The sequence below is a fragment of the Anopheles funestus genome, chromosome 2RL (assembly GCF_943734845.2).
Source record: "Anopheles funestus chromosome 2RL, idAnoFuneDA-416_04, whole genome shotgun sequence".
NCBI lineage: Eukaryota > Metazoa > Arthropoda > Insecta > Diptera > Culicidae > Anopheles > Anopheles funestus.
The window spans coordinates 93,959,842-94,235,760 of NC_064598.1; the positions used below are offsets into that span (position 1 = coordinate 93,959,842).

At 42.0% G+C, this 275,919-nt stretch overlaps 24 protein-coding genes and 1 long non-coding RNA gene across 50 annotated transcripts; 11 read left to right on the forward strand and 14 right to left on the reverse strand.

The window, feature by feature from the left end:
* Positions 1-13,518: 13,518 nt before the first annotated feature.
* Positions 13,519-18,922, reverse strand: LOC125763305 (uncharacterized). Its single transcript, XM_049426253.1, has 2 exons — positions 18,613-18,922; positions 13,519-18,542 (listed from the first exon to the last, which is right to left on the reverse strand). Exons 1-2 carry the CDS (start codon positions 18,687-18,689, stop codon positions 18,011-18,013), a joined length of 609 nt encoding a protein of 202 aa, XP_049282210.1. The 5' UTR covers positions 18,690-18,922; the 3' UTR covers positions 13,519-18,010.
* Positions 18,923-20,844: 1,922 nt separating this feature from the next.
* Positions 20,845-57,224, reverse strand: LOC125763299 (protein Gawky-like). Its single transcript, XM_049426243.1, has 9 exons — positions 56,024-57,224; positions 47,013-47,321; positions 42,056-46,917; positions 41,583-41,966; positions 40,746-41,404; positions 40,544-40,685; positions 39,920-40,471; positions 39,488-39,851; positions 20,845-39,415 (listed from the first exon to the last, which is right to left on the reverse strand). Exons 3-9 carry the CDS (start codon positions 44,924-44,926, stop codon positions 39,276-39,278), a joined length of 5,112 nt encoding a protein of 1,703 aa, XP_049282200.1. The 5' UTR covers positions 44,927-46,917; positions 47,013-47,321; positions 56,024-57,224; the 3' UTR covers positions 20,845-39,275.
* Positions 57,225-57,463: 239 nt separating this feature from the next.
* Positions 57,464-66,644, forward strand: LOC125763298 (protein Gawky-like). Of its 2 annotated transcripts, none has more exons than XM_049426241.1 (9): positions 57,464-57,589; positions 59,001-59,296; positions 59,398-63,075; positions 63,163-63,564; positions 63,644-64,269; positions 64,384-64,543; positions 64,617-65,120; positions 65,184-65,496; positions 65,661-66,644. In XM_049426241.1, the coding sequence occupies exons 3-9, from the start codon at positions 59,731-59,733 to the stop codon at positions 65,825-65,827; spliced, it is 5,517 nt and encodes a 1,838-aa protein (XP_049282198.1). In that variant the 5' UTR covers positions 57,464-57,589; positions 59,001-59,296; positions 59,398-59,730; the 3' UTR covers positions 65,828-66,644. The 2 variants fall into 2 exon arrangements, with proteins under 2 accessions (XP_049282198.1, XP_049282199.1); XM_049426242.1 differs by lacking the exon at positions 57,464-57,589 and adding an exon at positions 57,604-57,956.
* Positions 66,645-66,756: 112 nt separating this feature from the next.
* Positions 66,757-68,575, reverse strand: LOC125763303 (zinc finger protein 814-like). Its single transcript, XM_049426250.1, has 3 exons — positions 68,366-68,575; positions 68,152-68,288; positions 66,757-68,093 (listed from the first exon to the last, which is right to left on the reverse strand). Exons 1-3 carry the CDS (start codon positions 68,477-68,479, stop codon positions 66,875-66,877), a joined length of 1,470 nt encoding a protein of 489 aa, XP_049282207.1. The 5' UTR covers positions 68,480-68,575; the 3' UTR covers positions 66,757-66,874.
* A 52-nt stretch (positions 68,576-68,627) lies between these two features.
* LOC125763304 (STE20-related kinase adapter protein alpha) lies at positions 68,628-70,519 on the forward strand. Its single transcript, XM_049426251.1, has 3 exons — positions 68,628-69,672; positions 69,740-69,870; positions 69,947-70,519. Exons 1-3 carry the CDS (start codon positions 68,828-68,830, stop codon positions 70,030-70,032), a joined length of 1,062 nt encoding a protein of 353 aa, XP_049282208.1. The 5' UTR covers positions 68,628-68,827; the 3' UTR covers positions 70,033-70,519.
* Positions 70,520-70,536: 17 nt separating this feature from the next.
* Positions 70,537-77,748, reverse strand: LOC125763306 (myosin-2 essential light chain). Of its 2 annotated transcripts, XM_049426255.1 has the most exons (4): positions 77,584-77,748; positions 77,455-77,482; positions 71,487-71,815; positions 70,537-71,402 (listed from the first exon to the last, which is right to left on the reverse strand). In XM_049426255.1, exons 1-4 carry the CDS (start codon positions 77,584-77,586, stop codon positions 71,319-71,321), a joined length of 444 nt encoding a protein of 147 aa, XP_049282212.1. In that variant the 5' UTR covers positions 77,587-77,748; the 3' UTR covers positions 70,537-71,318. The 2 variants fall into 2 exon arrangements, with proteins under 2 accessions (XP_049282212.1, XP_049282211.1); XM_049426254.1 differs by lacking the exons at positions 77,455-77,482; positions 77,584-77,748 and adding an exon at positions 72,283-73,153.
* Positions 77,749-77,968: 220 nt separating this feature from the next.
* On the forward strand, positions 77,969-93,511 carry LOC125763301 (F-box/LRR-repeat protein 20). 5 transcript variants are annotated; one of them, XM_049426249.1, is made up of 12 exons: positions 77,969-78,158; positions 79,942-80,406; positions 80,477-80,966; positions 87,992-88,102; positions 88,183-88,266; positions 88,354-88,626; positions 88,735-88,837; positions 89,169-89,254; positions 89,348-89,539; positions 89,617-89,718; positions 89,790-90,002; positions 90,091-93,511. In XM_049426249.1, the coding sequence occupies exons 3-12, from the start codon at positions 80,874-80,876 to the stop codon at positions 90,196-90,198; spliced, it is 1,365 nt and encodes a 454-aa protein (XP_049282206.1). In that variant the 5' UTR covers positions 77,969-78,158; positions 79,942-80,406; positions 80,477-80,873; the 3' UTR covers positions 90,199-93,511. The 5 variants fall into 5 exon arrangements, with proteins under 5 accessions (XP_049282206.1, XP_049282205.1, XP_049282204.1 ...); XM_049426248.1 differs by having other exon boundaries at positions 78,006-78,090; positions 79,942-80,966; XM_049426247.1 differs by lacking the exon at positions 77,969-78,158 and adding an exon at positions 78,246-78,362 and having other exon boundaries at positions 79,942-80,966.
* On the reverse strand, positions 84,519-86,852 carry LOC125763307 (uncharacterized). Of its 2 annotated transcripts, XR_007418339.1 has the most exons (4): positions 86,249-86,852; positions 85,970-86,167; positions 85,769-85,893; positions 84,520-85,692 (listed from the first exon to the last, which is right to left on the reverse strand). It is a non-coding gene; the product is annotated as an uncharacterized LOC125763307 (long non-coding RNA). The 2 variants fall into 2 exon arrangements; XR_007418338.1 differs by having other exon boundaries at positions 84,519-85,893.
* A 410-nt stretch (positions 93,512-93,921) lies between the features above and the next one.
* On the reverse strand, positions 93,922-98,609 carry LOC125763300 (DDB1- and CUL4-associated factor 11). Its single transcript, XM_049426244.1, has 9 exons — positions 98,097-98,609; positions 97,686-98,008; positions 97,458-97,545; positions 96,939-97,368; positions 96,543-96,826; positions 96,237-96,471; positions 96,008-96,163; positions 95,814-95,920; positions 93,922-95,721 (listed from the first exon to the last, which is right to left on the reverse strand). Exons 2-9 carry the CDS (start codon positions 97,871-97,873, stop codon positions 95,272-95,274), a joined length of 1,938 nt encoding a protein of 645 aa, XP_049282201.1. The 5' UTR covers positions 97,874-98,008; positions 98,097-98,609; the 3' UTR covers positions 93,922-95,271.
* Positions 98,610-99,307: 698 nt separating this feature from the next.
* LOC125764142 (protein Gawky-like) lies at positions 99,308-126,632 on the reverse strand. Of its 4 annotated transcripts, XR_007418438.1 has the most exons (11): positions 125,528-126,632; positions 122,354-124,000; positions 119,902-119,980; positions 115,152-119,792; positions 114,652-115,065; positions 114,019-114,557; positions 113,809-113,944; positions 113,153-113,644; positions 112,709-113,042; positions 112,184-112,627; positions 99,308-111,951 (listed from the first exon to the last, which is right to left on the reverse strand). XR_007418438.1 is itself a non-coding variant. In XM_049428051.1 (10 exons), exons 4-10 carry the CDS (start codon positions 118,224-118,226, stop codon positions 112,482-112,484), a joined length of 5,136 nt encoding a protein of 1,711 aa, XP_049284008.1. In that variant the 5' UTR covers positions 118,227-119,792; positions 119,902-119,980; positions 122,354-124,000; positions 125,545-126,632; the 3' UTR covers positions 99,308-112,481. The 4 variants fall into 4 exon arrangements, 3 of the variants coding, with proteins under 3 accessions (XP_049284008.1, XP_049284007.1, XP_049284009.1); XM_049428051.1 differs by having other exon boundaries at positions 99,308-112,627; positions 125,545-126,632; XM_049428050.1 differs by having other exon boundaries at positions 99,308-112,627.
* Positions 126,633-128,648: 2,016 nt separating this feature from the next.
* Positions 128,649-135,314, reverse strand: LOC125763841 (DNA-directed RNA polymerase II subunit RPB1). 2 transcript variants are annotated; one of them, XM_049427411.1, is made up of 4 exons: positions 135,038-135,314; positions 132,603-134,964; positions 129,223-132,542; positions 128,649-129,157 (listed from the first exon to the last, which is right to left on the reverse strand). In XM_049427411.1, the coding sequence occupies exons 2-3, from the start codon at positions 134,916-134,918 to the stop codon at positions 129,225-129,227; spliced, it is 5,634 nt and encodes a 1,877-aa protein (XP_049283368.1). In that variant the 5' UTR covers positions 134,919-134,964; positions 135,038-135,314; the 3' UTR covers positions 128,649-129,157; positions 129,223-129,224. The 2 variants fall into 2 exon arrangements, with proteins under 2 accessions (XP_049283368.1, XP_049283367.1); XM_049427410.1 differs by having other exon boundaries at positions 132,603-134,978.
* Positions 135,315-135,551: 237 nt separating this feature from the next.
* Positions 135,552-137,360, forward strand: LOC125763847 (uncharacterized protein C19orf47). The gene is made up of 3 exons (XM_049427433.1): positions 135,552-135,771; positions 135,844-136,167; positions 136,231-137,360. The coding sequence occupies exons 1-3, from the start codon at positions 135,753-135,755 to the stop codon at positions 137,247-137,249; spliced, it is 1,362 nt and encodes a 453-aa protein (XP_049283390.1). The 5' UTR covers positions 135,552-135,752; the 3' UTR covers positions 137,250-137,360.
* A 125-nt stretch (positions 137,361-137,485) lies between these two features.
* LOC125763850 (peroxisomal membrane protein 11A) lies at positions 137,486-138,650 on the forward strand. Its single transcript, XM_049427437.1, has 3 exons — positions 137,486-137,750; positions 137,818-137,930; positions 137,999-138,650. Exons 1-3 carry the CDS (start codon positions 137,695-137,697, stop codon positions 138,490-138,492), a joined length of 663 nt encoding a protein of 220 aa, XP_049283394.1. The 5' UTR covers positions 137,486-137,694; the 3' UTR covers positions 138,493-138,650.
* Positions 138,651-138,715: 65 nt separating this feature from the next.
* LOC125763849 (ankyrin repeat domain-containing protein 49) lies at positions 138,716-139,942 on the forward strand. The gene is made up of 2 exons (XM_049427436.1): positions 138,716-139,100; positions 139,162-139,942. The coding sequence occupies exons 1-2, from the start codon at positions 138,842-138,844 to the stop codon at positions 139,671-139,673; spliced, it is 771 nt and encodes a 256-aa protein (XP_049283393.1). The 5' UTR covers positions 138,716-138,841; the 3' UTR covers positions 139,674-139,942.
* Positions 139,943-140,035: 93 nt separating this feature from the next.
* LOC125763846 (probable aminopeptidase NPEPL1) lies at positions 140,036-141,978 on the reverse strand. Its single transcript, XM_049427432.1, has one exon. It carries the CDS (start codon positions 141,748-141,750, stop codon positions 140,170-140,172), a length of 1,581 nt encoding a protein of 526 aa, XP_049283389.1. The 5' UTR covers positions 141,751-141,978; the 3' UTR covers positions 140,036-140,169.
* Positions 141,979-142,211: 233 nt separating this feature from the next.
* LOC125763842 (kinesin-like protein KIF21A) lies at positions 142,212-182,698 on the forward strand. 14 transcript variants are annotated; one of them, XM_049427422.1, is made up of 16 exons: positions 142,212-142,294; positions 143,748-143,983; positions 151,540-151,885; positions 169,370-169,508; positions 171,277-171,360; positions 171,451-171,687; positions 171,753-172,221; positions 172,293-172,495; positions 172,571-174,534; positions 175,442-175,915; positions 177,136-177,279; positions 178,414-178,558; positions 178,639-178,928; positions 178,999-179,640; positions 179,924-181,309; positions 181,865-182,698. In XM_049427422.1, exons 3-15 carry the CDS (start codon positions 151,842-151,844, stop codon positions 180,087-180,089), a joined length of 5,001 nt encoding a protein of 1,666 aa, XP_049283379.1. In that variant the 5' UTR covers positions 142,212-142,294; positions 143,748-143,983; positions 151,540-151,841; the 3' UTR covers positions 180,090-181,309; positions 181,865-182,698. The 14 variants fall into 14 exon arrangements, with proteins under 14 accessions (XP_049283379.1, XP_049283370.1, XP_049283381.1 ...); XM_049427424.1 differs by lacking the exon at positions 142,212-142,294 and having other exon boundaries at positions 142,303-143,983; positions 175,442-175,667; positions 175,737-175,915; XM_049427417.1 differs by lacking the exon at positions 142,212-142,294 and adding an exon at positions 142,303-142,572.
* Positions 182,699-183,779: 1,081 nt separating this feature from the next.
* On the forward strand, positions 183,780-186,287 carry LOC125763844 (uncharacterized). The gene is made up of 2 exons (XM_049427430.1): positions 183,780-184,461; positions 184,605-186,287. Exons 1-2 carry the CDS (start codon positions 183,938-183,940, stop codon positions 186,202-186,204), a joined length of 2,124 nt encoding a protein of 707 aa, XP_049283387.1. The 5' UTR covers positions 183,780-183,937; the 3' UTR covers positions 186,205-186,287.
* On the reverse strand, positions 186,246-188,009 carry LOC125763848 (ATP-sensitive inward rectifier potassium channel 8-like). Its single transcript, XM_049427435.1, has 2 exons — positions 187,421-188,009; positions 186,246-187,355 (listed from the first exon to the last, which is right to left on the reverse strand). Exons 1-2 carry the CDS (start codon positions 187,604-187,606, stop codon positions 186,390-186,392), a joined length of 1,152 nt encoding a protein of 383 aa, XP_049283392.1. The 5' UTR covers positions 187,607-188,009; the 3' UTR covers positions 186,246-186,389.
* A 68-nt stretch (positions 188,010-188,077) lies between these two features.
* LOC125763845 (ATP-sensitive inward rectifier potassium channel 11-like) lies at positions 188,078-190,411 on the reverse strand. The gene is made up of 6 exons (XM_049427431.1): positions 190,318-190,411; positions 190,020-190,226; positions 189,739-189,869; positions 189,453-189,652; positions 188,401-189,354; positions 188,078-188,330 (listed from the first exon to the last, which is right to left on the reverse strand). The coding sequence occupies exons 1-6, from the start codon at positions 190,326-190,328 to the stop codon at positions 188,082-188,084; spliced, it is 1,752 nt and encodes a 583-aa protein (XP_049283388.1). The 5' UTR covers positions 190,329-190,411; the 3' UTR covers positions 188,078-188,081.
* An 834-nt stretch (positions 190,412-191,245) lies between these two features.
* On the forward strand, positions 191,246-199,622 carry LOC125763843 (uncharacterized). Of its 2 annotated transcripts, none has more exons than XM_049427428.1 (8): positions 191,246-192,245; positions 192,343-193,073; positions 193,154-193,412; positions 193,887-194,386; positions 194,461-195,300; positions 195,371-195,470; positions 195,798-195,944; positions 196,123-199,622. In XM_049427428.1, the coding sequence occupies exons 1-8, from the start codon at positions 192,047-192,049 to the stop codon at positions 196,911-196,913; spliced, it is 3,567 nt and encodes a 1,188-aa protein (XP_049283385.1). In that variant the 5' UTR covers positions 191,246-192,046; the 3' UTR covers positions 196,914-199,622. The 2 variants fall into 2 exon arrangements, with proteins under 2 accessions (XP_049283385.1, XP_049283386.1); XM_049427429.1 differs by having other exon boundaries at positions 191,247-192,245; positions 193,974-194,386.
* A 5,674-nt stretch (positions 199,623-205,296) lies between these two features.
* On the forward strand, positions 205,297-230,582 carry LOC125762806 (U8-agatoxin-Ao1a-like). The gene is made up of 3 exons (XM_049425306.1): positions 205,297-205,959; positions 224,944-225,022; positions 227,429-230,582. Exons 1-3 carry the CDS (start codon positions 205,830-205,832, stop codon positions 227,589-227,591), a joined length of 372 nt encoding a protein of 123 aa, XP_049281263.1. The 5' UTR covers positions 205,297-205,829; the 3' UTR covers positions 227,592-230,582.
* A 4,816-nt stretch (positions 230,583-235,398) lies between these two features.
* LOC125762799 (protein dimmed-like) lies at positions 235,399-237,232 on the reverse strand. Its single transcript, XM_049425294.1, has one exon. The coding sequence runs from the start codon at positions 236,535-236,537 to the stop codon at positions 235,686-235,688; it is 852 nt and encodes a 283-aa protein (XP_049281251.1). The 5' UTR covers positions 236,538-237,232; the 3' UTR covers positions 235,399-235,685.
* Positions 237,233-245,150: 7,918 nt separating this feature from the next.
* LOC125762780 (meiosis regulator and mRNA stability factor 1) lies at positions 245,151-251,797 on the forward strand. The gene is made up of 11 exons (XM_049425266.1): positions 245,151-245,792; positions 245,876-246,071; positions 246,163-246,837; positions 246,911-247,586; positions 247,651-248,366; positions 248,429-248,869; positions 249,005-249,158; positions 249,268-249,378; positions 249,441-250,198; positions 250,276-250,362; positions 250,442-251,797. The coding sequence occupies exons 2-11, from the start codon at positions 245,916-245,918 to the stop codon at positions 250,553-250,555; spliced, it is 3,888 nt and encodes a 1,295-aa protein (XP_049281223.1). The 5' UTR covers positions 245,151-245,792; positions 245,876-245,915; the 3' UTR covers positions 250,556-251,797.
* A 4,474-nt stretch (positions 251,798-256,271) lies between these two features.
* Positions 256,272-259,203, reverse strand: LOC125762794 (uncharacterized). The gene has a single exon (XM_049425289.1). It carries the CDS (start codon positions 257,849-257,851, stop codon positions 256,646-256,648), a length of 1,206 nt encoding a protein of 401 aa, XP_049281246.1. The 5' UTR covers positions 257,852-259,203; the 3' UTR covers positions 256,272-256,645.
* A 9,927-nt stretch (positions 259,204-269,130) lies between these two features.
* On the reverse strand, positions 269,131-271,420 carry LOC125762798 (transcription factor Atoh8-like). The gene has a single exon (XM_049425293.1). It carries the CDS (start codon positions 271,015-271,017, stop codon positions 270,106-270,108), a length of 912 nt encoding a protein of 303 aa, XP_049281250.1. The 5' UTR covers positions 271,018-271,420; the 3' UTR covers positions 269,131-270,105.
* Between the last annotated feature and the right edge of the window lie 4,499 nt (positions 271,421-275,919).

Consider the following 275,919-nt stretch of genomic DNA (forward strand, 5'->3'; position numbering starts at 1 on the left):
TTCATTAAGGCAGAATTTAGTTTATGAAATAAGGCGATTTAGATGAAAATAAATTCAAATGATATGTTTGAGTGCAATTTTGTATTTAGCACCTACCTAATTCAATCTTTAGTACATTAAAACCTAATTTTCTTCTGCTTACTGTGGATAGCAGAGATCTGAGAGAAGAATTTAATAATATAAAATATTTAAAAAAAATTAAAAATGATTAGTTCCCGATGCATGTTTTCCTTCTATGATTTTTTTTTCGAAAATGCATTTAGTTATTTTGCTATTTGTTTTTCATATACTTAAATTTCATTTCACCTAAAAAAGACCAAACTTAGTCCATTTTTCCAAACGATAATACCAAAATGGTATGAAACAAAAAGTCTATAGAGAAAAGACAACCCACTTGACTGGTCGCGTCCCAGACAGATGGCATCACGGCATGATTTATGAGCATTGAAGAGCTACAAATGCTTGCTTAAGTAGGTTTGTTCTATTTTCATGCACCACATAATGGTGTCAACGCCGTGTACGCCGGTATGCACTTTTACTGACCTTCTTTAGCAGATTACGACTGTAAATTCAATGTACGTTTTGGTTTGTTATGCATCTAACCGTAGCATAAAGCTGTTGATTTGCATTGATTTTTTTGCATTTGATATTTTAACCGGAAAAGGTCGTACGATCAGCAATAGACGGATAGTGGAACAGAAACGATAGAAAAACAGCATAGAAGTATGAACAAAAACATATACACACTAACCACCACCCCCCCTTCTCCCCTTCCACCCTTCCAGCGAAAGAGGGGAATGCTTCATGTTGGCCAGAAACGAGGCCAAACCACGTTCACATTACCCCACGGTACGTTTCGTGATCGTTCCGCCCCGGGAACCGGTTCTTGATTATCATCCCCGCATGCCAAGACCTACACGGCTGGGAGGCCCATATTTAGAACACTTTCACTCACGATTTTACACACACACACACATGAGCGCTCGCCCAGTGTTCCCTTCATAGACCCGATTTAAGAAGTGATGAATACTTTTCGAGGTCATGGCGCGGAAATGGGGAGCCGTGGTTAAAGGGTGGTAAAGGGTGTATGGAAAGCGAACCGTGCGACCGTGAAAAAGTATTTTCCGGCATTTTCACAACCCGATGGCACAGTGGTGCATTAGGTCGGGAATGTGAAAGGTCATAAAAGGTTTCAAAATCCAAATTCAAAAACATCCGAACCGTTTCTGCTTTTCGGGTTAGAGTAGAGTGAACTACACTAAGAATGATAATTTCATAGTCAAACCAAAAATATAAAAAGAGATTAACAAGTATAAAATTATTACAAAAAGACCCACAAGGTTAATAATTAATATAAAAAAACATCCAAAAAATAAAATTATTTTCCATTCTTTAAAGAAAAACTGAATCAATGCAAAACTTTTGCTAAACTTTCATTTAACATAATTGTGGCTAGCTGTACGCCTTAATGAAGCAAAAACATACAAACAAACAAACAAAACAAGCAAACAAATCTTCAAACTATAGAAAATTGCTTCTAATTTCATGCCAAGCGAAAAGCGAAACTTAAACACCTCATACGCAGCAGCATAATCTACGATGCGCACACTATCAGTTAATGTCGAAACACAAGGCGCTTGCACGCTTTCGCTTCACTTTCATAACAAATTACAAATTATTACACAAATGAGGCACCACCACCAACGGCTTTTGGCTTTTCCCTCCCGCTTCCAAAGGGTAATAGCAGGGCGATGTTTCCGCTGATGTTTGGCATATGAATTCCGCCCCAGTCGCCCGGTGTAAGGTTTTCACCGGCGGGGTGTAGTTTTTTTTGTGTGGTATTTCGTCCACTTTCGTCGAAGCGTTCTCTGCTCGAAAACTTTCGATTTGCACCATTTCCATTCAACTTGTACAAAGGGTGAGAATGTAAGTGGTAACGGAGGGGGTTGTTGTTTTTCTTCGGGTTTGTTTCATTTCGTAAAGTGATGATCCCATTTTATCACGTCTCATTACGTCTGATGACCACCGTCTTTGGGGGGATGGTTATGGTAAAGTGGTTTAGTTGTGTTAAAATATTCAAAATCATGTTTACTCCGATAATCGAACAGTTAATGTGTTATAGTTTGATAAAAGATCATTTAATTTCGTGGTAGAAATCTTCTCTGATACGATCATCATTTAATAATCATTCATAAAAATCTTATTCAATTTAAATGCATTTTTTTGGAGCATCATTAATTAAACTCCCTCAAAACAAAAACATCTGACCATAAATTGTCATAAAACCCGCTACGTTTTTAAGCAGATAACTTCCTTTAAAAATACCTCAGCATCGTTTCTCATCCACCTCGGTTGGCATTTGCAGCATCAAAACAATTTCTCTCTCTCTCTCTCTCTCTCTCTCTCTCTCTCTTCCTGTGTGCCTCTTCTCATGGTTTGCATTTCAACTTTCATCTTCCACTGCGAGATATCGTTACCCCTTACACCATCGGTGCTTCCGCCAGTATAATCCGCGTTTCTGGTTCACTGGTGCCTTAGAAAGCTTTTCCACAGCCCCACTGCCGTAATCATCGGTGCTAGTGGTGTTTCCCAAGACAAATGCTATAAGGCTGTGGCCATTCATTTTCTTGCACGCGTTGTACCGCCCGTTGCTGTCTTTCGTGCAACGATGCGATCGGTACAAATTTTCACTATTTCGCTTTCTCCCTTCAAAGACGGATGATGGAGTTGAAACATGACGACGGGAAAAAAAAGAAATGGAACGAAAGGTATCATCCACCAATGAAGTAATCTCCCAGGTGATGGTAATAATGTTACACTCCGTAGCACCCTGGCCCGGATTCCGCCGAGCACGGTTTAGTGTGAAGAAAACGGGTGAAATTTCCATTGCCGTTTTCCCCGTTGCAGCATTTTTATCGCTTTATACTCGCTCTTTCCTCATCATGCTCCGTTTTGCCCGGTTGGCACAGATTGCTCAACTGGCACAACAGTGATGGCCAGCCGGTGTTACAAATGTTATGAAAAAGGAATCGCTTTTTTCTGCACAGGGCTTTCAAGTGTAAGCCATTTCTAAATCTTTTTCAAAAGTATTAAAATAGCTTTACATGGAATCCACTTTTTCCTGTAAAAGATCAAGAAAGTGTGCTAGATTCACTTAATCCACTTTAACTTACAAAGAATTCAGAAATGGCTCCAGCTTTACCTTTTCTTTAAAATAAGGTTTCTATAAGGTATATAGGTTATAATAAGGTAAGTCTATTATTTATTATATTTATTCTTTTTCTGTAAACAGAATAAAATATATTTTGTTAAACAGTAAAGGAAGCGCTTCTATTGTTCAGCACTGTATTACCAGTCTGTTTTGACATCGAAGGCCTTTAGTCTGCCTGCCAAGGGTGAAGCTGTCAAGGTGAGGCCTCCATTCACATGCTACATCGTCCACTTTCTTCCATACGCGCGTCGTATGTACCAACATAACATGGGGCCCCACTTTCGGAAGACTTTCCTTCTGCTAACGATGTGGCCCTTCTGCACCCTCCCATAAAGGCTTACACCAATGTGTGCAGCTCATTACAACAACCATCATTACAGCAACAAGCTTTCTCAAAAACTGCATAGCGCTTACCACGGTCGCAAAGAAAGAAACAACAGCACAAACTCCACAAACGTGTATCGTGTTGTCGTGTGTAATGAAAACCAGCAAAAGCCAGGAACCGACTGTATGGTAAAGCCGCACTCAAGCCGACCTAAAACTGTGCACAGCACAGCACAGTTTGGGTTGGTTCCTTCACCTCGGTCCGCTGGAAAAGGGCACAAAGTCACTAGGTCAAGACTTTCACGGCGCTCGTGCCGTGACGTGGTCGGTGCATCGGAACGCGTATACTAAGGGTAAAATGTGACGATTGTTATTTTGAAATGGCTAATGTATGGTGTAGTGTGATTGTTGTTTGTTTTGTTAAAATTAAAAAAAAAATCTGTATCGTCATACATGGAGGCGCCCAGTAGTTCTAAGATTTTCTTACGTATAACATATTTTATAACGTTAAGAGGTAAAATTTGGAAAAATATTCTTAAATAAAAGAAGTAAGTAATTAAAAGAATGAATAGTTACTTTATATTAAATATTCCTTTTTTTCTTTTTGTTTATTTAATACTAAGCAACCATCGTCCATTCGCAACAAGCGAGAAAGGACAACATTTAAATTTTATCGAAAGAATGCCACAAATTTAAATGAACTTAATCTTCAACGAAATTATCCCATGACTAATCTTACCTTCAAGCCATTCTTTGGTAACAAAAAAAAGAAGCAAAATAAAACCCCTATGCCACTTACCAATCTTATTGCTCATGTGCTGATGTATGTAGCAAACTCGAAATTATTTTCGCGATCGTACACCTCCACCCTAGATGCTACTCTAGCACTCTCACTTCTGTGTGTTGGTTCATTTTTCATTCAATAAAAGTTGCCCCAATGTCGTGACAAAACGCATCCAACACATGGAAACCCCTTGGCTTGTAAACGGAAGGGGGTGAAACATTGAGTTTCCGTTCCTTTTTGCCTAAATTTAACACACCCCATGTGCTGTGGACGGACCTAAAAATAGCCGATGACTGGCATAATCTGGCAGAAACGTATTGTAGCTATTTACTTTCTCATTAAGGTTAGCAATCATTCGTTCTTTGCTGCGGGGGGCTGTTGCCTTTAGTGTTGCAACCGTACAAACACGATCAACCTCATTACGTGATGGCGAATGAATGAAAGAAAGCAATTTTACTACAGCTAAGCGAACACGATGACAGCTGACCGTAACGACAAGCACAGGGACCTGTGTTTTCGAATGTTCCCATCCGTACACTGAAGTCACTTCCGATCGGGCACGTGGCACGGACAAAGTTCGAACAAAAGAAACAAAGTTCGTTGTGCTCTATTTGTTTTTGGGGTACAAGAAATTTTTAAGGACTTTACTTAAAACAATTTTATTTTATAACAAATTTCAATAATGTACAAAATAAAAAAATATGAAAGAAAAAAAAGTTAATAAATGTCGCATTAGAAGAGCACCTTTGGCTTGATCGTGATCGTAAGTGTTCAATCTAGTAACCAGGCGATACTTGCAACGTGACAACTGTCACAGAAGGGCATACGAGAGCGGTGGTGACATTCGCGGGCAAGGACAGCAGTGACGGAATGCTGAATGTACCGTTATTTCCATCTTGGACACTAGGTTTACGTGTGTGTCTGGCTGTATAAACCTTACCACGGTAATAAACAAGTGTCGCCCGTAGGCCCGTGCCGTCTTGACGGCGAACCGACTAGTTTCGCGTTACCTTGTGCGGGTGTTGGGACAGTTTACACGCTGAATGAAAACAACAGTTTTACCATCGACGCTCCTGGGTTCCCCTCGCCGTATGATGGTAACTCGCCCTCGTAGACCCATTTTTTTGAGATTAGCCCATTGGCACCGTTACAGCACACCGACGGCGTTGTCGTAAACAATCCAATCACCATCATCATTACGGTCGTCATCACCTCGGCCAAAGCACGATGTACGATGTGTGCTAGTTGGACGATGTCGCAGTTGTTTCACTGAGTGTAACTGAGCGCTTTCGGTGTCACTCTTGCTACCATAGTAACGATCTACAAAGAACGAGAATCATCATCATCGTTTTTTTGTTTTTCGAACTTCTATCAGCAAAAGTTAAAACTTGACGAAAGTTATCTAACAATGCAAGCGCAACGAGCAATTAAAAGTTACGGGAGTTTACGTTACACGTTCGTGCGTGACACTCAGTCACCGGAGACGGAAGATCTTTGTCGTTTGTCCGCCGCACGACCAGACGCGACGCGTGATTGCTTTGTCACATTAAGAGCGAATAACGGATTACGCATGCATTCGCATTACCCCTATCGAGCAAGTGCTCTTACTCACGCACTCATTTTGTCTCTCAAGGTTTTTGTTGCACTCTGTTAGGCGGAAATGTTGCGATCCTTCCACTGCACCACCACTACTTGTGGGCAAACCTTGGACCGTGGGGATTAGCTGAAGGGACATTTCTTCGCCTTCAAACCCCGTCGACCCTCGTTTGTCGCGTACTTTGATACCGGCGGCAAGGTACGATGACGCATAGTGCATAATGCTTGTTAATTGTACTGCAGTGAAGTAGTGATGATTAAAACCCCCGTTACAAGGTCCTCGGCGCGTTACTTAAACAAGGTGAGAATGGACGCCACTCTCACTATTAGATAATCTAGCGTGAGGAGATTTTTCTTTTCATTAAATAGTTCTACTGTTCCTGTTTTGTTTACATTAATTTAATTTTATTTAAAAACAAAGTTCGTAACAGAACAAACGTAAAAGAAAAAGATATAGAGATGAAAAAAAATGATTTTTGATATTTTTTTAATTTATAAATGTTATTTCTGCCATGAAATTTTATCAATTTATATATATCAAGTTATGGTTAAAAATGTAGTTATATAAAATTTATTATAATTTATTATAAATTAATATATTGTTATGTTTAACTATCTCTTCAACTCATTCCTTAATTCTTAAATAATCAATCAGTGAAAAATAATCCTCAAAGTCTCTTGAAATTTCCAAAAGAATTCATCAAATCTAATACACCCAGGTTCAAATACGACCACGAAATGCTGTCAATTAGCATTCGTCGAAAATAAATCATTACCGTGGCCTAGATTCGAACGACGAACCTATTCGGGCGGTAGCGACCGGCCGTTGAAACACCAAATTGGTTCTTACATAAATGGTTTATTCACGAGCCGTAGCGTGTCGAGTGGCATCATCATTCGTTATCCTTGAGGAAGAAGATTTTAAATCTATACATCTTTTCCTTTCTTATCTTCCTGCATTATCTCTCTCACTTTCTCTCTCCATCCCTTCCTTCTTCAAGAACCTCTCTGGCAGCTTACTTTCAAATACGAAACGCAGTAATCCACTAGCGCAAATTGCGCAATCGACTAAGGTAGGAAGGCCGTCGGAAGCAAAAAACACCAGTCGACACGGCACGCGAAAGTGTGGCGTTCTAGTTTACGCAGCCGGCCCAGCGACGAATTGGCAAATCGTGCGCCATCGTGCTCCACCATTAGCTTCCTCGCAGTGTGTACAAAAATCGTCTTGTCGTCGTGATTTGTTTGGGTTCTTTTATGTGTTTTTTTTTCTCTATTTCACTCCCCTTCCTCTCCTCCTCCGTCCCTTCTTACCTCGTTCTTGATCCCAATCACAAAAAAAACCGTTTCACTATCGCGTTTCCGTTCGCGCGTCCCGCGCTTATGTAACTTGGCGTACGCGCGCGCATGTAGCGGAAGACGATAGCGCAACGTTCTTCGGCTGATGCGCCCGACTTAAGTGTGCTCTATTCTTTCGCACTAGAAGGGGAGGGGTCCGGGGGGTTTTGGTTCGTTTGGGGTGTTACATTTAAATTAGTTCAATATCAAGCGTGCGTGAATGCGTGTGATTTTGAAATGTACGACGAAACCCAACCACGAATGTGTTTTTGTTGCTCAGCCAAAAAGCATGGCAAGGCCACACCGTTGGTGACCTGTTTAGCCGCCATCGACAAACAGTGTTTTACAGGGGTTTTTCTGGTTCGATGAAAGCCGAAGGGAGGGTCATATATTTGCGCAAGAAATCAAACGGATTTTAGACATTGCGGTTAGAAACTAACTTGAGAAAGTGGAATAAGTGGAAATATAAAAATTTCGTTCAATTGTAAAAAATATGATCAAATAACTAATAAACACATATCATCATGATCAGAGTGTCCAAGAAACATGAGAATACTCGTGACTACTCGCTTCAATAATAATCTCATTTCACTTAGAAAACATTAAAACCAAATCGTAACTAACTGGTAGCGATAATTAAAGAGGAAGATTAATGTAAGAAAAACAAAAACACTCCAACAATTCGGAGAATACTGATGAGATAATTCTATTACGTTGCCTTCCTGCAAATCACCCCCTTTCAATCCGGGCAATTCTTTACAGTCCCACCGTTGTATCAGCTGACCACGGACAGATCACAACCAGCCATCAAACCGCGAAACGATTATGACACAGCACAAAATATTTCCTCCTCTTCGCACATGGATGTGCTCATCGTTCGTTTGTTTGGTTAATTACTTGGTTGAAACTTATGGGAAAGAACAGCTCCACCCATGCACACACAGGAGGTCAATGTGTAAGAACGAAAATAAAGAGAGAAAAAACTTTATACAAATAAACAGCGAAATGTGAAATCGTGTGCACGATTTCACAATTCATCGTTAGCACGCGCGCTGCCGAAAAATAACCTCGAAACCACGAAGATGCTTACATAATACGGTATGTCTTCCCGCGCCCAGAACCCGCATTCATTCTTAAGCCTGGCCAAGCCCACCTAGTTCCCTTCACGAAACTGCCGCCCGATCGTACACCCGTACGAGACGATCGCGATCGAAAGCGGGATAGGAAAACGGAAGATCGCCGAAAAGCGGGTGGACGCTTGCGAGTTATTTTTAGATCCGTTTTCGTGGTGAATTTAGAAATTACAGCAAGATTTACTTCCCCCACCGTTCTTCACCCTTCGTGAGACGTAGACGTGCCCAACCCGATCGGAGAATTATTTTTATTTGCAACGATAGAGACGCAAAAAACCGTGTCCGGCTATTGCGAAGACGCAATACGAATATTCCTGACCAATTTCTTCCTGCGCAGCTGATGCTTTGTTGGGGTTGGCCTTGTAGACTGGGGGTGAATTTCCTTGTAAAGACTTTAGTTGAAGCACTAATTAAGGAGATTTGATTTAAGCCTTTCACTGTTTAGCTGTTCTCTATGAGCACTTAGAAGCACTTGAAATGATCTGAAAGTGTTTGAGATTTCTTTTCTTTTAGTAATTTTATGGTTGCCATATGTACCATAAAGGTAGTTCCCAAAATACACTTTTATAGTAGATCGCGAAGATCCTCAAAAATCCACGTATGTCGAATCCTGCTGCAATTTTGGTAGAAATTTGCAGTTATAGGATCAACATCTTTCTTTGTCCGGAATATATTTGACTGAGACGTAGACTGGGGAGTATTCGATTGAGGTGTTTAACTTAGTTGCTTAAATATTATGCTATAAAATCCTTAAGCTGTCAAATTTATCTGCGAGAGATACCGTATATTTGCTCAATCTGTTTCTGTACTCAATTAGAAAACATTATCCACCTTTTTGATTCTTACTCGCTTGCATGTTTTGCTATAAACTGGTGAACCATCAAGATAATTAAGGATTAAAGCTTATAGTACGCCTTAAAAAAGAGTTCAGGAAAATGAGGAAAATTTTTGAAGATTTCACAATACCTCCATAGTCAATGTGATCCTTTTCTAATTCTGATTATTCTACGTGCCAACAAATAATTGAAATAACTTCTTCGTAGAACTTTGTTACAATCGTACAATACTCTTCTTTCTGTACTTTGAGCTATATTTAAATGGTTTATAATTAAATGTAGTACTCTACTTTATTCCCCTAATTTTATTTCATCCTTGTCTTCTGTTTGGTCACACCATGATTAATAAAACTTTTTACTTCATTACACCATCCGGCCTAAAATACAAAAAACAGCACCCAAACAAAGAACGTTAAAATTGCAAATAGCAACAACATAAAAAGGCAACGGAAACACATTCGCCCTAGTCGAATGCAATCCACCAATCGTTGCATCTGCGTCGGTCTGCTGTCCATCAGATGGCGTGTGAGCTCTGTCTGACCCAGAACGGAAAGGTAAGGGTAGTAGTAAATTGCACAAAGGCAAAAAAATAAATATACACAAGGGTTCATACTGACACACACACACAAACAGAAACAGTTCGCGAAAAAAACTGTATCTACTCCCAGCCGAACAAAGAATGAAAGTAAAACACAAACGTAATGTAATAAGTGCATTATAAGTAATAAGACATGAGAGAACCAAAAAAAAACGATGCAACGAGTCGTGAATTTAGGTCAGAATCTTCCTCCATTTCCATCCATTTGCACCTTCACACTGATGCAACAAAGGAAGCATCCAGTTGCATTTTGTTTCGCTTTTGTGGTGAGGCACATTTCGGGAAGTGGAAAATGGATCGATAACAAGTAAGAGAGAGAGAGAGAAAGAGAAGATATGGAAAGAAAGCGTGAGATTGATATGTGCAGCGTAATTTAAAGTGCATGACGCAACAGCGTTTCCCCCCATTCCTTCGGGTGTAGGAGACGAACTGCAATCGAATGCAATTGTTCTGCTTTACTAAATTTGGGTTAAGCTTGCTATAAACATACAAATTAGAATTATTATACATTCTGCTACATTCCGGCAGTTTAAGAACCAACGCAACCCACACATGTTCGGGTACTGTTGTTGTGTGTGACATCATCGTGCTTACAATTCGGTCACTTCTCACCTCATCCCGTCGTCGGCTGAGGGCCGGTGAAGATGCGCAAATACTTTTCCACGTTCTTACCACCGTAGGCAAGGGGACCCATCAAAACTGCCCATGAGCAATGCCATTTAGATGACCATACAGACCATTTACGGTAGAATGCACAACACGCCGGATGCACACAGCGCTGGCAGAACGCAAAGTTGGGGAGAAAATAGAGAAACGTCTGGCTTTCGTGTCTGACCGTTACGATTGACCTACATATGCCAGGTCCGAAACGCCATTGCAGTGCGATGAGTTCTTATCGTTCTGCTGCCATCAAACTTCGGGTGGGTTACCGTGGGCACTTTTTTTATTATTTTGGATGCAACTTGCAATGCAATCTTTTCAATCTATTTTACTTTCCTTTTATCCTCTTTTTTAAATGTAAATTAAGCAATTGTATAATCAACATGTTTTTAAAAATCGAACTTTTTGTTAACTACTTTCTCTCAAAGTTTGAGGTTTTTGGAATAACTGGTAAAAACCAACATTACGAAAATACAGTTCAAAGAGTTACATTCTTTCCAAAATGTTGTCACTCGTTCTACTTCCCAGAATCAGAGCATCTATTTGTCTGTCGTTCCTTAAAAAGTGTCTACCAAGAAACAAGATATAGAGCAATATATAATTGCCATAACAAAGCATGAGTTATTAAAGATTTAAATAAATTTACAATCTCCGAAACACACTATTATGGCGGACCGCGAAGATCTTAACAATTTCGTTTTAATTTTAAAATTACAGAATCAATTTCTTTCCTCGCTAACCATCTATTACAAAATTTAGGTAAAGTAAATCATTACCAAAATTTATTAAAAACTATATTTGATTAAATTAGAAGACATATATTTACTTTATTTTAATCCAAGTATATCTGTATGACACAACTCTGATATTTTTTCTCACAGACTCACGTTGATAAAGTAAGCCACATTCTTACGGGATTGCATAATGTTTCTTCTTATTTAAAAGGCCGTAACAATACCGTTATGGCGTACAATTTATTCAATTCTTCTCCCCACCCAGGGAGATTCAAAGGCGTCGTTCCAATCCGTATGATCGTGTGTTAAATAATGCCGAGTGGCAATATACCATCACAATCAACCACAATCCGGATGATCACATCCGTAAGAGAAAGGATGAAGTGTATGGTTTGGTCGATTCTTCTCAGCCAGAATCGCAGCCTCTTTTCGTTTTTTTGGGTGGCAAGGGGAAGCCTTCAAAAGTCAAACATTACACAGCTCATCAATCTATCACGCCCGTCACGAACCCGTTTCTCTTTTTTAAGTTTATTTACCATTTCATACACGTAAACATACACACACCGGTGTAAAGAATTGACCCCGAAAAACCGGTTGACGGTTTCCGATTCAATCAATCTTCTTCGAAGACTTGCAGCTTCGAGCACGATCAAAAGAGATCGAGCGTTGCTGTATTTAGGGGATGAACTTTGTGGGGTTGTTTTCCTTTTTCATCTTGTAATGTCAGAAAGATACCCAGCAAAAAAAAACCTCCTTAAATGTTCATCAACTACATCTTCAACATCGGACAGTGTGCACCTGTCATGGCCACGGTCACGGAAACGTATGGTCCATACTCAAATGGATGAACAAAAAACCTGGTCCTCCCGGAAAAGAAAGCAAAAAAAATCAGCCAACAAATACCAAACAAAAAGGCAACGAATACGATTCATATGCAGAACGGATAACATAAAGTACACCATCCACATCCATCTTCTGGCGCGGTAATGGACAAAAATGGAATACATCACAAAGCGGCAAATACATACAGCACGGGGCCACAGTATACCGATCAAGTTTGCCCAGGGGAAATGACATTTGAACAGAAAAGTAGGTCAGTGGAGAATGTTTTAATGGTGTTTTTTTTTTTGTTTTGCTTCTTCTGTTTGTTTGCGTTTTTGTGTTCAAATTTGTCCCACAGACAAACTTTTTGTGTGAACAAACAGACGAGGGTGACTAAGTTTCCCATAATCACCCCTGCGTTCTGGTGTGTCCAAAACGACCTCATCAACGGCTTCTTGTAGGTGAGAAAGTGTGATGATTTTTTATTTACAGTATTGACAATTTTAGAACCCTTTTTTATAGCGTAGGTGACTCAAGTATCAATATGGAGATTTTACTTTTTTTATAATATTTTTTTTCTAATTGCATCAAAATGTACCCATCTTGACGAACATTTTCCTGACATTTTCCCATAAGTTTTCCTATCATGATTAAAGACTGTAAGTCGTATATCTTTACAGCAAAATTTTAAATAGAAAAATAGACGATCTTGTACTTAATCTTCTAGCCTACAATACCTCCAAGTGTGATGAGTAACGATCAAATGCTTTAAACAATCCAACAGAACACTCGATGCTACAAACACCCGTGATGTGCACCACGGACACCGAAAGGTTTCCCGCCAAGCGAGAAGAAAGATCCGCGTGGGTTACCATGAACGTTAGCGTCGAAAATGTGGGACAAACCGGCACAAGCAAATGTGGGCCAATGGGCAACCCACACGAACCAGCAACCCGCAAACCGCACCAGCTCCGGATGCATACACAATCGTCCCGGGAATACCTCTTCCCGTGACCAATGATGGGAGTTTGTTCTTTTTTTGTTTTGTTTTGCTTTCTCATCTGCTTTCCACCAGGTTCGTTCCAGGTGGCGGAAAAAAAACCCCGAGGAAGCTTTCTCCTTTCTTTGTGCCCAGCTACATACACCACAGCACGTTCCAGCTTTGGGCATCGTCATTGAGTAGATCAAACTGTACGAAAAATTATCCAAAACGAATCTAGCAAAAAACACAACAAACAGAGAATGGAGCACAACAACAACAGCAACGAAAAAAAGCAGTTAAAAGTAGCAGAACAAACACGGCAATAGAATAGAAAACGTTTAATCGTTTACGAGCAGAGAAGGTCACTCGGGAAGCGGAGAAAAAAGAACGGCACAGAAAACCATCCCCAATTGGCACACGAAAAAAGTAGAACAAAACGGCAAACGGATTGTAACGAGCTGCGAAATGAAAAGAAACAAACCCGAGCTTAAACAAGACAAATATGGTGAAGCTAAAGTGAAGGAAAGCATAAAATTATCTACCGCATCGGGTAATTAATGTGTAGAAAAATTGAATCAACACTTGCACAAGTTGCGCAATTCGCAACGGTTCCTGGCGCGTAATGATATAATTGATTGTTCGTATCGGTGAAACGTATAATTTCGGGCCTGTAATAACCTTAGCCATCCGGCGTGCGTAATGATCAGAACGCATTCAGGTAAGCATAATTGTAACGTATAGGAAAAATATGTTTATTTGTTTTTCTTTTGCCTTGTTGCTAAGCAACGTACGCACTAGGGTGAGTTTATTTATAGTGATTAATTATGATGTTGAATAAGTAAAACTAGGTTATAATTTGTTCTAGATCGTACGAGAAAACAGTAAGAAACAATTGTTTTGTAGCTTGTGAAAATGCTTTTGACAGCATAATGAATAATCAGAAAAAACGCCTTTTTCTATCTTTTTCTACTTGGCCATGACTTTGACTTTTGTGCGGTATAATTTTACAAGCGTTTCGACCCGAAACAAAGCATAACATCGATGGCAATAGTAAGGTACGCCTTTTGCATGCTGTTCGGAGGCGCCCCCACGCTCTGACATAACGCTGCCGGGCGCCAAAGCATAAGCGCTTTCACTTCATACACACGGCCACCAACCATGGTGGCTTCAACTTCAATATCAATGCCTAGACATTGGCCACTGTCAGGGCCAACCGCAACGAACGAGCCATTCAACTTCATTTCGAGCCGGCGGAAGCGGAATCGTTGGAAGTGGAAAGTCGCGTGGGTTTGAAGCTGGGAATTGCGGTCAGATGGATGTGTTTTTTAAACTAACTGAAATTAATAGCCGGTGAAAGGGTGCGAAAAGTTAAAGCTCTGTAATATATTTTTTAATTATTAAGTTTTTAATTTAAAATGCCTTAAATGGTTAATCAGTATAATTTTGTGCTAACAATAATTCCATTCAGTTGTTATTGCATCATTTATATTGAATGTTTGACTGTTGGTATTCTCAGCAGCTCGATGGTCCTCAGCGTTGAAGGTTTGTCTAACACACTTGATCGTGGTGGTTCGAATCCCATCTTCACACACAACTTACATAGCAACATGAGCCGAGTAGAAAAGAGAGTGTAGAGAGAGAGAGAGCTGCTGAGCTCATCAAACAAACTTCAAATACCCGAAGAAAGTTTACTAACAACAACGAACAAACTTTTTCTGTGTTTTCTTTTGTAGTTCTCATCTCTCCTCTCTTTCTCTCTCTGTCTTTCTAAATATTTAGAGCGAGAATACTTTTTGTCACGAACTGTAAGCTTTATGACTTCGCTAATCCTACCATATTGTGCGTTCTCTTTGCGTCTGAACTCGTTCCATTCGTTGCTAAATGTTTTCCCTCCCCTGAGAATCCTCACTCGGAATTGGGTCAAGTGTGTGCCGGTTTGAATAATTCAATGCCGGTCCGTGCTATCTCCTAGCGCCGCTTGCCACCGTCCGGACTGTGGGTCTGGGGCTGGGTGAGGCACGGAAATGCCAATCGAGGAAATTACTTTCATCTGTTTGTTACGAGAGTTTCGCTACCGTAAGACAAACGTTGTTTCGTTCGCATGAAAGTAATGCCTTCAGACGTTGGTTTTTTTGATTCAGTTGATCATATTTCGTTAGAAATTGTGTTGAATATTATTCCTATTATATTGTAAATAGAATTTACAATGTGTAACACTTTCCTCGTTTCTTTTTCCATATGTGACATGCTTCTTCCATTTCCCTATTTAACACACATATCTGATAATGAATCCTTGAAGAGTAGGAAATGCTACATCACGACATTACACTCAGACATTAACTGCAACAAAGCAGGAGAGAAAAAAAACCGCAAAACGTACTGCACCAAACTGACCTCATTTTATTGCCACAGCGCACAAATATGTGCGTTCCAAGTCGTGACACATTTTATCAAGGCTTCCGGCACTGAGATAATCTTCTACATGTGTACCGATAACCCAACAAATGCTGGAAAAAGTTAGTCAATATTGATGCATTCGGGATGCAAAATCACTCAACGTTCGATAATAAACCAGCAGCAACAAAGAGAGAACCGTCACTCAAGGGCTCACACGAAAATAAGATTCACAACAAGTGAAACCGACCTGTGGTAATCGATATGGACGCAAACGCGTTAAAGGAATTCACAATGATGATGTAAAAAAAAAGCAGCAGTTTAAGAATGGCCATCTACGTGCAGAAACCTTCTTCATTGCAATAACAATGGTTCCACCATCTTCCTTTTCGCCCATCGAACCGAAAACGCTCCCGGAATGGTGGTGACCCCGTTTTAAACGATTGAAAGCTTGCAAAAAATAATACAAAAACAAAACACCATCGGTTTGTTCTGTTTTGAAGGAATGGGTAATAATAAAGAAAAAAGGAAACCCTTCCTCCACCATTCAAAATTCATTTCTCTACTACATCTCCCTCGCCCCCTTTTCAACCCTCTGTTATAAAGTGCAACGGGGTGCATTCGCCTGGCAACTGACGTGATGAGATAAGTGATCAAGTAAACATCAAATTTTCCTGCATGAGTATTCGTGTACGTATGTGAGAAATGAACAAAATAAAAAAAAAGATACTGCACCCCAAAAATGTTCACATCCAAACCCAAGGCAGGAACAGTGTGGGGTATACATTTTTTTTTATGCAACCAGTTGCAACTGCTGCTGCACGGTAAAAGTAGGTCTCAAAAGTAAACAACGCAGCAACGGAAAAAAAACGTATGGAATTTTCCATGACGGGAAGCAAATTTTGCATTTTTTTTTCGTTTTGTTTTGGTCTACTCTACTGCTCACTCAGTACAGATATACTCGGTTTTCTTTATTTTGTTGATCGCAACAAACCTGCCTTAAATGTGGGGGGGAAAGGCCGGAAAAAGATAGCAAAATTTGATGCTGCACATTTACAGGGTTTTTCAATTCAAGCATTTCACGGCGTTTTTTTAGGTTCAAGGGTTAAAGGTTAAGTTATAGAAGCTCAAGAAAGGTAGAAAAATTCTAATCAACACATTCCAATTCAACTGGAAAAGTATCAATAAATTGTTACAGCTTTACGATTACTTCTTTAAAACCCCTGTAAACCTTCTGAACGTCTGAGACTGGGAAGAGGGTTGAAGAGGGTAGTAAATCCTCAAAAAATAAGAAAAAAACATCCCCTTTTAATGGTGTAATAGGAACAGTAAATAACTTGTGCACGCGTATGTGTATGCTCTGTTTCATTTGTATTATTGCACCGAGATAGGCGATGCAATTTCGGTACCGATGACGATGTGACAGGTGATGAGTTCGATGAACTTCCACTCCTGAAGCGAGATAGCAGGTGAAGCGAAAACAGACCGTGACACTGGTAAATGAATGCACTGACGGAAATTCCAAATTTCTGCGTATAAGTGTGATAATAACGAGTCCACCCCCCAGGAGGATTATAACAATGACCGATAAAAAAATGGTAACTTTCAGCACAGTCTAGCGATAAACGAAAGCGATCGTAACCGGAAAAAAGGAGCGACCCTAATTTAGACGAACTTTGTCTACGTCCATTGTGAGAGGAGTTTTCCCAAAGTGCATTCGATTTACTATAAATATTTTATAGCATGATGAAATATTTCACGCAAATGTGGCCCGTGAATCGTTTCCGTTTTATTTGTTTTTTTGCGAATGAATTCCCGACAAAAACAACGATCTCCATTTCAGGCGATCGCGAGATCCCTTCTGGATTGTGTTTTTTATTCCACGCATCACGCCAAAAAGGCCACCGGGAGCAGACGCAAAATTAGGTCACCGTCTGTTACGACCCATACCGGTCATCGGTCCCTTGTGTTGTGTCCTTCTTCTCCTCCACGCTTCGCCCTTTTTTTATGTCCGCCTCCGTCAAAACACATTTATTCAATCGTGCCCCGGTCACGGAGGGTTCGCTTTCATCGTGGCTGCCGTAATCGTATGAGTGAGCATGCTTTAGTGTCCGGCTTTTTTTTTGTTTTTCGTTTTTGTTTCATGAAGCAAGCACATGAGTAGGTAACAGAAGTTTCTCCCAATTGCGGTGTTACATTATAATGTTCCCGTTCCCAGCCAGCGGTCCACCATTGCGGTCGAATTACTTTGATTGAATGCAACGGAATTGAAACTAAATTTCTTTCCTTGATTCAATTAACACGATATTGATGTAAATAAAAAGCGCACATACTAAACAACAGCAATGCCCGCAATCAGTTTCATCAGTTTCATGTTGAGTTACTTAGATACTAATTTGTTTGTTACGCGCTGTCAGTTTGACAGCTAACTGACAGCTGCATGTAGTAACTATTTCTAATTAGTTTTTTCTTCTTCTTAACTTATACTCCCACTGATACGGAATGGGGCAAGGATGTAACTTTATACACAAAAAAGAGCCTGTATTACTTATAAAAAAAACACAATCCCTATCATTTCAACAGTCATGTCACTATCGCTTATCAGTACATGCTGCCCCTATCATCGAAGTATCCCTGGTTCTGCTTTCCGCCCGCCCCATCATCACCGGCAAACCCTCTGACATTGCCACCACCCTTCGACTTCATGGCCGCGTGTGGGTTTTGGAACCGATTGCTGCGACCTTCGTTGGCACCGTTCCGGCCCATTTCCCGATCGTACTGATGTCCGGTTGCCGGTCGCTTCGAACGACCCGCCGGTCCATCCGCACCGTTGCCCATGTACCGCGCAGGGTCCTTCGCATCACCGTGACCGCCACTGTTAAAGTCCGACAGGTCCTCCTCATCCAGCTCGTCCATATCGAAGATGTTGGCCACCTCTAGCTCGAGCGCCGAGTCCTCTACACTGGCCTGACTGCGGGGTGGCTTGTGCGGTGGGTTAGGTTTCATCGGTTTTTCACCACCCCGTTTGCCACCACCCATATACCCCATTGCTTCCACATCGTTCCGATAGGGTCCTGCAGCGTGATGCCGGTTACCGTTAATGTTTCTCCCGTTGTGCATGTAATCGTTGCGACTGGAATTAGAGTTACGTTCAGTAGAGTTTCTTTCTTAACAGCTCGGTAATTGATTGCCATGTTCATTACGCTTTCGTGTGGTCACTTTTGTGTACCATTCCATGGCTAAACGCATCCATCGGGTAGCCATGTTGGGCGTGATCCATCCGTCTTCGATCTCCACGTCTATCACCGTCATTCGTGCCATTCGGATGCGATATGTCTCCAGTGTGGCTAAATGAAAATGATGTGTTTTTTTTAACCAAACGAACTATACGCCCCAAACGCGACAATATACCCCATCCTGTAGTCTTCCAGCAGTGTTCGAGTTTTCTTCACATACACAGCGAGCATAACTGTTAGAACTAGCAGCAACGCGATCATACCACCAAACACGGCAACCATCAGATATATTTGATTCTGCAGCTCCATTTATGCAATGTTAATGAAAAGCTTCAACACTTTCTTCAACAGTCTCACAGTCTCAGTTTAACACTTCCACCGAAGCACATCCTTAAACTTTACTGTCGATCGCCATTTTTCGCCCACTTTACCTTTCACACCGCAACTTACTGCGTCGTACCGATATGGGAACGAAATTAAACTTCAAACGAAATTACGCGATTTCACCATGGTTCGGCCAACTCCAAAAAGACAGTGCTTTCTTATCGAACAGTTACGGACACACGTTCCGGACATTTTTCGTTCCCCAATATTTTGGGTTTTTTTTCTTCTCATTTTTCCTCGTAAGATACTCATCGCAGCTATTTTATTACAAGGTACACCCCCTAATGGAGATCAAACGATACGGTTGCCATACGGTTCCACTAACTATTTCAAGGTGATAAGAAAGAAATTCCACGGCAGCAAAAATATACCGGGCAGCGTACTTTCATTCGGCAACGGTTGACTGTTGATGGAGGAAGTTGTATTTCGGAATAATTGTTATACAAATTGATTTTAATAACATTAAATGTTTGATTAAATAACGCTTCTGCATGTGGTAGCGTAATTTATAGTTACATTAACCTTTTGAAGCCTTTCAGACAGCAACCAAACAAAGCTTTCAATGCTGCGCAGGTCAGTAATTGGTTCGATCCCATCCTGTCCCTCGCCACGATAGCCAGACTCCGCGGTCGGAAAAGAATGATTGTCCCCTCGCGCGTCTATGTTAGTGCTGTTATTTTTACCATCTTGCTTCATTTTTTGTTTATTTTCTACCGGTCTCTATCAATCTAGGTCGGAACAGAAACACACCACCGCAGCAGTTCTTTGTTCTAACGCACCAGACACACTCGGCGGAGGTTACGATTTATTTATCACCGCTTTTTTTTTCGTTTGCCGTTTGTTGTTGTTAGCCAAACGTTCAAGTTACATGCAACCCCGCCCAGGGTTTCAGTCGCGACCTACCTCACGCGGACCTGATGCTCGCGTTCGGATGATGGTGTTCAATTGCGTCAAATGTGTTGCGCGTTGCGAAATGACCCATTTTTTCCTACTGCTCGGTGGTGCTGTACCCCAGGCCCTCTGTTTGGGGGGGAGAGAGAGCGGGGGGTAAATTAAATTGGGAGAAACGCAAACATTCATCCTATACCTCGACGCAGTGCAAATAATTCGTCGGCAGGAGATAAGCGACGAATGGACGGGACCGTTGCATTTCCGTCTGGGTGCTGCAGACAAAGAAAGTTATTCACAATCGATGTGCCAGTTGTGTGGACACGTTTGATAAATGTTTCACTGCAACGTAATAGACGAAAAATTACGTATTACAGGAAAGGAGTTTGCTGTTATTGGTTTTTCATCCCAATTTATTAAAAATCAAAATATATCATGTTGCATTTTTGGTTGAAACATGTGGCACAACAAGGACAGCTTTGCACTACAAGATACGATCTGGTAGAGATTTGTTTTTTTACAATGTAGTTTAAATCCAGATCTTATTTAAAACTTAGAAGAAAAAATTTAAACATTTTTTTGCCAATTCTTACTATTACTTTATGTGAACATGTGGCGCTTCTAGAAATCTGATGTTGGCGCGAAATTTCGTAACGAACTGCTTGAAATAACCCAACGGACACAATTCAAAAAATTACCCCATTACGTTACCTAGCGTTACGCGTTACGATGCAGAGCTGTCAGTTTTGAATATCTGTAGTGATGGGCACATTCAAATGGGCAGGTAGAAATATGCTTAGCCGACTTGGTTTTTACTGAAATAGTTCATAGAGAGTACGGTTATACTTATATACTAATGCATTAATCGGTGATCGGATATTAGCTGAACATTTTAATTCTTTCACACTAAACACAGTAAACAAAAAGTTTGGTTTAATATGCTTTATTTGTCAATCAACGAGTACAATTACGGTTACATTGATATTTTTTGCTTGTTTTTTGCTCACAACTATTCACTAGTTTCATTTGTTGTAGGTTTTCGCCTACACACTTATCAATTTAGTCATTTAAATGTTTCACTGCCCTGGCCGTCTAGCTCCCTAGGGCCCAGTCACACACCCACACACACGCTTTAATGCTTTCCTGTTCTACTTTAGTGCATTCGTTACATTTTGTCTTTCATTCGATACACGACATATAGAACCCCCTTTGTGTTTTTTTCAGTGAATTGGATCGGTGGCGAAGGTTCTACCAAAGTTATGGTTTATAGTGTTGGATTGTGGTTTTGTTTTGTTTTGTTATGCGTTCGATTACTTCCTCACGCAGTTACATTTGGTTGTAAACTCAAATGTTGGCTGTTTATTTTATGTTGTGTATCATTACTTATATGCTTATAGTCTATTTGTAACGCTATATCAAATACACATCACATGACTATTTCACTATATTTATTTATTATCCCCCATTTTGCTTCTTTTTTCATTCTCTATCCGCTCGCGGTTTGCTTTTGCAAAACATTTGCCCCCTGTGCTATTCATTGCTCGTATTTACGTTTATACTTGTGTCGCTTCTTGCACCGATGCATGGATTTGGTTAACTAATCACGTTTTTTTTCTCTTTTTTTTTCATCAAACCATTTCTGCTCTCGATTAGCTTTCGAGACAGAGGGCACATCATTCTAACATTGCATCAATGGATATGGTACTGTCCACCAGAAACTTACCCTAGAAATGCATTCTAGCTTTGCACAAAACCCTTTTATCTACTCGCAATCACATGCACCTTCGAGATGCAAACCATACTGCACGATGTTTATAATGAACACATTCCCTCTTTCGCTGCCTTCATTCCTATAGCCAACCCTACCAGCATCCTTCGGCCATTTCGGTCATTGCATTTAATATTTAGTTACGTGTTTTATTTTCTTTTTTTTAATATTTTCCCTTGTAAATGAGTATCACTCATATGTTATGCCTCAGTAATACAGTCCGCTACTTCAATGGCAAGAAATGGAAATAAGATAATCAACTGCCCTTCTCGTTCGCACCATCAACTTTTGCTTCTGCTTATCGACTCAATACATTAAAGCGTTTTCATATTACTCAGAGTTTTGTGTGGTTTTGTTTGTTTGTTTGTTTGTTTGTTTATTTGTTTGTTTGTTAGTGTTCTTCACTCGTCTCTCTTTGCTATTGCTGATGCAAATATCTCTCAAATATTTGTGTAATTTTTCTCGCTCGTTCCCACTTAAAATACGATCACGTGACATTGTGTTCAGATTAAAGTTTATTTCACATTCACTTGTCAGTCACTGCTGGTCTGCTGTCCATCGTTTTCGTATATATTTTATTAATCGATTGCAAACTTTCTAGTCCCGTTTTGTATCTTCATGTTCACGAACATTACTTATTGTAAAATAAGAAAAAATATATATATTTGTATTGTTCAATCTATTTAGCGTGCCTTAGTATCTAATCCGCACCTCTAAACAGTTTGAGTCTGTAATGTCTGTATGACGTTTATTTTTTTCCCTTCTTCTTCTTTTTTGTATGTTTGATGACTTACTTAGTAGTACGCTCCTTTCTTTCTCTTTTCATTAAACTTTTTGCTACGTTCTTTTGAAGTTACTACCATTAATTACCACGTATTCAACATTATCTGTATAAGAAGTATTACCCACGTGCTAGTTATTGTTATTACTAAAATTATCTCATTTTGATTGGTCACATTTATCGCGTTTTGAAAGATTTGCTGTAGAAGTTACATACACATACATCTATATATATATATAGCTTTTATCTGCTTATCTTCAATCTTTGAGAGTTTCGGAGTCACATGTTATGTTTGTTTTGCCTGTTGTTTGATTTGTAACTGGACCATATAATCCAATCATTCTGTTATGTTCCGCTTGTTCATTCCACTTGCTTTACTGCTAATTACTCACTCACGCAGCAACATTTTGGGAATCATACTGTTAATACAAGTTTTGCTTGTGAGTTTTCATCTTTCTAAGTTGTTCGATATTTTGCGACACACGTTTTGTTTAAAAACTTCTTCTTCCGGTCCTTGTTTTGTGTCATGTTTTGCACATTCGCAATAGTGTTATTGTTTCTTTTGTTTTGTTTTGTTTTTTTTTTTGCACAAGATTTTTCTTCTACAAAGTATGAACCTTTCACTGTTTACATTCACTTCAAATTCGACTGTGATACATGTTTTTCCTGCTTACCAGGGGAATGAACGAATTGCCATTACTACCATTTTGACTACATCAGTACGAGAACACATATATAAATATCAGTTTTAGGTTCTTTTATGATAAGAGATGACATTGAGTATGGCGGTGATGCATGATGATGCGGCCACATATTGATACCATATAACCTATCATGTGCCGTGTTCGTTGCTGGTCCGCGTTAACGCGTTTGGTTGGATCGTTATCTCGTTTTGTATTAACTTTGTGTGTTTCTTTAGCCTTCCTTTAGCAGTTACCGGTTATGTGATGGTTTTGAAAAATGTACTTGTATATATTCATATATGTATATATATATATATTTTTATAGGATGCTTTGTTTGTATAATGATGATATTACATTTAGTCAGGAATACAAAAATAGATTCGAAAGATAATGTAGGTAAGTTTTCGTTTCGTTTTCATTTTCTTTTATGTGAGAAGATATTGCGAAAAAACTGACATCAATGCCACGAAGAGTGAAAAAGAGATTGGAAGAGAGTTAGATTCTCTCCAATCCTTTACATGACTATTGTTTTATTATTAGTTCACACATTTAGAGATAGATTTCATGTATATATATAATATAGTATATAATATGATTCACAATTATTTATCACTTGCGTCATTTGTTTGCCTTTATTGATGTATTTTTTTTTTATTTTAGGAATTTGTTCCAACAACAGGAAGGCTGAAATACACTTACATACGTATCATTTATATAGTTTCATTTGCATCGATTTGTTTTGGTTTGTAAAATGTTTTTTTTACCTTTCTTCTTTCTGTGTTTAAGCACACTGCGTATGTGTTACACTTTGTTGTGCATACTTATAAAGTAGATTGGCTTTTTCTTTTTTTTGTTTGTTTGTTTGTTTGATGTTGTAACACATTCCCCAACAACGTGTGCGGGCACACGGTTTGGTTAGGTCTACGAATTTAATCTTATAAAAGTACGACGACACATCGATTTGATTGATCCAACAGTTTTGTGAGGAAAGGTGGTGGGCGCAAAGTTTGTAAACTGTTTTGTTTTGTTTCGTTAATTTATGCTTATACAACAAAGAGAAGAAAAAAAACTATCCAGCTATGACACCTAAAATTGTTCACATTCATCTACTAGGCAAACACCGTCGAATCCACGGGTCGAATTCTAAACATCGAGCGAACGGTGTACAGAATTATTGCGGAATCTCTCATATAACACACATCGAAACATTCACGTATATTTGAAAGTTTTTTTTTTGTTATAAAATTTTAACTTTTTCATTTTTTTTTGCTCTTTTTTCTTTGTTTTTCCTGCACTAGTTATAAACACACGGGACAGATAAAGTCATTTATGGTAGGAGGATTGAGAGATAAGATCAAGTCTTTGTATTATTAAAGCTGAAGCTGAAACACTGAATCGCTCATATATTTTTCTTTCCCTTCCCTTGTCTCCTGCTGTACCGATAAATAGTGTGGCCTACCAGTGTGGCCTGTACCAGAGAAGCGGTAAGTAAGGTATGGAAAAGTAATATAATTCCCATTTTATCACCGTCGAATTCGTATTCGTGACGGTGTACCTAATCAGCTAGTTGGAACCTGTATGTTTGTTTTGCATTTTTATCATTGAAGAAAATGACACTTCGAAATGCTTAATATCTTTTAAGTCAAATCCAACCATGTGGAATCATTTCACATACAATTTATAAACAAAACATCAAATAAGAAAAAAGTCAAATATTAACCAAAATAGTTTCAGTGGTCTATTACTACAAATCGGCTGCTAAAAGTGTGTAATAATTTGACAAATTTTGACTAGGGTTTTCGCTTACCACCGTATAAAATAAAGCATTGTTTATATAGTTGATGCTTCCCCAAATAGTTTGCTCGCTATTGCTTTTGTATGATGTAGTCTTGCTTTAATATCGAAGCTTCGTCGGAGAGGTATGAAGTTTGATTATCGAATGTGATTGATTTTTTTTTGTGTTTTGTTTTTCGTTTTAATAGCGACTAGGAATAGGAAGGTAGGAATATTGCAGCCTTTGGCAGACCGAAAAACATCTTGATACACCTTAGCGTTTGTCAGAGATCAGTGTCGTTGTCGTGTTAAAAAACCAATTTTGGTCGGTAGTAATGTTTGTGTTCCGTTTTTTTTTCTTTTGTTTGGCACATTTAGCAACATTTAACGCGATGTTAGTATTTTTGTTGAAATCAAGCTACTTCCAAAAGCAAAAAACATATTCAAACGATTGCTGATCGGTTGCATTCCTGTCTTAATTTTTTAAGCTTTTTAATGTAATTCTTTCCATACTGTGCCTTTTGCTTCTCCTTAGTTTGTTAGTTGGTATGGTTTTTATGTGTTTCCTTTTTATCTGTTTTGTTGTTTAAAATTCGGCCCCATGCATGATTATGTGTGTATGTGTATTTGTGTGACGTACACATTTTACGCACCCTTTTTAGAACTTTCACTCTCTCCAACGATCGGTTGGATAGCGATCAGATGCAACTGACCTTTATTGATGTAAATGTTTAGAATTTCTTATTGTATTGTTTTTGTTGACAGTTTAATTTGTTTGTCATTCTGTTTTTTTTTTTTGGTTTTTTCTTTTAACATTTGTTTCCACTTGTCTCCATTCCTGTGTTTGTTCTCTTCTTAGTTTTGTTGTTTGGTTATGTTTTTCTGCCAAGACGCCATAAAACAAGGAACATATGTGTCACCTTACTGCTTTATTTAACTAAACTATCGATCTAGCTCTTACCGGTTCCGGTACCTCCACTATACGGTTTTGCTCGCTTTCTTGCATGTACCCGCTGTGCGTTACATTATCCACTAGGGATTTTTCTGTTAACCGTATGGTTGGGTGACCATCGTCAACCAACATACAAGTATTTATCTAGATTTATTTAGTAGTAGTTTCTTTATTTTAGTGCTGTTTTCTCTCCAGGTGAGCGGTCATACCCAGATGCTAAGGCTTCCTGGGGATGTATTCGACTCGTTATTATTGAAGGCAAATGAAAAACTTAAAAACAAAACTTCGTAAGCTGGCCCACTAGCCTACAATTACACGCACACACTATCTCTCGCCTAGAAGTCGCTTATTGCAAAATTGTTTATCTTACTCATATATAAACAAAATGTCACAAGTTTTCAACTGCTGGCGTCTAACATTGTTCTTTGTAGTATATTTCGTTTCGTCTTAATGCTTAATCTAATTTTGTTTGTTTGTTTTTTTTATTCATATTGGTTGGAAGCTTAATTGTAAGCTTTTTTTCACATCAAATCTCATATGAGAGCATACAAACACACACACGCGCGCGCGCGCTCACACACATCAACTACACAGCGCACACTATCTACTACACACCACGGTTGATATTTAATTTATCTATCATTTTGTTCTTCACTTTGTTTTACCACATAAAATTATTGATTTATCGCGCACCGAAATAGTTAGTTTATTATTTATGTTTTTATTATTTCTTTTAACACGCATGTACGCGTTTGCATCTGCTTATTTCCCGGCATATTTTCCACCACAATTTATACTGGATAAACGATGACATATGTGTGTCCGTCGCTAACCTTACATAGAGTAACGCATATTTCATTCGTAGATTTCGTTTGTTTTGTTTTTTTGTTTTGTTTTTTAGGTTTTTAAACGTTCTACCTTTCATTGGATGGCTTTTTCATCAGATATATTGTTCTTCTATTCATTCTATTGCACACCATTTATAGTTTGGTTGGTTTTAAGTGTTTCCCTTTCTTGTTTGTTTAAGGTTTCTCGCTTCACCGACGGGCAAATCTTTCACACGATTCAAATCAGTCTCATATCACTTCCAGACGCAATGGTATACGTTTCACTGAATAAGAAGTGGGATAAACCATAAAAAGCACGTATTTAATACCAAATGTATAAAAAGCATACGTTACATCATATGTGTTCCGAACAACCGTAAAGCGAAACAATAACTTCAATCATGCAGTTATTATAAGGCATCGAAATAATAACGTCTCTGCTAGATGGAATGTAAAATAATTGCACTTTTTAAACAATGTATTACGACAAAACTTATTCATCTAGCTTCTCTCCTGCGCACTGGTGTTTAATGCTTAAATTTAAAAATAAAAATCCGTTCTGCCCTTCAACAAAAGTTCAGCGCGCTGTTGCACCGCAGCTGCCATCCATACTAATGATGTTTTGCTAATAATGTACATTGTTTTCCAATTTGCCGTTTTTGGACGTTTGGACACACTTTAACTTTAAAGGGTACACCGGTTTTGTGTACATTTGCCGCCCAAAAACGCATTTCCGATTTAAAAAAAACGCTTTGCTTCTACCACACATCCTCTTTTGGTAATATTAAGGCTCCCAGTCTAGCAATGCACCGCATGAATGTAATGAACGCATGTGCGCACGTTTGCTGGAAAGTTTCTTCTAGCATCATTTATTTGTAATTATCCTTTTCACTTTGTTTATGTATGTGTGTGTTTTTCTTTGTTTTTACGTTGAAAACTTGAATAATATTGTTTATTCACGCATTCTCTTATGAGGCATACAATTAAAACAGCTGTCTATTTATCCACTTTTTTCCTTTTTGTTTTCTTACATCTTTTTCTTAGAGAAAATACTGTTTTTTGCCCTCTAGATGATTTAATGCGTTTTTTGTTTGTTTGTTTGTTTTGTTGTTGTTTGTAGGTGGTATTCGTCGTTTTGTTGCACAAGTTTCATTGCCCGCTTTTTATTTTCCAAATCTACACATGGAAGTTTTGTTGTTGTACGATCTGCCGACTACTAACACTAGCTTCACAAAGATGACTAAGGTTACTAATAGAGCAGACAGCATTCATGGCATGATCGTACCGATGTCCTTTAGTATATCCTTTGCTTTTTGACACCGTTTAGTCAAAGTGTTGCTTCACGCTTCCCGAGTTCCCATTTGAGCCAAAGCCTCGCATTCGGATCTGTGTTTCCGGGCTGGTTCATCCGGGACGGGATGCTGCCCACATTGATTCTTACTTTATTATTTGTGCACAGCCAAATCCCGAGAAAGTCTCTCCTCTCATTGGTTTTGGTTGTTGTTCCGCATTGGTTGGTTGTGTTCGCCGTTCGCTTCGGTAATAGTATATGCTGTTCGCATTGTTCATTCCCTTTTGGTTACTATATGTAACCTAGGTGGTTTTGCGAATGTGTTCTAAGTTTCATGTATTGTGTTCAGTACCTTTTTTTTGCAGTATATAATTGATCCGCTTGTTAGATTGCAGTTTGTTTTGTCTTGTCTTATTGAACCCTGTTTTGCGTTTGCGGCCATTCCACGAAACATTCACCAAAACACACCATTTATGTATATTTTATACTAATGCTCTTTATGTTTTCAGTTTGCGTTTATGTAGCCTCATTATCATTAAACATTTCTACGGGTTCTTTTTGTTCATCTTTCTGTGTTTTTTTGGTACCTTCATTCATTTGTGTGTGTTACACAAATGTAATACGCAAATATTTGTGCTTTTTTTATTTGGGGAATTCAGAACAAAAATGTTTATACTAAGATTTCACTTATTCTAAGCAAGTATTATGTTTTACTCACATTATTTAATTTCTTTTTCATATATATGTATATATATATATTTATATATGTATCCATTTGAGTTCGTCCAAGTAAATAATTGTTTCTTATCGAAGTAAAGATTTTCTTATCGACTATACTCTACATTTTACTCTTCTTCACACTTCAGTGTAGTACACTATTTTTATTTAACTCACAGTTAAAAGCGAATCACTAGATACTATGGGTTTCCATTATCAAATTTAATTCTACATTACGCCGTTAATGCAGTGTAACGTGTTTTGTTTTTGCATTTAATGTTCGTAGCTTCCGTTTTGTTTTTGTTCTGTTAGCACCTTGTTAGTAGCATCGATCAGTTAAACGTTTCTGCAGCTTCTTTCCTCGCAGTTTAGAGCACTTATGTCTAGTTTAGTAACCAGTATTCGGTATCTCTGGGCTTTCACGAACACATTCGAAACTGTTGGATGAACTAATGATTCTTGTCCGATCTTTCTTTTTTTTTCGCTTCAACTACACTCATTCGATATCCTTTCCAGTCGCTAGAAGAACAGCTGCCCATTCTACTCAGTTTGATTGCATGTACACAGACATGATCATCTCTCTAAGCACGGGGCTGCAGTGTTCTCATTTCTGTTCCGTCACTCACAGGTACTAAATAGTGTTGCTTTCGATACGTTAGTGTAGAGATGTGGAGTTTGTGACACCACACCATCACATACCCTATAAGATCATTCAACACTCGTGTAAACCTTACGCCTCGTTGAAGGAAAGGACTTTAATTTTGTTTAGCCAACGAGCAAGCACATCATTGTACGTTAAACCACCGAACGGAGCTGCTGCTGCTGCTGCTGGTGGATTAAGTACATTGGTGGCACATGAGATTAGGATGTAAAGCGTTAATCCGTGTAAGAAAACCGTGGTCAGTTTTCGTTGGCAGTCCGGCATGTGTATGTTTTTGTTTTGTTGTCCGTGAATTGATGCTTCTGGATGCATCGATCACATTTTGGGGTGGGGGTTTCTTGATCTGACGATACTGCTTTCATCTCCGAATGGTTCGGTTGCATACGGAACAGTTCCAAACTCGATTCATATGTGGTCGAAAGAGTTGGCTTTGTACTTTAGAAAATAGGTTCTATTTTTTTTTGCTACACTCGTCGTATACACGGGACTTTTCCCATTCCAACCATCGGTGTTTGTTGTCATGTTGTTGACTGGAGTTGATGTGTAACGTTTGCAACTTAGGCTATTAGCTTCAACTCCACACAGTTGTAGTAGACATTTTGTTTCATTCCTCGTCGAAATTTAGGTTGTCTCCTTTATGTACTGTTCCGTTGTTATTGGCACGCGTCATTGCTCCAGCAGGAGGAGAAACTTGGAGTAGTGTATCTTGATATTCGTTTCATTGGTTTCATTCGTTTCTGCACAACCAATCCGGGCATCTATATACTACCCAAGAATAACTCGAACCGGGAAACTAATATTGGTAATCTCGCTCGTTCGTTATTATTGATTGATTTGCTTGACGATGATATGTATATCTGATGTAGATTAGTGATCATCGCCCGCAGGATTCGATCCGGTGCACCGACAAACGGTTCTAAAGTTCACTTCACTCGTTTTTGAGAGTTCTTTGGCTTGTAATGCGGGTGAATATCGGCTTCATATGCATATTTGGGGGGGGTTTTGTTTGTTACTTGCTTTTTCGTCCTTCGTTTTTTACACGCTCTGTTCTACACACCTCAAGGAACATAAATCACATTCAAGATGGCTGTATGGTTAGAATTTTGTTTTGTATTATTCCGCACTATACACTGGCGTACTTCCTCTGTTGCTATATTCACTCCCTTCAGCTGATTGATCAATACCTCAGCTTTGCTGTTGTTCCGATTATACGCCTACCATATTGCTTGCTGTCCACGCGCACACATTGTGGAATTTTGTGACAAACTACTTGTTAAATACAAAAAAAAAACCATTCGCTTAGCATATTTATAGAGGAAGCAAGCACAGCAAGAAAAAAGACCGAAAAGAAAGTACAGCAAGGAAGATTTGTTGTAATTAATTATTTTTTCAGAGTTTTTTACTTTTCTTACAGTAAGTAGATTCTAGTTCCCTTGATTTCTCGTATGAATATACTATATTAAAGGATCACCACACATATATTCTGTCACAGACAAACACACACCAACGCGATCAGCTACTATTGATCGTGCTACTTACGTACGCAAATTTTAATTTCATCCAATTGATTTTTGATTTTCCTTTCGCCTAAAACATTTAATGCAAACATTTGTCACTAATCGAAAGATATTCTATCTCCTAACACTCTACAGGTTTTGGTTAACACTGTAAGCTCGGGGTCGGTTTTTGCACCAAATTGTACGCACCAGTTTTGCGTACACGATTCGTCGTGGCCCGTTTGATTTTGTTTTTTTTTTTGTTCTTGGGAGTACAAATTTGTTTAGCCATATCTCGATTTTATGAGCGATGTGGAGAAATGAACGCTTGCGGGAACGTATTGTTCCGCAGCTTGGCAAAGCCTTCGTCCAGGTGGCAGTTTTTTAAGGCACTGTCTGTCTTGTTTAAACACATGTTTTAATGTTCTAATTATGTTATTTTTTTGTTTTGTTTTCAAAACGAATATTTATACCAGCCCTCTAGTTTGTTCCATTGACAAAACGAATATAAATTACGATAGATATTTACTTCAGTTTAAGAAGAATCTTACGAGTTGGTAACGCAAGTTGATGTATACTGGATTGCACAAATGATTTGTTTTTATTTTATCATCAAACCAAACTCAAAACAAACACTAGGCACTTAAGACCCCTAAATAAATGTATTACGCAGCACCTGGAAATATTTTCATTCATCATCACAACAACAAACAAGACAGAAAAAAACCCTAAATCATCACCTCTAAAGCCAGATTGGTCAAATGAGAGCAATATGTACGATCTTTAGCTTTCCTTTTATTGGAAGACAGCAATCACTATCATCCTGCGCATTTCGTTTAAGATCTTAAATGTTAACTAAACCGGTCACTATTACTTTGCACTCATTCGTAAGCAATTGCACAGCGATAGATCACTTGTAATAATCACATAATTAACCCGTAAAATGTGTACTCTGAACGCGCGCGATACCAAACAAAGTTGCGTAAATAACTGTGTTCGTAATGTTATCGACTAAAGTTGGAAGTTTTCCGAACATAAACACGGAATCGTTGTGTGAAGAAGGTCGCTAAACACGTATCAAATGCTTTTAAAAAGTAAAGCTAATATTACAAAAATGAATGATGTTTTCTTTTTTTCTTAATAAGGACCAGAATATTCAAATATATCGGTTCAAAGAGGTTCCTAATTTGTCACTAACTAGAAGGTTGGGAAATACTAACCCATGCTGGGAAAAGAAAACTGTCATTTAACTTACGCAGTACGTCCTGTCGCTGCACTATCACGTAAAATGCATTTCCCCTACCCCGATGTGGTCCTACACCTTGGCTTTTGATTATCGCTTGACTGTGTTTTGTAAGTACATTAAGAAGGCGAACATTGTTTCACAGATGCATCAGAACTATTACGAAAGAACTAGCTTTATCAAACCACATGGACGCGTTTCGTACCTAGGCTGGATAATACGGTTTACACATCGATCGGAGAGAAATTGTACACATTCGGTTAACATATTTTAACGTTGGAAGATACATTGATATGAAGCTACCACATTCAAGTACAAGAGCATGCACATATAGACACGTAGAGAATGGAATTTTACACCTTATCGAAGAACAGCACTACACACTAATGATCTCTGTTTTGATTATGCAAACTAATGGCATTTTATGCTTGTATTAGATGTTTCTATTCATCTTCACTATCATTCCCCCATTGTTGCCTTGAATCTAACCAAAAGCTATGTGAATGCTATTGTTTCCTGTTTCCTGTTTCCCGTTTGTCTGCTCTGGTTTAAATAGACGGAAAAAAGGGTCATAACTTGCGTACAGAGCTAATGCTAGTAGAAGGTTCCATATAAACTTAGTTCCCTGAAATTATGAGAAACGTGTGCGCGTGGCTTCATTCCTATTATTTGTGCATACATACAACACACATCAGAGCACAGCCTTGTGGAATTCATCATATCCTGTCTGGAGAATGGAACTATTGCAAAACCGATGCATCCCTTACGTTTATTGATGTTATGTTTATATCTTCCACTAACGACACATCGAAAGCTATATCTAAAACATTCTTATTTATTGTATTGTGTTTGTTCCGTTGGAACCTTTTTTTAAACACTATTTTACCTTTGTGTCTTGTCTACCTTTTTTTTCTTCTTTGCTTGAGCCTCTTGTGATTGCAGCAGTTAGTCGTATTAGTAAGATTTCGTCGTATTGGTTCATCCCCTTTGTCATGTCTTATTAGTGGTCTGCCTTGTTTCATTTAACAAGTGTTATGTAACTGTTTGGCGAAATACATCATATCTCAAGTAATTTTGGTCATTTTATCTTATTTTCTGCCCGCTTCCATTTCGAATACCATCTTAGGCCTTTAGTATGCCAGAACTAGCTGCATTTTACAGACGATTAGGATAAAATTGCTATCTCTTTCGCATTCATTTGGAGCGCATTGGACTTGTTTTATTTTTTAAACCCTTTCCCTCGCTTTAACGCTTCAATTGGGATGTACTGCCGTATAATACTAAATTTTTTTCGTCTTTTTTTTCCTTTTTTTTGGAGTTTATGGCATGTCACATTTTCGTTAAACTTATTTAAGTTATTTGTTACTTTTCATCGATAGTGTACGTTTAGTTAAATGTTGATAACATTATATCTTATACATGTAATTGCGCAAATATTTCCTTACATTACGATGGGCAGATTTTTCTTCTTATTTTTTTTTGTTGCTGTTATCAGCGGCTCATAATATCTCGTTAAAATACATTCATGGTTTCTGCAATTACTAAACTTGATCACACACTTTATCGGCGGTTAGAATGTATTGGTTATCAATTATTTTCGATCGTTATGTGGCGGGTCTAGCTTGTGTTTTTTTTTCTCTCTCTCTCTCTTTTTATTCATCTTGGTTAATGCGATTAACCTTCAGTGATGCTACCATAAAGCAGTATTTGTTCTTTGATTTTCCATGTATAGGATGATGATGATAGTTGATGCTACGTCCCGTACGTTTTATTTCATAATAAATCCCTCGTTTTGACTACACGCTATCCTTGCCATCGATGTTTATCGATGTCGCCATGCAGTCACAATTGATTTCTCCCTTTTTTCAGCTTATCGTTAATTGTTACATCTGAAAGAGCACCTTTGCATTGATTACTTTCAATATTCACTTCGTGTTATCAACCTTAGTCTTGTTTTCAAGTGAAGGGTTGGATTGATTCATCTAAACACAACTTGAAACGCATTTTCTAGTTTGCCACCTTTCGGACAGGATATACACCATGCAAAAAGGTAAGTTGGTATGTAACACAGCATTATCCGATAGAGGTTAATAGTAGATTCTACGTTAATGTAGGAAATGACACTTCACACTTAGAATAAAGACGAGGAAAATAGTACAGTTATTATGGTTTTACCCCATGCAAATATAGGTTTCTGAGGGGTCAGTATTTGGACAGAACAAGGAACACAAAACGATTAGTTTGTCTGGATGTATGTTGCTTCTGCTTTCTTCTTTAGTGTTATATTCAGCGCTTATGATGGAAATGTTATGATTTCATCTTTGTTTTTCTTTGATTGTTTTTGATCATGAACATCTAAACAAGTAGATCAAAAATTTGGCTTTGTTTTTCATCTGGTTTACTATTTGTAAACACCATATAGGCATGCTTTCCACATTGTGACTAGAATGGACGATCGGGCATTATGCTGTTTGCAAAACGATCCGATTACCAGTTAAATAAAATCGGTTCAAAAGACTTCACAGCAACTCACTACCAATTTTAGTGCATATTATAATTGTAGTTTTGTTCTACTTTCCCCTTCCATTCGCTCAGGTATCGTCAGAATCGATTTAGTAAAGTATATTCCATTGAAAAATAGTCTAAAGATGAGGACCAGGCAAGTGTCCAACTACAGAGTTCCATCGAATCGAATACATGATTGGGAAATAAATGAAACAATAATGTAATAAAGCTGTTTTCGATACATATCATTAGTCCGATAGGCTGATGGAGAATACCTGCAGAACTACAAATTCCGTCCTAGCCCCAATCATACACAAACTTTATCAACATCAATATCGTTTTTTTATCAGAATTCTGCCGTTTTAATTATATTGTCATAATTCAGTGTTATTTGCCATGCTGCATTATGAATAATGTTCGGAGTTATCAATCGCTCTACCTGCTTGTTCGTTTTATGTGTTGTGCAATGATAGTTCATCCAATGTCGGATCGCCCCTTATCGGCAGCGCCATTTTTTCTTCTACTCCATTTTGCTTTTTACGTGATTGTTTTAATCGTATGAGTATTTTATAGTTGTGTGTCGTACATTTTTCTTCAATTGTACACTACAATCATATGATATAAGTATTACAGATACTCTGTTCCATTCATGTTTCGCTTGTGTTGCACAATTGTCATAAATTTTAAAAATTTCCACCAACTTCACTTGCGACCAAGAAGCATGGATTAAATTCATGTCATTTCCTTGTTATCGGTGTATTGCTATATGCCTAATCACTAATAATGATGTTATATAAATAGAATCTTTCTGTCTCTGCGCTATGCATTGAGTTTTAGTGTACTTAAATACTAAAATATATTCCCAATCCCCCGTTTTTCTTTTTGCATTTCTTTGCTAAGTGTGATGCCTCAAATGTTGCCTCATTTCTTATGATATCTAGATAAAATTTCACTGTATTCCCTTCAAATCTCCCACCAAACATTCACACATATTTTGATATCGTTTCATTATAAGTTTGCACCAAGAACATATTTCTACCACCAGCTTATCAAATACTTGCACAGGTTCGTCATAAAACGCTTTTTGCTTTCGTGTTTCTGTTTTGTATTACAATTAGCAAATGTTGCGCGTTTTTGTTTTCTTCATATGGGTATAGGTATCTGCACAACATTAGATGTAGTACAGTTTGTGACATTATTGTGTTGCCTTGTGTTCACAAATACATTGCTAAATCGTTTGTACACTTTATTCGCATCATCAGCCATGCAACACATTGGTGTTCCCATGTTATAGCATTTCGTTAACAAACGTTCATCTGGAAATAGATTTTTCAAGCATTCTAGTAGATTTGTTTGTTTCATACGCCCGTTCCCTCTTTATTCTATTGAAGACACCGTTCCATCAAGCAGCATCTTGCAATGATCGCCTTCCGACAACTTTTCTTCATTAGGAAATGCAAATTAAATTTGGACTTCCTGAGGCCATGGGTTTGGCAGGTTGTCACAAGACAATCAGTGAATCAGCATATAAATATAGACGCAATGAAAACAATCCAAAATAAATTGCTAGCTCTTCTGCAGTTCTCACCCAAAGAGGTAAACACGAAAGACACATACAATAATACAAATCTTCACACCGTCACTACACAACATTCATTTGGAATATATCGGTAATTCGATTTGGTTTTTGCATTTCCATACCCAATGTTCATGTTTGTTTTAGTAAATAATCCATCCTTCAATAGTTTGCCTCTGTGCTGTCTTCTGTTTTACTTCATTCGTACGGTGAAAGCTATTGGAGTGTTTGGTTTGCAACCATTCTTTAATTTTGTTATCACATGTTTGGCCAATATCCTTTCCATAGCTTCGGATTCGTTTGCATTTGCGACGAAAGACACTAACAATAAGCAATTTGACGAATGGATTTAAACCATACACGCTGATCCTTAAGCTACGTGTTAAGGATGCGCATCTAAACATTCACTGTTCCCTTTTTGAAGAGTGGAAAGTTTACGCTTAAAACAATAATAATAATGCTCATTTTATTTCATGCTCTCTCTCTCTCTCTTTCTCTGTAGCGTGATTCTTACTATATGCTAACATGAAATATTGCTTTAGATTACTTACGCACAAGAGTAGTGATAAGGGGAACGTTTACCTCTTTACATCATTCTTTGTGCCTGCCACTAATCATTCTGTGCGTGTTCTCTCGCGAACGTAACAACAAGGAAGTTCCCTTGTAAAGCATTACATTCTTCAAACATTATTCGGTGTGCGTTTATCGTATCGTAGATGTATCGAGTAGAAAACATATGTGCGCATTCGAAGATAGCTTAGTCACATTCAACATGAGAAAAAATCACATATATTTTCTTACTTAAACCCATATTTAAAGATACAAAACAAATTCATCATAAATTCATACTAGGAATGTGGAATAGAAAAATATTCGAAACGATCATAATAACGTAAGCAAACTGCATAATGTAAAGAACTTCGTTAAGGTAATAATTTAACACAATCATCAATGAACATATTCTAACCCGATACGTTGCAAACTAATAAAGGCAGCGTTTGGAGATGATTTTTAAAATTAGTAAAACATAGATTCACGGTATATCAGTAGCAGCTTTAAATGAAGCGTATTAAATCTACGGTGACAATAGTTTACAGTGCACCGGTGACACTTAAATATGTAGACGGTTGTAAGTGTTTGGTGAGTAATGTATGCAAGGTTTGCAGAAAATAAACCTAGGTTTGAGTGTATAATGATCATCTTTCTACTACATTCATTGCTCGTAAGCCTGGTTTAGAAAATCACAACCTTGCCAACGTTTAAAGTACACTCACTCTATCTGATATACGCTCAAACTGGCAGATAGCATTTGTTTCGACGACTGTGCGTCAATCTCGCGGTCCCATTGTTAATTCCAAAACCCCATCTCTATCCATGCTGTTGTACCTTACAATCGAACAGGAACAAAATACGAACGTGAAGTGGACGTATTAATAATGGCATTACATTCGTCAGAATGAAAATTTTAGAATACAATTATTGGAAATCTGATTCATCTCTGGTTGGCTGTAAGCCCGTGTCATTAGGTGAATAATGTTTTGACGGTTCCATTAATTCATGCTACTCCAATCGACCACTGGTTTATGAACGGAAGCCCATCCCTTAACATGAGATCAATAGTCTCCGGTGTTAGTTTTTTTTTTTGTTTTGTTTGTTGGTTTTGTTTCAATTTCTGTTTGTAAACCTTACCGAACTTTTTTGGTTTTATTTGCTACGTTCTGTTTTTTTCTCTTTGTTTTTAATTCAGCCCTCTAAACAACTGAACGAGGGTGCTTCAAATTTAGTGTCCTTCCAATAAATGGTAAAGATTTGTTCCCTGTTTCACTATCCTCACTACACTTAGTAAATGCACATTATACGATGTTAGCTGTTGGAACGAGATGGAACGGGAACGGGTTGGAGGAGATGGGGAAAAAAGGGAGGTAGGTTTTGTTCTAGTACAAACATAAGCGTTTTCGTATATCAATTCTCCTCACCTGTTACCATTGGTTAACCAACAATTAATTTAACATCCATTCACTTAGCTCCTCATTGGTCGAGCATAAAATTAACTAAGTAATGAAACTAAAAACTGTAACAAATAAATAGTTTAGGCAAAAAAAAACAATCAGAACTTCGACGAAAACTTATTACATACTCATCGCATAATTTGCCACTTTTGCTACCCATGTGGAAAGGAAGCAAGGTTCGTCTTAGTTCCACCCTACTGGTTGTATCTGTTTCTTCGGTGTAAACTAACAGGTTCATATGTTGCCTTAAAGTATACGTCATTTCATATGTATTACATGTTCCTGAAACGCACGGTATATATTCGTTACTGCTTAGGTAAGTTGTTTTACATTTTAAACGATCTTTCACTCGTTTTTATGTTGTTGTTTTTCAATCATAATCCTGTCTGCCTGTGATGATTTCGAATTCTAACGTATTTGTTTGTATCGAATATATAGTAGAATGCTCTACAGAGCGCACTTCGTGATAGGTTGATTTTTTTTCCTTCTCCACTCTGTCGCATTTTAATGTGACCTTGTGCATTCACCAAACGCAGAAGTATGTTACTTTCATCGGCGTACGCACACACCTTACAGCTAATTTACTCGTTTGCTTCAAAAAGCATTGCTTATTTGCATTTACATAAAAAGCGGTGTGAAAATTAAACATTAATCAACAAAACCATTTGTACCTTCTTTTTCTGTAACGGGAATAACACTTATTGATTGGTCTAAGCGTTTGATTATGGTTGCGTCCGTTTTAACTAGTTATGTTCTAAAACATTACAACGCACCACACACACACACACAGATTCGAGGATTGTGTAGTGTACAACCGCCCATGGTTTGAGTGTCGCTTGAAAGCGCATCACAATACTTTACGTTACAAAGTTAAAACTAACTCCCGAACACAGCGTCCAATCTGGGTTGAAGGTTCCCTGCTTGCTCTTCTGGATTGTTCCGCATAAAACGTTGCTTTTTTTAAAAACTTACCACTAATTCCGTTCGGAAATTCACCGGACACGCTTGACGAATGGCGAAAGCACATCACTTTTCAAACCGTAGTTCTCATATTGCTGGTGTTGCTGGTCACAGTTCAATTAAGCTCGCCAACGAGTAAATTCTCCGGAAGGAATGAGTTCAAATTCGATGGAGTACCCCTTTCAGTCGGACCATCCAGTGGCGTCCACAGATTATTGCCTCCACCGGAAGACGACCATGACGGGCCCCAGGTATCTATGAAAATATCATTATGTTTTGATGTCAATATGATGGTCCTTTTAATGCGACTACAACCGAAAAACTTACCGGTGACACGTCCAGTAATTGGCCCATTTGAGCGCCAAGTTTGTGCCATGTTTGTGTTGCCAATACCACCAGTGCCGGCTGTTGTGTTCTGGCCTGTACCACCGCTGGTGTTACCACTTACATTTCCTCCATTTTGTCCCGGCAATCCCAAATGTTGCAAAATCGTCTGTACCTCGCTGTCTGTAGGCGATTCAGCACAGATGGTCGTATTGCCGAGCACACAATTATTAAGCGCCAGCTGTGCTTTGTTCGCTTCCTCACGGGTCAAGTATTTGCACAAAGCAATTCCGTGGTTAAGATACAAATGGAAATTTTGCAGCGGTCCATGCTGCATGCACAGTGTTCTCAAAGTGGATCCATCAATCTGAAAGGCAATTAAATTTCTACATTGAAGTCACCAACAACAACATGGGACATCTGCTGCATACTGACCTGTGCGGTGAGATTCTTTAGCAACAACCAGGTTGAGTACCAGGTACCGGACGCACCACCACCGCCCGACCAATTTCCTCCCTGACCGTGTCCTGCTGTTCTTTGGATCCATCCATTACTGCCCGGACCACCACCACCTGTACCCACACCACTACCGCTGCCAGTTGCTTTTCCAGATGATAGTCCTGGAGGTGGACCTCGTGGAGTTTTCGACGCACTGTTAGTTCCAGGCCCTCCGGTACCACCGCTGAGTCCGGCACCCCAAACATCGGATGCTGCCCCAGTAACACCACTATCGGACCACGTGTTCTTAGACGGACCTCCGAGTTTACCCATACCACCAGCACTGGTAGAGGATGAATAATTGTTGCTGCTCGCGTTGAAGCTCCAGGTCGACGAGGACAGACTAATCGAATCGGTCGGTGAGGGTTTGCTGCTAGACGCAAAAAGCTCTGAATCCTTCGCTGCACCAACCGATATCGAAGCGATAGGACTACGGGCAATACTACCCGGCGTGATCGTGGGATCCTCCTCAATCTTCATCTGAGTGCCCTATGGGAAGAGGTTATTCAAATTGTTTTTACTTTGGTCTATTTATATTTTTCCATTCTTCCCTGTGCTTACCTTCCATGGTTTTCCAGGTTCAAATTCTGGCACTAAATCAGAGAACGAATCCTGATTGGAGGGCCAATCTTTGCCAGTGAGATCGGATGATGCATTATCTGGCCAGCCATCCGTCATGCCAGCCCGTCCCGAGGACCAGGTGCTACAAGTAATGAACAATCCATCGTAAAATAGCCTACAACGGGAGTATCGTGACACTTACCCATCGTTTTGTAAACCACCCAGTCCAGCCATTCCACCGGCACCTCCACCGTTACCACCGAGCCCAACCGATTTGGCCGTAGATCCAGGAGCGCGCGAAAAATCCGTCAAATCGTGATTGTTATCCTTATCCATCATTGACGGCAGCTTCCACTGATTCAAGCGCGATTGCTGACTGGTTGGACCGGTTCCAGTGCCTCCACCACCGCCACCGCCACTGACCACCGGCGGTCCGGACAAGTACGGTCCATTGTGCTCTTTGCCCAGTGCCATTTCCGACAGACTGTTCTGCAGTGCGCTCAGCTCGTTTGGATCATTGCGATGGAAATTGCCACCAAGATGTCCACCGCCGAGATGGGACGATGGATTACCAACAGACGAATGTTGATGATGTTGTTGCTGATGTTGTTGGTGCTGCTGCTGATGCTGCTGATGCTGTTGTTGGTGTTGTTGCTGATGTGAATGTTGTTGTTGCTGCTGCTGTTGCTGTTGCTGCTGTTGTTGCTGTTGCTGCTGCTGTTGCTTCACGTACAGCGTCTGCTGGGTGGCAATTTGGTTCTGCAAACTGGCTATCTGTTGTTTGATCTTGGAAATCATCGCGATTTGATTATTCGATCCAGCGCCACCACGCTGCATATTGCTCTGAGTGACTTGTAATTGCTGAAAATGATCAAGTTGTCAAGTTAGTGTTCAGTTTATTGTCATTAATTTGTAATAGGAAATGACCTAACGATATCCCAGTGTGCCACGAAAGAATAAAGATCTCTTGTGAAAGCAAGCACCTAGGTATAATGAAAATCTTCAATTTCTAATTACTTACAACCGATATGACCCTTACCTTAATGCTGCTCAGCAATTGATTCAACAGCAGGAACGTTTGTGGAGCCAACGGTTGGTTAAGTATCTGCGGGTTAAGATATCCGGTCTGTACGGCCATCTGGATCTGCTGAACGAGCGACCGTAGTTGAGTGGTCGGTTGTACCGAGTTTTGTCCACCTCCACCACCGCCTCCCACAGCATTATTTCCACCACCTCCGCCACCTTGATTGAACGGAGTCATGGAGTTGCTCTGTCCGCCTAATCCACCCATGGGAGGTGGAGCTTGATTCAAATAGCTACCAAGCGACTTAGACGACAGACCGTGCAATCCGGACAAATTTGGATTTCCACCTGCTCCTCCCAAGGCTCCAGAGCCGCCTCCGGGCATACCATTCTGATTACCCTATACGGAAGAAAGATTCATTAAGTGGCCTTTCAAAGATTTCATATTTCGAGAAAGTGCATCAAATGTATTCTCCCATTATGACTTACCTGTTGGAAATGCATAGAGTGTCCACTACCACCTGCACCACCATTGCCGCCTCCTCCAGCACCGCCACCCAAGTAACGGTTACCGAAAAGCGGTTCAAAGACACCATTACCACCGCCAACGTTGCCACTTCCTGCGCCACCGCCGCCACCACCACCTCCACCAAGCTGCGCATGTGCCTCATCTCTTCTCCAATCTCCACCTGACGAAGCGTTGCCCATGCCGGTTACATTTGGCAGGGAGCCATTTCGTTGCAGCAAGTCAAGAGCTTCCTCAATCACCATATTTGCAGCACGTAGCGCGAACTCCACATCTTCCTTCTTGTAGCCCATCTCGCATAAGATGCGATACTGCTTGCTGCTTCGAATGATCTCCAACGGTCCATGAGGTGGTTTATTCGTCATCTTGGCTCCACCGACACCTGGACCACCGACATTCCAGTCGTTACCCATCAGATCCGCTCCAGCCGATGAATCCGGCCAAACGGCACCACCAGCCCCACCGAGCGGTTTTTTGTTAGCGTTCCACGATTGATTGCCTGCTCCGGGAATGCCTGCACCCGGTGCAGTTCCATCCATCCACGAACCACCTCCACCGAGTGATCCACCCGCACCGCCGCCAGATTTATCATCCCAATTGTTCGTGCCTGTGCCGCCAATCGAAGGATCATCCCACGATCCATTGCGAGAAGTTCCGGCACCGCCCGCTCCATGTCCACCCATCCACATGTTGCTGTTATCCGCTTTCAGAGGATTTCCGCCCGGTCCAGTACCGACCATTCGCGGACCTGGACCTCCCAATCCACCAGGGCCACCTGCAGGACCACCACCACCACCAATAGGACCTGTGTTCAATCCACCCAGCGGACCGTTGCGCCCATTGCGACCGACGATCTGACTGTCCGGTACTCCTCCGCCTGATCGACCACCACCGGGTCCTCCAGCGGCCCACAGCGCCGTTCCATCATCGATGTTTGGATTACGGCGCACGGCCGGCGGTGAATTGTCGTCCCAACCGGCCGTAACCGGTTTATTAGTTGGTGGCATGTTTGAAGGAATGCCTCCGCCAACTGGTCCTCCACTGCTACCGACACCACTGCCACCGCCACCGCCGAGAGGCCACTGATTGTTACCCGCACCGACTGTTGATGCTGCCGAGGACATCGCACCTGGTGGGGGCATTTTTCCCATCGGATAATGTTCCAACATGCCGGATGTGGATCCGCTCAGGCGGCCAGAAATACCTCGTGGATCACCCCGAAATTCACGGCTCTGATCGATACTACCAGCACCCGGTGGTCGCATGCTCCGGATGTCGACATTTGGTAATCCATCGAGTTGGGAAGCAAGATGCGGCGGAACGCCCGTGTTCGGGCCATTTCCACCAACCGAACCTGCACCAACATTTCCACGCGTTTCACCCCAACCACCGTTTCCACCGCTTGTCGCTCCAATACCAACACCACCCGGCCCGCTGCTCCAATCGTTATCGTTCTTTTTCGGTGGAGCAATTCCAGCCGTACCGGGAAGTCCTGGACCGCCCTGCCACATACCACTACCACCGCCGACAGGGCCTCCGGCACCTCCACCAACACCGGCCGGACCGGCGGCTGCACCCTGCTGCCAACCACCACCAGCCCCTCCAACTTGACCTCCAACAAGTGCACCGGGATTACCGCCGACCGGCGGTGGTCCAGCAGTACCGGCAAGCGCACTAGCAACAATGCTGCCTGCACCACCCGGAGCACCTGGGGCACCTGTCCATACGTTGCTTGCCTCACCGCTACTCTCATCGTCTACTCCCCATGTTCCACCATGATGACTTTGCGGACCCCATGGTGTTTTCTGTGACGGTGCCTGCGCAGGAGGTTGACCGCCATTACGAAGATTAGTTTCCCACAGCTCCGTACCATTGTTCACCGTGGCCTTCAGGGAAGGGTCCGGTTTGGTAGCGGGTTCCGGAGATATCGGCACATCCCACTGTGTGTCCTGATTGACGTGCTGACAACCCCAACCATCTTGGGCGAACAGTGCCTCACGCATCGAGTTAAGATGTTCCAGCTTGGCGGAGGATGTTGTGGCCATGGCACCACCTGTAGCTCCACCTGCAACACCACTACCGGCAGCAATGGCGGCAGCAACACCACCGCTACTACCAGCAGTTCCACCGACAGCTCCAGCAGACTGTGGATTTCCATTGCCTGGCTGGGGTAGATTAGCGTTAGGACCGGAATTTTGTTGATTAGAACCTGGAACTTGTTGCTGTTGCTGTTGTTGCTGCTGCTGCTGCTGTCCAATCATGGCTTGGGAGGAGGATTGCTTGTTCGGATTAACCACCTGATTCCATCCACCGGTACCGCTCTGTCCGCTAACAGCATTACCTCCAACAACCATAGGTGATCCACCATTACCACCGGACGCTTTGCCCAACAGTTCCTGTCTTGGGCCACTGCCGGGTGGTCCAACAGGCGGTGGCATACTCGCCTGTCCACTGTTCCAGGACGGTTGCTGTGGTACTTGTTGCGAACTGCCAACCGAAGCTCCACTCCAGCCGGAAACACCAGCACCAACTGCACCAGCACCGACTCCGGGCGGTGAACCCCAAGCACCACCGTTCAGGGAACTTTCGCCACCACCACATAGGCCTCCAGTACGTCCAATCCAATGACCTTGAGCTTCCAGTTTTCGCATTCGTTCCGTCAGCCGCACGAGTTCGTCAAACGATGTGTATTGATCGTGACGATCCATGATCTTTTGCATCATTGTATGATCGTTTGGTTGATTCATAAATTTCTTCATTTCCGTGTCATCCTTCGCAGCGAATGATAACTTCCGAATTAGCTTATGTTCTACGGTTTGGTCCGTATTCATCATTGCGTGTGTGCGTGTGTTGTGAGTTGTATAATTTGCGTCAAACAAACCGTTTGCAATTTGTGCGATCCAATCCAATCGCAAACCTTTATTATAGCACTTTTGTGGGTGATAATATCGGTTTGATTCCTAACACCACCGTAAGAAAATGATGATTCACACCCAGCTCTATCACGCACACCCGGTCATACAAATACTTTTAAAATTAATGCTAACACGTTAACGGTTAGTCAGGTAATCAAGAAAATCACATCTCATAGTAGTAACGGCGTAATGTTTTTTGTTTGTTCGTTTGTTCGTCTTTTCGTGTTTCTGTTTTTGGCGCGGAACGTATGGCGTTTCGTTAATTTGGGGTTTAATTTTGTGTTGTCACTTTTAAAATTTCTCTCCTTCTCAGACGACGCTCTTGTCACTGTAATAATTTGTTAATTATTTTTAAACGCTTGGTTTGGTGGTGGTTGTAGGTTCATCAGCCGTACCTGAGGGAGGCCTTTATAATTTAAAGCTTTCCCTCTTTTGTAGCGCTGTACGAATCGTAACACTTGTTTTGCTACCGGAGACCAACGGGGAGAACATACATAAAAAGCTATCCTGTCAGACTTTCATTCGTTCTTGCTGAGTTATTTGTTGTTTGTTTGTGGCGGCATTTTAATTTGCAACCGCCTATGTTTTACTACTCGTACTTGGTCCACACGCACTTCGTTTACAGTACACGGCGCGAGATAGTTAAGAGCTTTTGCTGCCACAATTTGTGCACCTGAATGAGTGGCCTTAACCCGCAAACTGTCGTACAGCACAATCCGTTACTTTGTGCCAGGTTTGTTGGTATGTCTCGCCATATTTTTGAAATAATGCTTCGATTTGCAGAGGCGACATTCACATTCACGTACACGTGTAGTTTTAACCGCAAATGTTCTATTCTGCACGATAAAAACGAAAACACTGCAGCGATTGTGTTGCTTGAGTGATGGATATGTCTAGGACGTTAGCACGCCTTTTAATGTAACGCGAAATTACAACAAACAAGAACTTGCAAACGTGTCGGTTACGGTTGAAAACAGCCTTGTTCTCTTGTTTTTTTCTCGGTGGTGCAACAAACACAATTATAGCACAATTCGCGCTATAAAACTCCAACCATTTATGCTGCCCGATTGTTTTATTTTGTCGATCAACGTCGATCAGCACTTTTCACACTTTGCCAACGTGGTTCGATCGAGCGACAAATCTCACTTATCACACTTATCACTGGGTTAACGGCATACGATAACTTGAAACACGAATTTTACATTAAAGCTAAGCTTCTGGCTGTGGCAAAATCATTCAATTGCACCACGATACATTACTCGGTAAATAAAGCATATTTTTGTAGTGATAAGTTTTTGTTGTCACACACTATTTGCTCACATACACATGTACGTACACGCAGATACACGACACGAGTAGGTGAACCGAGAATTGAGATTTTTTTTTACTAAATGCGAGGATCACCACATGGATGACTGCATAACCTTTTGCACTACTGGTACGATCAGTTTGTATTGCACTAAAAGACTACGTACACTCACACTGGTTGATTGTAATGTTGAGTATTTTATGCTCCCTTTTACCAAAACCTTGCAACATGGAAGATTTGCCACAAGTTCACATTTGTTTCACTATCTGTTTCCATTCGTGTCGCTTAGATTGTTTCGTTTTTCTTTAGTAGTTCATTTTTCCCTCTTATTATTGTACTATCAATGGATTCGTGTGTCTGTGTAGTTAATTATTATCTGATGTTGGTGTTTCCGTATTCCTTTATCAATGCCACCCGGAAACACGATGCACACCACATGTCCTTTTCGTAAGATGCTTCCTCAATACACGGCAGGTACAACACGGCAACGATCAGGATGGGTTCTCCGCGTTATCGCACCGCAATTCTCCCAAAACGTGTTAACATAAAATCAAACCTAAACTTAAGTTTTGTTGGCAGGGAGATGAAGCACCTTTACACCCTGGCAAGTAGAACAAAAGGGATAATATTAATATTATGTTCGATTGTTTGAAATAGAAAAAAAAAACAGGTTCAATAATTTGCAGAGCTATTTACCACTTAGGACGGAGTTTTAACGCCCGTAGGCACACCCAAAACGTCGGTCCCAAACACTCGGTGTCCAAAGGGAGGGTGATCCCAGTGAGTGGGAAATATCACAGATTTTCGCTTTTTTTTCCTTAATGTATGAAATGGTTGACTGAACTGGATGGGCTGGATAGCAGCAGTTAATGCCGCAACATATTCCTCATCAGTTGGTGCTGATCATTAATACCGTGCACCGGAGGCAATATATCCAGTGGATTCAGTTTCGTTTTATGATTTTCGTAACTCGGTGGTGTGTTTTAGTTTTGTTTGTTTTAGCACCTAAAACGAAAAAAAGAGAGGAGAAATTAGTATTAAATTAACATAGTATTAGGAAAACAGTAAGGCAAGGAGTAACTTGAACCATCTGAAATTTATTTAACAATTAAAATGACAAAGTTTATAAGATTTTAATTTGCTGATTTGCTTCATTCATCTTAATTCAGTATCTTATCTAGATATTAAAGCTTATCACAAAAATAAGTATATCAATAGCATCATCCAATTTCATCCAAATCACGCTATACCCCAATCAAAACTAGACAATTTCGCCCTATTCAAACCTAATGAATGAATCTATTTAAAGTCACAAATTATTCATTTTCCCAACTACCAACTACCGGTAAAACGATCTCGTGCATACGGCAGGAGCTTTAGCTCCCATTAGGCATTCGTGAGATCGGCACGGGTTGGGGACGCAATAAACAATTTCTTCCGATGCCGTTGGGTTTTATTAATTCATCATCTCTCTTCACCTTTCTCTGCAACGGCGCTTTCTGCTATTGCCGAACGTTTTGATGTCTCTTTTCCCATAGAATCATCCCACGGTGGGTTGAAGGCCAGGCACAGAATTCATTGCTCTGGTCGAAATTATTATACACACCAAAAAAACCCACCCCAATGGGAACTGGAAAGCTTGACGGCAGACAGACGCGGATACCGTTACACGATCGCGATGCTGCAATACATAATATTACCCTTGCCGTCTGTCCCCTTTGCATCTCCAACCCCACGCCCGTACTCCCCCCTAAACTTAATCTATTTGGAAGATTTCTTTTTTATTTCTTCTCAGAACATACCATTTTCGTCGGTGCGAACAATGCGACCATCACCAGCTTCGGCACGCACACAAATGGCTTTATGGCCCCCCCGTGAATGGTGGTGCCAAAAAATCAAAACAAACTCCAACCACTACACACGCACGCACTTCAGGCATTGCGTTTCGTCTGGCCGTCTGCACGCGATCCATTAATATTCATACGAATTTTAATAGCAAGCAAATATTAACACGAAAAGACGCAATTTATTCTTCCATCGAATGTGTTTCTTTACATTCTGAAGAAAATTTTACATCATCGAATGGTTATTACCGATGCGCCAGATGCTTTGAGGTCAGCAAGAATAGGCACGATCGAGTAAAACGGTCACTTGAACAGATGTGATCATCTGTTTTTCTATGACCTTTTAAGGTCTTTATGTCGCAGGTGTTACTTTTGCGTTTGTTTTGTACATAGAAAATGTGTTACTGTTTTATTGAGCTCGATCGAGATTGAATTAAGTGGGACAGTAAAGCGTTTAGAACCTAACACTACCACAGTTGGTTTACTCGATTTAATCGTGATTTAAATTTTTGAATTCTACGCCGTTGTACATTTTTCTTTATCCTAAAAAGATGAATTTTGATTGCAAGCTTTCACAGCGTAAGCTCAAATGTTTTATTTGTAACCGGAACATGGCGGAATAGACGAATATTTTCCGATTTTTCATCCACATTGATATTTATCTTTAAATATTTGTTTATGTTCAGAGTGCCACAGTGTACTACGCCTTTAAAGTAGGGTAGTCCGTACAACAGCAAAGCTTTCAGCAAAGCACTACTTTTCAAAAGCTTACCCCACTTTTAATGCGCGATGAAGGCATTTAAGGTGCAATAAAATTGCGACTCAACTTTAGAAAAAATTAACCACTAGCAAACAACAAAAACCAATACAAATCCGATGTACAACCAATACTAACCATCAATACACCATTACAAACGTTTTAACGTTGGTTGTTCCATCGAAAAACAAAACATAAGCAATGGTCAATCCCCCATGTTCGATGATCGTTTGCCGGTGCAAATATGGATGTGTTTGTGGCACACCAAGTGTTTCACCCCCCACCCATCCCCTCCATCCCTTTCTCCCTCCGGCAAAGCACACAAAGCAAAGGGCACTAAAAACAAACGGTTTCGGTTCAATAAACTATTACGCAAAGCCTTGTCCCGGTTCCCTCTCCACACGCAGCAATTCGAAGTTCTGTTCGCGTCAGATACATCAAAATGGCATAAGCGCAAGCTGCTGCTCAAAAGCTGCGAAAGCAAGGTTGCACACAGCACGAGTGCATTGGCCCGGAGTTTTCGGGGGGAAAAGGTTGGCATTAGTTCAGTTAGAAACAGACGAAACGCAAAAACAAATCGTTAGGATTTGACACGGATTTTTTTACATTGGCCACGTTGTACACCCGTAAGTTCTGCGCGCGCGGCCATTCGCCATCATGACCTGTGGGACATAACAGTAACGTGGTTGGAAATAGGGATGAGAATAACAATTCTTTTTAGTGAATCAACTCAGAGTGAATGAGTCGTTATAAGGAGTCAGCTCGTTTAACGATTTTTTTTAGTAATTTGGCAAAATTTTATAAATTGATTTATTTTAATGCGAATTGGTTGAAATAAGTTTCTTTCCACTCAAATAATGCTTTAAATTAAAAAAAGCGTAAAAAATAATAAAATAATAAAAAAAATATTTTTAACTCGAAAATTTCATAAGGGGTACCCCTTACGTTTTTTTGAGCAATTTAGCAAAATTTAAAAATTTGTTTTATTTTCATGCGAAATTATTACAATAAGTTTCTTTTCACTCAAATAATGCTTTAAATTAAAAAAAGAATAAAAAAATTTAAAAAAATAAAAAAATCTATAAATTTACCAATCTCCTAGGCTCATTTTTGTACCAAATTTTGCCTATAACTCGGTTGGTATCTAACGGATCACCAATCTTTAACCTGTGGTCGATAGATGGCACTAATGACTACATTTTCTTCTTGGACGGCCATGCCCTCAGATGTCTGTGTCAGGAGTTATTCGAGGAACCAAGTTCCATACCCTGTTGAGAAAATGTAAAATTTTCTCATTTTCGCACCAAGTTTTGCCTATAACTCGGTCGGTATCCAACGGATCACCAATCTTTAACCTGTGGTCGATAGATGGCACCAATGGCTACATTTTCTTCTTGGACAGCCATGCTCTCAGGTGTCCGTGCCGGAAGTTATTCGAGGAACCAAGTTCCTTACCCTGTTTGAGAAAATATAAAATTTTCCTCATTTTTGAGCAATTCAGCAAAATTTATAAATGTGATATATTTTCATGCAAATTTGTTGCAATGTGTTTCTTTTCACTCAAATAATGCTGTAAATTAAAAAAATAATAAAAAATCAGAAAAAAATTTTAAAAAATATTTCAACTCGAAAATTTCATAAGGCTTACCCCTTACGTTTTTTTTGAGAAATTTTGCAAAAAAAATTAAATTGATTTATTTCAATGCCAATTGATTGAAATAAGTTTCTTTTCACTCAAATAATGCTTTAAATAAAAAAAGAATAAAAAAATGGAAAAAAAATCTAAAAATTTGAAAATTTCCAAACGACCACTACGGATCAACCCTCAGGGACGAAGGGGCAGCGATCATTGATCTGTTGCGGTTGGGGTGGGGTATGGTTTTTTTATGTCAACAGCGATCGCATCTATTCATCAAACAGCGCTACAAACAAATAAACGACCACAATATTTGGCCCATTCCTTTTTCAGTAAATTACCATTTATTGGCATTTATTGAGTTTGCATACCAGAAAATTAAAAATATCCAAAAAACTACTCATTTATGAATGAAATGAAACAGAGAAATATATTTATGTTTTACTGCACTCATAAATTGCATAACAGTCCACCATAAAAGAAATGTAGAACTAATCTAATTCCAAATCTTTTATTTGCCTGTACACACCGACCCCACAAATAACCATTTCGGTTCGAGCGTCTCCCCTTTTTACCGGGAGCTTTTTTCGAGCTGCGCACGAAAGCTCGCCTAACACGTAATACAAATAGCCCCTCGCGCGCTTCGATCGCGATCGCAAATACAAAACAATCGTACGCGCGCACCCTCGCGCGCTCACACACTAACGCAGCAGTGGAGAGAATCGTGGTACGATACACGGGGCCTACATTCCGTACCACTTTGAATGAGGCCATTGCGAGCATGATTCGCGTTCCACACAAAACATGACGATGAGGTAGTTGAACCTCACACCAAAGCTTCAAGAGAGGGAACATGGGAGAGAGAGAGAACGAGAGAGATAGAGAGGGAGCGAGAGTCGCCGCACAACAAGGGTTGGTGTTACCTTTAATGTTCAACATTAACCCCGTCTAGTAACAATCCGTGATCGCCGGCTATGTGTTAGTATTGCATAATATAGTGTTATATTGTTTTTCTCCTCTTTTACGGTGTTCAATATTATTAGAATTAAATTATTATAAATTTATAAGGTTTTAAAGCGCATTTTTATTACTTTAAAAGCATTTAACTTCATGTAAAAATAACAGTAGGAAAAATCTTTAACTAATTTATGAAACCCAAGAACCTTAAAAATTGAGCTCGTTTTATTATAATTAGCTACTTTTGCTAGACGAATAGAATGGAAATAATAGAACCAACGTCGTACGGCTCCGACATGCCTTCGTGAACGTGTCTATCTACAAAAGCGAAACGATCATCATCACGTGAAGAGCGGCAGTAAAGCGGAAAGCGTTCCTCCATAGCTCACACACGGTGGGTTGTTGTGAGCTGCCAGCCGGAACATCTATGATCGTTTTACCCTCTCGAAGTGACGGAGAAAGGGCAACAAAAATCCCCAAGCTTTAACGATTGCTTGTGGTTACAAATTGTACAAATGTTTACCTACAATGTTTGCAAATGAAGGTTTTAATTTTTTAAAAAATATTACTTGCCATTACTTACATTATATAGCAAGTGTTAAAACACACAAGAAATCGAGAATGCATTTAAGAAATAGCTCAACCTTTTTTGTAACAAAAAGAAAGCAATACTTTTATAACAAGCCACTGGTCTTTTCCAGTTTGTGCATCGTTAATCATCCCGTTTGTATGGTGAACTCATTTTACCGTAGAGCAAGGCAAACACCTGCCGTGAATGTGCATCATTACCATGGCATTCTTGCAATTTTACTGCGCCAGTGTCAAATTACGCATACGTTTGTTTTGCATACCACGGTTATTATAGCTTACAACAATTATACACGAAAGAAGAGACAGTGCAGCGTACATTTTGTGTACTGTTTTTTTTTTTGACAAATGGACAGCACGGTTAGTGCGGAATTGAGAGCGGGAAACAATGAGAGGAAGGAATGGGAAGGTGTAATTTAATTTCCCATTTGTATGGCCAACTCATATCACGGGGTGTAACTGATACTTGAGATATTTGTTGCATTTTAACGTGTGTGATAAACGGCACCAGTTCCACATGACAGGACCGGGTGTCAAATCCCATTCAGACCGTTACTTTGTAATGTATTTAAACGCCTAAATTCTCTAGTGTTGTTAGATACGATATTTGTAAGGATAACAAACACAGCCGCGCCGATTATCCGTGTACCTTTTATCCGGCTGTCCCATTATCCGTGCAGCTCGGAAATGACAGTTCCAAAGGTGATTTAACTGAAAACGGGTGATGACATGAAATAAAAGCCTCAATAGGAAATGATACAATTGACTCAAGTTCGACCAAATACAACAGATTTAGTTTGCAAAGTGTAAATAAGGAAAAAACATGCTGCTTTATAAAAAAAGTCCACTTATTACATGCTAAATACTAATATTTATAAAAAAAGAGTTGTGCCTATTATCCGTTATATTCGCTTATCCGGTAAGGGCTGAGTCCCGTAGAGCACGGATAATCGGTGCTCCACTGTAATTTAAATATTCCTCTTAAAAATATATACACCATAAGATCTTGCATATGGGAATTTTGAATATGAAGTTAATTTGAGAGGAATTCATCAAAAGTAATCATGTTTTCATCTCAGTTTTTTACGAGAGTTGTCGTGTCCGATTGTCCGACATAATTCGCTACTATCTTGTAGGTACCACTCAATTATCCCTACTTTTACCATCAAACCATATGCTCCCCTTACCATCCCTGTGACAACCGAATTGCGTGTCTGTCAGTAACAAGAAGGAGATTAGCTTATGGTCTAATGATACCGTTTTACTAATTCAAGGTCAAGTTTGGTAAATGACGCAGCCATACACAACGCAGACATTTCACAACAGAGACCAATATGGTATGAGCTTCATTCAAAGCAAAATGATGCCGGAACATAAAAACCTTCCAGATGGAATACAAAAAAAAGGATCATTCTTACACCTAATAAAAATAATTCCACAATTTGATTGCACATCACCTACCTATTGAAAGGTGAGGATTTTTTTTAAACAAAAACACTGTTAAAACGAACTTTACCGTGAAGCTGTGAGAAACTAACCAAACATACGCTTGGTTATCATTTATTCTCCTTTTAGTACTTTGACATTTATCCATTATTTTTGTGCAAATTTTGCCCTTTGCTTCCGGTTACAACAGGCTTTCCACACGGTTCATGAGTGCTTCACTCGGCAAAATGTATGCACCAGCACGAAATGAGCCCGAATGGAGACGCCTGGTCCCGGACTCGAGCACGGGATAAATATAGAAACCAACTTCAACTCCCTGCTCCAGTCTCTGTCAGGGAACCTTACGTTACTTCCAACCGTTTTCTCTCGCTCTCTCTATATCTTTCTCGCTCTAAGCTTCGATGTTTGCTGCGCGGAAAACTTCCTACTTGAAAGCAAGAAACCCCCTGCAATACCCAAAATAGAGAAAAAAAAGAAGCCCAAAAAAAGTTGACCAGAAGCAGTAACAAGAAATGTGAAGTGTAACTGCGCATGCCTACGATTATCATTATCCTTCAGCAAACAAAAAAAAAGCTCGCCCATGCAACCACACACGCAAAGCTCTCTTTCTGTCCCACCGCCGCTGGGGTTTGTTAGGTGGCCATCCAAAATATGGACCATCGGCTTATGCGTAGCAGGAACGAAAATCTGCAACCAGTGATTTTGAATGTAATGTTCCCACGGGGAACAAGGCGACAGATGCAAAGCAATCATCCCGAAACGGGGAACTTCATCACACCATCTCTCTCTTTCTCGCGCTTTTGCTATTCATTACATCGGTTGTAACATTACATTCCACAACACAACGAAAGCTCGCCATCTATCTCACCTTGCTGACGTCACGTCAAGCGTTTGTAACCCCTGGTATAGGGGTTTGCTTTGGTATTACACAGGGTCAGTCATGAATATTTGAATAAAACCAAACAAATACACTTCATTTGACGCCTCTGTACAGTTTATGCTGTTTCATATACGCAGTTATCATATAACTTTATTATGCCATTGCGCGCACCAAGCGATGCGATGATCGAATATGTTTCCGGAGGACATGATTTGGAAGCTAATTGGGTTTTGTAACGTATTTGCAATCATTCTCAAACATTAATTGATTGCATTGTAGGTTGGGTAGCAGCCAGCCAAAGTCAAGGACAAACGATTGATACAATATTGGAAAGATTGATATTGAACGCTAGTAAATAAGAATGAAATAAGTAAATAAAAAAGAAAAATAATATAGAAAAACATAAAATTGTTTAGTAACGATTGACGACGAAGATAATAAATTAAAACATCCTACTATTGCTAATACACCAATAAAAATAGAAACTTTAAACTGCATCAAAGCAGAAAAGAAAACAAAACAAAACCGTTCTCCTTCGTCCGGTGCACAGATATTGTGCAACACACAGCAGGCAGACTAATTCAAGGGACAGTGTGCAATTTTTCTAAAGAAGATGTGTATTGTAGTGATGGGTAAATTATAAATTTTACCGGAGTTGGATCGGTCCGACTCCGCCGCCAGCTGGAGTCGGAATCAGAATGACTCCTGTTGAATCTGGTCGAGTCCGTCTTCGTCCGACTCGAACGTAGTTGATCGAAACTAAATCGGACTCATCTGAACTCATCCGGAATCATTCGGAATCGATCGGACCGATTCGGATTCAGCCGGATTCGATTGAACTCGGAACCGACTGGACTCGACTCGTACTCGCCGTAGTCAATTTTGATGTTTAGTCGGAGTCGGAATCAATTTTCCATACGCGAAGTCGGAGTAGATACACGATTCCACTCCGGACTCCGAAGTTGTGACGGATATAATTACTTGCTGCACAGCGAATTAAATTGTAAGCGAAATGAAATGGGAAATTAAGCTGGATCCCACCATCTAATTGTTGTGTAATTCTAAAACAATTACAACAAAAAATAAATAGTAATGGTAGGAGTTTAAAGCATTTTTTTCTCAAAATGATCTAGTAGCTTTTATTTATTTTTTTGCTACTCCGCTACTATTTTCACCGTGTACGAACGGTTGGGATTCTTGGTGGTCAATCGTGCAGCAACACCTCCTCCGGGGAGCTTTCTTTTCTTCATCCCTTCCCTTCGGTTCTCTTCGCCAAACTCCTTTGCTGAGCATGTTCATGCTGCACGCAACAGTAATCACGGCATAACACACTACGCCACCATGCAAAGGACGCATACGATATACACAACGCTGGCCAATATTGACAACCCTCGTCTCCATTAGCCACCCTCCCCCTGGTTGTATGCGTATGTGTGTGCGTGTGAAACAACGGCAAAAACATACAGCACCTCACAATCAGAAACCAAGGTCGAATTTTGGTCGTTCGTCGCTTAGTAAAAACGCACAACCACCCCCCACCACCACAAGAGACCACTTTATTACTCCCCAAATACCGAAAAACCAATACCACACACTTACTTATCACACTGTTGCTGCATTGCGCTGATTTGCGTTAGTCGTATGTAGTGTTGTTGTTGGTTTTTTTGTGTGTAGTTATCATTTGTTTCTCCTCTGAACGATTATTAAATTGGCCAGCGAATGCTTCCGATGCCGATTCCGCGTTGGAGTTGTAGCTTTTCTTTTTTGTTTTACTTCGGTGACTAGATCCCGATGATGGGGTCAGTGGAGTCTGCAGATTCGCCCAGTAACATCACGGGTAACGGCGGCCTCGAACAAGGGGATAAGCAAATATATATGTGTTTGCATGTGTCGGTGTGCAGGAAAAATCGTACAGTCGGCTGAAAATGATGCTCGTTTCAGCAAACTATTTCAACCGTTGGGGCTTTTGTGCACAAAAGTTCTCTGGTTTCCTTCCCTTATTCTATTGCACACTTTCGCGAATTTCCAAACACACAGCACACACTTCGCACACTACTTTTCCCTGGAATGTGGCAACACAAGCAGAAGATGTTCTTTCCGTTCCAACGCAGACGACCAGTAAGTGTAAGCTTTTGCGGGCGAGCCTCGGAAAACTTTTGTACACGTCGCCACTTGTGTCTCGAACACCGTAGTAAATTTTACACTCGAAATGTTTTCTTTTTTATTATTATGATTATTGGCACAGGTAGTCACACACATACGCGCACACCAGCACACACTTTTCCCTGGTTTCCAGCAGCTTATTATCCACACGGGAACGCGACCGTTTCATTCACGCACGGCGCTGCGAGCTTTCTCGTGGAGCGCCAGCAAAACTCACTATTGTGGGGCCACGCACAGCGCAATTTTTGTGCACGATGACCTTTTTTTTCACTACTTTTCCGCTTCTCCGCTGGATGGAATTGACGAAAACTGAACGCCAATCATACCTAGTAGCGCCTACACACACTCGCTCACACGCTACTTGCGCTCTAGCGTACGCATACCGTTACGTTCTCCACCGGGTGGAGGGGGCGTGTGGGGGGATGGGAGGGAGCCCGTTTTTCACTACTTTTTTTTCTCTCAGCCTTTCGCGGGAGACGCGTACCCTGCACGGGGCTGTGCTTGCGACCCAACCTTCGACCGCACTGACGACGCTAAACAACTCTGCACACACTCGCTATGCTGCAGCAGCCCTCCCAGCAAGGAACTTGATTTTGCAGCCACAATTCCGGTTTCGGCCCTTTGCGTTCTGTTCGGCCATAAATACTTTATAAATCATTTCATTTCACCATGCCCTGGAACGACGACCGCCACACACACCATTTGCTACACTTCTGCCGTAGCGCACACGCACGCACCACCACCCTTCGGGTAGGCTGACCTGTCAAACTTCGGTACGCTTCGGAGAAAAAGTCATCAGTTTTCGGTATACACTTCGCAGCAGCACACCACCACCGTCATCACAAACGTCGGCTGTCGGGCAAGCAAGTTCGACGCTAGGGAAGCATTATCAAGCAAGTGGTTTACACATACCCACACGCACAACGGTACACGGCTTGTAGATGTAGATGTAGAACATATTTCGCCATTCGGAAAAAAGGGCAACCACTCTCGGTGAAGAAGGTAGAGTTATGTTGCTAGTTATTTTCATAGTTAAACGTTATCGGGACGATTTCTTACAGCATAATATTACTATCGGAAGCAACAGTGCGTGCAGTGTGACCGATATTCAACCGTGAAATGGGTTACAAATGTGTGCAAAGTTGGAAAGAATCTCATCGCCAAACTGATATCTAATATGGCGGCCGCGAACCTAATGCTGCTATGCACTTTGAATGTGGCTGCAGTGTCTGGTGGGGATACTAAGTGCAAACGCAAGCTGTATGCTGTGTATATTGAACGGAGCTAGTTCACTAGAAACAGTGACGGGATTATACCGTGCTAGAAGCTACAGCTTCGGTGTTAGCTTCAGGGAGTGGCAAATGGCACAGTAAAGTCGGTCTATACGACCTCTTATGCTGCTGTTGCATATATCAGCAATCAGAAAATTTGAGTGTGTTTTTCTTTCGGATAAATCGTTGAATAGATTGTGAAGCAATGGAATTACCATTATGCTGTAGAAACTTGGCATGATTACCTGTGCCAATGCGTCAAAGTGTAGTGTGAACGAAGCAGAAAAAAGCTGCATGACTGTTTAATTAACAATACGCGGACTGTGTTGTGAAAAAAGCAGGGTCCAAATAAACCCTTCCGCCACCATCACGGCAAAATTTAGGAATAGATTATGTGCTTTTTTATAGGAATTTATTGTTTTTTTTAATGGAAATCCTGTTGTATTAATGAATATTATTAGCAAATTTTCCAATTACTAAATAGGGCGATTTTATTAGCATTCAGTGAGAACTGTACAAGTGGTTTTTACATGTTCATATAGACCGTATTTTTCTCTCTCTCTCTCCTTCTCCAACATATCTGCACAAGCATATACGCACACAGCCAAATCCATGGTGTTTGAAAAAAAAACACACTTCTACGTATTCGGCAACAAACAAACGAAAAGTTATGTTGGCACAAGAAGAAGAAAAACATCAATAAGGGACACGAAAGAGCAGACAAAACAAACATAACCACCCTCTCTTGATGAACACGCACACAAACGTACACCCGAACAAAACAAAGAAATCAAACCGATCGTCTATTTTCTTGCCCTTCTTGCAAGGATACGGTATAATGCACAGTTATGCAAAGAGAACGAGAGAGAGAGAGAAAAAAGGGCGAGGGAGCATAATCATGATCATATAAAAAATGAAAGTGAGAGAACGAACGCTGTATGTGTATTGATATTTGCTCTCGTGGAGCATAAAGTGAAGAAAACATAAAACCAAATCGAAATAACCTTCTGTTATGTTATTCCAGTGTAACAATTGACTTTTACCCCGCGATGGGCGGGCTCATATGTATGGACAAAAATAATCTGCCAAAGTGGATCGAAAAACATAACAAACATTGTTCCGTAATTGTCTTCTTTTTCCAGAATCCATTAAAGTACTCCTTCCAAACATCAATTCTCGAAAGTCAGTGCGTACAACCAACAACGACGACGACGCAAGGCGGTAGTGCTGATTTGTTAGTTTAAATTGTGCTGTCGGTAAAATCGTTTCACCCGAATGATTCAACCCGCAGAAGATCTGTGATAAATTGTAGAATAAGCTTAAAAGCATCCAGTCCAGCACGGAACCAGAACTCCGGTGTGATCAGTTTGCTGATTTCTATAGTGACATTCATTCCAGAACTTGACATAAAACTGGACAATTCCGTCCATCGCGAAAGGTATGAAAGTTAATTAACCCTCGACAAACAGAACTTCTATGGAAGGCAAGAATTTTTCAGTTTGTTTTAACAACTGTTATCTGTTTTATTTTTTGTTCCAGAGCCTGGTGCTCCCTCCTCGCAGCGTAAAGTACAGTGAAACCAAAAAAAAAACAAACAACAAAAGGTTCCTTTGATCACAGTGTCAAAGGAGCAAATTTGATATACGTATCAAGCCGCGAGAGTCTTCGTTTTCCCGTCATTAAAACAAACGTAGCGCCATCACACAAGATGCTTGTGGACGATATAGCTCAGCACGACGAGAAGATGATAGCAGGAAACTGAAAAGCTAACGTACAGATCTATTATAATCCTTCGCGTTGCGTTATCTGCATTGCTGCACTAGCGTAACACGCGCCAGTGATTTTTATCTCGACAACCTAGCGGTTGCTGAGATGGATGATATTAACGAAAGACAGCTCCAGAACATGGACGATGATCCAGTTTCGCCGGAGTTGATCGAGCAAACCATATCGTTGACTGCAGTCGAAGGCGCCATTGCTATCGATCGACAGCCACCGGATCATTCAACGCAAAGGAATGAGGTGGCATTTAACGGTCAAAATGCCGCACCGACGGTAGACACGTGCCGTCCACAGATCGACCAGTACGCAAACAACAGTTCCAAAGCCATTGTAATGATTTCAGCCGCACCAATGAATGGGAATGTTGATATTGCTGATGGTGGTGCATCTAGTGGCCCGGTGCCCACTGATAATCAGATGGCATCCATCTGCCGAACCTGTCCGGATAGCGAGCCATCGAAGACGACCCGTACTAGCCATACCGACGACGAAAAGCCGACCCATATTGATTCTGTGACATTGAAATGTGATTTAAATGATTACCTGATTAACCTTACAAATATTAGATGTAGTTTAGCACAGTCAAACCCGAGCGCTCCGTGTGCGTCTCAATCAGCGGACGAAGGTTTGACCGACTTGCCGCCCCACGATATCATGCTGTCGGATACTAAGAGCAGCCGGAACATCAGCTATAATCCGGTTCGTAAGCTTGGCGAGTCAACGTACACACACTTTGATGAGCTAGTGCGCTGCACCGAGCGTGAGCGTGAATGGTTACGGCGCGGCTTATCTAACGGCGTGCTCCGACTGAGGTTGTGTGGTGGTGGTGAAGATTCTATCAACAATGGCACTAGTGCGTGGGGTACACCGCCGGGTGCATCTAGCAACGGAACGCTCAGTGCGTGGGGTGTGTTGCCGAATCAGCAACAGCAACCGCCGCAACAGTCATTACCACCGTCCGCTTGGGGTAACATTAACAATAGTAACCCAGGCAGCATCGCCAACAACAACAACAACAATGGTAATAGCGGTGCAGGATCCACTGGCAATGCGGCGAATGGTAATGGAAACACGGCCAACAGTGGAGCAAACGTTGGCCAGCAGCGTGTCGGTGGACCGTCCCGTCCCGAAGACACGAATTCCAATAAAGTGAACACTCAATCGGCTTCCGCACCGAACGCTTGGAATGCAACGGTCAACCATGGACGCCATGGCGCTCCTGGTGGAACGAGTGCAACAGCGAACGTTGCTAACAACAACGGCAATCATCATCATGGTCATAATAACAATCAGCAGCAGCAGCAGCAGCAGCAGCAACAGCAGGCAGCTAATATGGGTGCTGGGAATAATAATGGCGCTGGGAATGGGGGGACCGCCACGAAGCAGCTAGAGGTGCTCAACACAATGCGCGATGCGCTGTTCAGTCAGGATGGTTGGGGCTGTCAGCATGTTAACCAGGACACGAACTGGGAGGTACCGGGATCACCCGAGCCCCAGGGTGCCGCCAATGCAGGTGGAGGTGGTGGTGGTGGTGGTGTGGGAGGCGGAGCGGGTGGTGTTGGTGCTAAACCCGATGGCGCCGGACCACATGGTGCAGGTCCGAACGGAAGCTGGAAGGCACAAACCATGAACAACGGTACCGAGCTTTGGGAGACAAATCTCCGCAACGGTGGTGGAGGGCCCACCCATCATCAGCAGCAGCAACAGCAAGCTCAACAGCATCTGGCACAGGCCAAAACCACACCGTGGGTACCGGCTAACAATCTCGGTGGAACATGGATGGAAGATGACGACAGCGCGGGCGGTCCGGCCGGTGTTCCCGAAGCAGCGGCCAATGTTTGGAATGGTGGCAGTGCGGCAGCAATCGTCGCCGGTGCGGTACCAATGGGACCTGCCGGAGGACCCGGCGGCGTTGGTCAGGCACCGGGCTGGGGTCCTCTCAACAATGGTAATGTAGTGACCGCTCCACCAGCTGTCGGTGGTGCTGGGACGGTCGCTGGCGGTATGTGGCCAGCGGCGGGTGGCAATACACCCGCCATCACAGCGGCCTCCAACACCACCGGGGCAATGAACAATCCCCAAATGGCCATCGGTGTGAAGAAAGATCTGAACGAATGGGGTGGTGGCGTTGGACCCATCGGTTCCGTTGGTTCCGGTGCGGTTGGTGTCCCCGGTGGTCCTGGCATTCCAGCGCAAGGCGGTTGGGGAGATGCACGATCAGCAGCGGCAGCGGGAACCTTGCCGATGGCCGCTGGGTCCGTAAACGGACAATCAACCGGTGGTTTCAATCTAAACGCCTCGATTGGTGGTGCTTCTTCCGATGGGCTCGGCAATCGGATTGGTGGCGGTGATCTTCGTGGTGATCCGCGCGGCATTTCTGGTCGATTGAACGGTGCGGCTGCCGGTAGCATGTGGGGCGCTACGGTGCCGGACCAGCGATCGGGAGCTTCCGGTGCGGGAGGAGTTGTACTGCCCGGTGCTGGTGTTGGAGTTGGAGGACAGCAATGGGTAGGAAACGGTCCAAATGGAGGGCCAAACAAGCTTCCCACAAACTGGGACGATGGAAGACCGTCCTCGCTCGATGATGGCTCGGGTGGAGCGCTCTGGGGACAGGGCAATGCTGGTGGTCTGTCCAGGCAGAACTCGACCGGTTGGAAGGACGTTTCGGATGTAATGATGCGCCCCGGAGGTGGTGGAGGAGGAGTAGGCGGCGGTGGTGGCCCAATGCAGCGCAATCAGCATGCTACAGCTGTGCAGGGCGGAGGAACCGGACCGTTCGGGCCCGTACCCGTTCCATCTGGTGCTGGTAGTGGAGTACGCGTCGGCGGCGGTACGGGTGGTACACTTTCGCTCGGTAAGGACGGTATGTGGGGCGGCCAGGTGCAAGGTATCGTTAGGAATGGTTCCTGGGAAGATCAGACACCGGTCGGTGGTTGGGGGGATGACAAAGGTAGCGCCCCTTGGAATATGGATCTCGCATCGAATGGAGCCGGTGGCATGGCTGGTGGCTGGAATAAAACACCGACCACACCGAAATCGGCCGGTATAGGGTGGCCGGACCCGAACGAATTGAACGCAACAGGTGCTGGGATGGATTGGGGACTTGGAGGTAAACCTTCGGCCGGCGGTTCGAACAAATCGCAATCACTGAACAATCCGCTGGAATTTATACGTGCGAGCAAAGAGTATCGGCTGCTGTGTGAAATGGGACACAAGAAGGAGGACGTTGAGTTTGCCCTGCGCACGACCAACATGAACATTGACGAGGCGATGGAACTGTTGCGTCATGGGGCTGCCGTAGCCGGACTATCGACCGGATGGCGTCGCACACTGTCCGAGGATCATTCCGGTGGGCTCGGGATGGGTTTTGATGGAGCTTACTCGGGTCGAATTCCACCGCTGAATCATGCCACGAGTGGATTGTCTTACTCACAGGTGAGTTGCGTGACGATCGTGCAACATTCTAGAGTTTCACGAGTGTCTTTTGAGACGTTTCATTCATTTACGTTGTTTCATTTGCAGAACAATCAAAACATGCTTAACAACATACCTGGAGGTGGTCCAGTCGGTGGACTTGGTCTCGACGGTACCGGACCAGCAAACCTCGTGGCGCTCAACAATCTGAAATATCTCTCGCAGGGCGCAGGTGGTGCTGGTTCGGCCCATCCGTCGTTCAACCATAGCTCACTGCTACCACCTGGTGGTCGTGGACCAAACCAACAACCACAAACCCATCAGCAGCAGCAGCAGCAGCAACAGTTGGCGGCAGCAGCCGCAGCACAACCCACCAACCAGCAGCTCCGTGTGCTGGTGCAGCAAATTCAGCTGGCGGTGCAGAACGGTTTCCTAAACCATCAGATCCTCAACCAACCGCTGGCACCGCAAACTTTCATACTATTGAATCAGTTGCTCACTCACATCAAGGTAAAAATTGTACAAAACAAAACGTAATTGATTGTGTTTGGCAGGCTTTCAATCGGTTCTTTTTTTTGTCCGCTTTCAGCAAATGCAGTTAACTCAAAGCAACTTGGCCCGTAGCGGTACCACCGGAGGTGTTAGTGCCGTTCAGTTATCGTTAGCCATCAACAAGCATAAAACGCAGATTGCTCAGCTACAGCAGCAGATTGCCGCCCAACAGAGCATTTACCTAAAACAGCAGCAGCAGCAGCAACAAGGACACCAGGGATCGATGGGGCCACCACCACCACTGATGCAATCGAATCCAAATGCCGGCCTCGGTATGGACTTTATGCGCCAGCAGCAACAGCAAGATCTCATGGCACTACAGAGCACCTTCGGAGAGATGGCGCTCGGAAAGGATTCAATTATAACGTCCACCGGAAGCGTTTTCCCGCCACCGGTCGTTCCCCTGCAACAGCAGCAGCAGCAGCAGCAGCAACAACACGCCGTAGTTTCGGCAGCCCCCGGCAACGTCATTGTCAGTGGCAGTACTAGTCAGCAGTCTCGCTTAAATCAGTGGAAGCTTCCATCGCTCGAGAAGGACCCGACCGCTAGCAAAGATGATCTCACCGATTTTTCACGCGCTCCCGGCCCCTCGACGGCAAAATCAGCGTTAACTACTACCACTACCAATACTAATATAAGCTCTCTAGGTCTCGTGCAAGATGGGTACGTAGATACATGCCTTGAAATGTGTGAACCTTTCCCACTAAGGTGAAATTTGAAAGCAGAACATTAATTTCTTTGCTATACGTTTGGTTCCATTCTGCTTTTCCACACCAGAACCTGGACAACCGGTCGTACAAATTTGGCAGATGGATGGCCGGAGCAAACGGGTGATACCGATAGCAAAGACTGGACCACCACCACCAACACCTCTCCGCAGGATAGTTCCGCTTTCACCGACCTAGTACCTGAGTTTGAACCGGGAAAACCGTGGAAGGTAAGCCACACGCAAACATTTGCCGGAAAGAATACTTTTTGTCATCCAGAACTCCTTATCGGCAAACACACAGGGAACGCAACTTAAGATTGAAGACGATCCTAGTATTACGCCGGGCAGTGTCGCCCGCTCGCCACTCTCCATTGCCACCGCCAAAGATTCGGAGCTGTTCGGTGGTGTTGGCGGTACATCCGTCACTGAGAAGACGTCCCCTATCACAGCCGATGGCGGAGGTCTGAATCTTACGTCTTCCGCTTGGAGCTTCAACACGGCATCGCTAACTTCGGTAGCTGGCGGCAATGGAGGCACCGGTGGCAACAAACCAATGGCCGGTAAATCCGTCTGGTCAGACAACTCATCCGGAGCCGGCGGTGGCACTAATGTGGCCGCAAGTAGCGCGGCCGCCGTTGATGTTTGGTGCACCTCCATCGTAAAACCATCCGCTACACGAGGCCCTCCACCAGGTTTGGGAGGTACCGCGACCAATAAGAACGGCAACGGAGGATCACAACAGCGCACCGGTGCGGGTTGGGCCACCGGTACATCATGGCTTTTGTTGAAAAATCTGACTTCCCAGGTATGTTGAGAAGGAACTGGAAACGCCCCAGAGACCGCACGCTAATTTGTGTTATTATTCCAGATCGATGCATCAACATTGCGTACGCTGTGCATGCAGCACGGTCCGATCCTAAACTTCCACTCGTATCCGGCCCATGGGCTCGCCCTGTGCCGATACGCGACACGCGAGGAAGCCGTGAAAGCTCAACAGGCGCTCAACAATTGTACGCTTGGTGCGAGCACGATCAGTGCCGAGTGTCCGGGCAGTGAAACGGAAGTGCAAACGTATCTGCAGCAGCTGGGCGGTGCAACTACTGCCAGTGTCGCGGTCAGCAGCAGTGCTTCGAACCTAACGTCCCCCTCCTGGAGACAGGAGCGTACTCCGAGCAGTTCAGGTGAATATGGTTGCATGAGATGTTGTTGAACATACCACAACCGGTAGAACTCATGGCTTTGTAGCGAAACTAAAGCTCTGACTATCATTAAAACACTTTGAGTTCGGCCATTTCAGTTCTTAACTTAAGTAACGTATTACTTTTTTCCGCTATTCTTCACACAGGCGGTGACACGTGGGGCTCTGGGTGGGCCATCGGTGGTACCGGTAGTAGTGGCACCGGAACGGCAGCTAATCTCTGGGCACCGCTAGATGCAGGTACCGACAATGGGACACCAACCAGTTTGAATTCGTTCCTACCAGACAGTTTGCTCGGTCCGGAGTTGAATTAAACCAGCAACCAGCAAGCATATATACATGTGGCGTCAAATCCAAAGCGGGGATTTCTCTTATACAATTTTGAAGATATTCTTTTTTTTTTACTTTTTGAAATATCTGTTATCTTTTTTTGTTCTGTAACCTTCCAAATAAATGGCAATATCTATTTATGATTTTACAATTCAAGTACATTATGTACTCTCTAAAGATGATATACTTGCTTTTCCTATTACAAGTAATAGCTTCAAATTTTATTTTTAGTTTGTGCATAGATTCTGCACAAACATTAAGGTTTTTTTTTACATGAAAAGCATCACTACACAACATACAACAGTGTGTTGTTTGAGACCGCTATGACGCTAATTCAACAACCAGTGGCGAAAATTATCTAAACTGGATCTTTTTCTGCCTAAAAAACGAAACGAGCTGTTGCTGTAGTTCCAACAAACCACCATCCAAGGCAAAATGTCTGGCATCGGTATTTGATAACGAAACGAAACATCTATAAGTGACCCACAAACACACCCATGCACGCGACAGTCCGACACACCACCGCCATCGCCTGGGACAAATTGGTTGGAAAAAGGGGGGGAGAGGGCAGCAAGAAGACAAAGCGGAAATATTTATTAATTTTAATATACACATCATGCGAAAGCGCAGCAAATGATGATCAGTTTGCGATCAAACGATTATAATGAGGAAGGATAATATGAAACGCATTAGATTTACTATATTATGAAAGGTATACATAAATGTTATTGAATTATTTTTGAAATTATTTAGATATAATGGAGAGCTAAATAAATGAAACCATTAAATGATCTAGCGAAAGTACTGATAGCGCAAATGTATTTTTTTTTTTAAGAAAGTGTTTTTCACGTATTTGTATCGCTTGTTGGCATATGGTTTTCATCGTTTTCTAGAGGAAAATAGAGGCAGTTGGTTTGTTCTTCGTCCGTCACGTTTATTTTTGGCAAATTTGTCAGCCTTCTGCTGGATTAAAATCCAGTTCAATTGGAACGGCTAGCTATACATTCCGGATATATCCCAAAACGCTCTCGCTACGTCTTACACTTTGCAATGTGCTGCATATACAAACGATTTCGGCTAAACTTTTTCGAACAACTGCATGTGAAGGGATATGTTCCTGTGTGTGTCATCTCGTGCCGCTTCCGATCGCTCGTATACATAAATCGTTTTGCACAATATCGACAACCCAACGGTTTTTCACTCATGTGCACCTTCAGATGTTCTTTCAGTTGTGACTGTCTTTTGCATTTCTTACCGCAATGCGGACAGGCGGTATAGTACGCATCGGAGTGAACCCGCTGATGCATCCGTAGGTTGGACTTTCGATGAAACCTCAACCCGCACGTGCTGCATACCTCTTTCTTTTCGCGGTGCAGTAAAGAATGGGTGTTGAGGTTTTGCTCGTTTTTAAAGCTTGCGCCACATTCTATACACTTGAACTTTCGTTCTGTACTGTGCACAGCCTCGTGCGCCGCAAGGCGCGAAGGCGTCAGATAGGAGGCACCGCACGTGTTGCAACGGTATTTGCGCGGTTTGTAAGGAGCATTCTGATGAGAGTAGAGGCTATATTTGGTACGAAACAGCTTATAGCATACCTCGCATCGAACCGACCGGGTAGGATCCTGTACCGTTTTGCGTATCGAGTGCCGTTGCAGGGTGTGCTCTAGCAGTGATTCAATCGTAGAGAACGAAGCGTAACAATCACAGCACTTTTTTTCTTCCGCGTTAAATAAACATGGATAAGCCTTAGGGCGCCCTCTGCTTTCCGGATTAATTATGCTTTTCTTCAGCTGTAAAAGCAGTTCATGGCTGTCAAGTTCGTGCTCACTGGAAAACGTGTGATCACAGTTATTGCAGCGGTAATGTGTATCTGAAATATCTTGCTCTCCGATATCTAGTAGGTGCTGCAAACTAATGTGCTCTTTCAGTTCATGTTTAGTGTGGAATGTTAATATGCAGTCACTATGGCAACAGTAATAGTTTGAATCGCATTCAAACTGATCGCTCCTCGTAGATAAATTCCTATCGTCGTTACAGGTTTGGTCTTCGGATTCCTGGCTGGAATGCTGGATTTCATCATCATTAAGGTACTCAATAACGTACATATCATCACTAGGTGGAATATCATCCTGTATCGAATTGACCATACTTGGAGAATCTGATACCAATTCCACCATTAATTCTAGAGTTCTTGCGCCCGCACTACCCTGGACATGTGTGGCAGAAATATCAGTAGAAGTGGTTTGTATCCTAAAACAAAATAATAGGCAATCAACATCCGATCGACTATTTTCAAGAAGTTGCTTACGGCGTCTTTGTGAGGGATTTCTCTGCTCGTAGTGCATAGTCTGATTGGCGGCATTTCGTTACAAACGTGTAAGCGTTCACAGCATCCTTGCTGCACGTTAAACAGACCTGAGACGGAAAACCGTCATCATCGGCTATCTACAAATATAGGGAAAAAATGAGTCTTTTCCACGCCGGTGGCATATTGTTATCCAGAGATCCAAAGTTTTACCTACCTTAACATAAGCGCAGAATTGTATAATTTCTGCTAGAGTTGTACCACGACTCTCGGTAGCCAGAGAAGTATAATTTTCAGAAAATCCCAAGCAAACACGACATTGCAGGCTCATTGTAGAGGTTTATAAGTTATTTTAGCCCGCTATACTGAGCAAGAAGTCTTTCGGTTTGCTAGGGATTTTATGTTTACGTGCTAAGTGACATATCTCAGCATGTTTGTCAACATCGCGAAATGTCAAAAGCTTGCGTCACAGAAATCGTAACCCAAACAAACATTACGAAGGTAGAGGCGTGTGCCCCAGAAGTACTTATAATTTTATCCTCTCGTTCCCCATTAGCAGTGAAGAAATATTTTAAAAGTGATTAACACTAAACGTAAAATTGCTAGTCAATCGATGTTGTGCGTTTAAAAAATCCGGAAGTAACTTCCCCATCGCATCGTAACTGCAGAACGGAGCAGAATGTTCGACAATGAGATCAACAATTACGTGCTGAAGGTAGAATTGGCAAAATGTTTCGGCAATCTTGGAACGGTTTATCTGGCACAGCACCGGCCCACCCGGCAGCACGTAGCCGTGAAAAAGTTCCTAGTGGAGGATCTGAAGAACGACATTACCTATGTAATGGATGAGGCAAAGCACCTGCGCGAGTTCGACCATCCAAATATCCTCAGCTACCACACAGCGTTTGTACACAATCTCGATCTATACTTTGTTCTACCGCTCATGTGTTACGGCTCGTGTAGGGATACGATGAATAACTACTTCGAGATTGGCTTCCCGGAGCCAATTCTGGTGTGCATCCTTCGGGACATCTTACAAGGACTCGTGTATTTGCACTGGAAAGGTTACATCCACCGATCGATCCGGGCAAGCCATGTCTTTCTCAATGAAACGCGTGCCGTACTTGGTGGCTTTCGCGTGTGCACTAGCTTTCTTGGCGAAGGTAAACGGATACGCAATCTGCACGAGCTTCCACCACACTCTGTGAAATCACTGAACTGGCTAGCACCGGAAGTTCTGGCACAGAATCTGACCGGCTACACGGAAAAATCGGACGTGTACAGTTTGGCGATGACGGCATACGAGCTGGCAAACGGTGTGGAGCCATACTTCAATATTACGGCCACACTTATACTGGCGGAGAAATTAAAAGGTGGCGTTTATCTACCGATGCTGCTGGATGCAACTACCGTGCCGAGCGAAGACTCACAACCAAATGAAGCGGCAACACCATTGAGACAGATCTATGCCTCCAGACAATTCTCCGATGCGTTACACAATTTTGCCGAACAATGTTCGGAAAGGTAAGAGTTATATTTGTGCCATGTGCCGAAATTACATCAATTACATACATTGTATTTTACTACATAGGGATCCGAAAAACCGACCCAATACCTCCGCCTTATTATCGCACCCTGTATTCAAACTGGTTACTCACACCAACATTCGAGAGCAGTTTGCACTACACTGCATACAAACCGTCGACTTTGATTCAATTCAAGGTAAGCTCGTGTTAAGTATATTGTCTATGGCCACTTTGACGGAAACATTTCATACATGTTCTGTTGTTTCGTACAGATTCCGACATAAATCTGACCGACAGCTTCTCGCAGATGCGTATGGACGCTGGAGGCTCCTTCGAGTGGGACTTTGATGAAGCGTAACGGTGAAATAATCAAATAATAACGGTGAAATAAGCAAACGTAAAATATTCCATCTGTTGTAAAAGCAGCGGTTTGGCCGTTCTTCATAAATAAAAACATTCAAAGCGGAATGTGTTGGCAATTAGGAAAATTTCTTCGATTCCTATAAATGTTGTAACACGGCGCAGAAGTTACATAAAAGCTAATAGAAACAAGGGAAAACAACCACATTTGGATGATGTTTTCAAGAAACATTTAATTCCACTGCTGTTTGCAACAGAAGATCGTCCAGATGTTGTCCAGAACCAACGGACGGTGAAAGAGAACCAGAAACAAAATATCTATAATCTCATCGTTGCGGTAGAAGTTACCGCACTTTTGTTTCGTGGTGTTACTGCTATAATTATGTTTTTTATCGGCTTTATAACGCGTTGCATAGTTTCACATTATATACACGAAAAATACAAAAAAGTGATAAAAAACTAATAAAAAAATACAATTTAAAACAGGAAAAGAAAACAATGCTTTAATTGTCTCCTAAACTGGAGCATATTTATTGTTTAAAGAGAAGATCCTAGTGCTTGATTACACACACTTAAATTCGAAACAAAACATGGGATGAATCGAGCATATGCTGTCAGCCATCCGAAAAGGAAAAATTGGCTTAATACTTTGAAACACGCGCTCACGTTCTCTCACAGTAAACACTATTCTTGTATACCCCGACGCCGCACGTTTAATCCGGCACTAGATCCTTCCCTTACCGTCCATTAAATACTGCGCTCGTTTAGCTCATATTATCTGGCAAATTTTGGGACGTAACCAAACGCTAGCGCTAGAGAAAGGTAAATCAATGTGCAATTTCCTTCTTTGCTTTGTGCATTATTACACACACTCAGCTTGAAAACAAAAACAAACGTTCCGGTGTTGCGATTATATAGTTAAAGAAAAACAAAAATATTGTTCATTTACTCAATTCTGGGCCCTACACAGTGGCGAAGGGAAAATGCAATGTCTGCCTAAGCGCGGTTCGTCATGCGCGCGCCTACACACACACGGATACAAAACACATCGTCATGAACGAACGTTGCAGGAATGGAAACATAAGTAGCTTAAGTAAACGATACTCTTCCGTAAGTCTATCTCTGATTAGTATGTGGTGTGTGTATGTTTGCATTTTGGTGTGTTTGGCCAGCTTTCCCGGCCCTTCATTGACGTGCGAGGGGATGTCGAGAAAGCAAATGTGAGAATGGTACGGCGCAAACATCACCACCAATGCGCTTAAAAATGGTTGAAAACCAACCATTCTAGCCGCTCATAACCATCCGAACGAACTCTTCGTAGTTGACGTTTCCTTGCGAGTCCTCCTGGTTCTGGAGCAGTTGTTCCACCTAAAACAAATAAGAAAAAAACATACAAAATCCGGTTACTCTAGGAAGAAATTCTTGATCACTGGTCTTGCGATATGGTTTTACCTCATCATCACCCAACTTCTCACCGAGCGTTGTCAGAAGGTGGCGCAGTTCGGCAGATGAAATGAAACCACTGGCGTCCTTGTCAAAGTGACGCAAGCCCTCAATAAAGTCGTCCGCCGTTTCGGCCGTGCGCTGCTTCGAGATGGCCTGGTAGATGGGTAGGAAAACTTCAAACGATACACGCTCGTCCGGTTTCAGCTGCATCGTGAACTTCTTCACGTCCGATTCGGTCGGGTTTTGACCAAGTGCTCGCAGACATTCGCCGATCTGCTGCTGCTGAATCTTACCATCGCCACGATTATCGAACAGGTTGAATGCCTCCTGGAATTCTATTCAGAAATAGAAATATATAGAAGCAGATGAAAAAGATCATTAGTATTTTATCATTTATTATTACAACATTTCATTCACATTCATCGTCAAGTCGAGCTCGGTGCGAGAAAGATGGAAAAACTACTCTTTATGCATGTCTCTTTGCAGGGCCAGCAGAGACAGTTGCGCAAACAATTCGCAATCGATGCATCCGTACATGGCAATTGTTGGTCATCCGGAGAGCCCCTTTGCCCACACCCGTTACTCATCCATGGTTCATTATCAATGCGCGGAACAGTTTAATTAACAAGTTATTTCCTTTTTCCGATGGTTAAATGAATATATATTAGCAAACTAACTCCGGACATACGGAGTTGAAAATAAGCTTGGTGAAGATTAAACAGATCAACATTTATCACACGATCGCACTTCAGCCTGCAACTCTTTCGTTTGATCGACGGAAAACAATGCAACTCGATCTTACCTTCCACGGATGTGAAATTGTTTTTCTTCGGTGGATCGTACATGTACATTGTTGCGCTGTTTAAGTAGTTGTTTGTGTATGCTCAGAGGGGTATAACAAAAAAACAATATCGATAGATAGCTACACTTTATACACTTCGCTCTCTTAGATAACTCTTTCCAAACCACGTATCAGTCACACCTGGAACTTTTCCTTTTTGCACCGTAAAAAATAGTGCACCTTCGCTACCGTTATTGTAAAACCGTCGGCCAGCACTGCACATAAAATGCCTATTTTTCACAACAATTTCACGGCCACACTTTTGTTCGTTTTGGGAAGGAAGAAGGTGGCGGTTTTTCTGTTACGCACAAACACACAGATTGTCGCTATTGTTTTCTGCGCCTTTATCGCCTTTAAAGCACCCCAAAGCACAATTCTCTCTCGCTCTTTTTCGCGTTCACACTGTTGTTGGGAAAAAGCACCCTTCGCTAGAAAAAAAACTGCAAGCTAAGGTGGATGGAGTGAAAACTCCTAACGAACACAGAGAGAACGAACAGATTCCTTTCACAACAATAAACCTCAAGTGTGCGTTACGTTTTCCCTACAAATGGTCTCCACTTTGACACACTTTTCTCGTTCGCTCACTCTGTTTCACTTTTATCATCCGTGGATCGTCACTTGATCAATGCCAGACGCAGCTATGTGACAGGGGCAAAATGACGATCGTACGATCAGCTGGATTAAGTTTCACGGTGCAACAACGATCGAACACGGCATACAAATAGGACGCTATAGTGTCGTGCGTGCAAAACCACGCGCGTGTCTCGACGATCGGATAGTATGTTGACAACTGGCGGTGGCGGCAACGATCCAAAAGATACCAGCCGTCTGTCTGCCGAAGCCGCAAGTTTACTATCCCCCCCCTTTCTGCTTTTCAAACTGCAACATTCCGTCCATAACCATATCGGGCGTACGCGTCCATAGGAGAGAAGGGATGCTGTTGCTTCACCCCATTCACCCAGACGTCGATGTCGGTTTGCGAGATGATGATCGTGCTACGATCGGACGGAAGATCGGAACGTGAACTTCACTATAGCTGGTGTGAAAAGACCCCATCGGTGGACGCAGCAGCCAAGGGGGAAAGGCGGTTCGAAAGGCTCTTTTTTGCTTTACAAAAAGACACGAGAGCAAAATACTACTCCGAACCTAAACCTAGTTGGTGGGAATAGTGGGTAAGGGACAGAAGCGCAAAAAAAAATAGCGCATAACATGCGACCGTAAAACGACAACTGCAGGGTTTTCATGTGTGCAACTGGATATGCTACTCTTACCAATGAATGTCGCACTTCCATCCGAGACAAAAAGAAGGCCACACGTTCCCGTCTAGTTGTTGGGTTGGATGAATTAATGCAAAAAGAAGAAAAAACACACCCAAAGCCTTGGAGGGATCTACACACCAACCCGGTAAGATCGACGATCGTTACCGATAAGATAAAGCTGAAGTGTGTCATATGCACATGGACATCTTGAGGATTTCTGTGGACGGATGGTGCATTTTAGAAGAGTCGTTCAATTGTAGATAGATTTATTCTAATAATAATGCCCAAACAAGGGATTATTATAACGACGGTAGTTGTATTCTACTGAAATGTTTGTGTTGCAGGTTATTTTTATTTTGTGAAGAAACTAGAAGAAGATATTCAGCGTTTTACAGTCCATTTTTGAATACCTAAAAAGAGGCCCTTAGTATCTTTAAACTAATCTTCATCAAATCTTTGTGGACGTGGCGAGTGAAATAGAAATTCCTATCTAAGATTCTCCAAATAGTTTCGGACCAAAGTAGCAACACGTGGTCGACCATTGTCGAATTGTCGCTTGTGACGAATTACCTGGATTCGATATCATTCCCTACTGCGACAGGGACATTCCCCGATTTGTCTCGCTGATAGGGTAGATTATATTTTGTTTTTAAAAACAGAGAGAAAACAATTTTTCGAACATAATCATCATAAATATTACGCTGCTGTGTCAATGTATCAGTTTTCAACATTAAAAATCATCTGATCTTTCACTACACTAACGTAAGCTGTGGTCACTTTCTACTACCAAGCTATCCATTAAATCCTTTGCGTATATCATTACTGTTCCCAACAAAAAAAAATGGCTAATTCGTGTAATTTCTCGTAGTTGGCGCTAGCGAATGTACATAGCAGGAATTTATTGGAGACGCGATTAATGGCTGTATGTTGTGTGTATATACATATTACAATTACAGCTACCCGAAATTGAGTTGTATAAAAGATTCGCTAAAGGTATCGAAATGGGACAACCTTTCCCTTGGCTGCGGCGAATTCCCTTTTCCCCCCATTTGGACCTACAAAATAAGTCCCCAAATTGTTTCGTCTATAAAAGGTGACGCATACACATAATTCTACATTTATATCCAGAAAGGAAAGAAAACAATAAACCATTGCAGCGGGCGGGGGAGAAAAAGACAGTCGTTTTTACCAAATACAAACTTTGCCAACTTTACTCGCATTGACGATACGCGACATACTACATGTGTGTCGCTTTTCTGTTCATACACTTGCAACCGTACGGTTTGGAATGAGAACGAGCGAGAGATGGATGGGTGGTGAATGAAGCCGAGTCCTCCGAGGGCTGACCAAACGAAGGCAATATAGCAAACACTGAGCAGTATAAACCGTGCGGCAACGCACAGCACCATTTATGGAAGAAAATTGAATAATCTGTTTCTGTTCGGCAGAGATCTCCCTTCTCCGTGCGATCGCTCGTTGATCGTTCGTGGCAAGCACTGATTCACGTGTACCAAAACTCGGGTTTTTCGGTATATTCTTAATAGGTTTAAATTTGCTTTTCGGAATATGAAGATAAGTGTCACATATATCTTTAAAACTCTTTTTGATGGAACTGTGTATCAAGATTTTAAGAGGCAGCTAATTTATGCCAAAGATTAAGAGGCAAGAGTTGATTCATGTTCGATCTTTTTAATATTGTTCCAGATCAGAAACGATTTCATTTCAGTTTTGCCCATATTAGGTACATCCATATGCTGACAAATTGCTCCCAAACACACGCACACAAAAGCGTGCGGTGGGCTTTTAACGCACGATTGTAGGGTGTGTGTCCATTATAAATCGACTCGTAATCGTTCACCTTCCGTGGAAGTCCAAAAATGTGAGCTTGGAAATTAAACAATCGTCGATCAATGATGTGGGGTTGTAAATAAAAAATGGACACCAGAAGCAAGGGCTAGTGGTAATAACAATTCCGGTCTTTGCCGTATTACAGCATACTGACACGATCGTGCGCATCAAACAATCCTCATCTCATGCGTAATTCCCTCCCGATAAAACCGTCCTGCGCGGTAGAACCTAGACCACAGCATCCTTCATGGAAGACAATACTAAAATGTTCACTCTTATTGTAGGCACAAGGGTCAACATGTTGCCATCATTCCCTTCCACTCATTGACACCCCAGACAAACGGCGCAAGTGACCGTGGGCTTATGGTAGGGGCACATAAAGAACAACTTAACTCAACCCATTGGCGCGCTGGACGATTCAGGGTGGAAAGATAGGGGTTTCAGTTTTGCGAGGTCACTCCAACGGCACGGCAACTTGTTTTCCTTTTAAGGAACGCGTCGCAAATGAGTTGACCTCGTTTCTTCTTTTAGCAAACGCAAAAAACACGAGCCCACAGAGCAGAACCACATACTTGAGTCAGCAATTGTACGGGACAGCCCGTTTGGTAGTATGCGTGTGGGCTCTGCATTCTCTCGTAGGTACATGCTGGCCATCCGTCAACGCGCCTCAATATCGCGATTTTGGGATATAAAAAAAAAACAAGATACGGAGATATCAACGAATCAATGTACGCGCTTTCATGATTGACAAACGGTGTCCACTAATAGCAGAAGTAATCAGTTTGCTCACTCATAAGTGATTGAATACTGTTCTGGATAAAGTTTTTCTATTGAAGAAACTATTAAATGTATCGTTTCTACGCATATGGACGTAAACGTTATCTATTACTCAATAACGATAACTTATTGATTCGTCCAAAAGAGTTGCTGATAAGTTGGCACATTTACAGCGATGCCTTGAATGAAGTAAATAATGAAATAAGCATCTGATAATTTCTCGTTTCATCACATATGTACACAGTACGAAAGTACATCATGAAATTGATACTTCAACGATCGGTGACCATTAACGATCAGCTTCTGATCCGTGTAAAATCAATCAAACAGAACGTGGGGTTGATTTTTTTAAAATAATTTATCAAGCATATATATTTTCTTGCATGCGCTCTATACTACTCATCAAACAGTATGAGCAGTTTGAAAATAAATTTAAGAAAGAAAAAAAAATTAAAATCCTATAGACAACCTATTATCAGTACGTAAAAGGGACAAGTTTCACTGCATCAAACTGATAAGATATCAGCCATTGCAGGTGAAATAATCAAACTTTTAGGGAGTACAATTGCCAAAGGCAGAATTTTACTTTCTTCGTGATGACTCATCGGGGATAATGGTTCCATGAGCGGATATTCAACTTACTTTATACCATCTAATAAAACCGCCAGCAGTTTGGCAGCTGCGATTTGAGGATTGGTAACATAATTATAGAAAGATCACAATTTAAAGCGTTTGATCTCGACCGTGCGTCATGCATGTGGCATTAGGTGAGTTTGAAAATATCTTCAACGTGTTTTACATGCTTTGTGACCATTGGACATCTGCTCGGAATGAATGTGTTTTTCGCACATTACAAACCATAAAACTGTCTTCCCATGTGAACCATGAAAGTTAAATAAACACACCACGGTTATCACGTTCGCTACGGATGCACATTCATACACGGTTTGAAAATCGTGATTTGTCATCGGTTTGCGACTTTTCTTCCTCTGCCTTTAGTGCTTCTCGCCCGTTGCCTTCGTCACCTTCCTGTGTACGAGCAGAAAGACTCGCCTACATGACAACTCGGAGCGTACCTATGCCCCGATCATGACGTCACTCTTATGGAATTCCAGTATCGAACAGGAACTAGCGAAAATGGTTGGTGGATTCGCAAGATTTGGTGTATTATGATGTGAATGAATATGTCTCTATGTGCCTTCAGGTACCGGAATAGCACCTTGTAACTGGAGGAAATTTCTTTACTTACCAGCCAATTGATCCTCGGTTAGATTGGTCTGCGGAACACAAGCGTTAACAAAGAAGGAAAACAAAACATCAGTACTATAAACGGCTCATTCCCGTGATCTGCAGGCAACGATTGCCAAGGCATGCTTACCATTTTGTTGGTTGGGATGTGTGGAAGCTATTAAACTGAAATAACAAGGAATGCAAAGCGCAACAAATCTAGAATTTTAATAAATTCCAGCAACACTCGCGGAATGAATATCGAATGCGACAAATACTGGACAGTCTGACAGCTCTTCCGTTGCTCTTCTAGGAGTAACGCATGCTAACGCTTCGATGACATCTACCAACCAAGGTCCGCATACAAATTTAACAAAAAAGCCCCAATTATCAATACAAAAACGAATTCCTGTGGCCCTATTATTCGTGAAATTATTTAGTTTAAAACATGATAAAACTATCTATTTTTACATGATTGTTTTTCTTCCATTATTGTGATAATTATTATTCATTTTCTTGGGAAAGTTTCTATATACACCTTGCCCTGTTTTGAGAGCGGCTCGCTGTCAGTGCAAATGTTTCGAGGAAAAAAAACGAATTTTCCAATTTGTGGAATTGTCATACAATAGGAGAAAAATTGTTTGCGAAAAACTGAACGGTAGTTTGCACGATTGTTGCTGAGTGGAACATTAAAAAACCCATCCTCTAGGTGTTGTTTATGAAGCGGTACGGTTACTGCATATACTTCTCTTCATATTCTCGTTCTGCGACTGCGACGGATTCTGTGTGAGGATGTTTGCACTTTTCCTTGCAGTACAAGTGCCATTGCGTAGCATTTCAAGAAGCAAAATGTTGATCTCTCGACGCTGCCTGCAATATTGTTAGCGCACCAGCGTACGATGCACGCAGGATGCAGTGCAGCGGAATGTGGTACGGCGAAGTGATCGAGTGTGTTACATAAATTGTTAATATTGTGCGATCAAAAGCAGCCAGGAAGAATTTACCTTCAAAAATCTGGCAAGGAGTGTTTGGTGTGTGTTTGTGTGCGTTTGTTTTGTAAAGAAAGAGTGAGCGCGGGGGTGTGGGCGAGAGCAGGTTAAAAGAACATCTAAAACATGCAGTGCATAAAGTTTTATCCAATTAGTAACTTCGTGGAATGAGTATGTGGCTTAAGGCGAGGTGAAAATCAATAATCGTACACCCTCTATTGTTGCTAGTGTAATGTGGTTTTCGACCGTTCTACAAAACAAATCCCCATCAATCATCACAGCATGCCATACGGCGCAGGCACTGTTGTCAAAGGTTAAAGTAAATAAAAGAGCTTTGTATGTCAAGGCAGGGGTGTTGACGGAAGCGCAGCGAAGGCGCCATCCCCCTCCCCTTTCCCGTGCAGCACGAAACGTTTTTCCGGGTGTCAAACACACTACCTGCAAGAACAGCTGATTGATAATAATAATAATATAGGCGCATTAGACGGTTGTTTAGATTACTGCTCTTATGCTTTGATGTCTGATGAACGCGCAAATAGTTTTACTTTTCTTAAAGTAAACGACGATAGCGCGCTGCTCCTTTCGCTAAATTGTGAAATTTGTAAGAAATATGCTACAAATGCATTTTAAATCCATATTGCTCAGACAGACATAGGCATTATTATTGTTTATTTGTTCTTCAGGATAGTTTATCACTTCTTTAAAAAGATACAAACAAAATCAGAATAACAACATTAGTGTAAATTGTTAGTTTTACATCCCGGAAATCAGAAAAAGAGTTATTTATGCATATCTTCGAAACAGTAAATAAAAATTGAGCGAATAATGTAAACCGCATCGCAGAGAGGGAGAGCGAAGTGTCTCGTCGAAAACAACAAGTTAAAATGGAACGCACACAGCATAAACGCGCAAGAAAAAAAACAACAGCAAAACAATTTACAACAGCAGCAGCATAAAGAACGATAGCAAAAAGGAATCGTCGCCATATTGAATCAAGAATTGGCCAACTACGAACGAATGGGGTGGTAGGAAGCAACATATAGCATACGCCCCGGGGGTCTGTGTCCCGCTGAAAATGATCGTGTTGCGTATCGTTCCACAGTGTGCGTAATTCTGACTCTTTGTTTTTGTTGTTGTTGTTTATGCTTATTTTGTTGCTAATCGTGAAACAGATGACGGACCGGAGGCCTACTAGCTCTTCTGTACGTCTGATCAGAATACAGTCGTGTCGCGTTAGGGCCCCGGTGCTGCTGCTGTTGGTTGCAGCAGTTTGAAGTGGTGTCAGTCGGTTCCAACCTTGGGGTTTCCCCATTCGGGTGTATGCCCGGGAATGTGTCGCGGAAATCAGAAAAGAAAAGTAGACACTGCTACTGCCGATGGGTGTTTTCCGGTACGTTAGCTGGATCAGTAGCAAGTGAAGAAACGCTGTGAATCTATAGACTGTGTTTTAATGTATTAATTAATTTTCACTTTACCTTTTAGAAATACCTAATTACCAAGTCGTTGTGTTATTCTTTCAGGCAAGATTGAAATAGCTATGCGAGTGCTTCTACCTAGCAGCGTATGAAATGCAGCAGAACTGTTTGGTGACTTGGTAATTGTCAAAAACAAGGTGCAGCAAGGAGTAGTTTTTTTAGTGGAAATTAGCCATCTAGTGTTCATCGACGCACGGTGCGTGTGTGTATGTGCGCGGTATAGGCTGTACGTGTGGGCATACGTGTGCGTGTGTGGCGCGCGCGTGCATCATCAACTCGCGCGGACAAACAAAGGAAAGTGCTCCCGAAGTGTCGATACTCTGTAGAGTAGCGGATCCCTTCCGGCAAACTGCACCAACACTCGCCGGAATTGGAATCGGTCGTGTGCGTTCTCAATTATACGCGGACGTATCGGCCACCCTTTCCCCGTACCGTCCCAGCTCTCATGCAGTCGGGCCTGCGTTGGAAGGGCACTTAGGAAAAGGGCGTCCAGTAACAGCCGCTAGGTTGGTACGTTCGTTCGCCTTTACAACAGTGGATTGAATCTCCATCCTCATACCATCCTCTGTCCCCCTCGTAGTCTCCCTTGGTTCCGTGGAGTTCACTTGCTCCCTTGAACCCTAGCTGATCGAGTAGTAGTGCGTGTTTGTGTTGGTGTGCTGCTGTGACGTTTGTTGCCTCTTTGTTGGTTAGACGCGAGACGTTTCTAGTGCGTAGTTCCTTAGCTCTGCTGCCCTGCTGGAGAAGCTCCCGGGAAAGGAAGTGACGAATATTGGTGTTTGGATTTCGTGTGCGGTGTGTGCCACCCATCAGTGGCAAAGAGGGAAAACAGTTCGTACAGTTGCTAAGCGTGAGCCGAAATTTCGCCAGTTTGGCCAGCGCGTGTAAAAGGGAAAGCCAACCGACGACGATAACAACGACAACAACGACATTCCAGCCACAGTTTCGTCGCTAGCAAGTGGAGTCCAGCACGGACAATGACGGCACGGAACGGGGAAAGGGAGAAAGGCTCCGGCAAGGAGCCAAACGACAAGATGAACCACAGTCAGCTGGTTCGCAACCGATTCGAGGTAAGTTTGTGAACATGCCGCAAACAGATGATGATGATGATGATGTTATTTTGTAGGCAGCTTCAAGGTGCTAATGGGAATGGATTTGCTACGAATTCTAAGAAGAGCGTGAAACAAAGCGTACATACACTTAGACACAAAGCAAAACATACGCTCTCTTCACGTGCAGAACTATTTCCGGTATAGGATGGATCTTGATGTGCATTTGGCCATGTCTCCTGTACTGTTCCGCGGCCCATTTACACCATTGTGAGATCTGCAAAGAGCAAATGAGCTAATGAACAATTCACCTTCGATGCTTTGATCACGGGGAAATACTTCTTCCATTATTTGAGTTGTCGTTTCTTTCAACTCGTCTTTAATAGCAACGGGCAAAAAATTGTGGAAAGTAAGCGATGAACGTTAGAGTGGCTTGAACGTTTCTTGAAGTCGTTTAGTTGCCCAATTACCTTGGCCGGTCAAGGTCGATATTGAGTATTGTGTTCAATAATGGAACGGTGCACGGTGTGGTGCATCATATATATTTTTTTTTATTTTTATTATTGAAGGACGGAAACCAATTGATGATCCAACCAATGTCTGAACTATATGTCGCGAAAACTGTTGCGTTGCACGATCCTAAGACACTACTTAACCCAAAGGCACAGTTTTTTACGTTTTTTTAGTTGTTCTTACCATATGTAAATTATATTATCAAAACCAATGGAATGTAGGTCAAAGTTTTTTGTTCGCTGCATTTTTGTGCACAAAAAAATGTAAACATGATAAAAACCCATCCCTATCAACCTATTTGTTATGAAAAGGTGTCTTGCAGAAGGAGAAAGTATGATAAGCAATACCGTCTATATGATCATGCAGTGTGCAAAAGAGGACGGAGGAATCATTTTAATCCGCTTACCTCTTGTTTCCCGTACCGCATCGGACGCATTTGGCGGCGGGTATATATGTATATAACGCTACGAGCGAAGGAAGAGAAAAAAAAACCCCTCTGGAAGATCCATACCATCTCTCCCCTGCAACACTGGGGACTCATTTTCCTGCCAGCGTTGAAAAATGTAGGACGAGACGAGAAAACGGCACAGACACATACCAGCGGTTAGTGCGCAGTTTCGTAAAGTAAACAAATCTTGCCCGATGCACTCGGGTGGCTGCAGATAACACCCAGCCAGTGACTCCCGTCAGCGGGTTTCGGAGCTCGTAAGGTTGGGAAGCGGACGAATTTAGGTCAGGTTAAAAGTCGTCTGCTCCAATGGCAGTCAAATCGTGGAATGTTGAGTATCTTTTCAAAGGAGATGTTTATAAGGAATGTCCTTGCCAACGACATCCGTTAATAATTAACATTAACATTAACATTAACATTATTTACATTACATTAACAGATAATTAACCGAAGAGCAACTTTATCATAAAAACTCGAATTGTGCATTTTCGTTTCTACAGGGAGGTCCTTCATAATAAACCAATCACTCTTCAACAACTGATGAGGAAATGGATTGATTTTTGTGTGACTTCTTGAGGCCGATATCATTTTTAAATAAGTATCAAACAAATTTCCAAGTTATGCAAACAAAAAACTCCGAGTACCACTATACTTGATTGTCAAGTATTCAGCCTTCAGTCTTCAGACACCGATTTCTTGTTAGTCCATTTTTAAACTTTCATTTCATTCTTAAATACCAGGGAGAAGAAAAAAAACATCAGCATAAAATATCTTCATTTGCCTTTCTTTGCTAAACGAACCGGTTGTGTTTTCCCAGCATAAAGTGCAGAAATTCCATTTAGTGTATTCAGATGTCCGTCTGTGAAGAAACATGCGCTTTACAAAGTGTTTGCCTTCTTCAGCTTTTTCAGCTTTCTTCGCATCAATTGTGCTTTGTATGGTGTTCCGTAACGATGCACAAATGGTCAGACAGTTAAAATCCGTCTTTACACATTATGCATTTTTGAAACGTCCTTTTTTTGTTTATCTTCCACAAAAGCTTACTTTGTGAAAAGCATTTCTGATTCTATTCACACTAAAAGTGGCTTTTATTTTAAACCTTTGAGGAGTTTTATTCGATTCCTTTCTACAACCTGAAAGCTGTTTTCATCTTCATCGCTAATGACTGTTGCTTTACGAAGCGTCCTATCGGAAGTGGGTTCGTCCGGAATAGTGTCGGGCGTTGTCATGCAGACCTTGTCTCTGTAATGATGCTCTGGGGATGGTTAGCGAGACAACAGCAAAAAAAAAACCAGCTCACAACGATACTCGTCTGTGTCTGTCGTCTGGATCCTCTTGTTTGCGTGAATGTTTCCCATCCATCCTTTCGGTGCGTCGCGCACCAAGGTTTCAATGTTTTTGTTTGCGAGCGAGTTGTCTGGCTGCTTAGGGGTTGATGATGGCGATGATGGTGGTACTACACCGAATACGGTTCTGTCAGCCCACCGTCTCTTCCCATCCGTTAAGTTGGTAACCACGCTCCACCACTGAGAGTTGTCCTAAATCCAGCGTTCGTTTCGTCTTCGGTGGGTTTCGTGTCCTTTTCGTCAGATCAACACATCGGACGTGGCCAGACCTTCTCCGCCGGGCCAACAGGCACATCCTGTCCCGATTGCTACGGGAAAGACACCCGCGCGTCCTTTTTACAATGCACGGCTTCGGCTGCAACCCGGATCGGATGTTCGGGTCTCTTTGTGTGTAAAACGTGTGCATTCGTCAACTGCTTTACTGCTGTGCCAATAATGTTGCTGTTCGTCTAACAAACCCCACCAAAACCGAACATCTTTTTTGCTCCCTTTGCACGAAGCTCATTCAGTAAATGATGGGAAAAAAAACTGGAATCCCCTTTTGCATGGAACCACGTACCATGAGGCAGTACTTCTTGGTGTTGTAGTAGGTCCTGTACGCCCATGTATTAGGTTTCACTGCCACGTCTTTCGTTGGGGGGGGTGGTTTTGCGAATGCGTACCGTTTGCTCTCAATTTCTTCTTAGTCTCTCGGCTTGAGTTCTTTGGCTTACCTTTCCAGCGACGAGGACTTCCACCGTTATTGCATTATTAAACTAGCTGTGTTGTCTCGACGGCAGAACAGGATACATCGAGCAGACGGAGAGCGAACGACGAAAAACGGGAAAGGAATCTCCGACCGCGTCTAGCTTTTTTCGTTGTTGTGGTTCATTCTGGCAAACAGCACGACCTACCAGACAAAGAAGATCGCCACCGAAGCAGAATCCTTGCCCGAAGCAAGTACAGCCCGAAGAACAAGCGTCGTAGCCGTACGGGTGGCAGTTTTTCCGGATTAGTTCAGTGCCTCCTTCGTGTTGGCGAGTGTGCAGCAACGATCTGGTGCTAAATGTGCTGAAAATTAATAATTTTACATCAAGCGAACTTTGTGTGCGAAATCTAGTCGTCTGCAGAAACGCTCAGGGAATAGAAAACTCACCACCAGCCTGTGTTTCACTTCAGGTGCAAGTTAAGCAAAGCTGTGCTAACTACTGTGTGCCTTCTTTGTACCACTACGGAAGGTAATACTGTGTAGGTCCAACTGCCCTATCGACAAACTGCTCGCCTGAGAGTGAATTTCGAGTAAAATTCACGGCTTCACAAGCGGCTTCACAAAAGCTTCACAGCAGATCTTGTGAAGCCGTTTTTTGAGAGTGTGTGCGTGAGATTCATTATTTCATGAGCGCGTTTTCGTTAGGTTCATTTTTACGCTGTAATGTTCATTTTCAATCGTTCTTTCCGCACCGTTGATTTTCAACGGTGCAATGAAAACATTTTTTGTTTTTAACAAATATAATATTATTTTTTTATTTTTCCTGGTTTTATGGCAAGCGTAAAAAGATAACAATTAACATGTAGTGTTTTAGAACCATAATAATATCAATATCTTACGCTTCATACCTTTTTTCTATTCTTATTATCTACATAGTTTTAGACCATACCCCAGAAAAAATCCAGCATCCATCCAGACAGCGTACAATTTTCAACGCTCGTATTCTGCGCCAGCTTAGCCATGGGTTTCTAATCCTGGTCCACATTATTCTGCCCACGATTTGTTACCGTTTTCATAATCACGCGGTCTGTTTCGATCGGTGCAGCATAAACAATACATCATCGTGGACATTTTCTCCCTTCCAAGATCAAGTTTCGAAGAGATTCATATCCTACATCAATCAAATAGGTCCTGGCGAAAATTTTCAATGAAATTTTCAGCGTGTTTCGAAACAAACTAACATCGTGCCTTTGAGTTTGTTATCGTGTGCGATCTGGATTTTATTTTGACCGCATTATCACGCGATTTTTTGCATATTTCACTCCATTTTGTATCTGCAAATAGAATCTAAGACCGATATGGAAGAGATAAAAATACGTATGTTAGTTAAGCATTAACAAACGTTTTATTTAGGCATACTTACGTATAACAAACGGCGAAAAACAAGGTTCCAACCAATAATAATCTCATAACGAGTGGCGATTCCTGTACATGTGCAAGAAGAAATAAAATTATTGATTATTTTCTCTACAATTTTTTAAAAGTATAACATATTACTTACCTTAGTTAGTTTATGATTCGACCGACCTTCAACTTTGGCGCAGTATTTTATCCTAGACGGAGGATCAAAGGCTAGCTTTATCGGTCACGGTTTGTAGAGGTGCTAGGTGCAGATAGAACATTGTCTCCTTCGAATTTGAGGCGTAATTCTTACGGAAACCAGATGTGTACGGAGGACTGAACGTGTTTTGCCTGAAAAAGTATGCTTCATTAGATATACATACGTAAAACAATACAACAATCGTCCAAAAGAATGGACAATACTTACCTGAAGGGACTGTTAATTGACTGATAGATTGCCACAACAAACCAAGGTCACGCACTATGAGCAGAGCGAAGAAAAATGCAATCCAGCGCCTATGTAGAGTGTCAACAAGAGCGGTTTCCACTATCCTGTTTGTTGAGCAATGAAAATAAGGAAGATTAGGACACTGACACTTTTTCGAGAATCGTTAGCTGCGATACAAACCGATTTAGAACCGATCAGCAGCAAAAACAACCAATACTAAGGTTGGCTTGTCTTTCACTTCCATTGGCAGGTGGATCATAGAACTGGATAATCACGACCATGTTCAATAATTTGTTCCTTTCAAATGACGCGGAAAAGATGCTTCTAGCGATTCGTACGCTCTGTCCGAGAGCAACCACCAAGAAGTATGAATGTCAACTGAAATAAGAAGAAGTTTCACGTTCAACCGATTGCGTTAGACGCCACTGGCACTGGCATTGATTGTAGAGGGTAGGCTACCTTTGAAGCAGTAGGCCAAAGGGACGCATGGGCACAGTTGTTAGAAAACACGCGCTTTTCTCCTTTGACGAAGTATTTCACACTACGGCACTTGAATCCAGCTTCTTGATCCTCCCTGCTTCCTGAGTTTGTGTACACAAAAACTAGATATGAGGACCGTTAACTGTGGCCATATGTTCCCACGCGTCGCTTTTCAAATGTCTTGAAACAGTTTGTCCTGCCTCTGCATCGTCGTATTCAGCCGAAGTCTGCTCCAACAGGTTATCACGCTGGCGGTACAACTTACCAGTGCCGGCACAGGAATATCCTTTTAGAACTAGAACTGGAACAACTTGGCAAACACTATTCCACAATCGAATAAACAGTCCACGAACTGACGCAATCCACAATTCACGAACTATTCCCGTATGAAAATGTACAACGACCGAGCGAAAACAGAAAGACAGGTTTTTAGCCTACTACGACCTTTTTGAACATTCATTCGACACACGCCGAACTCTATCGCGATACAGCGAGCCACGCACACACTCTCATTTTAGGGTGATTCGAGCAAAATTTTCACCCCCCTTTCAAAAAATTCATCCATCGATGAACACTTTGTCGATAGGGTGTGTTCAAACGACGTGATCTTCAAGTGTCTGTAGTTGTTATCCGTCGAAGTGATCCGCAAGTGTCGAGCAAAATGAATCGATATCAGCCTAGCCATTATTCCCATCACAATCATCATCACCATTACCATCATCACCATCATCATCATCACCATGGAAACGGTGGTCGCGGTACGCAACAGCAGCAGCAGCAGCAACTTCAGTACTACCAGCAACAGCAACCCCAATACAACCAGTACCAGGAACAGTACCAAAGCCAGCGTACTTACGAAGTGTACAGCCGACGAGTCCACCAGCAGCAGGTTTGCAACAGGGCAGTTTCATTTCTTCTGGGCAATTTCATCCTTTTACGGCACCTTTGGCGTATTTCTTTCCCGCAAGGACGAAACTTCAAGGGACCCGCTTATATATTGGGTTAACTCATGGGCGACGAGGAATTATTTCCACCTTGAAAGAAGATCGTTAAGTCAATCCTCACAGTCGTTCACCATTCTACGACGACTAACCTCAATTCATCCAGCTCGGGACTGACCTGGGCCAACATTTACTACACGGAGCTGAAATTTTATACTCCTTCTTTTTGGGTTTTTTTTTGGTTGGAACATGCTCTCTATTCCCATGTTGCCATGTGTGTGGTGTTGTGGTTCGTGCGCGATATCGGTTTGGTTTACCCGTCCACCAGCCGTGCAACTGTATAAACCTTGACCTCCGGTAACGTTCCATTACTTGACCCGCTTTATGGTGCTAAGGTTAGGGAGTCGAATTCGTTCTTTCGCTCCACGTTCCATTTGCTTTCGGTGTGAATGTTACCGTGGAGTGAGTATTTTGCATTTACATTTCGTTGCACGACCAACGGTTACTACGAACGTCAACAAGAAATGAAATTTGTAAACCATCCACGGAAATGCGATTGCGACATGGGGACGGGAATGGTACAATGGAGAAGTCCAGCGAGTTGTTGTTTCATTGTTTTTTGTTACAACGTTTTTGTGTTTTAGTATGTGATTTTCTTCCTTTTTGACCAAAAATATGAATCCTTCATAGCATTTAAATTTATTTAATAAGTTAAGATTTCTTCTCCAGAAAATACTTTCTTAACTTACGATCGCTTTTTTATTTTCTTATTCTTCTGCAGAAGTCAGGTGTTACTCTCCCGGATGATGAGATCTCACGGAAACTACCAAAGGAAATTTTGCTTCGCATTTTGTCATACCTTGACGTGACTTCGCTATGCCGCTGTGGACAGGTGGGTTTTCACCTCTAAACTACACACCAAATAAAGTCGATTTAGTATCTTTATCTTGTTCAAATGATATCTTTCTTCAGGTTTCCCGTTATTGGAACATGCTTGCGCTGGACGGTTCCAACTGGCAGAAGATAGATCTTTTCGATTTTCAACGTGACATTGAGGTAAGTGCCACCAAAAACCCGGCTAGGAAACAAAACGATCGTGCCGTTTATGTATTTCGCTAACTTTTTTTGCGTTTCTTACCAAAGGGTCCGGTGATTGAAAACATTTCACAGCGATGCGGTGGCTTTCTCAAGTATCTACGACTGCGCGGATGTCAATCGGTCGGCAGCCACTCGATTCGTACCCTCGCCAACTACTGCCATAACATCGAGCATCTCGATTTGTCCGAGTGCAAAAAGATCAGTGACGTTGCCATACAACAGCTCAGCAAGAACTGTGCCAAGCTGACCGCCATCAACTTGGAATCATGCTCGCAGATATCCGACAGTAGCCTTAAGGCACTCTCCGATGGGTGTCCGGTAGGTACAGCATGACAGAGCGGGAGTTTGTGTTTGATGTCGAAGACCTCCTCTCCGTTACATTGTGCAACGTTGTAAACTTGCGTGTAATCTTTCTTATCGTCGCAGAATTTGGCCGAAATCAATGTGTCCTGGTGCAATCTAATCACGGAGAATGGTGTTGAGGCACTAGCCAGGGGATGCAATAAGATTAAAAAGTTTAGCAGTAAAGGTAAGAACATACAACAAACACAGTTATTGAAAACCCTGCCCGACTGTGTATCGTCTCTTTGTTGATGGAAGCTTCTTTGTAAAGCGTAACAATTCTTCATGTTTGTAAGCAGTAGCTAATCTTATGTTTTAAGCGATTAAATAGCGTACATACGGTTGTTGCTCTCTGTGCAGCAAGTTTGGGTCAACAAATGGTTGTTTGTGCACTTACAGCACGTAACACGCACAAGAGCCAAATAGTGGGCGATTGTTTATGAACCTTCATTAAAATGCATGCTGCAAATGTGTGCTTACCGTGCTAATGTTTATCTTTCCCTTTTCCTCGGTTGCAGGATGTAAGCAGGTGAACGATAGGGCTGTTATCTCGCTCGCCATATACTGTCCAGGCATAGAAGTTTTAAATCTACATAGTTGTGATGTGAGTAATGTTTGCAAATGAACCATTTTCTGCAACGCTGGAATTGTGACCGAATGGAACGATACCTTGATATTTTGTACGTTGTATTCGTAGAGCATAACGGATGCGTCGATATCGAAGATCGCGGAAAAGTGCTGCAATTTGAAGCAGCTGTGCGTGTCTAAGTGTACCGAGCTTACCGATCAGTCCCTCACTGCCCTAGCGATGAATAATCAGTATCTCAACACGCTCGAGGTGGCCGGTTGCGCACAATTCACCGACAGTGGCTTCATCGCTCTGGCCAAGGTAGTCTTACGTTTTTCCTTTTTTTTTCTTCATACTGTCCCCCATTTCACACTGTGTGTCCGTATGTTCCATTGCAGAACTGTAAATATCTGGAGCGGATGGATCTGGAAGAGTGTAGCCTGATCACGGATGCGACATTACAGAACCTAGCATTAGGATGTCCTAGTCTTGAGAAATTGGTAAGCTAATAATGACGCCTCTTTGTACACACTTTAAACTCCAATTTTATTGTATCGCTTCCACCTCTCAGACCTTATCACACTGCGAACTAATAACGGACGAAGGTATCCGACAGCTGGCCGGTGGTGGTTGTGCAGCCGAAAGTCTCTCCGTCCTAGAGCTAGACAACTGTCCACTGATCACTGACGCTACGCTAGAACATCTAATAACCTGTCACAATCTACAGCGGATAGAGCTGTACGACTGCCAACTCATTTCACGGAACGCGATTCGTCGTTTAAGGGTAAGTGGAGTTATTGCAGCCAAAAGATGGTCTTTTAGGATGTTGAACTACAATTTTATATTCTTTTTTTATGTTATATGCTTTATAGAATCACCTTCCAAACATAAAAGTACACGCGTACTTTGCACCGGTCACACCTCCACCAACAATTAACGGTCCGCGCCCGAGGTATTGCCGTTGTTGCGAGATTCTCTGAGATCAGGCGATTGGCTTAGCCAGAAAAGTGCTCTGTAGGAGTAGAGACGACTGATATTTATATTTGTAACCGTAGTATACACAGGCTCCGTCGTGCGTACGTCTGAATACACAACTAACCACCATACCCACAGCAACGGCAACTGAAAACTATGCTTCAGACGAGAAACTGCGGTGTCATATTGCAGCTAGAATGAGCGAACGAAGCTGCAGAGGGGTTTAAAATGTTCTGTTTTTTTTCGCATCATCCCATGCCTGCAGCGAATGGGGCATAGGCGTATGCATCGCATCACATCGCTTGTTCTTGGCAGCTAATTTACTAGGCACTATGTGTTAAGGTGGCTTTGCAGGCCTGGACTGATAACTAAAACACAAATAGTTGCATCTCTTCGAAGAGTGCAGAAGAAAGACGTTGGTTGGATTTTTGGTGACGGTGATAGACCACGACTAGAGCATGGATTTTAGAGATGGGGCTTGCTCTACTAGGTGCGACTAGTATTTTATTACCACGCAAAAACGTATCAATATCGTTGGCGGGAAATAGCTTAATGGATGTTTCTCGTATAATAGTAGCCTTGTGTGTGCGTGTGTGTGTAAGCATTTTACTTACAAGCTGGTTTGATTGATGAAAGAATCGATCCGCAACGAAAATAAAAAATAAGATGGAAAGCCAAAACAAAACAACACGTTCATAATGTACGTACATTTGACAACACAACCAACTCAGAATAACACACCAAATAGTAAGCAGCTCGTCATCGTTAATGCCCGCCCCGGAGTGAGTGGTTTAAGCCGGAAAGGAAATGTGGAATGTGGAAAAACAATACCAAAAAAAAAATGAAGAGATTGGATCGAAAAACATACGATGCTAGCGAGTGCAAAACAAGCTATCACATGTGTTCAAAGAATAATTAAGAGCGCAAGCGTTTTGAAACGGGAAAGTAATTTTCATTAACATATTAGTAATTGCGAAGAACCAACTAAGGAAGGGAAATCAATCATACGCGTATCGTACGTTCATTTGTAAATGAGCCATATAAACTCAGACAGCGGTTTATGTGTATAAGAATACATCTATGAAAACAAAGGAAAACAATATCCCAGTGCTAGTTGGCAATATTTAAACAATGCGACACGATGAACCATGGCAGCCATAGCAGAATTAGTGGACGACACACACACACACACGCAAAACTGCATCCAAACTAAACACATTTTTAAAATATGAAACATCAATCTACTAAAGAATACTTTACAATGCCGGTGTGCGTGTGCGAGTGTGTAAAAACTTGCAGAAAACAAAAAATAAGCCATTAAATTAGGTAAACAAATGGATAAAAAAAAGAATAAGGAGAAACCCACGTATTAATAATGCTCACAATGAAAGTGGAACAAACAAGCAGCATTCGCATTGTGCAATGAGTCGTCATCAGTTCTTTTTTTTTGGGACAGAGCACTATGTAGCACTAACTACTACTACTGTAACGCATAAGCTTTTTGTACTTGGTGTTGTAAGGCAATAGGGTTATGCGAGAAAAAGGACACGGTTTGAAAACGAGACAGAGAGAGAGAGAAACAGCTGAAATTATATTTTTTCACACGGTACGGCAGGAAATCATTGAAAACGGTGTGATAGTATGGAAGGGAAGAACGCACGGTGTAACAAAGCGTAGGATACAGTAAGGCGGATCTTCTAAAACATTTCCCTTTCTGAAAAGCAGAGGATCAGTTCTACTTCATTTTAGTATTGTTGATTCTCGTTGTTGGATGAAACAATTAGCATCACTTTTTTGTTTCAGGACCAAAATTTCATACGTTTTTTCATCATTTCATCATTAAAAAGCAGCTCGCCCCGTACTCCACGTTGTAAAACACATACTTTTCCCTTGTAATGGGTCGCTCTTTGTAATTCTGGCACAAATCTGCCTCGCTGTATCCTTCATTCTTTTACCATAAGTTGATTGTGTGCGTTTTTATGCATGATGTGTGTGCACAAAAGCCAAGTATGAATGTTGTATGGCAGCGTAATTTGTATGTTTGAGCTTTAGAATGTGATTTAAATAGGTAAAATGGCGTTGGAATGAGATTAGCCGGATTGAGGGTTTGCAAGGATCGATTTTTTAATGTATGCGGCTGGTTCGCATATAAGAGAATAGCACTCCCAGCGAAACGGATTAAGGATCGTCTCACCTGTCGCATGATCACCTTCAGTGTGGTTATTCGCTACGGTTGCTTTTTTTTTACACACTGGCGTAAAAGAACTGGACAAACATAAAACAGCACACGGGAGGTAGAATTGGCACGGAAAGCGATTAAATTTGATTGTGATCTTTACATGAACATATTTTATACATTAGACATACGATCGCGAAAGGTAGCATGGAATGGAAACGATGATAACTATTGTATGTGATTGTAGTGCACTCTACAGTCTCCCTTTTTGCCTACACGAGACATTCTCTCTACAATATCTCAACAGGGATATAACAAGGTTCACGCATCATTTAAAAAAAACGAACCGAGAATCTGAGTGCTAGAGAAGGAAGTACATATAGCGTTACACCCTCTCGTGGATCGGCTCATGGCCGATTTAGCAAGTGTCTTTATTTTGCTCGGATTGCATTTTTAAATGTTGAATTGTTACTTTGAATCATTTGTGTTTTTGAATCATTGGACGATGGTTGCAATTCTGTTAAATGTTGTTTTAATCACACGGAACAAATTAAGGCAAATGTTTAGGTAATACAACCAACAGTATAGCTTTAAGCTTTTGTTTTCCAAGTTCATACTGTCCTAGATAGGGTTTCAAGCAGGAACAAACTACAAAAACGAACTTTTTTTTTGTAAGCCGACAAGTGCGCCTAGTGTATGTATGTTTGTATATGATTGTCAGCTAAGTAATACTTATTCGTATACGTTTTTTTGTAATGGTAACAACAAAAGGGTAGTAATACGCATAAATTGCCCCGTAACGAAACGGAATCAAACATTGTCATCATTTACTACATTTACCCGCACTATTAGGCTCTCGTACATCATCCACTACCATATACTAAGAATAATCTACGTCATTATCGTCGTACTACGAAAGGACGAAGCGAAGCATGCGAACCGATAGAAGGAGAAAGATGAAAGGCGACTGCCATGATGGGAACATCCACCTTGAAACAACGGCGCGGACCTAATTCGTGGACTACATGGAATAAGAGAGAGAGTGAGAGAGAGAGAGAGAGAGAGAGAGAGAGAAAGAGAAAGGTGTAACGTGAGAAACAATTAGGGTATAAAAATAAAGGAAACGTAATTGAAGTAAATAATGAGGAGTGTTTTTATATTTGCCCTGTCATGCATTTTTGATATTCATATGGTACCGATAAGCTCCAGGAGAAGATATCCAATCCTGACCGATGATGACAAGCAGCTAAATGAACTACTATTATGGTGCATTAATGAGTGGAAATCCGTAACAGATTTACGGACAAATTTCGATACTGTCGCTCGTCAACATCCACTGGCTTACCTACGCTATCGATCACAAAAATATTGGTTTGATAGTGATGTGATTCTGATAGTTAATCGTATTAAGTCTTCAATTAGGACCAATAAGCGTAGAATTGGTCTTTGGTTTTTCACGTTGCACGATAAGCAGCTCATAAGCTATCGCGTTAGTTTCTCGGTACGGTTGCGATCACCAGTAGTTTGATCATTTTCACCACAACACTAGTCATTATTGATTATTTTAACTTTATTCGATTTTACTGAAGTATGTTCTCGCTCTTTCCCGTTTTGTTTAACACTTGAATAATTGAATACAAAAATCAGTCCATCGAATATAATAACATTACATAAAATGTACAGTAGAATGATTAATGTGCTCCTCTTACTACATATCTCGCCACGTTCACCTCCTTCAATCCTTCGGGCAGCTCCGATAAAAAAGGAGTGTAATAATCAATAGCTGTTGATTGCACGCATGGACACGCACGGATGGGATTTTTGTTTTCGCTTGCTAGCTTGGATTTTGGGGGTTACTTATTTCAATTTGTTAAGGTGTAAAATTTTAAATAAAGAAAACAGAAAACGGGTAAATAATTATCATAAAGCAATTACACAGTGGTCCTAAACACCTTCATACACCTGGGGTTCATTCAATTCTAAAAAGTCGTATAGTTTTTGTTAACCACCACAAACGCAACAGTGGCGGTAAATGGAAAGGAAGAATAATTTGCACGCAATTTGGACGCAGAAATGAAAATAAAGTGCAAATGATTCTAAAATTTCCGTACATTCTGCTCGCTAGTAATAAACATTCTAGCACTACATCTTCCGAATATAAATACAGGGTTCCGCCATAGATAGGATAGAGCGAACAACCCCTACACTGCAATGCGCATGCGAGTTTCGCGACAATCGATCAAATAATATGGAAAAAACGTTGCAGGAAACCTTATATGAAAGCACAAACTCACAACATGATGTCGTGCATCAATTGATCTGTTTTTTTGAACACTGCATATAGTTATCATTTTGAGCCATTAAATTACCAAAAAAATGTTTCAATTTTAGTTAAAGTAAGTTCTAAACATCATTTGAAATCAGTTGAGCGCTCGCTAGTTTAAATAGAAATTTAAAAATGATCTTATCACGATTAATGTGTGAACAATTGCGTTTGTTTACTAATTTGCGTTTTAACTGCTTTCTGTAGTGTGCTATAACCATAATTGTAACCTTTCCTTTCATGATTAGTTGATAAAAATTTCTTTGTATGAAGATGTTCGCTTCGACTTACGACCTGGTAGTTTCCGCAAAGTTCAGTCTACGCGCCGCACTTGTCTTATTTGCTTGCACAGTTCAGTGTTTTTCGTTCTATCCTCTCTCTCTCTCTCTCTCTCTCTATCTATGGAACCCTGTAATTGTAGTTTGAGCATGTTATTTCAAACATTTACCACACGATCGTAAATGACGATCAGCGCCTGTAGTAGCTGGAGCATGCTATTCCATTTTCTTTTCTTGTTTGCGCCATCAACCTTGCTCGGACAGCCTGCCCCCTCCGCACAATGTGTACGGATTACGTTTATCACGGACTGTCGCGAAACCGTCGGCGCAACGAACGGATAGAAGACTCAAACGAGCGCAAAGATCGCGATGGGGAAAAGTTTCCATTACGACTGATCCGGCCAGAGCTGGAACTGCGGCCACTGCTGCTGCTGCTGCTACTGCTGCTGCCACCACCGCCGCCGCTACCGCTGCTAGTACTAGCGTTGCTACTGCTGCTGCTACTACTACTTGCGCTGTGCCTGCCGCCATCGTCATTACTGTAGCGTTCTGCCAAACGACGCGATCGTCGAACCGGTGGCTGTTCCGGCAATTCGTCATCATCCTCATCGTAATCATTATCGGAACCGGTATAGTTGGAGTTGATCGGGTTATACAGTCGGCGGCGTGTTTTTACGTTCTGCGATGCTTCACGGTGTTCCTGCTTCTCGATCGAACTGCAATGCACATGCCGATGGACGCTGCTGTCCCACTGAAAAGTGATTGAGAGAAGAAAAGAGGTTATTTTTTACATTATCCACCAAAAAAAAAAACAAATGAGTTCATTTCCTTCTTTTTCCTTACCGAACACGTAATGACTTCTGTTCTGTGCGGATGCCAATCCACATCGCGCACAATATCATGATGTCCCTCGATCGCTTCCACAATCCCACCGGTCAGTACGTCATAAACTAACGGATAAAACAAAACACATTGTACATTAGCATTTGCATACTCCAATGATCCCCTGCCGCCAAGAAAACGAAATGTATCCTTACTTATTAAACGGCCCGTACCGCAACCGGTATAGATGTACCGCTGGCCGGTAGTGCTTGCTGGGGAGAATTTTGCACGAATTAAGCTCTTCTGCACCTTGTGACCGCGGTAGGTCATTATACTGGTGTCTCCCTTCAGCGATTTCGTAATGTTGAAGACTGCGATTTCGTGAAAATCAATGCCGGAAAATTAGTATAAATTAGCCGAAATAATGTTATTGACGATACTCACAGCGTTTCGGTACATCATCCCATCGGTAATCCCAGAGACTATGGGTATGTTCGCGCCTGATGTTGGACGGTGACATTTTGCGCAGATCCCACAGCTTAATGCTTTGGTCCTTCGAGTTCGATATGATGTATCGACCGTCGTTGCGCGAATTGATGTACGTGATACCGTCGTAGTGGCCAATCAATCGCCCTACCGCTTCCGGGTTCGATTCGTTCATGCAGCGACGATCCCATAGCTAAAACAAACGCGTGGAAAAATTAATATATTTTTCCTTCAACATTAATTTGTGTTAGTAAAATGTGTTACCTTAATAACGCTATCATCACTTCCGCTGAAGAATATGTTCGACAACTCGTCGACGAATCCGACCGAGTTCACGTCCGTATCGACCCGTGCAACCGGTGCCATCAGTGTACGCCGATTCGCCTCTATATCGTACGCGTACAGACTACCATCGTTGGCACCGCACAGAATGTGCTTGCCACAGCTCGAGTAGCACACGGTGAACACTCCCAGCTTCCGGTTGTTCGGGCTCAAATAAAGCGCATGGATATTGTCCGACATTCCACGATCCATGCTGGAAATAAACACTGTGCGGCGTCACACACACACGCACAAGGTGGCCAAAATCGAAAAATACAGTAAAGATTAGCAAAAATAGTTAAGGGGAACTGCGAGGAAATACGTGTAAACTATACGAACAAGCATCAGCCCAGGTACTGTAAACGAACGAGTTGCCATCGGGGCTGAAATCGATGTCCAGTATTGACCATGCCACGTGCTTCGTCTCCAGTGCGCGCAGCAACTTGTACTGGCCGCGGGATGAATCGTACACGCGTACCAGCGCATCCTGGCTTGCCGTTACGAACCGATTGCCGTTGCTGGTGAACCTGCCGCAGAACACCTTCGAGTCGCACGAACTAACCGTTTCGATGCAGGTATTCGGCCGGAAGTGGTTCATGATCTTGCATTTGTCGCTTTGCATGAACGGACCCTTGCGTTTTCCTAGCCCCTGCTGGCGCTGCGTAACCATATCCATCAGCGAAAATGGTGCAGCAGCTGTGTTTGCATTCTCGCCAACCATTTCACTCTGTCCGGACGCATTCTTGGTTGAGTGGTAGATATCGTTACGCTGTGACACAATTTGCGAGAAAGCAAACAAGAAAAATCAAGTGATAAGCGTTGCGCTGCGTTTGTCTAGCCATCCAAATCCATCCTTACCATCAGCTTCTGCAGATTCGGTTTCTTCTTGATCACCGGTAGTGGATGGTGCGTGTAACTTTCGTAGTTAAGCACCATTATTTCACCACTGAAATGAAACAAAATTTCATCATTTCACCGATCTTTTGGTGTGGTAAATACAGAGTTCACGTGTTTGTCTTCATTTTTGTAAGGGATTTTTCGCGACGTCCGATGGAACCGCACCCTTTTCCCACCGTACCAACTCACCTGCGTATGAGATGGCGCAAAATGGAAGCAAATTCGCTACGTGACGCGGGTGTATCGTCTTCGTCGTCTTGTGGCTGGATACCGTTAAACAAGCGTTCGCGCAACATTTCAATATCTCCGCCACCATCATCACCGTCGAGATTGTTCATATTCTCCAGGATACGATTCCGCAGGACGATGTTGCCCATAAAAACGGAAAAAGGGATTTACGCCGCCAGCCTCTCAGCTAACACACGCCGTAAATGTTGTCCCAAATTGTGTTGTGTTTGTCCAGCTAACGGGGTTCGGTTCTGCTTCTTGCGTTGCCACTCAGGATATGGATGCTGTAAATGATGTTAAGCTGTGTTAAGCAACTCTTCGTAAATGAACTATCACGGGTTGCGCCAGATGACACAATAACATTTTCCGTACCTCTATCAGCTTCAACTTGTTAAAACAAGTTCAGTGCTTGTGTGATTGTTTTCCTTCTCGCTCTCGCTACGTTCTCGTTGCGAAGGACGTAATACACCCAAAAAGCAAACGCGGACAACGAAGCGGTTCTCGTCGCTAGCAGTGTGCCTTATCGTAATGATATCAATAGCAGTGAATAATCGCTATCCTCGTTCCTATCGCGGTTAAAAGTTTCACGGTAATTTTTGTAGCATTTCTCATTTGCTGTCTTCTTCCTTTGTTTTGCACACCCGACTGTCTGCCGTCGTCGACACGGATGGTACTATTTTACCCTTCGAATGCAAGATACACACAGCAAATTTCTTCGGTTCGATGCGTCTATTCGCAAAGATACCGATTTGACCGGAATGGATACGAAATTTGTAGAGAATAAACGAATTAGACGACTACGAAAGACAAGAAATAAAACCCGATGAAAGACACTTTCGAAGCTTTGACGCAGTATAAATTGTAACCTCTTTGGACTGCCCAGCGAACACAATTTTGACAGCAGACGTCATTCAGCACGTTGCTGAATTAAATGTCGCCGGCGATTGATGCTTGCAGGATCAGCTAGATGGCGCTGCTAATGAGCATTACTTTTAGTATAGTTTAATGTTGTAATTTATGTAATGCTTCTTAAATTTGTTCTTCATTGTTTGCTTACAATAGCAAAGTCTCAGAAAACTACATAAAGGCGAAAAACACGATAATAGAATGCAGCGTACAGCTAGTCCCCGAAATACAGAGTTCGTGGATTCGTGCACACTCAGTGAGTTTGTAGCACAAAATATGAATGAACATTAAAACATTAGAGATAACATTTGATCAAATAACTTTTCGCCTCAAATGATGTTTATATTACGAGCAAAGAAGAAAGTCGACTCAATAACATTCAGTCCACTTACCCAAAAGGGTAAGTAGGGAGACTACTTGTATTTATCGATCGACAGATGAGAGATATGTTAAACAGGATTTGTTTTAAAATCGTGCTTTATGCACCGTACCTGTACCTTGTCTGTGTCATCAGTTTATAGTAAAAAAGAACTAAATTTTAATTTCATTTCTTTCCATCCATTCGGCTGTTAATAAGATACAAGGAAAGGAACATATGCAAAGAAAGCTCCTTTCTTCGAACAGTTCCAAACAATTGAAAACACATCCAAACACAAAAGAAGAAAAATTCAACCATGTGTGCACTATTTTGACCGTTTATTGAACATTAAGAACCTTATAAATGTAACTCTTCCTCTATCAGAGTCGGGTATGCAGAAAAAGTCTTACTTTTGCTATCAATAATCATTATTACTGTTTTTTTTTGTTTTTGTTGTTTTCTTTCACATTCTTCTTAACGACATTTGCTTCTTCTGTCCTCCTTGTTTTTTCTAGTAGCCTACATGGTTTAGTAGCCTTTGTTGATGTTTTCTTTACTATATCATTTCTTTTTTTCTTTCTTGTTTCGTTCCTATCCATGTTCTGGTTGATTTTTTTTGTCATATCCTAATGCAACACGCAGTATGCAATCATCATAAATATACGAAAATTTTTATATTTCATTTGCGTTGCTCTGTACGTTGCATTTTATAGTGTTTCACTAATATCCGCGCTTGTTGTATTGACGTTTGATCCACACATTTCTTATTCGTGTCTCCGTTTTGCCGTTTTTCGTTTACGCCGGATTGCATTCCTGTTCGACCGGCCTTCATCAATAACACATCTAAGCACGTAAATTCCCTCTGGCCACGCATTTTGTAAGTGTTTTTAGATCCTGAACGTGTAAGTGTGTAGGTGTATCCGTTTTTGTGGGAGGGGAACGGGAGATTTTGTGTGTATGTGTGTATGTGTGTACGTGTGCGTGCTTAACGGTTGTGGTTTAGAGTTTATTAGTACATTTGTCGCTTGTATTCCCTCCCGCGCGCGCTTGTTGCTTTTTTGTGTTTGATTTCTACTATGTTTCTCCCTTTTTTCTCTTCTATAAGGTATGATTAATTTGGCATTTCAGTCTCTTCAATGTGAAATTTGTATGCGCATTTGAAGTTCGTGTTTTCTCGTTTTCTTCTCCCGCTATTTTTTTTTTGTCTCATTTTCGTTTTCATGTGCTTGAACTTTTTCATTCATTTTCCGACGGTTTGCAAATGTTTCTTCACGGTTTTATGCACCTTTGCTTATATACTTTTTTCCTGTTTATTAGTGTGCATGCTTCTTGTGCGCAAACGCTTACTACACAATTCAACACACGCAACACAGTTCCAACAAGCCACTTTCCTTAACATTCGTACCACCGCTTTACATCTTCGGTAGTACTCTCTCATCCTGTGTATATTATGTAAAAACATGATTCCTCAGCTAAATATGCACCATTAGTTGTATGTTTGTTTTTGTTTTTTGTTTGTCTTGAGTGTGGTTTGTTGATAATACAGTGATCTATATTTCGCTTTGGGGTTTTTTGTTTTTTTTTTGTTTTTTTTTGCAAAGTGGTTTTGTTTGGTTTTCTATTTTTTTCCTTTTTCGTACGTTGTTTGTTTGTTTTGTTGATTTATTTGCTTATTAATTTTCTCACTACCGTTTGTTGTTTTTGGGTTATTAAATTATGAAGTTTAAATAAAACAAGAAGGACACATAAAGGCAGAACCAGGCAGGTAAATCCGTGCACACGTTGTTTCCATCCTCACAATTTTCTACCATTGTTTCTTGTTTTCTTCTTTCTTTTGTTCAGCATGCAAAAAAAAAACAAAATACACCAAGTTACAGATTTACCCCTTCAGCCCACCTTCTTTGCACATAATCTTTGCTAGATAATCCGTTACACAGCTAATGATTTTCACCACCAGTATTCTACGGTGTTTTCTTCTTTCTTGTTTTTACTATATCTTTACTCAGTTTTTAAGTTTCATTGCTTAGATCGATTAGCGTTTTAGTAATCACTGTTTCGTTATCATTATCATTATTGTATTGTTCCATCTGGTTTTGGTTGCTGCATTTTTGTGTGTACGTGTGTGTGTGTCATTCTATCTCTCTTTCTCTCTCTCTCTATAGGTAAGTGAGTTTAGTAGTAGTGTGATGAGTATCAGCTTGTATACACGTTCGGTTCGTTTTTTCACTCGAGTTTACACTTTTCTCCATTTTGCTAAGAAAAAATATATGTGTAGTACCTTTCGAAAAGTTATTTTACTCCATTGTTCTATGTGATTTTATGAGCTTTTCCTTCATGTTGTGCAGCTTTGGGGCAGTTTGAGCGAATCACAACACAGCACCTAATCTACTACCAGGTGGCGCTTGTTCATACCTCCTTTCTCTTTCTCTTTCTCTTTCTCTCTATCTCTCTCTCACTCTCTCTCTTCAAAAATATTGCAAATTTGATCTTCTTTGCGTTTAATTGTTTTTTCTTCTTAGTTTTCATTTGTCGTTTCTTCAAATCTACTAACTACTCCAGGAGTAGTAATGCACTAGGCGGAAAACATACATTGTAATAATAATAAACGTAATGGCACCTCTTTTTTCATTGACTTACAAACAACACGAAACGATGATTGCATTGCGACCAATCACAAAATGTAAGACGAGATAAAGTAAACGGTTGGATCCATAATGGGGACTACATAGGGTTCTACAATTGCTAGTAGCACTCATCGATAGTAGATTTGAAATTGCAAATTATTTCAACATGAAACGAAAAAAAAACAACATATGCGTGTCCTTTTCTTTGTGTACCACGACACACACACGCACACGCACGCACATTTCGTTCGTTTAAAAAGGTAAAAAGGTAACAACCACCAGATGGTAGTGTCCTTCTGTTACTTATGGACACCACACCAGTACACCATATTGCCATATTCGTTCGCGTGGATATCTCGTTTATTTCCACCCACCACTACACGTAGACGGAAGTGAGATCTGTTCTGCTCTGTTGCTGAAGGGACGTACATACAGTTCGTTTACATGTATTTTACTATTAATCATGACTGCCTGCGATCACAATTACTTGATTTCATTGTGTTACTATGTTTTACTCGAGCCCATCACCACCGTAAAATCCCGTGTGTAAAAAGAGAAGCCAAAAATATACCTCTATACCAAGATTCGCGTACACTTATACTTACAGAATGTAAAAAAATGGGTTTTCCATTAAAAAGTAATAATATATTATTGCTAATTAAACAAGAATCAAATAAGCAAATTGTGTGTATGTATGTGGAGGGGGGGAGGTGTGTTACAATTTGTTTTGGATAGGAGCTTAATAAGACACAGTTCTCATGCTTAATAATATTTGCGATTTGATTGATCTTGGCATTGTTTTTTTTTCCTCTCTTTTTTATCTTTTGTTTGTTTCTTTGTTTGCTGGTTTCCTTCCGTTCCGCACATTAACGATGGAATATTTCTACAAAGATATGGTGTATAAATAAATTCTTCCCGTTTTGTTTACATACTAAAATTGCTTTTTCTGTTTTGAAGGGGGGACACAAACAATATTATGAGCACAATATAAATACGCGTGTGATACGCTCATTAGAACAGCAAAAACAAAGCAAAAAATATAACGAAAGAACCAACAAAATCCGGCCTACCCCAGAACAGATCAATTTATCTATTGGAACAAGTTGCAAGGAGATTAGTGTTTGTCCCTGGTACAGTAAGGAAGTTTAAAAAATAGGGGATATGCAGACTGCCATGGTTTTGTGTCTGTGTTGTACACCATTGTTGCGCTAGATTTACCGTGATGCCGTTTTAGTTGTATGTCATTGTTTCTTGTTTGTTTGTTTTTTTTACAAATTAATAAAGTGTTTCACTCTTGTTTGCTTTTGTTGTTGCGATTTGTGTTTGCTTATGTTTTACTGGTTTCCTTTTTCTACTTATACACACGCAACCACACACACACACACACGTACGCAAATTTTCTTCTTGTACAATTTTTTTCCTTCTTTCCCAAAAGACATGTGTGTTTTTTGTTATAGGAACGGAACGTAATTTAAATACGATCGATACAATAAGTGTAGTAAATAATAATCACACCTCAGAAGGGAGAAAATGTGTTGTGTGTGTGTGTTTGCGTATGTTAGGCTATATTTACTTCCAGTATTTGCTTTTCCACTGTAGACTAAATAAATTAAAGCTTAAACTATTTTATAGGTTGCACATCGTGATCAAGTACATACGGTTTCCATCTTTCCTCCCAAAAAGTAACAATTAGCGTGTGTTAACATAAACATAAACTGCGTGTGCGTGCGTATAAGTTGGTTTCCTTTTATGACTACTTATCAACCAACCAAACACACACGCGCGCACGTGTACAAAAAGGAATCGTTTTCTCTTAACAGCATTTAAATACTTAAAAGAAGAACAAAACATATTCAAAAGCGCATAAGATAAGTGGATGGCTTCCATCCATCTATCCATCCAATCAGGCCACAGAGTATATATGGCGATGTGTAAAACAAACAACGCGCATTTATCAAAACCGCAAAACATAAAAAAAACATATAACTAAACTAACTGATTGTTGCTTGTTTGATGTGGCGTAGAGTTTGAAAGCTTCGATGTTGCGTATAACGCTAATAAAGATTCATAAGGTCCAGGAGCAGGTTACGCAAAGTTGCATTAATGTATATTAATATAAACGTAATTGCATTGCATTTTAGTATGCGCTTTCCCGCTGAGCTTCGGTACCACGCGTAACAAGGAACAGTGCAAAGAGAGGGAGAGAGAGAGAGAGAGAAATGTGTGTTTTATATTTAAATACAAACGCACATGGTTGATTTTGTTTCGATTTCCGATTTAAAGCGTCACTTTCGTATGGTTTTGTTTTTCTTTTGCCGTTTGATGTTTTGATTATTTTTACATTATTCTCTTACAGTATTATCTCCTACATATTGACTACTGTTTCGTCTACCCTTTTACGCCCTTTTCTTTTTAATTTTTTCATTCATTTCAATCATTCATTTTACTAAACACCGAAAGTTATATGTTTGGCGTGTGCGTTGAGGGTTTTGAAAACATAACCATAAAGAACACAGTTTTGCAATTCTATCTCTGTACGTAATCGTTAATTTCGACAGCCTTTGAGTATCGTAAAAGGGTTTTTTCGGTTTTTATATTGTTTTTTTTTTTACAACAACACGTAACTATTTTTCCTGCCATTTTACGATGCACATTTTTTTCATAAGTATACTTCTTCATTATGACTGGATGTTTTTTTTTCTTTTCTTTTGGAATGTGTTTCACTAGTACTTGTTTTCTTCCTTTGTTTTGTTTTGTATTTGCGATTACTTGAGAGAGAGAGATAATGAAATGTAAGAAATAAAACATAAACATAATATGAAGCATAGCGTAATTATGAGCAAATGGTTACAACAGCCTGGAGGGTTGGGGTTGATCATTCCATCAAGATAGCCTAGATTCGTAACACAAGTTCGTTTCACAACATAATTCATACAAATAAAACAAAAACAAAACTAATGTAGAAATTAAAAAAAAAACAAATTGCTTCAACTAAAATTTGCGCTCGTTGTTTCCGCTTTCGTTTGTTCACTGTCGTTCTAAGTGTAATGGATTTGTTGGTTGGCCATTTCATTTCTTACTTTCCCGCTTTGTTCAGACAAGATTTAGTAGCAGCAGTTTGCCAATTTATCATTTCGTTTGAAACCTAATCATGTTTTTCTGATTGTTTTGTTTTAATGTTGCCTTGTTCCTTTCCACTTTTTTTGTCTGCAATTTAACACAACGTTTTTATCACACAAGATCGTTCTCAAAGAACTGGAGCTTCCATAATCGTTGACTGTTGTACGATCAACATCGATCGATTCTATATTTCATATAGCATGATTAGGAGCAGCATCGCAGCAACATTTGCTCGCAGGGAAAACTGTGCATCCATGAGTGTGTGCGTATATGTGTGTGTGTGCCTTGTGTTTTTTTGTTATGTTTTTCCTTAAGCCAAACATCTTTCTGTATGCGGAGGGTTTGTCGTTAAATCGTGAGCACTTGATATCGGCAGGGAAACTTAAAAACATAGCCAACAAATTATACTTTTTTTACAGCCTACAAACGCTCGTGACAAATGTCTGGTAAAATCGGTAAACAATTGCAACCTGTCGCTCTAGTTGCCATCCTCTAGTTCACTGGCTACTGGGCACCATTCATTAAATATATTGCACGAAAGTAGAGTCATCAGCATCAGCATATATAGAGCTATACTAAGATGGGCGGTGTATCATGATTAAGCTGATCAGTTTTGTGAAGAGAACTCAACATAGAATCGTAAACGCTTAGGCAACTACTAGCAATTGTCCTATCTAAAAGTCCCGGTCCGGTCCATCTGAAGGAAACGTTCAAGATAACGATGCAAAGATTTTGGCACTAAACACAATAGAAAACTGTGCAAGCAAATAGAAAAAATCCCGGTTTCCCTTCGAAACTATCAAAACTTCATTCCTCAAAAACTCTCTTCCTAGTAATTTGCTATGGTTGTTAGTATATGCGTTGTAGTACGCGCGATAGCCGAGTAAAATAAGCCTCTTGTTTAGCCTTTACACTTGGATAAAGTATGTCTGTTTGTTTTTAGGTTTAAATTTACCACGAAGGAAATAGACAAACTGGAAAGACACAAACTGTACTGGAAGACGAATGTCAGGATCTGCTCTCCTTGATACACTCACAGCAATAAGGAAAAACATAAAGCACAGATAAATGGGCGCGCGTTAGACAACATTCCGCTTGTGCCTTATCCAACCGAGAGCAACGTGGAACACAATTTTCGGTGGCAAAATTGTATCACACTAGACGACATAATTCTGATGGAAATTAATTCAGCTTCAATTGTAGAACGGAACGAAAGAAACAGTGTGAGAGGATGTGTGCTGCATGTAAAATTTGAATTCGTTTGCTTCTTCACTTGTTTGTTTTTCCATTTCTCCACTTTCATTAGTTGCTTCTAAAATAATACCAAAAGACACCAAACCTTCAACCAGACTTCTTTTGAGCCCATTGAGCATAAGCACAAATGGTTTTTACAAATTTAAAGCACCACATAATTTAGTTGCTTCGTATCCCTATCGTTTCCGTACCAATCCCCTTCTTGTTCTAGGCTTGCTTACCTGCTAAAATCTAAGTCTGCGCTATGATTCGATTTAACCACCTTTCTTCCCAGAGAGTTCCATCACCTATTTCTCACCCACAAAACAGAAACGAAAAAAAAACCCCTTCGAGGTAAATGTACTAGTTATACAGCTCGGTGTTTTGTTTTTGTTTGTATCATCTTTCTTCTATTTGGGACGTTTTTATTTATAAATCAAACATACACGGAGCTATTCCGCGTATGTGCGTTTGTGTGTTGGTGTGTGTTGGTGTGCGTATGTATGGAAAATAGTATATCACAAAATTTATCCTCTAAGATAAGTGTTTCCATACTTGCAATAATGCTTCTCCCTTTCTGTTTTCTCCGTCTCTCTCCTGAACTGGGCACTTTGGGAGTTTTGTTGACTTCATCACACCCTCCCAACAAAGCAGTTTAGTAGTAATAGAAGTAGTAGTATTAGTGATAAAGGGATGATGTTTCACAATCAGTTGTATGTTTTTGCGGGTTGAAAAAAAACACAAGAGAAAACAAAATACTACTCCTTCTTTGCTTTTACTACTACTGCTGCTACTAATTCCTTACGGACTACTACATTCGCTTAGTACATTTAATCCCTTTCTCTCTCTCTCTCTCTCACTTTGATTGGTGGCAGATGCTTACAAAGATATCTTACCAGCTAATTAAACACGCGTTCGTATTGGTTCAACCGGCCAACTACACCTAACTGAGGGACACATATTAAATGGGGACGATACTTTTGAGTACGGATTGTGCATGTTTACATACATTTTATATTGCCTGGCCGGTATAATGTTGCAATACCGAAAACTGGAATATCGATAACACACGATTTGCTTTGTGCTGCAATCTTTTTGATGCTTCTTTTCCTCCCTATGCAATTCGAATTCAATTCACTACTGCTTGCGCATTGCTGCTGCCGCAACTTAACTTAACACTTCACTGGTAATACAATCCATCCCGTTTTGTTTATGTTTGTTCGTGCGACAAAGTCGACGGACACAGCAGCAGGAGGAGAGTGGATAAGATTCATATGTTCCTTTGCGTTTGTTTGTGTGTGTTTTTTTATTTTAGCTTTTGTTCTTAAACTAGAAAACTAGCATTCCGGAGTGTATCTGGCGGAGTGTATGACATGAAGCTGTTGACTTTAGCGTATAATATAGCATTTTAACCTTAACGAAACCTAGAGCACAAGAGTACGATGCGGAAAGTTAAACACATTTGCTGAACGCCCTAATTCATCTCCTTGGAATTCTGTATGTGTGTGTGTGTGGGTGTGTGTCTGTGTTTTCTGGTGTGTTATTGTGCGACACCAACTTTTGTGTCCTTTTCCCTATTTTGTTCTATGCGTGGAATTTGCGCGACCGAACACGTGGGGTGCCTGACACAAAACGAAAAGAGTATTGCGTTACACATAAAAAGAAAGAACACTAATTCTGACCAATTAATGATGTGATGATGTGTGCCGATTAACAATACGCCCGCCGAAAGCGAAACAAAACAACAAATACTTATTCAAAAAAAAAGATCGATTTCCTTAAGCAACTATAATAATTGTGTGACACACACAAAAAAAAAAAATTGCACTTCTTTGCCCACCAAAAATGAACCACATACTTTTTTTTCACAACAAAATGGCTTAAATGTTGTTTGAGTGTGCTTTTTTCTTATTGTTCAAGCTGATTGTTTGTTTTGTTTTGGCGAAAAGAATGCCTACACTCAACAGGTTTACAAATCAAATGCACATAATGAAAAAAATATATATATCCACGATCGCTCGTTTTAAAATATGCACAGAATAGTGATTTACATACTATTCCTTTTATAGGCACTTCATACATTGCTTTGCCGGTGTTTTTTTTTTTTGAGAAAGATACTCCGGATATTAATGTTTAGCGAAAGTACGGCTTACAAGTGAAAATTTTCCACCTATATTTCTTCCATCATTCACCTTATCAGACCGAAAGAAAGTCTTGGCGTTCGTACTTTGGTTGAGATTGGTTTTTTTGTTTTTCATTATTTGCTTCTGGTTCCTGATTTCCCACGGCCCTTGATATACATATGCATAGCACATATAAAGAAGCAAAGCACACAGATATTGCATTTCGTATGGCTTTAGCACAAAACGCAAATAAAACAACAGCGCAGTTAATTATCGCGGAATGCAAATATAAAGGTTACAATGGTTAAATAATTTATAATCATTCTGTCAGCGTTTAACGTAACACCACGGCACACAACACACACGCACACACATGCTTAATAAAGGCTCATGTGCAGTCAAGCTTATACTGAATTATATAGCTTCGTTTACTTATGTTTTTTTGTGTGTGATCAGTCTAAAACGAACGTTCCAGTGTAGTAATGGGCATAAATGGTTCCAATACGGCAAAAGCTACACACGTATTATAGCACACAGTTCGTCATAAGAAAACACCTTAAGTAAAGGCAAACCTTAAACGCATATATACTAACTGACCCTTCTGTGCGCTGATTACTACACAAAGATTAATTTTAGTAAACGGTTGCTTCATTCCCTGAACAAGTATTCGTAGGTGATACCTTAACAGCATAAGGCTTTTGACTTGAATAAACACAAGCACACACGGCACACATACGCACTATCATATGCTTCCGTGGGTATCGGTATCCTGATGGCCTTTAGCCAGACGGAATTGCATGATTTTACTTGCTATTGTCTGAACGCGAAATCATTACCAAGTGTGCTTTAAGTGTCCGATTACCTACTATCGTGTGCACCACACACACGCACCCGCGCTGCATCCAAGGATATTTCACAATAGGAACAGAAATTTGGTTAGCAATCTATCAATACTCTTTCTTTTCTCTACTCTCTCTAACTCTCGCTCTCTCTCTCTTCGCCTGTGTATTATTATCTAAACTTCACTTTCTTTTCAACTCTGGTAATGGACTACAATGGCTTTCAAAGTTATCATCAAGCGTTTCCCGTTGTTAGTTATTGTTTCCTCACGTTTTTTTTTCCTATCCACAAATCAATTAAACACATACACACACGCCCTCAACAATGTAAATTTTCGTTAGTGTTGTGTGGTTTTGCTACTCTCTTGTTCGTTGCACTACATTCCTTGATTTTGAGTAAAACAAAAGAACAAAAAACAAACAGATAAACAACATCCCTATGGCTGTAAGCAAGTGAGACTTAATAACGTATGAAAAATAAAAAAAAACGGAAATCAATCATTAACGAACTAAAGGTTCATGACTTTTTTTGTTTACTCTGTTTTTTTGTCCAATAAATCCCAACTGGTAAAACATCGTTTGTTTGTTTTTCTTTTGTTTTCATTTTTAAACACTAATTGCTCAATGTCTTTCCTGGTCGATTTGGTTTTGTTAGTTTGTTTTTGATTTTGCTTATCATAAGTGCGTCTTTACTTTATCTCCTTCTATCCCCTGTCTACTAATGATAGGCATATGCATTTTTTTCTCTTTCTCTCTTTCTCTCTCACTATTATACTTTTTATGCACTTTTTTCTTAATTCCATACACTCATCCATTCACTCAGCGGTACGTACTTTTAATATCTTATACATTACTTTATATTATTAATTCGTTCGCTCTCTCTCTCTCTCTCTCTCTTTCTCTCTCTGTAGGTCTTTTTAATCTCACAATGTTATTGCAGAAACAAAACAGTCAAAGCTAAAACCGAGCAAAACAGTAAACATACAAAACAATAGAGAACCTGGGACGACGAGGTACGAGATATGCGAGCTGGCGATTCATATGGTGCTGTGTAAGTCTATGGAAAGCATGAACGCGCATCAGCTACTTTTAGCTACTACTGGCTTAGCTGTCATTTGGTTAGGACCGTTGGCCGTACATTAAAAACAAAACGACGGGAGAGACAGTCGACGTACGTGTCCTATCTGTCTCACACACATACACATGGTCGCTTCCGCTGTGAAAAATAAAACGAAGATATAAGTAGAACGCACGGCACGGATAGGACTCGAGGAAACGGCACGTCGCATATGGCGCTCGCAACGGCAGCGCGAAACAAGGTGCACATATGGAAAAGAAAATGATTGAATGAATCATTCTACCTTCATTTTCTTGACTAATTTCTTAAACTTATGTTCCTTTTTTTTTGTTTTTGATTTTATCATTTTCCTGTTTTGGTTTTACGTTTTTTTTCTTCTTTTGTTGTTTTTTTTTTCTCTTGTTCTTATACATTACGGTACATCATTCTTAGACACTATTCTTATGCACGCTACGTATGTGATTTATGACCTCACATCGGGTCTGGGAGGGAAAGGGGGAAGTTGGGGTCAGTATTGTTTTATTTAGTGTACTACTTTATTAATTTGCTTTGTTTGGCTGAGTGTATGCAATGTCTGTGTGTGTGTGTGTCTTCCTTCACAATACAGCCGATTCTACAAGCGTCATAAAAAGGAAATGTTTTTTTGTTGTTTCTTTTGATATATCCATATATATGTATATGTAGATATATGTTTATGTATTTCATTATTCCACAGCTCTTTTCATCGCTTTCTTCCACCACTGATGAGAGCTCGCGCTACTATTACAGTCGGCTCCTTTTTTTCATAATTTCAAAATAGAAAAAAAACAGTTTATCATCCTACTGGAAGGATGGGGATAAAAAGGAGGGACGATTCACCACACAGCGGAGGAAGAAAGTGGATGGAGATAATTTATGTTTTAAAACAAAACAAAAGGAGAATAATCACTTAGGACAAATGCTAAATATCTGCTCTGTATATAAATCGAGTACTCAATAACTTATAGCCATAATAACATTATTAGCTTTCGATTTCATTTGTAGCACACTTCCGTTAGTTTAATATTACTTATTCTTTACCACCACTTCACCGGGAGAAGCAAATGTTGGGTTCACTTCTCACATAAAACATGTTGCCTTATCACACACCCTGTTTTACACTCACTACAAATCATCGTTGAGATTTTCTCATGATGAGAGGGAGGCGCGGAAGGAAACATTTCTCCACTGGGAGAAAAAGGGTGGGGAAGAGTTTGTATTTTTCGTTAAACAAAAATCAACAAAAACAAGTTTTCTTCGATTTATCTCTTGCAACTAGAACTAGATCATTCTCTTTGACTTGAAATGTATCTTGCGGGCCCGAGTCATTTGGATCTACATCCGTACACGTAGAGATAGCATTTTTTTTTAAGTTACGTCTCGATTTTTTTTCTCTTTTTTTTTTGTTTGTTAGTACTTTGACAAGACAATTTTGTGTTCTATTATTAGTGCTTTCGCGTTCTTGTTCAAAATGTCTTGCTTTTTTCTGTTTTTGTTTTGCTTTCTATCCACAATTAATTATTCCATCATGCCGTCTTCTTCTTCTCAAATATATATAATATATTATTTAAATTGTATAAGATTACATTGTTTAAAAAATGATAAAAACATTCACAACACCTTAATACTACGCCAGACGCGAAACCGCTGACTTTCAAAAGACACTTTTTAGGTTTCTTTTTTTTTTTGCTTTTTGTTTTACGCCATCATTTCCACACATCGTCTGTTTATCTCTTTTCCAGTGTTAATCTCGCAGGTTTGCGTCCTTTTGCTTCAGCTACCCACCCATCATCCTTTTAAACCAATGGATGCATTCATTCGCACGCAGTATTTGTTTAGATTTACGAATGTGTGTTGTTGACTTGCTGTGTGTGATTTTTTTTTTGCATATCAGCAAGCAGCAGCAGCTTTAAAATATTATTTAAATTCTGCGAGAGAAATAGGGATGGGAAAAGAATGTTCGTATCTTAGTGTGTAACATTTAACTTAAGGCGCTATGTTTCGTACGATTAATGTAAATCAATTGTGTGGTATTATGGTGTGATTGGTTGAACAAACTAAAATACCTTAAAAAACGAAAAAAAAACTATTTCATCGACAATAAATTCTACCACTAATCACTACGGGGAGGCATCATATTTTGATCATATTATAGCTTACCTTAACTATCTTAAGAGCAATGTATTACTTTTTTGGGATGTGTCATCTGCTATCAGTGCGCAGGAAACAATGAAGACGACGATGAGGAAAGCTCTGAGCTCTATGCGCCGTGTTTCATCGTAATGATATCACCTATATATGCGTATGCAAGTTAAAACGTTCTTACTTCTTCGGATCGAGGTGGAGTAGCAGCAGTGATGGATTTCGAGCCAACGCTTCACACGCGCGTGCACAGATTTTTGTTGTTGTTTTCTTATGGTTAGTTGCGCTCAGCAGCGATGGTGCTGTGCCGGAATCATCAGTTCAATTCCGTCCCGAGTAAGCTTTCCGGCAGTAACGAATTCAGATTGGCTGGTGTGCCCCGATCACCGGGACCACCGTCAAGCGTGTTCCACAGGTTGGAGCTAGTGTTGCCGGTGCCCCAAGAATTCGAGCTCCACGTATCTGCGCGAAACGCATTTTAGAGATGGGAATGAATTTGCTGCAATTTAGCCTACACAATCGAAACATCTTTATCACACTTACCCTGTACGACCGAGTTGGATCTTCCAACCATTGGTTGCGATTGTGCTGCAGCACTAAGCCGCCAATTCTGTCCACCGCCACTGGTCAATCCGTTCGCCATACCATTACTATTACCTACGAGATGTGGCAGGATGTACTGTATGTCGCTTTCGTTCGGTATTTCCGCACAGATGGTCGTGTTGCCCAGCTGACAGTTGTTCAGTGCCAACTGTGCCTTCTGCGCTTCCTCACGAGTGCCATATTTGCACAGTGCAATACCGTGGTTCAAGTATAGGTGGAAATTTAAGACCGGACCGTGCTGCAAGCACAATGTTCGTAAAGTTGAGCCCTCAATCTGCAGATGTTGAAAGCAAAGATTTAAACATTAATAATAAAGATTAATTTAAATACGATTTATATATTCTCACACACGCGTACGACCGTACACATTTCACAAAAACTTACTTGTGCGGTCAGATTTTTGAGCATAATCCATGTCGACGACCACGAGTTAGCTGACGGTCCGGCACTGTTCCACGTATTGCTGCCACCGGCCTGTGTGCTCGGTGTGTTCCAACCGTTCGTATCCATCTTGCCTCCGCCAGCTTTACCAATGCCGCCCATCATACCGACACCGCGTCCCTTGGCACCGTTGCCACCACCACCACCACCGAGCGGAGTTTCCCACAAGTCCGCTGGAGGCATGGTCGGTGTGTTCGGATCCTGCCAAGGGTTCTTCTGCACCTTGCCACCATAATTGGCGCCCTGCACGCCACCACTGGATGGATTGAAGCTCCAGGGTGATTCCGTTGGCGATGATTTGCTGTTGGTTGCGCCACCGGTAGAACCACCACCGAACAGATTCGACTCCTTGGCGGCAGCAATCGACAATGGATTGCGAGCAACACTACCCGGTGTTATTGTTGGATCGTCCTCAATTCGTGTCGCTTGTGTGCCCTACAAGAGAACGGATAGAAAAGGTAAGATTTAACAAATAAATTCAATACCTAAAGAAAAAGAGTCTCCAAAACGTGGAGATTATTTTTGGGGAAAATCAGTCCCAGCTATTGAGTGTACATCTCCACTTAGCAAGAACAAACCCCCGAAATGGATTGCATTACCTTCCATGGTTTACCAGGTTCGAATTCCGGCACCAGATCACTGAACGCATCATTAGCACCGGGCCATTCCTTGTTGTCCTGCGAGCTAGAATCCGGCCAACCATCACCTAGATTGTTACGCCCGTTCGACCAAGTACTACAATGAAATATACAAAACGTAGAGAATGAAGCATAACATTTACATTTAACCACCTATTCGCTGTTCATTACCCATCATCGATGCCCGATCCGGACGGACCAGATTTGGAGCTGGCACCGGGCGCTCGAACAAAATCGGTCAGATCCGATCCATCCTTGTCGAGACCGGTTGCGGTGGCACTGTTCGGCGGTAGCTTCCACTTCTGCAACCGTGACTGTTGACTAGTGTTACCGGTGGATGGGAATGGCACGCCACCGCTATCTTTTAGCGCCATATCTGCAAAGCTACCCGGCAGTCCGGCTAGGTCGGACGGACCGCGGAAGAGATCGTTGCCCGGATGATTACCACCACCGCCGCCAGCCGCAATCGCTGATACGTTCACATTGGCCGCATTCAGACTACCCGGATGGGGCGGCTGCTGCTGATGTTGCTGTTGTTGATGTTGCTGTTGCTGCTGCTGCTTCAAGTAGTTCGCCTGCTGCATGTTGATTTGATTCTGCAAGCTCGCTATCTGTGACTTTAGCTTGTTAATGGCAATGGACATTTGTACGGCATTCACACCACCACCGCCACCGGTACGACTCAGATTGTTTTGCATAACATTCAATTGCTACGATTCAAAGGGAGACAGGAGAAAACATTGCATACCGTTAGAGATTTTGTTTTAAATCCTCGAGATTATCACAATCACGATTCACGCCTACCTTAATGTGGGTCAGCAACTGGTTAAGAAGCATCAGCGTCTGAGGCGCCAACGGTTGGTTGAGAATTTGATTCTCCAGGTACCCGTTCTGGACGGCCAGTTGTATCTGTTGCACCAACAGCCGCAAATGATGGTTCGATATTTGTTGCGATTGTGCATTTGACTGGTTCAATCCACCGCCGCCGAGTGCTCCGGGTTGTTGCTGTTGCTGCTGCTGCTGCTGTTGTTGGCCTCCGAACACTCCAGCACCTGCACCCGGAGGACCACCGCCTCCTCCACCGACTGGACCACCACCGTTACCACCCGCACCTCCATGACCGGCCCCTCCGCCAAACTTCATACTATTAAAGGAACCGCCACCGGCCGCTGATCCATTTCCGCCTCCGAAAACGCCACCACCAAGATTCTGATTGTTCTGCAAATGTAGCACACAAACGAACCAAAAAAAACGATCAGATTTAAATTCAAATACGTGGCAAATGGCCTGCAATTGCTATTTACCTGCGGGAACGCCATAGGACCAACACCGGCTGCTGCTGCAGCAAAACGTCCACTTACACCGCCGCCACCCACAAACTGATCACCCGCTCCGAATCCACCGTGGCCACCATCCGGACGACGGGACCAATCCGAACCACCGCCGCCGCTGCTACGATGCAGCAACTCCAACGATTCCTCCACGTTCATGTTCGTCAAACGCAGGACACCTTCAACGTCTTCCTTCTTGAAGCCCATTTCGCACAGCTGCCGGTAAGGTTTGCTGCAGCGTATGATCTCGAGCGCATTAATCTTGTTACCGTTTGGCGGCAGTTTGCTCTGCGGTGGCATTCCCCAGTCCGAGTTGCCCATGTCCATACCGCCCGGGCCGCTGCCGGCACCACCGGGCGTACCATCGTTCCAACCACCAGCGGAGGACATCTTTCCTTTGTTGTTCCAATTGTTACCGTCGTTCCAGAGCGAGTTGCCACCCATTCCACCGCCGGGCGGTTTTTCGTCTCCCCAGTTGCTTCCACCGGCCCCGGACGGTACATCGTCCGCGCCCCAGTTGCCAGCACCACCGCGCGGTCCAGCACCGAGTGCGGCCGCCGGGTTCTGGCCCCACAGGCTGTCCGGTTTCATCGGTCCCCCTGGGCCGACGCCACGTCCTACCAGTCCACCATTGCCGGGCAGATTGCCACCGCCACCGCCGACCATTGCATTTCGGTGCATCAGATTGCGACCCATGCCACCGTCCGCACCGGGTGGACCTAACCCACCGCCACTGTTATCATTCCAACCCGATACGTTACCGGAATTCTGGCGATTGAGCGCATTCTGACCCCACAGTGCAGTTCCGTCGTCCATGTTGTTGCGACGCACGCCGCCCACCACCGGGGGACCACCGCCCGCATTTGGATCATCCCATCCCGAGCCGGCGACCAGCTTGGCACCGCCGCCAACCCCACCGGCCACGCCATTATTAACCGAGCCGAGCGGATTGTTCGAAGGCCACTGATTGCCGCCGCCCTGTCCACCCACTCCACCGGTCGGTGTTCCCGGTGTGGTAGCCGTCGGTGGCATCTTCTGCTGCATGCTCGACATTTGATGCTGATCCCAAAGGCCAACGTTTCCGTTCAGCCGGCCCGAAATGCCCCGCGGATCGCCACGGATTTCGCGATTGCTGTCCATCGCGCTAGCAATGCGTATGTTGCGCATATCAAGCCCAGTTGGATCGAGTGCTGCAACCGGATTACCGCCAACACGACCATCCGCGGCACCACCGCCAACGCCACCACCACCACCAGTCGCTCCCCAAGCACCGTTACCGCCAGCAGCTGCTCCTCCACCGGCACCAATTGCTGAACCCCACTCGTTGTCCTTCTTAAGCCCGGCCGCTACATTCGGTGTCATCGCACCGACACCACCGGGTGCACCTCCACCGTTACCACCACTCCACATACCACCGGCTCCAGCACCCACTCCAGCTCCGGCCACACCACCCGTGTTCCACGGTGGTTGCTGTGCTTGCTGCTGGCCGGCGAGCTGCTGCGATTGCTGCGGTCCCGGAGGTTGATCCCGCATGCCGACTCCTGGGCCACCCGGCCCTCCAGCAACACCCGCTGCACCCATCGATCCGTTCCATCCGGTCGCCGGTTCATTCGCTTCATCATCTTCGCCCCAGGTGCCGCCATAGTTGTTTGCCGGGCCCCAGGGTGTCTTCTGGGCAGGTGGCTGCTGCTGTGGAAGCTGCCCACCGTTGCGTAGATTCGCCTCCCATAGCTCCGTACCCGTGTTTGTCTTCCACATGGGAATGCCTGCCATAGGGCCGCTGGTTGCACTATTTGGGTCAGTTTTACCACCGGGTTCCGGTGATACTGGCACTTCCCACAGTGTGTCCTGATCCACATTCTCCGAACCCCACCCATCCTGAGCGAACAGCGATTCGCGCAGTGAGTTCAAATGCTCTAGCTGGTTTTTGGCGGCGCTCGACTGTACCACGGCACCGGCTGCACCTACCCCTGGTGCTGCAGATGCACCGCCACTACCTGCTTCCGGCTGGCCCGGTTGTCCAGCTGCCTGTTGCTGTGCTGCGGCTGTTCCACCAACTTGCTGCTGTTGTTGCTGAGACACTCCTGCTGCAACGCCAGCCTGATCTTGCTGAGGACCTCCTACACCACCGGCATTGTTGCCATTGCCTGCTGCACCCACCACCACCGGAGCGCCTTGCGCAGCAGATGAAGCTTGTGCGTTTCCTCCTGGTCCATTCCAAGGACCTCCTGCTGCGCCCGCATTACCACCATTTCCTCCACTGCTGCCACTGCCATCCGGTGCAACGCCTGACGCTCCTACGCTATTCGGATTCACCGATGATGCGGCGTTGTTTTTCGATGTCTGTCCACCGGGGCCTCCTCCATTCTGCTGGCCGGCACCACCCCATGCACCGGTGGTGGGTGGTAAAGCACCAGTACCTTGCTGCTGCGGACCTCCAGGTGCGCCGACTGCTGAATTCGATTGCTGCGCAGAGCCACCACCACCACCGCCGCCAATCGGTCCCCAGGTGCTTCCGGTCGGATTATTCGTTGCAGCGGGCGTACCCCAGGCACTTGTACCATTGTTAATGGAATCTTCTCCACCGCCCAGCAACCTCAAACGAATGTAATGCGGTGCCTGCTGCCGGATGGTCGATTCCAGCTGCGTCAAACGCAACAGTTCTGCAAACCGTACGAAATTGGTGCTTGAAACTTCCTCCCGTTGAGCTGACTGCTGATATTGATCCTTCTCGTTGATCCTGCTGCTGCTGCTGCTGCTGCTTTGCTTCAGCTGCTGTTCTGATACCGTCGTTACCGTTACATTAGCATTATTATCCTTGTGTTTCAGTGGTGGTTCGCGTATGGAATTCTTAATTGCTATAATTTGGTCATCACCCAGCTGCTGCGCTTCCATCTCTGGCATCATCATCTTATCTGTCGCTTCGCTAATTACGCTAAGTTTAGTTTTGTTTACAGCTATCAGGTAATGAGATAAATCACATTTCATATTCACAGTGTCATTTTCGTTACTCTGCATCTGCTTTTCGCCCTGCTGATCGACAACCATCTTCCTGAACACGGGGATGCGCGCCCTTGCTGATACGCTGATGATGACGACGGTTGATTCACTTCCAATGATACACAGTGCCCCAGGCAGCGGTTGTGCGCTACCCTTTGCTAACAATGATAATGACCTGTGTTACACCAGTTGTACCTTCCCGCGAATGGGGCTGTTTTTGTGTGTGTGTTTTGTGATGATGTTTGTCTTTCTCCAAATAGAAAACAAAATTCTTAGCGTTTTAAATACCACCAAGCAGAACGGGCGTCGTCGTCGATCGTTTCCTTCTCGCCGTCGGCGCAGAAACCACCGGGCGATGCGAAAAACTGCTCGAACGGTTTTAGTCTAGTGGCTGGTTTCACGTTGGTTTGTGCGTCCGCTAAGGAACACTGGCACATAATAAAGGGAAATTAATATCACCTTTTCTCTTCTCCTTCTCTTTGTCTCCTCCTTTCTCCTTGGCCTTATTGGTTTTTTGTTTTGCTTTGTTTTGTTTTTCTTCCACAGGTTAGGACACACGCACAATGAATGTTTGGCGAGATGGAGAGATGAGCAAAGATTATGTCAAGCTTTTGGGGAAACGACTTGAACCGATTCCCGGCCCTTGGTTTGGCTTTTACACGATCCAAAACAGTTAGCTACGTTAAGAGAGGATGATGTCGATGCAACAATCCCTGATTGTGTGTGATTTCAGACTCATAGATCGATTGTGTGGTAGTAGTAATGGATATTAGTTTGGTATTTCCGCAGTTCCGACGTAGTGCTTCTCCTTGTTGTAACTGCTAGGCGTTCTTCACACAGCTTCTGACTGACTGCTACAATACAGTATTCCGTTTTGCAATCCGTTCAACACGACAGTAGTAGTTGTCGAATGGTGGTTTCTACTGGTTGAGTTTGTAGTAGTTTTGTAACATCGAGCAATAATTTGTTTTCCTTTTTTTTTGTTAAGTAAATTCATAAAAGCGTATTCAGACTTGTTGGTGAAGTAGTGTTGAGTAATGGCAACACAGCAACAATTATTATGCTACTTTCGACTATATGCTGCTGGTGGTTGGTTTGTAGTAGAAGGTATTAGAAGTAATAGTAATATAGTTGCGGTAGTGTACTAGTAATAAGATCAATTGCAGTGCGCTACAGCCTGCTAAGCGTTTTTTGTTTGTTTGTTTGTTTACTTGTTTTGTTTTACCACGAGTGCTTGAACAAACAACCGACAAGAAACTTGGCAATACTGCTAGGAATCGTAATTCTATTGGAGTTTTTGGTTGACTTTATATGCTTTTACACCACGGTGCCACTGTGGCAATGGGGCCGGGAGAGCTAATCCTATTGCTTGGCAGGCTGGATAATGTTATGTTGTTTCGTATTTGTTTCTCCAATGGCAACCCTCGGGGTTCGTCGTCTTTCCAATCTAAAGAATGCAATGTTTCTTAATTATGATTTTTCACTGCTTTGCGTACACGCACGCGCAACACTGTTGTACTAGATCCTATGCACAGTTCCGCTTAAGGAGAGGGATTGCTTAACGTATCACTTTCAATCCTATTTGCTATGTAACTGTTTGCGCTGTACTGTGTTCTGTGGAGCAAATTTTAAAGAATTTGAGATACAATTAGTATTTCTGCTATACGCATTTAGTTCTCGTTTAGCATGCGCTAAATCATATCATTCACCCAAATTTACTTACGTCAGATTTTTTAAAGTTGTTTGTAGTTTAAATCGTTTTTATTGTTGAACTCAACGGCATAAATTTGTTTAAAGAATATCTGCAAACACACAACAACAAAAAAACGAATAAGTTTTAGATACAAAATGTTATTCTTTCGATAAAGTTACATTGTTATCAAAACGATCTACTATCAAGCGCAAATCAGCAGCAGGCTGAGTATACTTCCCATTTTAAGGCACAGATAGCCAGCCATTAGGCAAGCCAAACAGAATACATTTCCTTGACTTTAAAGCCATCACGGACGAAGCAGTTGTATAATAATAAGAAATGGTAAATGCAGGGCTGTTACAGAAGTCTCTATTTTAAAACCGCGAAATCCGCGCCAACCCATTTGAAATCCGCGCCAGATTTTCAAATCCGCGCCAATACGAAAGTAACTCATAGAATTATTGAATCAAGGTATTGATAATGAAAAAAACGTACTCAGTTTATTTTTACCCGATTATGGAACATTTGAAACAAAATGTAGTTAATTAACCCTCTATGATGATTAATTGAATAACCGCTTTGCCTATGATGCAACAAATTGTTAAGTCTACACCTTGTATTTCCCAGGGAGACAATGGCCCAACGACCTGTCACAAGCAGGAGAAAAGAAGGATCAAAACAAGAAGTTTGGAAAAATGCATAAAAATCGCAGGCAACGCCTGCGGAGACAAATAAATATCTTTTTTTTGCCACCTGCGAGCCACGTCTGTTAATCGGTGTTCGGCAAAAAAAGTCTTTTTTTTTTGCTCGGTTAGAACGGCCTGACCGTATCAAGACTTATTTTACCACGTAGCCGGATAGTCAGTCCATGCTACGGGGGGGCGGTCCGGATGGGATTTGAACCCGGTCCCTGCCGTGTGGACGGGCGCCATTTTTCACATGCACCACCGGGCCCCGCAAAAAAAGTCTTATTAGTTAGCAAATTTTCGAAAAACGAAATTCTAGAATTCTGGAAATTTCTAGAATCCACAAAGTTACTAAAAAAAAATATTTGGTAAAAGTTCATCATTACATACTATGCAAAACTAATAGTTATTTCATATTCTGTGCCTGGCACTACCAATATGCTGGAATTTCATGAAGTCTGATTCAATAGCTTAGTTCAATGTTAAAAAAAAATGTTTTAGAAAAAAATACTCAGTGAAAAGATTGCTACACACTATAATCATAGAATTAAAAATTCGTAAATTCATTTCATCCTGCTGCTTCTCCGTACGAATGATATTCTTCAATCCACCAAACTACCAACAAATCCGCACGCTTTCTCGCTTTATTTGTTTGAAATCATATGTGGCAGAGCGAGAAGTATGAAACACTCAACCATATTGGAAAATTTCAGCGCGAAACTTTTTTTGAGTGGCAAAGATGAAAATAGGTGTTCAAAACATTTAATCATTTTTTGCATCGTATGTCCTACAAACAAAATGAGTATGCTTTCGCATTACGTCCACTACATTCAGAATTGATAAAATGGGAAATTTTTCGATTTTGATTATGAGGAGATTTGCTCTGAAGTAAAAATAATGACGATTTTAGACGTTATTTTGTACATTTACGCAAAATCCGCGCCGATAAAGGGTAAAAACGCGCGAAATCCGCGCGAAACGCAAAATCCGCGCCAAACGCAAAATACGCGCTAGCTGTAACAGCCCTGTAAATGACGATGCCAATATTTCAAGTCACTCCCAAAGGTGCTTATCTCAAATCCAGTTGAAATCCAAATTATCAAAAATTATTAACATGATACCCGTTGGTTTGCGCTAATCTAATCTACAGTATAATTTAATTTCGTTTACGGGAATTGGTCCTTGATCAACACTAAAAATGTACGAAATGTAGCAACGGTACGATGAATTATCTTGTACAAAAACTTATTAATTATCTTATCTGGTACACCTATCATTTTGTTTTCGTGATCATTAATATATCAATTTTTTCTACATTTTTGATCTTAATGACTTTCGTATACTTTTCTTTTGATGGAAACGTAAACTTATCTTGCACGAGAAATTTCTCTTCTTGCAGATGTCATGTTAATGCACAATTCCATCGTTAACGTTCAGCGGTGCGCCGTACGCGATAACGAAGCGGTTTCGATAGTGAACGTTGTAGTAGATCTATCCTTATCAGCAGATACTGAGATACAGTACATATTCTTTCTCAAAACCAACGTAGCGACACTTGTACCAAACGCAACACCCATCTCCTGTCCCAAACCACACGAATATTTGTGCTATCTTTTCAGAGAAAACATTGTAACTGTTATTTCAGACCGTCAATTCCAGCCATGCACATTGCACAATAAGACATGGCGGTTTTGTGTTTTTTTTTCACAAACCAAAAAAACTGCGCATTTATGAATACCTAAAATTGTAACGAAAACAATTGCAATCATACAATGGATTTATAAACAAAAATTTACCTTTCAAAAAGATGATGATTATGATGATGATAGTGGTGTGCTTTCGGTGTTCACTGCTGATTGACGATAGATATATTTTGTGCTGGTGGATTTATTAGGGTCTCGTCAAATCGCGTCGCTCAGCTCCAACACACCTCCAAGACCGAAACACGCTGACGGTTTTTTTTCTTTTGCTGGTGAGATCGCCGAGATCGCCAATTACACACTCGTAAGAGATGTACTGTTGTTATTAGTGATATTCCGGGTTCGCGCTATACTAGTCGGTGGTTTTTATACTTGCTATGAGTGACACACTGTAGAGCGTTTCCGTACTGCTAGTGTTAGAATTATTAGCTTTTAAGCACTACCAAGATATATTGTCAAGATCACGAAGAATGGGAACGAACTTTCGCTACTGAAAAGTTCTTCTTGCCGCTTCCTACAGCGCTACTACTAGTAGTTTTGTATTATTCGATCTTTGTTTCAAATTCACTCGGAATTGCAGTATTTTTTGTTTCCTTGCACGAAGGAACGTTGATGTGCCCCTTTTGGTGTTATTATCCTTGCGGTTTCTGTAGATTATCTCCCGAACGCTATTCTTCTCCACTAGCGCCCTAGATATAACACGATATATATTATATCTAGTGTAAGTTTCTTAGTTGTTCCAACAAAATTTGGTTCTGAGTACGAGTTGCAATTAGGTAGGATCGATGATTTGGTTGATTTGTTTTTGCTAGCTCTCTCACTTCCAGAAGAACTACAGGCGTGGCTCATTCGTTATATGTCCATTTGTTAAGCTGCTCTGCACTTGGTTGAATTATTTGTCTTCAGTTAAACGCACTTGTGATTTGTTTGGTTTTGTTTTAGATGTATAAGAATTGCTGCAAAGCTGCTCAAATAGGGGGGTTTTCCGGTCTTTTTTTCTCTTAATTTGTGCGTACAGAAATCCACTTCCACTTCCACACAAACACGGTATAATGAGAATAGCTTTTATACCGCTTATTGAAATCACGCCCGCACTCACTTTCACAAACAATGTTTTGTCCACTTTCCACACCGTACACGAGGACTAGGTAAATGATAGAGGTTCACTATAACACGATCACGAATTAAAATTCCTTCACGGCACACCAGTGAACGGTGCAAAACGGGACGTTGCTTTTTGTCTTGTTTTTTTAATGCTTTATCCGTCTTAATGTTTACTTTCGTCCTACCGGCACCGGCTGAACTGACGGCACATAAGAAATTCTGGAACCACGGGAACAGGAGACAAATGTACGGCACCAAATAGAACGATACGCGATCGCGATCGAGAAACGTCGCTTTCTTCGATGTGGGGGTACTCTGCTGTTGCTGCTAGTATGACTATTCTGCGTTGTTTCTTGCTTTGCGCTGGTTCGCTGCGCTCGTGTACTGCTCCGCGCAACGAACTCAATTTCTTTTTTGAATAAATCGCGCTGCAATTATGCAACCCCTTTGGCTGACAGCTGAGACGAGTGCAAACGTGAATCCGTATATGCCCGGTCCGTGTTGCTTTAGCGTTGCCTGTGTGCGTGTGTTTGCAAGTGTAGCGTGTAGAGTGGGACGGGGTTTATTCACAGCTCCCTTGTCGGAAGTCAGAGATAAATGTTCCGTTTTCGATTCCTCGAATGATCAAATCAAATGATTCTGAAAAGAAACCAAACAAAAAGAAAAGATCAGTAAACTGGTATCATTTTGCATCTGCATCTCCTAGTGGAACGATAAGTATTTCAAAACTGGGCATTGGAAGTATTGCGATGTTTACATGGCCGCAATACTACTACTACATGCATCCACACAATTACTCACTCACACGATCGAAAGGGCTATTGTGCTTCACACATACTACATTTTTCTCTTTCCCATTCGACGACTATTGGTTTAGTAATGAAAAAATAGAAGCCTGCATAGCGAACATAGTTTGAAGCATTATTTGACATCTTAGATCGAGTTATCTGCACATAAAAAAAGTTTGCAATAAGGCACAATCATCGTGGAAACTACACAACCACCATGAAATCGTTCGTCACTACATTTCAATACAGTTCTAGAACGTTACAGAAAGTTAATAAATTTCACATTTCCTGGATTCTTTCTATAGTGCTGCATGAAGCTCTTATATTTCAAACCAACTTGTATATTGTTTCTCTATTCCTGACGATTACGGTAAAGCAGCAGGAATAATCAACAACATTGCTGATTTTTTCGGGTGACCCCTCAAAAACGTCTACTGTTTTCTCTCTCTCTCTCCTATCGCTCCCGTTTTAACTTCTTACACACATTCTATCTCTTTTCATGACTCTCTTTTTTCGCGCTGCTTCATAGAAAAAAGGACTGCGGGCACGCACTGTATTGATGATTTTGACCGACAAAACACACTGCCAGCGGAGGATCGTCCTTTTCGGTGTTCCTTGCGCTTAGTTTTCCGCATTCTCCCACCGTATACGATGATAAATTTTCCTCACTCTTTCTACCGCACAGGGTCGACATTAGATGCCTGTCTACCAGTCACCCCTGCGTCTTTTGCGCCGTGTACCAAGCAGACACGACGTTGACAACACGGCCCGCAACCGGATTTACGACGGTTGAACGTTGTCGTCTCACAAGGTTTTTATTTTTTGTCAAAAACAACGAACTGTACTGCGTGTGTCCGAGTGCATCATCACGTATTGAAATTTCTATTTTGGGGACACTTTGCACGGTGTCTCGAGAGCGAGCAAGAGCATGAGTCACAAAACGGGACAGAAACAGCCAGATTGTCAAAAACCTTCCGCTCACAGTAACGGGGAGATGATCCCGTGCGTACAAATCTGGCTGTGTGCCCAACTGATGAACATTGTGGAAAGAGGGGGGCAGCGAATGTAGAGCGGAATTTGAAGAGAGATTTGGATGGATGGATTTACTAGCGGTGGTTAGATACTTGAAACTGGACTATACCAAGTACGCTCGATTTGTACGGAATTTCTGCTCGGTATGGGAGGGGTGGGGCGAATTCTCTGTTGACGAGCGAGAACAAAACTGATCACGCGGTGAACCAACATATTTGGCACCTTCAGGTTCGCTTTCCGCGCGCATATACTTCCTAACTTGTTTTCAACATCAGACCGAGTGCGCTACAAGAAAAACTATGCGGATAGAAATCAACACACTAGATGAAGCGATTTGCACACTTACCACACATACATACACACCCGTTGCTGTTGATGTTAGTTCTCTGGCTAGTTCTAGCGAAAAAAAAACGTCGTGTGTGCGATGTTTGCGCAGTTTTGCAGTTTGCTCATGGATGAAGGATTTGAGAAGCTGGACGAGAATCTGTATTCCGGAATATGATGTGTGTATGTGTGTGTTACCTCGCAACAAATGCAATCACAGTAATCACGTTTTTGGACTGCTGTTCCAGACCGTCAATCTTTTTTTTCCAGCAGCAGTCCTTCTATCGCTATTCCTAAAGCGGGCGGAAGTGACGAGCGGCTTCAACTGAAAACTACGACGGTGTGGAAGAAGCTGGTGTCACTCTAGAATTTTTTCGACAACGTCGACGACCACCAACCGTATACGCATACACACACACACTACGACTGCTTCTTTCTCTTCTTCTCCGAGCGCACACACACGGGGGGAGTTCGGAGCAAATTTTGCGCTGCTTTTACGCGTTTTCTGTTACTTTTTCGGTTCGCTTGTTTTCTTTGCTCTCCACTCTGCTGCCCCTCTTGATTATTACACGCTGCTGCTGCTTCGGCGACCGATACTATTGCTGCTGCTGACCCGACCACACCACCGTCTACGTCTTCCTTTTCTACTTGCCTAGCAGGCGATCGTCACACACACACACTGCCGCACATTATTCACAAACCGCGCAGCACACCATCGTCGCTAGTACTGTGGCTCGCTCGCTTTCTATCTCTTTCTCTCACCCGCCGTATATCGCCACACACTATCTATCTTCGTCCACAGAACACACCGAAAAAGACCGTAGGCCACCCCGAGAAAGGTAAGCGTGAATGTGTGTGTGTGTTGGTAACAGCCCTGCTCGCTCTCTTGCCTGAGGGAAAATTATACTTTTTCGCTGCCAGCTTTTACGCACTGGCCCCAACGCGGATACGCTAAATAACACCTTACGCTTACGCACAATCAGTCAGTGTATCACTTGCGAATAACTTTCGCCCGATAAGACTACTATTTATCGTCGATTTTTGAGAAGGAAAAATACTTCACATATACTGTAGCCATTTCTCGACGATTGGCCATTTGCAAATATCGTTCTGACCGTTTCTCGCTCGTTTGCTTACCGTTCCGTTGTTAACGGTGGGTTGAACACTTAAACACTGCCTGCTGAATTGCTGTCTGTTGGCGTTCATGTTTATTTCAAATTTTTACAATTTTCCATTTTTAAATTCGGTTGCCTTACGGGCCATTTGTAACATTATCTATTCAGCATTATCATTATCATTTTCTGCCAGGCTGTTTTGTCTTCTTTCCTGACCTGCTCACGGTCGAGCACGTCGCGAAAACATGGCCTGGCCACCAATCCGTTTCCAGGAAACTCGGTCCAAGGCTGCAGTCCTCCATCCACGGCTGCATACGATCTCCGACAGGTTAGACTCCACCTGATCCAGCCAACGAGCTCGCCAGGCTATTTTGATAACTAATGAATAAGTTAATTAGCTTATTGGTAAAATGCAAATCGAAACAAATCTCTGGATTTTTTTCTCTCAGAATACTCGGAAAAATGCGAACATTGAAGGCGCTGTAGAGAGTGTTGTTTGATTACAAAAAAATGCTAATTTTCACATATTTAACAAGTACAAATGCTGTGGCAAGCTATACTTATTTGATGCAAACATGGCACTGATGCCGTCATTCCATTTCAATTAACTCGAGACAATATATCCCACTGTTTCAATACTGAAACCAAAATTGGCTTGTATCGGTTTCAGATTCGCCCTTCGATTAGTAATTTAACCGTAGTATCTACGACCAAAAAATACACGTTGTTCTACGACCGCCTACCCGGGATAGGCCATACATTTTGTATGGGAGTTTTCGTTTTTTCGGATTCTAAAGCGTATATCTTTTGATCTGCTAGTCGTATTGCTTGAAACTTTCAAGAGAGATGGGGTTTCTAGTTGTCTAACTAATACCATTTAGTTAATAATTTTAAAAATTCTTCTTTTCTTTTTTGCCTTTCTTATAAATTTTACTCCGTATATCTACGACCACCTATGCCATACGATTTGTATGGGGTTTTCATTTTTCGGATTCTAAATCATGTATAAAGCATATCTCTCTCTCTTCTTGGCTTTAACGACCTTACAGGTCACGCCGGCCATTTCTGGCTTACTAGACTTATTTTTACCACGTAGCCGGATAGTCAGTCCTTGCTACGGGGTGACGGTCCGGATGGGATTTAAACCCGGTCCGGCCGTGTGGACTGGCGCCGTTTATCACATGCACCACCGAGCCGCCCCATATAAAGCATATATATCTAGTTTTTCGGGGTTAATTGTAGCCAATTAATCATCTTCAATCATATTTAATCTTTGTGTATTATTTTCGCAACTCTGCGTTATTAAAAAAAAATAAATCCTTTTTTTATAATTAGGAGCTTTCCACGTAAGCTATCATTAATCTCAAATGTTATCATATTACTATCACTAAGTGATAATATTTCAAATTATTTACATTTGGAGAAATATGTGTTAAATTCAGAACGCGAAGAACAAGCAAGTTTTTTAGACATAAATAGCTATTTCCTTTATGTTTGGTTCTTCCTGAGGTATCTCGGCTGAAGGTTGTCACAGAAAACTACCGAAAAAATGAAAACTCCCATACTAATCCCATGATATTAGTAGGACAATTAAAAAATCCATCTTTCTTGAAAATTTCATGCAAATGCAACGAGTAGATCAAAAGATATACGCTTTAGAATCCGAAAAAAATGAAAACTTCTTACAAATCGTATGGCCTACCCGTGTAGGCGGTCGTAGATGTAAGATCAATAGATGTAAGACGTAGATCAATCGAAAAAAATATTTAAAAAACGGAAAAATAATTTTAAAATTTTTCTTTTTGTACGAAATGGAGAAAAATATGTTTTTCTAGGCATTTTAAAAATTTCAAGTCTGTACGACTTTCCTATAAAAAGATATGAGGAAATAAAAATGCAATACTTACCCAGGTAGGCGGTCATTAACAATAGGGTTAAAAAGTAAGTAAAAAAAAGTAAATACGCAAGTAATGCGAGAGCTCAAGCTTTCTTTACTATTTTTAGGCTCAAGTTTCGCATTGCAAGTGGTGTGTTTTTCGTTATTGTAGGCTTTTATTGAAATAATGTATTGGGCATTTCTATGATTCTAAAATTCTTATAAATACCATTTACAAATGATTCTTCCGCATCCTTCTGCACCAGTATCCCCGCCGGCTACCTGATACTAAACGCACGTGACTTTCATATCGTTATTAGAGGTGCAACATTGTCTATTTTGGAAACGCTAGTCGGCTCCTCTTGCCGGGCACGGTTAGGTGAACCTATCGATACCTCCTTCTGTCCCCATTTGAAAACAAAACTCGTTTCGTACGTTATCGCTTTGCTTTATGGTTCTACTATAATTATAAATTCATTAAATAATAATTGTTATTGAAATACAAAACCCCTTGATGTAACACATATTCTCCACAGATATGAAATGACTCATGTTCGTAATATGTTCCTTAGATTACGTAGAAGGACGTCGTCAACAGCAGAAAAGACGTAGAAAACGTTAATCCGTTTTTCAACATTGCAGTTACTCTCTTCGAACAAATCTAAAACACAAAAAACAATTTCGATTAAAGAGGCTGGAGGTGCATTAACGCAAATACAACCCTACCCTTAATCCTCGTTGCTGTCATCGTATGAGGGACTGGTCGGTGAATAGGTAGGGCTGGCTGGACTCGAGGGACTGTATCCTTGTGGCGTTGGTGAGTAGGCCGGCGATGAAGGTGAGTAGGTGGGTGAGCTAGAAGTGTAAACTGGACTCGTCGGCGAATACTTCGGACTGCTGGGTGAGTACGAAGACATGTTAGGCGAGTACGGTGCCGGTGTTTGCGAATAAGAGGACGATCCGATGCTGTAGTGATTGCTGCTGCTGCCCGGTGAATGCTGTGGCGATGACGGCGAGTAGCTCGGTGACGTAGGCGAATAGTTGGGGCTGGTTTGAGCGTACTGTGGGCTGGCCGGAGTGTAATGTGGACTGCCGATGTAAGAAGGAGAGGTCGGCGAATAGCTTGGCGAGGTGGGTGAATATTTCGGCGACGAAGGAGAATAGCTAGGCGATGCGGGCGAATAGTGTGGAGAGGTGGGCGAATAATTCGGACTGGATGGAGAGTACGACGGAGTGACGGGTGTGAAGTTCGGCGATGTTGGAGAGTAGGACGGGCTCGTCGGCGAATATGATGGACTTGTCGGAGAGTACGAAGGACTCGAAGGCGAATACGATGGGCTGGTTGGGGAAAAGACAGGCGATGACGGTGAATAGCTGGGCGACGTTGGCGAGTACGAGGGACTCGTCGGTGAATAACCCGGGCTAGCGAAGTTGGATGTGCTCGTCGGATGCATCGGCGACATTGGGGAATAGCTGGGCGACGTCGGCGAATAGTTTTGCGTGGCCGAATGGATATTCGGACTACTCGGAGAATAGTTGGAGCTTCCCGGCGAGTACTGTGGACTAGGTGGTGAATAGCCCGGACTGGTCGGAGAGTATGATGGTGAAGCTCCACCTGGTGAGTTTGGTGCGTAATTTGGACTGCTCGGAGAGTATGACGGTGACATCGACGGAGACGATGGCGGATACGGTGACATCGACGGACCGGGTGAGCTGGGCGATCCGCGGATCGGGGACCACGACGATGGTGACATTCCGGAAGCGTCCGATTGTGCCGAGGGCGAGAAGCTTGGACCACCGGGAGTCATACCACTAGCAGGCCCCGACGGAGACCATCCGCCGTAGCCAGGTGTGGCTGACTGTTGCCAGGGCGTCATGCTCGGTGTCGCTGCCGAACCGAAAAACATGCCTGTCCCACCAAGGATCGAGGTGTGCGGAATTTCCATACCGAGCTTACACTTCTCCGCGTCCAGCAATAAATCGAAACAACCCGTGCCCATACGGGGCAACTGCCCTAGGATGATGTTTTCCGACACACCACGCATCGGATCAACCTCAGCGTGGGCCGCCGCATCGTTCAACACGTCCACCGTTTCTTCGAACGAACATCTCATCAGTGCGCCCGTATCCTGTCGGTTAATACCGTGTCGAGTGATGGCCATGAGATGACCCTTCGCTGTCATAACGTCACACAGCAACGCCAAATGACGGTAGTTCACGTACAGACCGTAGAACTGCAGCACATTGTTCATTTCCTTTTCGACCGATTTTCGTACCGCCTCGATGCCCAACACGGAGAAGATCTCACAGATGTCGTTGCTGTATGTGCGCACCGGATCGACGTCCCGCTCGCTCAACACCTTCATCATGGAGGTGCCGTCCGTTTCCAGCAACCATTCGCCTATCGGCTTAAACTCGCCTTCCGGCGTAATGACGATGCGTTTCTTCGCATCCGTTTGTGGCAAGTGCATGTACACCTTGCCGATCGCTTCGATACCCTGTAGCGTCATGTCGGACAGCATGTTCGCCTCGATGCACCGCAGGAACATATCGTCTTCCATCTTGTCCATGTTTTCTTCCTCACTTTCCTGGAACTTGTTGTCCTCGTTCATGATACGGATGCGCAGCACGAGCTTGTCAGCGTTATCATCGTTGAAGATACAGTTCAAATCATCCCCAAAGCCGGCATTGATCTTTTCGGCAATTTGTTCCATGGTTAGCTTTTTATCCGTCATGCGCTTACGGTCCAGCTCAATGCGCAACAACCACGGTGAGATGCGCGTCGGGTCGAAGTCCGGCATCTCGTAGTACACGTTCACGAACTCCTGATCTTCCGCAATGACCGTCCGTTGCGGATCGGGATCGTAGTAGATGGCCGTGTTAGCCGTTACCTTGCGCAGTGTCGTATGCTCCAGCCGGCACAGCACGTTCTTCGCCTTTTCTGCATCACGAGCCGCTCCACCCGTCAGGAAGACGGTAAGCGACGGTGCCTTGGGACGTTTGGAAATGTTGATAATTTCCTTCAGTCGTGGCACACCGAGTGTTACGTTTTTGGACGACACACCGGCAAAGTGGAACGTGTTGAGTGTCATCTGGGTGGCCGGTTCACCGAGCGACTGGGCTGCTAATGCACCCACCATCTCACCTGGATTGACCTGCGCCTGCTGGAAACGTGTCTCGATTTCACCAATCAACCACTCGAACGCTTCATTGTTCAGCCGGAACTCCTCGGCCACGTACTTCGTGCAGAGCGTCGAGCGGACCAGACACTGGAACAGCAAGGTGGCGTTTTCGTTGGCCTGTTTCGATAGACGATCCGTACCGGCCACAATCACGCAACGCTGCAGCAAATCGCGCACGCCCTGAATTACCTTCAGTGGAGACAAATCTGTTGGCAGGCGTTTGTTGATGTGGAAAATTTTCTGCACATTCCAGATCATGCGCTGCAAGTTACAGGGCAGTACAACCTTCGAGTCACCGTTCGGGAAGATTTGCCGGAGTGCTTCCCGATCCCGCAACAGCTGCTCGTATTCGGCTTCGATCTCTTGAATGACGGAGGACGATTCGGTTAGCTCCTTGATGACATCTTCATTAAAGATCCGCCGTAGCGTACGCTCGTTCGTCGGGTCGAACCGATACCGTTTCTCAAACACCTTGTTCGAGAGCTTAATTGTAGGTAAATTCTGGAACTCGACTGTCTCCCCGCAAAGGCCGTCCTCTCCGTAACGCAACTGGATCAGCTGTCCCACCGAATTACGCACCGTCCCGTCGTAGTTCACCATTACCGACTCCATAGCCTTTATCAAACGACGCTGGATGTAACCAGTTTCGGCCGTTTTGACAGCAGTATCGATCAGACCTTCACGACCGCCCATAGCGTGAAAGTAGAATTCAGTCGGTGTCAAACCGGCAAGGTACGAGTTTTCCACGAAGCCTCGTGATTCAGGACCGTAATCATCTTTAATAAAGTGGGGTAGTGTGCGTTTCCGGAAACCGAACGGAATACGCTTACCTTCTACGTTTTGCTGTCCGACACAAGCAATAACCTGTGGAAGAAAGTGGAAGAATTTAGAAGCGTATTCAGCCAGAAAAAATGCTATGCTTACCTGAGAAATGTTAATGTTGGATCCCTTGGAACCGGAAACGACCATAGCTTTTAGATTGTTGTACTCAGTAAGGGATTTCTTTGCCGAACCACCAGTTTTGTCACGAGCATCGTTCAAAATACGATTCACCTGATTTTCGAACGTCTGACGCAGCGTATTACCCGGCGTGGGTTCTAACTCCATGTTGTGCGCCTTCTGGATCACGCCTATCACGTCCTCCTTGGCTTTCTTGATCGCACGCTGAATTTCGGCGTACGTCTGTGGATCAGCAATTGTGTCACCGATACCGATGCTGTGACCCTCCAAAAGCAACCAGTTGTTAACGACCGTTTGAATGTTGCCGTAAAACCGGCCAGCTATTTCGTGTCCCAGCTCGAGGAACACGATATGCAGCAACGAACCAGCCGATGTACCGAGCGTCTTCTTGCAAAGGATGCCCATTATTAGATCACCGTGCTCGACCATAACCTTCGTGTCACCGGGCGAAATCCACTTGTACGGACCATCGTCCTCCTCGTCTGGATGTGTGGAATGCGTGCGGATCATGTTCACGTTGCCCGGAATGATCAGTGTAAAGATCTGTTTACCCGTCCACAGTGGTTTGGGCTTCAGAATACAGGGCTGTGGCATTTTACCATCCCACGTTGGTAAGAACATCAGCAAATTCATCATTTGTTCCTTCTCGATGAACACATCGCGCTTGGTCATTTTCCGTACTGCCGTCAACGTGTCCTGTACAATACCCATGACCGGTTTGTTAGCCTGCGGCGTAATGATCTGCCGCGGTGTAATGTGAATATTCTCGATCTCTGCTCGCGTTTCCATCGACTGTGGCACGTGCAGATTCATCTCATCGCCGTCGAAATCGGCATTGTACGGTGAGGTACAGCTAAGATTCATCCGAAAAGTGGACCACGGCAGCACCTTCACACGATGCCCCATCATACTCATTTTGTGTAGCGTGGGCTGACGATTGAAAATGACCAGATCGTCATCACGCAGATGGCGCTCGACCTTGTAACCACACTGCAGATGCAGATCGGACGATTTCGGGTGGAAACGTAAATCGATTCGTTCACCATTGTCGCGCACAATGTACTTGGCGCCCGGGTACTGCGAGTTACCACGGCGCACCAGCTCCTGCATCCGATCAATGTTGAACGGAGTCACCAGCTCCGGGAAGGTCATGTTCTGCGCGACGGATCGTGGCACACCGACCTGATCGATGCGGAGATTCGGATCGGGTGTAATGACGGTACGGGCCGAAAAGTCTACACGCTTTCCCATCAAATTGCCCCGAATACGACCTTCCTTACCCTTCAGGCGTGCTTTAATCGCTTTCAGTGGCTTGCCACTTTTCTGCATCGCTTTCGGCATACCGGGCATATCGTTGTCGACCAGTGTCGCGACGTGGAATTGTAGCATTTTGATGTTTTCCGCAATGACGTGTGCCGCCGCACCAGTTGCCTCATTTTTCTTTAGCTCGTTATTTGCTTTGATGATGTCGGACAGTTTGTGCGTTAAATCGTCCTGATTCTTCGTGGCACCGAACATAACAACCGCCGGACGGACAGCCAGTGGCGGAACGGGCAGTACCGTAATTATCATCCAATCGGGACGAGCAAACTTTGGATCCATACCGAGCACGAAGCATTCATCGTCGGTGATGTGTTTCAAAATTTCGTACACCCGTTCGGCCGACACCTGAATCTTTTTCTCCTGATTCTCATCGTTCACATCCTTCCACTCGGCCATCAGATCCAGTCCGGTGCGCCGGATGGATGGCTGATAGTGACCGCAACCTCCGTGACCCTGCTTCTTGGTGCCTTCTGGTAAGGGCTCCTTAGTCATGTCCATATCTTCACCGCCTTCGCAAATTTTCTTTCCCTTGCACAGGTCATACACATATGCAAGGCGCTTGCGAGGCTGACCTTTCGACTTCAACACAATCTCCTTGATCTTCGGATTCTGCGGCGAGACAAGCATTTTGGAGCAGTAAAAGCATACGCAGCGCAAAATCTTTATGGTCTTCGTGATGAATCCAATATGAAACACCGGTTTTGCAAGATCGATGTGTCCGAAGTGTCCCGGGCATTCGGTCATGTTGCCTGCACACGTCTGACATCGCGACGTACGTTCAATCACTCCCTGCCGTGGGTCCATTAGACCGCACAATTTCGGCCGGCCACCTTCCATCGTTTCCGCGTACTGTATGCCTCCCTCCGTTACCGACATCCGTCGGATTTCATCAGGTGACAGGATGCCGAACTGTACGCGCTTCACCGTGCGCAACGGCGCCTTCGAATCCCCGCTCATCTTGATGCCGCTTTATGTTTTGCACCAGTTGAAAAGTTTTTTTTTGCTAGAAAAAAGAACCTGGTCACACCGATACGAAAAACGATGACTAAGGTCAAGCACAGGCACGGAATGCTCACAAATGTCGTGTTTTCTTTTTCTTCTTCTCGGCACACAGCAACAACGAGCTACAGCAGCACGGAACAGCTAATCAGGAGAAAAAGACTCAACCCACTGTTTCTCGTGCTGCCTTTTAGCACTACTCCGTGCCCGGAGTGCTCCGAAGTACGTTGTCAATTGTTTTGGCCCGATCGGAACGGTTTGCAGTGCGTAGAAAAGAAAATTTCACTGAGAAAGACAAGCTGCCTCTGATGAAATACACGCGTCCATTTGATGTGAAATTGCGCCGCACACACACCTTCACACCACTGACAGCTTTCAAAGTTAGCGTAACGCACAGTGGTCGGTGATGGTGTATGCATTTACGGATTCTCACAAAATTACCCCCAGTTTTACGCTTCAATACAAAAACTCCGGGAAATGACACATTTTCTATAATACTATCACATTTTTATAAAAACCGATGCAACGTAATATAAACGAAATAATAAAACTGACTGACCATTCCAACTGCCAGCATTTGCCAAGTGACAGCAGCCGCCAATTTTTTTCCCCTGCGTACGGCTTGTCAATTGTCATTTTTCCAAGCCAAGAAGTTTTATTTTTGGACCAAATTCGGTGAAAATTAGTGATTTTAGCGATCGGCTGGAATTGGATGCTCGCTAATCGAGGGCGTAAACGGTGAATGAATTCATCCCACTAATAGAGCAATAAGGAAACGAAACACCGATTATAATGCCCTCTCCAACGGCAGGTTTGTTGCAAGGCCATTTGTTTTTGTTGTTCCTGGGTTGCGGTGGCTAATTTTTGGATTGCTTTCTTCCAGCAACATGGGTAAAATTCTTCACGAATGCGAACATTCCGTCGCCTGCCGCAGCTACGTATGCGCACGTATTTGTCGAAAATCGCATTCAAATGGACATGCTGATGGACTTGAACAAGGAGTACCTACGAGAAATGGGCATAACGACGATGGGCGACATAATAGCGATATTGCGCCACGCTAGGAAAGTCCACGAACAGAGTGCAAGGGATAGGGTATTATCCGTACCGGATGCAGACATATGTCTGCCGGTGGCCACGGTATCCGCAACACAGAGTACAAGCTCGGTTAGCAATGGAAAGAAGACGGAAAAAGCTGGAATGACCCGTAAGCGCCTGACAGCGCAAGATGTCTACAAGATTTGTGTCTGATCAATCATATCCTTTGCAGGAACCGTATCAACAACGATACCAGCGAAGGGCGAAACGAAAGCGCGACGTGTGCTACCGGAACACGAAGGAAAATATAAAATCACACTCCCTTCCGGCAACACTCCAAGAAGTAGAGAGATTCTTGAGAAAAAGACACAGGAAAGTAAACCACTCACTGGCAGTGCTTTGGTTACTGCCGTTTCGAAAGTAGGCACTAAGCGTAGCAGCATTTTTGACCGACTCAACAATGACAGTGAACCACCACCTAGCAAAGTATCTTCGAAAGCACAATCAGTCCAACACGCAACGGTACCGGTCGTATCGAGTTCCATATTTTCTCGGCTGGGTGGTCGGCAAGCAGATGACAATGGAAGCTCCTCCAACGTACGCATAACCGCATCGAGCATTTTAAAGTCATCCGTCACCAACGGCACATCGTCCGCTCTGACGAAAATTCCTCCAGCACAGCAGAAAGTAATCCTGGTTAAAAAGATGCCTGCCAAAGCGGCTCTTCCGACCTCATCGGATGAGGACGAAATGTGCGATTACCCAGCATTCAGCGGAGGAGGCATAAAGTCTGTTTCGTTTTCCGAGGAGGACGAAGTGCTTGAAATTGCTCCGAGAAAGCCAAACAAACCGACCAGCTCTCCTAGTAATCGGCTGAAGTTTAACGAGCAGGAAGTGTCTGTGAAGCAGCGCCTCGGGGGTGGATCCAGAATGGGACTAACATCTTCTGCTACCGTAATTCGAGACTCGTCCTTCCGCGGCACGAAGAAGGTGGTGCACATGAAACCACAACCCAAGGTATCTCCTTCAAGAAGTGGACTGAAGTCAGATTCGATCGGAGGAGCTCGCAGTAAACAACCGATTAAAGCTCGTCTCAGTTTGGGCTCACAGACTGTTGCAAATGCATCCAAGCACAGCATTGTGAAGCGGATGGATAGATTCAGCCTCGATTCTAAGATGACCAACGTTAGACGTAGTGCACCGGCCAACAACAGTACTGTATTTGATCGACTAGGATATAACCGTAAGTAAGAATACAAAGGTACAAAACCGTTGTACTAATTTTCCCCTCAAATAAATGAACCAACAAATAATACTTGAACCCTCTATTTTATGTGGTAAGTTTCGAAAGAATACCAGATCCTCTGCAGATTGATTCCAGATTAGATACATAGTTCTAATCTAAACCTTCAACCGTAACGTATAAATTCGAGACCCAGTGTCAGAGTGTGCGCTCGTTTTCGTGCATTGTTGTGCATTGTTGTTATCTTCGTTATCGGCACAGTCAATAATTACTTTATTGCTGAAGATTGTGGTTCTGCTACTTGGTTCCAGTTGGATGCGGTGAACTTTGTAACGGCATTTTAGTTGTTACAATTGTTCAATGTTTACGCCTCTGTGCATGGTAGTTTTTCACCCATCGTTATAGTGTTATTTACGTCCTTGCTTTTAGGGTAAACAGTTACAAACAATAGCGATGGATATCGTTATCAAACTGAACAGCCAAACGGTTGGAAAAGACAAAATTGCAAGGTAAAAGAATGGCGTAACTACGTAGCAGAACGGTTCCCTAATCTTTAATCTGAAAATTATCTTACAGATTGTGTCAATATTCCTGCCGCGCGTTATGGGCCAGCAAAGAAGGATCGGAATCGATCGAAACGATTAAATTGTTGAAACACATTGAAAGCATTTTAAGTTCATTTCGGAAACGTAGGTAGCAAACAGGCTCTTCAGAACTATGGCTTACGTTTTAATTTCTTTTTGTTGTCTATTTTTAGTGTTACGCTTTGGAAAAGGTTTTGAAGTATTGTACGGTGCTATCGGGAGTCTAAAGTCCAAAGAGCATTTCGACCATCTGTTTATTGTGCTGGGAAAGCTTGCGTCGGGGTTGTTTCTGTTAGCCGACCATGTCGTATGGCTATCACGGTCCGGAATAAGCAAAGGCATCAACACAAACATGTGGGTTGATCGTTCGAATCGCTTTTGGTTAATTTCGATCCTTTTCAACCTATGCCGGGATGCGCAGGAACTGTACCGGCAGTTTGTGTACTACAGCCGGTCAAACGTTCGTAATCTACAAAGGATGTTATATGCATTGTATCGCGAAAACAAGCCGCTTCTCGTCGACATCGTCAAGAACGCTTGCGACGTGTTCATTCCGCTTAACGGGCTGGGAATCGTGACTATGTCGAACCAAACCATCGGCATGCTGGGAGCAATTTCTTCCATTATGGGCTTGTTACCGTTACTGTATCCAAGGTTAAAGTTTTAGCGACGAAATTTTGTAAAATACAACGGTGAACGGTGCTAAATGTGGTGTGGTGCAGATGAAATCTACTTGCAGCTGTAAAGAAGGTATATTTACTCAGGCGTGGGACAATTTTGTAAAACTATTTTTCACGAACAAATACATAGTTTGATACCGACATACATTTGAGAATATAACTTGCTGATGGTGTGATTGCGTAGAGAAAACATATTCAAATTAACTAGTTTCCGAATAAAAGCACCATGATCAAATTAAAGGCACAGCACAACGTACGAATGTAGATTTGTACCGGTAAAAGTACGCAGCCAGTTTTGGGAAATTTTTGACATTTAGGTAAACTATCCATAGTGAAATGAAAACAAACAAACAAACGAATGAAGGGTGTCGCGTAGTGCACAAATTCCTTATCACGTTGAAAATGTCCAACCGTACGTTAGAAGATTGGGATACCATCGCAAATACATTAACAAAGGATGACGCCGCTGAGGAGGAAGAGGAAATGGACACACTCGAGGCTCTGGAGGCTAAAATGAGCAAAGTGCCTCGAGGGATGTTTGTAAGCGGATGGGATGATCCGGACGATTTGATCGAGGAAGACAAAGATCCAAAAGGTAGGTAGTCTGTTTTTCATTTATAAAACACTTATACTAAATCGCAATTCATCATCCTTAGCCAGCTTCGTACGACATGCGCTGTGGGCTGCCGGTGAAAACAAACAGGACATTGTGGAAGACATCGTAAGCCGCAAGCCGAGCGTTGTACATGCGATCGATAGCGATGGTTACACGGCACTACATAAAGCTTGTTACAACAACAACCGGGAGATGGCCATGCTGCTGTTACGGTATGGAGCCGATCCTAATGCTCGCACGCAAATGGGATGGACGCCGTTGCATTCGGCGTGCAAGTGGAATAATGCTGCCTGTGTAGCATTAATGTTGCAACATGGCGCCGACGTGAATGCTCCCTCGGATGGTGATCAGACACCGCTACACATAGCCGTTACGGTCTCTAGCTGCCGGTCAACACTGCTAACCCTTCTGATGAACAGTCGGTGTGATCCAGAGCGCCGGAACAATTCGGACGAAAAGGCCGATCAGATAGCGAAACGCAGTGGCAATTGTTTTCCAATGTTTGCAATGGCTCACTCTGCGCTTACGGTCGAAACTGGAGTGATCGATTAACGGGGTCACATCACCAGCTGACAGGGCAAGATAATTTTGAAGCACAACGCTACACAATTGAAAAATAACATTGGTATGCTATCGCAGCAGCCGCTCTGCTTCGTTCAATCATTAGGCATACCTTTATCTCGGCATTGAATTTGTTTTTTTTCTATGCTCGACAGTGATGTAAATGTAAATTATTAGGTATATAAAAACATAAATTATTTCATAAGCAAGCGTTTGACGTCAATAAGAGCTAGACGAGTCATTACTAACGAAAGTTCTAATTTATTTCATTTGTTGGAAACTAAATCGAAACTCAACTCAATCGCAATCGAAAAAAAAATCAGCCGAAAAATGCATTAAATCAATACACAAAGTTACGTAAATTAAGAAAGATCATTTATCAGTTCAGTTTCCGCGGTTTTATCTTTGTTTCGGATCGCCGTTGGAGTTTGTGATGCGAAAGCCTTTTCTAAATGCGCAACCAAGTCCAGGTCGGATACTGTCGCGTTCAGTCTAAGCAGGCTTTTTTGAGCGGCGGTTCCGTCCCATTCCCGGTCACTTTGTTTCTCAGAACCGTCGGTTGGTTTGCAATGTCGCGAAGGATTGCTGCCTTGCTATGCTCTCCGAACAGACCAGCCAACAGTGCAACACCGTAACCGGTGGCACGTTCCCCATTGTGTACCGGTGCGGCCATATCGACGTGCATCCACGAGCCCCCGTATTCGAAGCCCAGATGCGCACCTATAAACAGTCCGGCACAGCTGACCTGGGCATTGCCACGATCCATGACAGAGTTTTTCATATCGGCTACGGCCGAATTGAACTCGTTGAAGTGCAACTCCGGACAGTATGGTACCGGGCACAGCATATCACCGGTGCGGCGTCCAATCTCTAGTGCCTTGTCTTCCCACTCGTCGCTGTTGGTAAGAATCGCGCCGTGATATTTTCCCGTCGCAATACCCTGCGCCCCAGTGAGGGTGGCCATATCGAGGATAACGTTTGCTTTGAGATCACGGTCAGCGTACACGACACCGTCGGCCAGCACCAACCGTCCTTCTGCGTCCGTGTTGTTGATTTCAACCGTACAGCCCGAATACAACCGGTGGATATCGTCGGGGCGGGTCGCCAAAGGCCCGACCGAGTTTTCCGCCAAACAGAAAACTGCGTGCAGGTTCTCGCGGAAGCCACTTTTGACGGCAGCGTAAAATCCGCCCAAAATAGCAGCAGCACCACCACAATCCCGCTTCATGCCCGGCATTGCCGTCTTGCCCTTGATGCTCAGACCGCCTGTGTCGAACACGATGCCCTTGCCTACCCAGGCCACCGTCTCCTTCGCACCCGCCGGTTCATAGGACAGTACAGCAAGTGCCGGAGGATCGAGAGCTGCCTTGCCGACACCGTAAATTCCACCGAAGCCCTTCTCCTGCAGCTCCTCTCCCCGGATGATCTTCGACTTGAGCCCAAGCTCGAGTGCAATTGCTTCCACCTCGGACAAAAATCCGGACACGTTCATTTCATTGCACGGTGCGTCAACGATGCGGGCCGTTAGGCGGATACCCACGGTTACGTTCGCAAGTACCAGCACATCCTCTTCGGTGATCTCCGTATCGCTGGGATTATTGCCGCCCACCAGCACAAATTCGATGTGAACCGTCGGCGGTGATTCGGCGTTAGCGCTCTTCGATGTTTTCCTGCTGTAAAGCGGGAAAGCTCTTGCAATGGCACAGGCCGACGCTAGCAAATCTTGCTTTTCGCACACGATGACAATCGATTCACTGACGCCGGTTGTGTTCGATTGGATCAGCTTCGTGATCGAATGTGCCCTGGAGGCAGTATTATGCCGGGAGGCTTTCAACGGCAGTACGGCAACACGGGCCAGATCTAGGTACAGGGAACACGTGTCAGTCGGTGCCGGATGGAGGGAGGTAACGGCCTTCACGTAGGTTTCCCGTTCTACGCGCGGTTTCAGCTTCGGACTGATCCGCTCGAACGGCAACTCCGTCAGGTGACGAAGCTGACCGATGATCAGCACCGGTACGGTGTGCGGATCGGTCGTTTGCAGCGTGCGGTGAAACTTGAGAATGCTCATCGCGACCACACACTTTGCACTGAAGCTAATGCAGGTGGTCACTGGAACGGTGCAAAAAATTCCTAATCTCGTTCAAGTGGTGCCAATTTAAGGGTGGGCGTACTTGAGTAGAAGTTAAAAGAAAACAGCCAAAGAAAATAAATATTCGCCTTTCAGCTGTGGTTCAATAAAACTGTCAAATTTTCCGGTTGTCAAACACGCGTAACAAACGGCTGCGTACTTTGCCTGCATGGATGCCGCGAGAGCAGATTTTGACAGTGGATCGCGCATAATCGAAACACTTCAATTATTAAATTGTTTTACTTGTTTCGCATATAAGTTCATCGAACATATTCATAAAATGTAAATAATATTTATACTTGTTTCGATCAAACAAACACGAATTCCAACAATTCACCATAGTCTTGCAAAAGCTGGTCGCCATCTATCAAACTGACACAGTATGGCCATCGCGGTGGTATGATGTACAACCTTCCGCACGCTCAGCTTGAACCGTTCTCGCTTGTATCTCTCCGTATATTGTGCCCAAAACAAAAGCGACCGCGTAAGTGTGTGGATGTCGGTCGCTTTCGTGCGTGCTTTTGTTTCGCTTCTCTCCCATCCGCCGTTGTAATACGCGGTGGATTTTCTATTGTTATCGAAGTGAGCTTTTTATGTGCATGTGTTTTTCTTTTGCAACAACAATCAAATGGTTTTCCATTCGGATCAGCTGCTTGCCTAGTGGAATAGTGCAATCGTTCGTTGGTGTTTGAAATGTGCGATGGTTTTTTTGTTCGTCAACCACAGCCCAGCTTCGCCTATTTCTCAAAAGGTACCTCAAATGTACGAAAATCATGTGAAAAGTGTGAATGTGCAGTGAAAAGAAGCCATTTGGCTAAGGTTTCACAAGTGGAAATAAAAGATCATTAGTAAAATCATAAAATTTCCAAGCCAGATTCAAGTGCAAGCAAGCGCAGCGAGAATATTGAACATTCGGCACGCGTAAAAATCAATAATAACGTAGGGCAAGCGAAAGCCATCGAAAAGCTTGGATGGAAAACGAAGTGTTTACCGGAAATGTGCCGATAGAAAAATTGAGTTTTTTTCGTACGAAATCATGAGTTGTTGTTCCTCAGGTTCTAAGCTACCTTTCGTTATTCCCTTAGGTAGAATATAAGGCAAACTCCACAAGAAGCTATCGAGCTAACGATCTAATGGCAGTCGAATGGTAAAACAAATGAATGCGTTGTACATGAAGGGACATATTGGTTGTTTTGTGTGTCCCTTGCTTGTTAATCTCACCCTTCTATTTACAACGCATACTGTTTGTGGACGCGCAAGAAGCTCATACCAAAAAAACCATTACCAGAAAATGCAAATCGTTTCCCGCAACCATGTGCTGCATTTTTGTTCAATTTGTTACTGCAAAAAAAAAGAATTGTTTGCGAATGGGGTGAGTTCTGCAATGTTTATCGTAAGCTTGCCCGTGCATAAAACCCTTACTTGCATCTTTCGGATGCTGAACGTGTAATGGAACAGGTTTTTGATGGATAGGTGATTGAGTTTTGCTTTTTTTACCTCCTACCTGTATCTGCCGTGTAATTTATTCCTTTTTCCTGTGTTTCGGACACTACACTACCTTGAGTATTAGATGCTGGATTCTATATTGTTCCAGAACTTTTATTCCATTTTGTGTTTTATACATGTATCGTGTTTGATATATACAATCATCCATACAGAAAAAACCGTAAAAAAAATTTCTATGCCAACTCGATGATGCGTTCCGAACCGGTAATATGGTACAGCATGTGTTAGGAAAATGTTAAAAGCAATTTTATGTTGTCAGTAGAGATAAATTCAAGCCAGTAGGATTACAACAACCGTCTCTACGCGAGGTGAACGAATTCAGTGTGTCTGCAGGCCTAGTGAGTCTGTTTGCAGCATTTCTAGCATTTTGGTGTTCAAATTTAAAAGCTTTCTCATTAAAGTAACCGAAGGTTTTCGTGTTTTGTGATTAGTTTTGAAGTTTCATTTTGCTGCTGCTTCTGCTGAAAAAAGAGAGAATATTCATCAATTCGATCGCTCGTGTACGTGTGTGTGTGTGTAGGTGCGTGTCAAGAAAACTGTGAATTTTGTTTTAAAAAAAGTATAAATCCCCAGTCGGTAAAACGTGTGTTACAAAATTGGAGGAACTTTCGGTGTTCCAAACCCAAAAAACCGGAAGTTGATGCGCAGCACCAGCAGAAACCGCCAGGTAAGGTTGTGAAACTGGTCACCATTTGTAGAGGGTTGTTTGGTACTCCTCCGCGGAACCTCCGTGGTCGACCGTGGGACTCCTAGCGGATGCCGTCTTGAATGGGCCTTCCTCCGCACATTTCACATATGGCGTGTGCGTGTGATTTGTAACCTTTCTCTGTGTGTGTATGTGGTTTTGTCTGTGTGTTTGTAAAAAAGGGAACCGTGCAAAATATTCCATGACAACCAGATGAGGGAGTTTTGTAACTACGTTACGTTTCCCAGTTACATTGACGTGGTGTAATGGATGTTCAGCAATGCGTTATTGTTAAAAAAAGGTTCAGCATTGTTTAATGAATTATCTTAACCAATAGTTCAATAAACAAATTATACTTTTTTCAATTTTTTAAGAATACATAGTTACACCCACCCAATTTAATGCTTATAAGATTCTTCTCTCCAAATTTAACATCCCTCTACATTGTTGTTTGCATGCTAAGTTTAGCACATTTATCGATCACACCGATAAGCTTCCCACTTAGCATGACCGGTTAATGTACTGTACGTGTCACACTACCTGATGTTCCTGTTCCGAGTGTGTGTAGGTTGTGACGTTTCGTCTCGTCGCGATGGAAATGAACATTCGGCCATTGATATAAAATAGGGAATGGGGGGGTGTGTGTTAAACCCTCTACCCCTAAAATATGGAATGTGCAGAATCCAGCTAACTCGGTAAAAGTGTGTGGATGTAAAGATCCGAACCAGATCGCATCGTTGTGACGCCCTGACGTGGTGTCGACTATTACATAAACCGAACCGGGCCTACCGTGTATTTCATTGAGTAGATTGAGTCCGATTTTTGCGGGGGTTGATTCAGTAGTTTTCCACAAACGTCGCCCTCAGACGGCCGAAAAGATGAGGCGTTGAGGGTGAAATGATTTTGCCCTGCTACACACAAAAACCGTGAGCAAAACCCTGCGGGAAAAAGGGCCATAATTGAAGGGGGAAGATACGTTTTTGGGATGATCCTGTAGCAACTGTTTTGCGAAGAGAGAATTTGTGCTTGTCCAAAATGTTAAAGAGGATGGAGTGTGTTTATTATGGAAAGGGATAACATTTTCAAGGACACATCCTTGGCAACCTGGCAAAATAAATGTATCAGAATCATTCGGCATTAGTTGCCAAAAAAACCTTTTTTAGCTCCAAACTTTTAGACGGAGATATAACTCTTCGTTTGAGGATAAATAAAAAATCCCACATAAAACACTACATACTAAAGCTTTCAGATTTTAGAATAAAGCAAAGGGCATGTTAACGAAGTTTCTTTTTAAATGTTATTCGCCATATTGCCGTATTATAAAAAATAAATAGGCTTACGGTTATCAGGAAACTCAAGTAAATAAATAATATTTGTATTAATATTTTCTAATTATGTAAAAAAAATAATCTCCAAGCCAAAATTCACACAACCTTAAACTCATTGATGTGATGAGTTTTGGTATCATGGTAGATGAAAAAAAAGACACAAAAACGAAAAACGATAACAATACGAATCAAATAATTGGCAAACTCATGCTAACACCAAAACCGGTTCTAGCGGATGTGCACGGTTAAAGCACGAGATTTTTGTTTTACGCTTTTTTCAATCATATTGATTGGGACCTTTTATCGCAATGTTTTTTTGATTCGTGTCCGAACCGGTTGTTTGTGTAGATGTGTTTTTTTTCTTCTAAAGTTATTTTAATCGTAAAATTAAACCTTTACCAAAGTGACTTTGTTTGTTTAATTTGTTTTTGTTAGCTTTCACAAAACTTATGTATTGGAAATGAGTTTTTGGGCATTTTTTGAAGGTCAAATACTGTGCCGTACAGAAAAAATTGTGCTCTTTTCGAAATGCTTTTTTTGTTCTATTTTGAATCAATTTATATTTGCCCTATCTACCCTCGAAGGCAGGGTTGAAAACAGCTCCTAATCCACGGCCAGCAAATGTGTTTACACGGTTCGTCGTCTCTCAAATCACGGATTTGTACGGATCGTTGCTTTTGAACGCTTTTCACAGTCACAAAGACCCTCAAAAAAGGTTGTTTTTTTGTTTTGGTTCTTTGCTGCTGTTTCGTTGTTTGATCACTGTTCGAAGTTTCAGTTTCAAAGTTTCGTTTTTGCTTCTACCAAAACAAGCCGAGCCATATGGTGGTATAGCATGGTAAAATGCTCCAAAAAGTGGAGCTGTATGCGTACCGGCAGTTGGAACAGTTGTGTGTGGGCCATGCGCAAGAGGTTCGCGAAATTTCCTTTGCGGTGCGCCCTCGTGTGGTGGATCTGGCCCCAACCCGTGGTGAATCTGGCTGCTGGAAAAGCGCATTGCTGTGCGGTTGGCTTAAAAATTGCCGTTAATGCCAACGATGGTCGAACGAAAGCACGGTGGGAAAGCGGGACGGTATGTTACTGAATTACTTTACCACTAGCCAGGGCCGCCAGGGTGTGAGGGCTTTAAGCCTTACGATCTGCTTTCGACCACCGTTAAAATGAGGGGAGTTCGATGTTGCTTGTCGTATTTTTTCTTTCTCCAATTTGTTTGCACATTTCATCCACTTTTTCATTTTCGAGGTAGGAAAAAATAGCATAAAAATAATCGAGAAGGGAGAAGGTAGGAGATAGTGTTCGCACCTTTTTTTTTCTTGCAATTCATGTTGCGGTAGTGTTCTTTCAGGGGATGTTATTATAAAGCCAGCAAGTTCGAACAAAAAGTTTATTTTGCATTTTCTTGAAGCAAAACTTAGAAAATTTTTGATGAAAAAATGAAATGAAAAATTTGAAAATTTCCTAAGGTTGTAGGCTTAGCTTTTTTTGAGTAATTTAGAAAATTTTTAAAAATTGATAAATTTTTTTGCCAATTGGTTGCAATAAGTTTCTTTTCACTCAAGTAATGCTTTAAATTAAAAAAGAGAGAAAAATAATAAAAAAATCAAAAAATTCAAAAAAAATGAAAATTTACTAAGGCTCATTTTTGCACCAAGTTTTGCCTATAACTCGGTCGGTATCCAACGGATCGCCAATCTTTAACCTGTGGTCGATAGATGGCACCAATGGCTACGTTTTCTTCTTGGACAGCCATGCTCTCAGGTGTCCGTGCCGGAAGTTATTCGAGGAACCAAGTTCCTTACCCTGTTTGAGAAAATATAAAATTTTCCTCATTTTTGAGCAACTCAGCAAAATTTAAAAAGATGATTTATTTTAATGCGAATTTGTTGCAATGTGTTTCTTTTTACTCAAATAATGCTTTAAATGAAAAAAGAATAAAAAATTACTCTCAATTAGTACTCAATTTAAATATCCTTTTCCATAATAAGGAAAGCTGTTGAAAAACTCATGCTTTTAAAGAATAATTTTTATTTCACGTATTTGTTAAATATGTATATTTTATCATTCATGCCTCATTCATAATAATGTTTGAGCATATTTTATAATGTCGAATATTTGAAAATATTTTCAAATTATTATTAAACCGCTCAAAAACCCCCAATTTGGATCTTCCTTCAAATGTTCGATCGAACATTGGTTGGGTGTTTAAACCCATCTAACTAGTGCTGTTCGTACGCAAACTCTTTGCCCTGGTTGGTACGGTTGGTACGGTTGGGAGGAAAATTGAATTAACTCAGTTCGGTGCAATATTCGTGCCGTTTGGTAGATTTCGCTGGCAATCCCCCATCGCCACATTTCCGCAATAGGAAAAGCTAAGGGAAGTTAAGGAGAAATCTTCATGGTGGGTGGGTGGGTGGGTGTAGTTTTGCAACGATGTCGGAAAGAGATGCATGCGTGCGACCGATAGACGCCAAACAAACCAGTTCATTGCGAAGAAAAAGTAGGTTTAACGGAGGAAAATGCAACGTGCTGAAGCAGTGGTGCATCAGTTGAACTAGATTTAAAGTTAATCTCGATACGGACGGTATGAATATTTGTCCTATTTTGTGTACAGTTTAAAGCTGTTTTATTTTGTGGTTTACAGGAAAGTAAAGAATTTATTACGTGTCATTTTAAATATTTTTTTGTAATTAATCCAATCCAAATGTCGTTTAGTACACCTGGTGTGTTTCGTTCAATTATTATTACCAATCGAATTTTTATCGATTGCTTTTGTCTACAGAGAATTCTCTATGTAATGTGATGGATTGTGATGGATCAGTGTACTTATAATGATGTTTTAATGGTGATGAGCCTCACCGATGAATAGGCGTATGGGACATTAGTCGTCTTTTTTGATCAAAATATTCTATTTATATACTTATCGCATTACTTTTGTAAATCAACTTAATATTTTATCACGTATTTTTATGTTGCAAAGGTCATAATGGGCATCCTATTATTTTGTCATTTAAAACAGTTTTAGTGATTAGGTTTCATATTTTATGACAGCACGGAAAACGAGTGAAAACAATTATACAACAAAAACGCATTATGCTTATTGCAAACCACGTCTAGACGCCATTGAGCTACTGGCCAATTAGTAAAATGGCGACATTGAGAAATCGACTAGAAGTTACATCATCGCATCATCGCATGAGTTATGTTTTATTGAGCGTATCTTCTCTGTTTGTGACCATTGGAACTTTCGCACCACAGGAGGGATCTCCACGCTAAGGTGAAGCTTACAAAACATATTTATCATAAATATGCGATCTTTTGCAAAAGGCCACTCTCATTCATCGTGCTTAGTTTTCGGTCGTTAAAAAAGAGAGTATTAATACTTTTAAAATTTGAATCAATTTACCAAAACTACAAATTGACACGTTGGCAACACTTTTGTTGTATACTTATTTCCCCTTCAGTATGTATTATCACCTTTTTTTGGTGGCGTAACAATCAATCAGATAGCGAGAGTTGGAGATCGAGATGAGATTTTGAATCCAAAAGAGTCCAACAGCTGGTTGATTGCTTCCACTTCCTTTTTCATTACACTCAGCGGGCCTTAACGAATGGGTGAGTCTAAAATAAACTATAAACACACTCGTTTGGCAAGATTAAGGGCTGCGACGTTGTTCGTCGATCGTTTTCAGGGAAAGAGCAAGAAAATCTTGTTTTTTTTTTACATTTTCTTCCAAGATTTCTTGCCTTGGGAGAAACGATTTTCGACTTTGAAAAAAAAGTCGTCGCCTGTGACAAACGAGATTGTTCCAAATTTGATGGCCAGTGAGTGTTTAGACACATTAGATGAAGTGTTGCGTGTCTTGTGTCACGAATTCCGCATACAAAGTTCGTTCAACCGTTGGTCCATATCGCTGACGTCTTTTCGTGGATCTTGCCGGAGACACGTGACGTTTTTCGTGAGTTTTAATTTTTTTTAAAAGCACCTTAACGTTAATTTGGCTCAACAGTTGATTATGGTGATAAGCGTAGCCTCTGAGGTACAATTAATAATCAATGAGGTATTGATTACTATTTTACTTCAACAACTATGAGGTAGTAATTTCATCGTCGTCTAATTTTGTGAAGCATTTCTATGTTAAGTTATAAGAAACATCATGATATCCACTGGTCGAAACTATCGAATTGGGGAAATGATAGCAATAAACGCAAATGCTTTCCACGTTCCATTACGCTGACGTTTATCGTATCGATTAGTAGGGAATCGTACCATTTACCTTCGTTTGGGCACTTTGCGTCACTGGTGAAGCCGTTAACAAGCATCACATTATTTTGTGTCGAATAAAAGGGAACGAAACAGTAGATAAACGGAGCGGCATGCTTTTCGACCGATATCTAGTTTCATATGTTTATCATAACTTTATGGGTTGATTAGCCCGGTCAGTTTGCTTCACGTTGTTTCCCAAAGTGTGTGTGCGTTCTAAGTCACAATTTCTGTTTTTTAAAGTATGGCGTCCGTTTCGAGTAGCCACATGATCGTAAAATATTTATTTTTACATCGCTTTCTGTCGCTGTTTACTTTATTTATGAGGATTTTGTGTTGGGATTTTACTAAAAGACAGTGCGAAGGCGTTTGTTTTGATGTTTTGTATTTTTTTGTCTTATAAATGTTGTCATATCTAAGCAGAAAACTTCAAACTAATACGTATTTTACGCCACAAAATTTAAGATCGTAAGAAATTTAAAAAAAACATTTCCAAAAGTCAGTTTTAACTTTCCCGTAATCTTCGCCCCACTGCAAACACAATGGGCGTTCGTTTTAATTCTCTTTAAAAAAATGCTAGACGTGTTCCCAGCGTAAATTTTTCACTCATAAAAACCAACGGAACCCGGTCATGCGTGGATTCACCGTGTTGCAATTAACGAATCCCAAAAAAAAGGGGCATAAAGAAAACGTCACTTATTTTCTCCTAATTTACGGCATCGATCAAATTGTTTTATTTTGTATGTTTTAATGCTGCTTATGACAGTGCATTCACGGCCGGAGGGATTGTTGAATGAACGTGTATTAACATTTTTATCGAGGCTTAGATATACGTGTTCCGAGGTTACACGCCGACAATCGTTAAGTTTTATGAGTGTCCAAAGTCCAATACATTTCTGGTTTATGCATTTGAGTACAATTTTATCTAAAGAAGTAAGAGCTTTCCGTCAAGGGGGGTAATTTTTGATACTTTTTGAAATCCACCAAAGTTTTTGATAGACCATGATAGCCCGGACAAAGCAAGATGATAACCAAAGATGACCGAGAAAAATTATTTAATATTCAAAAGTAACATAACAAAAAACGAGTTGAAATCAGACAATTTTGAGTGTTGACGTTTTAAAGCCAACAAAAATGCCTCTTCCTCAATGTCGCATCAAAGAGATCGTCTGTGTCTTGTGGAGATCGACATCCAAAAAAGACATTTTCTGTCGATCAGCAGCGGTGTAAAATGTGGGAATGCTCAAAAGTACTCTTTTTCTTATATCCTGTTAAGACTGTTGTATGGAACGTACAGAAAAGGGTGGCTAACACGGTGTCAACTGAAAGCACACTCTTCGTTGGGAACTGCTATTTTAGACGACTGAAACAAAACGCTCCGAAAAAGAAATTATCTGCTAGACGACCAAACTACTTGTGGCCGTTGTCGTTGAAACCATTCACCCCTTGTGGCACCTATGGTTGCCATCGGAAGTAAAAATACATGGCGGTAATTTATGACGCAGTCCCATGCTCTCTGCCTTTTCCTTCCTTCGACGAACTCTCGCCCTAGTGCCTTCACTATCAGCGGGTGTGATCTTCATTTTCCGTGGTAGCTCAATGTTTTTGGTTGAAGTTATCGTTTCGGTTCGGCAACAAAACTGTGTACAGTGAAGAGTTTACCGATTTGCCACTCGTTACAAGTTCCACCTGAGTCTCACAGCGGACAGAGGATCAGAACTTGCTACTTATGTTTTTTTTTGGTTTCGAGTGTCGTTGTAAATATTCATGAGCGAGTATGCTTCCTTCCCCCGGTTATCGTTGGGAGATGGTTTAGAATTTTGAACACTTGTTCTCAAACGAAAGTTGAGTTGGGAAGATATAATTATACCGGGCCAGTACCTCCCCTTTTCTCATCGATTGCTTATGGAAAGATTCTAATATTTATATTGTTTTCTTCTTTTTTACAGTCGTGTACCGGAAAAGTGTCAGCGCCTTAATTCAACCACAACTGCCAGAAGGATTCCATCGTTGTAGAAGTAACAGAAATCAACGTGAAGCATAGATTGCATGTTTGCAACTCATAGCCGTATAGTGAGAAGACCAACTATCCTCTAGATCACTTACCAGGCAACGTGTCACTGTTGAACCAAACAGTTGGCAAATACCTTCGCCGAAAGGATAGCGTGTATAAGCAACACCAACATTGCAGAAGCCTGCTAGAATCAATTTCTGTTCCGACCATTCAAGGAAGTTTCACAAAAACGGCAACATGCCAGACGAAGATAAGGAATCCTCTGTACGGGTGGCCGTCAGGTGAGCATAACATGTCATGTCTAAGTTGTTATAAACCTTGTTATTTGTGATATATTGAAGAGACTCTAGTCTATTCTAATTAATGGGCTAGTTCTGGAATTAAAGGCAATAACCAAAAGTTTTTGATGAACTGTCCTCACATACTTAAGGGGGGTTTATAAGGGATGTTACTATATAGGAACAGGAGGTTTAATCTGAAGGTCTTTATTTACTACATGGTCACAATTGGTTAAAACAACACATTATTGATGAAGTTTATTGAATTAGGTAGCTATATTCAAAATATGTTAAATATGTTTGGCGTTTCTGTATTTCTGCTTTTGGAGATGTGTCATCATCAACCCATTCTTGGGGCTTCCACTATATTTGTCTTGCCCTTCTCCAGCAAGTTCGTGGTGTCTTTTCAATATGTATTGTACGGCCACCGTAGCAGTGAAAATGGTGTCCATTTTCATTGCCACTTCCGGGAGGGCAACGAACACAACCCCACGCTTTACCCATTCCTCATAATGTTCTCTGTGTGTTGGGGTGTTGATCATGATGTAGTAACGATCACGACTTGCTGATGATGTTGTTGATAAAAATGATGATATTTGTTTGGGTTGGGTCTGTGTGATTCGCTTCCTTTAGATGCAATTGATGCAAAGTGCAACAAAACGTTGTGTCGTCGTTATATTTCGCTTTTGCACTTTCAAATGTTAAATTATGTTTCAATTGAGTGACTCGAAGGCTAGCCACTAACGTTCACTTTGAAAGAGCATATGAACCTTCGTTACGTTTTGGTGGTGAATGCTTCTTCGCTTGGAATGAATAATGTGTTACATTTTAAATTGTATATCTCCATTCACCAGAAATGCCAGAAATGATGTTTTTATAGCTAATTTCTACTGATCGCATACATTATGGTAATGTTCTCGGGTGGTTTTGTGTTGGTAATTTCCCTTTTACTTTTGCCATTCACCTATCTAACACACTTGCTAATTTATAAGACCAAAAAACGCTCCAATCACGACATTACGATTTACTACTGCTCGATTGCTGTACATATTATCATGTTCAAGGTCGTCCGACAGAAGATCTACGACTCGTCAATATTACGCTACCGAATCTACGAGTTGTTTACTTTTTCCACTTTCCTTGACCGCTGTATCAGGAGACCGTGCGATGTTTGCTAAGCTTATTTTCGTACTATTGAGCAAATTAAACAAAAACGCCTCTTCTCTATATTCTTGAGCTACACATTCAAAAAGACTCTTTCATTTTGATGGTCAAATCTTGACCTTTTTTTAAATGTTTTTCTGTATGAGACACGGAAGATAAAGTGGACGAGTTCCTCTTCATCATTACTTGTTAGTTGTTGGATAAAGCAAAACGTGCTAATTTGAATCGTAAAGTTAAAAATGCTAACAATTAAATACTTTTTGACGCTTTTCTTTAACAAGTCTTAAAAAGAGCAGCATAGTGTCCTTCATGAAACGATCTTATCAAACTATTCATTTATCTCCCTGCCATTGTATGTAGCTCGCATACGGCGTACAATCGTTCAATTGCTTGAAACTGCGTCGTGATGAAGCAGTCAGACAGAACAGCATGATCAGTATCAACGTCCGATAAACTGATAAACCCTAACCAACTAAGGTCACTTAGCTGCCGACCACAGACAGGGAACGTACGTTTGACTCATCGCGGCTTATTCTGCCACCAAAAGTGGAGTTTGGTACGGTGGTCGTTTATCCCTCCACGAAAATAAGGAATCTTATCTTGCAACCTTGCCTAGAGTTCGATTCGAATTACCGACGTGCCTCTTCACACTTCCACCGTTGCTGGTTGTAATGAATGTGCGTGCGGTAACTGGCGTTTCTTTCACAAACGGCAGATTTCACGCCCCATGGTCATATCACACTTCGTCAATCACATTCGCGGCATCGCACGTCGAAATGGATGACGGAAAACACAAGGTGCGTGAGAGCAGGACAGTGGATTCGGGCCGGACGATTACCTCATCTGTCTACATCGAACGCCGGTACGTGTGCGTGAGCGTTTCGCACTACGCAAATCGAGCTCCGTCTGGTCCGGATGACTGGGACCGCCAAACAGAGTATTCGTACGATCGATGAAGATCATGATGGTGTAATACACAAGGATTTTTTTTCTTCCCAATTCACCAAACATTTGCCGTGCTTTTTTAAATTTTAGGAAGACGACGGTTGTATCCATAAATGTAGATTTACCGAGCGAAAAACGAAATGGAACTGGACAGACACTGGAGAGACGGTGTACACATCCGTTGATGGAGTTGTTGATTGTTCCCGTCGAAGTTCTACAGACGGGACTCACTGTTGTAAATGGGTTCTGTTGCTCGTTTGTTTCCCATACCCGTATGGTCTATACCGTTTTGTAACGGATGCCAGTTTTGGAAGGGAAGCGTTGAAACATTTGAGCAAATATTAGGTCGTTTTGTTTTGAGTACCCCAGCTTTACTCAGGTGCTCTGAACTGAGCAGTGGATCAACATGTTGTTTCCATCTTGCCGTTTGAGTGGCCGTACGGCGTAGTTTGTTTGTTTTATTTTGGATGATTTAATGCATTGTTTGCATTGAATCAATTTCTTTTTATTAGCTTCCTAGACAGAAAAGATGGATGAAGTTCATACCTTAAAATTGATGTTTGCAATCAGATTTGCTTGATGTTGTGTACAATCAACTCACTTTCTTATCTTGAATAATTTTCTAAGCGACACTCCATACTGATGGTCGTTTAGTCCGAGGGCTGCAAACACTGCATTTGACGGTGAGTGCACAAGCGGGTCATCGAATGTATCTAGTTCAACGCCAACGTGAATGGGACTTGTGTCTGGTGTGCGGGCCAAGGAGACAAGCGAAAAATAGGACTTAAAGAAAAATGGAGATTGTCTGTCTACGGCGACTTCTAAAATTAGGCGTCAATCTTGCGTGACCTCCGCAAACTTAACGCAATTACTAGTGGTTATGGTGGGTCCATTTGTGCAATAATCGTGTTGTGGTAGTACCGGTGCGTATTGCCCAGTATTGCAGAATAAAGATCACTTGTACGATCTGCATAACGAGAGATACATAGCGAAGAGTTAATTGGGTATTGTACCGCCGTCCCAAGCAAGCAACTCGTAGATACAATATTCAAGAAGCGGGGTAGTTATTGAGGAAATCTTTTCCTTTATAAAATTCACCCTTTATCCATCGAAATGACAACCTCAAATAGCTGTTGACGTTAAAATGAGCCATATAAACTGTAAGTTAAGTGGACAATTTAAAGCTCAAGTGTGTGACGGTCTGTCTCTAGCGCTACCATTTGTCTTAAACATGTGTCACAGTTTCGCCTTTCGTCTTTCGTACGAACGTATGAAATTGGAAACCACAGCCCATGAAAGAAAATCGATTTGCACCAACATGAAAAACAAAAGTCACCAACATTTTCCAAATCGATTTCGGTGACATTTCTACCACTTTTTTCCCTACCGTCTCTAATGCCGACGTATCAAGCAACACGCAGCACGCAGTCAACTCGCACCCGGTGAAAGTACTTTCACTGGCTTTTGCCGGTTGCTGCAGTGGAAAATTTTCGCCGCGATGGAGTGATAGGGTAGATAAAAGATTGAATTGCCATCGTAGCCGGTAGCGAGCACGGATTGTATCGAATTTCGATTCCACTCGGTTCGGGGCGGTGTAAAGAAACACCCGGGTAAGTTGCACGATTGAGGTATTTTATTGGAGTTTTAATGAAGATTACTACTGCTTCGGGGTTGATGTGTATTGGGACGCAAAAGATACCGCATTGGGTGTCGGAATTTTCCAACGATTGCAGCAGTACCATTACATTGCAGTGGTGTAGTGTTAGGATGTGTACCCTTAAAGGTGCACACCAAGCATGTCTTTAATCTTATCGATTTCCTAACGATTTGTTGGGAAATTGAATGGTTTAACAAGACCATAGCGTTGGACGCAACGTTCCAATTCGAAACGAATGGTTTGTAATTTGCCGTTGATGTTGCTGGTGTAGGACACCGACAGGCAACAATCGGGAAACCGTATCAGATCATTACACGGCTTTGAAACCCCAGCACCCATCCATAAGGTCGCGGATGCTAATGAACCTTGCTATATACCTTAAATACTTCGGCACGTAATTCGATCCATGGGCGATTAGCAATTCTACTGCTTGGCGAAACGTTTACTTACAATGTCCGTGTCTTCCTGTCGGGTGTCATTTTTGCGGTATAAAACACTAGGACCGGTTGTGCCCTGCTGCTGCCCTTCTGCATTGCATATCAATCGTTGCGGTTTCCTTTGATATCGTTCGATCGGTTTGCATGCAACTTCAGTAGCTGATAGGGGCGGCATATTTGTCACCTCAAAAGAGCGATGCGCTGCGGTTTGTTTGGTTTGAGGTTTGGAGTTCTCCGCCGATTGCCAGTTTGCCGACGATATGTTTGCTTAATCGTTGTGGTGGTAGCGCAGATAAACACTAGAGAAGGTCTAGCTTCTATCGTCAATGCCGATCTGGTCGTTTCAATAAAATGTTATGCTTTGGTGTGTTTAAACGCTATCGTCATGACACCAATGTTAAGGTCAGATTGTCAAAGTGGAGCACAGATGATCTTTCTGCAGCACCTGTTGAATTGCAAACAACACGACATTGTGATGTATTCATAATACATTTGTTGGATGTTGTCTGCTTATTGGAGGAAGGTACCAGGTGTTTCGCTTTTGAGCAATTGTTTGAATGGCTTCCTAATTTCCGGAGTTTGTAAGTTACCTGTGATCGAATTGCCATAGAATGGGGCATAAAATCACAACAATGTTCGATGCATGGCAACAGTTGTCCGCAGTCACACCCTTTCTCTTTTTTATTAATTTACCTGATATGTTCAGTACAAACCCTGCGACCTATAACGTGGCGTAAACAGGTCAACAGTGTGTGACTCCGACGCCACCATCGTATTACGAGCACTTAGTTGACGGGGTCGTCAGACCTTGGGGAGGGCTAGAATTTCAAGAGCAAACACATCGTCATCTACCCCTGGCCCAGCATGGCCCAACACCATCAAATTGCGCTAAAACCGTCAGATTCAAACCTGGCGCTCAACTCTCGGCTCTTGCAAACTGGCGTGTGATTGAATCATGTGGGAACCTAAAATAAGCTTCACTTTATGTCGAATCCCGCCTTTTTCGACCACGTACCCTTTGCAGTGTCCCATCTACCACCGCTTCTCTGGTGCTTCTCTCCGGGGGTGACGAGATTTGGATTAAAATAGATCATTATTTACGCGTAGCAAAGAGACGTCCCGGCGAGTTGCGCACACACGACCTTCCTTTGCGCGGGTTTTTGGGGTGACCCTTTTTTGTTCTGGTTTTTGTTTTCTTCGCCCGTGTATTTAGTACGGTTGATAAAAGGTTAGTGGTAAGTGTTAAAGAATTCACTCAATCACAACAACCATACGCAAAGTTTGCCTTCTTTTGGGTTACGTCACTTAAGACGAATGTCAGGCCGAAAGACAGACTTGAAGATGGAAGATGTCACCTGAAGTATTTAAATAAGTTGCACAGTGAGATGAACGATTCTTCATGTTTGCTACCTGTGTTTCTTTGGCGAGCACTCAAGGTTTTTGCCTAATAAGTTGTGCTAATGCTTGAGCTGCAACCATTCGTAACTAATTATGAGGAACCCTGGACATGGATTGAGAAGTGTGGAGACCACCCATAGAATGTCAATTTCTAACAGTTTGGCTATTTGTGGCTTGTCCATACTATGGAATATTGCAAAAAATAGTTCCTCTCGCTGAGGACATGGAAGCTGCGCGCCATATTTGTTTGGCGTTTGAAACAAACGCGTTAAGGGTGACGCGCAGTAGCGTGCCGGTGACAATTGATTCTTTAAATATTGTCATCTAGCTCGTTTCTTTATTTTTTCCACCCTCAAAACAAACCACTTTAAACAAGACGTTTGGTGAGGGCACGCGGTTCGCCAAGGTATACCCGGCAAAGGTCGGTGAAAAAGCTTTGTCGAACAATGCCAGCCAGTGACACACCGTGCGCGAAGTTAGTGGCCACCTCAATAGTGTATGACACTATGAAGCTCAACACCGTCCAGTTAATGTAGATCTCAAGTTGATAGTAGACGAAACGAAAGCAAACGTGCCAGCGTGTGGTGTTTTTTTTTTTCGTGCGCGCATAAACACAGTGAGTCCGTTGTTCCGCGTGTCCAAGAGGATAAAGCTTAGGCGTAATGTTTGCGTGTGGCAACGATGCTCGGTAAATATAGGATTGGCCCATGCCGCTTAGTCCTCGGGTGAGTGCGCTGTCGGAGGCGCACGAGAATATTACCACCGTGACCGTTTCATAACCTGCCGAAAAGGGGGCCACTTTGTTATGGTGTGTACCCGCAACCACGTCCAATAGTTTTGGCCTTTATCTACCGCTTAATGGTGAGAGACATACAGTACCAAGAGTTGATCACTGTGTAAATATTAAACTTTAAAAGGTCAATTGATTGTTGAAAAATTTTCCTATTTTTTAAAGATCTTTTGAGATAAACAATCTTAACGTTTCATGATAAGTTATAAGTTACATAAACAACTTATTTGAAAGATCGTAAGTTAACTTCTTTTAGTAGATGTTGTACATTACAAGATCTGGAAGCTTTTGATTAGGATTTGTAACCGCAGTTCTTTACAGTCCTAGGCTCACATTGAACAAAACATATCTCAAATATTTTTACCATCATCGTTTCACGCTGAAGGGCGGACAGCTGAGGGCATTAATTAAACGCCCCGTTTTGGCACCGCCATTTGGAAGGCCATCAGGCCTACCATCATTGGTCAGCTGTTAAGGCATGCTGTGGTGAGTGAGCTTTAACGAACGTTTCCCCGTGGCGTTTTTTTTCTTCTTACACTAAATTTGGCAATGAATTGTGCAAAACATATTTGGAGTTTTCCGTCATTTCCCATTTGGAGCTCAGATCATCGAACCTTAAATCGAGCAACACTTTCACATGAAAAGGAACGTCACTTATCTACGATGTCTTGTATTGGGGGTTTTTTGTTGTTGCTGCTGCTGCTCCATGTTCTATTTATTCACTTTCCTCACGTAAAAGTGGTGTTCGCACATATGTTCGTAGGGTGGATGATCGATCGCGTTTTTTTTCTGTGTAACTGCCACTTGAAACCATAGCGGGCCATTAATTTCTTCAGGCTTTCCGGCGAGATGGAAAGCCGGCAAGCTCAAGTTTGCATGTCAGTGGAAATGGCCTGATTTTAATAGCATTTTCTTCGATGGTTTGGAAAAAGGAAGCGGAAAATCGATCAAGAACAGGAAATGGTTTGTACGGGCGGGCAAAAACCGGCGAAGGATGGCGGGTGAAGTGTTGATGCGCCCGATGCATCAGCTCCGGAAGGCGTTTGCAATTGTAGTGTAGCAAAAACATCCGACAGTGCGCGTTGTTCGGAACCTTATGGGCCCGTAATGTGCATGCAAATTGTAGTCACACGTATAAGTGCCAGTGCGCACGATTAAGTGGTATTAAGGTGCATTTAATAGATTAACGGTTGCCGCTTCGCATGCGCTGATCGATGGCGTATGATTTGTTTCCCTACACGCAAACCATTAAGTAATTAGTAGGCATTTTACTGACCGGTTCTTGTTGAATGCAGTACGAATGAAGCATCAGAAAAAAGTGTTTTTTTGTATAAATAGACTTAGAAAGAGAAAGGACAACACCGTCTAATCTCCAAAGGTTTAAATAACTATTTTATTGTTTCCCAAAATAACTGAACCGTTGAGGAGGAGGTGAATGGGTATTAATAAACCAACTTGTTAGGTAATTCTATCTAATAATCGTAAACAAAATTTGTGTCCATACAAAATCATCTCCAGCAAACTAAAGTAATCGATGGGAAGGTTAATTTGTTCGATGTTTAGAGGTTATGATCTACGTTCTTCTCTCCCTTCGTCAATAATTCCTTCACTTTAACGATCGGTGGTTCCAATTGCCGTAGAGGGCGAAGGCATAGTTTAAGTCGGCTTATGTCAATAAAACGAAATGAACCCGGACCGAGCGACATCAGCTCGGTGAGACATGTGCGGCACCGTTTGTATGTCAACCGGTTCGATAAATTAAGCGACGTAAGCGAATTTGTTAGACATCGCTACCGTGCCTGTAAAGCCGGTCGTTTGCTCACTTTCATCAACCCGATCGAGACGGAATGTAAAGGAACGTGCACTTATCATGTTAATACTAAAGCCCTGGGGTCATGCTTGTGATTAAGTATAAAGAGCCGGCACTAATAATCGTTCTCTTTAAAGCGATATCTAAATTGAAAGGGGATAATTGATTAGCGGAATGATTAAATTACGCACTTTTTCTATATCATGCGACCTGATAATGTGTTGCCCACCCGCAAGTACTGCGACGTTGCTTCCGACATTGATTTTTACATGATTTTTTTCTTGCCTTCTGTGTCAATGAAATGTTTATGTAAGCGAGCGGAGTTCGTTAGCGGCTCTTTAAGCGGTTATTCGAAATGAACAAGGTTTAAAAAAAACATTTGTTTACTTACTTTATGGTGTAATTAGCGATATTTGATTAAAAATGCAATTAGCTACTGTTTTCGGTTCTGCATTTTAAATTAGTGAAGGGAATAAATACATTATTTACTTTCGCTGTTTGCTGCTTCAAACAAATGTTTGTTATTGAGTTTCAAACCAAATGGAATTGGGAATGATTTTATAAATTTCTTTGTTGTTTTGCTTCGAATTGAAAAGCATTCAATTGGATGTAGAAAGATGGGTTGTGTGAAAACTATTGTTTTAAGAATAGATTTTTATCGTGGGATTTGTCGTTAATGTGAAGGCTATAGACCTAAATCTCCTTTTTTTTCGTTATGCTTCGTTCGGTAACCGTTTTATCGTGTTATCATTATAATTGAACGGTTGAACGGAAGCGATCTTGTTGTTGCAGCATGTTGCTGAAGACCTCAACTCACGTACCAACGCAATCACTCCATTTTTACTTGGGCCTACCATGGCCTCTACTGTTCCTGTGGACGCCCAAAAAAGACTTTACTGACGAAGTCGACTTTTGCGACATTTTTTTCTAGTTTTTCGATATTTTTTGTATTTGAGTGAAATGCGCTTATTTAAACTGAAGAACTTGACTACCCAACTATGAGTATGTTGTAGACCAAGACCTCCCCAAGAGTTTGTGGTGCCAAAAAAAGAAGTACAAACAGAAGTGATGAAATGAGGTGCACGCAACATCAATTGCGCTTCAACTAACCTTCATTAGTTCGTTAAATCAAAACACAAAGCAACGGCGGTTTCTCATTTCTCGTACGATGCATTTTTCAGCACATCTTCGCCAAACGACACGCAATTCAATCGATCCCAATTACCTTATGGACGCCGAAGAAACAACCGTGTGTGTAGCGACGAATTTTGTACGTCATCGTCGTCGAGAAGTAAAGCACGTGCAATAAATCGAGGCCAGTCTTTTCCGATGCCCCAATCGACATCGAGTGTGTTCGGGAGTCGGCCCAGAAAACACCGACGTGTGCGATTGATGGCAGACGCTTTTTGGCAGCATGCCAAGCATCGATTTTTTCGCCCACATAATATACTCAATGGGGCTTTGGCGCTCGCTTACCACCAACCATTGCGTTCTGAAGTGTGTGTAGCCACATGAAGAATGTTTGGCCGTAGGTGTACATACTTGATTTGATTCCAGCACTTTACCAAGAGTCGGAGCTGCAGTTGCAGTGGAATTGGATATTGATTAGCATAAGGCATAACTGTTGGGGTAAGCTTGCTTTTTTTGCGCACTGAGGCTGAGTTCAAACCTCTCGATATATCTGGTGCGTTCGATTGTTGGTGCCAATATGTTTTAAGAGGTCATGCAAAACGACCTTACAGACGAGAGAGCACTTTCCAAAGATATTCGTACCTGTTTGGATGATTCCTCTTGACAGAAATAAAACGGAAAATTATCCTTGCGTTTAAGAGGTAATCCATTTCGGTTTCAGATGAAATTGTTTGTTGAGTTTAATATTCCAAAAGTTTAAAAAAGTATTACTTTTTCTTCTTTTTTAAGGACCTTTGTACAAATGTACATGTCTATTATGGGCAGAACAAGCACTTTTTGTTTGACGTTTAAATAAGACGTTATGTCAGTAAAACGGCTAATGTGTCCCTGCTTAATTGCGCAATATAAAAACGCAATATTCTGGCTCACGTCACACGCAGCAGGTTGCTTTTAATGACATTATCCACCTCGATCCACGGCCGTATCGCGGGACGGAATCAAACAGTGCCATCTGTTGAGCGGTGACGATAAACGGACGAAGCGTAATATAAACGATCATTTGTCGATCGGTGGGCGGTTCGAGTGACATACAAAAGCAGAATGTAAGGAAGCGCTCGTCGTGTGTCGTTCTGGGTGATGGTCGGTCGTTGGCGTCGTTCCGTGGCACTATACCGTGTTCGGCGCCATCGCACACTCCCTCGTATTACTACTCGTAGCCTTCTTCGCTATGTTTAATGCTCAGCTGTTTCGTACGAAGATCCATTTTGGGGGGGGGGGGGTGGTGGGTTTGAATAAAATAAAAAGCACCGAAGACGGTCCACACACTACTGGGCGCATGCTTGATCGGTATCAACCATGTGCTTCTCCGACGTTTGTCTCGCTCGCGTCGGTGTGTTGCCTATGGTGCATATGGTCTGGTCAAGGACGACTGGTTTTTTCGTTTGCTGCTGTTGTTGTTCTGTACGACGTAAACGACAACGAGACTTTGGCTGGTGCAGCCGGTGCTCGCTGAAGGGGTTGCGTAAAGTTCTGCGTTCCGTAAACGTGCAACATGGTTTCATTCATGAGAGCGTAGAAACAAAACGTATGATATTTTGGGTTACCGTCAGCCGTAGGTTGGGATAAGGTTTTGTGCGTACGATCCCTTTGAACGTAATTTTTTTTTCGGTGGATTGGATCGACAACCGAGGGTGAGTGACATTCGCTTTGTTGTGAATGGAAGATTGCCGTGAAAGCGGCCTACGCAAGTTACCCTGTAATGATTAACCTTGTTTCTTACATCGCCTGGTTTGGATATGCTATTAGTGTCTTTTATTGTACATGATTTTGTATAAAAACTTAATTTGTTTTATTGAATGAAAAAAAATCTCAATAAACTTTACATTTTAAACTGCCCATTAACCTGTGCTGGGAATGATTTTTTTTCTGCTGTTGTTGTCTCGTTTCAAACAAACGCGCGAATAAGACCATCAAACGTTTGGAAAGATATTATCTCAATTTACTTCTGTTTGCACGATAAAACGTTCCCTCGACGTTGACTGATGGTCGCAATTAGTCGCAAAAATAGTGCCTCACCGTATGAATCTGCGAATGCTTGGTCCAATCTTTAATAATACTGCATGAATTAAATGATAGCTCAGCGATCAGTGTCGTTGATTGCTAAGACCAGATTTGGATGTATTTATCTGCAGAAGATGCGTTTCGCCGAATGGAAAAAAATGAGATACAACAACCTTCCTCCACGGTCGCATGGTATTCCGTGCGATAGTTCACACCGAGATCAACAACCTACAGGAATGAGTTGGGTTGTTTTTTTTAGTTCCTCACAACCACCAGCATTTGATAAGATGTGCCCAGACTAGATGAACAAAAAATGAAATGTGAAGTTCCGTGGAAAATGGAGGAAAATTCCTCCCCTTGCTCCCGACTTCGAATTAAATTATGTTGCATGGCCAATTAATTAAAGCACCTGAGTGCTTTGGGGAGTGACGGTTACACGATCTAGATTTAGATGCATAATCTTTCGTTTTGGTGGTGCAAAACAAAAAGAAAAGTGGAATGCTGGGACCGTTAGTTTCGTGCATGGAATAAATGTGTAAGATATTCTTTTTTTAAAGGTATTTTGATCTTTCTCCTGATATATCTTCCTTTTTTAAATGTCTTCTTCAAGTGGAGGTGATGGTTTTAACTTCTCTCGCGTGCTTAATTTGGTGAAATGGTTTCGAGGAAAGTTTGGTTGAGAAAAAAAAACTCCCTCCATATCACGACGGAAAGCTTATTAACCGTGTCCAATAGACAATCATATTCATACGCCCCATATAAACATACACACCAACTGATAAAGTGTTGGTGGTACGTTTGGCCAAAAAGGTGTACTTATGTGCATTCGCTGTGCCAATGCATAATTCATCGGTACAAATTTCCATGTTTGACACGCCGATTGTGGGAGCAGCTTTATTTTCTATTTTCGCTTCGCTTTTTCTCCGCCTCGGAGAATCGATTCCGCCGCGTGTGGGTAATTGGCGGAAAAGGTTGGAAACTTTGCGACGTGAGAATAATTTATGCAACACGGAGGAAGAGAAGGAAAAAAATATATATGCAAATATTAAACTTATTTGCTCGGGTGAATGGAATGTGAATGCCCCGAGGGTGGTATAGAATAAAGGTGTCCCCGATGGCTGTGCGAGAAGGGGGTGGGAGTAGGAAAGGAGTTGCGGAAATGGATAGTTTTGCTAGAAATTTTCCGTTCAAAAATTCCCTGAAGGTGGAATAGACAACTTTCCGCTTTTGGGAAGAAATATTGCTCTGTCCTAGAACATGTCAATGTAGGTTTGTCGGAAGAAAATTTACCTCAAAATAAATGTAATCGGCAGTTGAGTAAAACGCGATACAAGCATATGCGTACATTGATGCATTGTAACCTTGACATTGTACATGCATTGTCAACGCAGCGCTATCTTTTTTGCTGGGGCAAGGTGCTCGGTAAGGGACGGTAAACGTGCACGGAATTCACGAACAACCAACCAGCCATGTTGTAGCAGTGACGTCAGCAATGACGGGTGAAAAAATGGCAATACGACTACCCCAACAACAAACAACTGCTGGAAATAAACTGGGAAGATAACATGTAAAATCAATTAAAGAAGGTGTGCTTCTTGCAATCTTTTATATCGCTTTTTAAGTTCTTCAAAACTGCTGTTTAATTTTATGCTTCATTAGAAGATATTTGATTCTAAACATTCGCTCTGAAACAAGGACTTTTGTTTGTGCTTAGAAAGATCTCATAAATTCCGGTTTTAAGATGAAATCTCTATGGATATTGATTCATAATGAAATTGTAAAGCTAAGAGATCCTTCTCATCCTTGTTCCATAAACTCAATATAGTATTCTTGGCTAGTGTTGGGTCAAGTAGTTCTTTTGCAAGAGCGGTAGAGTAGTTCTCGCTCTCTAAAGTGTGCGGTGCGCTTGAGGTAGCTCCACACAGAGCGCTGCACACAGGAGCAATTGTGCGATGCGCTCCCATGAGCAAAGTTTCGCACCACAAGGAGCGCTACACGCTGGAGCGATTCCTGCGATACAGCTACCTCTTTTCTAATTTTCTAATTTTCAAACAGGGTAAGGAACTTGGTTCCTCGAATAACTCCTGACACAGACATCTGAGGGCATGGCTGTCCAAGAAGAAAATGTAGCCATTGGTGCCATCTATCGACCACAGGTTAAAGATTGGTGATCCGTTGGATACCGACCAAGTTATAGGCAAAACTTGGTGCAAAAATGAGCCTTAGTAAATTTTCATTTTTTTGAATTTTTTGATTTTTTAATTAATTTTCATTCTTTTTTTATTTAAAGCATTACTTGAATGAAAAGAAACACATTGCCACCAATTGGCATTAAACTAAATCAATTTAATTTTTTTTTGTAAAATTTCCCAAAAAAATCGTAAGCCTTATGAAATTTTCGAGTTAAAAATATTTTTTTTATTTTTTTGTTTTTTTTTCTTTTCTTATTTTAAAGCATTATTTGAGTGAAAAGAAACTTATTTCAACCGATTCGCATTAAAAAAAATCATTTGAAAAATTTTTGCAAAATTTCCCAAAAAACCTAGGGCTATAGCCTTGTGAAATTTTCAAATGGGAGCGCATCGCACAATCGCTCCTGTGTGTAGCGCTCCGTACGGAGCTACCTCTTTTACCCGTGAGCTGTGCGGGAGCGCGCACAATAAGATGACCGGAGCGATTGAGGTACCTCTTTCGCTCTTGACCCAACACTATTCTTGGCTTTTCAATTACTTGATTACAGCATCTTCTTGCATAATATGTTACAATGTTTGGGTTTTTATCATTCTTGATGGCACTTGAATCCTTTCCCAACTCAATATTTTAGAGAGCTTTTCTCTTAGAAACCACGAAAATGACCTTTTTCTGAGACTGATGATAATTTCCACGAAAATGACCTTTAAGTTTCTGAGTGTACATCTTCCCTTAAGAAAGCAAACGATAGCATGTGAATGACGAGTTCATTTATCGTACAAAATGTACATATTTTTAAGGTTTTTAATTAAAAAAAAACATCTTATCTAAAGTTCAGGGTATAGATATTGATACGGTACACGATTAGATTTAAGGCTTGCGGAAATTATTCACATCTGGGCAGTTTCTGAATCGCGCTATGAATTCTCACCTGTTGACTCACTTTTGTCAATATTTTTTGGCGTTTGCAATTGTATTTGTTTTCATAAAAGCAGATCGAAATATTTCTCGCGATTATGAAACTCCCCCTATCGCACCCAAGCATAGGTAAGATTATGAATCATGCAAGCAAATCTGTTTTTGTTTAATGCGAATTCATAAATCCTCTGTTTTTGTGCTTCCCACGACCCGGAGTAACGATGGATGATTTAGTACAGACATCAGCGAACGTTGTTGGGTAGTGGCAGACGTGGATCACGAGATGATTGCATATCGCCTAGATCCTATTGCTCGTCACGCATTCATTATGCGTTCAGTGCACCGGGTACACCGGGAAACCTGCTTCGTGAGATTTTTATTCCACCTCTACGATGAAAGTCATCTGTGAAAGTGCATTCGTGTTATTAGTGCAAGATGAAAAGTTTTTGCCTAGACCTGGCCCAACCTTTATAAAGTTTGTGTCCAATAGCTCGTTTGAGAGAGAGAGGCAATTACAGGCAATTTGGCTGTATGTTGGTTAAAACATCGTTGTATTGCGTTGTATAAAGAAAATCTTAAAGATATACATTTTTTCTTCTTCTAGGACAAAATCCCAAGTACAGACCAAGAATGTACGTGGTACAGAATGATGTCATTGCTATCGTATGGTACGGCACAAGCAAGCTAATGGAGAATAATTATTCGTTATGTAGAGACCCTTTTCCAGTTTCGGATCAGTCGGTAGCTCGTTTCCTGTGTGCGATTCCCAAAAAGGCAAACACAGCACTCTGTCTCTGCTGCTGGTGTATATTCGGTTGAACAAACGGTTTATGATACTGTTGACCGCTAAGTTGGCGCTATGCACCCGCTAAGGAAACAGATGTGGAAAGAAAAGAGCAACAATATAAAAGAGCATCGAGGGATAATGCAGTTTTATGCATGCACTGGCGTGAAACAACCAAATACAATAAAAGGAGACAAAAAAACCTCTCCCGGCGTCTAGCCGAGCATTTGCTATGTGTCCCCTGGCGATGTTGCCTCCACGTACGTGTGAAGACGTCCTGAGTGTCATTGTAGTAAAAATGTCAAGAAAAAGCCATAACACTCCGTTTAGCTTGTTTCACATTTCCTGTTATGATATTGCAGTATCGTGTTCAAAAGAAGAAACTTTGTCTTCCCTCGAACCGACCTGGTTTCTAGCAGGCGTTACTTGATACCAGCACAACACAGCTTCGACCCTTTGGTAGTAGCGAAGAATAACGAAACCACGGGATTGGAGACGAGGGTGGCAAATTTAGACCGTTGGTCACGTGTGTCTGGAGGTGACAAACTTAATCAGCAAAAGGTGCTGCTGCGGTTTAAGTTTCTTTTCGAATACCTCGCACATTGGGTTTTGTGGAAAATGGTGTGCATAAGTCATGCACTTATGAATTTCGACTGCATAGCTCTACATTTACATGCTGCGTCTCAAATTACTTGCGGTTTGTGCTGATGGGAAGCGCGTGCAATTTGTTGGAAGTGAGCGCACACGATTATCCGACACTGCTGGTGCTACTGTTGAGAAAGAGAATGACTTTTGCACCGGATTTTAATTCCGTATGCTATATTCGTTGTTTCGTCCCTTTTTGGGAGGCTCCTTTGCTGTGTCGATACTGTGCTTTAATGCATATAATCTTTCACAAATTGATCGCCAAAGTCTGGAAGGAAGAAAATTGATGCTCACGTACCGGGTCTGTTCACGAGCAATCACGTTCGTATCATTATTTATGGACGGCTCTCCGTGATTGAGGTTCTAATGAGATTTTAATAGTTTTATGTCGCACTACATACGTGCCTTCATTTTACTACGAGGACTAAAGAAAGAACATTGGTGTTCAACAAGTTCAACAAAACGCTTGGCAATATAGTAATCAATCATAGACGACATTGTTGGAAAGTTGAAATCTAACGAAATGGCGCAGATAGTCCTTGCTTCTCCTAATATCAATCAATGCAACTGTCGATATTGAAGGGCCCTCTATATACTACAGTGGACATTAGTCCAATAAATAAATGTCCAGTTCAGAAAGTACGATTTCCTGTACTGCCAAAACAACTTCTATCGCAGGTACTATAGCAAAACTGTCCACCATCACCTCAATACACTAGAAACAACCAGCCAGCTCCAACAAGTTGCTATCTGTCTTTTGGATTTGTTGCTGCGGGCGTTCCCTAAGGCAATAGAGGAACGCTGGATGAGAACCTGACTACCGAAGCCGTTTTTATCTTCCGGTATGTAAAGTGCGACGTTGTGTCTGCTTCCGCGAACCACCAGTCAAGTTAAAGTCAAGTCCTACAATGTAACGATTACGCAGCGAACAAAGACTGACTAGTTTTGTTCAAACTTTTTATGCATTTTGTACATATACGTACAGCAAGAGAGGGTAGGTTTGAATTTCCTTCTGGGTACCGTTTGTTAAAATGAAGGGTCTTGAAGTGGAGCTCCCCGTTTATGAATTGCACATAAAGAAACATGTACATTGGAGGAAGTAGAAGCAGTTTCCAACTTGGACTAAACATGGCAGACATATTGGAGGCCCGGGGGAAAAAGGTGACCATCCCGTTGCAATGACTTTGACCGCTAATTCAATTAATTTGCATATACGTGCGGAAACTTTACCCCTTAATCAAGGGGGTAACGAGGTGCAGCAATCACCAGCTAAACCAGCTGTTACAAGGAACCAGTGAGAGACATAGCGACTCCATACTCCTGATCTCTGAACTTTCTATATGCATCCCTCATGCTCAGCGTGAACACAACCATGAGAATTGCAAAATTAACCGTTAATCAGTGTACAAACATTGGTGTCCACCATTTCACATACCTGTACGAGAAAAAAAGCCCATCCTGTATCAGTTACAACATATTTCACTTTCGCGCTTACCTGCACGAACCATGTACCTCTTCAGCTTACTGATGTTTTCTCCCTTTTCGACATCGTTTCAGAATTCGTCCACAGATACCGCGTGAGCTAATCGATATGTGCCGGGTGTGCACGCAGGTCACGCCTGGTGAGCCGCAAGTTTTGCTCGGATCCGATAAGGCCTTTACCTTCGACTATGTGTTCGATATGAGTACGACGCAGGTAAGTGTTAACATACCCGAGCGCGGAACTACGCGGCAAGTTGTGCGAGCAATCCAAGATTGGGGCAAAACATCGTTGTCCATGAGCGTGGCGTTGGATATGCCGGGGGGGCGGCGATGTTTCTCCTGTTGTTGCGTAGGACGTAAGACCATGGTCAAGTTAAGCAGTAGCAGTAGTTGCCCTTCCTAACAGCAAAGCACACAAAGTGAAATCAGCTGAGCTGTATGCTTTGAAGCTGCGCGTCCTATATGATTACAAGAACGATTTGTTGTGCGGTCGCAACGAATCGATTGTCGTTCTGTTTCAAAACATTGCATTCGATGTTGAATGTTGTTATCGTTGTGAAGCACAGGTGATGTTCCGTGATAAGCGATAACAATGCACTTTCTGGCCATGCTTAAAAGTGTACAAAGCGTTGAAACTTTTACAAGAACAAATATTGTTTTCATTAACGATTTGTTTAAAGGTTTAAACTTAGATAAAACAAATGGTACTAATTTTGTAACTTTCATTTAAAAAATTTATCCCTTGTTTCACTGTTTCGGTTCTTAGCAATTTTGTGATCTTTTGAAACCTAATAGAAAGCAGACATCAAAAAAGCCTTCTATTTTGTGAATAAAGGTATAGAAGCGTATTGTGTTCTTGTGACGTTAGCAAGCTAATGCGAATGGAAGGTGGGAAAAGGGCAGGCACGTTGTAGATAGTAGTACGCGTATAATGGCACACGTGCAGTGTTTTGCATCGGCCAGTAAAAGAACGATGTTTGAGGACAGTCGCACACTTCTAGAATAGAACGACTTAAAAGAAAACAATCCTGGAATGAATCTCTTAATGCAAGTTGCTCATTTCCAGGCTCGGTGTATGATGTATATGGTTTTAAAACCAACTTACGGCATGATAGAAGTACTTCCAAAGAGCCTCGACATTTCATTCGTTCTCGTAAGAAACAATAGCAAGATGGATGGGAAGCAAGATACCGTGTGGAGGCAGTTGCGCCCAGCATGGCATCATAAACTACCCAGCCGACGGATGTGCCCGATGAGACGTCGTTTGTCGGCTGGAGCATTGTTGATGCATTTGTGAAGAAAAATGTAACAAACCTGCAACTCGCAGTATGAGGTATCGCTGCCACGTTCAAAATAACGTTTGACAGTGGTGGAAGACTTTCCTGCGGTTGTGTGAAGTTACAGGATTTGTTTATTTCCGGCAACTGCGCAGGGAACCACGATATTTTGTACATTACCAAATTGTGAACGCACGGATATGTCGTGTTTGGAGTAACACACAGTTCGTGTACGACCTCCCAGGTTCCATGTTGGGAGATGAAACCACACGTTGAATGTAGCTGGATCGCGGGGATGTATTCGCTGTGTACGTGATTTGTTGCTACACTTCGTCATACAATATGCATAGCAAATGATTACAAAATGCTTTCTTACGGTATAACAAACCATAACTGGGCGAGGTTTGGAAAAAGACGTCCAGCACTTTGGTTGTACTTACTTGGAATGAAATGGCAGATTTCGTCTGAATGTGAGAAGTATCCCTAAGCATTACAGAACCAGAATATATAGGTCATATGAAAATCTGTGATAGTTTGTATAAAAAATAAGGAAAAAAAGTTGATGATGAAGAATTCTTCTAATGGTTTAGAAAAAAGCAATAGGATGACAGATACTTCCTCTCCAATTTAATCCAATCTCCAATTTAAGTTCATATTGCAGAATCAATATTGTAAGTTATATTTGATGTATTGTTTGCTTTGCAGGTCTCGGTGTATAATAACTGTATTGAAAAGCTGGTAGATGGTGCTCTCCAAGGCTATAATGCTACAGTGTTAGCATATGGACAGGTAAGCGATTACACGATTACTTCGAAGTTTGGTGAGCTAATTTAATCCAAGCATCTTCCCTTTTTTGTCTTCTATTTAATGTATTTATAGACCGGATCTGGTAAGACATACACGATGGGTACTGGGTTCGAACGAGCCGTGCCGGAAGCACAAGAAGGTATCATCCCGCGAGCCGTGCGACATCTGTTCGAAGGTATTGCACAGCTACAGCAAAATCCGTACGACGAAAACGGGACGTATCTTGGTACGGTGACGTTCAGCGTGGCCGCACAGTTTATGGAGCTTTACAACGAGGAAATTATAGATTTGCTCGATCCTTACAATAAAGTGAGTAAGCAACAAGGATGAATATGTGGATATATAGTGGGCTTGACTTTCTGATCCATCTACAGGGTGCACGTGTGTTTAAAATTTTCGAAGATTCATCTGGCGGCATTTCTGTAGCGGGTGCTACCATTAAACCATTGGCCGGTCCACAAGAAGCGCTTAACTGTTTGCAGCAGGGCGCGCTGGCACGTACCACGGCATCCACGCAGATGAATGAACAGTCCTCGCGAAGTCATGCACTGTTCACAATTCTAATTCGAAGGCAGCGTGTCATGACAGCAGAACAGTGCGGTAATGCGGATGGTGATACAGAGACGCTTACCTCCAAATTTCATTTCGTCGATCTGGCTGGTTCGGAGCGACTGAAGCGTACGGGTGCCACGGGCGAGCGGGCTCGCGAAGGAATCTCCATTAACTGTGGTCTGTTGGCATTGGGCAATGTAATATCAGCGCTAGGCGATAAAACTAAGAAGGTGTCCCATGTGCCGTACCGCGATTCGAAGTTGACCCGGTTATTGCAGGATTCGCTCGGAGGTTAGTAATGGTGGTTTCGTTACTTTAAAATCGAGGTGTGTTATAACCGAAAACGGTTTTTGTTTCCTCAGGTAACAGTCAAACTATAATGATTGCGTGCGTGTCGCCAAGTGATAGAGATTTTATGGAGACGCTCAACACGCTGAAGTATGCCAATCGAGCGCGAAACATTAAAAACAAAGTACAAATTAATCAAGATCAGAGCTCTCGAACCATATCTTTGTTGCGGCGTGAAATTGCCAATCTACAGCTCGAGATTCTCGAATACAAGCAGGTAAGTTCAATGTGGAATCGTGCTAATCTGAGCGAGTAATTAATGTTTGCATTATTTTAAATATTTAACTTTTAGGGCAAACGTAGTATCGATGCTGATGGTAATATAGCGATATCGGATGCGTCGATTGAGAATGAGATGCTTACGCAAGACAACAAGCGAATGCAACAACGGATAAAGGCGATGCAAGAAACAATAAACGCGCTCACAGAAAAGAACGCAGCGTTGCAGGCACAGCAAACAATTTCTTCGTTGAACAAGGCTTCGGCAGGCGGTGACGGTTCTGACCCTTCAAGCACGACAAATGATTCTAGTCTGATCTCCACAACAGGTGGCAATGAATCAGCGATACAGGAACTGATTGTTGGCTATATAAGTGAGATCGAAAAGCTAAAGGCTAAGTTAATCGAATCGGAACAAATGTTCCAGCAGTTTAAAAAGGCAAAGAACTCACAGTCCAAGCTGGGCCTGAAAGCATATCCGTTTATCGAAGATAATCCGGAAACGGTGATCAATCTGCTAAAGCACGAGATGGAGAAGGAACGCGAAACGCTAATGTCTCGATCGTTACCGGGACTGGAAAATGAATCGAGCAGTTTGGAACAAAATTCGGACAGTGATTCGGATACAGAATCTGACGATAAGGCTGAAGTGTTGCGTGCGGAAATTTTTGACGTCAATTCCGACATTGAGCTGAAAGTACGCCTCATTGAGCAGCTCGAAGAATCTCAGCAGCGGTTGCAAATAATGCGCCAGCAGTACGAAAAGCAATTTAATTTAATGAAGGAAAAAATTTCCAATACCGAACGCGAACGGGATGAAGTACTTGCCACTATAGGTAACGGCGGAATGGGTGCTACGAACAATAAGGGACAAAATTCAACCAATGAGTCTGCTATTAAGCGTGTTAAGGATGATTACGAGCGAAAGCTAAACGAGATGCGGCGCCAGCTGAATCATTTCCAAGCGACCAATAAGGAGCATCTGCGGCTGCAACGAAATATGCAAGCGCAGGATGCAAAGATCAAAACACTGCGGGGCGAGCTCGCGGAGCTGAAGCAGGTGAAGACGCGACTGATGAAGAAAATACAGGAGGAGAGCAACCGGCACAAGGAAATGGAGAGCCGCAAGACGCGCGAAATCGCGCAACTGCGAAAGGAAACCAGAAAGCATAAGAACATGATAAAATCCTTGCAGGCGCAGGGTGCTGCCAAGGATCAGGTACTGAAGCGAAAGACTGAGGAGGTTTTCAATCTACGAAAATCGCAACGCGGTGTAATGAGCTTAAAGGCAGCTGGACGTGTGCCGGCTACTGCTTCAATAAATAGCATGCTGCAGGGTACAAAACGGTTCAAGATGCGCTGGGAAGAGTTGCAGCGTACGATCATGCGTGCGGCTCGCTCACGACAAGCAATACTCGAGCTGGAAATGGAGCTAGAGCGCGTCATGCAGGAGCGTGATATGCTTTGCCGTGATTTAAATAACCTGCGGCAGCGCAGAAAGGACAATGCAGAATCAACGCTGCACGATCTAGTATCGGAGGAAGACACATTAATTGCAAACATGAACTATTTGCACGATACGATTGATGAGCTACAGAAATCCATCATCCAGATAGAGGACGGAAAGGATTTGAGCACGGAGCACGCAATGCTGCAAACACTGATGGATAACATTGGTACCGTCGAGGAGGCCAAGTTTATGTTGCAACGAGTATGTAGCGTTACGATCGGGCATGTGTGTGAGGCGGGCGTGACACAATCTAAGCTGCGCGAACGGGATGCACTGCTTACGGAACTTCAGCGTGACACCAGTGTGCAGGAGCAGTTGCTGCAGTACATTTTGACGCGAGCACCGGCAACATCGACGTCGGAAACTAGCTTCAGCTCCGCGCAATCGGCCAACTCGTACGTTAGCCAATCGCAGTCCAATTTGTTGGAAAATGGTGAACCACAACCGTCCTCTTCGCAGTATCGTTTGCCACACGTGGTTGATTCTACGACGCGAAGCCCTTCACCAAGCAACAGCAATACGAATCTGTGAGTAATAGTGCGGGGTAGCTCCATTTGGCTTACCATCCATTAATAGCGCACATGTAACACCGGCAAGCTTTTTTCTTGGATGGTGCGAGTGGATGTGTAAATGTGTGTTGGCGAGTGTGTTAGTTATTTTGCACTACCACTATTTGGCTTTCTTTTTAAATGATGCGATAGTCTTGTATTTTAGCAATAGCGAAGATATATTCTAAATTCTGATTGATTTTTGCAAACTACTTGTAAATGCTTTTTCTTGAAATACTCCGTTTAGCAAAAAGGATAACAAGGTGATCATTCTATTTGTTTATGTCCCTTTTGGATGTATTATAAATATCGTTGACTATCTTTGGGTAAAAATAATTGTGGATTATTTCAAACATCCACCGAATATTCGATCAGTTCTAATTTATCAAACAATCTCATCGTCTATTTCCCTTTTAATGTTTTCACAGTTTTGGAAGATATTCGCAAACGTTCCGAAAACGAATGAACATTGGCTATGAAGTTGTCAAGCACAAGTCTCAATCTGATTTACTCCAGAATCCATTGGCCAAATGATGGCAAAAAAGAGAGGAAAAAATAATATTTGTGCTTTACTCTATCTGGATAAAGTTTAGTTAATGGTGAATTATGTCAAAAATTCTGAATTGTGAATCTGTTTTCACATTTATTTTATTGTTAGATATTATGTATTGTTTTTGTGTTGAGCTTTGTGTTTTTATTGGTATGTTTTCTTTCTTTTCTTTTCGGGTTCTTCAATTCGCGTTTTCTATCGATCCCTGCTCTGAATGCACATTCCTATTCCAATCCGCCATTTTGTTTTTGTGGTCTGTTTCCGTTCAATTCGGCTCCGTCCATCTTTGATATCCCCGGTCTTTGAAATATGCATTTGGATTTGAATGAAAATTAGCGATTCCATCATCACCTACAGGAACTCCTCGAAACAAAGACGAAACCCTGCCGTGGTGCCCTCGATGGCTACCATTCAGGATTTGCTGTACGGCAGCAGCTCCGGCTACATCGGTCCGGCCGGTGACGGTGTTGGCATGCCGGATAGGAATAGCAATGCCAGCACCGGTATCGGTGGTGCCGATGCTAGCAACGGAGTAAGCAGTGGCGGCAGCAAGCTTGAGAAAGTGGGTATTTGTATTTATCTCGAGGATTCCGCAGATGAAGATGACACGAAGCACCCGCCTTCTCTGCAGGACCGGCACGACAGGTCGGACGTTATGACCCGCTCGTACACGATACTGGACGGTGCGATGGATCCGGTCGCGGCTGCTAATGCCGGTCTTCCAATCGCTCCACCGCCGCCCGTGGCACCCGTGCCCGCCCGAACGTTTGTACCGCTTTCGCGTGTTCCAAGCGCACCCGGTTCGCTTAAGTAAGTAGTCGCGGAATGTAATTCTCTTTTGGTTTGAATGGTGGGCGTTTCGTATGTATTTACTTTAACCTTATGTTTTGGTTCTCGTTGCTGTGTGTTTGTGCGTGTTATGGATTCGCAGGAATTTTATTCATAACCATAGCTACGGTATTGTAGCTAAAGTTTGTTTATTTATATCGAAGAATGATTTCAACGAAGGATCACTGATCCTGGCATGAGTGCGTTGTTGATACTAATCAGAATGCTGCTTCCTTTTCCCTTCCCGATTGTTCATCCGCATGTTTTGCGTTACTTGGTGCCAGTTTTTTTTTTCGATCTGACGCACTAGAGCCATTATGTATCGTTTTCCTTTGTTTTAGAAAAATTATGCTGCGTCTGCTGGCCACCATCGATATGTTATATCGTCTGCTACCGATACAACCCTTTCTAGAGCTAAAACGGCTGATAGAAAGCAGCTTGGCCACCATCGGTGAACAGTTGCTTCCTCCAACAGTTGCTCTGCTGGAGGACCGAAGCAACATCGTCCCTGCAACATTGCACTGTCGAGAGCATACCGCTACCAAAAGAGAAAATGGATTGTCTACTAAACAATGAAGCATCTTTATGTGGATGTTTTGTAAGGTGCTTTCAACCATTCTATGCAGCTTCTCGGTTAACATTTGTTGGAGTTAGTTTGAAACAATGTTCTTGCTACTATTTGCTTATGCTCAATCGATTCTTGCTTCTATTCGAGACTGCATTCAACATTAGCGTTACCATTTGAAATCGATGGATTTGGTATTGTTTTTTTTTCGTTTGATTTTCTACTATTTCATTGCAGAAAGTTTTCTCTCAGGTCGGGATGGCACACAAAGCTTTAAGAGATAGAGGTATCTTTTGTAGATTTATATTTATTTTACACGAGCAAAACGTGACCTTTGTGACCACATAGAGAGGAGTAACGTTGGGTATTTTATGTGATCGCACGCACTGCCATTTGAATAAAATATTTCTAGACAAATGAAAAGCATTTATTTTTTGGAACAATGGTGCAAAGAGTATGAAATGTTTGGTACACCTTTTTTCTATAGTTTTGTTCATGCTACACAACATAGCTTATCCACAACCTGTAACGCACAGCAGCAGTAGACATAACATTATATATCATGCAAAGGAAATCATACATTTAGTACATATTCAAAATACACCTTTGATTATGAAACTCAACACACATCTTGCAGAGGACTTCAACCGCACCAAGGGCTGTCGCGTCAGAACAGTACGGCATCGCCGCTCCTTGCCAGAAAATCATTTGAAGCGAGTGCCGCACCACCGTCGCCAAGAATCAGCCGGAGAACTTTCACCAGCAAAATGTCTCCAGGAATGTGAGTATATGTTGATCCAAACCAACAAATTGATTGTGACAATAAGTCATTCTAGCTATTGGTAGAAATTTCGTCCAGGTAAAGGTGCGGTGAAAGAGATGTAAATTCCGATTTCGTTCTTGTAGTGATCAGCAGGTGTTTGATACTTTGTAATAATGCGAGAGTATACCATTCCCACTTGTTGCCCTTTCAGCGGATTGATAAGTGACCATCAGTTTAAAAACTCAGCAGTCTACTACTACGGCAAACGATGAACCGAACACGAAGCTTGCTCGTAATGAACACGCGCACCGATGTCTCTTTTTGTGCGGGGGAATTTTTAATGCGGTCAATATGCTCAAAACACGTTACAATAAGCGCGTTCCACGGTGCATCGAAACACAACTAATTTGTAAAACGAGTTATTGTTTTATAGTCTAATTATTTTTAATATTTTCAAGAAAAGTGCAGGACCAATAGAAAATGCTAACAGATATTTAAGATATTTAAAAAGCATAGAACTAGACCCAAAACTTAATGAAGTTACTACACAAAAGTCAATAAAATATTGCATATTTCTGATTGATAATACTAATTGTTTACGTTTACGTAAACACTAATGTACGCAAATGATCTGTTGAGTCCCTGTTAATGTTACAGAAGATCGTGCTTCTGCTTTGCTTTTTATATTGGCATGATTTAATCATTGTCGTGAATCGTTTCTGTACGTCAAATGCCTGTAGCAAAACAATCAAAAATGTTAATTTTGAAAAAAACTGTATCAATTGTTTTTATTGTTAAATTTTGAATGCTATAACCATATTAATCATATGCTAAAATTGTTTCATTCTTTTCACCATCTGCTTCATCATCACCGTTATGAATGACTTCAACCTAACCAAATAACGTGCTGGAACTGACCGATTGGACTGGCTGGATGTTTAACTGAAACTACCAAAAACCATCGGTTTCTCATATCGAAAATGTTGTGCTTTTGCAACATGTTTGTGTGTGTTTGTGTGTTTGCTTCCAATTATTGTCCATTTTACTCAACTGATCCGCTTGCTTAACAATACACCGGAATTTGCTAAACGTTTTCACACATAAAATAAATGCACCTGTGCCACACCAAATGGCATTGATCGGGATGTGCAGCGAGGACGCGAACGATGTACCGACATCACCACCAGTATATCGGCGTGGCGTCTCACGCGAGGATAATGGAGACGTATTTTCACGCCTCGGAGCTGGAACGCAGGATCCACAACCCGGAGGTAACATCAAAGAGCTGAACGGAAGGGTAAGTTTCGAATAAAGCATGGAACATGATGATCGCGTTACAAAGGTATACGATAAATATATTTTTTTCCTCCTTTTTAGTATAAGGCTGGTTCTCCCCTTATCTGTACCCATGTGGTCGAAGGACACTCGAATTCGGTGCTCTCAATCAAGGTGAGCAATCAGATGCTCTTCACAGCGGCTGCCGATCGGACGGTTAAGGTATGGGATTTGCGAGCGAATGCTACTCCCCACTGTCTGACTGGTCATCTCGGCCCGGTAGCAGCAGTTGAGTATGATCGCGTGAACAATCTGCTCTTTTCGGCCTCGGGAGCGTTTGTTAAGGTGTGGGACCTGCGGAGTAGCAATATTCGTCCAATAATTACGCTATGGTAAGTGTACTGAACTGCTGTGCTGTGTTAAAATATTGGATATGTATATATAATTGCTCTTTTCTTGTAGTTCCTCCGGCACGACTTTACCGGCGAATGCAACACTGTCCGATTTGGTACCGGGTGAATGTTCCATTACGGCACTAACAATGGGAGCATCCGGTAAACTTTACACGGCAGCTTCCGATAAGGTCCGGTTCTGGGATCTTCGTCAATTCTCTTGCCTTGGTCGATTGTCTGGCGGACATCAGGCCGCCGTCATGTGTCTGACTGCCTGGGAAGGCCCGAACAATACCGATCTGGTAGCGACAGGATCGAAGGACCACTACGTGAAAGTGTTCGAGGTGAACTCGAGTGGAGGTGTTGTGCAGCCGCTGCTAAATCTGGAACCACCACACTACGACGGTGTGCAGGCGTTGGCCGTTGCGAACGATGCGATCGGTGTCGATGCGGAACTGTTTTCCGGGAGTCGCGATTCCGGTATCAAAAGGTGGGACCTGCGAAATGGCGAGCTCAAGCAATCGCTCAACAACGCACACAAAGGCTGGGTGTCCGGGATGGCCATCTACGGTGATATTTTGCTGTCTAGCTGTCGCGGTGGCGTTGTGCGCCTGTGGAATATTAAAACTTGCGACAGTTTGGCCGAAATGAAAACGGAACAATCGATCAACGACATCGTGACGAGCGATAATCGTGTATTCACCGCTTCGAAGTGAGTATTTATTACATTTTACTAGGACATTTAGATTTCTTGTCCCATGTTGTTTGTTTGTTTTTGATTGTAATCTAACTTTACTTCTGAACGGATAGTTCTTAATCGAATTTAATCCCAAAACAGTTTTTTGTTAATATTAAGCGGTGTGTGGTGTGGTGCGTCTGACGATGGGTTGGTTTTACGTTTCTCTTTTTCCTTTCTCTTTTTCTCTTCCTGTTCTTGTTCTCATTTGCTTGTTTCATAAAATCTCTACCGTTCGACAATGTATGCATTCACATAGTTCTGGTGAAGTACGGATCTGGCGATTTGTAACCACCGATTGGGATTCGCTGAATGCATCTTCCTCTGGTGCAGGATCAGTCGGCGCCGGTAGCAATGGTGGTGTTTGTGGTACTCTAACTGGTGGTACTGGTGGTGGTAGCGTTGGTACTAAAACAAAGCGTTAGCTGAATTAAACCAGGAACAATGATACATGTCGATTCAATGCAACACACTTCAATAATGTCTAATGCCTGACTTTTAACATTTAAACATAATATCCGCCCTTATGTCTAGCATGTACCGTATTAACTGTAGATCGTAGGGCTATTTCCAGTTCCTTATGTGATAGTTCATGTTAGCGAAAGCTAATTCCAATGCGGCTAATGAAAACAACTTCTTAGTGATAGAATAGGTGAAGAGAGTGCACACATTTTGCACCGAAAGCTTAACCTTAAACGATGCCAGGGATTAGAGAAGACTTACAATGTAGAGACTGTATGTTTGCTTCATCTGTGAAAGCCAACTAATGATCAACAAGCGTAGCTAAGTTATGCAAATAAACAAGTCACTCCTTCCTAACAGGATCTTACCGATTGACTCTATAGTCGCATGCCATGATTTTGCAATTGTTGTGTCTATGACTTACAGACCATGTAATTAAATATTACTTCACTTGACTTTATCATCATATAATAATTATTTTTTCCTTAATTATATGCATATTCACCTTATGCTTTATTAACAGTAAAAATACACTTAAAGCAAACTAAGAAATACTACTAGCATGCAATAAAGGAGAGAGAGAATGTGGACGAAAAGTAGATAGAAATTCGTTGAAAAAAATGAAAGATTAGGAATGGTTTGAAGCGAAAGTCTGAAATACTTAGTATGGAAAAGTGTGTTCCAGTTGAAATGACAAGGGTTCTGCGGACAGTTTGAGTATTCCTGTAGGTCGTCGGTTTCATACACTGTGCCGTTGCTGGTTGGGCTGTGTAAATGATAGCTTAGCATAGGCCTGGAGCTTGTACATGTGTTACGATAAGTTCACTGCTTTATCAAGATGTACGTTTGAACTGATGCACGTTTCCCGTTTCTATATATTCTTACTGAAAGGATGTGGGCAAAATTATTCATCTGGCTGATGGCACTGGTGTGGACTCTACAGATGGTAGTATTCTTCTTCTGTCCCATTAGCTGCCAGCCAAGAACATAGGGCGATTTCACTATGGCACATTAAAAGGAACGTGCAGTAGGTAGCACATTCACTCCCCAACTGTGAGTTTCGGTCCTTGAGTGGGAAACCAATCAAACAACATTCCGTTCCAATTGTGTTCTATGAAATTGTAAGCTCTGCCGCATATCCTGTAACTTGTGCGCTCAACTTGCGATATAATTCGTTTGATTTGTAAGTTTCAAGTTTCTTCAAGTGGTCACTTAATGTGTTCGTTTGTTTTTATTGCTCGTTGTTATCACATGTATCGTTAACAGCTTTATGTTTATGTAACCTTGTTTCAATGTGCTTGCTACTGATTTTGATAAGCTCATACGACACTACTTTTAACGTTTAAAACATATGCACAAAGTACAAAGATACTGGATAAATGCTTTCCATTGCTTTCCTAAGACATATTTTTGAACATGTCGCTAGTTTAGAAACTTCCTTATTTCTACTATAAAAACGTGTACATAATTTTTTTTTAATATTTTTTTCTTCTTGACCTTTTAATTCTGCCATCGCTACCATCTTAGTCAATTGTAATCTTGGCAAGTATCTGACATTATGTTTCTTTCTTTTCCTTCCTTCACATGTCCTACAATTAAATATTCTGTTTTTCTCGCCGTAATTGATCGTCACTCATTCTACACCGCTTCTGCTTGATGTATAAATATTTCTCACCGGGTTTGTGTTGAACCTTTCTAATATAAAACCTAATGTTTCCCTTCCGTAACGCTATTCCAGTGATGGAAAAGTTCGCTTGTGGCGCGTTTCCTCCTCGATTCGACGGCTAGGACCAAACGAGAGTAGCATATGACGCCAACGCACGGAAGCGATGCCCGAATCTGGCCGGTTGATGTTCAATCGACAGAGCAGTATGCGCCAAAATATTATGACCCAGTCGGCAGAGAACTCCAGAGTTCTTGGAGACGGCAGGGCAGCATTACCAATGACACGTAGTGGCTACAACTCATCTTCCCAAGTATCCTCCTCAACGGTGGTATTCTCGTCATCGTCATCATCCTCATCGTCATCTGCAACCATGACAAACGCTTCCGTGCCTCCCTTAGCTACAGGTAGACCATTAGTGCCCATCAATGCCGCGACCGGTTTGGCATCGATGTCAAACTCGTTGCGAAATAGTAAGCTATATCGCAGCCTAAACCACAACTATCTCAGTATTCTGAATCGCACAAATCGAAGGTAGTGGTTCCTACTGGGGCTGTATGGATGGATATGCTATTTTCAGTCGCTAAACACTATCAATATTTTACTATTCATTCATACCATTTTGTTTTGCTGATCGGACCCTGCATTCGGAAAGCAAAAAGTATACATTCCCAGCAGGATCTAGCTTGGCAGCTTGTTTTTTTGTTTTTGTGTATATATACATTAAAAGCATCTCTCTGTATACCTTCAGCTTTTGTTCCATGGATTATACTGAAACATTGAGCTTAGTCAACAATAGTAAAACATAGTATTTTTACTTGGAGTGTAACTATATGTTTTTACAAACAAAACCCTTCAAAACGTCCGCTATTCCTCCTTTACATGACATTTAATTTGTGAAAGTTTTTTCTTCCTTATTCGACGAGCATTTTGTAAAAAAAGATTTGATTCACCGTAGTTCATCGATTCGAATCCACATTTCGCGCACAGCATCCAATTTATAACCTTACTATCAGATCAATTATGTTCATTTATCCCAAAAACAGATGAAGTTTAATATTGGTTGTGATTTTAGTTTGTAAGAGAAATCGATTTAAGTATTTGCTTATTTCGTTTTCATTTCTTATACTCCACCTATTATTACTTAAACAACTAGCCAAGACCGCTTTCTTCAAACATTTTATTTACGATTCTGAAAATGGAAAGCGCAAGTATTCGTATGGAAGGCAGTGATAGATTCATTTAAATGACAATTTAAGCTTAATTTATCAGTATTCTCAAACGTCAGCAACAACGATCAAATTGACCATGTTGCAGCGGTTTAGTATTGAATAAGTTCTTCTGTCAGCTCGATCAGTATTCGGTTGTTATTTGGCAGAGTAAATTTTTCTTGGTTTAGAATTCAAATATCCCATTAATCACAGAAGTATGATGCAGAAATCCTATGCATCGTTTTGCGTTATTTGATTCATTTGTCTAGAAATTTCATATCGTCCGACTACAGTCCGATAAAGTTGAGTGTGAGAAATACTTGAAAGGATCGAAATAATTTACAAAAGAATACAGGTACATTACAGGAGCGAGGAAGTATGTTTGGAGTTAGTGAACGTATAGATGGAGTTGGCATGAGAAATATTTAGGACCGTCAGATAAATGTTATGTAATTATGATCGTTGTTGAGTGTATACTAAAGGAACAGTGTATAAAGCTCAACCAACATAGTACAGATGCTACTTAGGAACGTTCGGAATGAATAAACACAAGAAAATATCTTACTAATTTTGAAAAAAAAAATGCTGCAAGTGTCAGTAAGAATCTTATAATCAATTTGAAAGAAATCGGGTGGGCGTATGTTGTATACGTACATATAACGATTTATTATATTCTGGATTTCGATTGAGTTAATAACGGCTATCGAGCTGTCAATTTAAACGTGTTGACATTAGCGTAGCTTATGCCACCTGGGCAACTGGAACAATCCCCAACAAACTGTCATCTATACAAACATTCAAATGTACGCGGCTTTTTGTGCGTAGGAATTCGTCGCCATCGTATGTTTGGGTTGACCCGTTGCGAGGGCTTTCATTAAGTAGTACTCTTTTGGCCATTTAATTGTGATTGAAATTGTTTGTGCCTAGTGGTCCCATCATGTCGGAAATAGTGTCGTGCGCCAAGGATACACAGCTTCATAGCTTTCCAAGGCTGGAGCAGCTTGCCAGCAGTGTGCATGTCGGTAATGATGGATCTTACTGCCATTTTTTCGGTTCATCAAAACTGTTCGTACGGGCTAACAAAGACTGGGGTATCGAGCTGTTGCGGATCAAACCGACTGCAGACCAGCCGGATGGCGGTGATAAAATGGGAGGCAGTGATCGCACAATTGCGAACGTGAAGAAGATCATGATCGACAATCTTTACTGTGTTGCCTGTCCGAAAACAGCTGGGAAAGAGGAGATTGCGATCGGACTGACGACCGGTACGGTGCGGTTAATGAATTACAAGAAGGCAAACTTCACGAAGCGGTTCGATAATGATAGGATCACCATCGGCGTAACGTTTATGGACTTTAATGCGACTGACGATTTTTTAGCCACTGTTTATGAGAATGGGCTCGTTAATGTATATGGAATGAAGACAAGTTCTAAGCTGCACACATTAGCATTCGACAAGAAGTAAGTGAAACATGGTGTTCTATGAAAAATCTAATCGATATTTATGTATTTACTCATAGGTCTTTGATAACCATAGCAACGGGTTTGTTTGAAGGGACAACGGTTGTTTACTAACATACTTTCTCGGGCTCTTCTTTCAACAGTACCGTGAAGGCACGATTTCATCCAACAAAGAGATTCTCCATGGCTGTAGCCTCCTACAACGGTGCCGTGCTGCTGTATGACACACAAACGAAGAAAACAATCTTCTCACAATCTTCGGCCCATGCTGCACCATGCCGCGATATAGCGATGGTTGAATCACATCCCGATTACCTGTTTTCAGTAGGCTATGATAATGTGATTAATATTTTCGATACGCGAAGGAAGGAAACGGCGTCACAAATTCAGTCAAACTATCCCTTCGAATCGCTGGCGATCGCGGAAGATGGTATTCACTTTGGTGTGGGCAATCTGAAAGGTTACGTGTACGGATACGATCTGCGCAACCTGAAGGATCCGCTGAATATGCAGAAGATTCATCAGAGCTGTGTAAATAGTATTGCATTTGTACCACAATCACGTGATGGCTCAAACCGACGCAGCATGATCGAGTTGGATGAATCGAAGAAGGCGACAAAAAGTGTGCGCATCAGTGAAGGGGGCCAGACCAATCAGCGGGAACAGCTGCACCGTCCCGATCGACTAACGCAGAACGACGGTCAAACCCGTTTTAGTGGATTAGAACAGCAAGACAGTTTTATAGGTGAGATCGATCTATTTCTACAACGTCGTGAAGGGCCGATCGATTGTCTGTCCCGGTTGAGTACATCATCCCGGCTGAGCACAGAATCGCGCAACAGCATGCAGATGGGAGGGAACAATTTGATGGGATTTCTGGATGAACTATCTGACTGTCATATTGATCTGGAAACGGTCGAATCGGAGGGTCAGTCAGTCAGCGACACAACACCAGGTGTGGACGATAGCTTCGTAAATGTGAACCGTTTGCTTAAACGTGCTAAAGGTGACGTTTCGCGATCAAACATCGGCGGTGATCGTATGTTTAGTAAAGGACTAGGTTTAGTCGATAATTTGGAAAAGATTCGCGAAGAAGGCTCAGAGGTTGGGGACGGTACGAGTGAAGCGACTCCGAGCAGGAGCAGTGATTCGGCGAGCAATAGCAACATCGCTCAAAACAACACACCAAGAATTCTGGCAGAAAGTCAACAGGAGAACACAGTCGCCTCGCTAGTTGACACGAAAAGGATCGTTTCGAACGAAACGGAATCGATCGGTGATAGCAAATCGGATAAGGAAAATCGATCACGTCTTTCGGTGGTTAGCATCAAGCAGGAAGAATACATCTCAACGGTGGAAGCTTCTCCGCAAGTTCCCGCAGTAAGCACGGTAAAACAACGAAAGGATTCTGCCATGTCTGTCCGGCATTGGGAAGAATCATCAGTTCGCGAAGATATTGCCGAACTACGGAAAGCAATGATGGAACAGTTTGAGCAGTCCACGTTGCGACAATTAGATGCCGAGCAAGCCATGAGAAGTCATTTGTGGATGTGTATGTTTAATCTGTGGCGCGAAACACAAAGCAAGCTGGAATCGTTGGAGCAGTACGTTAGCACCGGGTTGGGACTGTTACTGCCGAGGGATGAGTTTGCGCAACAGTTTCTCAGCATGCGGGAGGAAAATGAAGCTTTAAAAGCACGATTGAAACAACTGGAAGAAGAAGGTGGCGGAAAGCGGTCGTAAGAAAAAGGGAAGTAAAAATCCATTGTACCATATGTATCAGATTCAGCAAGATTGTGCTCAAATGTATTGGATATTTATGTAAACATTTGCTATATTCTGTTGCTCCTTATAGTTGTAAAATGTCTGTAATATATATATTTTGTTCTGCATTAATTATTTTGAATCCATTACAATTTTGAAAGATACTAAGCAACAGTTGATTGACGCTTGCCTGCAGAAGCATCTTCTGTTTGATTTCCCACATTCACATCGTTTTGAAACCGCTTCTTTAGAATGTCCAACTGATGCGCACTGCAAAGCGGTGTATCGACCGGCTCGATATCATGCATTCGTTCGTTTACGGCCACATACGCTTGCTTTCGTGTGTCGTATTCCACGATATTACAGAACCGGTGACCCCAGCAAATCTCCGACGGTACGTACGAGGTGCGCGCCTGATTAATTTGTCCCGTCGTCATCGTACCGCCCGTAATCGTAATCACGATTTCCAGCTTGCGCTCGAGCAGTTCCGCTGCCGACAGATCGTACAGCGGGCTATCGCGATCGATCACATGGCAAGCGGTAACCGGCCATAGCAACACTAACCGACCGTCATTCTCCAGCTTCAGATATGATTCGTGCTTTTCGATCAGCTCCCCTTCGGTGGTTCGCTTTGATTCGAGCATAACGGCCGTCACTTTCGTCTCGATCGCATGCTGCCATTTCCGATCGCAGATGCGAAAAACGAAGCAAAGCTGCCCATCCCGCTGACAGATAACGGCTCGTCGGCTAAACTTCATCTCGGATATCTTCTGCGGTGGACGGACCAACTTCGCGTACACCACACCGAGTATTGCACCGTCGATCAGCAACCCTACGATCAGTTGAATCGTAAGTAATCCGAACGATTCCGGACATTCCTCGGTTGGAACTTTCGCACCGTATCCCGTGGATATTTGCGTTTCCATGCTGAATAGCAGGAAACCGGGGAATGTAGTCGCACCATCTACGCAGGGCATAGCACCGTCTCCTAGCCGCTCACCGGTAGCTGGATCTTGAAGTAGATCGCCGTGCGCGTAGGATAGAATGTACCACAGACCGGCGAACAACACCCAGCTTCCGACGTAGCTGGCGACAAAGACGAGCAATGCGTAACGCCATCGTTCTTCTACCTGCGAGGACAAGCCACACGTTCATCACATGGTCATTCCCGCTCACTTCTTACCGTGCCACTTACCAGTGTTGTCACTAGATCCTTCACAAAACGAATCGATCTTTGCGGTAAATTGCTAGTGCGCACATTTCGCTGACCAATTTTATTCACCACACGTGTGACGAGCGTTAATCCTTCTGGCAGATCACTATCACTAGCGATCGGATGCTTTTCAACATTTTCTTGCTCTCTAGAATCCATTGGGCTCATCTTTCAACGATCGTACACACTGATATGTGCCAGCATTCGATATGAAACTAGGCAGTTTCTACTGGAATGATGTTGGGCAGCGCGAGCTGACTGATGATAAGATATCGCTTTGTCCGGTAAGGTAAGATGTGTAGGTCTGATGCTTGATGGGTTAATTTAAACATACCGGAGCAGGACAGGCGGATAAGAATTAAGCCAATTGCAAATAGAACGGGCCGTTCGTACGCAAGGTGCGAATTGAGGATCGCGCGGGGTTAAAGATCTTGATGAATGCGTGTTGTACGATTGTATCTAATCTTGCTTTGGATTGTTCAGAAGGTCAACAAGACCTCCACGCTATGTGAAAAGTGCACATCTGCTAAATGGGCTGTCGTTTATTCGTACATGTTTAAAACAAAAACTTAATAATAGTTTACTAGGTAATCGGATATATACAGATTTCTTCTTGTTGGAATAATTTCCTTTGAACTTATGGTTAAATTATGCGTGACTTTGTTTCGTTGGCATTAGCATCCGACTCCAAAGTAAATGTGATCTGTTCGTCCGGTATGCTATCATCAATAGCAACGGTAACGGCTTGGCTACCTTTTAGCGATTCTTGATATGATTTGTCACCCTCTACACTATGTGCTTCTTCTTCCGCCTCCGAGTATACATCGTGGAAGCGGACGAAGGAACTTGGATTGCTGCGCAATCTTGAACTGAATTTGGAGCGGAAAGATGCCTGAAAGCCGAAAAGCAAATACTGTACTTAATGTAGCTTTATTTTTGTATGAAACAATCTTTCAACTTACCCCTAGTCTGCTATCATCGTCCGCAATAGGATACACTTCGCTCCGATTTTGATCGTTATGTAGCTCGTCGATCACTTCCTCTAGTTGGCGCGCACTGCAGAGCGGTGTGTCGACTTCTTCCAGCAGATCAAGCTGTTCGTTCATGGCCACATAGCATTCGCGTTGTGGATCGTACTCGATGATATTCTGAAACCGGTGTCCCCACATAATTTCCACCGGAAGATACGATGTGCGCGCCTGAGTACACTGCCCAGTTGTCATCGTACTGCCGGTCATGGTGATCACAATTTCGAACCTACGATCAAGCAGATCGGCCGCTGATATATCGTACAGCGGGCTGTGCCGATCGATCACGTGGCACACGGTGATGGGCCACAGTGGCAATATATGTCCATTGTTCTGTAGCGCCAGGCGGGATTCGTATCGTTCGATCACGCTCGAACCGGGGTGTCGTTTCGGTTCAAGCACGGTGGCCGTAAGCTTTGTCCCAATGACGTGCTGTTGTTTGTGATCGCAAACGCGAAACACAAAGCATAGCTTTCCATTACGCATGCAGATAACTGCCCGCTTGCTGAACTTCATCTCGCACGATCTTTTCGGCAGGCGTATCATTTTAGCATACACCACACCGACCATTGCACCGCCAATCACCAGTCCGAAGACGATCTGTACCAGCAGCAGAAAGAACGCTTCCGGACACTCTTCGGTCGGGACGATTACACCGTATCCGGTGGACACTTGGGTTTCAACGCTAAACAATAGAAACCCGGTAAAGCTGGACGTTCCATCGACGCACGGTTTATTGCCATCGCCGAGACGCTCGCCCGTCTTCGGATCCTTCAGCAGGTCACCGTGAGCGTACGCGATCAGATACCATAGGACGGCAAAAAATATCCAGCTAGCAACGAAGCTCAGCACAAACAACATCAGCGTGTAGCGCCATTGTTCGTCCACCTTAAAAGGGAATATGCAGATTGATGCGTTTGTATGAAAGTCCAGGGTAACGTCCAGTAGCGAACGCTGGCACGTTTCCCCCGAAAACGTGGTCCTACCAACGTGGTAGCAATATCGCGCGCGAATCGAAGTGAACGCTGCGGAAGATGGGCCAGATGTACGTTTCCTTCGCCCTTCTTATTAACGACACGACGGGCTTTAATGCTGCGGGTTCCCTGGTGTTGAGGATCACGTCGCATCCGCAGACTCTGCAAACTGCGGGCACTTCGTATCGTAATGGGAAACTTTGGCTCTGCATCTAGGGAGCAAACAAAGACATGTTCTAATTCGTGTTACGAATTATATGTTTTTTTTCTAGTGGGACATTTGATTGCCGAAGATCACCTGTTTCCGCATTGAGCATTGATGCAGGTTGATCCAAATTACTGAAGGCATCCTCAGTTCCGAGATCGTTTACGATGTGCCGATGTTGCTTGTGCTCAATTTCCGACTCGGAACTAGTGTCGTCTTCTATCCTATTGGTGTAGACAGAATTGCGTGTGTTGTTTTATGTTGCAAAGTAACTGATAAGAAGCGTGTAGAAAATGTTTGAAAACAGTTCACCCCAAAAACACATGCCTTGTCCATGCGTCATCATCAGGTGGGAAAGGTGCGAATGTACTTACCATAGTCTATTTCTATCGAAGGCTGGCCGGCGTATGTGATAAGGACTACCGGGTGCGGACCAGGAATATCGCTCGTTATCGTAATCAACAATCTTGATCGGTCGAGAGAATCGATACTCGATGTGTTGCTGTTGATGATGATGTTCCTGCACCTTAAGCCAGTTCTTTCGTGTCGAATAGGGACTTCCGGTGGGTGAATTCAAACTGCTGTTGTGATACAGAAATGTTTTTTTTAATTTTAAAATTGTAATTGTACGAACTTTTCATCAGTGGAATTAAGTATCGTTGCAATACTTACTCCAAACTCATTTTAACGGATGGTTAACAATTAGTATACTAAATTCGAGTCAAACCGCAAAGAGAGCACTACTGAACGCGAGCAGTTCACTTTTCGATATGGATGCAATTATCTATCGAAATGGTTGGCCAGTCAAAATGAGTCTCAACCCGCATCCCCTCTCTTTTTTTCGATTACAGATAAGATAGACGATTTGTCTTTTGTTTTGCTGTGATTCAGGACAAATGTGCGAATTTGTTAGTGTATAATCAAGAGATTCAAGGAATTGTTTATCATATGATTTGAAAAAATTGCGAAGAATGACGTGTGTTTGGAGACGACAATCTTTTTATGGCTTTTTATGCTGATTTAGAATTAGTAGCTGGTACATGGGGGTTAGTAGCACTTAACTACTCACTCGCATGGTTGCAAATATTCAAAGAGTTCTTTGAATCGGATGGATTATGCTATAAAGTGTGAGTACTTTCTTTTACAATTGCTTTGGGAAGTATATGGTGGAAGTTTACTAAAAAAGTAGAACATTTTAAATTGTTCCTAAAAAATAAAAGCAACGTGTTCGATCCCATGTGTCAACCATGTTGGTTATGTTTGTAATTTTGAACTGTCAGCGAAGGTAACAATCACAGTGGTATTATCACATCACAAATTGTAAATAAAAAAGAATATGTTTGTTTAAGAATAAAACTAAAGAAGGAATGAAGAAGTTCTCACTTTAAACCTTTCGGTTTGATATATTCTTATCGTAATAAATAAAAATTGAATCAATTCAGTGCCACAAAAAGTCAATCGGTTTGAGCAGAAACAAACCGCGGTGATGTCAAACTCCAAAGTGCTGCGAGTGTGTGCGTGTTTGTGCGTATCCTATAAACACACTGTGAAAAAGAAGCTAACATCCATTTTGACAGATCGTCAGTATTGTGCGAGAAAAGTTGATTTTCTTCTACGCACGAAAACGCGAGTGAAAACAGTGCTGGGTACTTTCCACCTGAAAAAAACTGTACCTTAATTGCTAGTTAAGCATTGAAAGTAGTTTGGAAGTTGCCTCACTGTGCCGCTAGCTGTGTTTGGCAGCGTAAGGCGGTTCCCGGTTGTTGCACGATTGGGCGATTGTGGCGGTAGTGTTGATGATGCCCTCCCGGGCGTTATTGCGTTGAAATGTGGTTTTGTGGCAACTATCAGCATTATTTTCATCCTGAAATAAGCGGATAACAGTGTGGATAGATGTACCTGCTGTGGGTTTAGTGAAACTAGTGGAACAGGGAGCGGCTGTTGAGGTTTGATGCAAACAGCACAAGCTCGTGGTTGGTGTATCTGTTGTGTGGGCTGTTGGCAGTACAGAAGGTGTGTTTATGTTGTGTTTTAATTGTTTCAACAATGCGTTACATGCTTTGAGTTGAACGAAACTCATACTCTCTTCGAGTTAGCTAAACCTGATCCTAAGTGTATGCACAGGAGCAAAGTACTTGGCAAAGCGTGCGACGGCGGATGTGAAAACATCACCTAACGCAACTGGCCAGCATCCTTTTGTGAGGGTTCTCTAGCAACCCGTGCTGAATGGTGATAGAACACAACCAGTGACGTATTTGGAACACACATTTGGAAAGGGTTGTTGTAATAGATCGTGTATATGATGGCCGTTTTTGGGGAATACGTTGTGCATGTCAGCCAAAGCGTGTAATTGAAAGTGTGTTATTGTACAGCAGAGGGCCATCGAGAGCAACCGAACAGAATGTCAACAAAAACAACTACGACCACCACAACGGTATCCGGCCGCAGCTCTGGGGAGTTCGATGTGACTTCCTTCGAGAAACGGCTGCGCGACCTGAAGGATACACAGGATAGCATCCAGCATCTATCGAGCTGGTGCCTCTCGAGACGGGCACACCACAAAAAGATAGTTAGCAGTTGGTTGAACGTGCTGAAACAAGGTAAGTCGTTGCTGAAAAGGATTGAATTATAGCAATAACTTGCTAGATAAGGGCAAAAAACAGTGTGCTAATGTCGTATAAATAATTTCCGTTGCAGTAAAAATTGAAAGCAGATTGACGCTGTTCCACCTGGCCAACGATGTGATACAGAATAGTAAGCGCAAAAACTACGAGTACGTCGATAGTTGGGGAACGTACCTGCAGAAAGCGACCACGCTGGTGCGAGATGAAAAGGTGAAGCATAAGATATTGCGCATTTTCAAAATTTGGGAAGAGCGGGAAATCTACAACGAAGAATTCTTGGCCGATTTGAACGGATTGCTAAGCGTGACTACATCGTCGGCTAAGAAACTGCAGCAACAACAGCAGCAGCAACAGCAACAACAGCAACAGCAGCAACAGCAAAATGCATCCAGCTCGAACGTTGGTGGACCGACACTCGCCACCGGTCCGACGAAGCTGACGGAAACGAAAACCGTCGTCATTGCCAGCACTTCCCAGCTGGATATAGATGACTATCAAGCCTCCAATCTGGTGACGGCCGTTCGCGAATGTGTCAAACACCAGAGCGAAACCGATCATACGTTCAAGGGACTGAACAAAAAGCCCCACATTGATGTGGAAGCGGTGATGAACTCGATCAAGGGTAAGGACCGCTCGAAGGTGGAAGAGGTCGAGCTCGAGATCGATGAACATCTGGCACAGTACGAGAAGGTGGTGGAGGTGTTAAAAACCGAACAGAAATCGCGCCAAGAGCTGCTGACAGTACTGGAGCAGGCGGGTTTGTTCTACGAGAACCAGCGGACGGAAGTGAAGGTGGTAGTAAATGTAAGCAAATGCGAATCCAGCCGTAAGATTTCACTCGTTCTGAGGGCTCCGAATTGAACGTTGTTTTCGGTATTTTTTAGGCCTACCGAAACTTCGGCAGTCGGCTGAAAAGTATGAAGAAGAAGTTGGACGAGCTGACGGTAAGTTTGCCGAGTCCGATTCCATCACCAGACATCAATGCACCGTCACCGGTGCCCTCGGATGGTGATAACATTTTGCCGATGGAGGACAATTACTTCCAGATGCTTCAGCATCATGGTAGTTATATGGGTGCCGGCAACATTTCGTTCGACATGAACGACTTTACCCGCAGTGACTCTCCGATGGTCATGAACAGAGGTAGGTGACCGGAGTGGGTTGTGGTTTATTAGAGTAGCTAGATGCATCCTATACCAGGGAAAGGTTTTGCCTCGGTACTGAAACAACTTAAGCGATTGCGAGCGTGAAGGGAATAGTTATTTCCACTCAGTTATTGGCTTTCTACAACTCAAGCTACACAACCCCACCGTTGCTGACAATCAGGTTGAGTTGTTCTGGTACTTATGGGAAGGTTAGTTAGTCTCAACAGCACTTTAGTAAACCCTAGTCCCCGTAACGATAACACGAATGAGCAATAGCAATACACAAGAGAACGGTAGCATCAAAATGCACTCTTAGAATGCACATTTTAGTCGCACACGCTAAATGGCACTCATGCTCCTGACGTCGTGTTCTTTCATGTTTCTGTATTTCCCCTACTTTTTCCCCCTTTACTCTGCTATCTTCTACTAAAACAATGCGGCTTGTGTCCGGATTTGCACGGCGAACCGGCAGTACAACCGATTCAAGTGATACATTCGCGTAAGGAACAAACCGAAGGGGTGAACGATTTCCTGAAGACTTTTTTCCCCGATCCATCAGGTTACCATGGGCCACCGGCGGGCGCACAAAACATGTCGACGGGCGGTGGAGGGGTGCCACCTTCGCAGCCACCACCGGGCATCGTACCTCATCCAATTGGACCATATGGTGGTACAGGAGGGAGAGGTGGTGGTGGTGGTGGTGGCTTTATAAATCCTTGGGCATCTTCGACGCCACGCGGTCCTCCCCAGGGAAGGGGAAACAATGGTGGTTACGGTGGTAACAACCGACCACCTCCATACAGCGGTCAATCGATGGATTATGGAGCGCCGCAACAGTCACAGGGCGTTGGACGCAATGCGGGATCCATTACCCAGCCGCTACAACCACCACCATTGCCGCCTATCAATCTGGATGCATCGGACGACTACAACTCGACCTGGAACATGTCCATGACGTGGGATGGAACGCATGTAAGTTACAGCGAAGCATGCGATACTTTGTTGTGTTGAAGTTATGTTAAATTTTCGAAACATCTTTCTTGAAGGATTCCTCCGGCTTCCAGAGCTTGGATGCACCCGTCTCTCCGTCTCACTATGATCGGAAAGGAATGAGCAACAGTGCAATGCTGGTGGATTATGGTGATGGTAGCAGTGGTGACGGTGGACTAATGCAAGACGTTGACCATCGGCAGCTGTCGGGTAATCTGTCGATGCCACCGTTCGCGAAAGAAAAAGGTCGTCTAGCGGATGTGGACCATAGGAATTTAATCTCACTTACCGGATCTCCCGGCGGTCCGCCACAATCGAAGGATGTGCACGAACTCGATGCCATGGACGACAGTTCGTCCTCTAGCAGTATGCCGGTGGCGACGATAAATCGTGGTATGCCAAAGCGCAAGGCACCTCCACAACCTGTACCTGCCCCTACGGTGCCATCGAGTGAATCTGGTGGCAGTAGAGCTTCAATTTGGGCATCCCACGGCAATTCATTCTCTGCACCGTCGAACGATATCGATCTACGGTTGTTGCCACCGTCCTCTTCCGCTGTGTCGATGCCTACCTCGGCCCTGACCGTGATATCGACGACGGGGGAAGATTGCGAGCAGGGTGCTGTCGCTCACAACGACACCGGAGACGACACAAATGATCTCGATCTCGATATGAGAATAAAATCGTTGGAAAAAACGATCACGGCGCAGTATGCGAACAACGCGGGTCATAACTCGTTACCGCATCTCTCCATCGAAAGGCTCGGCGGATCGAATGAGGATGAAAATGAGGATAGCGTACAATCGCCTGAAAGCGTAATAGGTGATGATGGGGGTGAATTGAATTTACCTTCGCTGCAAACGCCGGTTTCACTGCTAGAGATCGACAGCTTTTTGGTAAGTGATACGTTTTATTAGTAACTGTTGAATATCCGTAACGAACGTGGATCACTTTACATTACTGTAGCAAAACTTTGAACGGGAAAACTTTGAGGATTTTACGAAACCACCAGCTTTACTGATGAGCAACCAGACAGAGACGTCCCAGTCACCACCAGCTACCTCAGGTAATTGTTTGCTTAACTGTACATCATAAGCTACAAAGAGATTCGAACCAGCAGTCAGCCTGGTGTTTGCGGTTGATGTAAGATTGTTTGCGTGATGGAATTATCTGCAAAATATTCTACCGGTAGATAATAATTCTGATGGGTGTATATGATGATGTACATTACTGCATCGTTTCAAATGTGAGATGATGATTTCGTTATATCCCGTTTAATAGGGCAAAGTAAGAACATTAGGTCAACATTAGAAGGAAAAACATAATTTCATACTCGTTTAGTACGTTTTGTGCGTCGCTTGTAAGGGCTTTTGAATTTCATCACATTCTACAGAGCATTCCGGTTCGGTGGTAGGAGATGTGAAGAGAAATCCTTCCGACAACACTGAGAGTGTGGACATGGACCTATCGGACGAGGAAAGCGATATATTGCAGCAATCCCAGCAAGATGGAGATAAAGGTTCGCCTTCCCAGTCTACAGGTAAGCAGAACGATCGTAAACCACTTCTAGCATCGTGATACGGAACGAAATGGGTTAAAAGATCCTTATGAACGTTAGGATTTTTGGTTGTTTGTTGTATTTTTAATATGGACGAGTGCGTCTGCTTTTGTCCTTTTTTTTACGATCAACATCCGTTGTACCAATCTTTACATTGTAGCCTCCTATCATCATGGCGTGGACGAGAGTAGCAACGATGCAACAGCAATGGATGATTCTGGGACCCAGGACAACCAGGAGTGTGATAACCCGTTAATGCGATTACCGGTCAATAGTGTTGGCAATGCGAATAACAACGGTGTTGGTGGCAGTGGCAACAGCAGCAGCAATGGCGCCGGTGGTAATAATCAAACGACACCCTTGCTTCAACGGCCTCCATTGTTACCGGATCCAACGTTCCCACCCGGTGGCGGTCCCAAGTGGGATTTGCCACCGCCCAGCCTGATGAGTTTACCGACGATGTTGGGTAACTTTAATGCAGTCATACCGCCGCCACCGACGCCTGGTGCGCTCGTGAACAAACTCACCCAACCACCGCCCGGTGCAGGCCAAATCTGGGCCGATCAGCCACCTCCAAATGGGCAGGCCGATGTAGCGAACCGGTTCGGTACACCGAACCGTCCTCCGCCCCCACTTCCGTTCGGATCCGGCAACGGTGGCCAAAAAGTGGGCGGTATTAACTTCCGCGGTGGTGGAACGCCTCGCGGTGGACGTGGCCATACTCGACCACCGTACTTTCGCGGTAGAGGAGCGGGTGGCGCGCGTACAAATATCGTCCCAGGAGGTTTGATGATGGGTGGTCCCGGTGGTGGTCCATTCGCCGGACAGGTCGTAAGCGGTACGGGTGGGTCGCCGGCAATGCGCGGCGGATATCATCGAGGCGGTGGTAACAAGTTCCGCGGTGGTGGTGGTGGTGGTGTTGGAGGAGGCAATAACCGTACCGGTTGGTAACGAGATTTATAAATGTGCGCGTGTGTGAGAGGACAATGAAAGTTGAACGGTCGCATGAGTGAACTGAAAACTATTGTAGCTTACTTTAAGACACAGCTTTTCTGATGTAAATGGCAACAAAGTTAAGGTATACAACAATTTCACGGCATTAGTTTATCAAATGCGAATCGTACGCGACGATACGGTACCGGAAGGAGCACTATCGAATATAAGTGTTGACAACGGACATGGAAAAGGTTAGGTTAGCAGCACGTTCTGCTGTAGGGAATGTTATAGGGTGTGCAGCAAGATGTTTGATTGGCACTGCGTGCCGATCCGCGACCGATTGTCTTACAGGGTTCAGTTGTACATACAAAACATGTGTAAAATATAGCAAAACAAAACGTATACATTTAACGCAACCCAAAGTAGCTGTAAATTTGAAGCGCCGTAAACCGAAAGCTAGGGAGCAGAATCTGTAAATCGGAAATTCATTCAACTACACTGCGCGGTGTTGTTTTCTTCCGAAGGACAGAGGCGGAACGATGGTGCAGCTGACCCTTGAGGTGCAGAAAAGTATGGGTTGTAAATGGCAAAACATATAGTTAGTAAGCGATACGCTAGTACTGGCTGGTATTGGGAAATGAGTGACGCCGATGGAACGATTTATTGTGTTCGTAATCGCGAGAGCATTGTAAGCAGTTAGTAGCTTTTGTCAGGCGGCTATTTATTTGCCAATGGCATATTTCTAACGGGATTTGTATTTCCGCTATTTGGGTTAGAATGTATGTTTTACGTTAAATGCGTTTCAATGAAGGTAGCGCACTTACATCTGGAGGCGTTAATATACTACACGTCGATAAACGATCTACATCATCATCATGATTTAATCGCACGTATTGCAGTTCACATACAGTGTGTGGTAACATACGAACTGCCTTTAGTGAGAAGTTCTGCAAGTTTACATAAATATACCTAACCAAACATATTACATCGTGTTTGTCCCATGTCGGTAAATACAAAATAGGTATGTGTGTGTGGATAAAGGAAAACAATTTGCCGGCAGCGTTAAAATATGGGTAGTAAATATAATACACGAAACGAAATAAAATTACAACAAGTAAGGGCATTAGTGCTGTTTAATCTGTGTGAAGTAAAGATGTAGAGTGTTGTAGGATTAGAGAAAACGAAATTTAAAAACCCATTTTAATTCGAATTCGTTTATTTTCGCTGTCCTTCTTGAAATCGAAATAGACAGTATATCAATATATACATACATATATGTTTTAACAAGTGTTTGAAAGATAAAAATAAATTAAAATGTGTTGCACTCTTGAACTTTTCCCGGTGGCGTTGTTCCGTCGCTTTGCATCTGCTAGCGGAACAATATTTTTCACTCTACGTTTTATGTTCTTATCCGCTCGTGAATGTTTTGAGTTTTGATTTGATTCATCTCTACACATTGCGTGCAACGGATGCATCATTCGTGAATAACATTCTGAGCATTTATCGAGCTCGAGTTTTTTTTTATTTCTTGTGGATATAACTTTTTTTTCTTTCTTTCTTAATTTACTGGGGGGAAATTACTGTCTTAGAGTAGTTTAGTAGTGTCGGTTCTACATTGAGGAGAATGTGTACCATTTTTAAGTTAGAGTTCAAAATATCTAAACGTTTTTCTTTATATAATTGTGCACTGTTTATTGGTTTCTGTTTAGTGAAATACAAATGATTAAAATTTTATTGTACGTGAAAGTTAATCCGTCCTTAAGTTACGAATGTTTTATTGGTTTTTAACTTGTTTTGTAATGAATGATTCAAAGTCCACAAAAGAACGAAGAATAATGTTTGCTTCATGTCATAGAACCGTGTGTTTACAGCAATACATTTTTTTAAAATGTGTTTTAATAAAAAATGAATTTAAGAAAAATCATTTGCAATCCTTTTATGAAAGGTTTTTGGACTTTTCAGTTATAAAAATGCTCATTTCGAGTTACTAATAATTTACACCGCACGCACGTAACGTTCACAGAACAAAAACTTCCACACCATTTGCTTTTGTCTGGCGACTAACTGGGTTCGTCTTTAAACCCGTCCATTAAAATACAAAATGTTAAAAAAAAACGAACCATACACCTCTTTCCCATTGCCATCGGTACCGTGGCAAATCGCACTTTTTATGATTAATGCTTTTCTGTGCCGCCAGGGATGTCCGCCTTATCCCAAACATTCATCCTGCCATGCGAAGAAACCGAACCGCGGTGTAGCAGTGAAAATGTCGATAAACCATACGTTTTATAACGCGCCGTGCGTTAAGCGTGTCGAACGTGTAGGTGTTATGTAGGTATGTGTTTTATGAGCAGGAACAAGAACAGGAACTATATTGTACAAAAAAGTAACACTTACTAGGAGAAAACCACGATTAGTTAAACATTACATAGGACTTTAGTAATAGTGATGGTAAGGCGTAACTTTAAGCGATCCGTTAATGTGCGTGTAAAGATTTGTTTTGTAAGGTATCAATAGTGTATAAGCTGTAAAGAAGGCCGCACTAGCAGGGTTTAGTAAAGAGTGGTGGTAGTAATTATGATCTCCAGAAGCCACAGGAGGGTTGCGTAATGTAATCGAAAGGGAGGGAAGGGACAGAAGAAAATGCTATTGTAAGGCATACAATCACATCGTCATTAACAGATGATCGAAACGAAAACAATACATGACCAGTTGAGAAAATTATTCGAACAAAGCCTCGGGTTGAACCTGTAAATGTATCCGAAATTATTTAACAAAAACATATTTAGTTGCTTCATTGCCGAATCTCATGCTCGGGAGTTCAAGACGGAATGTTACTTTCTTGCTTATTTCCAAAGCCAAGTTTTTTACAAAGGGAAAATAGTGACCATAATTTGTTTAAAAACTCACGATGATCAACAGTTTCGGATGAAGCTGTAAAATTAATGTTGCGGTTCATGAACCTTCAGTAAAGAGCCATTCGAATGAGTCGATTCTCAAAACATTCATGAGTCTCCGAAGAGTCCTGAATTTCCGATTCGCGCGGTCTTTGGTAATAGATTGATTTAATTATAGGTTGATTATTTATGTTTCACTAGAAAAAGTTTTAATTTAAAATGATGAAACGTTTCTAAAGAAGAAAGATCTGAATTTAAGTTTTTGCCACCCATCGTCGTGGCTTTTGAAGAAGACACGACTAAATGTCCAATATCTATCACGTGGGTCAGAGGACGCTTTAGTATGCAACAATATATTTCATGATTTGTCTCATATGCGAAGAAGGGAGATATATTACTGAAGAGTAGTGAACAAGTCCGAAGGAGAAATATAATTGGAAACATAATACAGTGATTGACACGCTAATGATTGGTTCATGGCCTTGCCGTAGGGTTTTTGGGTGGAAGCTTTTGGGCGTTCAAGACATTGCTTTGAAACTGTATCTCTGATTCCCGCTCCCTGCAAATCCTAGTAGACGCAATGACGTAGCAAAGGGAATTCGGTACTGGTGATCGGTGTTTTGTTCCAACCCGATAGTGAAAATGGTGCTGGAATATACATATGTACACATTCGACAGGGAAACGGGTGCTGGAAGGTGTATAGACATCATAACGCAACGTAACGCGATACGCAGTCCCAAAACGGGCATTGGGTATGAAAGGAGAGAAGGAAGATTCAACAATGTTAGGATGCGGATTGATTCCTTTCCTTAGTGTTCTTTCATACACGGCGAGACATTCCATGTGCTTTGATGTTAATGAACGGCAGCTCGTAAAGTAATTATTTAATAATTCCTCCATCAAAAACTCAATATTTGGTGTGGTTTTGAGGTTGTGATATACAGCAAGGAACGGGCAGACCCGACCCAAGAAAACATTTATTTCATTACAGTATGAATTAGTCGTGTGAATTGTTTATTTACTTAGCATTTAGTAGATAGCACTATACGTTATAGGTTAAGTAACGCTTGTGTGTTATGTTTGGTCCTATCTTTTTGTCGTATCTTTTTTTTTTTCTCCAGTCATTACACACCTTCTTCTAACGCGTTTTTATGCTTATTTCTCATTTTAGAATTCTTCCGACGCATATGTGTGTTTTTGTATCTGCCGTGAAGCATGATGAGAAGAACCGCCTCCTCAGAAACGACCGTGACCATGCGTGTTTTAATGAGCTTGGAATTATTTATGAACTACTCGGCTGTACGGAATCAAGCAGCTTCAACTATATGTAGGTAAGACTGGAAACGTTTCGTGTCCTGGTGCAAGAGATTTACGAGTCTATCAAACAACACTCGGACGTGTACGCCTTTTGGGGCAAATTGGAAAGCTTTTCATGAATGAAATTAATGCTTTTCTACTAACAGCATGTCGGATCCAATCCTAACTTCCCTGAGTTTGTCCTGCAAGATAAAATGGGGAATTAAATTTTAATTTCTAAAAGCAGAAGTCGAAACTGTACTTCCGATGAGTGTTGTTTCTGGAAGCCTCAATTCTTAGTAAGAAAAATAATTTATTACAGCTACTTTCGTTTATTTTGATCTTTTTTCTGAATTTTGCACTGTGTCTTCCCTTTTGTGATAAATGCGATTGATAAACGAGCATATCGATAAACTGGTACGATAATTAACCCCGTGGCAGCTGGTTTTATGATGCCAGCGTAATGTAATGTCGCAGCTGCAAGCATGTTTGTTTGCTTGCCTTTTTCTTCTTTCCTTTTTGTGGTACGGTAATTGGCCTCTATTACTGAGAAAGATTAATTTTCTATTCGTGGAAAATCACTTCCCGTTTAAGCGAATGTTTCCTTTTTGTTTGTTCTTTTTTATTAAATTTATCGTTTAATTTAAATAGTTTCTTGTATGTGAATCTATTTTTTTTTATAAAAAAACACAATCAATTCTTCTGCTTACATCTGTCCAAGCGTTCAACTCACCACTGTTTTATTTGTGTTCCTTCACCCTACCATAGCAGCAGTAGGTGATAACAAATAATTTAATATCAGTGTCCAGGCGAAAAACCCCGTGTCAAGCGTACGGAACCTTCCCGGGAACGGAGGATTATCCGGAACAAATATAGATTCGAATGTCACTCCGGCTGACATCTCTCACCTGCATTCCCACGCGCGTTCGGTAGGAGCTTAGCGTGTGTATGTGACCGTTTGCGCAAGAAAAAAAACCCTCCCGACCCTCTTTGCAGATAGCCGACCGTACGGAAAATGGCATTTGCACTGGATCGCTCGCAGCAAATGTTTCATCTCTTTGCGGTGTAAGTTTTCTCGTCTTGTGTAATGTTTTTTTTTGGTTTGGTTTAAATGCGCTTTATTTCATTATTTTTATATCTTTTCATTTGTCCTGGTCACTTGCTGCTGTTTGCTTGTCAATTGCTGGTGAAGGGAGAGCCAATGGGTGACACCGTAGACGTGGTTTTGTTGCAAAACCAGCTGGTATCTAGTGGCTGCTGTTCCCGTCAGTTTCTACGCAGCGTGTGTTTCCGTATCCACTGGGTCAAATGGGCTACGATTAGGTTGCTCTATGAAGTCGTTCCACGTAGCAGTTGACACTTCTGTTTCCCTGTTTCTGAGTAATTTTAACCACTAATCGACACACCGGTTCCTGCTGGCAAAATACTTCAACAAGTGCATTTTAAGATAGAAAGATTGCGAAGAGAAAAACAAAAAAAAAGCTCCACCCTGTAGGAGACCTGGCAGATCAGTTTAAGCTGCTGGTGGAATGGTAAACTTGTCTTTGTTTTTTTTTTGCCTTTCCTTTCTTTACACCAACCATCCGTTTCTGATCGGTGGTGGTGTTTGCCTTTCATCTTGAAAAATGTCACAAAAACGCTACACGCTACAAGGGGTCGATTGGGAGTGTTAAAAAGATGGCCGGAGGAATGGCACACAGCACGCGATCGTTGGTCAGCAACCGTAAAGCGTCTGGTCGACGATAGTCCTGCAGTGTTTCATAAGAAAGGGAATTCATGACGAGAGTCATTCGTCGTCATCGTTTCGGCTGATGATAATACACCGAATGACCAAAGCACGTGATCTTTGTCCACCCCGGGGGGGGAGGATAGTATATTATGTATAAATAGCTTAATTATTTTTGCAGAAGCAATAGGAAGAAAATAGGAAGCGTTTAAGGTGAAGATGCTCACCCTGGTTGACCACCCTAGGATTCGATTAATCGTTAACTGAATGGTGCTTGAAGAAGGGCACCATATACAACTCAATTCAAATCGCTTGAAGCGTGTAATGGGACGATACCGTATTGGTCAATTGTTACTCCATTCGGGTGGCCTAGAACCAGTGTTAGATAATTTTCTACTGAATAAACAATTTCCTTCTGGGTGAGCAAACTTAAGACAATGCGGAAGTTGCTTTTCTACATGTAATAGGCTTTAAGGGCGATGAAAGACCTTGAAAATAGAGGTGAGAATAATTACTCTTTTCAGAGAGTTGCAACAGATGGTGTAAGAGTGGATATAAGGAGTTGAAGTTTTTACTAAATCTTTTGAAAATCATAAAAAGAAACATTAATGCTTTAAATTAATTCTTTGATTACTCGTTTCAACTCACTGTCGATTAGGGATTCACTCTTTTGCATTTCAACTCACTCAATAAGAGAGAGAGTAAGTGTTCGGTTACTCTATCTTATCTGTTCCTCTAAAGGTCTTTAAAGGATCTGTTACTCTAAATTCTCAAGCAGAATTCAACTCACTCATTCTTACTCAGTGTGAATATTTATATTGGAAAACGATTAGCTCAACGTAATAATTATTCATTTTCACATAATTTTACCTTTTTTAACATTATTCAACACAACAAAAATGAAGAGATAAACCATTATAGAAAAAAGGAAACAAATCAAGAAGTCTTGTGCGAGGATTATAAACTACTTGAAATTACTCTTTTCAAGGATTTTTTTTCCACTTTTTTGCCAGTAGAAGGGCATCCCTTTTCCTAGATAACAGCACACAGTATCATCTCGTATGTATAACACGATTAAAAATGCTGAAAGTTTTCTGGTGTTCATCCTTTTCTTCCGCAAAAAGGGTAATGGAAAGTAATGTGAGCATGACGTAGTTTTGTGTACCGTTGACAGTATGCAACAAACTATCCGGAATATGAGTTTCACACGCTTCTATTTTAATTTGTTCGTACATGACATTCTTAATTGGATTGATTGATGGAGTGTTAAATATTTTATACAAAAAAAAATAGCGCTAACATGCAAAAAAAAAATCATTCAAAAAAGGAAATGTGTCGTAGGTATATGAATAATTATCTTTACCATATGGATGACGCATCGAACATATCATTGCACGTAGAGGGACATATAAAAAAGCCATTGCATTTCTCAGTCTGATCGCGAGCGATCTCCGATGGCCTTTTCGTCGCATGAAGCTCGGGCTCAGTTTAATGAGCATTTTCCAACGAGTCTTATATTCGTCCAGTTCCCGGTTCCAGTAGGACGGTCCTAGATATTGAAGTACAAGCATCAGCTTACCAGCTTACTTGGCCGAATGCCGAAGGGATTTTTGAGGACGAATTGTACGCTACCTTCCCGAATGGGCAAAAACCCGGCTACACCGGCTGTGATACTTTATCGCTAACGTCCAGCCAAACCTTCCTGTACCCACTGTGTCACCATCAGACAAGACTGGTGGCAATAACAAAGCACCAGGCATCAGATGGCGCTCGTAACTGACGGCCGAGTGTTTTATGTGAACCGTATGGTACGGGTTTTTTAGCCGCGGATAAGCCGCAAATGTGTACCCGTTGGTGGATAATATTCTTAACGTTTGAGTGTTAAAGATTGTGGAAAAAAGGTTATGAAAACAAACAATTTTTTAAAACAACTGTTTGTAACATTTTGTTATTTGAGTGCTTCGTTCAAATGGTCATCTCATTGGCCTGCTATGTTTTTCCTTACGAAACCATAGTGATCTTCCGAGCACAGCATGCTTTCACATTTCGGTGTTTGCTTCTAGTATAGGATGCGGAGGCAATAATAGAAAAAGAAAAACACAAATATCAAAACACTGTCACTGGTGGTAGAGACGAGCTAGAGATATTAGTACGTGTAGTGCGATACACACCATGCATAGTGTGAACAGAGCGCGCACGCGATGCGTTATCTCGGTGTTCGGTTAGCGTTCGGCTACACTTCGGCTCCCCTTGTGACGTGACTGGTGTGTTTGAGCTTATCCCGATGCCAGGATGGGTTTTGGTGCGGTAAGGATCCCGAAACAGTGACAGCAAGAGAGCAAGTGGGGTTTCTACTAGTTCTCGCAAAACCAGATCAGAGCAGGATAGAGCATTGTCTAGGCAGCGGAGGGAAGTGCACGAAAACGTCGTCGGCGCGTCGGAAACGACGGGCAAAGGGATGTGCCGCCCAGTTTTGATATGGGGCGATACGGTAGGCTATATATAAGAACGCCGCTGCTGTGATGATGTCCCATCATTTCGCTCTCGGAAACGGTGGCACTCGGAAGTGTTGCTGCTGCTGCTGTGTACGCGAAACCCGAACAAGTAAACGGAAAGACGAGCATTTCGGGCAACAGCGAGTTGCATTTGGATCGTGGTACAGCTGGTGTTGTCTGTAACTTCAAGCAAAAACAAACCGAAAACAAAAAACCCCCACCCGGATAGATCCCGTCTACACGTGGCGAGTGTTTGGTGTTAGTTTAAATTAACGGAAAATTAACGACCATTGTGAGGGGCGCACAAAAATCATAGTAAGCGGTGCAGTTAAGACAGTTGGAAGCAAACAAAGCTTACTATTTTCAAAAAAACAAAAAGAGGTGTGCCATACGGCTTGACGCATACGGCTCCAGGAAGGAACGGTGTAAATTGGTGAATCGTACCGGTTTTTGTGTGGCGTAATTTTTTTGGCAGTTAAAGTGAGACAGCCACCGTTTAGCAGTGGACGGCGCAAGATGAATAAGTGTACGGTGGGAAGACTGTTGATCTGCTTACTGATTGCGTTCATTGCGGGAGCGCACGGTGCCAGCAACTATCTGTACGAATCGGACGAACGGTACCCGGTACCGTCCAATCTGCTCGAAGGTAAGTGATCCCCAACGTGCACGTACGTGTTTGTTCGTTAGGAAAAATAAAAAAAAAACCTCCCAAACACAAACACAAACGAATCGAAAAGAACGCGCTTACAGTTAGCTCATTTATCTTGAAGAACGGCACTGTCAGACGGTGGTACTCGGGAAGTACCCTTTTTCCCGACGAGTTAGTTCTGAACCGTTTCTTTCGCCACCATATGGTGACATTTGATGAGCACAGGCACACCAGTAACATGTACCACGAGAACACCCCGTCAAGTGTCGTAGCCCTGGGGTAGGCGTCCTCGGAAAAAGTAGAGAGAAAAGGGGGGGTGAAAAAACGCCTGTTGCACACCTGTTTTTTTTTCGTTGGTGCCCCGATATCACCCGATAAAGTCTTGCAGGCTTCCCGACGGGGTTGTGACTGTGTCGCTGGCTTGCTGTGTGTGTGTCACCATTTTAGGAGCAAACTGTTGAATGCCTTCAAGGCATATCGTGCTGGCAGAGTTGTAGCGTGTTCGTGCACCGAACATTAACAAAAACAGACAGAAAAAAATACACGGTCCAAACGGGCAGGAAATTCTAATAAATGGAAGTCGTTCGGGTAGGACGTTGCTGGTGAGTGGGCGATGTGAAAAAGAAGGTGATGGGGGTGAGCAATAATTTCCGGTTGTTTTTCGGTTTTTGCGTTAGTTTACGAGTTTTGGCCCGTTGGGTAGATCTTTTAAATTGTTTCTTTTTTTTAATTTATACTTGACTGATATTAGCTTTCTGAAGAGGGAAAATTTGTTATTTAAATTTATTATTACTGATCAGTATTGTGGACCGTTCTTCCGCACTGATTACTTAACAAATTTGTCCACACGAAACTCCATCCATCCGGCACAAGCAAGCGTTTGCAACTGTTTATCATCGTTCACGCTCAAGATATTTGCAGCACACAACTATCAACAGATAAGCTCCACATGATTCCACTTACAGGCTAAATGATTTTCACCCCCCCGATTATCGTCGCCCGTATGTAGGCAGGCGCAATGTTTTGCGAGCATCATTCACGCTCGATGAAATCTGATGGAGGCGCCTGGTCACCGACGGGCGATGGAGGCGCCTGGTCGCCGACGGGCGATGGAGGCGCCCAGTCCGCATTGGGGCGATGTTATACGTACGGAATGTTGAAGCCCTTTCGATTGAATCGGTGCACAACAGAGCTGCTGCTGTTGTTGCTTTCGCTGCATGGAATTTTATGAATGGCTTTAATGTTGTGGAAGGTATACCTCAAGTCTGTGCTTTTGCCTCCGGAATGTTGCATCTCTCTATCTGTACCGTTTGCTAACGATAAGTATGAATTCCAATGATGTAGCCATCTTAAAGGACAGCATCGGAAGGGCGATGTGGTTAGGAGTGGTATAAGTTCGCGTAAATATTTATCCTTTCACGAGCGGCATACGGAGATGGAAACTGTTTGCACTAAACTAAGCGGAACGTTTGTGGCATGGTACGTGTTTGCATGTTAAAGTGTTAAAGTGGTTTCTTTATAAGAAAAAAAAAATGCTTTATCAAACCCCAAATGCGGGTCACGCAAAAATTTAAGTATATAAAGCAAACGTATTTTGCATGTTTAGGAGGATCGAAGTTTGTTGAGATGATGTAAATGTTCGTTCCATCAGAAAAAAGTACAGAAACAAATATTTATAGAAATGTGTGAACTGATAGTATGGAAGCAAATGTTTTACAATTTTTCCTCGGTGAAAAACTACGACACACAATAAGAACGGTTCAATTTGAGGTGGAGCACGATTGTGCAATTTGCATATTATATTCGTTAAACCTGTGGGGAAATAAGTGGAAGAAAATGAAGAATCTTGTTTTTTTGGTTAGTATTTCCAATCCATTTACTGCAGCTTTTATTTCATTACGGTAGGAATACACATGAAACTTATTCCACATCATTCACGTTCTTTTCACCTCTTTTTTCCCTTTCCTTAACTTGTTTTCCAACTAAAGTTTTGGTCGCTGGTTCACCATTATGCAGCACTCGTATGCAGCAGTACGGACTAGTGACAGGTTCTATTTTAAAACACGCATCCACAAAAGTTCGAAACAATTGTGGTTGTGGAAAGTTGGAATGAATTATTCGTATTCGGGTGGGAAGCGTTTGGAAGAAAGGAAAAACCACTCGCCGCTGGTTGGGTCGGAATGCTCCCCTATCGGCACCTTTCTCAAACATTCATTTATCGATTATATTAACTGTGACAAAAAGTAGAGACGAATCAAAAAAAAATCTGAAACATTGATATAAAATTTATTGCCGATGGTGTGAATGTGAGATGGGAAAAGTTTATTCCATCCTCCTTAGCAAATGCTCCTCAAGATGACGCTCTGAAGTAGCTGTACACCCTTACCAGGGTCGGAATGAATGGAGTTAACTGTGTAATGGGAAATGGGAATGCTGGCAAAACCGTGACAGTCAAACAGACAGATAACAAGACAGTCGCAAGTCCCACAGTAGCGAAGACAATCGGATAATGTCTACCCGTAGTCAATGTTTGACTTTGCCAGCGGTACGCGGGACCTGCGGGTGAAAGTTATAATGCGAACAAATTACACGAATTCGGCAAAAGCATGTTTGTACCGGAACAAACGAAGCGAGTGTGAGCAAAAGGGGTATTTTTTTGTTGGCAGCGTCGTCTTTCCCATTTGGCGCCAAATATCCTGCAGCATTGTAAACAGAATTCGCAGCAAAACGGTGCACGGTTAATATGGATGAATGTTGTCGATGTTTTGTTCACGGTTTCCTTTGAAAATGTTGAATTACGAGATTGCAGCAGAAATTAGTTTGTTAGCTTTATTTTGACACTTAATCAACGGATGTTCACATTAATAAATCATTAATTCATACATCTACTTTTGCATGATCATGATTAGCTTCATAGAGATCGAGTGTTTGAAGCAATTAAATCTTCACAATGATGCTCTTAAGAAAGTGATAAATTATTCGGTGTCCGGTGGTCCCTTGTACAAGTCATATGAATTTCATGCTGTCTCACGTGTACATTCTGCCTCGTGGTGTCAGTTGTCTAACCGAGATCATTCATTGTTAATTGAGTTTTTTTACTTTGTTTTACGTAAAAGCTCTCATGGCGTGGACAGGTATCCTTGACCACTGACCACGTTGTTAATTAACGTTTGTCAGAAGTGCTGAGATGGGCCTCTATATCCTTTCCCTTTGTTTCATTCCTAAACAACCAATTCGTTGGGTAGTATTAAAGGTAGCATTCAATTGCTGCACCTTCGTCAAACAAACTTTTCCCAAAAAGCTTCCACAAAAACTTCCCAAAAAACAAAACGGGTCAAAGTTGAAAGCAAACTGAGCATAAAGGTGCGACGTCAAGCAAGTGTCAATCGGAAGAATTTGTTGCTCTTTGCTGCTAACCGTGGAACGGGCTGTGTTTAGTGTGTTTTCATCCTTAAAATCGTTGCGAAACCTTTTCATCATATTTTAAAATTGAGAATATTTTCTCGTTTTTTTTTGGAGAGAAAACCCAGCAACCACTTCATCATAAATATGAACCACAAAAATGCCAATGACATCCTATTAGAGATGGAGTTTACTTGTGGAAATAGTCAGATTGTGGTCGTTTGTCGTTCGTGTCGTGATCGCTTGTACGAGCGAGAAGAAAACAATGAAAATGGGGGATTTTTTTTTGGTTGTGCAATTTGTTCTTCTAAGATGGGGCTTCTCTCTTTTTTCTTGGGCGGGTTATTGAACGAAGCGGTTACGAAGGTCGCTCCACCAAGAGGTTGTTCGTTATGAGGGGATAAGTTTTATAACTGCTTTTGATGGAAGCTTTCCATTTTTTCCAGCACAATAGATTTTTCTTACGTTCAGTCACATGTTCGTGGTTCGACAGTTTGTTGAACAAAAAATGTAGTAAAAGTTTAATTAAAGTATTCCACGAAATATTTGGCTGCCTTTTTAACTGGGTGACGGTTTATCCGTGCTTTTAGGATGCAATAATTTCAAAGACGTTTTGGGCTGTTTTCAAGAGTTTGTGAGGAATTGTGTAGTAAAAGTTGATAAGATACATATTCACAATATTTAAATTTAATAAACGACAAAATGAAATAAAATTCCACACACTTTACACTAATAATTATCAGCAAAAGCAGATGTTTCTATTATCCGTGTAGTCCGCTTATTCAGCCCAGAGTCGAGTAGCGATGAGCACGGATAAATAATTAATAATTTATTCGAGTTGGAATTCTTCAGAATTATTTTAAATTCAAACAATCGTAAAAATGTATTTTTGGGACGCGTACGAACACCACAATCGATTAATCAAATCCTTTTCTCGGGTGGATTTTATTACAATGTAAAAGACGTTCACTATGTTGCGAATGACAATTTTAGGGCCAGTTCAGAGAACTGTCTTGGATGGTTACGAATCACGGATAAAACATTTATAGAAATGTGTTACTAAGCCATTCCATTTACTTGTCGGAAAGGATGCTCCCTGTACATTCACATACACATACATATGTTGGGTGGAAATTTCAAGCGACATTGAATGATTACATCATTTCTCATATCTTTGCCACTTTCACGAGATTACCCATCGGGAGGAAAAAAAGGGCCCCTTTTGCAGCATTCGTTCCCGCTTAACCTAGCGTTTGACTTTTAAGAACGTTTCCCATTTTGTTGGCGAGAACAAAATGGCAACCTATTTTATTGCTTGCTCGGCTAAAATGTACTGGGATGGGTCGACGAAATTGCTTCGGACAGCAATTGAACGATTATGAATTATCGTCCTTGTGTTTTTGTCTGCTCGTCGGTGAAAAAGCTTAAACTGAAACGAACCTTTCACCGAGGTTTTTCACTCGGATGGATGGAGTGGCCAACTCAGCAGTTTGGCCATTGTTTCCATTTCCTCTGCTTCCACGCGTCAGTGATTCGTCATAGAAATAACCGAACTTAAAAAAAACCGGCACAACGGAAATGAACCTGGCTACAATCGGACAAGCAAAAACTGTTCCGATTCCGAACATGGGGACATTCATTCTTCAGGACGGTACACGCCCGATTGTCGCCATCATTCTTACTTGTTGGTATCATGTTTTATAGCAACGTGAGTTCCGGCGAGGTGGATGCGTTTGCGTACACGTTTTGGGACTGGATCGCTTCGTCATCGTTTCACTTTAATGTGGCCCCCTCAAAACTGCCGCTGCTGGCACACAATGACAGACGAATGAGTCAGTTGTTGAGTTCCTGAAATTAGTTTTTTTTTGCGACGAAGAAGCTGGACAGTTTGTCAGTGTATCGTAGTCGTATTCTTAAAGTGTCTTTGCGGCTATTGTGAAAGTGATAAAAAGAAAGGAAAAAGTCGTTTTCTTATCCGCGAGTATATTGTTTAAGTATTTAAAGCATAACACATCCCTCCATAGTATGTCGCACTTTTCCCTGTTTTGTGATAAAATTGTTCAATAAAAGCATTCAATTCTGAGAAGGCCTTTCAATAGCAAAAACCACATCGTCGTCGCAAGTGCAGTGTACTGTTTCGATTAAGATAAGAAGAGTGGAAAAACCCAATGCTTCCTGATGAAGACGGTTTGAATATCTCTCTTCCGTCGCTTCAACCTTCAGCGACAAAAAAACCCAGCTCGAGTCGTGTGCGACTGCTGCGGGTTGACACTAAGTTGACGTAAATCTGCCCCGAAGCAACCTGATGGACAGCTCGGAGTGATCGACTGAACTTCCGGTGCTTTGATGAACCAATTTCTGCATCGCCGTAAAGCAAACCATTTTTCGGCGTGCCATTGATTGACGGTTCATTTAAGGGCTGCGGAGGCGGTCTTGTTAACGCTTCGTGGATAAAAGGGCAGCAAAATTATGGAAACATTCGCGAGGTGGAGGCGATCACTTCGTAAGGTGATTAAAACATAATCATGCTTTTGCGGTTGTGAGCCCGAGGTCCGATGTTAAATTTTGGTGCATAAGCGATGAAATAAAACGTGTTGGAAGTTTGATTGGAACCTTTGAACGATGAGAGGAAACAACAAACTTGGAGTAAATGTAATAAAGTACGTTATGGGTTTAATTTTATCCACTATTTATAGACATTGACTTTGATCTTTTGTGGTTTTTATCCTCTTCTTTGGATAAGTTTATCCATTGCGTAACATTGTTCATATCTCAACGCAAAATATCGCTCATTCATCGGCTCTTATCTCTACGCAGCTCTCCACAAAAAAATAATTTTTAAAAAAGACGTGAGAGATAAATCCATCTTTCTCGTATCAATGTTGATGTGGGCATCATCAATTAATTCACTGCACTGTACAACGAGAACGAGATAATCCATACTAACGAGCGTCTATGAGTGTTTGTAGATTACGTGGTTGGAAAAAACAAAACTCTCCCCCAAAGCTCTCTAGAAGCATCAAAATGCTTTACAAAATCCGGCCATTTAGATGGCAGGAAAAAAAATCAAACGACCAATCATTCATTGAACATAGATCATGCCGAAAGGCACGTGTCGCACGAACAGCTCGATTTGAAGGCCATGAAATAATTGGCCTCGTTTGACACGAAAGCACTTTTGGGTGAGGATTCCTTTTCACACTGCATTTGGTACGAGAGCGCGCCTAACGTTCACGTTGTTATTGTGCTTTTGGAAGGTTTCATCGTGTGGCTTCTGCCCTTGGTGGCAAGCACTAAAATGAGGCACGAATTACAACACTTCCATTGTGCGTGGTTTCAGTTGTCTATAGAAAACAATTAGCTCACGTTTAAGGCTCGTGTTGGGAACGCAAAAGGTGAATTATGTTACAAAATGGATGCTGAACTGTACGATTCAAGCTATGAAGAAGCGACGTTATGTTTCTTGGAAGAAAAAGACAAAATGGGCCTGAAGGATCTAAAGATTCAATTTTCAACAAAATACGAAAAACGGTACACAAACAATCGGTCATTAGTATTCCATCCAACGATGAAGGTTTTCTTCCAATAAATCAATTTTCGTTCGTTGGCGTAAGGAAATTTGTCATTTCTACAAACCTTATGGAGTGCTGAATTTCCCTAAAATCCGGAGACGTATTTGCTATCAAAGAGAGACCTTCGAACGAAACGAATAATAAAAGAGGAATAAAACGGGATCAGCCTTGGACACTGGGCGAAAAATGTGCAAATGAATATTCACTTCCGAAGTGTTATCGTTTCCTCATTTGGGAATGTTACGGGAAAAAGGGAAAACAAGACGTTTTTATTTTTTGCGAACCTTGGAACCAAATTTAGTACAACAGGAAAAAATAAATTTGAAAAAAGACCATTTCAAACGTTGGCACCTTGGGTGGCACCAGAAGACGCTTAGTTTAGTCGTGGTGATGAATTTATTGGTCAGTAAGCGAGTGTGGAGACGCCACCCAAAAACTGCCTTCCGTTGTCTGGACGACGCAAAGGATCAACCCAACAAAAATCAAGAAATAGATTACCTTTTAAGCTTTTTGGTCGTGGGTGAGACTTTGATGAATCGGTCCGAACAGTGCTGTTGTTGATTGTATATCTTTCTGATCATTATCGAGGAAAGATTGAACAGTGGTACGGGTCCACTTTACTATGAAATCGGCTTACTAAGAAGAACAGTTAAAATGTTCGAAAAGGACGATTTAGTGAGTGGATTTTCTCAAGCAGATTCTGTTACTTTGAGCCGGATTTAGCTTACAAGTAATCTTATTTTCATTCATTTCTGTCCAGTTCTTTATGAATCAAAATAATGTTACCTTTTTCTATGAATGAATTTAGTTTTTTTACTCATTATTTAGAGGGAAACGGATTGGATTTCTTTCTGAGGGCATTAAAGAAGATATAAATAAGCTTTTAGTTTTTTTTCCAGATTCATGTTATCGTTAAATATATTCTACTTCGTCGCTAGATGTTCAGAATGACTTATTTATAAATATGAATAATACTTCTTGTACATCGCGCTTTGCACAATACCGAAATAAACTGAAAGTTATCTATTTTCATATGCAGTCGAGCAAACAGAGCGATGAGATAAAAATGAAAATGGATATTTCATGTCGCGAATTTCTGTCTTGTCGCGTGTCTATCAGCCAGTAAACTTTACTGTCTGGCTTGGAGGAAGCATTCCATTTGCCCTCTTGCTCTCGCACAGCTGTTACACGTGCCCAGGTGTAAGGAAATCGTATCATTCACTGGTTATGGAAATTCCACCATCCCCAACAAATTGGACCCGAGAGCATTAAAGGATGCATTCGGTTCATTATTAACGTTTCGCTACGATGCCACTTCAAAAGCCGCCAGGCACACCAAATATACGCCAACGACTAACGACAGACTAATGACTTTAGCATCATTGCCACCTGCACACGAGGAATCATTTATCAGCTCAATCCCCCTGGGTGAACCTGGGCCCTGGTAGACGTTCGAGGTTGTTCGAGATGCGTACCATGATTAACGTCGGCACAAGATTCGCATGAGCGGGTTGGATGTAAAATAGTGCACAAATTGCATATTTCTGCGATGGAAGAGTTTATCCCTTGAATGGTGTTTCTACCTTAGTATATGGCGTGAATAGGGTACTACTTCTCTTGGCCATTAGACGCATTGCACGTACTGCTGCAATGGCAGTGGACGATGATGATGATGAGTACACGAAGGTGAAGAATAAAAACGGGACGGTATGTGCAACCCCCGGAAGCTCGACAAACTAGCGAAATGTACCAGCAACACTTCTGAAGAAGCCACTTATCTGGGCCACACCGATAGCTGGGTACCGGTGCCGCACGAGAACTAGTTCCAGTTTTCTTTCGCTTGTTGTACATTCTTCCGGCGAATAGTGTGGAAGCGTACAATTCGCCGGGGATGAAAGGAGATAAACCATTTTCCAACTTCCGGCGCTGCATTGTTGTGTGCGCTTGTTACTATGGCTATCTGTGCGAACCGTGACACGCTACAAGGCGCAACGACTTTTGTGATTAAATTTATTATTTGGCTGCGCTTGGGGGGAGTGCTGGCTATTGTTGAGACACGGATGTTCTCCGAGTTTATGTTGAGTAATTGTTATGGAGTGTATTATGTTATAAGCAAAAAAAAAGCAACAATTGGGATGTTCTGAGTGAGATAAAGCGATAACTGTTTATAGCAAATACATACGTTTCAAGCGGCGCCGTAAAGTATGCATTTTGCATAACATAATGAGCTTGTACAGCATCCTGTAATTGTAATGATTACACCGTGGAAATTAGCTATTTTATTATAAATAGCTTCTTTATGAAGTGCTTTATCTTAACATAAAGAGGAGCCATATTCACAAAATGTTTAAGTATCAATAAATAAATAAAAGAAAAATTTAAGAAATATTATCTTTGGAGATGCAATTTTCATAACAGAAGTACAGAAGCACTACTTCTTCCTTCATCGCTCTTTAAAAAACCACCGATCCTGTGCTTAAATTTCCATTAAACCCACAATTAAAGTATCCAGGCGATGGCGATGAACGCACAGTCTGTCATGCAGCGCGGACTTCACAAAGGGGTTTTGCACGCCTCTATCGTCCTTGCTCGCAGGCACGGTCCCGGTATCGTTTGGGATAAGCAGAAAGATAAATAACACTTGACGACCGGTGGTGCTGTTGTAACTTCTCACACGCCACACCGCGATCCCAACGGGACCCGATCCGTTCATGTGTAAAGTTGCGGGTGAAGCTAATTTCAACCCAGCCTTTCGTTAAAGTAGCTTTCAGGATGCAGCATTCCGGTTTAATCCAACTTTGACCCCACAACCAGCCTGATGTGCATGAGGAAAATGTGTCACTAAATTAGCTCGCAGCTTCATAAATTGAGCGTAAAAATGGGTAAAACGTGTATGAAGCTACGGATTGATTGAGGCCAAACCGGCGGCATCCGGATCTGGTAATAGCGCGAAATATCGCTCACCATTTATCGTCATGGGTCGACTGAAATAAGCTTCCCGCGTAATAGTATGGGCACCAGTTGCACACTTTTACAATTTCCTTTCTGTGGTACTTCCGGTATGAAGGTGGGAGTCCCACACGCGGCACCTTTTTCTCGTTTAACTATGTCAACGTTACGGCGTTTGTTGTAGAGCAGTGGGCAAATAGGGCGCAGCATTGTTTTGCAACGACAAATAAACAACGGGAATGAAACCATTTCCTTTACGATTGTCTGGTCGAATTGACTTACCTGAATGGGAAAATGGAGAACATTTTCCTTGTGTCTGAGCCTGAGTTTATGGTCAGCCATGTTTTTTTTTCGCTTGGTTTGTTTCGAAACTTGAGAAAACTTCACCTTCCTGTCAGGACAACTTTCTGTGGATTACCTGTGAGCGAAAAAATAAAATATAATTTAAACTTTGCTGGCTTATGATTGCCCTGTTTCCGGTACGGATATGCCTGTATGCTGGCATGGCATTAGCGCAAAGGAAATGTTTCCCTTGCTGCCGTTACTGTCGCTTCCAGCGTAGCGTTATTTCACGATAATTGTGGGATTGTGGAGAAAGTGTCTATAATTGAACCATCGGAATGAGGTAGATTCAATTTTAGGAGCGCCGCCATGAACCAAAACAGAAGCATATGAATAATTTATAAGCTTTAATGCAAACAGTTTTGAGTGGTTGCAGGTTAAAATAGTTCCGGGAAACGGGTTTTCCGGTAAATTGACCTTTCGCATGGACGCCTGCTGCAAGTCTGGTTCGTAGAGATTACGCTAAAGTGTGAGCTTTTGGGGTTAACCCCGAAGAGAGAATACACCGTGTCCTTGAATGAGTGGCTATTTTAATGGAGTTTATTTTTAGTGACGGTTGCCTGCATCGTACTCTGTTTGGATGCACCGCCATTAGACGAAATGGCAGGGGTAAAAACGGATGAATCCGGAACGTCATTGTCGTCGATTTGTGCGCATTAAAGGAGTTGTTTATTTTTTGGACGTTATAAATAGAAAGTGTTGGCGTCGAAAGGGTAATTATTCAGTTTAGCAAAATCCATCATCCTACGGTTGCATTAGAGAGGACCGTTTGTGGTTTGACAGATTAGATTGTAATAATTCATCATCTTGAAGCTCTTAATAAGCTTTTTAAAAGGATGTGATTGTTAGAGCAAATTATAAAGATTAATTAAAATTTTACAAAATTCTCTTTAAAAAATAGAAAGAAAAAAGAACTATTTATAAATCAAATAAAATTAGCAAGAATATGTAGCAAAATAACCTCACTTTTTCTATTTGATTTGTTCCATAACCAAGAGAAATTAGATAAATAAATAATAATGTAGAAAAAATGAATGTTATCAAAATGTTAAGCTTTCCATATGGTGACCTACTATCATGTGACTGGATATGTTGAAATAATTCCATTACAACGCTACAACAGCTGTTTATCTCAATAACGTAAACGTACCTCTCATACCGAAAACCCGTGCAACAATGCACTGCACTGGAGCTTGCAGCAGAAATATTTATGGTACCTTCGAGTCTGTGCCCATTACAAAACAAAACCTCCACAGCACCAGAAGAAAGCTATCCACCACGAAGAAGGGTAAAAACCATTGCCGTAGGGTTGTAATATATTCATCGCTTTACGTTCGCTCACCCGCAGCGTGAGAAATGGCTGCATAAATTATAATGAAACGTTACACCGGGACGCTTCACGGCTGCCCAGGCTAGTTTATGATACGTAAATAAATAGTTACAAAAGAAAACTAGTGCACGCGTTCTCCAATTTCACGGTGTACGGAAAGGGCTCTCCTTACCGATGGGTGGGAAACCTAATAAGGGAAAGGTTTTACTACGCCTGCAGCAAAGGCGTTTTGTCTTGCTATGTCCCGAGCAACGAGCGTTGTTTAATTACGTATGCAGCAAGTCGCCGGTGTTGATGACGATGGTAATTCGATTAGCCCCACCAGGAAAGCACCAGGAAACACTTTGCGAATGGATGAAACCGGAAACGCTTTTTGCTGCATTGCTTATCCGAGTTTCCTCCTTATCGGAGCGTATACTTAAGGGAGCTTTTCTTAAGCGAAAGGAAAATCAAACGATCGAGGCAAGAAAGGATTGCTTGCATCGTACAAAGATGTCATCGATATCCCTGGTCCCCGGATCCTGGAGACGGGTGAAGTTATTATAAGTTTCGATCTAAGGTACGCCAGCAAACAATCGGCCGGTTTGTGCTTTTCCAAATGGAGTTTAGTAGTGCGAAGGAGTTTTGATTGAGTTACCTAATGCGATCCCCGTTGTCACTGCCAGATGGAAGCGGTGACGCTCGTACAGACCATGACTTGGAAAATCGATCACTTGTTGACTCGCGGGAGACATTCGAATTGGATTGCTTTCCGGGCGTTTCCTTTCGCTTGGACAAGGTGTTTGACATTAGCACCTGCTACGACCATTCCATGACGTTCTGATGCGTAGCTTGGGCCTCGGTAGCTTTTGGACACCGAAGGCCAGAATCGGTGGAACTGTTTATTGAATTTAGAAGAAAGGAAAAGTGTTTGATGTTCGGGCGAGGACGAAGCCACTTCCGATGGAAATGTGATATCGTTTACTGTCTTTTTCGACGCTGTTGCTGCTTGAGAATGTTTACGAAGTTATGATAAGTGCTTTTACGGCTTTTTTTTAACGATTGGAAGGACTTTTCTCCAACCCATTCTTTCGTGGAAAGAGATCTTTGGTTTTGATAAATATCTGACAGTTCATGAACTTCAATTAAAATAATTTGTGGAAAACTCATAAAGTTCTATTTTTTTTGAAGACTCTCTTCTTGACCTACTCAGGGTTGAGCACGTCGTAAAGACATGGTCAGATCTCCGATTCGTTTTCAGGAAACTCGGTCTAGGCTCTCACCCAAGGCTGCATCCGATCTCCGCCAGGTTTGACTCCACCTGATCCAGGGCTCCTCTACATCTCGTGCCGAACGGTTCGTTGAAGAACACCTTCCTGGTGCAGCATGAGTCCGGAATCCTCATCATGTGCCCCAGCCATAAGGTTATCTACAATCTTTTGAAGACCTTTCTCATGAATCTATCGAGATTGATGCACCTCCACAATAAAGACTCAAAGGCAGTCATTTTGTTTGAAGATTCATATCTGCATCAGATTCTCTCAAAACTGTTCTTCACACAAAACGGTTATCAAAAGTGGCACGTCTACAATTGTATTTGAAAGCAGTGATAAAGGACTGATAAGCGAGAAAAAGAAAACATTACAAAACGGCCAGAATAAATCTCTCATCAATTCACGTACCCGAATCCCGCATAATACATCGTCACGCTTGGTTCACACGCACGCATGCCAATCAGTTCCTAGAATAATGGTGGTAACGGAGAGGAAAAAAATGGACTCAAATGGTCGCACTCATTTACGGATCAGTGATTAGCGACAATGGTTGGATCTGCCGTGGTGTATTGTGCAGGTGCTGGATGTTCCGGTGGAAGCTTTCCGTTTGCGAAAAGCTCACGGAAAAGGGCGATGGAAGGAAAACCTCCTTAGCCCTATAGGGTGGAAGAGGAAATAAACCTTTTTAAAGTGTGCAGAGATTTGTTGAACCTTTGCCACATCCCGGATGGGGTTTATTTGATACAAGAGATCTTATGAGATAAAGGGTAGATGTATCTGTTTTTTTTCCTTCTCCCTTGTCCACTGCTTTTGCCAGATACAAATTGAATGTATAATGAAATTTTAGAGTTTTTACCTTAATTGTAACAATTTTTTTAAGCCTAAAAAATGTATTTTTAATAAAGCTACAAACAATGTGCACCGTAAGGGATGGCCCTTTGTTATGATCTAATCAACTTAATGTCCCAGCAAGCTGCACTTACTGTCTCGTGACACTGTAAGCATCAGATTTTAAAGCGAATTGGATCATGCGGTAACACACTCTGCTCCCTTTCCGCCAGTTTGTCTCCTTGGTCCTTTCTGGCGGAAATGGCTGGAATGTTCTCAATTAATGGTTGCCATTTTGGAATCCATTGTATTAAGCCAGTGTAGCCACAGGGTTTCGACCCTTCCCTTGGGTCGTTACCAGTGCACAATAAATGGAGTTTTCTGTGCTAAAGAAACCACACCGCCGGGACAGCTGTGGCAATGGACGGAACCCAGATGGCGTCTCGGTTCTTTGTGTCAGCTTGCTGCCGCCGGTATGGTTTTAGCCCTGGTCCAGGAAGTTCGAGGAAATTGAAATTGCACACTGAATCAACACAAGCCGTAGAAGCGTTCTACTGTAGGTATCGTTTCATTGTGTACCTTTACTGGAAGAAGCCCGATCCCAGATAGGGGGAAAAACGAAAAGTGCACCGCACGAGTCAGTAATGCAATGATTGCGGCCATCTTAAGACGGCACCACAGAGTGATGTTAAGGAGCTCTGGAACTAGTCTGTGGCAATTTAAGGCAAAATTCACTATTTTGCATCCAGCAGTAGAGTTCTTTGCATTCTCGAGTAATGGAGCGTTCAGAAGATTAAGATTGATTACCTTTTTGGATGAGTTAGTAAAAAGGACATAGCCCAGCAAATGGAGATATACCTTAATAATCCACAATTAAAAGCATTTGATCGACCTCAGAAAAAATCGAAATAAAGAAAAGTTTGATCGTCTTCACTTTATTCACATTTTCCAGGAAAATCTCTGTTCTCGGTCGTCCAGGTTTCGTGTTAGCGCATAGGTATCGCTTTCAATTTACCAATTACCTTGTATCTTTACTTGGGCGTTATAAAACATATTCTTTGAATCATGTTTTCTCTTTCCATCCATGGTTTGCTTCTGTCGGAAAAGGCCAAATTAAGCCCCTAAAAGTTAGGCAAAAACCAACGCGACAAGCAGATGTCAAATTAAGTTACATTAAAAATATGATTATGCCACAAGCACCCTCCAGTAGGATGTTTTCCACACACACAAAAAAATCGTAGTAAGAAAAACCCCCCAAAACTTGAGTGGGCAATTTCGCCATTACCTCAATAAGCGACCCGACACACATGGTGTTTCGTCCGTGTGTTTCCAAATAGGTTTTTGGGGAGCGAAATAAAATGTACGAATATTTTGCTTCACGCTTACCTAGCACCCTTAAATTGATGATGTAAAAATATAAAACTGGATCACCATCATCATCATCATCATCTTCATGAAGTTATCCGTTACATATTTTGTAAGATAGGCTAACGGGACAGATGAAGGACAATTTTCCTCTGGATGAAAATAGAAATGTTGCGCTCTCCCCACGATAGTCTCCATTCCAGCAATGGATGGTGAAGTGATGTTAGAAAAAAAATCATCAAAAAAAAGTAGCATAAAAAAATCACACCGACTTCGTGTCGGAAAGTGCTCAACTTCGTCGTTAGATCAACAAACATTATTATTATGCTGGCGTCGACGAAATGGAACTTCAATAAGGGCTTTTCTCTTTGAAGTTACGTGAATGCCATATGTAAGGGTGTCAGTCGCAATTTCAATATATTTAATGTTTGTGATAGTTCCAACACTATCACACAGATCACACACAGAGAGCTTAATTTATTTCAGCTAAACTTTAACCATTGATCGACTTATCGTACAGAGTTTCAGCGTTGCGGTCAGCCAAGTCTTATCTCTTTCTGCTTGTTAGTGAAGTTGAATATGTGTTAATAGCATAAGGATAAAAAAGACTTCTTCGTCACAAAAGGCTTGTGTGGGAAGGATGACATTTACGACGATGAAGGCAAGATGAAACTGTTGAGTGCACTGATTGAGGTTAACTTGTATGTCTTCTCTACTTTTTATCTCTTTTTTTGCAGTCAGCTCTAAGAGCTTGAGTGTTCTTTATGAACACAAGAGTGGAAAATGTATAGAAATTAAAGTTTTTGTCGCCTTTTTGTGGTGCTTCATCGCATCAACGTTGAGACACGGTGTCTAAAATTTATAAAATTGAGCATGTATTTTATAACAATAACATGTCACATCATAATTTTATGAAGCCAATGTACTTGTGTTATTAAAACAAGAAATATGAAGCAAAAAGACGCAAGAAAGTAGACATTATATGTACATTCAACAAGAATGGAGAGAATGAAGTGAGACCTTTCCCTGCACATTCTATTCCAGTAACAATACCTTTCTCTTTTTTTTAAACACCATTTTGATTCGTTCATAATTACAATGGATGCAATGTCTTTTTAAAACGTTTCACCTGTTATACTTGCTTTGCTTGTCTATGTTATTCTTCCACCAGGATTACCACCATGGCAAGCAGTTTCATTTTTCTTTTCTGTTTTTTTTGTCTATATTCTCTTCCTTTTGACTGTAGATTTTTCATTCTTAGATTCTTGAAATAGAAAAATAAGCTTTCCAGGTACTAGCAAGGCCTGAACGTTTGCTTCTCGTTTTCCGGACGAGATTCTTTGCAATTGATATAAATTCCCCATTATGATACAACAAAAGGTTTGGAAGAGGACTCGATTTTTAACCAAAGGAGCGATTGTTGGAATTGGAAACCTGTTGGTTGATGCAGGAGGACCCTTGTTTCATAGCTTACGCATGATAACACCTAGTCGTATCGGAGGCGAAATTCTCTAGCACTGTGTTTCATTACAAGACACTTTTATTTTTTTTATTATTTTTTCTTCTTTTTTTATTTAATGCATCATTTGAGTAAAAAGAAACTTATTTCAACAAATTCGCATTAAAATACATCCATTTTTTAAATTTTGCAAAATTACTCAAAAAAAAACTAAGGCTATATTCGTTTACATTTTCACAAACAGGGTAAGGAACTTGGTTCCTCGAATAACTTCCGGCACGGACACCTGAGAGCATGGCTGTCCAAGAAAAAAACGTAGCCATTGGTGCCATCTATCAACCACAGGTTAAAGATTGGCGATCCGTTGGATACCGACCGAGTTATAGGGAAAACTTGGTGCAAAAATGAGGAAAATTTTACATTTTCTCAAACAGGGTAAGGAACTTGGTTCCTCGAATAACTTCCGGCACGGACACCTGAGAGCATGGCTGTCCAAGAAGAAAATGTAGCCATTGGTGCCATCTATCGACCACAGGTTAAAGATTGGCAATCCGTTAGGTATCGACCGAGTTATAGGCAAAACTTGGTGCAAAAATGAGCCTTAGTAAATTTTTATTTTTTTGAATTTTTTGATTTTTTTATTATTTTTCACTCTTTTTTTTATTTAAAGCATTACTTGAGTGAAAAGAAACACATTGCAACCGATTGGCATTAAAATAAATCAATTTCATTTTTTTTGCAAAATTGCCCAAAAAAAACGTAAGGGGTAAGCCTTATGAAATTTTCGAGCTGAAAATTTTTTTAAAAAATTTTTTGGATTTGTTATTATTTTTCTAATTTAAAGCATTATTTGAGTGAAAAGAAACACATTGCAACAAATTTGCATGAAAATTTATCACATTTATAAATTTTTACAAAATTACTCCAAAAAAATGCTAATAACGACTCATTCACTCTCAGTTGACTCACTTAAAAGAGTTGTTATTCTCATCTCTACCGGAAACTTATACGGTTTCGAATAGGACATGACGAGTGTGATTTAGTAAAGCAAGCAAACCGAATTTCCTGCTCTTCTGCACGTATCAATCATGCCTTACAATAAGTATTAACAGCTGTGTGTCTAAACAGCACATCTGCCCACGTAATGCACAACCAACACGATTGATTTCGTTCCGATTTCGATAAACTTACCATAAAACAAACAAGAAACCAATATATATATATAAGGACATGTACCGCTCTGGACGTCATCGGGTGCTTGCCACGTTGTAACATGGCTGACGAGTTATCTTCAGTTTTTTGTCTCAATTTCACTGGAACACTGGGAGCGCTGATGGTTCAACTTCTCGTTTTTTTTTTGCAATTTTCTTCCATCCTCAGTGTTTAGTACCAACTTAATGCTCAATTACATCGCACTTTTCGTACGGTTTGCACGTAACCACATCTGTGCAACGTTGTTGACTGATTCTCTTATCGATAAAGCCAATGAAAAGCGTATTTGTGAGTGCGTTTGTGTGTGTGTCGTGGTGGTGTAGAAAAATACAGCCAATAAATACAATCAATCCATATGACTAACCCTAACAAAATGGTTCACTCGGTTTGGTGCCGTTTTGTGGCAACCCAGGCTCCATGCTTTGGCACGCCTACGAGATCGATTAAAGAGTAGCAGGCAAAAGAGCAAAAAAGCGCCATGTGTGCAAGCGAGCGTAACAGCCCGCAAACGTCAACCACACTAACACCCGTGACTCCCGTCGAAAGGGAGGACACCCTTTCGGGGTTGTCCGAGGGTTGGGTGATTCCGAAATGGATCAATAATGTGTTGCTTCGGCATGGGTTGGCGATCATGTGCGCTTAAGTGGATGTTAACTTGGTTCGCTACAAATTTATGCTATCGCATCCATCCAAACCAGTGGCAGTGGCTGGACGAGGGTGCCAAAACCAGGGGAACACCTAGGGAATCCGCGTACTGGGTTGGGTAAATTTTCCAGGCATGTGACCAACCCGATAGGCAAAATAAAAGGAAATATTTCCCTACATCCACAATGGGGTAATGTTGTGTGGTAATTTCCGGCATATGGAATTTGTTAGACACGTGTGGTCGGTTTTTTCTCTCTCTTTTTCTATTTGCTCATGCAGTTTTTGGTGAAAATTTAATGGAAAAGTTCCGATCTCCCAGAGCAGTACGTTCGTACGAAGGGGAAAAAGAAGTGATTTGAGGGGTAGATTTGATTTAGCGGAGGATAATTGAAGGAAACCAATAATGGAACGAGAAGGTCCATGGTGTGATCTCTCACTTCTAAGTAATGACATGGTAGTGATCATATGAAAAAGATTCGTTAAAATTATGCTAAGCATTTTTTCCGCTTTTCACAGTGTTATTTAAGTTAGTAAATTTGGCTTGGTTAAATATAAAGTTAACTTAAATAAAAATATGGAATTTATTTTTAATAAAACTTTTATGTATATTTCCTTTTTTTACAGATGACGTCGAAGACAGTGACCGGGCGAGTCTTACGGACGATGGGCTGTTAGAAAACTATTTACAAGGAGGAGCCTCAAAGTGAGTTTTTTTATTAATAAATAATAACCCATGATGAATGTACAACCTAATATTTGATCTTCGCAAACACATTCCACGTGAAGAAGCAAACAACAAATTCTGAAATCTAAATTGCATCCCGCATACGCATACGTGTTTGGATGGAAATTCTAAACTTCAGAAAAAGTTAACCTGATTTACCATAACTCGATGAACGGCTCCCCAGATTTCCTTGAATTCCTTGAGGGTTGGAAAAAAAAAGTTTTTCAATTTTGCTCAACCCCCAACCGCTCGAGTGGGTTGGCCTCAGTTGGTGCTATTTTTTGTCATGAATGATCGATTAGAAACGATATGAAAATCAAATAACTTTCAAGTGGATTCAGCCGCAATCAAAATGAGGATTTTTTTGTTCAAGTACCTTTGAAATAAAAAAAACCCCTATCGGTTCTTTCAATTATGTGGTCAGCAGCTGTTGCCATATGGAGAAGCGTTATAAACAATTCGTCATAAAAATATATTCAACCATTTGTTAGAACATTCATCCCCCCATCCAGAGAGGAACAATATGTTCCCCGCGCATAGTATTTCAACCAATTCGGGACGTGATGAAAATTCCATTTCATCCGCAACATTACCACAGACACGCCTGTTTGTCAAACAGGCGGAAATGGGTGAGCAAGCGTAAAAATAGATGAAAATGGAAAGTAGAGCATGTTTTGCCCGCTACACAACATTTCGTAACAAATGTGTGAAAAAGCTCCAAAGAAATGTCCTTTCCCTTTCGAAACAGAACGGTGGCACAAAAAACAAAACACAACACAATACTGTAAAAGAAAAGAAAAGCAGATTGTTCATGTGTGTGTATTTCGGGTGAGAAGAGTCACAAAAAAAGGGGAAAGGAAATACATAAGAAAAGCTTGACCATGAGAAGCAAACCAGCGAAAAGACAATCTGTGCTCAAGCATCAAGGACGTTTATGGATGGATGTCCTTTCCTTCGTTTCGAAACTTCTTATCGAGCGTGTGTTATTATTATTTTTTGTCACCGTGACAACGAAAGCTCCAACTGTCAAGAGATTGTTTTTCCTTCACACGGCCAAACCCTCACCCGATGGGCATTTCATCAGCCTAAGGTTGAAGGTGGGGACTTTTCCGCTTGTTTTCTTCTTCTATCCTCTGCTTTCGTTTTGATTTCCCAACAACGTTTTATCGGTGTGGTAAATTCCGAAATTCCTATCCTAACATAGCGATTACGGAGGGCTCATGGCCAACAGGTCCAAAGGTTTGATAGTAGGCAGTGTATAACGAGAGCAAAAAAAAAAATAAAAGTTGTACATCACTTCAACACTCACCCTCCAAACAGGTCGACTTTTTTGCGCATTATTCGTTGAGCTTTTGAGCTTTTCGCTTTTGATGGTTTACTTAATCTGCCATCTGCGGAAGAATGTATGTATGCCGTGCCGAATACGACGCGAATGAAGTGAACAGTAGTAAACTGCTGAGTTGTCACACATGATCAAAAAACAAACTCCCACCCCATACAACTTAGTGTGGGATGTGAAAATTGATTGGAAGTGACACACATTTTGACACTTCATGCTTATCGCTCGTGATGGTGTTTTTTTGTACTCTCTTACCCCATTTAACAACCACATAACTCGAGAGCTTTATTTATACAACGCAACCACAAACTGGCTTACGATTTGACCTTGTATTGGTGAGCTGGATTAACGATTTTCCGTTCCATTTTTTATAACATTCACGCTTTTTTGCAACTTTGACACGCTCTTTTTTCCACCAGAGCTTGACATATTTTTTACCGCCATTCGAAGGCCATCGGAAAGATGAGGCCGATATGCGGTGGCTTTTGTTTTTAATCGTGAGTAATCGTAAAGTAAGTTACATTTATGCTAAAGGCCGCATCCAGTCGGTGCAGTGTCATTTTCAACGCGGACACACACCGATACGAGCTGTCAGTGATTGAGTGATTAATGACCGTTTGCCTAGTATCTTTTGATGTTTTGTTTTGGGGGGATAATTAACGCATATTTAGTTCACGGTATGTCTCCATTTGTAGTAACTAATTAACTGTGCAGCTTTACTGTCATTAGCTGTTTACTAAGTATTATGTTAGTGTAATCGTTAAAAAAAGACAATGATAAAGGGCGAGAACTAAAACAAGGAAACTTAATTAGTCTTTTCTTGCTGTTTTTTTTTTGAAAAGCTATTTTTTCTTAATAGCTATTTAGTGTTAAGGAGGGAAAAATATGGATTTAAAATCTTTCCTTTTAAAACTTTTTAAAACATTCATCTATCTCTTCAACGTTTTCTTAGAAACTGTTTTAATCCATTATTTATCTAAATAAAAAGATTTTTTTAAAATCTGATCTCGTTCTGATTGTTATTTTTTTCCATTGAACTTTTCCAGACGATCATCCCTGATCCAGGTTTACCGAAGGGGCTGCATTCCACGGGGTGGCAACTGTGATCATCGGTCGAACGACTGCTGCCACAACAGCTCCTGCCGATGCAATCTCTGGGGCTCCAATTGCCGCTGTCAACGCATGGGTCTGTTCCAGAAATGGGGATGAGCGCTGAACGAGTTGAATCACTAAGCTCTTCTCAACTTTTCTCGATCGCTTTAGTTATTATACATGAATTTGTTATATTATGTTTAAAAGGATGTTAATTTTTTTTGTATTTTTTTATCTACAACTATGCTAGATGGAGTAATGATTTTGATTGTTTATATTCACAACTATAATTTTCTTACACAATGATACATTGAATTACTGGATTTTTTTCATAATTTTAATTGTTGCTTCATACAATAAATACGACAACCAGAACCATGCAAACGATATATCGGAAAACGCGCTATCTATCACGGAACACGAAACACGAAAAGCAAATCTGATCACGAACACGGAACCTAACCTTTACGATGCATTGTATGTAACGCGCAACGTTTATTGCAAACACAAATTACTTCCTAGCTGCTCTGATGGTGAATTAAGGATTTTATATAAAGAAGCAAAACATACATTTATATATATACACAAATATATACATAAATATATATATACACGTACATAAAGCATACAGTTACGCAACCATTTTACGATTACGCCTAGCTCTATCGATGTGTGCGGGGCAACAGCATTTGACGCACTCCGAAGTGGCTCCCTTGGTGGCTAGCAGAAAGTGGGCACCATTTTGCAGACCGGAGTTTGAGTCACTCGTAAAAGTGTTCCCTCAGACATTGGGGTCATTAGAACAAAAAAAAAAGCACACACACGTAAGCATGCACGCTGCTAACGGTCCATACGAAGAAGTGTCCACTGGTTCAACTGGTTCAAGAACAAACAAAAAAAGGAAAAACACCCACTAAAAACGCTTTGTTTCTTCGCTGTCTGTCCTCCTTCAAATTCCGGAACATTCAGACAGATCTGACTGATGGTGTGGTGACTGGTGACTGGCGAGATCACGGGGTGGGGATGACGAAGCACTGTTACTGTACTAGGGTAAAAACGGGGGGTTGAAAACATTAAACCGCTGCGGTAATTACATTTCCCATTTCTACTATGCATGATAACGATAAATGTAAAAAACCAAAATGTCTTAAGCGCTAAGCTTTCTTGATGTGTGTTTGTGTGTCAAATGCCAGAAATGCGCATTTGGTGGTAATTTAAATGAACATAAAATACATCTTTCAAGTGGAAAATAAATAGTTTTCAATGTTGATTTTCTTTTTTTTTGTGTTAGATAAACTTTTTTCTTTTTGGTGCGGGGAAGATAGATTCTAGTATAGTTAATGTGATTTTTTGTACGTTTCGTAATTGAAATTGCACAAGAATTAAATTATGTAAGTGTTTTTTTTGTTTAAGTTTCAATAATAACTTTGTTTTTAATTTTTAGAATGATTTAAAAAGAGAATAAAACTCGAAAAAAAGGAAGACATTTTAAAGAAGAAAACAAAAGTACCCAAATAGAGAACATCCATAAGAGAAAAGAACAATTGCAAAGCATTCTGTCCAGAATAAGAGAAAGAGAAAGAGAGGAAGGTGAAAAAAAGATGCACTAATACATTGGATGGAAAATTGGATTTGGAACAAATTAGTCCTATGATGTAAAACAGTAACAGTAAACAGTTTTCCTGGTATCCTGGGGATAAAAATGAATCACATAGAACTACATAAAACCACATAAATTTAACCATAACTTATACTACCACAATAACGGATGAAACAGATGAATCTACTAAATGTGACCTCCTGTGAGTGCCATGGTGCCCAGCCACACATTACCGCATCACCGCAGGTTAGGACGCTTTAGGTCACAGATGTTTAATTATGTTCGAACACAGTGGAAAGTCCTTCTGCCACATACAATTTCTTTAGTAAAAACATTAAACCGATCAACACACAATTTATTGACAATGGAAATATCCCTGGGAAAACCAATATTAGTGTCAGTTCATAATGCTACATTCGTCGAAAGCCCATTTTGACAGCTAATTTAATCGACCGAATACACCGAAAAAGACTCTCCCCAGAAGGGTAATGGTTGTTTGCTGAACCAGTTAGTTTCGATTGTGTTCCCCAAAAGCAAAAGAAAAGTGGGTAAGATGTCGCTACAGTTAGTGTTTCCTTACCCGGCTGGTGTGGAGCATCAGTTCCGTTCGATTCCGTGGTGCGATTGTGTTACCTTCTGCGCCAACATCATCATCGGTGCACAAGCGATGTCGAGAGGTGGACCGTTTCCCAGCCTTTCAAACAAACGATAGTAAAATTCACCTCTCGTCACCGTCGGGTACATGATAGTCGCCATGGAGTGTTGGGCGATTAGTTCTGATTAAACCACTATCACCAGAACGGGGGCCGATTTTCTCTAACCGTAACAGTGAACCGGTTTAACCCTTTGCGCGAGAGCCTTTTCATCGAGGCAAATTTCATTCGAAGTCATTTATATCTACCCAGTAAGCATCTAGCATCTAGTGTCGCGTATATATACATGTATATGTTGATGGACGAATTGCAATTATCCCATCCCATCCTTTCCATCCCATGACTAGCAAAAAACCAAACCAAAAAAAACAAACAAACAAACAAAACACATCAAGATAGTGTCGTTTGAAGTCGTTGCTGTACTTAAACATAAGAGATGTAATTGTGACCACCTAATGAAACACTGAACCATAATAAGATAAAGCTTCAAAAGACTCTACGAGACACCTGTATCGAGTGTGTACTGATAATGAAGATACGTGTTTTCTTTTTTTATTTCAATCTAGTGTTGTTGATTTGTTTTATGCCACGGCTGGCAGGGTGCGGAGCCGTCGGAACAAAAACCGTTTAGGGAATCGATGAAGTGTACGTTGAAGATAATAAAAAAAAACAAGAATGATGAGAAAGGAAAACACATGATACAGAGAGAAAGAGAGGGAAGGGAGGGAGAGGGAGATAGAGAACGGAATTGTTGGAGTGAAAGAAAGTATGATGAAGGATGAACAAATAAAACAATATACAAACAAACCAATGCAAAGTTAATCACACTGTTAGACACTGTTGCAAAATCATAAACACCATCTCTTCAATTTCCATTTTGCGTTGGAATGCTTCTAATGGGTCCATTCATACGTTTTTTGATGGTTTTACCCGTAGAAAAGTCATTTCGTTACGAAAGAAATTGTTTGAACTTTTATGCGACACATTTTTTTTCTTCTTCACACTAGCCTAGAAATTGCAAAACGGTAAGATACTTTAATTGTATGACAATGTTCTTTTCGACTCGTTCCATTATGAATTGCTTTTGAAGGCGAAATAGCGGAATTTATTTAAACGCATTATACTTCACATTTATCTCACACGATTCGCGGTAGTAAACCGTGAATTTCTATTACCGCTAAGTGCACTTTTCAATGGTGCTTCTGTTGCAGAAAGTTCGCAAGGGAAACTTTTGTTTTAAAGATAAAACACCACTACGCCGGTGTGCGTAATGGATCGCAAGGGAAAGGAGTTTTGTTGGATAAGCTGAATTAGGAAAAGTTTACCTACTTAAACAGCACACTAAAGAGCTTTCCGGAGCTTTCGCAACGTCTCTTGGTAGATGGAACCAACTTGTAGGAAGGCAAAAAAAATTAAGTTGTGTTAAAATTGCATAAATATTCTCCATGAAAATCGATTATCCGGTTCATTTTCTTTTCACAACGACATTTGATAGTTTGGAATAAGTTTTCCATACGTACGCAGCCAAAAAGGCAGCATGCAACCGATACTGGTGTATGCATATTGCATACATTTTGGCGTTTAAAAAGTCAATGCAATGGAGACGAATGGTTGTTTGATGCACGATGAAAATTATTATCCAGCGCATTACAAAACCATAGAAAGGATATCATTTTGAATAATCATTTTTGATTTGCTTTCTTGTTTTTTTGTAAAAATTTCTACATTGGTACACAACAAACAGCAAATGAAATAATTTCCAGCAACCAGGCTCCATCATCACAAATTGGCACTTTTGATTTGATATACGTGAATTTAATTTATCAATCATACGTTTACTGTCAAAATATCCACACCAAAATCGAACGGAGTATTCGAAAAACAATCTTCACTCGTAGCGGTTTCTGGCTTAAAAGCTGTAGGAAGCTTCTTCTGTTTTTTTTCTTCGTTTCTCCCATCAACGGTGACGGCCCAATCAACGGAGAAATGACGGGTTCAGGATAACAGGATTGCTATCATATCGCCCGCGCACGGTGCGTTGTTTACAAGCGCAACGTTTGCAAGGCGCGTCAAAATCCTCAACGCTTGCGGGTTGATTGGCGGAATCGGATTTCATTTCGCGGTACCATCAAAACAGGAAGCGTTCCGTGTCGATTGTAAAGCCACTTTGTGACAAATATCGATTACATTTTTTTGGGAAACGGTGGGTGGAACACTTCGGAGAAGCTTTTTGTGAATGTAATTAATATTCCACACGTGGCATTAGCTGTCATATGTTTCAATTAATGGCTATTGATGATGAGTGATGTGTTGCATGTTGTTAAAAATACGGTTTTTCCTGATTTTTTTGTTCTATTTTCTGTAACAGACACAATTTAGTCATATTTGTTTGAAAGTGTTGCAGCATCTAAAAAAACCCACCCCGCTTTTTTCATGTGAAATCGAAACATTCATCACATGGACAACATGGAACGGGCGAAATTCCATAACTTTAGCTACATATCCAATTCTAGGAAGCAAATAAAGCAATGCTTTCACCCAACATGTTGTTGAACATATGTTTGAGGTTAGCAACCGCAGCACAAACATTTACTTATTGCATATTGGAAAACATGCTTTCCTTCCTCGCTCGAAGCTCCACCCTTCTGCAGCTTATCCTGTGCATTGATCGAATCGAAGTTTATTTTTTTCGACTAAAGGAAGATTTAATAGCCAACCAACGGAAAAGATCGTACCCTTTTCGCCTTGCAGCATAAGTCAAACCAAATGTTGCAATGCAAGATGGATGGCACCGGTTAAAGACATATAAAGTTGCATAACATACAGAGTACATTGCTCCACCGGGATGAATACAAAAAACCCAGAATAATCCCACGAAATTTGTTACCTATTGTTATGTGCTGTGTTTTGCTTAAATTATGCTCTTTTGTTAAAAGACAAAAAAGAACAGGAAAAAAAATACAAAAGAAAGAAAAAACTTCCTACAGACCATGCACAATGTGGTTACGGAGGATAATTTGTTCGAACGGCTAGCTAACACAATAGACGATGCGAACACTGCGATAACGATGCGAATTTTTCAGTGCCAGTGCCGGTGCCAGAATCGTGATACAAGAATGGGAGCAAAAATTAAGTGTAATTAACTATTGCCGGGCATCCTGTTTTCTAAAATATGCGTTTTCTTTCCTGAAATCATGCGATTTGCATAACAGTGAGGGATTTTTTTTTTGTTGGCATTGGCGAAGGATGGTGAGAATTTTGAAACTGTTATTTCGACGTATCAGGTTCAGTGAACTTGAACGTAAAATAAAGATTGTTACACAATGCAGGATGCAGGAATTCTTTTCTAATGTGAAAAGCACAAACCAAAGCAACGAAACAGACAAAGTTTTAAGCGCAACAAAACACAAAACACTCAAATTGTTTTACGTTTTATGATAACATTATAACGGAGGAAGATTTTATCACTTGCTAATAGTAAGTGGCAGGATTATACTTAAAGTAAACTATACGTTTGGGTGTGTAAAACGTCTGACGTCAACAAGCAAACGTCTGCTTGCAGACCAATATGATGATAACACGCACTCCTGTCAAACGATCCGACGGAAATTGATATGTAATCTAGTGTCATTGACTGCGCTCGGTTTACTTTCCTGTCTCATTCTCTAGTGCAGCACGTGCTTCCTGTGCTTGCTTCGATTGTAAAAGCTTTTCCTCTCCCCCGGTTGTATCTTTTTGACATTGTATACACAGTTTCTTATGGCGTAGTAGGCGTTCGTTTGACGAAAGCTTGTCACACAACGTGTTTCGATATGTTTGCGAAGATATCTGCAGAAAAGTGTGCAAACATCGTGATCTTTTGGTTTTTTTTTCTTCAAACTGATGGGTAAGATATTGCAACATCGGAACACAAATCGCCAACTGGTACAAATCGAACTTTCCGCAACCAAACTTCCGACCAAACGCGCGATCCACTGCTTCCAGACTAGGAAAAACGTGAAGAGCATCACAAACAAATCTCGAATAAGTCCTGCTGCTGCTGGGTGGTTCGAGAAGGCACCAACATGTTTTCTGCCCTACTGCCAAATGCTCGTTCCGTTCAAGTGATGCCTTCGCGAAGAAGCCAACACTGGATGCCACGGTGTTTGTTGTTTGGTGGAAAGCTCTGCGAAAAGCCGATAGGGAAATATTGATTCTTGCAATCCGCGCATCGTATGCGTGGTAGGATGTTGAAATAGTTCGCATAATCTACCATAACAGCAGCAATCCGATTGGTGGAACAGAATCATAACACAACTCGTTCCGGTCGCCTTGATTTGTGTGACATTTTTCTATGGAATTTCTTCCCGGGGGAGTGCGTCAAACATTTTGAAGAGAAAAATTGCAACTCGGATAAAAAATGCAATCCACTTTTTCACCTTCAAATTATATTTGCTAGTCTTAAAATAACCTCCATAATTTCCTTCTCAAGCATATATTTTAAGAGCCTTAAAGCTTTAAACGAAAATTGGAGCTTAAAATGCCAACCTCTTCAAAAATGCTGCTTCAAATAATTACAAGTATCCTCGGAAAATATCTCTAAATCTCAGAACTGTTTCCAAATGCAATCCTTTCAATACGCTCTGTTTGGCCGAATGCCTCTCAAGCACATTCCAAACAAAAAACCGCCTGCCACGGTCAAGCTCCTGGAGAAGAAATTGCTCAATCTTGCTTCCCAAGACACGCGGTTCAGTTCAAACAACTCGTCTTCTGCAACAGCTAGAAGTGTTATTGAAATTCCTCGCATTTCCTTCAACCGTCAAGCTTCCACGGAATGACGCGGCTAAAAACGGAACACCCTCGTCCAAAGAGGGGGCAACACAACAGCAAAGCGGAACAACAAAACATCCGATCGGAGCTTCCGCCCAAGTTGTGGCCGCGTCGTTACTTCCGAAACGTTACATTCCATGGGAACGGCACGGTGGTACCGTACCGCTACACCATCGAGACTTTATCGGACGAGTAGCGTACGGTCAATAATAAAGGCTCCAGGCTACGATGAAGCACCCAGTGCCAGTGCTCATCTAGAGTTTGGTGTACGCTTTAAGCGAAGTTTAAAACTCATACCTCGCATCCCAATACATAGAACTGGACACAAACAAAACGTCAGAATCAATATCCGGAACACGGTGCCCGGTACCGGTGGGTGTATGATTGTGGAAAATGTTGAACATGCTCAACGAGGCCAATTCCAGTGGGTTCCCATTGCGTTTTGGAATTCGCTGGAATGTGGATATCGATCGTGAGGTGCGACTTTTGTTACTTATCTGCCGGATATTAGCTGATTGAACGTTACAGCTCCAGTGGGGAACGGGGAACCCGTACGGATGTGGGAGCTTTTTTCAATTAAGTGAACCGAAACGCCTAAAGTCGGTTAGCTCATTTCGAGGTGCAAGGGCCGCAATATCGCCAATTGCTCTATGAAGGAAGTGGCGATCTGCTTCTATTTTTAGGGGTGCAAATTTTGGGACGGGACACATCACCCCCTTTATCAAAAAGGGAGATAAATGCAAACACATTCTATTCAATTTTTTTCGAACCTTTTAAAGATGAGCTTTTAATGTGCGGTAGACAATTCATGGTAACTCTCATGAAAGAAAAACAAATACAGACGCAATTCCTTTCTTTATCTTCCATGCTGCTTTATTTTTAATTCATTTAAAACTGTTCACACACATGCAATAGTTCTTACACAATATCAGTATAATATCATTCGATTCCATTCGGAGTAAAAAAAAGAATAAACAAACGCTTACGACTAGAACGCAACTAACTCGTACTGTCTTGCTTCACGATCACTGGCAAGTGGAACTCCATTTCCGACAAAGTTGTATAATATCACTGGTACATTTTCGTGTTTCTTAACCGATTAAAATAGTTTTACTTTCATACTAATTGTTTAATTCCCCATGTCGAGAGTTACGCATATCCAATATCTAAAAATCCATCATCTAACGATTCTTCATCTCCTAACTCGTTCAGGCTCGCATTATCATTCAGATGTCCATTTTCACTGCTGCTGTTGTTGTTCGTATCATTCGCCCTGGAATCGAGACTGTCGAAAAGGCTGTACGTAGTGGCGTCTGCTCCACGTTCCAGCAGATCACTCAACGCGTTAATGTACGTTTGAGCCATTTGAAGCGTTTCAAACTTGGACAGCTTGTGGTCTGGGCCGAGCGAAGGTACGATCTCGCGCAACCGATCGAACGCCACATTGAGACTGTTCATACGCTTCCGTTCACGTGCATTCGCTGCGAGGCGTCGTTTTTTCAACACCGTCGGACTCGTCGGAGTACAATCCTTTTTGCGATCTTTGCCCACTAGCGCGGAGATCGATTTACGCGTCTTGTACAGACGGCGCGCGTTCGTATTGCAACTGACAGGGGTAGAGGTTAGAGTGGAGCAAGTGTTTCCGCAACTTGGCACTTCCGTTGTGTAGAGGGAGTTGGGTAGATTTTGACTGGAACAATCGGCCGGCTCACCGGTGTTATGAGATCCAGCAGAACCGAATATTTGAAGATCAGATGAGCTTATCTGGACAAACGATTCTCCGTCGAACATTACATCAGCAAAGGATAGTCCGAAGTTGGTGTGACTTAGATCCGGTCCAGACACCGATGGACTCGTCCCAGGAGATGACGCACTGTAGCTGCTCCGACACAGCGAGGTATCTGGCGTTGGGTAATGGGACAGATACGTAGAACCACCACCGGTAGCATCAATCGTGCCGTACGAGCTTATCCTGTCTATACCCAGCGTGTAGTGCTCCATCTCGATCACCGGTTACAGTTCCTCCAGAGCACAATAATAACGCACAACTTGCGCACACACTAGGAAGCTTTGATCTGCACGGAACGAAGGACAAGAGTGAACTGCGTCGGTATGTTGACCCGACCCACTATCTTTCTCCCTGCGTCAGTAAAGCGTGAGGATCGTCCCTGTGCTATCATTTGCTTTGTATCAAGGGGGATCAGTATAAAGTTTACAGCCCTCTAGCAAAGCACCCCAAATGGTCTTTGACTTGTAGGACACACATGTTCCATTTGACCACAAAGCAAACGGTAGATGAAAAGGGAGAACGCGATAGGAATTCCTTCCGGAATAATGTGTGTGTAGCACGTGCCAGCAAAGAGGGCAGAGAACAGCAATAGGGACACAGACAAGCAAGAAAGAATACGATAAAAAAGGAACTTATGTAGGACAGGGCTACCCCTCGGTCAAATGACAGCGAAAATGACAGCTAGGAGGCGAGAGAGTCAGTCGAAGCCAGGCATTCGCGCGTGTCACTACATATTGCTGAATACTGTTCCTTGTAATAAACTTATCTGTACCGCTCGTATTCCCTTTATCTCACACTTAAATAAAAATCGAATGAAGAAGATCGGCCGCTAAATGATTGTTTCGACGAAAGAAATTAATTTGTTCATGAACCAAGTTATAAAATCTGGAAAATAGTCATCAAAAGTTGTGCTTAGAGTTTTGGGCTACTTCATGACAATCATCCATTGTTTTGGGGCGGAAATATTACAGCAACATTTACATTAAATCAAGACCAACTGTACCTACTCAAAAACTCTTTGTCTGCATCAAAGTTTGGGAGCATTAGCATTCTTGCAACGTCTTTCACCCGTGCTTTGATCAGCAAGAAGTCCCGGTTCCCTATCATAAACGGATTATTATCGGGCTAGTGCATCGGCACACTTTCCATCCTCGTTCCGATTCCTAATTGGTTTAGCCGTTCGCTCATTAATGAACCGTAACGTGCAACAACAAACCCTCGGCACATTTCCGCACGGCCACTTTTGCACCGGCACACCAATTTTAATCTCAGACATTAACTTTTGGAACGTCCTTCCGGAGAACGTTGGGTTGGGGGACCGGTTCATTCGGTGTGACCGTTGGCAGCTGCGTGGGTGAAAGAAAACTTTTCCTCCTAAGGAAAAAATGAAAGCAGCGTGGCAGAGACTCAACGCTGGTTTGGAGACATTCAACAGATAATCGCATTATGGCTGTGTTGCTCAAGATGTACGTCTTTTTGAGATCGATTCATTCATTCTGCGTGGACTAAGGGGGCGAAAAGTTGAACGACAGAAGTGATGCTAAACAAAACTTTCCTCTCCTTTTTGGTGGGTGTGATTTGTGGGTGTGACAGTGTGTTTGCGGAAAATAGACGATATCCCACTGGTTCCACTGGTAAAGATCGAAACAAACAGCAATCCCAACGGTGGAGAAGGTTGAAGGAATGTGCTGACAGCATGGACAGATTGAACGGTAAGCATAATCCGTACACGGCTTAGGCCGCTGATTTCCGTTCGATCGGATATTGACAACGAATGATGAGTACAATAAGAAGGAGGAAAATTAATAAGGGAATGGGACAACAATCGCTTATCGATGACACGGCACTACCAGTGATTGAATGTCCTTTCGGCGAAGCGTAGAACTCGTTTCTGTGCAAGGTTATCTATTACCTAGACCGGAAATGAATCGATACGGAGAGTGCTGAGTTTGCTGATAGTGAAGAAACAAAGAGAGAAATTGGGTTAAGGACGAAAGCTGTCTACGTTACAAAATAGTAAAAACTTATACTAAACTATCTCTCAGTAGCTTAAAGTCGTCTATTCTCCAAGTGATCTTGTCGAATGATCAAGGATCTCTTTCGCTTTTTCCCCTTTTTCAAGGCTTTATCTCATTCCACCATCAATGATGCAGTAATAAAGACAAAACACATACAAAAAAAGGCTTTTGACGTGTTTCACGGTGTCCGCTTGATCAGTTCTTACATCTCGCTGTACCGTCGCTGTGCCTTCTTCGTAAGGATTCGTAACATCTGTCTTGAGTGTTGCTTATTTTCTTCGACCGGGTGCAGTTTCTGTTTCAAGCTCTTCTCCCCTTTTGCAACATTAACGATATGCGCAAGCGAGGAAGCTTCAGAGGAAACACAAAGTGTACCAAAAAACGAATAAACCTAAATTACGCTACATTCTTACGCATGGACACGGTGATGGGCACGTGCGCGTGCGGTGTAAAAACAGGACGAAAACGGTAGAAATTGTTTCGAACTGTTTTGGGAACGTGCCGTTAGACAGTAGGTGTTAACTGCCATTTCGCGATTACTTTGGAAAGGGGAGGAATGAAGAGAACGCGAGAGAGACACAAAGGTTTTAGACGTAGATGTTCCAAGAAGGAGGCAAAGAGGCATTGATCGTGTGATGGAATAAATTCCTTCGCTTGCAAGAATCTTCTGTTACTTCTGGGGTTTCTTTTTTGCTTCACTCTTAATTTGTACTATAAAAAAAATTAACTTTCTTTCAAAAGCATACAAACGAAACTTAACCTTAGTGATAAGTCTTTTGCTATTATCCGTTATTTCGTTATTGCATCTTTGTGTTACAATAATGTATGCAAGCTGCTGAATGTTTTCGTTTTCATTTTACAATTACGAATTTTTTTATAGGTGTTTAACAGTTTTACATTTTTTATGATACTTTTTTAATGATTTTCGGCTTTTTTTCTTGTCTTCAATTAAAGCCAAATTTCCCAACAACATGCGATGAGAGTGTTCGAAAAAGGACATCAAATTTACAACGACATCATTAAGTGTTTCGGTGCTGAGCCATGCTCTTCATTCCCCGTGTTGATTAGCCCAAAGTGACTGGGCAGATTTTCATGGAAACCCCGTAGTATGCAGCTTATCGATATGGGACAGGACCTGACACCATGTAGCACCATAAAACTCTCCAACCAAACACGGTAAACCATTTTACGGGTTCCCGGGATATTGGTGCGAGATGGAAAAGGACTCGGCAACACCACATCGACCGCGTCCAATTGATTTCACCTTCACAACAAGGATTAGCCATATTATTACGAGTGTTATTAGCTTGTTTACATTCGATACGGTTATTCGTTTAGCGAAGGGGCGATTCGATGGCGTTACGTAGCTTTCAGTGGTTTTCCTGTCTGCTGGAATGTTCGACACGTCACAACCCTGAGCACGGGAGACAACTGTTCACCAAAAAAGAAAAAAAAAACAAAAACTCGTGCGGGATCATAAATTTTCAATTTTTATGACGGCAAATTCAATTATCGACGACAGTTTTACAATCAATCAATACAATCAACCCGCTCCGGTTGGATTGTCGCTTCTCCTTCCCCAAAAAAGGATGACACTAGAAGATGTATCCTGTGCCCGGTGAGCACGGGATTGATGACAGGTAATGAACCATATCAAACAGACGGTGTACGGGATAGGGATTCAACCTCCGGAGCACCGCCGTAGAGGATCTTTATGCACGCGTGCCGTTAGACAGTTGGCAGAGCCGTACCGGTTTTTTTTATTTCTGTTCATCCCCTTTTTGTGATACCGAACCCTATGATTTGGTTTCGAACCGACCTACATAGGGACGTACAGTTTGTTAATTGTGTTGCAAGGGATCACGATCACCGGTCGATCGATCTAGAATGTACGTGTGCTGACCAACTGTCGTTCTGCTGTGAGCCAGAGGGGCCAAAGTGCTCTACCGAGTTAGGGCACATAATTAGGGCACCCTTTGAAGATATCGCTCCAGTAAGCGAAGCGCGCATAGTGCACCACCAACCATAACTGCCGAGCGATGTACCAGGGACGGGAAGTCATCCTTATTAGGCGGCCCCATTCGGTTGCAGTTGAGTCCTTTTTTGTTTCATCAAACACCCTGAGCTGTTCGTAATGTGGAGTGCTTTCCTTTTTTTCGGAAAAAACGGATCACAAGATTTTATAACGAAGCAAACGAAGCGTCCAACCGTAGAAGGAAGCGTTGGTGTTGAAGAAGGTCCTTTGAAGATGGGGTCTTTTTAATGGTGCTTAAATTAAGAAAAGCAAAGACGGTGCAGCTGCTGGTGCCGTATTTGTTGTGCGATATTTGGACAATTGAATATTCATGACGCGACTCGTACATTTAGGTAGGTTATGGTTCGATGGGTTTAACGTTTGCTTTTTGCTTGAAAGCGCTCATTTTTAGTATTGACTAACATCACACGAGATCTGTGTATGACGGTTAGTTTTGTGATAAATTAAATAGTATTAGTTAACGAACGTTGTTTGAACGATGTTTGAGCATTTGCTGTGATGTTTGGTAGTTTCTTGGAAGTTTGGAATATGCAATTCAGCGACAGAAATAGCCTTTACCGCACCACCAAGACCGCTGATGCAAAATTGAATTCCAATCCGATTACATCGAGTGATTTTCACCTACCAACGAGTGAAATCACGCCAAACGATCACTTCTGGAAAAATCTGAATAGCTGTCAAGTGTCTGCTTTCCATCCGCCACAATCTTCGTCCTTGTGCAGCTTCTTGCCCGTTTTTATTTCGTGGACTGGAAAAGCGTCAACAGTGGAATGCATCCCACCTACATCCTTGGCCGCACAACAGTTGACGATCAAGCGATTTGGCGAGCTACTCGTCCGAAATCGAAATTCATGAATAATGGAACGATTTTCCAAACCGCAACAGCAAGCTACAGTTTGTGGCGCCACACGTTGGCAAGAATGGAAATGCTTTGCAGTGCTTGTGCTTGGCCGGAAGATGGAAAAATTTGTACAAGGATTATCTCTTTTGCAGCCACCCATCTAACGACATTCCAATAAGTTTTACACTCGGATTACGGAACAACTCGTGTGGGTTTAAAATATATCATTACTTCTTGTCCGCAAATAGTTCGTGGAAAAAGTTCAAAGTTCGGTGTCACATAACGTTGAAGGTGTAGGAGTATTTTGATGTCCGGCAGTGTACATACCTTTTTTTTGGCCAACAAAAGGGATTGAATTGTATGGATTGTAACTTTTTGGCAAATGGAAAATGCGGTTAAACTATCATGGAATTACGATAATGAAAGGAAACTGACATCGTACGGAATCGAAACTAACCAGATCGAATTGCTCAATAAACACGATCCAAATTGATCTCTACTGACCGGTAGGGGAGTCATTTCATGTAGCCCCTATTTGCGAACCAACAGACCAGAACCGGACGAAAGAAAACAGGGACAGACTGTATGTGTGTTTTTTTCCCACTCTTTTCTACCACGTACCTTCGACGCGTGCCACCGTTTTAAGGGTCACCAGTAGGGGAAAAAGGATGCTTTGCTGTTTCGCGGAGCGTAAAATTTATGACCATCGGAAAGGATATACGTTCCAAGTAGCAAGGGTAACGTCCGGTTCGTGGCATTGTGAAATCTTTGATCCTTACGCGTTTTATTAACAACAACTCAAAAAAAAAGGTTCGCTTACATATTTTAAGCAAGTTTAGGTTACGTTTGGGGAATAAGAAATTCATTTTTTTCGTCGAAAATGTCAATTTGAACAAATGAAAACATGATTTATTGAATTTCCATGTGTGAAGTAAAGATGTGCAAAGTGAGTAAACGTGAGATAGTTGAGAGTTGAAACGTTGTATTAAACGAGTTTCGTTCACTCTTCAGGAGAAGTTTTACTGACTCTTTTTATTGGTGAACGCTCCCAAAATTTGAGTAATTTAGCAAAATTTTAAAAATTGATGTATTTTAATGTGAATTTGTTGAAATAAGTTTCTTTTTACTCAAATAATAGTTAAAATAAAAAAGAATAAAAAATAATTAAAAAAAATAAAAAATTGTAAAAATTTGAAAATTTCCTAAGACCTTTTCTTTTTTATTTAGTAATTTTGCAAAATTTTTAAAATTTATTTATTCCAATGCCAATTGGTTGAAAAAAGTTTCTTTTCACTCAAATAATGCTTTAAAAAAAGAAAAGAATAAAAAAAAAATATTTTATTATCTCGAAAATTTCATAAGGCTTACCCCTTGCCATTTTTTGAGCAATTTAGCAAAATTAAAAAAAATGATTTATTTTAATGCGAATTTGTTGCAATGTGTTTCTTTTCACTCAAATAATGCTTTAAACTCAAAAAATAATAAAAAATCAGAAAAAAATTTTAAAAAAATTTTCAACTCGAAAATTTCATAAGGCTTACCCCTTACGTTTTTTTCGGGAAATTTTGCAAAAAAAATGAAATTGATTTATTTTAATGCCAATTGGTTGCAATGTGTTTCTTTTCACTCAAGTAATGCTTTAAATAAAAAAAAAAGTGAAAAATAATAAAAAAATCAAAAAATTCAAAAAAATGAAAATTTACTAAAGCTCATTTTTGCTCCAAGATTTGCCTATAACTCGGTCGATATCCAACGGATCGCCAATCTTTAACCTGTGGTCGATAGATGGCAACAATGGCTACATTTTCTTCTTGGACGGCCATGCCCTCAGATGTCTGTGTCAGAAGGTATTTGAGGAACCAAGTTCCTTACCCTGTTTGAGAAAATGTAAAATTTTCCTCATTTTTGCACCAAGTTTTGCCTATAACTCGGTCGGTATCCAACGGATCACCAATCTTTAACTCGTGGTCGATAGATGGCACCAATGGCTACATTTTCTTTTTGGACAGCCATGCTCTCAGGTGCCCGTGCCGGAAGTTATTCGAGGAACCAAGTTCCTTACCCTGTTTGAGAAAATATAACATTTTCCTCATTTTTGAGCAATTCAGCAAAATTAAAAAAAATGATTTATTTTAATGCGATATTGTTGCAATAAGTTTCTTTTCGCTCAAATAATACTTTAAATAAAAAAAGAATAAAAAATAATATAAAAATTTAAAAAAAACTAAAACTTTGCCAATCTTCTAAGCAGAGGCGGATTTGGGGTATTGTACACATGTATTCCGTTTCAATTCTGAGTTGACTCACTAAAATGAATTGTTATTCTCATCTCTAGTGTGAAGCTTTGGCCAAAGTGGAATGAAATCGATTTATTACTGCAAATGGGGTGTTCTACTACGGAAACTGGGAAGGTTCTACTGTGTTGGTGGGGTTGGTGGTACTGAAAGGGAATCTTCTATCAGGAGTTTCCGAATGGCTAAAACCTTAGATCAATTTAACCGTTTGTAACAGAAAAGGTGTGTGTAATTTCGTTTGTATTTCTTTATTTGTTTGAAATGTGGAGTGTATAAGTTCATTTACCCCATTAAATACAATATTAAAGGGTTCGATTTACGAAAGCAAATTCATCCAAAAGAGGTGTTAAAATTATCATTCGATCAATACACTCTACCGCGGTGGTACGGATGGGCGGCCTTTTTTGAACTCGATCTTCACAACCGAAATGTGGTTGCATGGGAAACAAATATTGGTAGATGAACATCAGCGGACATCTCTCTACGACCCCGGCCGGGGGCCAAAAAGGCAACATCGGCAACAGCTTCATCAATTCGGTACGATACCGATTAACATCTCAGTGAACACCAATAGATTTTGATTAATTCTTCACAAAATCATGTCGATACATGGATGCATGCACGGACGGCCGTATTGTGATGATGAGAGAAACCTCAACCACAACCGTTGGAAGCACCGGGAAGCAAACCCAATAATAGATAAACGAGCCGATAAGCGCACGCAAGCCCAAAAATCCGTAAGTCACCTCGAGACTTTGTGCTGCGGCATTGTGTGGAAAAGGGAGAATGCCGCAACGTTGTTTTTTTTTTGGTTGGCGTACAACTGACCACCTTGGAGCAATGCTTCGCGAACATGGTGCCGGAAATCATAGCTTCACGATCCTCCTGCCACTACAGTAGGTCGATCGGCGAGTTGAAGCTGCGGCATCGATCGACCATCGGATAAGGAACCGTTGGGTGCATACGGTCCCGTCGAAGATCAAAGGCGCGAAGGCGCATATTATGTGGCGTTAAATTGTTGATAGTTCCGACGAGATTATCGCCCCTAATGAACTGATGAACAATTAGAAACATGATAGCTAATAGCATCGCACTAGTATGCTGATGTAGGAAGTGAGAAGATTCCCTCCGAAAGCCATTCAAAGGTGTTTTTTCTTCTTTCTTGTTTTCACGCCAAATATCAACATAAAGGGCTTCGCTGACAAGCAGCATAAACATGATCAAGAAAACATTTTGACAACTTTATTGCACGTTCGGATTGACCTTGGGCTAGAAAATTGTGTTGAGTTTCTGTAGAAGAAGCATTGTTAATCAGTTTGCTTTTTGTGAGCTAACTGGGTCAGCAATTTAGGTTTAAATAAAAAGATTTTCTAGTAATAGACCTTTTAAAATAAAAACTTGCAATAAAAAAAAACTGTGAAAACTTTAACTAATTAAAAATTAGTTTAACCGAATTTAAACAATTGAAAACAAACTTATGATTTATAAACAAAAAATTATAAATTTAAACAAAATGTGAACGTACTAAAATTGCACCACCTGTTACGCCTTCGTGTACGCTTTAAAGCCACACAAATCCTTCGATACATCGTACACATGGTGGTATGTAGTGGTGCGATAAGCTGATCGCGAAACGGGACACAATGCGGCTATCCTGGAACCACTGCTCAGGGACATTGCTTCGTCGGCATTCACGGGAGCAAACCAGCTTGTTTCGTAGTTGAACTATTTTTAAGCATTTCTTTTTAATTTTGTTTCAACTAATTTAAGTCGCACCACCTCGCTTCGTATCCATTGTTTGCTTTTCACCGCATTCTGTGTGATGATCGTCAACCTGCCTGATCGATTTGTTCTAGTAAGATAGTATCGCGAAACATTTAGCGTGAGATTGTTTCGGACAGCATCGTTTCCCGTACTGTGTGCAGTGTTCTGTACGGCTTTGCCTTAAGTGCGACAATTGTAAATCGTTTGTTTTAAGTTAAGAAGATTGGTTTTAACTGTGTACCGTTAGTGTATCTCGTGTCCATTAGTTCGTCTCGTCCGTAATTCAAGAACCAAAGTAATTTAAGGTTTTAAAATTATTGCGCTTGTTTCACAAGTCTTTAGAGACTTAGAGAAGTGTATAGTGAGGAGATAGCTCTGTTGGTTGCGCTTGTACGAACCAAGCGTATTTTAAAGCCATTTAATCAACTAGCTTAAGGGAAATTTGAACAAATTTGCGGTTCTTAGAGCAACAAGCGTTTGAAAAAAGATTTCATACTATATTTCATCTATTATAGGTAAGTTTGGAGTTACGCTTTTATTACCCAAAGTGAAGCATCCAAAATGGAGTCTCATTCATTGCATTTTTCTCACCTAATAGTTTGGACCTCCATTGCTAAAGCCGCATCTAGGCTGTGACCATGAATAATAGCATCACCAATACCTACTACGATATGCGTTCCTTCCCGGATCTGGTCGCAAACTTAGCAGCGGAAAATACTAAGATGTACAACACTCGGCAGACCTACAACGCACAGGGAGGAGGATACAATATGAAGTTTTACAATTATTACCAGGTACGTTTAAAGGCTTCCGGAAGCCATTTTTGCGTACCGTATCTGTGGGCATTTATCTAACCATTTTCTTTTGTTTTGCAAACTAATGAAGCAAACCGCACCGTATGTGCCGCAAATGTATGGCAATTGTTTCCCAAAGCAGCGCTACACTCCGTATCCAAACCGCAACTATGGAGCCGTTGGTCCTAGCAACTACAATGTAACAACGAATCATAGTAACCTGCCTCAGCCGCTGCTAACACCACAGCAAAATCAGCAGCAGCCGTATTCAGCGTTGTCATTTCAATCAGCAAGCACCAGCTTCTGCCAGATGCCAATTAATAAATCACTCAACTCCTCGCTCAATAGCAGTAGCTATTCTGATTCGGGTAAGAATTCAACGTTCTACAGCAGTAACCAGAGTGGGTGCAGCAGCCCGCACCAGAGCAATTACTCCACCGACAGTGGAAGTATGGCAAGCAGCAGCGGAACGATTAACACTAGCGGTGGCCCCGGAACCTGTTCCAGCGCGTCGAGCTCTTCGGTGTCACCGATACCGCCGATTCAACCACCGCCGGTGCAGCCACTGTCTACGGTTTTGCTGGGCCCGTCAGTGGAATCGCCCGATCAGGAGATGGTGGTGCTTCAAATCAGCAATTTGGATTCGTCCATCGAAGAGCACAAAATGCACCAATTTTTAATGTGCCAACTGAAACCCATTACTCCCGTCATTTCGCTCACGATCGAAAGTCCTTCGCTGGCGAAGGTGAAAGTACCCACGGCACAGGTTAGTTTCCGAAGTGTGTTGGTATATTTAACAGTAGGTTCATCATTTATTTTGTATTTCTTTTTTCTAACAGTGTGCAAAGCAAGTGGTAGCCAATCTGCATCGCAAAAAGATCGGCCACAAGCGTATGGTTGTTTCGTATATTAAGGATCCTTCGTCGGCCGAATCGTCGGCTCTGCGTTGCCAGGTTGCTGGGTTGCTAAAGGATGTACCTTGTTTTACCCTGCCAATTAATCGTTTCCGTGAGCTGTTTCAATCGCGCTTCAAGTCATCGATTAGCGTACTTGATCTGTATCGAATGCAGGATGTGTGCGTGATTACGCTCGACAATAACGAAGAGAAACACATCTCGCTACAGCCGGCATTGATTGATACACTGAAGAATAGTTCGCTTGTAGAGACGTCGCAGCATAGCGTACCGTACTGCATGCATCATTTTAAGCAGGAGAAGGAAAAAGGCTGGGCAGAGCAGGAGATCGAACCGTTGCCAAATGTCATGATGACCATTAACCAGTTACAGTTGCTCGTGTATTCGCTCCTCAAGTCACACAAGAACGACATTCCCGTTGCAAGCATTTTGTATTGCATCGAGCACGAGCTGCAAATGAAGATAGTCCCGAATGATAACGGTGTACCGCTGGAACACTTACTGTGTTGCATCCGAGGTGTGCAAATTGCGAATAATAGTTTCGGGATAAAAGTACTGTCCTGGATGGATCACGAGCAAAACTGCACCAAGGATAATGATGGTAAGTTAATAGTTCGCGAGCGGGTTCAGGGCATGCTTCATTCGATAAAACTTTTTTCAAGCAGATGTTTGGTCCGTAAATCTTCGCTACATGCCCAAGAGTCCGTCGAACGAATTTCTTCAGCAGATTTCGCGTGAAGTGGTCGAGCTGATCAAGATGTCGCCTAAATCGACGATGAAGTTTACCCGGTTCATTCCCGCCTATCATAACCATTTTGGGAAACAGTGCCGGGTAGCGGACTATGGATACACGCGACTAATCGAACTGTTCGAAGCGCTGTCACCGGTGGTGCAGGTAATGGGCGATGGCGAAAATCGCCACATTACCCTAACGCATCGAACGCAGATACGCCGTTTTACGAGCGATCTTCTCAAGATTCTACGTAACCGCGCGAATAAGTCGATTCTACTGTCCCAGCTGCCAATGGTATTCATGCATGCTCAAAATCGCCCCTTCGATGTTACCGATTACGGTGTGTGCAATCTGTACGACATTGTGGATGGTCTCGTGTACAGCAACTCTATTACGACGAAGGTGCAGAACGATAACGATGTGTTGATTTCGATCGTTAAGCGTAAACAAACCGCAACCGAGCTGGAAAAGACGAGCAGTTTTGCAGGTGAAGTCGTAGAGTTGTTTCGTAAGGCACCTCAGTTTTCTATACTGTTTAAGAAATTTGTACGGTCGTACCATTACCACTTCGGATACCAATGCCGTCTCAGTGATTATGGACTGCTGAAGCTGTCCGATCTGTTAGAAGCAATAAGCGGTATTGTGGAGGTTAGTATCAGGAGACGATATACTGGACAACAATCTCACCTTCCGTTTCTCGTATGTTTTAGATGGAACAAACCAACGATGAGGATCGCAAGATCTATCTGAACTATCAGGTAGCACTACGGATGTTTGCTGAGCAGGTTCAGGAAATCATTAAAACTGGCACAGGAAAACCGTGTACTGTCGTGCGTTTAAGTGCTATTCTGAGCATTCACAAAAATCAATACGGTTACCAACTGCAACCAAACTGTCTAGGATTTAGCAACATGTATGACGCGATGAAGGCTCTACCATATACCGAGGTATTTGAAGCTGGGGGCGAGTACATGGTGATCTCTCATTTGGAAGATTCTGCCTTTCGTATGCGCACGTATGCTACCTGCATGGTGTTGATGGAGTTTCGCAAAGACCGTGTTACACTGTCGGAGCTTATGCGTAGCTATCAGATGCGTTTTAAGGAGTTCTTAAGCGAAAAGAGCATTTGCAACATGAACCATGCGTTGACGGTAAGCAAAAGGTTGAGCTTACATTTGCATTCAATACCTGTGCGCCCGCGTACTTGTGTATGCGATGCGTTTATGCAGCGATTACTGTCATTTAATGCTTTTGTTCTTTTTTTGTTCTGCATATACTCACGAAAGATCGAAATGGATAAGGGCTTACAAACGGTGACATTGACGGCGTTGATGAAGTTTATCATGCGGATGGTACAAGTGGTCAAACAGCGAACGTCGATCAGTGTATATGACCTAAAACTTGCATTGAATGTATCGTTGGGAACGTGCTTCGAATTTGGTTAGTAATGTGTTCGTTTTTAATCGAACAATCAAAAACTGATCTTTTTTGGCTAATATAAAAATGTACAAAGTTCTGCTATGTTATATAAATTTTCTTCTCGCTGCAGGATATCCCAATCTGGTTGCAGTGCTGAATGCTTTTTCCGATGTGTTTGTAGCAGGTAATGCTACTTATATTAATGATAAAAGTGACATCGAACTTAATCGTGACTGTATTTGTAAGTATACTAGCAGCCCTGAATCGTGGGGAATGTTGATTAACTTTCGCTCGCTTTTGCAGTATCTAAAGGATGGAATGCTTCGGAAGAAAGTCTATCCTTTAAGAATGCATCCCAAAGTAATTTGATGCCCAATGTCAAACATGTATCCAACGATATCCGCCATCCGTCTGCACCTTCGGGAGGATGTTATTCTAAAGATCCTGTTCCATTCCACAACACGGTTAATACTCAGTATCTGCAACAGCGTCGGTCCCTCGGAAACGATTACTCTACACCTCTGCTAAAAACTCTGCAGCAATCGCATGGTCCACAACCGTTGCAAACTTTACAAGTACCTTCCAATCCTTGCTACGGTTATAATCACCCCCAGAACATATTGATGCCTAATAATTACGGCCACCGACACTCTACCAACTCATCGGCGTTTCCTCCAATGGCATACGGATCGTCGATTGGGGCTCCCAAAAGTGACATGGACAAGGAAAATATTAAACCAATGCAAAATAGTCACGTAGCGCATGACCTGATGGGCACCAACTACAACAAGTATTCTTCCAAAATTGCACAAGATCAGGTGTCAAATGTTTTCCAGTTGAATTGTGCACCGAAAGTAGCTGAAAGTGATGGATTTTGGGAGCAAGAGGCGGTACGCTCAACAGGACAACCGTTCATATCTAATCGATCTACTCAAAATCAATCGAACTGCTGGAAGAAGAAAGGGGAAAATTTAACGGAATTAATTGATTCTCGCAATTCCGTTATGGATGTGGTTGCTGCATACTGGGAACCACCAAAACCGGATACACCAACAGATATGGTAGGAAAGCGTTTAAAGATCATAACCCTCTCGTTACACTTTTCAATAAGCACATAACTAACTTCGCTAACTTACAGAATCTTCCGTTCTGGTTGGATCCTATCTGGAACGATTCATTACAAAATCTAGACAGCATTTCCTTGTGGTCGGATCCCGGGAAAACGGTATGGTCAACCAACACGATTACACGAACTTTCTGTAGTAAATTGAGTTGTGTATTTAAACATTTCTTCTTCATTGCAGCTTAACATTCCAATTCCGGAGCTGAAAACAATTAACGATCTACCGCCTCTAAATACACCTTTGGAAATTCTGTCCGAGCAGTTATCGATTTTTTCCTTCGATCAAGATAAATAACGGTCATATTCTTTAGCCTGACAGCTAGTCAATCGAGCCAACTACAAGCTGTCGAAAGGAATGGGTACAAGTGAGAACCCTCAAAGCGCGAGATGTCCTTTTCCAAAGATTGATCGTGTGCCTTTCATTTGAATCTGATCCCTAAGGATACGATGATCCTGGCCCGAGAAGGTCTTCTTGAGCAAAGTCAATTCGTTGACAGCATCAGCATACGATCTACCGTTTTCCGGAATGGATATTTTCGGATGAATCGTTCGTGGAAATGGTATGATAAGCATTAGCCTGCAGCGATTCCTGTGATGTAGCATCAGCATCATTATGTACCTTTCAATCGGTTAAAGAACCAGTTAGCATTTAAGTTTAAATTGATCGTAACTTTTAACTTATTATATTTAGATAGCGAGAAAAGACTGTGCCAATCAAATGAACTTTACCGAACTCCAAGAATGGCGTGTATCTATCAATGTATGCTCACTAAAACAAGTAGTACGTATTTATAAGCTTTGTTGTGACTATTGAAGGAAAGCAAGCGTAGGATACGAAACCCGAAGGAGTGAGACATTGTTTTAAAAGTAATACTCGGAACGAGAAAAACAATCTTGATTCCGGATCGCTTTTCTGGCCAAAAGCGAGCCATATACCGGAGGGCTAAGATTTAACTATGAGCGAAATATGTCCTTGCTGGTGCGGCAAACAAGCGAACCAAGATAGAGAAAGGTGAATTTACGTTTCGGAAGAAAAGCAAGGAAAGCATACAGATTAAGCTCCCGTGTGCTGAAGTTGTCGTTTGTTTTGTCAGGAAAATATTTTAGCTTATTGCGTAACAATTTTAACCGTCACAATTAATAATTTATTCTTCAGTTATTGCCATCAATTTTCAGTTGGTGTTTGTTTTTGCATGTTATTAATTTTAAAAATGTTGTTCCGATCGTTAGTAATTTTATTATTCTAGCCTACTGTAAGCAATTGGCTTCGTCGTTACGGGTATTAGCGCCAGCAGCTTTAAAAAACGGATAACTTTCGTAAAATTGTTCTAATTTCGTTAATCGTTTTAGGAAAAATACTTTCGTTAAACATTGATTGCATGGATACATGTTAAGTTTAAGATGAAAACGGATTGCAGCTCGCGGATTATCGTTACAGCATAAGCAATTCAAGTAAAGCAATAAGTTGGCAACATAGTTATTAAGCGTTATTGTATTGTTGTAGTCATACTAAATAAAAATTATGTGTTTTTGTAAACTTTATACTTTTTTTATTCGTGCAACATTCACGTATGTCTTGAAGAGTCCGTAACGTCCTGGTACAAAATGTCAATTTTAGACTCGTGTAAAACACGAACCAATGAACCATTGAATTATGTTGCCCATTATCATAAGTTCGCCTAAACTTGTTTCCCTGTTATTATTATTATCTCGTAACAAATAACAGCATCTCCGAATTCTAGCTCAAAACACAATGAGTTGTAGTTTTGCTGAATGACCACTCCATTAAAGGAGAAAATGGGTTTTTTTACTCAATACTAAACCGTTAACTGTCGTTTCTAATTATGCGAGTTTTTTTGGTTTGTTTTGCGACTCGATGCACATCATAAATTATCGGTTACACCTTCACCAAGGAGAGGGCTTCGTCCCGTTTGGGGAAACCTCATGGCTCATTTCATCATTCCGGGCGCGAAAATGTGTGATCGAACGAGACACAGATCATCAGAATGATCGAACTCAAAACGATCACTTCATGATTTAACTTCTCAATCGTGCAAACGTGCACCCATGGGTGCGGTATGTCCTACACATCCCAAGGGATCGCCGGCGAGAAGATGCCCGAATATGCGGTCCGGTTGGCCCAGTCGATCTGTCATTTTTATGTCAAGCAGTACCGTGCCACCTTCGCTTACCTGTCCCACAGTCACAGACGAATCGCAGACGTGATGGTAGCGCGTAATAATATAATCGCACACAAACTTAACGTTCCGTCCAGACGCCAACCGGACCCATTCCCTTTTATTGCCATAGAAGGAAAGGACAAACGCGCACCACGGTAGACCAAGACCCGCAGACCCGGGACCGAAAGGGAGAGCTCTCATCTTCGAGCCGAAGGTTAATTAAAAATCAAAATTATTTAAATTGCGTTCTTACGAGTTATTAATTTCATTCCTTTTCCGTGTTTGGGACGTAGCGCGTTCCGGGACCTCCTTTAAGCGTCATTCTTTCGCTTTCTATCGCCGAGCACGGACGGTAATCGGCGCGCGTTGATCGAGATCCTGTCGCTCGTCGAAGCCACGCCACGTTATGGTCACGAACGGATCAAGTTATTTCGACATTTTCCTCCAGAACGAGTCGCTTTATTGTCTCCGTCTATAGTGGTGCGATTTCGCTTTGGTTATTGCTGTTGTGTCGCATGCGTTTTACATGCACCCAGGGCGAAGGTATGCTTCGTTGCACATTTTCTACGTTTGTCTGACGATGTGCGCACGAATGGCGATGTGAAAAAAAGAACGAGCGAAACATTCCATCGTTCTTCAAGCGTTTGCCGTTATGAATTTATTAACTGTTGATGCTTTTAGGTTTTTTTTGCGATTGGAAGTCGGAGTTTCAGGACATAATTTCGGTAGCGAACAAAGCGAAGAAACGTAAAAAAAGGGTGCATTATGGATTTGAGATAAAAATATGCATGAATGGGGCTTTTTTATTGTTTATGTTTTAGGATGGTTTGTTACTTTACTTCTATAAAATGATTTTATAATTATATTTAAAAAAAATCAAATGTTAATTTTTGCTGCAGAAACGTACAAATCAAACTCGTTGTTATCTTTAAAAAAAAGATGAAAAAAAACATCATTGAGGAGCTGTCTAGAAACGAGGATCCGTTTGCATATTCACGACCATCCCCAACTGAGACTGTGAAGCAAAGCGGAGTGAACTATCGATTATGGATGAAAATGGAAACATAAATATTCCACCAGGCCCGATGTATGGCTCATCTCCGACAACCTGGAATGCGGTGCCCCACAATAGGGAGGTTCCTCTGCCCTTGTCCTTGGGTTTGCCCATCGAAAGTGGAAATCTTCGAACGCAAAGGAAGAGCAAAAAAGTGCGGCATAATCCCTCAAGCGAACTAATGCCACAATCTGCAATCTGCGATGCTCGAACACTGCAAACACAAACACACACACGATGAATCTCTCGAGAATTAATATTTGACGAACTAATGGTACGGAATGGGTAAATACATAATATGGTACGCGCCATATTCCTCCTATCCACATTTGTCCGGATCTGAATCGCCGATCGGTTCCTAATCAATATGCATCCGCATGCAAGTGTTAGTGGATGATGGTGGTGGGGATGTGGTTGTTAGACGGCATAGTTGCCACGTTAAAGGAGGACGTTTTATTCCAGTTGTATGCGGGTTGGTTTGTAAAAAAAAGCTAGGTGAGACATTTGAATTGATCAAATTAAAAAAGAAGGAGAAAAAACTCCCCAATGTTCCCATATTGTACCGATTGTCCTACACAGTTTGGGTTAGAAAACTATTTTTGCATATTTTGCATAAGCACCTGAAGGGATTCGGAGAATTTCTCTTCCCACACACGCTACAAATGATTTCTGATTCCGTTAGGGTTTTGATGATTTATTTCGATGCTTAAAAGTCACCGAGATTGAGCCGGCCACTAAAGACGAAGCACTAGCAGACCATCCTTTTTTTGTTTGGCTGTCCCTTGATTCCATTTTCGATTGGTACTCCGGGCACAATCCGTTTATTTTCCCCTGTCCTGCTGCTGTCAAAGTCCGTTACATCGATCCGTCATCGTCGGGCGATTGGGAATCCAATAACGGGCCAAAAATTCGTCCACCTTCTTCTCGGGGACCCATCGTCACCTTGCTCGGTCAGTTGGTTTCTCATTCGGTTTCAATCTGAGTCGGTTAAATCCTTCTTTCCCGGCCAACCCTACAACTACATCCGTTTGCTCACGGACAGTGCTCGATTTCAGATTGATGAGTTTATGTGATTTATTAGATGCAGATCCGCCTTATATCCCTTTCGATTCATTACCAGTGGACTGGGTTGAAGGATTACACTTTGCCTGCCCTTCACAGCGGTAATAGTTCGGATTGCTTTTTTTTTGGGTTTATTTTTCAGTCAGAGCTCAGAGTAGCTTTCAATTCATTCCGAGTTCTTCCCTACTGAGTGCATGGATGTGAAGGATTCAGAAGGATCGATACGTCCACAGGCAGAATTGAGTGCGAAAAATGTACACCAGACTGCGTGTGGGATTAGTGATTTTTATTGGAAAATTTTATTACTACCATTCCATCCATACTGCAATTCCGTTCGCTCCGAGCATACAGAACAGAGTACCAAGCAAAAGGTACGCTGTGCAGTGGTGACAATTTGTGAACATTTTTGTGCATTCAGAATGTCCCAATATTGGTTCACACTTCAATATGTTTGCTGAAGAATTAATTGAATGCAGAAAGGTACGTTTGGACGAATCGAATCTCAAAAAAGATTTATTTCAATTCAAGCGTTTAAGCCCTTCCACCTCCGATTCCATTTTGAACTCCTAAATTCACGACCCCATCTTTGCCTGGCTACAAATTAAATCACTCCTAAACAGAATCAATTATGTAAAGCATTCCTTTAATTAGGAAACGTTTACCAAGCTTCCCAAACACGTGTGGTCGGTGTCGGTCTCACCCAACCCCAGAGTGCTCCAGTTTGGAACGGAAAATTATCTTCCAACCCGCGTGCCTAAAGCTTATTGTAAGTCGCAGTTTGTGTTGGTTGATGTGAAGCTTTCATTTACGCACATCGTGCCGTCAGCCTCCGTAATGTGCTGGCGTACTTCGAGGAAACGAGGGGAAGCCATAAGGATTTCCGAGAATTAAAGACACCTCGCCGTAATTAGGTAATGAACGACACGGTGTGCCATACCAGCAAAAACAAACCGATCGGTACCAAACCTTTTGCATCGGGGTCTCGCGTTTATCGGGCGTCGAACATCTTGTGCTTCTGTCTGACGACGAGTTCGTTGAGAAATGCCATAACGAAAGAAAACCGACCTGCAGCACGACAGATTGACACTGGTTAAGCCTTGTCTGACTGATGCCCATTTTTCGTCGTTGGTTAATTCGTGCTTCCTTTCCACCATTCCATCCTTGGTTCACCATTCCATCCTTGGATTTCCTTTCGTTTCGATCTTTCTTCCATACGGCCCCGCTAGAACCGCCTGTCGAACTCCGTGTGTCGTTCATTATGTCTTGATGTCTTGGTTGGCCTTTTCGGTAAAGTGACGAAGTGTGACGAACCAGAAGAAGCACAGATAAACAGCTTCGGTGGTGTAAATAGCTTAAACGGTAACATACACGGTAAGCTCGTAAATTAGCTCCCCCACCCCGGGGTTACAAGGTAAGCAATTGAGATACCGATCAGGTGTGAAGATAAGCCAAAGCTCATTCTACACCCGTCCACGGACGCCGAACGGTTTATGAGAACTTATGAGAGACTGGTCCGTGGTGTCGCCCATCGGATCGAAGGATCCGGTGGCGTTTGAAAAGCAATTTAGATACCAGTGTCGTCCGGGTACGACAATTCGGGACTAGCAGCAGCTCATCAAACAGCCAACATTACGCCACGAAATTACGCGCCCAAGGTATCGAAGACATTGTTAAACCGGCGTTCGTGATGGCTTACGGGAGTAACATCTGGGGATGGGATGCAAACCAATGTTTTGCGATGGTCGCCTGCTGATGCTCCGGTGGCTGTTTATGGGAGCGTTCGGGTTTATCCTGCAGTGATTCGTAAGCTTTACGACACAATTAACTTTACACAGCACGCCCAGGACGCGTGAGTGAAAAATGCAGCCAATAATGACATCATGAAATTGAATCAAGGCACAAAACCGTTAAGCTTTATGGAAGATGGGCGATTGTTAAAATGTGACCTGCTGATAATGGAGCGTTGAATTAAGAGTTACTTTTGCATATAGTGTCATTTATTGGATAGATAATTTTTCACTACGAAAATGCCAGTAACCGCTTTATCTTATTTTAGTTTGGTTCAAACCATTGATGCGTATTTTTTGGATTAAACAAACAATTGTTGCATGCGCTTTGACTTACATTTCCTAGCGTACTGCTTTAGGACAATAAATGAAAACTCCATCAAAAATACAACCAGTGCCAAAGCATGTCCGATCCCGAGAACCGTCCACACCATTATTAGATCATTGAAACTAATAATAGTGTTCTCAACGAATTCAAACTTCTGTTGAAACTGCTGCTGACGATCCTGCTCCGATTGCCAGTGTCGGATTAAGCCGCTTTCGAATATTTGTGATAGATATTTCTTAAAGTGAGGATACAGCAAGAATGTCCGAGAAAACGTATACGAAGCCGGTACCGAAAGGATCTTCTCGCCCACGATATGTACGTGTGGGCGAACGTTGTATCCGTACCGATCGTACTGTTGGTAGATCCAATCCAAGTACATATCCCACGCATTGAGACACCGAAACAATGTTCCGTAGGACTGTCCACCATCGAACGAAAACCTGTAATCGGTCGCTTTCCGGACGTGTCTTTTGAACTCCGATCGGAACGAAGTCACGGTAGCTGTTGCTTCGCCCACGTACAGCATGGTGTCGGTCTGCAGGAATTCGGCCAGCGTTTTCGGATCGGGTGGATAGCGGCAGGAGCTCATTAGTGACAGTAGCTTTGCCTGGTACGCTTCGGAAAGGATGAAGAATACTAACACACTAGCGAACAGGACGGTACGCTCTGTTCGCGATAAACCTGGAGCGTTCAGGTCCACGCCAAAGATGAGTGCAGCAATTAGACCGTTTTTGAAGTAACGATGAGCCAGAAGCGAACCGACTGCAAGGCAAATGATCAGCGCAAACCATGTCGTCGATAGAAGAGGCGTCGTAAGATGTTGCAGTATTTGGGACTTTTCTGTTTTCGGAATCACTAGACACACTCCGTTCATTTCCGGCAAAATGTGTGATACGGACATCAAATCTGCGCGAAAGTTGCGATCGAAAAAGATATGTATTTTACCGGCTTCGAGCTGCTTGTTGAACCATTGCATCAGCTCCACAGTAGGATCAGAGCGATAAATTTCTAGCTTCCAGCGAAGCTTCATGTGTTCCAGAATTGTTCGAAACACATACCAATCGTATTGATGCGATTTTACTTTTCTGATCGATTGTGTGTTTTTGGAAAAATCGTAACCACGCACCTGTACCACCGGGAACCGATCTGCCTGGAAGCGATCGGAAAACATTTCCCGCATAGACACGTGATGGGGCACGATCACCAATTTTACCTCGTAATCGATACCGATCACTAACGGTGGTTGAGATTGCCGTTTAGGTGGCGTAACAACAATGAAATTAATAGACGTTAGGTACTCGTTTAGCAGTATGATGATTCCAGCGTCCAGGTAGCGTACATCGGATAGGATTAAAACGACATAAATGTTGCGACTATTCGCAGCGAAGTAGTTTGGTTGGTGATGTGCGAAAGCCTTCACAAAAGAGTTCTACAGATGAAGATAAAAGGTTACTGTTTTGCGAGATATTGCTTAATACTTATCATACCATGATATTATCAGCATCATCTGCACCGATTACAACCAACTGTCTACTCTGGACGTAGGCCGGTATAGCGTTGTTATACATCGGTGCCATTAGTGCGTTGTACTTCCGCGCAAGATCATCAATCACGTCGCAAAAGAAGTGCTCCTTCATTGCCACGAAGCTGTACGTTTCTATCGACATTGCATTTGCCTCCAGCAGGATACGGTCGAGTAGTGAAACTATGGTTCGTAACTTGAAATCATCTGCCTTTGGTTCCAACTTCGAGTGAGCAATAGTGCTTAGGATGACACAACCGAACGCTGCAAACAACACGCCATGCAACATGTTTTGTGATTGTTACTTCAGCAGGATGAAACACAACTGAGCAAAGAACTGTAGAACAAGTGAGTTTTACTGCATACCTTGAGCGAAGTAGTAATTTACGCGAGCAAATAGAAAGAATAGCAATTACAGAGTAATTCCAATATTGATTGATCCCTGGAGGATAGTTTAGAATGTCTCCCTATGGCCCCGTTGGTGGTCTCAAGGCAACTAAAATCTAGCAATACCTTGCTATGTTATATCGGAGGCACGAATGTTAATATGTAAATGGAAAAGAGTGAAGAATGAATGCCTTAACAATAAATACCGAAGTAGAATAAATTGTGCGGCGTGAAATATACTTAACATAGATAATCAATTTCACCACTCAAGTTATTAAATTGCAATCGCATGCCACCAACGTTAGTCGCCTTCCATCGAAGAATAGAAGAACAAAGCGATAGCTTCAGAAAAGCCACCAGACAGAAAAGCTCCCTTTCGATCAGTACTTTGCTCGATGCCGCCAGTCACCGGCAACTATGGAGATGATGAGCCGCTGAGCTTGAGAAATTAATTATCCGACCAAGCTGGAGCCGGTAGGCACTGCACTAATATTCTCTACGCCCGGGCAAGATTCTTTACCGCGGAGAAATTTTTCGGTCAATTTAGTTCGCGCACCGGTAAGAACCGGATCGTACGATGACGCTTTGTTTGTGGGAACATAGGCACGATGATGTTCGTGATCGGTGGCCGGTCTTGCCTGGTTGTCCCGTGTCCCACGATGATCATCGACCGGCAGGGAGGAAAAAACGATTATCGAGCAAACGTCCGGAAGTGATCTCGTTCTCATCACGGGCCGATGGGAACCGATCGGTGATGCGATAGATCATTTGGAAACGTTTTTGCTGCTGGCCGGAAGAAGCGGATAAACGAAGGGTGCGCGCGCGCGCGTGGTTTGTGAGATAAGTTGTCATGAAAATATGTTGATGATCGATTTATTTCCTTGACCGATTATTGTTTTCACTTTCCATAACTCAAAGTGAATCGAATCCTGTGATTTTGGGCTTAGATCAGCTTGAAAAATGTATCTAGAATGCTCTAGAACTACTAATGCAGATCATTTGCCGACACACAAATAATGTTGCGAATAACTGAACAAGCAAAGATGGATGTACAAAACATAGAAGCAGCCATGATCGACATGATCGTGAACGCTTCCTTTCCTTGGCATCTAAAGACACCGCGTAAAATTGCAGCATCAGGCGTAAGCCCGCATGGCACAAAGCGTCCGAAATGCCTTCCGGCCGTTCGTTACGTTTAACTCGTACCCAGCGATGAAGATAATTAATAAATATGCTCGATCGGAGATGTTTTTTTTTGTATTTTGTGTTTGTACAGCTTCCCGGTGAAGAGTTTTACAATTTTTCAGTCTCAATTATGGGCTATTACTGGGCTCGCGAGCAAATCGTAGTCACCGAGTTACGTAAGTAGCCGATCGGTATCGGAAAAATGTGAATCCCGGCGGAAGTTCTGGAGTAAGCAATGAACAAACAAAAAAAACCACGATTCTTCGATTCTTCGGCAGTAGCAATGGTGCACGCCCCTAGCGAAACCATCAAACGTCGCGCTGGAAGCAATCGATGAGACACAGAAATGTCATTATTGCTTATTAAATTGTTCACCATGCGTAGCAAGCTGGAGGGAAATGTAACCAGGAAGAGAGAGAGACTCGAATCTAGGCATCGGGAACTGCCTCACAGCATCGCCGAGACGCGATAGATTCATGATTGTGAAGGTTAATCGAATTTACCAACAATTCACCTTGGAGACGACCATGGTTGATCTAATTGGCGATCGATCGAGATAGAGATCTTGCCTCTTGGACGGTGCAAGAAACGTTCTGTCCACCTGGGAAGAGGCGAAAGCGCCACCGAGAACCGGGAAACATCCAAACAATGCGACTCGTTTCCGATTGATACGCAGGTTTGCAAAGGAAGAATGACCTCCGTGGTCGTCGGCCTGCGTGAAAGCGAAACTCTAGCGCAAGTGTGATTAAACCCCGGGACCTGCTCATAATCGCCGATAATTAGCTGACCGGGATCGGGTTCGGTGCCGCAGCAGAGTTATTTTGATTTTTCGAGAATTCGATCATTCAACTCCCTCGGAAGCTACGGTTCTTGAGGTACGGCGACAAGATGGCCAAGACCAAGTGCACTAACTCACACGAGTTAGTTCATGACCCGCAGCTCAAACATCGATTGCAAAACTTTTCAAGAGTTAGCTCAATGGTAAGTTCCTCAAATGAGTCAGGTAACTTGAGGAGAATGTTAAGTAATACAACTGTTTCGATTGATTTTCTTCTAGAGCTTATTCTTCCAGATTGTTCTCACTGTGTAAAAACAGTACATTGAGAACGAAACAAAATCCTTGCAGAACAAAAGGCTTCCAAAATTAGGCATTCTAATAATAATTACATCATTCCTTGTCCGGTAACTAACATCTAATGGGTGTCTTCTGCTTCGAAACAGCAGCATCACGTGCCACTCCCAAAGGCTACAAACTTGTGCCGCTTCGAAATGATAAAAAACCTTCCCCATCCTATAATCCAATTGCATGTAATTGTTTTCCAACAAAGCATCAGCCACCCTACGGGTGTTGGTACCTTGTGGTCAGCGAAAGGATGCCGCTTGTTAGGCATCATTTACAGCTTAACACCTCGAAGGCAGTTGAAAGCAGCTTGTTAGAGGTGTTGAGAGTAGGAGAGTAGTTTCTGCAGATGAACAGGTTCTTCTGTCCAGACGTGTTGAAATGCGGCGTATCAGCTAAAGAGTTCATTTTCGCACGCGACACGTTGCGCCTTTGGCAGTTATATGCGTGTTGACGTAGCATGGTAAGGAACTCGTGTTTTCTCAACTCTTGCAGGATAAAATTCTTTGATTCGCACACGGTTTATCCGATGCATGAGTAATAAGGACGATTTTTCACAACTTGCACGAAGAAGCATGAGTGATCGTGTGGCGTAATTATTGATCTTTCGAATCCATGTAACACCATGTAACATGAAGTGAATGGCATCTCTAGAAATCGCGTCATCGTACTTCTTGTGTTCTTATAAACCATACACAAACCACCTTATAAACCGCATTATTACATTCCATCTCAATGATCTTCCCAATCGTAAGATCGGGACATACTTTGTGTCGGTTCCGTTACGGTATGTTCAAAGCGGCAATACTTACGGAAAACGGAACAAAATGGAATAAAGTTAGACAAAACAAAACACCAACAAAAAAACCACCGAGTACGCGGTGCTTTGTCCGAAATCCTTCCATCCCTGAGAGTGAACCCATAGGTAAGCATGGCGAATGAATGAACCGTGGCGCGACGTTCCCCATTCTAAAGTCCCGTAAGTACCGATCCGCGTCGTGTACTGTGAGCATGCGTGGAAAAACAAGCCTATTTCTTTACGGCCAGCGCCAGCGTTGTTCGGTAATTGTTCGACGCCGACGAAAAAAAGGTACAACAAAAACACGAAGATCATAATTTGAATTTAATTAATAAGCGTAAACAATCCCTCCAGCCAAACGGTGGATATGTAGATGAGCGTTAGATCATGGGCTGGTAGTGCTCAGAACTGGCCGGCAAACACACAGGTCACCACCGTCGGTCACGGTAATTGTGAAACCGTGGGACATAGCGCATCGTCCGAACTGCTTGCAGTCATCATCAGCGGCATCCGCCTTTGTCGACTTTCTCGACACAATTTTGCTACCGTTTTTACCTGCGCAATCTAACGCGCAAAGAACGATTAGCGCGATCCTCAAATGGAACGGATCGTATGATGCGCACGTGGGGGACGAGCTTCTCGTTCTTGCGCGCACTAATTACAGGAGTTGGGAGTTAGGAGTTGGGAGGAGATTTTTTGGGAAGTATCGCACAACCTCGGTGAATATTCCCGCCTCTGCCAGCGTACACTCCGGGAACATTCGGGATGGAATTTCTCAGTCTTATCGAACGCTAATTGATGTCTTTCGCAGCTTCCAAGGGTGCGTTACGGTGGCTGGGAACGTTTGCTGAATCGTAAGCGTAAAATCCCACCGATGACCTCGTGGTACGAACAACCGCAACAGGGAAAAAAAAGCTGCTCGAGAGGGTGGAGATGTTTATGATAAATTGTAACACCCAAGCCGTGGGAACCGTGGCCTGTGGGATAGTGGTTGATTACCCACCAAACGGACTGGACAGAGTGGCCGGTGTTGGTGTTGGGCTACCTGTTGAAATGTGTGCCTCTGTCCGTTAGACCGAACATTTCGATCCTTCCATTGCTGCTTCGTACTGACTTCGCACGGACCTTAGCGCCACTTCCTTGATGGGTCAAGACCATGCGTACACGGTTAGGGGTGTAATTTGATTCAATTGTTAACATTTTCCTCGCCCCCGTTACGGATCCGTTTGTTTTTTTTTTACTTTGGGTAGACTTAGTGTAATCAGATTTGTTCGCTTTCGGATGAGTGCGTGAGCTTTATTTTTTGCAATTTTTTATCTTTCATTTTCATGCACTTCAATGCATTCGAGATCGGAATTTAGGAAAAAGCAAAGAAAATGCATACTTCAAATCAAGCAAATGCAATTTTTAAAATTTCCATAACGTATTTGAAACAATTTCGTTTTTTCTTTGCACTTCAACCAACTGAATATTGTATGAGAAAAGCTTAAACTCCATGTCTATATTTTGGGCGAAAAATCACATGCATTGTAAACTACCCCCAAAAAGGCTAATGCGCTTATGGTTGATTATAACGATTTAATTTCACATTTGCACAATTATTTCTGTACCGAGAGTAACAACCACTCTGCCTTTAATGACATTAAACAGCACTAGAATATTAATTTCGTACGATCTGTACTGAAGGGAAGGGAAGCAAATGGACCAATAATGTTTATGCTCTTCACAACTAAAACCGTACCACGTTCTTCTGCCTACGCTCCGCTTTGGAAGCTTTTGCAGACAACATTATAGTGTTTCCCTTCATTGTAACAAAACATTGGCACGAATTCCACAAACCTCTCTTGCCATGGTTTTGCATACGCCAAAAACCACCGTGCGTTACCGGGTTATTAGGGGTTGATTGTTTGAATAATGATCAGCTACCGAGGGCCAATCAGCCGATACCCGGTCTTGCCCTTGCGCGGCTATTTAGATGAAATAAAGGGCAGCACAAAACATGCCACTAAGATGTAACATTAAATCTCTTCACGTCAGTTTGGACGGGGAATTGAGGGAATGCTGGCATGCGAAATAAATACGAACGAATGCGCCAGGGTTCAGGTTAACGAAAGTGTAAACGAAAGCGAGAACTCAAGTAATGAAGGCATAGTGAAAAGTGTGCATAAAAAGCACAGAAACGGAAGATGTGCACTCTCTATTATCTACATTAACATTAACACTAGAACAGTCGGTTCAGTCAAAATGACCGGTAGTTTATATGAAAATTGAAGCGCTGAACACAGGATCGATTGTGCGATGCGCTCCCAGGGTATGGAACTTGGTTCCTCGAAAAACTCCTGACACAGACACCTGAGAGCATGGCTGTCCAAGAAGAAAATGTAGCCATTGGTGCCATCTATCGACCACAGGTTAAAGATTGGCAATCCGTTGGATACCGACCGAGTTATAGGCAAAACTTGGTGCAAAAATGAGCCTTAATAAATTTTCATTTTTTTGAAATTTTTGATTTTTTTATTATTTTTCACTCTTTTTTTTATTTAACGCATTACTTGAGTGAAAAGAAACACATTGCAATCAATTGGCATTAAAATAAATCAATTTAATTTTTTTTGCAAAATTTCCCAAAAAAAACGTAACAGGTAAACCTTATGAAATTTTCGAGTTGAAAATTTTTATAAAATTTTTTTCTGAATTTTTATTATTTTTCTAATTTTAAGCATTATTTGAGTGAAAAGAAACACATTGCAACAAATTCGCATTAAAATAAATCATTTTTTTAAATTTTGCTGAATCGCTCAAAAATGAGGAAAATTTTATATATTCTCAAACAGGGTAAGGAACTTGGTTCCTCGATTAACTTCTGGTAGAGACATCTGAGGGCATGGCCGTCCAAGAAGAAAATGTAGCCATTGGTGCCATCTATCGACCACAGGATAAAGATTGGCGATCCGTTGGATGCTGACCGAGTTATAGGCAAAACTTGGTGCAAAAATGAGCCTTAGTAAATTTTTATTTTTTTGATTTTTTTGATTTTTTTATTATTCACTTTATTATTATTCACTCTTTTTTTGTTTAAAGCATTACTTGAGTGAAAAGAAACACATTGCAACCAATTGGCTTTAAAATAAATCAATTTAATTTTTTTTGCAAAATTTACCAAAAAGAAACGTAAGGGGTAAGCCTTATGAAATTTTCGAGTTAAAAATAAAAAAAAAAAAATTCTGATTTTTTATTATGTTTTTAGTTTAAAGCATTATTTGAGTGAAAATAAACTTATTGCAATAAATTCGCATTAAAATATATCACATTTATAAATTTTGCTAAATTTCCCAAAAAAAGGTAAGGCCTTAGGAAATGGGCCTTCAAATAGCCTTCAAATGGGAGCGCATCGCACAATCGCTCCTGCGTGCAGCGTTCCTTGTGGTGCGAAACTTCGCTCCTGGGAGCGCATCGCACAATCGCTCCTGTGTGTAGCGCTCCGTACGGAGCTACCTCTTTTTCCCGTGGGATGTGAAGGAGCACGCACAATAAGATGAGCGGAACGATTTAGATACCTCTTTCGCTCTTGACCCAACACTATTTTGTGATAGAGTTCCTGTTTCAGATACAATGAATGTTTACATTAAACTCAAGGAAATTTTTTTTTTATGATTTTATTTTCAACAAGTGTAGTGCTGTGGCTGAGCTCAAAAGAAGCTGCGCGCTAATTTCGATTTAATTCTTCTTTCAACTTTAACTAATGTTTAATACATATAAATAAGCATTCTATTAACTTTACATTATTCGAATAAATCATGTAGTTCGTTGGAATTATTAATCAAAAAAATATGATTGAGTCAAAACGACTAGTCTGGTAACGCTAGTGTTAATGCTGATCGTACGTACGGATGTGCGAATGTTTGCGCTGGGTTGCGTTTGCTGCCGTTCTGGATTCTACGCAGCATCTCGTTGCGCTTCATTGCATGCACAAGCGTGCACGCAAAGATTTAACAGTAAAGCGAATGATCTTCTTCGTAGGAAGGATCTACGCACGACTGAACTCCTGCATGATGAGGTTGGTAGTTATATTTTTTTCTCCGGATTTTTTGCCTTATTCGACCGGTAGAGATCCGTACCGGAAGGAACCTGTTTAAATCGACATCCGTACGATGAGATCCCAGTATGAAAATAAAGCATGTTTTTTTCTGTTGTAAAATATTTGCAAATTCTTGTAGATAATGATCAAGTTTTGGTTTCTTATGTGTTCCATAATTATTGCAGTGCTTTCGTAAGCGAACTTTAAAAGCGAGAGTGTTAAAAGAAACACAATTCGGTTGAGAGTGTGGCACATTAAATGTGATCACTTTGGCGCCTCATTTTCTTCTCCACGGTCGGTTAAAAGACTTCGAAACGAATCTTATCCCTCCCTTCCCTCTTTGGCAAATCAATTCCCCATCCGAACGTCAGCATATTCTTTCACCCATATCGTCCCAATCGCTCGTACCTCCGCTGGTCATCCGGCACTTCCCATGGCATGGGTGCATAGAGTTGTGGTAGGAAATTATGCAATTTTTTCGAACCAAACCACTCGTTTGTTGTGTTGCTCGCTTTCGCTTCATTTCAGCCTCGTACGTACACCCCAAAAAAAAACCGGAACATTACCTCGCCCGGAACGGAAGCGTACCCCTGCAACACTGGGAGGATGCCGGAGGGTTGGCGTTCTCGCGAATGGTGTGCGGAATGTGCCGAAGTTCTTAGAACTATCAGTGTAATTTGAATAATTTCACCATTGTGCCGAGAAGCCGTAATGGTCGCAACCAGTTTGTTCACCTTCCGACCGGTGTATATTGGATCTTCGTTTGGCGATTGCTATTTCGAAGATCAGTTTCGGACTTTTCCGGATCTCGACGAAAATAACGATGAAAGGGGATGAAGCTTTTCCAACGACGGACGGATAGGAAAAGTCGTTGAACTGGCTGCGGATAATTTGCCCGTTGCATCGACGCTTCCTACCCGATTCTGAAGACCCCCTGGCGGGGGGAACTGATACCTTTTTAACATTTCAATGAACTATAACTGTAGGATGATTGTTTTGTGTTGTTTGTTTCATTGATACCGCTTAATTATCAAGAGCAGCCTTCCCTTGTTGTTTGGAAAGGTGCGCGAACAACATTCACCTCAGTACGTCTAAAGAGATTCCCTACATTCTCCTTTAATCACTCCCAAGAATCTATTTTGGGGTGTTTCCTTCTACGATCGCCCTATACTAAGAATCAATAAATTTGCCACATTTCACACACGGATCTTCTAATCGCTGGCGCCACTACCAGTATCTCATCTCGCAACTCCCAAACGCGCAAATGCCAACACCGAAAACGAGTACATGTGTTTTTGTTTTGTTTTCCAGGAAAAGAACATAAGTTCCCGAAGAGGCAATACGCATGCCACCGTCCTTACCCTTACCGGGATCATAATCAAAGGGCTTTTCTCACAATTGAAAGAGCCAACAATGGAACGATAGCCCAACAATAGTCGGTAGGTAGCCGATTAAATTAGGTTAAAATTTACGACTGTCATAAAACGGAACCCCAGGATCCTGGAGTGCGTATGGTTTGGTCTGCGTTTGACCTTCAGACGGAATCCATCCGTATGGGTCAGCTATCCGTCATTCATCCGTGCGACTATGACCGCTTGGTCAGTACGGTACGGTACTTCGGTTATCGTTCCGGTTATCACCCCAGAGGGTGGTAAATTATGGCCGGTTTGTTCCATTCTATCAGGTAGTTGTGTTAGAAACGGAATCAAAGATCGGAAGAATCCAATGTGCGAGTAGTTTTTCTCTTCTTTTGCACACAAAAGGTCAACGGAAGCCATCAAACAATTTCCACAATCGTCCATGCAATCGTTTATGTTGCGCCAACGATTTGATGGCTTTATGAAATGTCTTTTTTTTTGTTTACTGTTTACGTTTTGTTTGTTGCTTATCCGTGCAGCGAACAACCAGTTGCTTGGCGCCGTGCCGTAAAATTTATGAAGTGTTGTATGCCTTTATTTAGACTACCCGACACCTCATAAATTGTTACCAAAAATAAACCTTTTTTTTTGCATGGAAAACAAAAGTTTGAAAATATGAAACATTTTCCTTGGATGATGTCTGATAATGGCAAAGCATAATTTGTGTTCATGTTTTAGAATTTGGTTGACTCAAGCTAGAATAATTACCTGGTGGAAATCAATCAATGTTTTATGTAATTTTCCTGTAACATAATTAAAAACACAGCATTCTAATTCCAATAGATTATAGTTGCTTTAATCGTGATCAAACGACCTTTCTATAATTTTCTACCAAAAAAAAAATAAATCTGTGCTATAAAATTGGCTGAAAATATAACATCAAATGCAACGAAATAGAGAGCTCAATCACCACTGGAAGAAAAAACTGTTCACCTCGGAAACGACTCATAACGATCCCCCCACGAATCTAATCAATCGATCTAGATATGCTTCCTTGGTGCCTTCCGGCTTCACGACAAGCGAATACCACCAGCAGGAAAGCTAGTTCTGAGCAAACGCACACCGAACACGGGTGACGATAGCGCTCCAGATCTCCCGCGTGCGTAACGTACCTCAAATTCGAAAATCATTGTAATCAGACAAAATGTGCCACAACCCGGTAAAGACGAAGTGTGAAGACGGTAATAATACATTACAGCGAAGATTGACCGGGGAGGAAACTGGTGCCACCATCCAGCTTCTAGAAGATGCTGCCAATCTGTGAGGGCGATCTGCAACAATAAGACGCTAAACGCTGTTGTTGTGGGGTATGAGGATTTACAGTGTTGGATATAAAAATATAATTACTTGTTAAAAGCTTTCTACTTTAGTTGCAATATAAATGAAACGACATTTGTATGACTAATAGTTAAATATAGAAATATAGCTTCTAAAACTTATTCAATATATTCAACACATTCGATCACCTTCACCTGTGGCCCACCCTGCAGTGTAGTCTGAGCTCAGGTTCGAAGTCCGTAGAATAAGATTACTTTTGCCGCTGTGTACAAAAAAGAAAACTAACCGGAGCAAACGCATTTTCCACAAGTCATCACACCGTCAACGGTTCCAGACGAACGATGGCGACGACAGACACTAGATCCTAAACCATCGTACTCACGTATACGATCGATCACCTTATACCACCTTCAACAAGCGTGATCTACAAACCCGTCCTAATAGTTCACCCTCGGTAAATTGCCGGTAATTCTTACCGCCATCGGCTACAGCCCCCAAACCTTACCGGCCCACGGGGTCGTCGTTGAACCACGGTGATGCTTCTGCTCTGATTGCCTTTCCTTTCGCTAATCAGGAGGCCTCACGTTCGATACGATCGTTACGATCGAAGAGTCTGCGGTGAAGTTTTTGGGCGTATAATTTAATTACCAAAAACCTTCGATCGGTGCGTAATTCGGGTCCGGGTCGGTCCAGCACGTCCAGCCCGAGATGAAACGGGTCGGGTGAAGGTTCGGGTAATTGATCAGACCCAATTTTTCCCCAACAGACCCAACATTGACCGTCACCTTCGAAATCAGCGAATGTCCTTCGGCGACGAAGACGGAACTGGTTCACCTGCGGCTGCGGAATGTTTCTTTCATTTCACCCAACCCAACCATCCAGAGACAATATGAACGCGCAACAAATTAGTTATCACACGATTCGTACAATCGTTTAGCATTTATCGTTTACTTTGCTGGGCATATTTCTTTATTTTCCTCCCGCTTGTTACGCTTGTGGAGCCTCTTTTGCTGCGTCTGTTATCGCTTATTTCGTTTTCGATTTCACACCTTAATTTCGAGCAATTGTGCACCATTATCGAAGTATTCGAACCCTTGTACCAGCATGACGGTACGGTTTTTTACGGTGTTCGCTTTGGAGCTGATTCCTACGTGCACCGAGCAATGCCGCCTACCTACGACCCGGAGGTCCACAATCGAGAGTGACCTACTGCAAATACATGGGTCACAAATTAATTTCTTAAATATACACATCTAGTCTTGCTTCTCTCTCTATCTTTTAGCTTCTTTTTCGTTTTTCCTTTCCTCTTCGCTTGTCTAATGACCCAATACAGAAGTACAGCAAAGTCATCTATACATCACTAATTTGTCTTTAAGCTTTTTGAAATACGTTGTGTTGTGACAGCTTCTTCGATGCAGTTGTTAGCTCTACTAATTCTAATTTACTCTTGGTATGTTAGCTTTCCTCATTGTGAATTGTTCAAATGCTGAATCTATTTACAAGCAAGCTAGTTGCTGTACTTATGTTCTCCTCTGATCAAGTTCAATCTGTACAGTATGTATTAGTCGTAGCACCTTCTATATGACTCGTCTAAAGTAGTATCAAGTATTGTACATTATATTACAGCAACATTCACACCCATTGCTTTCAGTCTCGTGAAAGTAGCTCATTCAATGCCGCTATGTACGTTTGTGCCATCTGGAGCGTCTCGAACTTCGACAGCTTGCGATCGTTTCCCAATGATGGTACGACGTCCCTTAGCCGGTCGAACGCATCGTTCAAACTGTTCATCCTTCGTCGTTCTCGTGCATTTGCTGCTAGGCGACGCTTCTTAACAATTTCTGGTTGCACTACCACTACCGATTGTCCACTGTCCGATTGCGATGGTGTCGGAGATACGGAACTGCTGGAGCTATGCGCAGGACTCGATCGGTTTCTAGCGATTGGTACTGCGTAGGGATTGTAGTAGCTGCCTCCGGGTGGAAGCTGGTGAGGGACAGCAGTAGGTAGGCGCTTCGTAACAATTGTTGTAGCCGGTCGGATAACACCTTGCGTTTCTACTGACTGCGTACTATCTTCTCGCTTCTGGAAGCTATTGGCAGAGGAACTTGATCCGGTCGCACTGTATCGAGGAACTGTTGGACAGGCGGTTTTGAAGTTGTTACTGGCATAGCTGTAGTACGACTCGCAGGATACACTTGGATTACTCGTGGTAGTACTATTACTGTGGGAAGTTTGTATTCCCGATCCGGAATTCCCGCCACTGCAGTATCCGTAGTTTGTGTATGGGCTGGAAGGACTATACTCGGCGGGACTTGTATTGTTGTAGTACGATTCAGGACTCGATACCGGACCGGGGCTATGATACCCTTCCGAAGCTCCACTATCCGTACCATAACCATAGCAGAGTCCTGTTCCGCCCATACCCATGGCAGACATACTGTTGTACGGGTTGTAGGACGAGGCATCCAGTGAGCCTCCTACACCGGATCCCATCATGCCTCCACCACCATACATCGCATTATGATTGTACTGCTGCTGAACGTACGCGGAACTCATTCTTAATCACTGAAGTTAATACTCTTCCTCAAAGTTCACGGACATACGCACACATTAACGATCTGAGGAATCAATTGTAGAATTCCTTGCAACTTTAACTGTTTTATTTTAACAGTTCTTTTTAAACCAGGATTCGTATACCAATATCACCAATATGTCTCTGTTGAGGACACCGCACTTAACGTCACACGCACAATTCGATCGGCAATTAAGTATCATTAACGTTGCACTGCAAGAATCTGACTGATCACTACCTTGACTCTGGGACGGATCACAAGCAATCGAGCAGCATCACTGTACGAGATGTCCGATTTCGACAAGATTTCGTAATCGAATGATCGAACCCAACAGCTCTAGCAACGGCTTGAACCTGATGTTTCGGGAAGACGAACTTAAAACCTTCGTGCGTACCGAAGGCTGTTCTGCAGCCACACAAGCACCAGATCTTCCAGCGAACCCTCGTGGAATCTTGCATCGCGTCAGGTGGATCTCGCGTGCCTGGAACTCCGAATCGTAAGATCAAAACAAAGCAAACGCAGCGGGATATGCTCGAGTAGACGCGTGATTGGTCGATCGGTCCGTTCAGAAAGAGCTAGCGATTGCCGTTGAAGGTATGCTTTATCCCTCACTACCATTCACCTGTGTGTTCACACTTGCAAACATGCGTACGATCGTTTCTCCTCGTTTATCGGAAGTTTCTTTTGCGTTCGTATCCCGGCCCGTTTCGGACCTGGAGAAGACCGCAAGGTAAAAGGTAACTATGACCGTGAAGATCACCCGTAGGGAATGCTGCGGGTTTTTTCTTCTGGTTTAAGCGGGTCTAAAGGGATGATTCAACTATTACGTAACGCAAAAATTGTGATTTTTTAACTACCTCCCTCCCTATTTTAACAAAACGTAACGGGGGAAGCATCACTCTCACGGGGGCAGTTCGTGGGGCAAGTAGTTCGTGTGCTCCAGGGCAAAATTCTATATGAAGTATGTACTTTAGAAAATCTTTACCATGAAAATGACAACATTAAAACGGATCAATATACAAAGAAAGGGCGTCACGGATATGAACAGTTTGGACCGGGTTTTACGCTCCGAAATTGGAAACTAGAAACTTTTCTCTGCAAATCCTTTCGTTCAGTCCAATTTATACTTGGAATAAATCCTTTTCGTTCAAAGGATGTATACTGTAGGATTAAATCGTAATCTGGCGCTACTAGCGAAGAAATGAGTCGTAGCTCTGTTTCACGTGGTTTCTCTGTTCTATATTTAAACTCAAATATAGATATATTAATCTTGTTATACTTTTTATTAAATCAACATCAAAGCGCATTAAATCATTTACAATTTCAAAAGAGAAGCGTGTATAGCACGTCACTAACAAACTACGATAATTGGGTCGAATCTTCCATCCAATTAAGATTGCAAAAATCAGTTCACACGATTTGTACCCACATGGTTTGTCCGTGTGCATTAGTATGGAAATATTTTTCATCATGCATTTGGCACCACGTACACAACAGATGGCACAACAGATTTTTCCCCCCGAAAAGCGAAAACTTACTGTTTTACCATAGGAAACACCATTCAAAATTGATCTAAAACGCTCCTTCGTAGGTACTCCAGCGTGAAGTGATTTCTTTTTAAGGACTTTAACAGTACACAGGCGCCCACTTGCCATTTGGCGGTGGAACGCCATACTCCAAGGCCATTGCCGTTGGTCCAGTTTGATGCCCTTAATCGTTGGCACTTGCTTATGGAAAAACAGAAAAAAAACACATGAAGCCATTTATCGACAATCAAATTATTTATTTCGGATGAAAAACAATTGAACAGTAAGCGCCGAACAAGATCGCTTGAATGAATCGTGTTAGGCTATTTCGCCCAAACGGCCTGTGTTGTTCAATGCGCTGCGTCAGGGTGGGTTTTTCGGGAGGGAAATTGATTTAAATGTGTCTACCGAATCGTTACAGCCGACGCCGTTCGAGACACTGATTTGATTAGTCTTGATTGCTTTACAATTAATAAGAGATTACAGCCGAGAGCTGGTACTACGCTGGACGCCAGCCAGATGGAACAATTGAAGACGGCAATGCGTTTATCTGGTGCGATTGGTGTGAGCACGCAGCTTTGTGGAAAGTTTTTTCTTTAATTGCTTAAATAAAACAGTAAATTTAGTTAAGGTTTAAACGTTGCACGCACTTGCATACAATCGAACCCATCAGAATCGCTGTTTGGGTAATCTTGAGAGTAAGCACACACAAGGACCATCAGCAAACGGGGCTCACATTATACAGCGGCACGACTTAATTAATTCTTTCTCACCATCACAGCTCGCGGGATGCATCTGGCACTCTGGTATTTGTTTGCGAACAATCATACTAATTTCACGCCCGCAAATCCTTGCCCCGGAATACCGCAGAAGGAAGGACAACAACAGGAGGGAAAAAAGCACCACCCGCCAAGCGTGAAAATGCACAAACTTGTCCCTGCTGAAGATCCCCGTCCACAAACACAGAGTCACAGAGCCGCACGGTTGGTGGCCAACATCCTGAATGTATTAATCTAACAGTTTTGCGCGCATCCGTTTGGTTGTCCTTTGGTGAAACCCTGCCAGGACGCAACTGTTTAGCTAACGTGCCATGAAATGAAGCATGTTTTGTTGCAAATTACCACGCTAGCAAGGGTTCCCTGGTAGGGGGTGGCTTCTTGCCTTTTTTTGCTACAATACTGTTGCCTATCCATGTCGGCCTATTCGAACGGACCGAAAGGATACCGATGGAAAAGGATCCGAGTGCACTCACGAAGCGCCACAATGTCTTGGTGCATTGGTGTTTTGGTGACTCAGCGAAACTTTTGGTTTCATTGTCCCATTTTCGGCAACATTGTCTGTGGTGGGTTTTCGATTTGCCTTGTGGATTTCATTCCAATGCACCCTTGGAACGTTCAACGAGCTCATATTTGAGTTCGGAATTTGAGCTTTAATTGAGTTGGTTTGTTATGTTTAACTATTCGACCCCACGAAAAGGATAGAGTATGAAATTCAAATTGCTCGAATTTGGACATGTTTTAAATCGTTTTCCAACATTTCTACCTGAAGTTAAAGAATGTTGGGAATTTATTTATCATTAATAAGAATTCTTGTTTTATTTCAATTTCATCTGAGCTCAACTTTAATACATAAATAATTATACTTCGGACTACGATCAACAACCTCAATAGTATTCAAAAAGCTTATAATATCATTATCCTACGAGAGACAACTGTCTCAATAAAACTGTCGAAATCCTTGAAAACGAATGTCGTTCGCTTAAACTTAACTGATCCGATGGTTAACCACAGCCACTCACATTCATCATAAAAGAAGCAAAAAGGTTCAGTCATAAAATGTAACTTGATACTTACTCAGGATTAGAAACGACCACAAAGGACAACCACACGGGAGTGTATGCTGATTTGTTGATTGCATGAAACTTTGACGACACCGTCTCAATGTGATTGTAATTGTTGCAAAACCAAAAAAAAAATACCACCTTTTGCTCCTTCCTGCCCTTGGGAAACGTTCACTAGAAATAGAAGAGAAAAATCAGATACCTCCCAATTAGGAAAGCGTTGTGTACATTTGACGGGAAACTAGCTGTGCAAACAAAAGAGAATGTTTAATGTCGCTTCTTTTGATCTCAAACCAGGACAACAAAAACCTCCAGCCACAACCACAGTTCTGACAGTTAAATGACCCTTTGAACGTAACAAACCAAAAAAAGGAATCATTTCTTAAACGGTTTGCCCAAAAGAAACCGACTTTACTCATCCTGTTTATCTAATTTTAACATGATAAGCTATAAATGCAAAAAAAAAAACAAAACCCTTTACTCCCGATGTTTCTTTTGTTGGTGTGATTGATAAAAACCTGATATGGAAAGGTAAAGCTTCATCGGTGGTGCCCTAAAAAGCAGTAGACAAGGTTATGGTTTTTTGTTTTTTGGCTCGGTTACCCTTTTTTTCTCGTTCTCATCTCCTTCCTTGACTGAGACATGGGCAGAATGGATAGAGAAAAAATGGGTTTGCGTTTTGTTCAGGGCAAGTTGCTGAACGGGAGCTTATTTTGTTTCGAAATTGTTTTCCACTTGCCGTTCGGTCCAGTTTGGTTGCCTCAGGCGACGAGATAAAATCTTATAATCGGATGGATTTAAAGTGATCCTGACGCAAGTAAAGCACCTATCAACAGGCATTCGAGGGCAATATTCCGGTGTGCTACAGAAGCTTCGCATCAATCCCAGACAGGGAGTGTATCGATACAATTATTATCATTATACGGCACGATAGCACTACTGTAGCGGATTTTAAACTGAGCGTTATAAGAGCCACAAACTAGCAACACAAAGCAAGGAAGCGATCGTATCGTACGATCATGCAATGGTGTCGCAGTTAGCAGTCAATCTCATCGAAATCGACACCAGGAAAGGTGTACTAAACTTCGCAAAGATGCGTACTTGGATGCAGTAACTATTTGGAGAATTTAATAGATCCCTCAAGCAATGTTGGTGTCCTGGTAGTTTGGTCAGATGTATTTATAAAGATTAGGATTTAAAGCTGTTTACCGTGCTGCTCCAGTAATGATCAATGAAGCTCTTTTCTTTGGGTATTTCACTAATCTCAACTCTCTAAATGTCCCCCAAGAAAAGGTAGAGTAATTCTAGCAGATATTCGACTCACGAGCTCCACAACCTAGGCTCTTGTCTACACTTAATATTCCAAATACCGAACCATTATCTCCTGATTGTATATCACTCTTCTTTCCTTGAGCTTCGCTAATTTGCCCTTTATCAAAGTTTACCAACTGTCCATCACTCGGCCATTACATAATCAGGATATTAATCTCTTCCAAATGCCATTGCGTCGTTACTGTGG

Excerpts from the sequence above, each read along its gene's own strand:
- LOC125762780 (XM_049425266.1), top strand. The coding sequence starts at position 245,916 with ATGAATAATAGCATCACCAATACCTACTACGATATGCGTTCCTTCCCG. Across the intron at positions 248,870-249,004 it reads ACATGAACCATGCGTTGACG|ATCGAAATGGATAAGGGCTT; the intron begins GTAAGCAAAAGG and ends TACTCACGAAAG. Across the intron at positions 249,159-249,267 it reads GGGAACGTGCTTCGAATTTG|GATATCCCAATCTGGTTGCA; the intron begins GTTAGTAATGTG and ends TTCTCGCTGCAG.
- LOC125763841 (XM_049427411.1), bottom strand. The coding sequence starts at position 134,918 with ATGAGCGGGGATTCGAAGGCGCCGTTGCGCACGGTGAAGCGCGTACAG. Across the intron at positions 132,543-132,602 it reads CCAACATTAACATTTCTCAG|GTTATTGCTTGTGTCGGACA; the intron begins GTAAGCATAGCA and ends TTTCTTCCACAG.
- LOC125763845 (XM_049427431.1), bottom strand. Across the intron at positions 189,870-190,019 it reads TTCGATAGAAATAGACTATG|GATAGAAGACGACACTAGTT; the intron begins GTAAGTACATTC and ends CTACACCAATAG. Across the intron at positions 189,653-189,738 it reads AATGCTCAATGCGGAAACAG|ATGCAGAGCCAAAGTTTCCC; the intron begins GTGATCTTCGGC and ends TTTGCTCCCTAG.
- LOC125763305 (XM_049426253.1), bottom strand. The coding sequence starts at position 18,689 with ATGGATCACGCCCAACATGGCTACCCGATGGATGCGTTTAGCCATGGA. Across the intron at positions 18,543-18,612 it reads AAAAGTGACCACACGAAAGC|TCGCAACGATTACATGCACA; the intron begins GTAATGAACATG and ends CTCTAATTCCAG.
- LOC125763849 (XM_049427436.1), top strand. The coding sequence starts at position 138,842 with ATGAAAACAAACAAACAAACGAATGAAGGGTGTCGCGTAGTGCACAAA. Across the intron at positions 139,101-139,161 it reads GGAAGACAAAGATCCAAAAG|CCAGCTTCGTACGACATGCG; the intron begins GTAGGTAGTCTG and ends CATCATCCTTAG.
- LOC125762794 (XM_049425289.1), bottom strand. The coding sequence starts at position 257,851 with ATGCGGGAAATGTTTTCCGATCGCTTCCAGGCAGATCGGTTCCCGGTG.
- LOC125763306 (XM_049426254.1), bottom strand. The coding sequence starts at position 72,331 with ATGTACATGTACGATCCACCGAAGAAAAACAATTTCACATCCGTGGAA. Across the intron at positions 71,816-72,282 it reads CAATTTCACATCCGTGGAAG|AATTCCAGGAGGCATTCAAC; the intron begins GTAAGATCGAGT and ends ATTTCTGAATAG. Across the intron at positions 71,403-71,486 it reads AGAAGTTGGGTGATGATGAG|GTGGAACAACTGCTCCAGAA; the intron begins GTAAAACCATAT and ends TATTTGTTTTAG.
- LOC125763299 (XM_049426243.1), bottom strand. The coding sequence starts at position 44,926 with ATGATGAATACGGACCAAACCGTAGAACATAAGCTAATTCGGAAGTTA. Across the intron at positions 41,967-42,055 it reads ACTCTATGCATTTCCAACAG|GGTAATCAGAATGGTATGCC; the intron begins GTAAGTCATAAT and ends TCTTCCGTATAG. Across the intron at positions 39,852-39,919 it reads TAAAGAATCTCACCGCACAG|ATTGATGGATCCACTTTGAG; the intron begins GTCAGTATGCAG and ends ATTGCCTTTCAG.
- LOC125763300 (XM_049426244.1), bottom strand. The coding sequence starts at position 97,873 with ATGGGCAACATCGTCCTGCGGAATCGTATCCTGGAGAATATGAACAAT. Across the intron at positions 97,369-97,457 it reads CGAATCTGCAGAAGCTGATG|CGTAACGATATCTACCACTC; the intron begins GTAAGGATGGAT and ends ATTGTGTCACAG. Across the intron at positions 96,164-96,236 it reads GGATGATGTACCGAAACGCT|TCTTCAACATTACGAAATCG; the intron begins GTGAGTATCGTC and ends ACGAAATCGCAG.
- LOC125763304 (XM_049426251.1), top strand. The coding sequence starts at position 68,828 with ATGTTCGACAATGAGATCAACAATTACGTGCTGAAGGTAGAATTGGCA. Across the intron at positions 69,673-69,739 it reads GCCGAACAATGTTCGGAAAG|GGATCCGAAAAACCGACCCA; the intron begins GTAAGAGTTATA and ends TTTACTACATAG. Across the intron at positions 69,871-69,946 it reads CGACTTTGATTCAATTCAAG|ATTCCGACATAAATCTGACC; the intron begins GTAAGCTCGTGT and ends TGTTTCGTACAG.
- LOC125764142 (XM_049428051.1), bottom strand. The coding sequence starts at position 118,226 with ATGGTTGTCGATCAGCAGGGCGAAAAGCAGATGCAGAGTAACGAAAAT. Across the intron at positions 115,066-115,151 it reads GTCCTATGGCGTTCCCGCAG|AACAATCAGAATCTTGGTGG; the intron begins GTAAATAGCAAT and ends CTACATTTGCAG. Across the intron at positions 113,043-113,152 it reads TCAAAAATCTGACCGCACAA|ATTGAGGGCTCAACTTTACG; the intron begins GTAAGTTTTTGT and ends CAACATCTGCAG.
- LOC125763303 (XM_049426250.1), bottom strand. The coding sequence starts at position 68,479 with ATGAGCCTGCAATGTCGTGTTTGCTTGGGATTTTCTGAAAATTATACT. Across the intron at positions 68,289-68,365 it reads AATTCTGCGCTTATGTTAAG|ATAGCCGATGATGACGGTTT; the intron begins GTAGGTAAAACT and ends CTATATTTGTAG. Across the intron at positions 68,094-68,151 it reads AAATCCCTCACAAAGACGCC|GATACAAACCACTTCTACTG; the intron begins GTAAGCAACTTC and ends ATTTTGTTTTAG.
- LOC125763301 (XM_049426245.1), top strand. The coding sequence starts at position 86,931 with ATGAATCGATATCAGCCTAGCCATTATTCCCATCACAATCATCATCAC. Across the intron at positions 89,540-89,616 it reads GCTTCATCGCTCTGGCCAAG|AACTGTAAATATCTGGAGCG; the intron begins GTAGTCTTACGT and ends GTTCCATTGCAG. Across the intron at positions 89,719-89,789 it reads GTCCTAGTCTTGAGAAATTG|ACCTTATCACACTGCGAACT; the intron begins GTAAGCTAATAA and ends TCCACCTCTCAG.
- LOC125763847 (XM_049427433.1), top strand. Across the intron at positions 136,168-136,230 it reads GGAAAAAGCTGGAATGACCC|GAACCGTATCAACAACGATA; the intron begins GTAAGCGCCTGA and ends TATCCTTTGCAG.
- LOC125762798 (XM_049425293.1), bottom strand. The coding sequence starts at position 271,017 with ATGAGTTCCGCGTACGTTCAGCAGCAGTACAATCATAATGCGATGTAT.
- LOC125763850 (XM_049427437.1), top strand. The coding sequence starts at position 137,695 with ATGGATATCGTTATCAAACTGAACAGCCAAACGGTTGGAAAAGACAAA. Across the intron at positions 137,751-137,817 it reads GGAAAAGACAAAATTGCAAG|ATTGTGTCAATATTCCTGCC; the intron begins GTAAAAGAATGG and ends ATTATCTTACAG. Across the intron at positions 137,931-137,998 it reads TTTAAGTTCATTTCGGAAAC|TGTTACGCTTTGGAAAAGGT; the intron begins GTAGGTAGCAAA and ends GTCTATTTTTAG.
- LOC125762806 (XM_049425306.1), top strand. The coding sequence starts at position 205,830 with ATGAATAAGTGTACGGTGGGAAGACTGTTGATCTGCTTACTGATTGCG. Across the intron at positions 205,960-224,943 it reads ACCGTCCAATCTGCTCGAAG|ATGACGTCGAAGACAGTGAC; the intron begins GTAAGTGATCCC and ends CTTTTTTTACAG. Across the intron at positions 225,023-227,428 it reads TTACAAGGAGGAGCCTCAAA|ACGATCATCCCTGATCCAGG; the intron begins GTGAGTTTTTTT and ends GAACTTTTCCAG.
- LOC125762799 (XM_049425294.1), bottom strand. The coding sequence starts at position 236,537 with ATGGAGCACTACACGCTGGGTATAGACAGGATAAGCTCGTACGGCACG.
- LOC125763846 (XM_049427432.1), bottom strand. The coding sequence starts at position 141,750 with ATGAGCATTCTCAAGTTTCACCGCACGCTGCAAACGACCGATCCGCAC.
- LOC125763298 (XM_049426241.1), top strand. The coding sequence starts at position 59,731 with ATGGATGATATTAACGAAAGACAGCTCCAGAACATGGACGATGATCCA. Across the intron at positions 64,270-64,383 it reads CTAGGTCTCGTGCAAGATGG|AACCTGGACAACCGGTCGTA; the intron begins GTACGTAGATAC and ends TTTCCACACCAG. Across the intron at positions 65,121-65,183 it reads TGAAAAATCTGACTTCCCAG|ATCGATGCATCAACATTGCG; the intron begins GTATGTTGAGAA and ends TTATTATTCCAG.
- LOC125763844 (XM_049427430.1), top strand. The coding sequence starts at position 183,938 with ATGTCGGAAATAGTGTCGTGCGCCAAGGATACACAGCTTCATAGCTTT. Across the intron at positions 184,462-184,604 it reads ACATTAGCATTCGACAAGAA|TACCGTGAAGGCACGATTTC; the intron begins GTAAGTGAAACA and ends TTCTTTCAACAG.
- LOC125763843 (XM_049427428.1), top strand. The coding sequence starts at position 192,047 with ATGTCAACAAAAACAACTACGACCACCACAACGGTATCCGGCCGCAGC. Across the intron at positions 193,074-193,153 it reads AAGTGAAGGTGGTAGTAAAT|GCCTACCGAAACTTCGGCAG; the intron begins GTAAGCAAATGC and ends GGTATTTTTTAG. Across the intron at positions 195,301-195,370 it reads TAGAGATCGACAGCTTTTTG|CAAAACTTTGAACGGGAAAA; the intron begins GTAAGTGATACG and ends ACATTACTGTAG.
- LOC125763848 (XM_049427435.1), bottom strand. The coding sequence starts at position 187,606 with ATGAGCCCAATGGATTCTAGAGAGCAAGAAAATGTTGAAAAGCATCCG. Across the intron at positions 187,356-187,420 it reads AGGATCTAGTGACAACACTG|GTAGAAGAACGATGGCGTTA; the intron begins GTAAGTGGCACG and ends TTGTCCTCGCAG.
- LOC125763842 (XM_049427422.1), top strand. The coding sequence starts at position 151,842 with ATGCCAGACGAAGATAAGGAATCCTCTGTACGGGTGGCCGTCAG. Across the intron at positions 171,361-171,450 it reads CAGTGTTAGCATATGGACAG|ACCGGATCTGGTAAGACATA; the intron begins GTAAGCGATTAC and ends ATGTATTTATAG. Across the intron at positions 177,280-178,413 it reads AGCAAAATGTCTCCAGGAAT|CGAGGACGCGAACGATGTAC; the intron begins GTGAGTATATGT and ends CGGGATGTGCAG.